Source organism: Neodiprion virginianus, chromosome 3 (assembly GCF_021901495.1).
Source record: "Neodiprion virginianus isolate iyNeoVirg1 chromosome 3, iyNeoVirg1.1, whole genome shotgun sequence".
In the NCBI taxonomy this organism is placed as follows: domain Eukaryota; kingdom Metazoa; phylum Arthropoda; class Insecta; order Hymenoptera; family Diprionidae; genus Neodiprion; species Neodiprion virginianus.
In genome coordinates this window covers 2863207-3097148 of record NC_060879.1, presented here as the reverse complement: position 1 = coordinate 3097148, position 233942 = coordinate 2863207, and the positions used below count along the sequence as shown (strand labels likewise).

Genomic DNA, 233942 nt, shown 5'->3' with positions numbered 1-233942 from the left:
GAAGTCAGAAATTAGAGGGTATTCGAATTCATTAGATGGTCCAACCAAGAACCCTCATTTCCTCCCGGTTTTCAATCGGGCAACGGTACTGGATCACCGCACGAGGGGTGAGGGGGGAACAATGCGCGGTAAGCTTCGGCGGTAACAACAGTTCCGAAGTAGAATGGTTATTGGAAGGCCTAGCCGGAGAGACGTCGGAGGCTGAGGCGCTTCCTGGATGAAACCTGGAAACGTTTAGGGGCGCGAAGAGCGTCCGGGAATTTCCCTGTTTTTCAAGGAGAGCGGGGCACCGAGGAGGGGGGGAACGGGGGGGAGGGCCGTAATCGTTACGGTTCAGAGCGCCAAGGGATTCCAGATTTTAGAGCTGCAGTTGGCTGCACTGTTATTTATCGATAACTTTATCGGTCGCCTCGTTTCCCCGCTGACTGAACTGCAACCGGCAGGCTGCTGCCGGAATCGGACCTAGACACAGGCGCTAAACCGACGATTTTATAGCAACGTGTATGGGGCATTCCATGCCAACTTGCTCCGGTCTTGACGCCACTGATTTTAAGAGGGTTGAATTTGTTTTTTTTTTTTTCATCCTTACCGGCAATAAAAGAGCCTCGACAGCCTCCGGTTTCTTTCTTTCTTTTATTTTTTTTATTCAACGATCGTTTTTGAAAAAAAATTCAAGCCCTGCGATCATAATTTTGAGACAAGTTATACCGTGATTGGATCGATTTTTTTTCTTTTTTTTTTCTTTTTCGTACAACATTCTTTACAGTATTTTGACAATTCTTAAATTCACCGAAATCAATGATTGTAATTTTCGAAAATCATCGAAGGATTTTGATTTGTAATCTTGACTCTGTGATAAACACGCGTTACAAAGTAGTTGTACGAAGAAGGAGAAGTCAGTGTCTGATTATATTTTTCGAAAAATGCGAAAAATGTATTCTCAACTGTTTCGCAATTGAAAAATATCCGTCATCAAAATCGTTGACGTACCAGAATTTTTCTTTGTACTATTTTTTTTCTACCCAAATGTTGGTTCGCTTGTATTATAATTTTTTTTTCTTCCCTTTTTGCCAATTTTTTCTTTTTAAAACGGCTACGCAGATCGAGGTTGAGAACTTGGAATCAAAAAAAAAAAAGAAAAAAGATCAACGACCAAGGATAAGAAAAGAATGAAAACAAGGCGAAGAAGAAAAAGGCCGCGAAGTTTGAACTTTGTCTCCGATTCATCCACGGTCTTAGCTGGCGTAGCGGCAGCCGAACCCGCGTTTTATCCGGGGGGTAAATAACCCGTTAGAATTTTGCAGAAGCCTCGAGGGCGAGGAGCCGCAAGACTTTGAGCCGTGGCGGAAATGGCGGCTGGGCTCAGTTCGGAGGCTACGCCTCGGGATTTCGGGGGTGAGGGATCGCGATTTGCGGGGGAAATATATCTATATAAAAGAAGAGGAAGAAAAAACCAAAAGTAAAAAAAATGAAAAAAAAAAAAAAAAAACCCCGGTGCCCCGGAGGGTAAAGAAAAGGCATAAAAGTCGAAAGCTTCAATTAGATTCATCCATCTGTCGACGGTAAAAGACGCGCGAGGATCTCGGTCGGGGCGCATCGCCCGGATTGGGTAGCGGGGGTCACGAATTCTCAGATAACCGAGGTTGCGGGTGTGTTTCCATTTATTCCTACTCATTTCGTTTATTCAATTTTCTCAAGAGCGAAACTTCCCTCCTCTATACACACCAGACTTTGATAGCTTGGCGAATCGGTATCGTTGGACACTCGCAGGATCGTCTCTCTGATTGATTACGCGAATTTTGATAATATTTTGTACAAAAAAAGAAAAAAAAATTGCAAAACAAGGTGAAATTAATCACCCGTGGAAAATGTTTTCAGAAGATTACTCTTTGTTTATTACTAAAGTAACGATGATTAAATTATCGAAGGATTGTTTAGTCTTTTTCAAATTAATCATCGATCATTTGCTGTTAAGAATTTCGCAAACAAAGGATCGTAGTGAACTAGAGATTGAATGCAGATTTGTGGGTGGATTTTGAAATTCGCTCGAATTACGAGGGATTTTGCGGTGTGGAATAAAAGAGCGGAACGTGACATTAGGAAAATAACAGAGCAAAAGATAGAGGAAGGAAAAACATTGAGACAAAAGAAAGTCAACGGGGTATGAGGCGCCGATTACGTGCTTTGAATGATAAATTTTTACATCTTGAGAAATCGATGAACCAATTTCAAGACACAGACATGCCAAGGTGAACGGTTGTTTTTGCTCGATGTGACGCGAGAGAAATTTTTTGGTTTTTTTTTTTTAATTTTTTTCATAGATTTAAAGATTAAAGAAAAATTTCAAGGTGAAAGAAAGAAACGAAAGAAGAAAAAAGAAAGGTCGAAGATAACGCGACGAAATTTTTTCACACGAATTTGGATAAAGCGGTAAGTTTTCAGGCAAAATATTCCGCGGCACGTCTGGCCGATCGATCTTATTGATTTGAACAAGATTATATAATAAGGAGCAGAACTGCCGGGACGCCAGAATAGAAACGGAGTAGAGAAATATCCTCGTCCTCTGCAGTTTCTGTAGAGAAATATCTTCTACAGCTGTCTATAGACGCCTGTCTGCCTGGCTGACTCGAACATTTCTGAGAGTTTCTTCTTTTCAATTCTTTTCTTTTTTTTTTGTTGTTTTTTTTTTTACCTCTAAACATGTCGGCGATCAATTTGCCAAATCTTGATTTCGCCGAGGAATTTAACGGCTCGTCTTTAGGACGGGGGGAGAAACGTAGATCTGTTAATTCTCGGTCTCAGATTAGCAAATTTAATTGCCGATCTATTCTGCGCAGTGGAACGAGGGTGAGTTTACTGGAGTGGGTGCAGAGCAGACAGATTAAGTATACATATATATCAGACAGTCATTAGAAGAACTTGGATAAGACAAAGTTTTTAATTTCCTCGGCAGCTAGAGGATGCCTGCAGGGGCGAGAGATGGAAAGAATGGAAGAAAGGCGAGGGTTTGGCACGATTACTCTTTCGGTGCAGGGAAATCGCTTCCAGCACTCGCCCAAAATTTACTATCGAATTTTCATTAAAGATTACAGTCAGCAACACACCGTTTAACATTCTCGCGTGAAATTTGCGACGCGTTTTTGGTGATTCGTGAATTCGAATCGTTTCAGTAGGCAAACCTCTGGTGGTCAATTCCAAGTTGTTCGATTGACTCCGAGTGAACTTTGGTAGCTCGGATACCTATAACGAGTGTATTCGATGATGCGACACCGAACGCGCTACTCGATGACTGAATTTGAGTGAATTCATACTGGCGCTGTGACTTGGAGTCGGTTAGAATCAACGAATTCAATTCGTTTCGAACTTATTTCAACTAATTCGTGGCAACTGAACAAGAGACTTTGAATATTTTCAATTATGATCAGATGACTTTTTGCCGATCGATATCGATTGACTCGATGAAATTCTGTAGACATCTTCACGCGGATTTCTTTAACTCAAATTGACTCGACGTAAAGTTTCATAATTTGAAACGAACTCAGTGAAATTGGAATAACTTCGGGCGACTCTAACGCGAATCCGGTCAACTGCTAATTGCCAAATTGCATAAATTTTGACGCATAGAATCAGGCATCGACTCGCACTGTCATCCTATAGTTTTGCGGTGTTGAAAACCTCGCATATTATTTCTGATACTGAAAGGCTTGATCGATTTATCCCGATAATGTGTCGCGAAGAGAAAAAAGGAAGATGAAAATAATAATTTCATCGCTTTCTCCGTCTGTTTCTTTCACTTTTCACATCGCAAGTAATAACGTCGATTCGTTAAAAGGTAACCCCTCGGGTGGCAGGAAAAAATTAAGGGTGACGGGTGCAGGCGCAGAAACGGCGCCTAACGATGATGTATTTATTTCACAGATTTGAACCCGTTATACTCACCCCCTCGGCATATGTCGTATAAATCATAATTACTATACTACCCTCAACAAAAGCGCTCCCTCTCACCCCGTCATTGCCTTATAGCCGGATCGTTTCGTCGCCTGCCCGTTTTTTCTCCTTCCCAGACTTCACCCGTCTGAAAGGTGTGCGAAGGTGTGTGTGGGTGGATGTGATACGAGGCTGCTTAAACGGCGCAGATAAAATCCAGAGTTTCTGCAATGTACGCGTGCGAGTCGTTCCACTTGTTAACCTGTACGTATTATCGCAACGCAACAAGATTGTTCCATGATATTTGACAATACTGTTGGAGTGAACATCGAGGACTGTTAACATTGTTTGGGATATCATTTTCTATTCACTTTTTCCAATCACACGATCAGGACAAGTCAATTATAGTAAAAGTGGAATAGCAAGAAGAGTGGATATCCTCTCCGCACTCGAAATTCTAGAAAAGGGTTTGCGTCTTGGCTTGTAAGTGTCGATAACCGAATCTGTATCCAGAATTTTCCTTGCTATTTCTACTAGCAAAAGCGTTAAAAAATCATGTACGTGCTGTTTCATTTCTACAGCCTGTTTTTCGATATATCGGAGTATTTTCGAGCCTGTATTTCGAAAGTTGTGATCAGATTTTCTGAAACTTAATTTTACCGAAATTTTGCAATTGTATTGAACGTGAAAATACGATATTGCGGTGACTCGAAATATACGAATCAGCTATCTTCGTTGAAATTTCAAAATCGTGGAATAACGTAAAGGCTTTTTTTCTCAATTTTTCTTTTCTTTCTGTTTTTATTATTTGCGAATTTATGATTACATAGAAGAATAATCTGTTCCTGCAGTGAGAAGACGTGAAAGTTATAAAGTTTGGTACAGAAAATTGATTCGATCTGTGAAAAGAATTTCTTCCATAAGCGTATTTTATAACACGGTTACCGTACGACGTCAGTTTGCCGATCTTCTACAGGATCAGTATCGGCACGTTGGGATCAGGATTTGTGAAACCGTCATGGTTTAGCAGCACTGGATATACACAAGCGAAAGCATGAAAGCAGTGAGGAATATCGGATCAACCCGGCTTGGCTCCGAAGATCCTCCTTTGGCGTCGTATTTTTGAACGAAAATTCTTTTGTCAGATGAGCACATGGCAGGTATTCCCCGATGCCTCTTCTGCAGCGAGTATCGCTCCTCTCACCCTTTGACAATCGTAATTTGCCGAGAGTTGGATCGATCCGTTTTTTCTCGGTGCAGCTTTATTTTCCGAAGAACGTCAAGTTTCTTGTTGATTAAAAATCTCGATCTCTAACGGGGAACGAAACGTCGTGTTCGAACTTTACGTTCTTCCTCGTGTATCCATTTTCAAAAAATGCAATCGACACAATTCGACAAAAATTGCTGCACATCTTGTAGAAAATGTCGCAGAGGTGAATAACGGGACTGAAATTAACTCTCCAAAAAATGTGTGAAAAAAAATTCTGATGCCCTTGGGTGTAATTCGCGAACTCGAATACCTGCAAGCTTTGGTATTTGCGAAATATGGGAATAAACGGGAGTTGGTTAAAGGGAGTGCAGCTGACACGATTCGAGGGTGCGAAACGTGAATCCGAGGGCGGATAAGCGCGATCGTGTTGAGCCAAAATTTAGTTTTATGCCCGGTCGTTTGTGCGACAATGAAATCCTTTGTTCGTGACGGTATCGCGCCCCCATTCTTCATTCACAATTAACTTTTACCATCCCGACTTGTATCGCGAACGCGAGGTACTTTCTCCAACCCCCTACAAATTCACCCTCCGATTTTCGCCCTCTTTCTACTTGCCGTTAAAAAGCTCGATCGAAGAGACGGATTGGCGGTTGTTTACGCCGATGTCAGCGAGACGATTTGAGCTTCTTCGATCGGCTCGGTAAACGCGTTTATCCGCCTGCTGGACATTTCGGAAACGGATATCAGCCTCTCGACGAGATAAAACCGTTCGCCGATTTACTTGGCGCGTACAATTCGTTCAATGACCCGAATGCCAATGTGTACTTACAACGAGGCGACAAAATGAATAATTATCGCGCAAGGAAACAGCGAGGCTCGTATCTGACCGTGTTTCGCGATGCGTGCAGCGCGACAAAAAAAGTCACGCTAAAAGTTTGCGCGGTGGCGTGTGAGAATTACAGGTACCGGCTTATCAGATTTTCTTACCTGAAAAGCTCGCAAAAGCTGTGGTAGACCCGTCTGAAACTTCTGAGGCAACGCGGTTCTGTTCAAACCATTCGACCGGTGTTCGATAAGTTTTTTACAAGAATTTCACGTATTTCGAGGAAAATCGACAAGCTTTTAATTCGGACGAATCGAGGATAAAGAGTCGCAGGATATGCGATACTTTATAAAACGTTTTTTAGAAATTTTCAGCCGACAGTCGAAGAGGCGGGTAAAAGCAAAAGACGTGTAAAATCCGCGTAAGGTATGCCGTGAGAGAATTTTCGAAAATTCCGCCTCTTACGCACCTGTCGCAACATTTTCAGAAGCGAACTAAATAAATCAAAAAACTCGGATTCCAAAAAGTCTTCAAGACACGCCTTACGAAAGAACTTTATGGATATTTTAAAAAAATGTGCGAGTACGAAGTGATTCAGAAAAGAAAGAAAACGAACATTTCAGTGATTTCGCAATCAAACATTTTTGGTATTTGCATCCGTTTGAAGACCGTTCTTTATCCCATCACCGTGCTTTTACGGAGCTTTTGATTCAAGACGCTGTCTTGGGTCTTGACTTCTAGAAATGAGTCATCCATGTTTAACCGTGACCTTGCGGAACATCGTGACGAATGAAATCTATGCCTGCGCACAAACACCCACACGTGGTATACACTTACGCACACGCACACGCAGGCATAGACATTACAAGCAGCCGAGGGTAACGTTACGGGGTTTTCGGAGAAAATGGAGGTAAATATTTAACGGCGTCTGGCGTCTGAGTTGCGGGTTGGCAGCGAAGGGTGGCATGAAGAGGGGGAAAGATAGAGGAAAAAAAAGCAAACCGCACGAGTCAAGAAGAAACGTCAAGTGACGTTAAAGACGATAACGGGTTAAGTCGAATCTGGCTATAAGGCGATCCGAGTCTCGCAAGTTCTTCTGCGATTCCCTGTAATTTCCACCTTGTTATGAAAAAATTCAACCCCCAGACAGTGCATTTGGCCACATCGATACACCAGCCATACGTCTCTAGGCACGTATCGTATTATATGGATACGCGTACACACGTATATGCATACGTATGTATACGTTCGCCTACTTTTGCACCTGATGGAATATTCCGAGGTGGAATCATTCTCTTGTATTGCCCGTCGTAAATCACGCCCGTGGGGTATGGAGGGAGGGATGAAGTAGGGTGGGTATCCTTCTTCGTCAAGAGAATGTCAACGTTGTTTATGCACGCGCTTCTACACGTGTATTATTATAACTGTACCACCCATGACCCCCGCAAACGCACACACACACGCATCCCCCCTGCAAAATTTTACCCTACCCCTACCCCAACCCACCCCCGTGTACTATACCTTACACCATGCTGAGAACTACGACTCGGGGATGAAATATTTCCCGAGGATATAAGAGAGAAGGAAAAGAAACGTGAGGAAAGAGGAGGAAAAAAAAATGAAACACCGTGGAAAGCGAAAAAAGTAAAACAGTAGGCGGGTACCTATCCGCGAATCCTGCGGATCCTTCCTGGTTTACGACTTCTTATAGATATATACACATACCACACACGCACTTTACAGCTTTTCGTATTTCCCGACGATCCTCCACCCTTCCATTCCTATCGTGGAAACCTTTGCTCGTGTTTCCGTTGTCTTTCGACACGTTCGAATACATTCGTTCGACATTGTATTTGCTTGTCGCTTATCCGCGGAACTGCAGGGTGAGGTAAATATGGATTGAAATTTGACGCTGTACATTTTTCGACAATTTTCTTCAATCATTGTTTCATCGAGTCAGGTCTGCTCTTCGTTGGGAATCGTATTCGTAATTGGGTGAATAACCATTCACCGTTAATATTGCAACACGTTTGTTCTTGATCGGGGTCAAATTTGTCAATTTTTGTTTTCATTCGTCGTCCAATCTTTTTTTTTTACCGAAACAAAAAAAACAAAAAAACACCACAAAAAACGAGGCATCGAAACGAAACTGAAAATCGGTGATACGCTAATCGCCGATACCATGGAAGCGTCGTGCAATCAGCCCGAAAAAAAAAAAAAAAAAAAAAAACAACAACGAAGTAGAAAAGTGATAATGACGCAAAAACGAATGCACGAGGCGGGGGCGGGGGGATGGAAAGGAGGAGCCGGAGGGTTCAAAAATCGGCATCTACGTTTCGCATTTCCAATCCCAGACTCGAACCAAGTTTCTACCCTGTAATTTTAGCCCCCTCATCTCACCCTCTGCCCCTGACGTATCGACCGTACGAAACTTCCACCCTTCAGCAAGGCTTGCGCGGCGCCGGCGCAGCTGACAGGAAAGCTTTCGCCTGACGCCAGTTTGTCGGGGGTCGAACGAACAGCAACGTCGAACCCGGAGCGAGCGGTCCAGGGCTGTAATCTCGTGCCCGTCGAGTTTCAATCGCGATTTCTCCCCCGCGAGTTTTACCAACGAACTCTCTCTTTCTCCGAGCACGACGAATAGTCGCGTTCGTTCGCGTTTCATACACATTGCACGAAACGTACGGTGAAGGAAACTGTTGTTGTTGTTGTTGTTGTTTTGTTGTTTTTTATTTCTTTTTTTTTCTTTTTTGGCTCTCTTTTTCTTCATCTTCTCTCTCGCAATTCTATCGTTCGCTTTATTATTCGCGAATCGTTTCTTCGTTCGAGCTTTCGTCGCTTTTCACTTCACGACATTTCTCTTCACACGATCATTCGACGATCGCTTTCAATCGCTGTACAACGCTTGATGCAATCATCGGTTTCCCCCATTTCGAATGTTATATGTATTTATATATATATATAACCGATCGAGAGTGTGGTCCATGATAATAATACTCGTCGCACGTGGTACCGCATGCGATTGTCGATAATTTGTGCGTGTAATAATTTGTTCAGTGCTCGTTGCGTTTCGTCGAATTCTTCGCACAGTGCGTGACTACGGATTCGATAATTGAAAAGATATAAAAAAAAAAGAAAGAAAGAAAGAAAAAAATAGAGGCTGCGAAGAAGATAACGTTGATCGTGCGATTACTGTGACTGGTTTTTTCTTTTCTTCCTACTTTCCCTTTGGTTATTTTTATTTTCGTTTTTTCTTTGATCGAGTGAGAAAAAAATCAAAAGACACCGAGCACTAATATCGGTACAGAAGCTAAACGCTACGCGTCACAAGAATAATCAAACACAAGTATAATCAGTTTTCACGTCGATTTTAACAGAGAATAAAATTTACCGTCTTTCAAACGTTTCTCGGTATGGAATAACTGATTCTAACGATAAAAATATACATCTAGGATTAACAAAGCGCCGGAGTGTGATTATATAAATAATAATTGTACTCGCGTTTAATATATTTGTGGAATAATTTTCATGGCAGTGTGGCAACGAGTGATTTTTACCTCTTGCGTATGTTAACGCAAGCCTTTAACGCGAAGAGGTGAAGAATTAAACGCTATCCTCTTTTTTATCTAAATAAAAGAATTTACTTCGTCCTCCTTTAACAAAGCACACTTTTCTTCTTGAAGTGTAATTTTCAACGAAGACCGACTAAGTATATTCCGAGCAACGGAAATTGGGTCTTGCGAATTGACCGAAATTTTGAAGATTCGAAGTTACGGCTGGTCGTCAACCAAGGATTCGAATTGACACCCCGTTCCGGATTTAAAGCAGCATGCGGAAAACGAATGAGCGAGAATTTCGCGACATCGGAATCAAGTTGTCAGCGTGTTGTCAGGCTTGTCACGCGTGAACTTGTCTCAAGCGGTTATAACAAGCCCGCAGCTTATTTTCGCGATTCAAAAGGAAGCAGTAGCAGAAGAAAAAGAAGAAGAAGAAGAAGAAGAAGAAGAAAAAGAAAGGCGACGAAGTCGGAACTCTGAAGTTTAAGGCGCGAAATCCTTCCGTCGGAACCGAATCGGATCAACGCCAAGTGGTTAGTAATTTTCTATCGAATGATGGTCGAACCATTTCCAAAAGGATGCAGCGTGAAAGAATAAGAAGAAGATCAAACAGCGGGTATCCAAGGGTCGGCCTCTTCTTCAAGATCCTGAAGGCAGGGGCTTTTTACGTTTACCGTAACCTGACGCACGCGATAAAAAATGAAATAGTGTTCCTGTGACCGATTCGTAAGAAATGCCTGCCGCTGCGATAGAGGAAGTGGTGGATTCGTTGAAAGGGCACGTTGTTGGTGAATATAATTGGCGGCGATAAACGTCGATCGGCAAACTGAGAAGCGGAGGAGGAATCGAACCGAGGATTAAGTCGGCGGGGATGCAGCAGCCGTACTTCGGCGTCGCGACGCTGGGCTTTTCATGGCCGTCGAGCTTACGCGCGGATTCAAGGCTGAATCGGTATCAGGGATCCCGCAATTTGCCTTCCAAATCGTTGACTTGATGACGCCAGCTTGAGAATAAGGGGGGAAAAGCTGAAAGCACAAGGCTCAAGCTCAAGCTTGCGACCACCCGGCGGCATGTCGCCGGTGGCGGCTTCCGGTTGTTCTCGTTGACGATTTTCTTCGGAACGGTCAAACCGCGGCAATATGACGAGGAACTGCCGCCGATGCAGCTTCCTATTCGGGATTGTCTACGCTATGATCGTCACGTCGAGTCACGCCGAGTTGAGCTCGCGTATCGTTAGGACAAAGTACGGCGAGCTTTCCGGCGTCATCGTTAACCTCGAACGATACCTCGAAAGCGTCGAGGTCTTCAGGGGTGTTCCTTACGCCTCGCCACCCATCGGATCCCTCCGCTTCATGCCTCCGGTCAGCGGGGCGCTTTGGCAGGGCGTTAAGATCGCCGACAAATTCGGACCCGTTTGTCCCCAGAAGTTACCTGTTTTATCAGAAAAAATACCCAGGGGTCGGCTCGAATATCTCAGGCGGCTTCTTCCCTATCTGAAAAACCAGAGCGAGGACTGTCTCTACCTCAACATTTACGCACCGGTTCAAGGTGAGTTTTCAAGGATGTTTTTGAAACCCCTCTCCTCGTATTGTTTCAAATTCTCCTACAATCCCAGAACCTTCGAATATGGAAATAAATTGTAGGGAGATCAAAGAAGCATCGATTGTTTTCCGACGTATCGGCCCTTCGGGTGTTCGTTTATTTAAACATCTTTTACAAATTCAGACCGTGAAGATTCAAATTTTTACGATTCACGCATCGCCAATAAGATTGAACACTCAAGGGCTTAAGACTAAGGTTATGTTTAAGAATTTTCTCCGTGTATGAAACTCAATTTTATTTAACAATCTTGTGAAGTATGACATCTTATCTGTATTGTGTGAAAATTTGATTGGAAAATTACAAACGGTGAAAAATTTACAGTCGTTTTCTTGGGACTTGTTTTTGTCGATGGCGTTTGTGGTACCGGACCTGCCTCCACTGTTTTTATCTGAAGAACAAATGAAAAATTCTTGCACTGGATAGATAAAACTTGTACTTGTAGAAAGTTGAAAATTAAATTTGTTCGCGTCACGGCAGTCTCTGGAATTAAACACTCGATTTTTTTTTTATTCAAAATTGTTCAGTACTTGTACTTACAATGAAAAAAACAAAAAAAAAAAAAACTATGACAGCTATCGGAAAAACGGTTCGACAAGTACTAAATTATTGCGTGAAACATCACTGTACAAAACTACATCCCGATCAGTCCGCTAATCGCGGAGATATTTCCGGTACCGATTTTAAAAACAATGTTTCGAGAAAGACGCGCTTAAAATTTTTAGTATGAAATAACTAGTTTATTTCAAAGTTACACGAAATCGTCGATTCCTGGGCCATATGACGGATCTTCCATTAGATCTTTTTTTTTTCTTTGCCGCGTCAACCTCGTTCTTCCTTCTTTAATGCCCTTTTCGCCGCTCGACCAGTCGATTACAAAACGCTATAACTTTAGCATTACTGCGAATTTCTTTATAAAATTTTCAGGATAGACACTGGAAGGATATTACGTACCGTACGAATGAGAACCTTTTGGAAAAATCATTTTTTTTTTTTTCATCCGCTCAGGTATACGTAACCCCTTAACCCACAAAGGAAGATTCTGTTTGTGCTCCAACCTTTCAAACGGTAAAATTTATGTAAAATGGAAAAAAGTTTAGAATTTACCGAGAAGATTGATCGTAGCAATTGCCAAATTTAGACCAAGGGTTTGAGGTTGCATTTTTCGAACTTGAGGTGGAAAAAAATCAAACAATAAAATATTACGTGTCGACTGTAAGCTTCGGAAGTATCGTTAAAAAGGTGAAAATACTCGTGGTTTGATTTCTCCGTATTCCGAAGTACCTACACGTTTATACTTGGATCGTTTAAAAATTAAAAAGAATCCGTACACTGATCGAGTATCCTGTGTTATTTTCTATGCCACGTTGTATCGGGGATAAGAATCGAGTGACTCTGAGTGGAATTGATTGACGTACAATATATACCGACGTAGCTTTTGGAATAAAAAAAAAATGATCAAGGTTGAAGTGAGCCTGTAATGGGGTTACAGACAGGATCTCCGGAAGGCTGAAGAAGAGTGTCTCGACTATACCTCGTACCTTGTGTCGTATCCTTTCCTTTTTCCTCTTCATCCTTCCTCTTTTTGCTTTCCTTTCATTCTTGCTTTCTTTCTTTTTTTTTTCTTTTTTTTCTCCGTTTCTTACCACCACTCCGCGATTTTTCTTCCGCTTCTCATTCTTTCCCCGCGGCTCCTTGAAACAGCTCTACGAGAATTTTTTACCCTGTTACGGAGTCCCTGGGATAAAAATAAGCCAAAGTTGAATCATCCGCGAAGTTTCATACAATTTTTTATACCTCACTGCCGATGCTGATGATGCAGGTTAATCTCGTCCTAATTTTAGCAAGATGTTGTTTCGTATTTCGCGACTCTTTGTGCGTTGAAGAAGATGAAGAGAAAAAACAAAAGAAAAGAAAAGAAAATTGCAAGTTACCTTTGGTTTCTCGTTTCTATCAACGATGGATTTATTTATTCATGGAAAATGAATTTTGATTGATTTCACTTTTACACTTTAAACCTTGATCTTATGACCTTGCTAATCGAACACGTTTCACGCACGTGTGATATGAAAAACGATAAAGTGATGGTACGCATTGAAAAATTGTCGAGAAAAAACAAACAAACAAGCAATGAGGTAAAAAATAGAATAGCCTAATTTCGAGACGATAATTTCTCGGCGTGTCCTTTCGGCGAGGGGCCATAATTCGTTTCGCGGCGAGTGGAGGAACGTCGGTGAACAAAGAATATCTATATGTCAGGGAGAGACCGTTAATTTGCCGATTTGAATAGGAAGTGTTATTTTATAGCCAGGTGTCCGCTCTCCCATAAATTCCGTAACGCGAGCCCGGGGAATGCATTTACCCTCCTTGAACGGTCTAATCCACGCCCAGCCAGCCTCGTTGCAACCCGGAAGTAGAACTTACGTTCTTCGTCATACGTGACTCGACGGGTCGCATGATAAGAATCATCGCTCTCCCTCAGCGTCGAATTATTTTTTATTGTTTATTTTTTTACGCTAACTGTGAATCGTCATTTGACTATCGATTATTTTTTATTTTTTATTTTTTTTTTTTTGGTTCGTTCGGTATCTTCAAATCGAAATTACTTTTCACAGAGAATAATGAAAAAGCTTGCAGGTGATGACTTTTTCGAAATTCGTCCTCGTCCCGTTATAAATTACCGATGTGTGTAATATCGAAGCAATTTACTCACGGCGGTGTTTTAATTAATTACACACGATAATATACGCAGATATTATACGGCGGTATTTTTCTCGCTGAAATTTTCACCGGCAATATCTCGGCCGAATCGTTTATAACTTAGCAACGCGTAACCAGGTATCCAATTACGGACGGATCGCGTTATATTATAACGGAGTGTGTGTACCCTGATTATTATTAATAATGTGATAATAATTGCTTCACGCCCGATAATATTGCCCGCATTTCTGAACCACGTGTAGGAGCGGCTGTGTATCAGCTTCCGGCTCGTGAAACCCGCATCCTTGATCACCGAAATTACCCCACCTCGGCGGGATTCCTGCCCTGTTATATTACAAAGTGTACCAATATACTGCACGGAGCTCGACGAGTATCCACGTCAGGTGTACAACATCGGCGGGAAATTCCTCGAGGAGTTTGATCTTCGAAGATGGGCAGATCACTCAAAAGTTCGACATTAGTTTCAAGACACGGTCCGATGCACCTCCGCCACTCGAAACCGACAATCGATCGCTTATTGTTAGAGACCCGAAATTCATCTCCCAATATCCGATCAAAATCCTTACCGCCGTACGTTTCACAATTTTTTGCTATTTTTATTCGATCGAAAATCAGTCATTGATTATTTTCATTTTTTACCACAATCGAAAAATATTGTTCTGGGTAGAAAATGAAAATTAGTTTTCTAGTTGTTAGCGGAAAGTCTAGTATCCGTTATTATTCTTTCTCATTACGATCGCTGTTACTAGATTTTCTTTCAACCATTGCGAAAATTTAACGCTGGTGCAAGGATAAATTGACGTTGAAGCCTCGTTTGACTAAAAAACTAGAGTCAACCTCAGGAACTGATTTTGCGTTGCAACAACCAAGAAAGTATCGACGATAGCGCAATATTCAAACAGTTTTTGTTTAACGATACCCGTTTCACTCAATTTTTCTAGTTACTGTAACAAATGAAATTTTTCTCAGTGTAGAATCGAAGAGTATCGCGAATTCTGGAAATAATTTTTCATCCTTAAGGTGACGAATAGATCTTATATCCACCTGATTTCGCAACTGAGGATCAAAATTTCAAACCCACGAATTGATTCACATCGATACATGAAAATCAACACAGAAGTTAAACCGACATCGCAAAGTTCTTGGAGGTTAAATTAATTGCAAAAAAGTACAGGTCGGAGTGTTGTATTAAAATTTCCGCCGTCGCGTAATATCGTCGAAGAGATTTGATACGTTGAGAATAATTACTCGATATCGTTAACAAAATTCAAATAACAGGAATGAAAGATTTCGCGAGTATAAAACGAGAGTCAGGAGCGATATTTCTAAGCCGTGCTCCGTTTTCTTTCCCCGTGGGGTTGACGCCTAACCGAGTCGTTGAGGCGCACCTGTAAATTAAGGGTTTGCCCTTCCATCTCGTTAATAAAACCGTATAACCCAGCAGCCCCATTCGGTATTTGCACACGATATTTATCCACGCTACTACTCGATATCTCGGCACTCGCTCACCGTTCCTCGAGCTCCTCACCGGCGTTAATTAAGATTCACGTAACCCCGGCCGAGAAGCAGACTCGCGCTGGAGGATCGAATAAGGAGAGACCGCCGGGACTTGGAAAGGAGGTCACGTGACACTGGCGGGAAAATTTAGTGTTGGGAGGGGGAGGAACGAGGCGAATTATCAAGTGGCCCGAAAGACCTTTTCGTTGTTTGCGAAAATAGGAATTTCTTGAGCGAATACTTTTATACTCGCATTTCGCCATCGCCAGAAATGGCTGATGAGAAGATTCTTCTTACAACGTGCGAACGGTTTGACGGACGACGAATCGAACCGATGGACAAAATTTTGTCCAAATCGATTCGTCCGGCTTTCGGTTATATCGACGACGTAGAAAAGTTTTGATAAGAACTCTGCATCTGACAAAATTTTCGATTTTATTTCTTTTGTAATATAATAGAGGAGCCCAAAAACTAAGCGAAACGTATTATTTTTTTCTTATCTGCCATTAAGTAATTTGTGGGGGTGAAACCACCCTCCGACGTAAAGCACGCCAAGGGGTGATTCGACACTTTCACCCATTCTTATTTTTCAAACATTCCAAGAAATGAACAATGTAATTTTCTCAATGGAAAAAAAAAATAAATAAATAAATAAATAAAAAACTGCCAAATCGCCCATCGACGCGGCTTATTTCGGAGGGTGGTTTCACCCCCTTTCAAATGCTTAACGACAGATGAGAGAAGAAAAAAAAAAAAAAAAAATGGTGTGACTTAGTTTTTAGTCTACCGTAACATATTACAAAAGATATGAAATCGAAGATATCGATCCGGAATATCTTCCTTGCGAGAGGATGAATTCCCCATTCCTAAATCCGAGAAGTCCAGTTGAGATCCTTGATTCCCGTTAGCGGAATCGTGCTCCTTTATCGCATCTACCTGAACGATACCTTCGCCTCGGGCGTGATACTCGTCGAAAGCTCAAGGCTCGGTCGAACCGGCGTGCGAACCGTCCTTATAACCCGAACAATTTGCTTTCCGGTCCGAACTAAGTCCTCGGAAATAACCGTGTCGGCTGCCGCCTCTCCACGACCTCCGAGCTCTCGAATCACGACTCCGAATGTCTCCTAGGCTGGCACTTATCACCGATAGTCGCGCAGCCCCTTTTCAACCCTCGAGCGAGCCACGCGCCACTCAAACCTGCATGAATATTTCCGAGGCCGTCATTCGAGCTTCATCCGTTCCGAGAAGCTCACGCGCGTCACGCGTCAAAGTTACTTACTCGCTTCCGTTATCGTTATCTTTGTCTCTTGATTGCTTCGGAACGTTGCTTGTCAACGCTTGATCTCTCCTAGACGGGATTTTCCCTCCCGTTGTCTACGAAGACGCGATATTGTATATTGATATTCGGTAAGCGTGGAAACAGCTTAAAGCCCCTGTCGATCTCTCTCCCGTTATAATCAATGGAATCGTCATTGTTGTACTGTAATCGCATTACGGGGCTTAGGGAACCTCGAGAGGCGTAAAGGAAGCTTTTTTTCAAACATAGTTTCCGAAGTTCGACGACCTTCATCGTGCCCGATGCTGCACGTTATTGTTAATAAATTATTGATCGGTAAAGCTGAATGACTTTTTTTTTTTTTTTTTAATTTGGATAAAGCTGATAAGCGGACGATTCGAATTGAAAGAGAGAAAAAAAAAAAAAAATCAAGCGTCCATCGTTGTTCGTAACCCCGGAAATAATGTTTGGAGAAAACGGCCTGTTTTACGGCTCTCAATGACGTACGCTTAAAGGTGAGATTTTGAAAAACGAGGCGTTCACTTTTTAATACGAAAACGAGTCAATTGCTATTCGGTCGAGGCCGTGAAACCATTATAAAAATTTTCATCCGGTCGTACGTACCTTTTTCTTCATCGTTCACAAGCGATGTGAGAAAAATTGACACGAGGAAAGAACGCATTTTTTTTCCGCAATCTTACTTCGTTCTATAGATTCGAGTATAACGCGGCAGGTGAGAAAACAAACAAAAAGTAATTGGGAAACGAAGAAGACTCTCGTCGTATCACGTACGAAACTCGAGGTTGGATTCTGCGTGCAAATTTTCACGCCGTTTCACCGCGCCCGGTGACTTTCCCTGAGGGTTGGGGGTGAGCTGACGCCGATTACACGCACCGACGTATTTCTCCCGGGGAAAGAAATGGGAAATAAGAGGATCGAGGGTAGGAAAAACCGGGGATCGAAGCCGCAGGTATTATTATAACGATCGGGGAACACGATAAAACTGGGGACGGGTAGGGACGGAAGTTCTTTGAAATATCAACCGGGGACAATGAGGTTTTTAGTGAGGAAGGAAAGAAGAGAAAAAAATTCATGCATATTCGTATGTACGTTATATGTATACATGTATATTGGACTTGGGAAAGAAAGGGAAGCGAAGGAACACGGAGGGGGCGGGGGGTGAAAACGAAACTTCGCCTCGATCCCGTCTAATGATTACAGAGCTGCTCCGAGTTGCGTGCAGTCGTCCGCTGGCACTCGAAACGGCCGCTGCTCAGGTTCCGTTTCATTTTATCACCCTGTACATGTGTGTGTGTGTATATTCATGTATACATGTATACGTGTACAAATCCGCCGATCGCCGGCTAAAGATTGTTTCACAATTATGGAAAAACATGGTTTGAGTCTTCCGGTGATCGCGGTTTGGGTATCGCGTAAAGCCCGCAAGCTCGATATCCTCAAAGACTCGCGATATCATCTTAAACCGCGCCCATTTCATTCTCACGGTTTTTTTCGTCAACCCCATCAATCGTCGCCGTTGGTTCGCCGCAGGGTAAAAAGAAAACTTTTTAACACAAGACTCAGATCCAGATTCAGATTTGAATTTATACTATTTTATGGTCAAAGTTAAAATCTACGCGCGTTGTCGATCCTTGCGATTATCGTGATTTATCAGTTGTATAATAAGTACGAAAGCTTCGGTACATCTGGAATATTAATGGTGTAAAAAATTAAAGAGCTTGCGGCTGATGTAAATCATGTCGGATTTTATTGGAAGGATAGATTTTCAGGCATTGAGAAAAAAGCGTCAGAAATTTCAACTCGAACAATTCTGTAAGTTTCATATTATTTAATCGTTAATTTGACATCTGAGTTGATTTTTGTTTTTTTATTTTTTTTTTTTATTCAACCCTTCTTTCTCCTTTTTTTTCTTGTTCCATCGTTACTCTAAAGTATTCTTTATTCGTCGAACCACAGTTGGTAAAACTATTAAAATATATGCTTATCTAGATATTTCGTTCTAATAAATAACGAATGGTAATTCGACTCTCCGGATATCGGTCGATGACAATCAATACTCGCAACTTTTATACCATTGAGGCGGGTTCTCACGCAAATATCAAAACTGCGGACTGAACTTTTTCGCCGAACTATAATAAACGAGGGACCGAGGCGTGTCTGGCGCGTACGGCAAATCTGCAAGTTCCAACCCTCCGATTGTCACGCATTACGAGAGCTTTTTTTGTGCGTCTGCTCTTGCTTTCGCCAACTATGAACAGAAGTCCGACATCTGTTACGCGCCAAACCCTCCCCTTCGGTATTTCGGAATGGTAATCACGCGTGTGATTGACTGTTGAATATCGAACGCTGGAGAAATTACTGTTTTAATCAAGCGAGAAGCTCCCTCCCCCTCTCATATGACGCATTGCGAGCTTTTTTGCTGTCAGGGAATTATTTTCTCGCTGCTTCAGTACTTTTCGTATGAAACAAATTTTTTTTTTTTTTTTTTCTTTCATCATCAAACGCTAGCTCTCGATGAAGTTTCGGCAATATACGGATTCAGTCAAAACAATACAAAAATTCCCGTCGCTAAGCGTAACAGAGAATTGTATCGCGAGAGAATTTATCTGTCGAGTTGTAGAAGTTGAAAAAAAAAAAAAACTTCACTCGCTTCTACATTCCATTAAAAAAATTTTCATTTTATCTAGACGAAGGGGGGAAAAAACAAGGTATTTATTAATGCAAAAACGAGCTTAATCTTATGCTCACTTTGTCTTACCGAGAGGCAATTTACTTACGACCGTGAAAATTTGTTCATCGTACGTTTAGGGTATACAGCTTGTAGGATCTAATTTTGCGAAACGGGTACGGCCTTCAAAAGTGGATGGTTGTTTTTTTTTTTTTGTCTCTTTTAACCGTGCGAATTCGCCGGAGTTCCAGAGAAGAACTTGATGATACAAATTAAATGTTTTTTTTTTTTTCATCCGCACGCCGTGTATGTTTTGCGTACGCAGTACGTGTGTTTTACACATAGAAAAAAAAGAGGTCGAGTCGTATAAATACGGAAATTCTTGCGGTGAGGGAAACAAAGCAGAAGAAGGAGAGGAACGGCTGAGTATCACGTCTGTGAATTTTGGGTAACCGCAAAATGTTTGGCACGTAGCAACATTAACGGGATTTCCTAGAAGCTCAGCCTCGTTTTATCTCCGAATTGTCCTACCTACCGTTTTTACGATTCCACAATCCGTGCCCAAACCCTGCAGCAATCCTCTGCCTCTCTAGTGCCAACCCACATTCATTACACTCCTCTGGATTGTTATCGAAGCCAAGTGGCACTGGACGTAGGTGTAGAAATTGTTGCCGGTCAAAGGTCAGGGATGGCGAAATTCTGATCATCATTTTGCGAATATGTACTCAAAACATCAAAGTTGTCGAAACTTCGTATCATCGAAATTCATTTCATCGTTTGGAAATTTATCCCTTCAGTGATTTGAGAGTATAGACACTTTTTCATATTCGCAATCTCTTCGCTGTTTGAAATTTTTGCCGTCAAATTGACCCGGTGGTTGATCCGACCGTTTGAGATTTTGACCCTTCAGATCGTGCGGAGTTTCAACGTTCAAAGTTTGGAACATTCAATTCGATGCGACTTGACCTAAGCGTTTGCCTGACCATTCAGAGTCCCGAACCTCACGGGAAAAAATTACGTTTGTATAGGATTTGAAAAGGCCTTCAAATTACGAGAAAAATGTGGCGTGAACTTCCGTCGACTATAATTCGGTGTCAATCTAGCTATATTCGATGCAAGTCCAACGCTACCTAAAAATTGTTCAGCAGCAGTCGACAACCGCCAATTTGTAACAACTTTAACGCCGCAATGTTTTACGGTATAGAATAAAAAGAGTTACGCGAGAAGTCTCGACTATTCGAAGCTACTCGAGCCAGTGCAGCGCGGGGTTGTAATCGAATCTGTGCAGGTGATAATTACAAGGACACGGGAGTTCCGTGATTACGCTGAAAGGCGCAAGTGATCTCAGAAGCGTCGGCAAGCCACCGACCGTCGGCTTAGGGCGAAGGGCCGTCGGCTGGAGGTCAAGTTACGGGTGACCAGACGCCGAGGTAAGTTGGGTGGGACGTGGATGCTGACCTCCTTAATTGGAGACGAGTCGGGAGACGCGAGTCCCTCGTAACGTCTTTGGACGCTGGCTGAGGCACTTACCGATTCTTTTGAAGAGAGGGCGAAACAAAGGCCTCCAACCCTCGCGGCACTCAATCCGCCTCCTCCCCCTCCCCGCCCTTTCATCTCCGGCTCCGTTAATCTTTACACTTGAGATCCGAGGCTCTAGTGTAATTATCATTAATTAGACTACGGGTAAAGGCGAATTCTCGATCGTTTCACCCTAGACCCGAGTCTCCCGGGTAATAAACTCGCCTTCTTTATCAGACCCGAAAGATCGCACGAGCGGCGATCAGAAATTCCAATTTCAGGGTCCGGTATGATCCTTACCGTCGCTTCCCTAGTCGGAGATAAATTCGCCATATTCTTGGGCATTTTTGGGGGTGAAATTGAACCCGAAATTCTCCCCCCCTCTCTCTCTCTCTCTCTCTCTCTCTCTCTCTCTCTCTCTCTTCCTTGCTTATCGGGAGATGGATAATAACTTGCCGACGGGTTCAACGGCGCCGAGATATTGGGTCCACTCTATCGTGGTCAAGATTGGTAACGCTCTCTAATTCTCCAGGTCGTATCCTTTCCTCGAGACGCCAGAGAGAAAGCGGCGAAAGCGCTACTCGAGTTTCTCCACCACGCGAGCTCTCCGGACCAAGTATCAATCACTCACCCTTCACTCCTCCACTCCTCCACTCGGGGAATCCCGATATTCTCAATTCTCCGCCGATCTTCGTCCCCGTCGGAATCTCTCGACAACCGATATCTGATTCAAGATGATCAGATAATTTAGCTATTCGATGTATTGGAAAACCTTCGAGGAAGGACCACGCGGACAAAGGGTTTCCACTAATCACTCCTCTGCAATCCTCGCTATTCCGAACTCATTGGAACCATCTCAAAGGCATTTGCCAAATCATTTTCTTGTAACGAGAAAAAGTGACAGGAATGGTGAAATTTGGTAGAAAAAGGCTTTCTCAGGGTCAATTCTTTTTGATTCTGTCAAGGGAATTGTGCAATCGGTGAAGATAATTACCATCACTCAGACTGCGATACTTTTTACGAACTAAACATTGTACCGTTTATGTCGACTACGCGTCATCGTTTTCTTGGTCGGAAACAATGACCTGTGTTGGAAATACCAAAGGCGACGTTGAGCGATTCATTACAACGTCATGACGAACCTTGATGGGTTGCGATACTGCCCTGCAGAAATAAGAAATCTTGCATTTTTTAACGGAGTGTTCGTTTCATTAAAACGCAGCAGATGAAAATCCATTCCGTGCAAGCTTATTCTCAACGTATGGACATTGATCTAAGTGCATCTCCTTATCCTAGATTCGATTCAAGCGATCAAAGGTACAAGACGTGTGATAATGTGAGAGGAATAGCTTGTGGGTGTTTCCTTGTTCGAAATAGAGAAGGACAATGGATAAGAAGGCGGGGTCTTGTAGTCGTGAATAAAAAAATTGAAAAAATTCAGGCCCCTTTTAAAACTCGAGCGAGAGTCGGAGTCGTTTAAGAAATGAGCTTGACAGTGCTGGAAATTTGATAGTGTAGAAAACACTGGCGGCAGTCTTTCTCGGCGGCGCGTTTACACAGGGGTAATAATAAGGTGAAGGAGTGAAAACGCTAAGTGAAAGAAGCTCGACGGCTTTCTTTTACTGCGGAAAGGAAAACTCATTGCGAAATCCTGGCGACTGCCGTGATTCGGTGGGCAGGTATTGTAATTTAAGCACGATATTCAACTGTGTTATTAAATCCCTTTTTGTCGACGGTCCCGAGCGAGTCGTTGAACGTAGAAGAGAAGAGGAAGAAGAAGACGAGGAAGATGAGGACGAAAAAAGTATGAAAAAAAACCGAAGGTAAGAAGAGTTCCTACGAGTTTCGAGGGCGGAAGGTGTCGCGTAAAAAATAAAACGCACCCCCAGGAAGAACGGAATGAATGCGGTCTTACCTTACACCGCCTGCGGGAAGTCTCGACCGGTGGAAACTGGAAGAAGAGGAGAACGCTAACGCGGCTCTGGTTATGGTCCTGCAGTTCCACTTTTAATCCGGCAAAAACTTTTTAAATTATGCTTAACTACCAAAAATTACACCTTCGTACTCGCCCGAGCTCTTACTTATACCTCGCTTCGCCTTACTTTACCCCCTTCCTTCCCTCGTTCCATACCCATCCCCATCCCGAGGCGATAAACGTGCGATATTACGTAGATAAAAAATCCGGCAATTAAAACGAACCAACTCCGACTCTTCGGGTGGCACTTTATACAACCGAGTACTTATCAAACTCCCCAGCTCTCTCCACTCTTTCGAGACTCATTGACTTCTCAGAGTATTGTTAAGGGGTCGAAGATGTGTATTGGAGAACCGAACGACCCGGGTATAAAATTTACTCGAAATACTCCAGGCATCCGATCGATTAACACGGACCGTCACTTGGTAACCAGATAACTCCATCCTAGTTCCTTTTTATCATATTCTCACTTCTTTGAGACTCTTCTGAGGTTGGAAAGGTCATTTTTGAATTTCGAACGGCTCGCCCCCCGAAAAAAAATATGTTGGAGTGAAATCCGAAAAGTCATTTGATTTCGATAAAACTCGGTACTCGGGGATTTTCTAGGTTGCTGACTTTTGGGGTTCTGGTCCACCATATTGAATCTGCCACTTTGAATTATCAAATTTTGAGTTCAGATTCGTAATCAGTGACCCAGGATACTCACCTGTAACAAATTTCATCTAAATTTGTTGGGGAGATCCGATGTGTCCCTGAAAGGGTTTAATGGATTCCACCTTCTTTGGAGCACTGGTTAGAGTTGAGATAAAAATCTGAAAAAATTATGGAATTATTTTTGAATTGGGTGAAACCTATTGCACGGTGTTTTCACCGTCAGAAGTTGTATTCCTTGTTTGTTGGAAGTAAACCTGAGGGTGGTTTTCACCCGTTTAACGACCGAGTTGGCACGTGAAAAAAAAATACATGTCCGGTGTTCACCGATGTACCAAGTGTATCGCAGATTGAGGACAATCACCGAAGTACACCTCGAGTACCTTCGTCGTGAGTGGCGCTTGACCTTGTCCTGGGAAACGTGAGCGCGTGAAGCCTCACGTGCGATGAACTCAGGGTGTGTTACAGCTGGTGGATTTCCTCGGCACCGCGATACTTGGAGTTCCGTTCGGTCTGTGGAGTGCGAGGCGTGGCTGCCGGGTCTGAAGCCCGTTTTCGAAGTCTCAAACTCTGCCGTTAAGGGGGTGGTGGGGGGAGAACCACGGCCGGTGCTTCTAGCCAGTAAAACGCAAACTACGGTTGCCAGATGACGAATTACGCATTCCGTCGGGCCACACGTACCGCCAGAATGGCTCGGGGCGTTTCGGGTCCCTTTAGAGCGACAATGCGCGGGCCGGCAAACCGGAACGGAAGCAATTCCGCAAGCGGAGGCTAACCGCTTGGAGATGATGGACACGCGGACGCTGCCCGTATCCCGAGGGATGCGGACCGACTGGACGACAGCCTTGCCGCCGATGGGAGTCCCGATATTGCACGCTTTTCGGTACCTTCCTAACCTCGTTATTACTCAGGGAAGTTCAACCGCTCCGACCCGAGAGGGAAAGGGAGCCAGGCCACCGCTAAAAGGTGCAGCAGTAAAAGAAACCTCGTTTCCGCAACGCTACCGTCTGGCCCATTCCCTCCGTTACGACGGCTTTCGGGTTTTGCCGGACACATCGGCCCGCCCTTCGAGGAACCCCCCGAAGCCTGACTGGGCTTGATAAGAATCAGAGCTTTTCCTATGATTAATTCAGAAGGCGGTGGAGAAGCCGCGAGTTTTGGCTTATTAATGAACGCTGAAGAAGGTTCTCTTCAACGTTTCAGAATCGTCAAGCTACGTAGAACGCCGTTCGATCGATATTGATCAACGTGAAGGAAAGTATATGCGGCACGTTCTTTTTTATTTCGTAATCCTTCTAAATCCAAGCAGGCTGTTACAGTGATTCTTGACAACGTTCTTCAAGATTTGAAATCGTTGATCGTTTCACAATAACAAGACAATACGCTGTGGGAAATGGGTGAAAATTGTTATTTTCACGAAATTTAAACAGATAACCGAAATTGTAGAATGTGCAAAATTGCAAATTCTGCCTATATTGGCACGAGGAATACAATATTCTTCAAGTTTCTAAATGCCTTAAGCTTTTTCCGAGATGCTGAAGAGCGTTTGCAACATATTCGAATGATATCCACGTATTCCAGAATCGAAAGAAACTGTTTGGTGGTCAATGAGTACTGCCGCAATTTTTAAAGCTTAGCAAAAAACATTGAAAAATTTAACTCCTTTAGAATTTTATTTGCATTAGATGTTGATAAACAGATTTCACCGTCTGGAATTTTCACTTTCATTTCCAAGTCTGAAAGAAAAATGGACTGTAAGATTTCGTGATGTTGACTAATCGCGTGAACGCAAGCTCGTCGTTTCAAAGTGCAAAGTGCCTGAAGTTAATTTTGTGAGTTCTTGAAAAACGTCCCTAAGCTTTTTAAAACGGTCGATGCATCCTGTCAAATAGAAGAAAAATTGACCCCGCGACCTTTACCAGTCAGTCTGGTTAATCGAAACTGTAAGCAAGCCGATTCTTCTCGGTAATTCGAAAGTGGGGCTTTGCAAATTTCAGTCACATTCGATTTACAACCGTGAAGTATTAATTCCGATCGAAAATTTTGCCGCTTGATGGTCGGCCGGTGGATAACCGTAAAAAGGCCGCGACAAAGGCGCTTCGCAATGGCTTGCTGAAGCAAATCGGAAATCTTTTGTGCCCTCGTACCCTGCGGCGTTCTTTCCCCCGTCCCCTGATTCTTTTTTTCTTTCTTTTTTTTTTTTTTATTTTCCTTCTTTTTTCTTCCAACTTTCTTTTATTCCTTCCTTCGTTCTTCTGGGTGATTTTCATTCTTTTCCATCCTCTCTTTTTCCGCCCAACCTCCGTCCTTATCCTCCCCTGTTCATTTCTCAAACCCGCGACGATCAATGAGGAAGCGAGGGGCTTCGGATTAACTTTCATCTTTCAATATCTGAATGCTGATCAACGTCGCGAGACGAGCAGACGTTCAGGCCGGGAAAGTGTCAAATTTTCGAACCAATTGATCGGGAGCCTCACTCGATTAACGAGTCAAACCGGCGGGACGGTAATTCGATCAGCGTTTCAACGGGGGCGGATTTCAGATCCCAGATATTCGATTATGTGGCCGCCAGGATGGGACGCCGTAACAGATGGACCGAGATTTCACCCCCCGATCTTCTCGCATCTTCATGCATCATTCATCCGCTCGATCTTATTCCTTCCCTGATATTCATTTCGCCGTTTCTAATTCGCGACTTTACGTGTCACGAGCGATCTTTAAATCGGCCACGACCCGATAGATCAGCTCGATCGGAGGCGCGGATTGCTCCGCGCATTACGGGGTGGATTAAAGCCCCTCTTATTTTTATTCTTTCTATTCTTACTCCCTTCTGGCCCATTTCGAACCTCCGGTTAAACTCGCTCGGAATTCACGGTTCGCCGATGGTGCCTCTTACTCTCCTTCTATATCTCGTTACCCGCCATCCATTCCGTTCGTCAACCTTAAGCCCGGTTTTCAATGTGCAATTGAACGAACTCGAGGCCTTTATTCACGCGATTCAGACCCAGACACTTCGTCGTTTGCAGCAACTCGAAAACTATTCGAGTATACGTAAAAAAAAATTTTTTTTTTTTTTTTTTATAAACCGCAAAGAAAGATCTATACTATCTGCATTTATTTCTTTACGGATAGAAGTCGGATTTCCAGTTTTTAGACACCTGTATCGAAATTTGCAGACGTTTCTTTTTTTCTGTTTCTTACCTCGAAACTCTACGGTTTGATCAATTTTTTCAACCTGACTTTTGACCCTCGGATTAAACCGCTTAGTTCCGGATCAACGACTTTCGGGCAAGTGCACCTAAGAGAAAAGCAGAGGACACCGCTTCGAGGGCGAAAGGTTCCAGGTCGCTAAGTGCACCGCTGCAACGGACCGCTGCAATTCTTTCTCCTCTTATTCAACCTGTATATAATGGCACACACGTTTCAACTGCAGCCTGGTTACAGTTGTAGCCGTGCATTCCCGCTTGGTCAGACCTGCCCATAAGTGTCGAAATGTCTCTTAACCCATTCACTTTTTTTTTTAATAGTCTATAAGCGTGCAATCTTGATTCTCTTTTTTTACGATTTTTTCGAAATATACCGCATGTTAAATAATTGTCAAGGGTATGAGACATCGATCGCCGCTATTTATTTTCTCAGACCTATTCTCACATTGCGAGAGAAACGCAAAATTTGATGAAAATAAAACTGAAATTCTGAAGCAAGTCCAACACATATCAAAATCGTCCAAAAAGTGTTTCTTTGGTCAAATCAAGGCATTTCGAGTTATTATTTTCATTTTTAAGTGAACGGATCAAGGGGGTGTTTTAGCTTAGAAATATGAAAAAAAATCGATTCATTTTTTGCATGTTATTATAGCTACGTCTTTTAAGAATATTTTTTCCCAAAGCCGATGTCAAATTTGCAAAAGTTAAGAAATTTATTTATATATTTATTATTATTATTATGAACTTTGAACGCGTTTACATTTTTTACATCTCGTTGATATAAAATCTCGAGTTCTATTCAACCGATTGACTCGAAATTTAGTATTGACTTTCGGTACATATCCCTTTATACCCCCTGACATGGGCATTGCCAAATTACTGTCACTTCGGTTGAAAAAAATTAAAAAACTTTTTCAAATGTAGTGAAAAAATTAATTTTTCTCTTCAAACAGTCGCCATTGTCGTAATTTTTTTTTCAACTTGGTACGGATTATAGCAATATTTTTATTTATCAAGAAAATTTGTTATTTTTCTGTTTCGGATGAATCACCTTAACCATAACGTGTTCGATTACCATTTTTTCTTTTTTTTATACGCAAATTCAACTGCAAGTTCTTGAAACGCCAATAAAAATTCTCAGATAAAATGGATGGTGAAAATATATGTTTCTTTTTTTTCTATGTCAAGTCCAAAAAAACTTTCGATATCCAGACCTCTGGACTACAATACCCCCTTAAGCTACGACATGAGAAATGGAGTTGAAACGCGTTTTAATTAAGTTCGATCTGTAACGATTCTTGACTTGGAAATACAAAAGTGAAAAAAAAAAAAAACGGTATCGATTATTCTTGTACTATTCGGTTGCCAAATTTCTTTCACCGTGAATTATACGCACGATAAATCGAGCAAATACACGTAAAGAAGGTCGGAATTACGGAGAGAGAGGGCTTGAGTTTGATTGGAATTGGTCAGGGTTGAGGAATAATCGCGAAATACGACTCCGCGGAATGATTCGCGGAATTGGTTTGCGGAATCGTAGATTTTTATTGACTACCCAACGGCGTGCATACTCACACGTGCGTGTATAAACATCGCACACGCACGCATACATGTAACCTATACACACCCAGGCCACCACAGTGGTTTATTAATACCGTCGAGTCGATCGACTCGGAATTGCGGAATTCGGGCTGTAAGGAATGGCTGATTGATTAATACGCCCTTTTGTTTTCTGGAGCCCGCCCGTTACTTTTGTTTCCTGTAATGCGATGGAAGGGCGGAAGATCCATCTACAAGGATTCTCGATCCCCGTCGATCACTCGAAACACCACACTGAGGAAAATTTCATTCGTTACAGTAACTAGAAGAATTTAGTAAAACAAGTATCGTTGAAAAAAACGAAAAAAACGAATTTAGTAAAACAAGTATCGTCGATACTTTTTTGGTAATTGCAACGCAAAATCAGTTTCTGAGGTTTACTCTACTTTTTTAGCTAAACAAAGCTTCAACGTCAATTTGTTCTCGCACAAGCGTTAAATTTTCGCAACAGTTGCAAGAAAATCTAGCAACAGCGATCGTAACGAGAAAGAATAGTAACGGATACTAAACTTTCCAATTTTCATTTTATACCTAGAACTATATTTTTCGATTGTGGTAAAAAATGAAAATAGTTAAAGACCGAACGGTAACCGGAACTAAAAATTTCTCTCTGTGCAGAGCCGAACATTCCAGAAAAAACCGGTGCGTTTTTTTATGGAACGAAATTTCAGACCGCGACTCATCGTCGGTTAAGCTCCGCGACACGCGGATCAACCGGGATAAAAAAAAAGGGGGAAAAATCTGTCCCCGAGGATGCGGAGGTCAATATTTTGGTTTACGCAGTTTATACCTACGCGTGACGAGAGACTCCTTTTCAGGCAGGCATGACACGAGGGCTGATTGCGTATCGCCGGTTTCCCGCGTCCCACGTTTCATCCGGCAAAACCTGCGACCAGCCCTTAACTCGTCAGGATCACCCCTCGAGCCCCGTCAAGCAACGTCGTGGATTCACCCCTTTTCACCCCCGTGTTCAACCATCCTTTCGCCGAGAGTGACGTCTGCACGTGACGACTAAGCTCGGCCCCCGTTTCTAAACCCCGATGCGATCGTTATTGTCGTATCGTTTCAAAAAGAATTTCTTCCTTTGCGTATGAAATTTGATCGGAGAATTTTGAAAGATAATTCAAAAAATTTTTTTTTTTTGTTCAATAATCGTCGTCGTGTGGAAATGAGAGAGGATTTAGGAAGGGGAGAATTAGGAGGGTTGGACGGAGTTTTAATGAGAGTAGAACTGTGCGATTGAATGTTGATTCGGTCGATTCATCGATGAATCGATTTATCGTTTTTCCAATCAAACGATTAATCGACGATTTTAATTAATCGTTTCTCCGAATATTCGATTAATCAAACGTTTGGATTCCCATACCGACTGACCTGCAGAATTGTTACGAGGCAACTTTGATTACTTGATTGATCGAAATCGTAGATTTGGAAAAACGATTAACCGAAACCGTTGATTAATCAAAAAAAAAAAAACGAATAATCGAAGCTGTCGATTAATCGATGAATCGTACAGCATTTATTAAGACATGATTGTTCGATATTCAATATTCAAATATCGTGTGAAAAATATTAAAACGGAAGATGGCGGAATATTATGAACGAAATTTTGGATATCGATGATTAGTTTCAATGAGCTTCGAAAATCTAGTAGATTCTCTTAGTTGGAGAAGAAAATCTATCGCAATAACTTTGGAGAAAACGAACTCCCGAACGAAATGAGTCGTCGTATACTAAAATGCACCGAATCTATTAGATGTTCAAACTTAATCTCTACGCGATTTGAAACAAAGCATCTATACGTATGTTTAAGCTTTCGTTTGTGATTCCGATATTTTTTGCATTTACGCATATCAGAGAGCTTTTTACCTAGTAACTGTGAATATTGCTAAAAAGTGTCAATTTTTAGTCAAGAAACTTAACAAAATTGCCTAATTCGTCGACTCGCCACTGAAAAATTTGAAATTCCGGATTCCGGAAGCTCGAACTTTCTCTCTCCTTTCCGCACCGAGTTTTACTCCCACTAAATATTACAGCGCGCATGGTGGACCGTAGATATACGGTCGAAACTGTCCGGATTGACCTGCCGGTATATCAGCGTTGATACACGCCGTTATACGTGACTGCAGGATTCGGAGAGAATGAATAATTATTGGTTTTCGTTACACACGCCTAAAGCTCTCCCATTGTCAAACCGGCTGAATCGCAAATTCAACAGGGCGTATTTATGCCTGCCAAGTTTTCATCAACGTTTTTTTCTAACAGTTTGGTTAAAATTTTATTCATCGACTTCTTATTCTTTCTTTACACCAAATTTATGTATGCGTTGTCCTGATAAAAACTGAGCGCCAAAATGGTCTGGAAAGCTTTTCGCTCGTTGAAAGCTCCTTTTCTTTTTCAACTTCCAAAACACTCGACTCCATGAATCATGCAAATAAATCGTCTGGGTCAAGATACGTTATATTTTTTCGCAAATCTCCGACGTTTCGTTCGTTAGATTGTATTATTGTAATATATTTCGATAATATATATAGACAAACTTTCGCGATGATCTCGGAAATGGCTGGATGAAAAAAATTTGCAACTCAGCGGAATTTTACAATCAAATTATAGGTATGAAAACTCGCCGTGTCCCGCTCATTATTTTAAACTTCCGGTTCTAGCGAAAATAAATCGATTCTCAATGTTTAACCAACAAACCTGTACATTTTCTTTTTTATGAATTTTTCTGCACAAACGATTACGTTTCTCCCAGTTTATATATTTTTTCAAAGAGAAAAAAAAAATTTTTATAAATTTCTTGTTTCCCATAAAATTTTTTTAAAACTCTTTCATTTGACTCCAACTTTGACTCACGGTGATGGAACTTATCACGAAAAAACTGTTCTTCCAGTTTGTTTAATAATTATTTACTGAACAAGGAGCCAAAAAAAAAATTTGAATTCTGTGTTTAAATTCTTTCCGCGATAGAAAAAAAAAAAAAAAAACCCCTTAAAACATGTCAGCGAACGTTTGAGAAATGAAAACTGTTTTCCTAATCGTTGAACGGAAGTTGGAAGCCTCCTCGATTTTGGCACCGGTTTATTTGAACTGTTCTACGCGAAAGTATGAAACCGCCTGGTTCTGCTACTTCCGCTCACGAGGTTTGCTCATACCAATTATTACCGTCAGGCGTTTGCCGACGTAAGTGGGGTACGTACGGTTCATGTGGACGCATACAACCGGAGAGTTTAGCGCTACGCGGACTCCGACCTAAACCATGCATATATATTTATACATATATATATATACATATATGCGTACATACGTACACATATACATATATATATATTTGCTTAGTATCTATTTGAATCGGGCGTCGCTCTTGCAGACGCAAGCTTTTCCTCTATTATATACGAACACGCCTAACCTAGTTTTAATCGACAAAGCCTACAAAATTTCAAATTTTCACATTCGAAATAAGATTACTCTTCTTTCCGCGAAAAAAATCAGTCGCCAAAAAAAAAAAAAAAAAAAATAGCAAGACTGCTGCTGTTTTCATATATTATTTGGATACTTTTGAAATTAGTATTATTTGAAACAAGGAACGGGAGTTATTCTTTGTACCAGAGAAGTGAAACTGTTCTGGAAGATGAAAAATTTCATTTACATCTCATACAGCAAGTTGCAATCCGTCTTAAAAGTATAAAATTATTTTCTTGTGTTGGATAAAATCAAGTTTTTGCACTATTTCTTCTCCTTAAAAATAAAAAATGTAAATATACTTTTCTTTTACTTGGAAGTATTTTTTTTTTTTTTGTTTTTCCTTAACCGTAAACCGTTACCAAACCGAAGTGCCGACTAAATTATTACACGTTAAACGTTTTCACTCGGCTTTTTGAAAACGCTGCTGCGAATTCCTGTTCGACTTTCCAATTCAAAGTAATTCTTAACCTACACGATAAACGAGAAATGTTCAGCCCGTGAAAAATATTAGACAAAAATAATTCCACTTCTTGCAGGCGGCGCTTGGCAGCCTCGCTTCGCGTTCGATTGGTGCATCTGGTTAGTGTGCGATCTGAATTTCTGGCTCGCAGGGAAAAGAAAGAGGGGGGAAAGGGAGGAGATGAGCTTGTGCGCTCGACGCCCTTGGATATTGAACGAGCACCGCGTGCTCCCATATCCCTCGATTCCTCAATTCCATCGGGAATTCACGCGCGGTTGGTTTAAAAGGTCAAAGTTTATATACGTATGTTATTATATAAGCAATTCGTTACTGCGCGCGTATTTTTTGTCGGCTGGTTGGTTGGTACGTGAAATTTGGAGCGTTCCATGCACACCGGTAAAACACCGATTTTCGCGACAATTTTCAACAACTCGAAAACGGCCGAGCGAAAAATCTGAAATCGCGTAGAACTTGGCGGACGAGTGTAAGAGTTTTGAAAGAAATTTCGAAGAAACAAAATATGCGCATTTTATTAAAACATAAACATATAATCTGGGATAAACGTAATCGTATATATTTTGAGAGAACAGTAAGGAGGAAGAAGTATATGTTTGTCGGTAAACCAATGAAAATCGATTCATCCCCGGTAGTACCGGGAATCGGGGATTTAAATTAAACGGGACACGTCAATTTTTCATGTCCATCATTTTGTTTTTCTCTTTTTTTTTTTTTTTTTTTTAAACAGTTGTAAGTTTCATCGCGGGAGTTTGTCGGACAGACTGACGTTATTTCAATAATCGGTTCGAAAACGTAAGAATTTGTCGAAATTCGAAAAATTGATATTCGACCAAAAGCCAATACTTTCCACGTATCGTCGAGGGTGAAGAAAAAAGTAAAGATACATGCAATGCGAATGTAAACAACGTGCAAAATAATTTTATTCGCGTTGCAAGGATCAAAGATCTTCCATATACGAAACAAGAGTAAGCAGTCGATACTGGACCGAGTAAAAAAGCTCCCCCACTCCCACCTTCTTCCGATTACATACTTCGCTTCCTCTCTCTCTATCTCTCTCTCTCTCTTTCTTCCTCTCTCTCACACACTCTTCGCGGCGCGGAGCTTTCGCCAAGACACGCGAGAAGCTCGGTCCAAGTGATAATGCAGGCGTTCGATACGTTCGAACCGGCGGCCAAGTAGTAAGCGACCGTTAGGGTCAGGCAACGAGGCGGCGCAGCGCGTGGCTTTCTAGAAAACGGCGGGTGGACAGAACGGACTCGAAAGCTGCTATCAAGTTTTCAATTTATAGGTTTGCTCGAGAGTTAAACTGCGCGGGGGGTGGCGATGGGATGGGAAGGGGGGGAGGGAAGGGGGAGGGAAGGGGCGAAGTCCCCGGAGGGCGGAACGGTCAATTCGCGAAATTTCCACGCTTTGTAACCGAGAACCGCTGTCTTTGCTGAATTCAAAACACCCGCCGAGATAAGCCCATGCCTCTCCTTTATCTTTGGGATTTCTGAAACACGGTCCACAACGGCTGTATCGAGATTTGTTTCAAACTGTACGCCAAGTCCCTTGGAATTATGGCTTCAAGTTTGTATACACACCGAGTTTCCTCGGCGAACGATCCTCTGTAATCGGGTCTGCGAAGGGAAGATTTCGGAGCACGGGAGCTGATGAAGAACCTTCCAACAAATTCGCTTGTATATCGAAGAACGAGATTATTGGAAGATTAATATCAGCTATTTATGATTTCGATACTAGATTTCTTTTTTTTTTTTTAACCGATAATAAACCAGAAGAGGGAAAAAATGCACAGCTTATTGTATTCGGAACGGAATGAGCTCGGAAAATTTATAGGCTGTAGTATTCTTCGATCCGAAAGCTATGTTCGATATTAAGGTTTGAAAGATTTTCTTAAATAACACCGGTCAATACGAATACTGAGTATGGGTTTAAGATGTCTAATTTTGATTTCTTCTACGCAAGTAATGAACGAAAAATAGTTTTATTAGGTTGAGTTTGTTTTTGTAGAAACCAGAAGGATATTTTGATTTTAAGAAAAATTGTTTGTTTTCTCAAACATTTGTTGTAAATAACAATTAAACAAACTTGGATTTTGCGTTCATATGACTTTTATTCAATAATAATAATCGATAATAAACTACAATTGTAAAATAATTGATAAACAAAGTTTGAAAATTATTATTTTTCGTACTTCTTGTATTTTCGTATGCACTTTCTCGTATCGAAGCCCAAACGTAATTTCCCATCATGCTCTCATTATACTGCCCCTGATGAAAGATAAAATATATATATATACGTATACATACGTATATTTCTTTGTCGACCTGTGTAATTCAGAAAAATAGCCTTAGGTTAATCCTAATTGGTATCGAGGAAGAGAGGAAAATGCACTGTAGATAGAATGTGGTTCATTAATCTAACAGTGTTCACTCCTTTCTTTTGGGTGAAAGGTAAAGTGTGAGAAATGAGAACGCGAAGCATAAATAAGTAATCGAATTCGCGAATCTCATCTTCCGATCCTTTATTTACCTTCTGTAGAGAAGGTTGGATTTTATTTATTTCTTTTTTCTCTCTTTAAACAATTTGCCGAACAGTCTGAGAGAAATAATACGGAGAATAAATGAAATTGTAATTTTCATCATGTAATAAAAAAAAAATGAAATAAAAATTTTAATAATTGGAGACTAATTTTTAGCACGAAGTAGAGAATAATTCGTTACAAACTCTCGAGCACGAGCTTTTGACAAAGTTTCGTTACACGGATCCGAGTGTCCTTAATGAAAAAAAAAAAAAATTCTTACAAAATGAGACTCATATTTTTGGGTGATAATCTGGTCCAAAGTGATCGTGAACGAATTATTAACAATCCTGGAAAGAAAATGACGAAAACAACTTTGACGATTTATTCGTAATATGAGCCAGGATTCGAAGTAATTCGAAGGATTTCGCCCAGCCAATTCGGAGATTATTAAATTCGTTCGCGAATGAAACGCTTCAACGATATTCCGGAAATTTTTCGCAAGGCAAAAAAAAAAAAAAAAAACCTACTTCAACAGTATCTCTCGATCAAAACGCGATCCCGTTCAATTGTCCCTTTGTTTTCCGGGCGTTGGAGTTCCGTTTCCCCCCCCCCCCCCCCCCCCTCGAATACAGTTTCTCGCTCTGTTTGGTATAAACAGCGGGAGAAAAGAAGCGTAATAAAAGAAAGAAATAAAGGAGGAAAAAGAAGGGATCAAAGATCAAAGATGGAGTGTAAACGACGTGGAAATTTTCGAGAAGCGAGACACTAGGCTGCAGGAGTTGGATAGAAGTCGTCCACGTATCTCCTCTCGGCGAAACGTGCAGCAACTATCCAGCTTCGGTTTCCGAGATAAGAAAGTTCCCTGAAAAATTGCAAAACTTCTCACTCTCCGACAGACTTGCATCGCAGGCTAAGGACCAGCAGCCACCTCACCGCACCAAGTTACGATAAACTTTTCACCAACTTGAACACAAAATGGTTGAAATTCCCGCCTAACCCGAACAAGGTTTCAGGATAATGTCGCGGATACTCTCGCGGGTATTTTTCTTATTAGTTCTTTCTTTCTTTTTTGTTTTTTTTTTTTTTGCTTCCTGTTCTAAGAGTTGCGAATTTTTCTACGATAAACCAAAATAGAAACAAGAACGAAATTATTATGCGATATGTAAGCTCGATTTATAATATTGAGATAATTGGGATATTTCTTAGTTTGAAGTCAAATTGTTTTTACTCTCTTGGCGGATAATGAAATTTTTTTCAAAAATAACGACAAGAATTATGAACCCTCATTTTACAATTTGATATTCGTTTCGCTGAAACTTATAGATATCGTTACGCTCGATTCTGTCAAATTATTAGATCAATTTACTTTTTTTATTCCCTTATATAGGTATCTACATCCCGTGATTTGGTATGGAAAAGACTTTTTTACTCGCTCAAAATGTAATATACGTCAATAATAGGATGGTTTTTTTTTCTTTACTGGTTGTACAAATATAAAATGTAAGCTCGCGATTCAGAGCACGTGAGACCCAGGTTAGGCGGCAAGGAAAAACGCGGAAGAAATAAAATGAAATACAACAGTTTTATTTCGAGTAAAATCAAGTCAAGATTAAAAAAAAAAAGAAAAATCAATTGGTTAATAGCAAAATTATGTAGCAGCCAGAGAAAAATCGTTCACTTGACTAATAAATCCTTGAATACCATCCTACAGTTACATCGATTTAACAATCTTTTGGTAAGAGAAAAAAAATAAATAAAAAAAACTGGTTTCGCAAGAAGTTGCTCTTCAAATGACCTGAATTTTCAAAAATCCGTAAATTCTCAGACTTGAAATCGTTATACGGTCTTGATAATCGAAGAGCAAAAAAAGTAGGCCCAAAGAACGGATGGAGGGGGGAGTAAATATTTGGTGGGGTTGGTTTTTACGAGGATCTTGAATGTGCCATATATATATATATATATATTATATTATATGTGCTATATATATATATAATCGAGGAAGATTCTCCGCCCCCGAGGTTTACGAGGGTGAAATAAACTGACCGAATATCAGCGGACGTGAATCCGATTCTATCTTATATTAGGTATATATGCGGAGAGACTGGAGGCCCCCCTTTTTGAGGGTTGGACAAGTTTATTGGCCCGAAATTACGTGCCATCTCGTATCTGCGGCCCGGGCGGAAACCGCGTGACTCGCGCCGCCGCGGCCGCATTAATCGGCGATACGTAATCCGTCTCTTCGCGTTTACCGAACCGATAAAATTAGGGACGCATATATAATATATATATATATGTGTGTGTGTGTGTGTGTGTGTGTGTGTCGGAATACATCTACGTCGATTTTTGCAGCGTGCAACCCGCTCGTTTACAATATTACGTAATTTTCGCGGCACATATCGCAGCTTGACTATTATTATTATCGGTTTACATACCGTTCTCCGAAATTATTGTTATACGTTATTTAATTTCAACCGGTAATTAATTTATGCAAATTGCTTTCGTCGTTCGTTTGTACTCACGCATAGTAACGCAAAGCCACGCCGGCTTTCCCACTTTTCTCACCCTCTCGCTGTATAACTAAACCCATGTTTAACATACTGATTAATAACACTTGCCGCCCGTGTCAAAAGGTCATCTGTTTTTTTTTTTTTCTTTTTGTTTTTGTTTCTTTCTTTCTCTTCCTTTTCTTTTGTAATCAACAGACGTGGTACGTGCGATCGTTTCATTTTCGTTTTTAACAGTAGCGGTAGCAGATTTGATTAAATTCTCACCGGAAAAAAAAATCGAGAATTCTATCGTTGAATACAAATTTCGTTGAGAAATAAACCTGTATACAATGAGAGAAATTTTAAAATAGCAAAAAACTATGAAAACATACGATTGATGGATATTGAAAATTCCTATATATATATACTATGATAAATATATATATATACTATGATAAATCATCAACCCATTTCATTACCACATATGCCTCTATAAGGAATTATATATATATATGTGTATCCGGATGATCGTTAATTTGCAAAATGTACTTCTCACCCCTGAATCGATGGGGTAATGACGACAAACAACAGTGTATGAATTATTTCGGTTCTTTAGCTTGATTGTAAAGAATGCCGCCAGTGTCGATTAAAGGTTAAAAATGTAAGTCAAAAAATATGAAAAAAGTGTCAATTTTCGAGTAAAAAAGAAAAAAATAATTGCTTGATATTGAGAATGTTTTTTTTTTTCCTATTTTTTACTCGAATATTTAATATACATTCGAAAGAAAAAAAAGACCAAGCACGAACATCCGGCTCGTTGTTATGCACGCGTTAGGTGTAACGCCGTCGATGCGAGGAGCGCGAAAGCTCCTTTCTCACCCCTTCCTTAATACCATCCCCCTCGAAACTTTTATTTATCGAGTCAATTTCCACCCTATGTATGCTTGCACGTCTCGTGCACCCTCTCAGTCTTCTTTATCCCGATTTTTATCTCCCGTGTTACCCACGATCTATACTGCAGCGCGATATTTTCAATGATTCTGTAGGTAGTTCACAGTTTTATTATTATACGAACGATTTACGTTAGAACTTTCACGGCGTTCGAACGCCAAGCCAAGTTTATATATATATATATTTCATTTTTAATTTACAAGATTAAAATTCATACGATTTTGGGGCTGCTTTCCTCTTTGATTAATTTTTTTCTTTTTCACCCCGTGTGTTTCTCATGTCGAATTTTGTAAGAGAACAGGATCAGAGCGATATAAAAGAAACGCAGAGAAAATTCAGGGATGGGAAATAATTGAGAAAAAAGAAACTCTGAACCGCGAGTAATAAGAATCAACGAAATTAACTCAGCATCGTTAGAGGTTGTGTAACAATCATTGTATTCGATGTTTTGAAATACGTAGAAAAACGGTAGTCGAATTTTGGCAAATTAAATTTCACGTCTTCTCGTTCTCGGATTAATTACCATCTATACGCGTGAAAAGCTGTTTTCTTATGGGATTTCCATCCCTTTTCAACAATTCCTACGCCACCGCAAGTGGGCATGTAATTTCGGAAGATTCGGAGAGAGTATTTCGGTTTCTCAACGTACGTATAACCATGCAAATGCCGAGAGCAAATGTATACACCAATTTCTCCCGGGACTTATTTCACCGTGCGTAAACCTCTCTGATCGCTTCGCCTTCCTTCCCTGGCTAATTTCAACGATGTTTGGCTCGTGCCCCTTCGCTTCCTCAACGTTTGTTGTCTCACCGTGAGATATGCCAACTCCAACCGATGTGCTTTCAAAGCTTTGCCCACGGGGACACTTCGACAATTTTCAACCATCCTAATTAGTTCTCAGTTTCGAAATATAAGCCCCAATAGATTTTTCCGCCCTCCTTGACCTTCGCCTATAAGGATTACGAGCTGGACGCAATTGAATTTCTTTGTTTTTTTCAAAGAACTTCTTTGTACAGCTGTAAATTTCGGTTTTTCAATAAATCGATGATCGAAAAAATTATCGGTCGATAAAACGATTCAAATCGAAGCAACAATTGGATTCAGTTTCTTTTACGGAAATCGATTTTTCTCGTCTTTCGTTCTCCGAAAGTTCGTTTGTCCAAAATTTCACACCCTTTTTTGAATTTTTCTTTTTTCAAGTAGAAGTCACGGAATCGTCCGAGCAAAATAAGATCGGTTCGATGATCACGTTTGCGATAATCCGTTACAGTAGGATCGAAATCTTAGCTGCTAATCCGAATCCCGATAGGAGCAGCAAACTGTCGTTTCCGGTTCAACTAATCCCACGCATCCTTTGGAGGCGGTTTACATGCAGCCCGGGAAAATTTAGAGAGGCGAAACAGCGGAAGCATTTCCTTTCTCTACCAGCCATTTGTAACGGACAAACCGCACCGCGGATTATTGAGGAGAGAGTTTGTTAAGCGGTGGTTTTAGCTCCTTCGTAAACAATGAGATTTCTCAAACGGACATGCCAACTTCCTGGATTAACCTCGAGGGCCGCTTTGGATCGCCGGCTTAATTCCACCCCGGAAACGATGCTTCCACTACCGAAGACTGGACGCCGGATTCTCGAATCACTGACCCTTCACTTCTAACGCCAGAAAAATGCCATCTTGGTCGACCCGTGAGCTCAGCTTTCCGTAAAAGCATCTACGGTCGGAGAAAGTTTCAGTTTTCGTTACTGTGCAGTCCTCGAATATTTTCACTTTTTGCCATTATCGAAAAACATCGCCATCGGTACAGAATTAATAGCACCTACATTATGTAACAAGGGAATAAAGTCGAAGATTATTCCCCCGGGTGGATTTACTGCAAGGGCAAAGCGAGTATTATATTTCCCGCACATGCGGGGGAAGAAATGTTCTACTTCTTACCGCGGACGAGGGAAGAAAAGTTTAGCGGGAATAATATGCCATTTTTCTCCCGCTTTTCAGATCAAAAAAGTTTACAGTATGGTTGAGTCGGGAATTGAAATTGGTTTTGTAACTCAAGCCATGAAGTTTGATGTGAAGTGTTTTCAGTGTCTTCGAAAAAATAAATTTCAGATCAGATATTCTTTTCACTTACAGTTAATCCTTGTCGAAAATAAAATAACGTTATCAAACTATCAAAAATTTTCACTGCGATTTTCACTATCTGCGATAAAAAAAACTTCCAATACCATTAATGGATATTGTTAAACTTATCTCGTAGTTTCATTCCCTAAACAATACAAGTGTTTTGGAAGTAGTTTCGATTTCTAAGCAGGCGGTAAGCCGTTGGAATTTTTTTTTTTCTTTCTTACTGCGTGAGCAGTCCTGAGAGTTTAAAATTTTCAAAGAACCCTCGAACCTCTCATCTTGCAATATAAATTGGCACTGAGGGGTGGCATTTTTGGTATATTATATTATATCAATTCACGACTGGGATGAAGCTCGGTGAATAAATTTCTCGCACATCGAGAGTCGATTACTGAAAAAAAAAAAAGATGGCCATCACCCCGCGGTGTTCTCATTTCTCTTCTCTTCTGTTTTCTTTCCTTTTCTCTTCCTCCTTTTTTCGACTCTTCCGATAAATATTCTAGCAGAAATTTGAACCCTGCACGGTCGCGGTAATTAAGCTCGCGGTAATGAAAAATAACGAGAAAAAAAGGAGTCAAAACTTTTTTGAGTATCGAGGGTGCAACGCCCAATTTTTTCTTGCCGAAGAGCGAAAGAGAGAAAATGAGGGAAAGAGGAAAAGAGAAAGTGGTCGTAAAACCGTACGAAAAGTTGGAAATTATTACGTTCGTATAAAGGCATGATATTTCACCCGGCAATCTCACTTCTGCAATAAGGCTTCGGGATGTTTTAATCACCTCGTTAACGATTCTTATCGAAAAAAGAAACAAGAGTTTTTCCGAAAATCTCAGATTCTTAGGCGAGTTTAATTACTTGGTTTGTTTATCCGAACAATTTCGATCCGCTCAAACTGCTAAATATTTTTATTTATAAAAAAAAGTTTCGTTTAGAAATTAATCAGCGATTAATACGATTGCTCGTAAGCAGCCGATCTTTAGGATTCTTGTTCTAAAACTCACGAATCCCTCGCGTCGAGTATTTTTTTCCTTGCGTTATTCGTCATCGTCTAATTTTCAGATTATCACATCACGCGGGAACTTTGACATAGAATATTTCACACTTCGTACTAATTTCTAATTCTCTTCGTATATTTCTCTCTTTCTTTCATTCTCCCTTTTCTCACTACACCAAACATAACACATCGACGATTTGATTCCTGTTAAAATTCGTCGAACGCTTTTGGGACTCGGATAATTTACTCGCCAAATGCTCCTCGCGCGTACGTATAAAATCGTAAATACAGAGTCTAGTTGAGGCTGGAGTACCGGGAGGGTGGAAACGCGTTTTTCTTACGACACTGTTGCGTTCTCAACAACTCGAGTCCCAGCCCCAACTCTGCACAACTGCTGTACACCTCAAGATGCGGAGGGTGGAAAACAAAAATACGAGAGAAAAATCTCGTGATTCAAAGCGACGGCACCGTTTTACTCGCAGCGTCAATTTGAGGTGACGAGAAAGAGACGAGGAAAAAAACGACGGGGGGGGGGGGGGAGGGGGGGGGCAACTAATCGAAAATTCGACAAGTAAAAATAATACGGAAGAAAAGTGGAGGGAAGAAAATTTTTCATGCGAACGGAAACGAGAATATCTGTACTGAAAAATAGGGGAAGGATATCTCAGCATGATATTTTCTCAGATTTTACTTATTCTTTTTTTTTTTTTTTTTTTCTTACACATTCTTCTCGATAACTCACCTTTTATTTTTTCATCTTTTTTTTTCTCTCTCTCTCCCTGTCCCTTTATCACGCCACGATTTCCGCTACCCTCCGCGCCTCGTGCTTGCGATATATTTATGTATAATGTATGTACAATATTGTACATGCAGGTACTATATACTCGATCTTGATTTCTTCTCCAAATAACGTGCCATATTCACGCGAGGATCTTCAGGAGATGGTATCTCGGCCAAACCCCAGGCTTGAACTTTGCGAAGGGCTATACTTATATCCACAGACACGTTGTCAAATGATTTCGGCGAGACGTGAAATTAAAAAAGCAGAAAAGGGAAGAAAAGGAAATGGGGACATGTGGGGATAAGAAGAGGGTAGATGGGAAAAAAACGTGAGATTGAAAGTCAAGAAATTTGCGCAATCATTGGGTGCGGCATCTTTCAAGATCTTCGGATCTCGCATATATTTGTACAACGCATAAAATGGAGGCAAAATACATCTAGGAACAAGGATATTTTCTTCATTTCGTATTAATTTTTTTAATGTATAAGTCTCACCTTTTATTCATCCAAATCGCGATTCATTTTTCTTTTTTTCTTATACCTGTAATTCTAAGACGGGATTAATTTTTTACATGTCTCAGTGATTGGATAGAATAATTTCTTATTCGAAATATCCAGCATAATTGATTTTACAGTTAGTGTTCCTGCTGCGTCATTTTAGCTATTTTCCGACGAAATTTTTACATTGTCAACGTTTTGAGTGAAAATTTAAATAGCGATTAAAATTATTCGAAATTTTTATTGAGGCTTACGATAATTAAGGAGAAACGGACAATAATAATGAAAAACACTGTAATCAAGAGTTAAGTACGATGATTGACTTGTCCTAATTTCTTTTTGTCTCTTTTTTCATTGCTATATATACGCTTACTCAGCTTCCGAGCAAAATCCAACGATTAGTGAAAAAAACAAGCTCGTAAAAGTGGGAAAAAAAAGTTTCCTCGCCTACCTTCTGTTCGCAATTTCCTACAGACGAGTTTTTGTTTTTTTTTTTTTTCTTTTTTTGTTTTCTGTTGATTATCCGCAGTCGAGGTCTATAATTATGTACAGAGTTGATGGAGGAGCTTGCATGCTAAAACCACGTCAGAAACTTAACCGCTCTGGAAGCGCGACAAAGAAGAAAATAGCGGAAAAATATGGAGAGAGAGAGAGAGAAAGAGTAAAAATGAAGAAAAAAAAAATAAAAAATAAAAGAAAAAGTGAAACGGGTCAAACGAACAGGGCAAACAAAGTTTCATTTGCATTTAGTTGCTAGACTCGCACCCTTTTACGTACAAGAAAAAGAACAAAAAAATCTAAACGAAGAGTCTTCAACTATCTGCCTCTCCTTTATTTTGCAAGAAAATACCAAGGGGGAAAGAGAGTCGCGATGAGGTGTTTAATTTATAAATAAAAATATTTTTCACGTCCGCTATGAATCCCCAACGTTTCACGAGCTGGAGGCAAGCCTGTCTTGCCTGCCAACTCTTGCTTACCTACCTGGAGAAAAATTTATGGAGCTGGTTAGGGGTGAAAAAAAAATTTCATCCGAAATTAAGAAGAGGCGTGTAAAGTGAGGAGACCAAAAAAAAAGTTAATAAATAATAATAATAATGGATACGGATGCGTACGTACAAGGAAAACTGTCACGTTTTGCATCACGCTCGAGAATCCTCAGGGAACCTTAAACGAAGTCGGGGGGTTGCATTATTTTTTTTTTTTTTGTCAAGACAGATTCCTTTTCTCGAATATTCGACATGCGCTTCCACTTTGCTTCAACGAAAAGCTGACGTGAAATTTTGTAACCCAGATTTTGATTAGAATTCCGAAATGAGGTTGAAAATTAACGACAAGAGGGTTAGAAATGAAAATAATGTTTTAAAATGTTTACAGACTACGGAAAAACGATTATAGATGATTTGGGATTTTTAAAAAGAGGAAAACCTATTTGCTTGATTTTTCTTTCGGATTGATTCATCCTCAGAGGATATGAAAAATTACTGCGGAATCGACTCGAAGAAGCGATTAACCAGTGAACAAAGGATTACAATTTGATTCCATAATCGCCGACGCTTTGAAATATTTCGTTCCATGGGATTTTTGAACAACACATTCGGATCGAAAAAGTTTAGTTCGCAAAGGATTTTATTAGGCTGTGAGCAGAGCTTGAAGGGTTGAAGAGGGACACGCATGCTGAGTGACAAAGGGACAAGGGGTGGGTTAAATACGAGGCGGAAATAGCGTGGAAGAAGCGGCGAAGCCGAGATTCGGCGAGACTGGGACGGATGCAGCGACACGGTATCGCGGACGATCTTTATATGCAAAGAGGGATGAGAGTAGGGCTGGATTTCGGTTCCAGGAATAAAAAGTATCTCGTAAAATTTCCTTTTATTCCCAGGCAGGGTTCGCCCCCATAAAATAGACCTCTTCGTCTCCTGCTTTCGACGATAGACGCGCACCTTTCGACACCCGCGGCTTATTCGCACGCGCTGCGTTTGCAAAAAATATATTCAGGATACCGGAAACGGGACTGCCTGTTTCAGAAACTCGAAAACCAACGGCAAATCTATAGGCGAGTCAGAATTTTCTCAAATCTACCTCCGTTGATCATTTTCTTAAAACGGGGTGGGGGTCAAAAGCCAAGAAGAGAAAAAAGTCGACTTACCGAAAAACTGAGGTTTTTTAGATAACAATTTTAAAATAACGAATGATCAGCGTAGCGTAGTTGAGATTTTCGATAATTCATTCGGTAGAACAATTGTATTTGTGGTCTTTCTAAGTTTTTAACTTTCGTGATTTCGTTCAGTCGAATTTGTGGTCATTGGGTACTTGGAATCCGAGGTCCGCTGGCCGTGGGCCAGAAAAATTATTCCTATTTTTTGACATTCTTTTTCGGAACGTTGTCGTTCCTTTTTTTCTTCTATTCACCATTTTCGTATACCCGTTTTTTGTTCCATATATTTTTTGTCATCTCCTTTGCCAGCCTTTCGATATATCCTCGTGGTTATATAACCAGCTCGAACGTTTTGCTATTTCATCCAAGCCGCCCAAAAACGGTTCGTAATCCGATCGGCGAAGGATACAAAAATATACCGGGAGTTTATGCGTATGGAGGATTAGAGAATATTTTTTGACGAAAGGAGAAATATCATTTTTATATATTTGAAGGGGATCAGACGTTCATTGGTTGCGTTTATATTCGCTGCCCTAAAGCGATCGGTTCAAGCGGATGATTATTTTTCTCACGAGAAAGTGAAAATAAAATTTATCGTAGTTACTTTTAAAAAATTTTCTTACCGGCAAAAAAAATTGTGTATCGCGGATCTTACGCGACAAAAATTTGTCTGTTCGATTTTTATAACTATCGAACACAAAAACTACCCTCTTCGTTCTAGCATGCTGGTGGGCAGCTTGGTTTCAGAAACAGAAAATGACGAAATTCCCGTATTTCATGGAAGATCGAGTGCGTAGCTACAGGCGCTAAATTTGATGAAGCTCTCGCGTGTTTTAGTCCATGAGAAAATCAAATCAGCACCGGCTCTGGGGATCTCAAATCGAGTCACAACGGCACGCTTGAGAGCCTCAGAAATAACGCATTAACTCTAGATTTACGATGACGTCGTTTACAATAATTACACGTAAATCTATATGCGTAGTATCTGCATATTTTATACTTTGCATATTTTCAGCGTGGAGAATAATTTTATTTCGACAAATACGAGACGAGGATGAAGAATCTTGACATTTGTCTCTCTCTCTCTCTCTCATTGCTTAATTTCTGCATTCAAATGCCTTTGGAATTCATTATTTTACTATGAATTCTAGAACTTTTACTTACCGGCAGAAAACTTTCATTGCGTCTCGACAAAACATTATATTCTATTGTATATATTATATTACATGTACCGAAGTCAAGTTCTGGAAGAAAAAAACCAAAATTTGATTTTCAACCAGGAACGCGGTTCTGCAGGGTGATTTTCGCTATTACTTTTTTGCCTTCTTCGCTTCTTGTTATTCTCTCTCTTTCTTTGGCCGTTCTCTGTATCCTCACCCCTTTCTTTCTATCATGAACTTTGATCTAAGCGCGCTCCGAAGAACTTCAAGTCAAGTGTAAAATAAAATCATGAAATTCAGGCACCGACTGAGAGACGTGCGTGTTATTGGTTGTTTATTCAGCAAAAAAAAAAAAATAAAACATACAAGCATATACACGCAGCCAGCTGTTTTCCACTCGACCGAATACATTGTCAATTTTCTCGTCGATATTCCTCCACTGTATTTCACGCTCCATTCTTCACGTCTCTTTTTTTTCTTTTGTTATTCTTATCGACGTAGTTACAGTTGAAAATTTCTCTATCGCATAACTAAATTATCGTATATATTCAACGATAGCCGGGTGTGGCATTAAAACGCGGTAAAGTGAAAAAATGAAGAAGAAAAAACGAAACTCGAAAGATTGGGGAAAAAAGTAGTAGTATAACAACGTATACTTAATATATTGTAATTATGCACGAATGGAGTCATCGTGCAAAAACGTTGACGAAAAAAAAGGCCCCAATTATCGCGAGGAGGAACGAAGCGCGAGCTTTTTAATGGCTCGGGCCTCGAAATATCAGTTGAAATTTCCACCCTACTTGACAGCGGAGTCGATTGAGCGGTCCGTAAGGGCGTCGCGACGCCGCTCGATTTTCCCTCGGCATCGGAGCGCGTCCGTTAATAGCTCAAGATGAGTTTTATCGTTCGAGAATTTTCGCCCCAGCTCCGCAGTCTCTCGTCTACTTACCCCAGCCACCCGTCTCTCGAAACCCGAGAACCTCGAGGGTCTCGTGCCGCGACAGATTGCGCCACAGCTTGATCGATTCAAGGAACCTACGATTTTCGAGACAAGGTTAAGGCTGAGATCGATCCTAGAGTTTCGAGGAAAATTCAACCTCGTTCCGCACTCGAAAGGAAATTTTTTGGTAACAGCGGCGGGACGAGCTGCTGCCAAATTGAGCTTTGGTTCGTCTTAGTTACGAATCTGTCATTTTTTCGAACATGAGAACGAAATTTGAAGCAAAACAATCGAATTCCAGACATCGAAAATATTACATTTTCACTGAACGATGCTTTAGATTGTGCTTTTGTTATCAACAATTCGATAAACAGGTTTTGAAATATTAACCTAAAAACAATACCTCAGCTGCGTATTTGACAGAAATTTGTCATCGAAAACACTGTAAAAAAAATTAAATTGAAGGGATTATCGTGATAAGTAATTCAGTACATGAAAGAAATTTTTTGGTGACAGCGGTGGGACGAGCTGTTGCCAAATCGAGCTTTGGTTCGTATTAATTATGAATCTGTCATTTTTTCGAACATGAGAACGAAATTTGAAGCAAAACAATCGAATTCCAGACATTGAAAATATTCCATTTTCACTGAACGATGCCTTAGATTATGCTTTCGTTATCAACAATTCGATAAACAGGTTTTGAAATATCAACCTGAAAACAATACCTCAGCTGTATGTTCGGCAGAAATTTTTCATCGAAAACACAGTAAAAACAATTAAATTGAAGGGATCCTCGTGATACGGGGGGTTATCACAGATCCGTGTGACTCGAACCGTGTGACGTTGGAGTGACGGAAGTTGACAATTATTTACCACAGGCACGCGCTACGCAGCCCGGGTATCACTCCCGTGGGAAATCATTTTTGTATGGTCGTTTGCTCCGTGTAAGGTGGATACCTATACGACACGGTTCGTTGCACGCGTGAAAGCACACACGCACGCATGTGTACACGGATACTTCGATACGACGTGTGACGTGTGTGTTGAACCGTGCTGGAAGCGGGGGTAGAGAAATTTTTTTTTTTTATTTTTTATTTTTTTTACATTTATTTATATATATATATATATATATTTTTTTTTTTTCATCTCACGCGTAGCAACCCCGAGCTTCGAACGTTTCAAAGCTTCACTTAGCCACTCCAGGATGCGTACGGTTGACTTGCCGCGCTTTTCTCTGTTTGACATTTATTACTATTACTTTTTATTTCTTTTCCGTTCTATTTCGTTTCTGCTTGATTCTGATCGTCGGAAGTCTTGAAGATTTTTCAAGTTTCCTGTCACAAGGAGAAACGAATTCATGTAAAACGAGAGGGGAATAATACACGACGTTGGACTTTGAAGATGGAAATTTTCATCTTTTTAAGATCAAACGTTGGCGAGTCAAAGAATCCTTTCGGTACGTTGCGATCGCGATGTTTCTCGAGCTGGCAAATGTTGGACAATCGACAGTTCGATAACCCAACGCTTCGGTTTCAGTTGCTTTAATCGTTCGGAACAAGCGAGTCAACGTTTTTATCCTCTTAAAATAATTCCGAACTAGGGTATACGATGATTTTTTTCCGTTTAAAATTTTTTAATTCACCATCTTTCGATCCCACTCCGGCGAAGCTTAGCATCAAAAATAAAAAAGAAACATCATCTTTTGGAACGACGCCACGTGGTAAAAATTATAGCTCAACATGCTCCGCCATTTCCATCCCTGGACGAAAGCCTCGTTGCGTGGACGCGCCACCGAAGCTTTGACAAAACGCGGCACACTCGGATCATACGGATTCACGCTCCTGGGAATCGGTAGGAAAATGACCGATGGCGCGTGCGGAGGAGACGAGATCGGGGAAATCGGGGAAATCGAGAAGGGGAGGGAAGGTTCGCGATATATATTATCGGCGTAATTTATTGGCACCCTACGCTCGCCTGACCCAGCGATTCCAGATATTAACCATGCATCACGCGGGCTTCGCCGGGCCGAGCCAAGGGTCGTTTGAATCTTGTCTCTCCCGCGAGGAGGAGAGGGGCGTAGATAAAGGGTATCGCTTCCGTCCCTTCGCGATCTGCGGCTATTGCAGATACCGCCGTCACCGTTATTCAAATAAAGAATAACCCGGGGTGCAGTCATTCATCGGCAAAAGGGTTGACGGCCAGCCGACGGCGAAAGAGCTGAGGGGTAATTGAGGGGTTAACGCCTTGTCGGGGGGGGGGGGGGGGCTGAAAAAAAAATAATTTTAAAGGTTTTTTCACCGAGAGTAATTTCAATTTAATGATGTAAAAGTTTATATACGTATCGGGGTAACGTTGAACTTTATTCTCATATTTTTTATTTGTAAAAATAATAATTTTGATAGCTAATTGAACGTCTTGCGGTCAGTGGAATATTATCTGAACTGAATTAACCAAAATGTCGAAACAAAACAGATTTAGTTAATATGAGGTATCATCTGGTCTTTGACCGAATATTAATTTTCAACAAAATGAAGGCTTCGAGAATATTTGTTGCATCGACGTAAAATTTTCTGTATAACTTACAGTTGAATTACGAAAATTAAATTTAAAAGAAATCAATTTTTGAAGAATACTGATTAGGTATAAACCTTTGAATCTCTGCATTTTCGTTTGAAACTAGGTCTTTTATCGTTGAGCGTAAACTCGGCTGCCTGATATTTAACGAATTAGTCATACTCATCGGAGTAACATGAAACATTTACTCTCAAAGTTCCGCAACTTCCGCTACTGCGTAGGAACGAAGAACATATTACTTTGAATTTTGAAAGAACTTTTGCAATTTACCTGACTTTGGTAATAAATCTTCGTCACTTTTGCTCCTCGAAGTTGTTTCGCGCTGTTGAAAATTCTTTCGGGATTCTCGGTAGGTAGGTCACAGGACTCGAAGATCGCGACGATAAACTCCGGTGACGTCTTCGCGGGAAGTCGTAGAAGGGAGAATTAACAGCGAGCTCCGCGGTTCTAATTATAGACTTCCGACATCCGGTTCTACGACACGGAGGATCCTTCCCGGATGAGGTTAATATATTCAAGTACCGCGCAGCTTTCGAAAACTCGACGGAAATCGAATGTCCGTTGGAATTTGAAGACGCGAACGTGGCTGAGCGGTAGCCGAAGATACGTGTCGGGATATCGTTCCTCGAGGGCTAACCCTATCACGACTAAACAGCTTAGAAGTTTTCGGCTAATGACCGCCCTCGCTTACCGTCCCACCCGTACCCACCCACTTTTCCCACACGAAACTCGAGAACTCGACGTTTCTCCAAATCACTTAGCGTTACAGTATCGACGGCTCGTCGCCGGCACCCAGATACCGGAATTCCCCCTCCGGACAAAGCTCTAAGCCCGCGGGCTTAACCCTCGCGCCCTCCCAATCCTGGATCCCATCTGCACCCCGAGTCGAATTTATTAGTCGGTAGTAAGTGTTTCTTTTATGCCTTTATTTATCGACCCTCTTCGATACAAGTTTTTCATTTCGGAAAGCTCGTAAACGCCGCTCGACGCGAATTTTGAGTCTCGGTTACGGATGACGAATTTTCAATTCTTCCGCGTAACTCACGAATGAAAATACAGCTTTGGTTGATGAAGTTTGCGTTTGTAGAAACCAGAGGGATGTTTCGGATTTTGAGAGAAATTAAATATTTTCTCAAACACTTGTTGCGAATAACAACTAAACAAACTTCGGTTTTGCATTCCAATCACTTTGACTCAAAAATAATAATCGATAAACAAAGTGTCTCTCAAAAACTTGTTAAAAGTTGGATTTCGGTAAAGTGTCGATATTTCTTAAACGGTTAATGGCCACAAATCTCACAACGTAAATATCCGTGTGAACTTTTCTCAAGGATTGATTTTTCCACCGACGATCGAACACCGCATTATCATGGGAGAGAGGCGAAATGCTTGAGCAGCGGGCAAACGAGGTTGGAAAAAGGAACGAAAACAAGGAGCGAACCCGTCAGGCAACCAAGCTTTCCCTGCATCGCGGGTGGGCGGTTGACGAATTGATTAAATCTTATTCGAGCCAACGAATACTGCACAGGAACCTGCGCGAAGCGACGCGGTGCAAGAGTGGCAGTTAACCGGTACCGAGGGCTGAAATTTCCTTGGAAAAATTCAAGGAATTCCAATAAAGGAGATGAACTGCAACTGCAGCCCGGCTCGCGATCTTAGCGATTTTTCGTCAGTCCATACACGTGTAACGTCTACTCTGACCCGTGGATGATGATGTATCTCCTGTATTATTAACCTCTCGCCTTACCGGAGACCATTTACACCGAGGTGACAGGTGTCTCGAACCCAACCGAGTATCCCGAGTGGAAATTGACGTCAGGATTTTCTGCTGACTTGTCTGATAAAGTTCGTTTGACCGAACGCTCTCTTATCCTTGTCATTGATGTGGAATGTCTTTCAATTAGCCGATTCAAAGCGGCCAACGATCGTTGCAACGGACATGCCTTTGAATTTATCCTTCCACTCGAATCTGCTTCTGTGATCTGGATAGTACCGCAGGTACGTTAATCGCGCATTGTTCTAACCGGTCTTCTTCTCTCTGCTGGTTCAACTAGTCAGGCTTAACGGGTGAGGCAGTGTTTTCCAATTTTCCTACGCTCCGATTGACGAAATCCTGCGATAGCGATCGACCAGCGACTCGAGGAGCGATAAATTTTGAGGATAAAAATTTGTTCCTTCCCGTGATGTTGAGAATCTTGTGCAGGGAGGTATAATGACGCCAGTCATTAATTCCTATGGAATATCTTTATGGGGCAATCAAACAGGCAGTTAAAGAGGCTGCGCAACGGACAAAGTACCCGAGCCTGATATCTCTCCGAGCAAAGAGAGTGAAGGAGAAAAGGAGAGAGAGAGAGAGAGAGAGAAGGGAAGAGGCGTTACGTGTGCGCGAGTCTTAGTCTGCAGAGTTCCAGCTTTATTTGCATAACAAATGTTCGAAGCTTTTGGGGGACTCGTCGAAAGCTCGATCTTGATCTTTACCACTCGTAGCTTAAATACATTATACGTATAACATCACAAGTGGATGGGTGATAATTGCTTCCGGAGCGGAGAATAATTCTTAGGAATAAAGTGACCGTAGTAACGACAAGACAATGCCAGGTCGAAATCCGTTTTTGCATTTCGAAATTCTTCAAATTCAAAAACCTTCAACGCTGATATTAATTATCCGGATTTTCGTGCCGTTTTAATTAAAAGAAAAAGGAGACCACTAGACGCGTAATTTCGAAACACTCGTCTGGGTTTAGAGTATCGTTTATAATTCACGACCGCGATCAATCATCACCGTGATTTATTAATAATTGTAAATTAATTTTCCTCGTTCCGTCGAAATGTTCCTTGTTTAAATCCGACGACTGAGGAATTTCGATGCCCTTTCAAAGAGCTTGAAGTGTCCGGAGAGGATGGAGAATTTAAAATACTGCGCTTTTCATCGTGAGTGATGCGAGTTGAAAAATGCGAGTAAAATTCTGATTCCGGATTTAACGGAAATCTGCCGATTTGATTTTCCTGGATTGTTTTCCGGGCAAAACGCGGCCTGGATGAGAAAAATCCGAAGGGTAGAATGAACTGGAGTGTTATAGAAAACGAAAAATTGAAGAGTTCCAGGTATTTCTGGGCGCTGAAGTACCTCTTGAAAACTGCGTAACGACCCGCTGCGACAAATTGCACTAAAATTGCGAATACTTGTGCTGCCGCTGCTGCTGCTGCTGCAACTGTGGCGCTTTGTTTCGTCTCCCTCAGACTGCCGAGTGTGCATGAATTTGATTTAAAGAATCCAAAGGAGGCTAATGACGCTCTCTATGCCGGCTTTTCTATGCTCTGTAATTACAAACACGTGAGACGTGCGACTTCTGCTCGTGCTTCACGATTAATAGCGAAGGGTCTGAACGAACCTCGAAACCTGACGAGTTTCAACTCTCTCGGCGATAAAGTTTACTGCCAGTGATTACACCGTCTAAGTTTACGGTACTTCGCAAATTTTGATTACGATATGAAATTTTCAAGTGGCATTCTTCGAGCTCGCTGAAGATGTTTAAGAAAATAATGCCGAAAGTTTGAAAAATTAATCTCACGTTTCTGAATTGACAGAATTTTTTTTTCTTTTTTTTCTCAAATGGTCCGGTCGCTTTTTCGGTTGTTGCTTCTTTTCGTTCGCGTGAGACGTTTCGTTGAATTTGAAAACTTTTACACGTAAAATTTATATCGCAAGTTCGGAATTATAGAAGGAAAGTTTTTTATTCTTCCAAGAATCGAGAGTTCGAATTTTCTTCAAACCTTGCGAAGGATATCGAAAATTCAATATAGTTTGCCGCAACGTTTTTGATGTTCAGATCACCTTCTAATTTTCCCCTTAATTCAAGTATCGGAGAAGCAGCTTGCGATCAGAGTCCCGAGGAAAAAAAAGTCGAGAACTCTCGAATGAAATTGTGTCAATCAAAGAAAAAATAATTACAAAATGGTAGTTTTTTCTTTTTTCTTTTTTTTTTTTCTTATACACTTTCCAAGACACTCGTCTTAAATTTAACACCTCAATCAATACTCGAGAAAAATTCAAAAATCTTCACCGATGTTATCTTTCCGAAGGTTCGTTGATACATTTTTTTTTCTCTCTCTCTCTCTCTCTCTTTTTTTTTCACCTCGCAGGAATTCGAGTCACGTATCGAAAAACGTGGAGACAAAAGTTGTTGATAAAGTTGTAAAACAAGGGGACAACGTTCTTCGCATCCCTCCGCTTTATCTACTCGAGGGTTCTATTTAACAGACTCTGTTCTCGCAATGCAACATAAAGCATGAATTTGCATGTAACGTAAAGCTTTGCGGAATTGAAAACAGGGCGTGTTTTGACCAGGGAATAAATTATTAACGTTCGAGGGGATAATTTGGTTCTTTTGCCGGGAATTTCATCGTTACTCCCTGGTAAAACGCGACGTGTAAGTAACAAAACCGCGTTTGTTGTCGGGGAAATAACGGGGGTGGGGGGGGGGGGGGGGGGGGGTGGAATTACGGAGAAAAATTGAGAGGCGTTATCGAATACGCGACGCGGTCGAAAATTCGATCCGAATTTATCCGGGCTGTGTGCCAAAGGGGAACAAAACACCGAACAAAAGCGTTTGGAATTTTTGGAAAATTTGTATCCCGTCCACTCGAATTCACTCGGGTACGCTTGCGTTTCGGTGTGTGAGTGACTCTGTTAAATTATATGCATTATACACCGTAGAGAATAAAGCATTACGGACGATCAAATATTGAAATGGCAACCCGAACTGCTGCCGGTGTTGTTACTGCTTTCAATGGTATTATTTATAACCGGTTGAACGTGTTTCCCATCTCCGAAAATCATCAACTAAATTTTTGAAGCGATTCCGTGTTTAATAAGGACGCTTAAGGACGCCGCGATGTTTTCTAAACTCAGGTACCAAATTGTACGTTCGCATGAATTTGCATCGTGTGATTTTATATCAGGAAATTTATGAGATATTTTGACAATATTTGCCTGCGAAAGAGAAGAAGAAAGAAATAAATAAATGAAACGCACAAGCACAGAATTTTTGTGAACGGAAACTCTTCGGGTTGATTAAAAAATTAGCCAACAACAGCGTGAAAAATTTGGATTCTTCGTAATTCTTTCAGCATATTTTCAATGTTTTTTTGAATCACAATTTACAGCCTTTGACGAGTGATTTTTTTCTTTGGTTTATTCTGATACAGATAATTTTTTGCAACGTGTTTGAAAAAGTAGGAGGATCGGTTATACAGAAATCAGTTCTCCAGGGAAATTGTTCCACAAAATATGTTCAACAAACTCGTTTCGGAGAAATATTTAATGGCCAATTGTTAAAAAAATTTTTTTTATATCTTGTAGAACAATTCCCCTGTAGAATGATTCGTGCAAGATTATTTTCCGAGTGAATCTCGAATTCATTTGCTCGGTACACCAGGTAAAACAGGTATCACTGAAAAAACTGTTTAAATATTATTGGAATTACGAAAAACGAGGTACGACTAACGATTTTGCGCTATCGTCGATCCTTTTTTGGCAATCGCAACGCAAAATCAGTTTGTTCGGTTTACTCTACTTTTTTAATTAAACAAGGCTCTAACGTCAATTTATTCTCGCACAAGCATTAAATTTTCACAACAGTTGCAAGCAAATCTATCAACAGTGATCGCAATGAGAAAGAATAATAACGGATACTAAACTTTCCAATTTTCATTTTATACCTAGAACTATATTTTTCGATTACGGTAAAAAATGATAATAGTCAAAGACTGATCGGTAACCGGAACTAAAAATTTCTCTCAGTGTAGAACTCATTTCTGTAGAATCCAAAATCCCGTCTCCGCAGTCTTGATACACCGTTAATTGGCCGATAGCATCGTGACCGTGCAGTAAACTTTGTCTTCGTTTTCTCTCACAGTCTCAACGGAGTTCGGTTCCCTGACCGATTCCCCGGTGGACAAATTTGCCTTGAGGCGAAACTGGGATAGCTTTTACCTAGTGGCAGAGGTAACTTTGAAGTTGCAGGCGACTTGGTTCCGAACTTCACCGCAAGTCATTCCGGGAAACAGTTTCATGTGATAAAGAAGCCTCAACTTTTTTTCATTGATTCACCAGAAGCTTCAAAAGGTGTTTCAATTATCCGCAGTGATGACGGAGTAAATTTTTTTTCTTCATTTTGCTGCTTTGATCGAGTGCTTTTTTTTTAACTAGTTTTCGAATGCGTAGAACGAATACATACTTTTCGGAATTCAATCGTCACTTTCAGATTTTTCGAATATTTAAAGTACTTTTTGACGCAGGATTATGAAAGTCGAACATTCTTGTGAGGCATTGTGAAATCCATTAGCGAAAATTGGAATAGCTTGTTTTTTTTTTTTTTTTTGTTTTTCGGAAAAGAAACTGAATTAAGTAGATATCAATATGAAAATCATGGCCAATCGAGTTTTACGTTTGAAACGAGGGCGAAAGTTTGGTTGAATTCTATTCATCGAAGGTGAAAAGCGATGCAAGTTCCGGCTGATGTACGAGTTTCGGTAAATTTCCACCTCACAATCCGACTTTAAATTCTCCCTAAACAATTTGTATTCCTCGTTCTGCGAGAGGTGAGGGTACTGCAATCACTCCGCGGGTGCAGTAAAAGAGAGAGCTTGCAGGGCAAAGCTCTGGCTACCGGGAGTTTATTTGGCTCGCCGGACGAGCTTTTGAACAGAGGAAGCCAGATCTGCTGAATAGAAAATAGCGGCGCTGATCGCCCGGCAGGCTTTCCGGAATCAACATCGCTCGTCTTTTATGGGGTGAAAATTTCGACCCCCGTTACTAGGCGCTAATTTTACGAAACGAGGTTCCTTCGTCCGCCCGAAATTCAACACACGCGACAATTTCCGCGAGGGATTGAAACGAGTGGAAAATGTTCCGACGTGAATTTTTCGCGATCGCGGTTTAATGAAACAGCGCGTTATGTTGGAAAATTTCCGTGAAACTGGGGGGCGTGAGTTATTTAAACGCGGCTCGTTTCACGTGCCCGCTTCTCTTATTTCATATTTAAGCAACCCTGTCAAAACGGACAGCTGATGCCGGTTTTCGCAAGTCGCCGTAAACGAAAGGCTTTACGACCATGCGGTCGTTTTTCCCTCAATTTTTCCCTGCTTTCATTGTATTTATATATTTAAAAATTTGCAAATCTTATACAAGTCTACCTTGAATTATACACGTTATCGTCAAAGCGGTTTTTAACCTGTCTGAAACGGGAAATGAAAAAACTTTTTTCCGAGGATGAATTCTTACGATAAAGAAACCGCCGCGGAGAGCAACCTCGGTTATTATATACACTCGTTACACTTCGGCTTCACTTTCCCACCCGAATCTCAATGTCGGCTTACTTTTTCGCAATAAAATGGCAAAATCAAGGTATTCGTTTACTAATTTTTCGCAACTTTGCGTCGTTGATATCAAATAATTTCACAGGTTACGGAGGATGGGTACACTATAATAACAAAGTCTCGCATTTTTTTTACGTGTTTTCATGATGTTCAAATATTTCTCCAACCCCCTTCCAAATATGAAGTCAAAAATTTTGAAAAATGACCAAGTAAAAAAAATTTTATATTCAATCTCCGAGCAGTAAATAAGCAACTCTGAAACTTTAAACTCGTTTTTCTCGTAACGAAGTTTTTTTGAAATCGGTGGACTCGATGACTAGATAAATATTTGACCGTTTCACTCGAAATTTAGACAGTATACGCTTCGTTCCATTATCTTGGAATTCAGTTGCCCAGATGTTCTAATTTATTTATTTTTTTGCTCACCCTTTTAACTCGAATGACTGTGAAAAACAGTAACGAATTGTTGCTTTTTTTGTTCATACCACCGACATTTGAAACATTTTTTAAATTCAAAAATGTGTCCGACCGAAGTTTCAGTATCATATTTTAACTTCGAAATGACGTTTGATTCTTTTGATTCAGACCAGCCGTTTAGCCGGAAGGCTGTTCACCGTTAAAAACGAATAAAAAAAAAAAAAAAAAAAACAAGGTTTTCATTCAACCGAATGCCGCGAGCGCCGTTTTGAATATTTTCTGATGAAAAAAATTTACATTCACACTCGAATGTGCGTACATTCGTATAAAAAAGAAACGTGAAGTTACAAATGCGATAGAATCGCAAAAAAAAAAAAAAAATTTCAACGTTTTTTCTGGTCTCCGATGCACCCGTCCTCCCCGACGTTCGGGTTGCGATTGAGAGAAAGGTTGCGATTCCGTCACACCTCCGTCTTCTCGACGAAGGTGATGCGGAACACCCAGATCGAAATGGAAAATTCGTCGAAGACACAGCCCGAAGCTACAGCGTCACGGATGAATGTCGCGCTGCTTATAATACACATTCGAAAGGTAAACATGCAGCGGAAATTGCTTTAACCGTACGCGGAAGAGAGGGACCGAAGCTCGATAAGTTTTCAAGGGGTAGCAGGTACGAAGTGGCGTAGAGGGTTGCTCGAGGAGATTCAACGGGTCCAAGACTCCTCGACGAGCTCTCTCGCTCTCGTGGTTTATCTATTTCATCGGCCATTTTAGGCAATTTAGGCCAGGCCGCTTGTTTCCTCCCTAAGTTTTACACCCCTCTTTCATCGGTACTATGTACAATAATCCATTATGCGCGAGGAACACAGGGAGACGAACGGCTCGGGCCTCGCGGATTATAAAGTATTCAACTTCATTATCAACTTTATTACATTCCCGACGGAACAACGTTCGCGAAACGGGAACACGGTTAGTTGCATCGGGCTTTCAAGACTTCCGCGTGAACCGCGGGTGGGGCAATTAATTTATAAAGTTTCACTCTCGCAACCCTCGGCGCAACGAATTGAAAATAAAAATAAACAAATATAATATAACAAAAAAAAAAGAAAAAAACAAAAAAACCTTACCCACACGTGCGACACCTTCGCTCGCTCGGAGTAATTAATATACCGGAGTCCCTCCGCATTTACCAAGCCGGCATAAATGATGAATCGCGGCTTACGGGGGTGAAAAATGTGTCGTTTGAAATCTTGACTTGAATCTGACGTCGATTTTTAAATTTTTTTGTTTCATTTTTTTTTTTTTTTTTTTGTTCGCGTACGAGTCTTACGCGGATTTAGGTGGGAATGTATACGTAATAAGAAGCGACTACCGCTTGTAGACCAAAGCAAATTATTCGCCATGAATGAAGATAGTGAGTAGAATACGACGGAGGGCAGGAAGTGAAAAGAACGAGGGAACATAAAAGTGAAATATCGTTCATGGTGTAACACGGTCTTTCTGCCACTTTTTTCTTCTTCTTAACCGGGCGACGTTGTGGGGGGTGTGATTCTCGGCTTCGCCTCTCTCTCTCTCTCTCTCTCTCTCTCTCTCGCCATCTCTCTTCATTTTTCTTTTTTTTTTTTTTTTTCTCTTCGGGAATGGCTTTCGGTCGACGAAATGTCCGCGATTAATTTCACCGACGAGTCAAGTGCGCGGGTTCGTTGATATACAGGTTTCCGAAACGGTACGAAGAGAGAAAAAAAGAAAAAAAAAGAAAAAATCAAAAAAAGAAACACAAAAGGGAAAAGAGAAGAAGACAACTTTCGGCCATACGGTGAAGACGTAAGAAAATCTTGGAGGGTTGCGGATTTGCCGGTGATGACAAGAACCCCTTTGAAACCGTTCTTCTCGAGCATCCGGATGAAATATTGGCCGTATTCATGAATCGAATAATTTGAATAATTCTCTCACTTTTCATTCGGCAAATAAATAATGGCCTCGCGGCTCGTTTTCGCGGGGGTGAAATGGCTGGTTTTGCGGTGCTTGTATTTTTGCCCGAGGGATGACCGGCTAAAAGTCTACACGAAAACAGAGAGAAACTATTCCCAATTCTCTGCAGTCTCCCTCCCCAAGCGATGATCAAATACCAATGAAATATTCATCGTTCCAGTATCGATCATTCTCTCATTCCACTCGCATCAATGCTTCGCTCTCAATCACCTTCCGGATGATATTGCAATCGCTTCGGTCTCGGTACCTCCGCGACAAATATTCACCACCTGGAGGTGCTTCCTGTTAAACCGGAAGTTGATCGTTTCCCTGTTTCAACTTATACTCATCACTTATCGTCGTACTCCTCAAGCCATGCTGATAAACTCGAGTGTCGGTGACTTTTTGTCAGGAAATATGTACCTAAGCTCCAACCGTTGCGGATACATTTTCAAATCGAAATACGTTCATCTGACTTTCACTGGTGACTCGAATTACTTTCCATCCTTACGAACCAGACTTAAACTGACTTGGCATTAATCGGTTTAACTTTTCACGACTTCAAATGAGTTCACAGCATGGCATGACACAAATGTAATTCAAGTCACCTGCAGTTCAAGTCAGACGAACCCATTGTGAATTCAATTCAAGTCACCCGAACTTGACTTAAACTGACTCGGCGAATATCGGTTGAACTTTTTATGACTCCAAATAAACTCGTTCGACTTCAACCGGTGACTTCAATCACACTCAACTCATCGGAACTTGACTTAAACTGACTTGGCCTAAATCGGTTCAACTTTTCACGACTCAAACTGACTTCATGTCACAAAACTCAGTCCAACCTTGGGCTAATTTCCGATAAGACGATTCCAATGGGTGCCTTGTAATTGGTGAATGAGCTCAGTTTTTCGGTAAGTCCCTTGTTAAATGGCGGGCAGTTGTTCGGAGGGAGGTTTCTGCCAAGTTATAATATATTGTAATGGATTCTCGGTAGCAGAGTGCCGCCGCCGTGAGTATATAAGTGCTCGGGTGTATATAAGACGTCGGTGTACGTGTACACCTTGTGCAAAGTTGAGTATAGCAGTAAGCTCGGGCCTTCGTTGTCTCAGCGAACCTCTGCATAACCGCTGGGAGGAATTGTTCGGAAGGATGGTGCAACTTTACCGGCAACAACTTCCATTTGTTTCTATAATTTCTCTACCATTATTCCCGGGCTTATTCAACCATGTATTTATCGATTCCAGCAGCCGCTACCAGGATGCTTCTCTCTCTCGTTTATCTCGCGACACAGCGTTACTAGAAGGTGGTGAAACGATCCAAAGATCAATATTTCGAAAACGAGCCGTGACCTTTTTACATTTCCATTTACTTACCATTGATCGGAATTTTACTTAAGCTTCGTTGTCTTTCCGTATCAAAGATACGGACCTAAGGGAATCTGAATGAATTTTCGAATTTTAACATCTACGCAACCGCGAAAAACGAAAAAAAAAAACAAAAACATTGTATTCACAGACATCTGGTTTTTTTCACATCGCATAAATTTGTCTACCTAGCAGCTTATACGGACGTTCAGGATCCTTGCGTAGGTAAATATCCTAGTTAATTCCGAGAAAATAAAATTCGCTCTCGCGGGTATTTTCTTCTTGTTTTTTATTTGTTTTTTTTTTTTTTGTCCATTGTTATTAATATCACGTCTGCGTCCGTTAGTCTCAACATCATCACCGCGGTTATATCATCGTCGTTACGGTTGTTGTATTTCGCAGAACGTGCGGCAAAGGAACGAGGAGGAAGTGGAGGGTGCGACACCCTTGCAGGAGAACCAACAGCAATTCCAGATTAGTCTGGCTCGCGTTATCAGCTTATCGGTCACGTATTACCTCGCGTTTAATTTAACGCCTAACCCTCGTCCTCCCCCCCCCCCCCCCCGCTCGTCCCACCGACCCTTCTCCCTCCGCAATAATTAATGTTAATTCTTGAAAACGATATTATGTTTTAATTAAACTTCTCTCATGCACGCTGGCGGTAGATGAGAGAATTGAGGGAAACTTTTTAATCAGACTAATGCGGCTCAGCCAACGCATGTGTGGCCGCTTCGTTCCACTGGGAAAGATTTTCTCTTACCGACTTCGCAGCTTCGTCTACACGCGATTGCGTTTACGCCTAATTATATACGCGTTTTATCAAACGGCTATGTTATACTTTATTCGGATAATTATTTTCTATAAAAGTCATTGAGAGAGATTTTTTCCCATTTTTTTCCCCCGTCTCTCGGTAATCAATACCACACACCGCACATTCGTTGATTCGAGTCAATATCGTTGCGTGCTTCGATATTCGACGATATGAAATGTGAAGGGATAAAGAAAAAAATGTTTTCGCGAACTTGCGGAATATAGTAATCTGAATAAAATGTCAAATCTGACGAATCGAAGAGGTTGTTAACTATTTTCAAACCAAGCATCGATGTCTCAGGTCTTTTTCATAGTTCCGAGACTTTCTATTTATACATTTTTTAAAGATATCTTCGTAGCCACGAATATAATAGTTTGACAAATTTTCCACACACGACTTTTTCCCGAATAAAATTTATACGTCAGTTAATTTCCTCAATTCACGATTCACTTTCCCACCCTTGATCCTTACTCCTGAATTACGTACTCGGCTATTCGTACAAGCTGGCTGTTCTTCGCTACAAGCCGAGAGACTTTATTCTCTATTCGCAGAGTATCGCTATCAGCTGTTCTCCCCCCTCGTTATCTTGCCCCTTTTATCTGCCTCACTTTAGCATATTTGGCACGACCGCCTTATTGCCCTCCACCCTTGGCCTCCTTCCCCGCCCTCCAGTACGTCGGTATTTGACACATCTTCGTCAGCGCGACTGAAGACGAGAGTTTAATTTCTGCTTGGGCACGTCTAATTACATTACCTCGGGGGTCCACGCTTGCTGATCAGGGGTTGATTCGCTCTCTTCTAACTTTTAACAAAATTCCTGCCGTTTTTTTTTACACACCGATAGAATCGCTGAGTAGAAATAAATCGAACAGACTAGAAAACTAAATGAACCCGCGCGCTGGCTCGGATCCCGAAAATATATGTTCCTCCGGTATTCTTACGGGCTCTAGGACCGAATGACCCTGAAATAATAAGCCAAGCAAAAAAAAATCACACGAAAATAACCCATGACGAAAGTATCACTTTCGAAATTGTTCACGTTTGATCAATTTCTTTTTTTCTTTTTTTGTCAATTTCTTGACATCTTAGGTTATATATTTAACATGGCTTATTTTTGTCATGGGTTAAGTTTGTCTTGGGTCATTTTTGACCGGCGTTATTTTTTTCATGGGTTATTTTTGGCTCGGGTTACTTTTATCCTGGGTTAATTGAATTTTAAGTTATCTTTCTCTTCGGTTATTTTTGTAAAGCGTTATTTTTGCCATGCGTTATTTTTGTCTCGAGTTATTTTTACCTCAAGTTATTATCGTCTTGGGTCATTTTGATTATTCTGGTCTTGGGTTATTTTTGTTCTGGGTTGTTTCTGACATGCATTATTTTTATCTCGAGTTCTTTCGTTCTTGGATAATTTTCGACCAGAGTTATTTTTTACTCGGACCATTTTTGTTTGGGTCATTTTTATATCGAGTCGTTTATCTCTGAGCTTACTTTTGTCGTGGGTTACTTTCGCGTCGCTCTCGTATTGGTTTACTTACGAAAGGTGATTTTTGTATCGGTTATCATCACGCGAGACATTAAGGTCGTTAAACATTCTTACGTCACCTGCGCGCATCAAAAATCGCAGATGATCGTCTTGGCCTCCTTTTCGTCCCTCCCTCCGTTCCGCTTCCCCGCAATTCGCTCGAGTTTTTCACCGCTCCTCGAAACCGGGAACCACCAGCGAGGCTGGACCGCGAACCCCATTGACCTGTTTCCCCGGCCGTTAGCCACTCACATGGGGATGCAAATTCGCTCTCGACTCGATCCTCGCCCTCTCTCTTGTCCTCGCGTTACTAACACCGGCAGCACCTTTCCACCACCGGAACGAGGGATAAATGATGGAGCGAGAGGGGAAAATAAGAAGGTCCACGGCCGGAGGGTGGAGATGAAGGGAGAGTATTTTTCGCTGAACCTCAGAACGTGGCTCCTTCGAGAAGAGCCGAGCGGTTTCGCTTCTACGAAATCAATAATTACGCCAGTCGACGACACGTAACGCCCCGTCTTATTTCCATGGCTAACCATGCAACTTCACCCCGAGAAAAGTTTTCTACTTCCTGCCACTGCACGGTCCTTAATTATTTTCATTTTATTTTTTCGCTCTCTCTTTTTCTCTCTCATTTACGAGAAATGAAAGAAAAATATAGCAGTTCTAGGTACGAAATGAAAATTTGTTTTATTGCTGTACCTCGACATTCTGGTCACTGTTAATAAATTTTTTTTGTCACTCTTCAAAAAATTTTATATCGGTGCAAGAATATATTTGTATCGGGGCCTCGTTTAAGTACAAATGTACGGTTGAAAAAAAAAACAAAAAAACAAAAAAACTGATTTTTAACGTGATTTTTAAAGCGTCAAAATATCGTAAGCCTGAAATCGGAGATCATCCAAGGTCTGAATAAAAGATCACGGAGTGAAAAAAATATTTCAAAAGAAAATGTCAAAGGTGATGAGAGAGGGAATTTCGTATTCCCTTTTTACCAGAGGGATGTACGACCCCAATCGACTCGTCCTTCTACTGCATTCGAATGAGGAAGCACGATCGATACGATGATTGAATAATTTGAATAATTTTAGCCCACTCAGGATCTGCGGGCTTCTAATATATTAGCAGCCGGAATGAAAGCTCGCGAAGAATCGGAACGTTTACGAAAAAGTTCGGAGTGGTTTGAGGAACGTTAGCAAAAATGTAACTCCATTACTGATATTTCATTGTCAGTTTGGTGGTTGAGAATTCATTGCTCTCTGCTTCTTAAAAATCGATACGAAAAATTCTGCCTAATAACTGTATTTCTCACTTGTCGCAAAGATTCGAGTATAAAAAAGAAAAAAAACAAAAAAAAAAACAAAAAAAGAAGAATTATTATTTTCCGCGGCATTGTTCCATTCCCGGGTATGTTTTTTTTTCCTCCCTTAAGTGAATAAATTAATATTCCAATTCATTTCGGTTATATCTGTAACCTGTTTGGTACGGTGTATAAACTTTACATAACACAGAGAAATTTCGGTTAACCTCAATTGGCGTAAATGTACATACTTTGGGCAACTGTTGGCCGTACAAAGCTCGCGAGTCACCCAAAACTTGATTCACCCATGACCTTCGGATTCATATAAGTATGCGAATGTATACACATTGAGGGTGCGTACGTACCTTTTTCCTGTCGGAATACACGACCGGAATTCCAACAGAAGGACAAATTCCTCGGAGAGAATTAAGGGTGGAGGAATTTTCGCGACTTGCAAAGTACGAAAACACGCGTGGTTGGAAGGGGGTGTGACGTTGAAAATACTAACATCACCGCCTTACAGTTAAAAACAGACGGACGTTGGGTGCGTTGTTCATTTTTTTGTTTTTTTTTTTTCATTTTTTTTCTATACACACATATTCTCCTTTTCGTTTTTCTGTTTTTTTCTCGCGCCACGTTTCTTTTTTGCCAGTATCTCGCGAGGTGTGGATATAAAAAATTCTATGAATAAAAATGAAAAAATTGTACGGTGAGTGCTCGTGTGCTGTGGAAAACTGCCTTATGTGGTATACATGTGTGTGTATATATGTATGTATACGTACACCTTGGTATAAAACCGGCTGCGAAGGGTTACGGTGGTTTTCCGGTGGCAAGGAACAAATGCGTATAGAAGAGTTGCGGGCTTGAGCTGAAGAGGAGGGGGGGGGAGAGAATCTGGAAATAAAAAAATAAAATTGAAAAACAGAAATAATAGAACGAGGAGAGAAGAAAAGGGATGAAAAAGGTGGGCGGAAACACTTCGTCGCGAAATAAGGCGCGGCGCTGAAGAAAACAATTCAATCAGTAGTACGTGGCTAAAATGTAAATCTTCTGCAGGTACGCTGCTGCTGCTCGAGTAGCTTTGGATCTCTATGTATATACATATATGTATATTCATGTGTGTGTGTGTGTGTGTGTATGCAGGCGATTGCCTGCGTCGTAAAATCGCAATGATGATCCTGTGGGATGAATATATATTATGTATGGACACATATATATCTTCGAACAGTATCTGCAGCAGATTAAGAAGGGCGGGAAAATGTGTTTCCAGATCTATAGATATGATATATATATATATATCGTCGTAAATCACGCATTAGAATATATATCCATAAGTAGAGCTGTTATTGGAAAATGTTTCGGACAATAATTTTATGCTTGTCAGGGGGACACAAACTGGCGATAGTTCAATCCGAATTTGACTTTCTTAAATCGTAACCGATTTTTTTTTTCCCCATTACAAAAAATTTACCCTAGATTGGGACAAATACAAACATATGTGCACGGAGAAAAATTTCGTTTGTTACAGTAACTAGAAAAATTCAGTAGAACAGGTATCGTTAAGAAAAATTGTTTGAATATTGTTGGAATTACGAAAAACGACGTAAGCCTAACCATTTTGCGCTATCGTCGATCATTTTTTGGTTATTGCAACGCAAAATCAGTTTCTGAGGTTTACTCTACTTTTTCAGTTAAACAAGGCTTCAACGTCAGTTTATTCTTGCACGAGCGTTAAATTTTCGTAGCAGTTGCAAGAAAATATAGTAACGAGAAAGAATAGCAACGGATACTAGACTTTCCGGTAACGGCTACAAAACTAATTTTTATTTTGTACCTAGAACTATACTTTTCTATCGGGGTGAAGAATGGAAATAGTCAAGGAATGAGCGGTAACCGGAACTAAAAATTTCTCTAAGTGTGATAAAAGTGCCCAGCTTTTACACTTTGCGCATTATCCTCACGCAAAATGAAAAGTCCATAATCTGTCTTAGATAGAACAACGATTGGCGATTTAGAAACTTGTGGATTGATACTTATCTGTCGTTAGATACGCTTTTGAATTGTATAGCGTTCGAAATTAAACTTTGCACAAAATCTGAATTTTGGTATTTTTTTTCAGTTCGTTAGTTCTTTTTTGTCTGTTTTTCTTTTCCACTTATTTGCTCGGGTGAACGGTTTAGGTTTGCAATTTTTGCGGAGAGGTAAGATAAGACAAGTCGCGGGTGGACGGTAAATAAAAAATTGATCCCCAAAATTGCTGGAGGGGTGGTGAAGAAGTGGAGAAGAGGGTGAGGGAGGGGAACGTCTGGATTCGTAAATAAACGAATAAAAATCGAGTTTAATAATTCCGCGAAGCGAAGTCGGCGTGTTCGCTACAAAGTAGCTGGATCGTTCTAACAAGTTATACATCCACCCCGACGTGTGTCGGCGGGTCTCGTACGAGGTCCCAGTGGGTTGAGAAAAGTGTGAAACACGAGTCATAAAGGTCTAATATATTCGAGCTTAAAGTTCCGCTGCGGAACTTTCTTCCTTTTTTTCCTCCTTCTTCTTCTTCTTCTTCTTATCCGCATTTCGTTTTTTCTTTATCGTCTGTACTTTTTTTCGTCGAATCTTTAAAGGTGGTGGAAGAAAAAATTCGATAATAAGAGAGTAAAAGGAAGAAAACAAGAAATTGTTGCAAGCTGGAGCTTCAAGATATCCCACGGGAATTTCGCCTATACGTATATACAATACCACTAAGTTACAACTCCCTGAGGGACTTTTTTTTTTTTTTTTTGTTTCTCTCACCTATACTTTACTCGTTCTGTATACATGTTTTTTTTCTTTTTTTTTTTTTTTACATTACCCCGATTCGCAGGCGATATAGACGAAATGACTTGAGAAAACGAAAAAAAGAGAAAAAAGCAAAAAGAAAGAAGAAGAAAATATTATTGATTATTCGGCGGTAAGAAAAGCTCTACAGATATTATTTTATTAGTTTTTAAATCTTGGGGCCGTCTCAAGTGAACAATTTCTGGACTTTAATTATTTCGGTGACTCTCTGATTAAGGCGGTTCAAGACTTTGATTCGATCGTACAATTTTCGAGTTTCCCGCAACAGCCGCACGATTGCAGTTCCAATTGCTGCCTTGTACTTTGGAGTGTTGCGCCAAAACAATCGGAGTCAGAGAGCTTGCGACCGAACTGCAGTAACTAACGTTTGCAACTTCCGAGCCTTGTACAAGGTGGAAATTCGAAACAACGAACTTTGTCGCCCCGTTTTACTAGCTTTATCCTCAAAATCAAGGATTCCACCTCTTTGCGTGAGACGAACTGTGATACTTGCGTCTCAGTTGTCTCGTATATGATTTTCCTTTCTTTCTTCACCTTTCTTTTGACTTCTCAAATGAGAATCGTTCAGTCTTACTCAAACCAAGGACGAAATTCAAAGTCGTATTAAAATTTAAAAAAAATCAATCAAACTCGTATCCGCCAACTTCGATTCAAAGTGCCAGATTTTAATCACTTTCGGAGTGGTTGTATAATTATTCAGTGGTTATATTTCCTTCGATTATTTTATTCGATTAAATCTAATTTTACTACCGAATTCGTTCGATTCAACGCGTGAAAGACGAATATGAAATAAAGTCATACCGAGTGACGGAATCTGGGCTCCTTTGAATCGGAAAATCCACGTACATATACGTACAACGTACGTAAAAAATTGTCGCGTTTAATATTATTTCGCACCACTTATATTCTCGTCCATTCTTCTCTTGGCTCGTTTTTAAAGTACGCGCTTCACGGCGAAGCATTGTTTGAAAATTGTGAGAGGAAATATCTGAGGTAGGGATTTCTTACGCAGCCGCAAGCTCCGTTTGAGTCTCGAGAGCGAAACGCTGCTCCCTAAGTGGATAAGAACCTCTTCACTCCGTTTAAGCTGTACACAATGTACATACTTGGGGTGCCCATTTTATAACATTGAAAATAAGGAAGATATCTGAAAATCGTATTTCCAAAGTGACCGGTCAATTCCTACGGGTGAGGTACGAAAATGCGAAAGACAGCCGCTCTCAATTTTTTATTTCTTAACCTTTATTTTTCTCTATTTCGACTTTTTCGTCTTTTGGGATTTTGACGTCCACCCAATCCTACCGTTTTTTTTTTTTTTTATTTTTCTTTTCGTCACGTTAAGAGTTTTAGGGAAAACAAAACTAGTCGGTCAGAGTTCTAATTCGAGTTTCACCATGCGAGCTTTTACTGCTTCAAAAACTTTCCACAACTTTCTCATATAATAAAAGTGCAGGGTTACGTAGAATATTATTTACACGAAGCGGAGTATTGAATTGTTTTCTCTCCCTCTCTCTCGCTTGTATAATATAAAGCCAGATTTTCGTTTCAGAAGTTTAAAAAACGCATCATATTTGTACGTCTTCATATTGCAAAACGAAGACGAGAACTGAAGAAGAATCGTGTTTCATATTTACCACTTCTTGGATCAAATGCTGCAGGTTTTTCTATGAAAATATCGGGTAATTCAAGCGTGTGTACAAATAGAACAAAGATATGAGCTACGTACGTAGAAGTTCACAAAAATAGTAAGGGAAGCTTGCAATGTGCAGCGATAAAAAGTTGAAAAGAAAAACCGAGAAACGCTCAAAGCCAGTCTCACGAAGAGAGAATCGAACTCGAAACTACTTTTCCGTTTTCTTCTTTGACTCGATGTGAAAGGACTGACTGAGTTAAGACGCCGCCCTCTTAAATTCTTGTCCAACGAGCGTGTCATTTCGTGAGATTGTACAGCGGTGACTGAAAAAAATCACGGCAAAGGAATAAAATTGTTATTCAAATCTAGCGGTTCAAACCTTTCGCTGTTTTTTTTTTTTTTTTTTTTTTCAATTTAATTCTGCCCCTTTTTATTTTTTCTTCTTCTGCTTCCTTTCCGCTTCTCTCATTGAAATTATTTCATCCATTTTCCCCACGTTTCGTAATTGCGCATTGGAAGATATTGAAAGAGGGAATGAATAAATGAAAAAATGAAAAACATACCTAAGACAAAAACCCCCGTGGGAGAAAAAAAAATAATTTCATCAACCTCACGCGAAAGCCACTTTGGTGGTCTATATATGTTACTATAATGTACACAGATATTCATGCTAATTACATCCAGCCTCGTAATACGGTAAAAAGAAAAGAAAAAAAAAAAAAAAAAAACGGCACAGCTGCGGCAAACCGTCTGAAACTCGTGCTTCAACCTCACTCGCAACATTGAAGGACACCTAATGAAAGCTGAGGACCCCGCAGTTTTATAGTAGCTAGCAAGAAGAGAAAAGGAAAATGAAAGTTGTTATATTGTCACATGAGAAAATAGGAGAATACGAATAAAAATAAGGAAAATTAAGTACTTTGTCATATTTGGGAAATGTGTATAATTATATTTTATACATGTCAATTTTTTTTTTTAAATTTTTTTCCTCAACATTTGACACATCTTTAAAAACAATTGTGAATTCAGCCAGATTTTTTTGCCGACTTTACCTCTTCGCATATATTATCGTGAATGTATTTTTTTTTTTTTTTATGCCCGAATTTCTCTCCATTTGACTTGATAATAATTATGGTAATTCATCTCGATCAGCGTAATTTTCGAGCCTATATTTCGCATCAATATCTTGCGTATAAAAAATTCTCCAGAGATCTTCAATCGCATCTAAACCTTTACCCACGATTTTCTATTTGTCAGTTTTCTCCTGTCTCTTCTCACCTCTGACATCGAGTAATCATCGTCCGTTCCTTGGAATGAAAAAAGAAAAAAAAATAATAATTCAACAAAGTGTATATACAAGATCCGGTCATATTTCTATGCGGCGTATTATATGTGTACAAGTTACGATGACAAAATAATAAACAAATAACGCGCACTCGAATCACGAGTGATCATATTCAGCCTCAATTTTTTACGACCGTGTGAATAAATTGGGGGTAGGGGTTGCAAAACGATATTCGGCACGGACACTCGGGCGGGAGGTTTGCCAAAAAAAAAAAAGAAAAAAAAAAAATATACCAGAAAAGAAAAATATGGTGAATAAGAGAGCGTGGAGAATGAATGGTGAAAAACAAGAGCGCGTGTAATGGCCTTGGACTTAATACACCTTCAACGGGAAATCGGTGCTTTTAAAGAACCCTTACAGCTGGCTCGGTGGTGGCGGTAAAATATCACCTGGAAAACCGCGGGGGTGAAAAAAACAAGCTTGCCACTTCGTCAGGTGGACGGGCGAAGACCGGCTAGGTTTGAAAAATGAGGAGATTTCGAAGGGCGGGAGGGAGGGGGGGTGCGTGTGTGTGCGAAGGTGGAAAAAAAAAAAAAAAAAAAAAGGATAATCGTTGTAACGAAAAGTGCGGGCGGCGTTATAAGTGCAGGCTTTCGCCCTTAAATTCTCACGGATCGCTGTTTTCCGCCGTCTCGATATCTCACCCAGTTTTACCATCCTGATCCCACCGTTTTATTTTACACTGCAAACGGGTTTAAACGGGATAAATTCTCCGCTGCACTGCGCAGCAGCAGCAGCAGCAGCAGCAGCAGCTTGCGGCTTAACTAGGGTTGGGAAAAATTCTGACGGATAGAGAGAGAAGAAGTGAGAAAAATAAGATGACGCTGCGGCGAGAAAGAGAGAGAGAGTGATGGGGAGTTGACGGGGGGCGGGGGAGGGAGGGAGGGAATGGGAAGGGATGAAAGAATCTGGAGGGGGGGGGAGGGGCGAGGGGGTAGGGAGGTAAAAATGGAAAACAGCGAGGCCGCTTTTAGAGGGGCTCGAAGTGCTCGGCGTCCCTGCAAAAACATATCGCCTGTCCGACGAAACGCGCCGGCATGCGGGGTTCTGCTGCCAATGAGAAATCACCCTCCCGGTCTTTGCAGAATATAATGTATCCCAGCCGAGCCGGGCGAGGCACCCTTAGCAAAATGAAAGACGAAGACTGAACGCGCACCCTTCCAGAGGCCACAACTCACACACTGGCTGCTGTCTTGCGGCTAATGCACAAACGCCACCTTCCTTCTTTCCTTCTTTCCTTCTTTACGCCGTCGCCGCGTCGTCGGTATGCCGAGGAGTGAAAAACGATTTTAGAGCGGAATAAGGATCGAGCCTTTTGCATTTCTCGTCTTTTCATTGTTATTGTTATCGTCGTTATTATTCTTATCGCTTTCTTATTGCTCGCTAGGTTCGATTCGTTAATTTGTAATCCGAATCGCCCGTAGATTAATCATTATTGGGGGTGAAAAAAATTTCTACGCGGAATTGCGGAGGGGAATTCGTTCGTAGCGATTCTGCGCGATTAATCGATTACTCGATTGATTCTGCTTATCGATTCGTCATTTTAACGACTAATCGATTTACCGACGATTTCGATTTATCGTTTTTTTACGAAAAAGCGATCGATCGAAGTTACTTCGTAATAATTATGCGCAGGTTGATCGGCGTATCATTCGCAACTCGTTTAAAAACCGTCGATTAATCGATTAATCGTAAATATGTGTTTTTCCGCTTCGTTTTGCAATCGAAGAAACTTCATTCGATTGTACGTTTTAAAATTTATCGGATCGAGAATTTGGGTTGGTTAAAAGAAATAAAATATATTTTTTCGGAGATCGAGGAGTGTTTCTTTTTCTGTACATGATAAATTTTACTAACGTCTCTTCGTTTTTGACCTTGTACTGGAATTGGCATATTTTCAATTATATTACTTGTCAGTTCGGAATTGGAGATGTTCTGAGATTTACGGTTTCTTCACAAGTCGCAACGAAAAAAAAAAAAAAAACTCGATGCGTAAATTCATTCGCATCTTTTTATCCCCCCCCCTCTTGAACTCTTTATTATTTCGTATACTTAGGAAAAATCCGGTGAAAAGCGGGTCACAGTTTGAATAATTATGAAATAATCCGTTAAAAAAAAGTATTGCAATTCAAGCCGAAGAACAGGTGTATAAAATGTGAGACTATATTATACAAAACCAAATGATTCTCAACTTCTTCAACTGAAGAGATTATTACCATGTATCAATTCGAAGAGGAAAAAAAAAACGAACAGAAAAGAAGGTTTTCCTACCGATAAGTAACAGGATTTTCTAGAACTCGTAAGAATAATTTAATCGGTGAAACGATCGATGAAACAATTTACATTCTGTTTCTCAAATTATCTCCTCGCACAATTTTCAAATTCAGGAAGTAGAATTTTTTAAGAATCCATCAAATAAAAAAAAAATACCAGTTGACCCTCACCGTTTCCGATTTTGTACGAAAAATGTTTGGAGTAGAAAACACGGTATATAAGAATTTCGAAAAAAGCTCGCGTTCAAAACCTCTTTAAATATTCGTAAACAATTGAAGAGTTGGATAAAAAATCTGAAAAAATGCAGGATACTGTTTCAGAGTCGGAAAAACTTTTTGAACAAAATCGGATATGGTCAGGGTCGGGTGTTGGTCAGGTTTGCATGGAATCCCCCATACATATACATACATATATATAAATTACAACGAATCGAGAGCTTGCGGAAAGTGCAGCGACTGTATATAGCCATGGCAGAGATAAAATGTCGCGGGATTTTTCATTTCGGGAAATTCACCCCAGGCTCTGTGCAACATCCGGAGCAACGGGACTTTGCGCTTTCTCATCTATCATCCAGGAATTATTATTATTATCATTATTATTATTATTACTATTATTATTCCTCCTCTTTTTTTTCATTGCATTTCCGATTATTCGTCTTTGTTGGTCTATTTTTTTTTTTTTTATTTATGCTACTGCGTATATTACCGAAATCACATTGAGGAAAAGTATAATTATAATAACACTATCGCCGCGCACGTCGTACGTAATTTTTTTATCTCCGTCTTTGATTTTGTATCACATCCTCGTTCGGGAATACATTTTTCGAGAGAAAAAAAACAAACAGTCTCACACTTTGACGAAATTTATGTCAGTTCCGAGGTGTAGAGAAATAATTAATTTTCATCCGTTTGAGAAAAGGAGAGAAGGGTGAAGAATATTTGATGGCTTTTTTTTCAATCTTGTTCTGATTCTTATTTCATCGAATCATCCCTCGTACTTTGCAAACTCTTTTACTTTTCAAGGTTTATGGAAATTATTGGACAACTTTGATCTTTCATTTTTATTATTGTTCGACTCTTCCTTTCTGTTCTGATCCTTTCATCTTTACTACGATTTTTTTTTCCCCGCGTTAATCCACTTCGAAAAACCAATTTTTAATACTTAAGAAACACCTTGAATCAGTTTTTCTCAGAAAACTCTTCGACTTTTTGTTCGTTCATTTCCACTTCCACCAATTTCGAATCCTTCATGTTTCCGACGACTTATTTCCTTGTACTCAAATATTTTTGAATTTCGTCGAAACAGGAAAGAAAATTAAGAAGAAAAAACGATGAAAAAAAGCACAGCGACAGAAAAAAAAAAGAAAGAAAAAAAAAAATAGAATAGAAAACCACGCAGATCGAGTAACTAATAAAAGCAAAAATATCTCGATCCGCGCGGATTTAACCGCGAATTTAAGTATCCAAGTGAGTAGAAGAAGAGTTTATAAAAGAATTGCAGCAGCAGCAGCAGCGACATGACATCGGCGTCGCATAAATGAAAGTAGGATGAAAAAAAAAGGAGATAGATATTTACGCAGACAATAGCGAGGCATTTATTCTCCTCCTGTTTTCCGCAATGTATCTTTTTTCCGGGTTGCTTTTACCGGTGTGTTACCAGAATCCTCCCTTCTGTCTTTCTCTACTTCCTTTTTTCCTCCCTGTTTTCCCCCCCCCCCCCCCCCCCCGTTTATACCGTATCCGTTTCGCCGGCCTGCAGCCCTTATATTCGCTGTGCGGACCCGAATTGCCCGCATTATAGCCAACATAAATTCCAACTAGGTGGGTATGATCCTGGACACGACATGGCCGACGGCTGCGGTCTCGAGCTTCCTGAATATCAAGAAAAGTTGTACGAATTAAATTTACGATTCTCCCAGTCTCCCTCTATCGCATAAATTCTACTTACTTGCTTCTAATTTACGTCTTTCGAAAGCTGTTACGCTAATTTTCAAAAATTGACGAATACTGATTTTTTTTTTTTTTTTTTCTCGTATTTTCAACCCCAAATTTCGTGTACGAATCGAGAGGGAAAAAATGTACAACCGAACGAGGAAAAAGTTTCTTCGTCAAGATTGGCGTAACACAAACAAATATAGTTTATACAGACGTCTCGTAATTTCTCCCCCGTCTACGTGTCTATTTCTTTGACACGTGTCTCTACGTATACGTATACACATGTATAATATGTGCACACAGGCATGTATGTATGTATATACCTAGACGCACCTTCGCGTATTTCCGGTACGAAAAAGGGAGGAAATTTTCCTCCCAATCTTGGCTAATAGCCTCGCTTATCCCGAGGGTTGTTCCTGAGCCTCGCTTCCGTAACGGAAGAAAATCAAAGGGAGACATTCGCTAAGACTAGATGCAAAATTATATACCCGGGCAGTATTTTTTCGAAAGAGTTTCAAGCGAGAGAAAAACTAAAATGAAAAATATGCTTCGTAATATATGTATATAACGATAAAACGCTTCGTTTCAATGTTGAAAATTTCGAACGAATGAAAAAGATTACATCACAAAACTCGATTTTATTGCAAAAAAAAAGAAAAAGCTTTGAATGAGTTACGTGGCTTTAAGGAGGTTCAATATTTAATTAATTAATATTACCTTATTGCTGTTTTATTATTTTTCTTTGATATGTCAAATTTTATCAATTATCACTATACTCGTTGGACTTGTTTCTGAATTTTTTCTAAGCTATTACTTAAATATTAAAATACTGGAATGGAAATTTTATAATTGGAACTTTATTAGGTTGACGATTTCAAAGAAGATCCCTTATGCAATCGAATCTGAAGACGGTTGAATTTTGATCGAATAAAATCATTGACTCGTAATCACAACCAATTGAAATTTTGAATATAATTTCTACTCGTATCGGACGATATTTCATTATATTTTAAGACACGTGATCGCATGATTTGCGTTGATCGACGTTTTAGGGGGTTTTAATTGCTTCAATCACATCTCGTCAGGGTAATGGGAAAATAAAATTATGGTCAACGACGCGGTTAATTCAAAGGCGGGTGGATCTTAGAACCTTTCGTTTGAACCACCGGAATCGGAATTCGTCCGTAGTGGGAAAAATCGCGCATTGCATTAGGTCGGAGGGGTTGATGCGAAGCGAGGGTAGATCAGGTTAGTCAGGCTTGGATTTTCATCCCCGTTGAATCGCGGCGACTCGAGACGTCGGGACTTGTTAACCGGCGTAAAGCAGGTTTCCACTCCTCCTCACCCACCGTTCGCTCAGCTTCTCCCTATCTCACTGGCTCTTTTCTAATTCTGTTTTCATTCATTTCTCATACCCTCAACCACCACTTTTTCAACAAAAACGTAGTCTCTCGTCTCGTCTCGTTTCGTCTCGTATCGTCTTATCATTCGCTCTCGTTCCCGGAGTGCGTGTCTCACGGATTTTCGAAGGACAGGGTGAAATCCCCCCTCCCCCCACCCCCTCAAAAAAAAAAAAATTACCGAAAAAAAAAACAGTTTTTTCTCCATATTGGTCAATGGTCATTTTTCATACCCATGATTTAGTAGTAAAATCATTTAAGTTTTAGATTTTGTCTTTGAGCCGTTTCCGTAATGATTTTCGAACGTGTGGAAAAATTATTTTTGAATAAATAAATCAGCCCAGAAAAATTACAGGTTTTCTCTGTTAAACATTGGAGAATCGATTAATTTCCGGTAAAATGGAAAGTTCAAATTGAACGGAACGAGTCAATTTCTTCGTACCCGTCATTTGATTGTGAAACCCTGTAAGTTTCAAATTTTTTCATTCATCCGTTTCCGAATTTTATCGCGGGAGTTTGTCGGACTGACCGAGATTTTTCTGAAAGCTTGTTTTTTTTGTTGAAAAAGTGATCACTGACCGAAACCAATACTATTTCTCATGAGAGAAAATGTGACGAGAAGTAAGAGAGAAAAGAGAAAAAGAAAAATAGAAAACATAAGAATCGTAAAAAATAACGAATGGCGAGAAAATACCATTCGCACCCCTCTTTTTGTCTTTTTTACTTTCTCTTTCTTACCCTCCCGTGTATTATTATACACGTATATTTTTTTTTAATTATTTCCCTCCGGGGCCAGAGACGCATTAGCAAACTGTCACCGGCAATATTCACTCGGCTCAACTTTCCTCCCTCCCTCCCTCTTCTTTTCTCCTTCCTTTTTGGCTCAGTTTTCATCCGCCTCCATTTCGCCGTCACGCGTTACGCGGTTTTTTCTCCCAATTCTCTTCCTCTCTCTCTCTCTCTCTCTCTCTTTGTCTCTCTCTCTCTCTTTCCGTCTTTTTCCCGGCTCTCCCGCGTCGCGCTAGAGATGAAATTTTTTTACTTCACTCCGCAACCCGAATCTTGCCTCAAGCTTTTGCGCACGTTTCCTTCAGTTCCTGATGCGTCTCGCATCCTACGTTGCATCGCAATGAGACCGCGAACCGCGAGAGGATTTTTGCAGCCCGGCTATGCATATTCTTCTTGAAACCGTAATTTGCATGAGATCATCGCTGTGTCGAGAATTCCCAAGACGTAAAACCGCGGCGACGCCTCGCGTTCTAAAAGTGCACTTTGCCAGGTTAACATTCTTCTTTTATATTTCTAATTCTCCGACTCTGTGTGCGGCCAGACTTTGACTATTTCTTTCTTTCTTTGTTTTTTTTTTTTTTTTTTTTCCCTTGACCCTTGTAATGATTCTGTACTCGCTGTGAAATTTTTCAAAGCTCAATATCAAGTCGTTCGAATCTTTTACAAAACATTTACACCCTTCGTGTTGACGTTATTTTATCATTCACCGTTTTTACCCTCACTTCAAATATTTGAACGAAAAATCTTCCGAGAAATGATGTTACAGAAATCTGATATAGGTTTGATTTTGAGGGGAACTTTTTTTCTTCTCTAATATCTTACAATATTCATCAAGTATTTGTTATTATACTTTTTGAAATCACAAAAATTCGTGCGAATTGAAAATATTCCAATTGTTTGGCAAATATAACCGATGATTACTTCTGTGTAACGAATTCATTGCTCATAATTTATTTTTACCCTTTTTTTTTTAATTTTTTTTTTTCATTTTTAATTAAAAATTGCCGAAAAAACAACGAAATCGAGCGTCTATCAATCTTTTCGAATTAGCAATCAACGCGATGTGATAAATAATAAAAAAACAAACCAAAATAAAAAATGGCACGAGTTGCGCGAAGCAGAGTGAAAATACCGGGCTAAGCCTACATCTGTAAATTACTACGGTACATAAATTAACGAATTTTGCTTCCTGCCTTCCGGAGGTTTAGGGTATGGATAATATATTTACAGAGACCTGTAGGTGCAATAAAACGAAAAGGGACAGTCGAGGGTCGTCGAGGGTCGAATAAACCCTGATGGAATCCCTCGCTGAGGATGGGAAGGGAGGGAGAACTTTTCTTTTCGAACAACATGTCGCCTCCTCCGCAGAACTCAGTTTCACCGGTAAGGTCGAAGGGTTGGCGAGGGTGGCGTATGTCATTAACTAAGTTATCGTCGCCGGGAGCCGGCGATTGTTTTCCACTTTTTGTACGGCCGCGTCTCGAGTTCCGGAAGCTCCGAGAAGTAATTCGGGGGATGAAGAATTTTCGGGGAGAGAAAGGGAGTGCGGGTGAAAAAGCCGAGATCGGGAACAGGGAACGTTTCACCGCAACAGTGGGCGAAACATAAAGCGACGGCGTAGAGACGTGGGGGGAAAGAAACCACCCTCGAAACTTTGACCAAGTAATATCGCGACCGCCGTCCGGCTCGATTTATTTGAAAACTTGCCCGCGTGTCTGCATTCCTGCGTCGCGGATCGTTGGTCAAGAAACTGCCTTTCGTCGACCGGAAATTCGGGACCGGAGAAGACGCATGCGAAGGGGATGGTGCCCCGGCATTTTGAACTTTACAACTTCGCCGTGCAACCAAGATCGAACCTCGAATCCGAGTTTCGAACGAATCGGCATCGCCGAGAAATTCTCGCCACTTGCTGTTTCTGTTGCTCGGTTTCCGCTCCTTACTCTGCGTAGGAATCGATCACTTCCGGGTTTCAGGCTCGCAAGAATCGGGTCCTAAGTCATTTCGTAATTTACTGCGCTCTTTGACGCACCGGTTGTGCTTTGATTTGTTAAACCGATTGTGAGATATAAATATACTTTGAACTTAATATCGGTATTAAGATTCGACTCATTGTCAATCTTGAAGAATCGTTCAAACTTGTTGAACGTGATTAAGGATCGTTGAATCCGAAAGAGGTGTTTGTCACTCTTGATACATACAATTGTTGGCGTCTTAGTACGTGTCGGAAAAATTGTTTCGAACTATTTTTCATCGAAATCAAGAACCATTTGAATTTGCACGAAAGTGAATGGAATCTTTCCGTGCCAGTAAAACATTTTTTTCGAATTCGTCTATATGTTTCCGCAAAGTACGCTTGAGTCATGCGTCTGAAAATTCAATCCCTTTTAACCTCCATCCGATGATTCTGATTCCTTGAAATCAAGTTGAATTATTTTCTATAACAAAATACTCACAGCTTAGCGAAATGTGTTCGAATCGATTCCAAACCGTAAGCAAAATCGATTCAAATATTGGAAAACCCCTCTTCGTTAATTGTGAATTCAATTATTGTACGGTGAGTTATTTGTGATAGTGGAAACGATGACTCGAAAATATCACGTCGCGTTGAACCGGTTGAAATATCCTAAGATCTGTTAAGATTCTCGAACACTGCACAAGATTGAGATTGAAGTTAAGGTCGTAAGGGTAGGACTGCTACATGACCTTAACGGATAAATGTCGGCAGAACAACCCCTAAATTATGATCGGAACGATGTTATGACCCGTGAATGAAGAAAGTGGACGAAAAGGAAAAAAAAAAAAAAAAACATCCACAAGCCAACGCGATCAGGAAGCTTGCATAAATCAGGTCGTAGCGGCGCTTTAGAGACAACAAAATGGCTCAGGGGGCGCCTCGCAAATCGAGAGCAACGACAGTGGTTAATTTTTACTTTTTACGAGCTGCTCCGAAGGGCTGCGTGTAAATAATTACCGTTGTAACCTAGAGCAGCGGCAGCTCTCTTGTACGAAAACAAAAAAAAAGAAGAAAAACGAAGAAGTACAATAACCGCGAAACTATGCGCGGGGGTTGGTGTATAAAAAGGGTCTTGGGCAGGGGCAAAAAGATTTTCGAGGGTGATAAAAATTTGGGCAAGAACCGATCGTTAACCGAGATCCGTGCGGCTGGTCCAGCATTTCTTCAGAATTTCCGAGAGCCGGTCATTTTTACCCGCTTCCATCAAGCAGGATTTCCAATATTCGACGACACTGTGAGAATGTAAAAATATCGAAGAATAAAAGGGTCGCCATATCGGACTTTCGTAGATGAGAGAAAATTCTTTTTACAAAATGTCAAAGTGTGGTAAGTTTTTCGACGTGGAAGAAATGAAAATTGTTAAAAGTTGAAGGTGTAAATAGTCAAAATAGAGAATTGTTGAAATGAATAAGAATATATCGAGCCAAAACGTAGATAGTTGTCAGAATATGGATGATTTCGTATTTTGGGTTCCTGCATTTTGACCTTTCAACGTTTTCAAGTTCTTCAACAATACAAATTTACCTGTCTGTAAAAATTCGAATTTACGAATCTTCCGTTTTCTCATCTTGCTATATTTTTACTCCCGCCCAACTCGTCTTCTTTCGACTTTTTCCCCCAAGCCGCGAGGCGTAATCTAACCGAATTCCAGCCTCGGGAACCAGACGATTTCTATTTTGAATATATAATTTCACGAGGGTGCTCAAGGGCTGCGGTTTCCGATGGGAACTTGCGCTTTTTTCTGACTTTTTCGAACTCCGGTTGACGATCACTTCGCCTGATTTGGAGCAGAACTGGTGCGAAAACAATCCGAGTGAAAACAACGCGATTGGCAGTAATGAGCTCGAGAATTAACCGCGGTAAACAAAAATCAGCTCGGCAGCGAAAATTCAGTTTTTTTATCATCGAGCGTGAGTCGTACCATATGAATGAAAATGTTCAAGCGCGTAGCCGAAATGTTGAAAAAAATTTTGTTGCCTCAATCATACGATTATGTAAAAAATTGTAATAAAAATTATTGTATAAAAATTTTGGGATCGATGTTCAAAAATCTAGCCACAAACTCGAATCGATAAACAAGTTTTCACGATTGTGTCAAAACCTCAAGTCAATCGGATCAAAATTGACCGAGTACTCAAAACTGTAAACAATAAAGCTCTCAAATTCAAATCGCTTTCGAGTGTTTTCATTTTCTTTAAAAAAAAAAAATTGTCAAATCAGATACGACCTCTACCCTCATGATTCTAATTTCTTCAGTATCCAAACCTCGGAACGATTTCGGTGGAAAATGTTTCACGAAAAGTTGAAAGCGCGTTTGAATGGTTATCGTAAATTTGTTTGCAGTTGTCTGAAAATGAAAAATTGGAACGAGCGAATGTTTCGTCCAGCAGGTAAAATAGCCGGGTCTCGGACCAGGGACAATTTTGATCCTAGTTTGAGGTATTTTTTTTTTTTCTTTTAACGCCACGGGTTCTCGTTTTGCGGGATTTGAAGAAGCCGTGAGGCAGGACCCTCTTCAACGGAGCACGGCACATACACGGGATGTTTTAATCCCCGGTTCAGCTTGGCGCAAGCTCCCCGCGGCGCAACGCTCTGTTTTTACCACTTTTCCCGAGAGTTGGGTCCTGATTACGTTCCCCGCTGGCAATATTCAACTTAAATCCCCCGGCTCCCCCAAAAGGGAAACCCTTTCTATCGTTCAGCGCACGCGCCGGCGAGCGTTTACCGATTTCGAAATCCTACCGCCGGGACTGAGACCCGTTCATTTGTAACGGTAACAAACTCGGCTGTTATTAATCCTTCCACGTTTTACACAGCTGGATGTGTCCCTCGTTTCGGATTCAATTACAATCTCCGACCCGCTTTTTCACCCACCCTCGACCGTCTCGTCGGGCCTTCAACTCGATAATCACTCTGTAATTGGCCCGACGAAATTGCTAAACGAAACGGCAACATTCTTACCGATCGGGCAAGTAGTTCTTCGCGTTGTTGCAATGGGTGAAATAAACCGTTCCCCTTCCCCCGTTGCCGATCCGCTTGTCGTCGTGGACGAAAGACGCGTAAAATACTTTTCATGTGTTTGAAGAAGTGTAAGATTGCTGCGTCAAACCAATGTTATTGTAATAACAGAATTCTTTTTGACTTTCATCAAGAAATGCGTATCAATTTGTTTCCGATGTACGCGGTAATCAAACATCGAATCGTCATGCTAATGTTGAACAAAATAAATAAATAAACAAACAAACGTGATGAGGGAATAAAATTTTGCGCAACTATACTCGAAAACGAGAATGGAAAATAGTCGCGTTTTTTTTTTTTTTTTAAACAAACAGAAATATCATTCCTGATTAGCCTGATGAATATCTGCAGAATCGACGCGACGTGATGAATTTTTGGATTACGAATTTGCCATTTTTGTTTAATTATTTATTTTTTTTTTTGCTCTTGCGTCAAATTTTGTCACATTGATCATCAATTGGAAGAAAGGGACGGAGAGCTTGACTGTTAACCTACCGACTTAATGTATCGATGTAAAACCGTGATTTGAAAAATGAACGGTAAGCGAAGCGTATCTGAAATTATATTGTCCATGTGCGTGTTTGAGAGACAAAGACGGAGAAATAGTGAGGGAAAGAAAGAGAGAGAGAGAGAAAGAGAGAAATAGAAATGTCATAAAATAATAACAAGAAAAAGGAAAAGAGAAAAAGAAATCGCATCCAATTTCCGCAAAAAGCACTCAACCGAAGTTTCGGGGTGACGGCCTCCCGCTTTTGCCCCATACAGACGCATTACCTGCCTGCCTGCCTGCCCCTAGTCTAGGGATCCCAGGGGCCGCTGCCTGTCGCTGGAACCGCCGACGCAAGAACGATCGCTTTTCAATCAATTTTAAAAACCAATTACATACTCGTTAAGGCGACGGGGGAAATGGGAGGACAGTTTCGACTCGGCGACGCGGGAGAAAGAGAAAGAAAACGGTAAAAACAAAAACATACTAACGAACGGATATTAACATAATTACATCCCTCATTGAAATTCCACGTCCTTATACAGCTTCAGAGACGGGTTTATTTATTTTTCATTTCATTTGCTTCTTTTTTAGCTTTGCTCTGCTTAGCTTTGTTTTTCTCTTTCTCTCCCTCTCTCTCTCTCTCTCTGGGTTCGTGTATTTTTTCTCATTCGTCCGTTATTCATTCCGTCGTCGTCGACGTCTCAAATCCATTGTCAGCATATTCTGCCCAAGGTATTTTATCCGTTTGAGAATATATATATATATATATATATATATATATATATATATATATATATATACATGTATAATTTTTTTTCTTTTCGTTCTCCTCTTTATCTCTATCCTCTTTGTTTCTCTCCACCCCTACTCAAGGAGACGTGATGCTTGTTTAACCATTTTCTTATTCCACGTTTTCCTTTGACCGGACGAAAACGAGGGACAGAAGCTTCCGCTTTGATCTGCGACGCGCGGCTCTCGCTCAAGTTGATCAATTAATCGAGTTATGCGATGATTAAATTCAGCAGGACCGGCGGGGAAAGGAATCTTGGAAAAAATTTCACCGAGACGAGAATCGCACCCGCTGCGATTGGGTGGGTAAGAAATAGCGAGGAAGAAAAAGAAAATTTCAACCCCCGCGGGACGGAGATGGCCGAAAGATGTCATAAGAGCCACCCGCTGGGCTACTGATGAAAATTTGACGACCAGGTCGTCCGACCTTTCTCACCCCTTCGAGGGCATTTTTTTTTTTTTTCAACCCCTCCAGAAATTTGAGAGAAAATTTCGAAAAAAAAACCTTGGTAAAAAAAATCCCTTCAGGCCCGAAAAGCTCCTGGAATTTTCCCGAGACTCGACCCCCTTTCTTTTTCCTCTTTCCACGCACCCCGGATTTCGGGGGTAAAAAGGGGCGGCTGACCGGCAAACTCGGTGGCTTGGTTTCACTCCGCGGAATCCAATCCCTTGTAAATTTTTCGAATGAATAGTGGATAGCTCTGCCTTTTGGAGATTCTGCTTTTAGCGAGCGGGGTTCAGGTGGAACGGACTGTCGGCTGGAAGGAAAACCCTGCGCTCGCATGCTCCTTCTCTCGAGCTTTCATTGGACGGGTATACGGATACCCCTAGAGTGGATCCTCCGACGGTATTTATTTATTAACTTACCAAAGATACCCCATGCATTATTTAGATCACGTTTAGACTTTATAATGCCTGGAACCCTTGACTCGGCACGATGGGGAGGTACAAGCACAGTCTGGATGACAAGAATCTCACCTTGCTTCGCAATTTTCAATCCGATCTCTGCTTCGCCTTCGCTTGTGTCTTTCCCGTCATTTTTTACGTCAATCGCTGCTTCACTTTTATTCTCTCTGTTAATGACGATGCTGTTGTCTATCGCAGTGAAACCGTAAATTGATGTTGCTCAAAGTTCTTACACAGGGATGTGTTTTATTTATTTTTTTTTTTTTTTTTTCCAACTTACGATCTTCAACATCCTCCGCGTGCGGGGAAAGAATTCTTTTGAGGAAAGCTCACCTCCATCCGCTCTTCAAATCCAGAGTCTATCGCGTTTTCCCGTTTTATCCATTTTTAACCTGACCAGAGTCCAGTTGAACAATCCCTTCAAGTCGGGGTCGTGAGTTTGCTTATCTTTTTTATACAACAAAGGAACGAGAGTAAAAATTGCGTAAATTTCTCGCTGCCATCTTTCTCGATCGAAATACGACTCGAACCATGCCGAGAACAATCGAACCTCCAGACTTTCCGAAATACAATCGCAAGTTACCAGATGCTAGAATACGGAGAGAGACAGGTTGATGAAATTAATCAGCATCTACCAAGCTCAAGTTTTTCCTCGATTACGTATCGAAACGCTGGCAAGTGTCGATAAGCGCGTACGAAGAGCGGAACTATGGACTCGAAACGTTTTTCCTAGCCTCTTGTTTCCTGGTAGGTAGCGACGAGGAGAGCATTGTTACCAGGTTGTTGAGTGAGGAAGGCACCCTCTCGGTGATGGCTTAATCGGAACGAGACATCAGTCAACCGCGGTAATGGAAACCACAAGGTATTCCGACGGCAGATTCGAGGGAAGGTGGGGCGGAGGAACGGGGATGGGGATAGAGATGGTACCCGTACTCGGTAATTGAACTACTTCCTGCCAATTATAAAAACCGCTGACTGCAGGCAGGGCGCCGAGCGAGAGTTGTTAGTTGTAAGTGCTCGAGGGGTGAGGAACTCAACTCGAGAGGCAAATAGTTGCCTAGACGCGTCCTTTCCCGAGTCGGTGGATTTATAATGGCGTTGGCACACATTTATGTATCTGAAAATTTGCTTGTGTGCAAGCTCTCGCCGCGATTCCGTCGCTCTTTGACTAAGGTTTTACCGTCCTACTCCAGACGCCGTTTCAATGTTTGCAAATTTATTACATACGGTATACGTCGATGGTTCCGCGTTCTCGTCGGGCGGGAATCTCGTTCATCATTTCACTTCAGAGGAACCAAGAACAGCATTCAGCTGCGCGCAGCTTACACACAATTATCTTCGCTTCCGATTGGGATTGAAGAAACACCGTTTCGAGATAACGTCGGGAGACTCAAACGGAACCTGAATTCTTCAAAACGGACGAAGTTCGTTCCAAAGATGAGGAGTACAGACACGAAAACATTCGGCACGTGAGTTATGCGCTTTGCGATGGTTCCTTCGCTACTTGACTCGGGTCTCAGTCTCTGAAACTTGTTACACATTTACACTTCTGACTTGGTGGAAAATTTAGACGCTTTTTAAGAGTCCGAGTCCGATGCGAGGTAGTCGAGTTAAGGGGCAAAAACGCCCCTAGACTTGTTGAACAGCGTACGAGTGCGAGGCGCGTATCGTCAGACTTGACTAATTACGATTCGTAACTAAATTTCCGAGGAGACGGAGAGATGACACAGATCTGCAGCCAAAAAACTACACAGGTTTTTTTACGTATACTGTTTCTTACAGATTTCCACTCGCTGAAACCGGGAAAGATACACAGAAAGTTGCATCACGTCATGTTTTCTCTTGAACTCGTGTTTGTAGTTTCATTTAGAGTGAACCTCACGTTTGAATCGAAATCTGGTGTCCTATTCTTATTGATGCTAAAAATTCTATGCAAAAGCGATTTATTACTTCCATTCGGTACGTATTTGAGTGAGACTCGAGAATAAATACAAACAAGGAAACGGAAAATTAAAAGCGGAAGTGTGCTGGTAGGTGTATCAAAGAGAAGAAGAGAAGATTTCAGAGGCGAAATGAATGAACACGGAGTGATAAATACATTTCGCAAAGAGATTGTTTGTTTAATTTCTCAAGAAATATTGTTTAGTGCATCGTAATGAAATGGTGGTTCTTTTTTTTCTTTTTACGCAAACGCCTTGTACTTTCAAGAATACCGTACGTGATGAAGGGAAACGAAAGTCGTCATTGGATTCAGCACCCTTGAAAACATAACACTTACCAAGAACATCCCATGCAGCTGAAGAATAATGATTTTTGGATAGCTACGTAATTGGACATCGGTTTAATATTAGGCGTTGATCGTGAAGATGAACCGTGACGTTTTGTAAGGTACCGTAAGGCGGGTACGAAAGAGGGACGCGAGCATTAACTCCAGGAATCGAGGAGTAGATTCAGCGAGGTCCTAGACGAAGAGAGGTGAAAACGCCGGGTGAATATTCACCGAGAAAGAGAAAATGCAAACATCCGACACAAGCTGGCGGGACTCGGGGCGCCAGTAAATGCCGAGGTACCAGAGCCCACCGCCAACCACCCCCTCCGCGAGCTGAGTTATGTGCCGTGCATACCATAAATTTAATATGCTGAGTGAAAGGGTGTCTGAGCTGAACCAGAGAGGGTTGGCAGCCCGGGTGAATTCCCCGCATTTTCACACACGCTCGTCGGTCCCTGGTTCTTGTACTTTTTGGGACCGATGTGTCTGGTTGGCGGAACCCATGATGAGCTGTCAACCTCCCTTCGCCTAATGCGTGTCGCGCTTGCGGGCTGTATTATCTTCTCGTTATCTTCCACCTTTTTACTCCCGCTTAGCCGGGATCGATGGACGGCTGAGCCTGTCCGAGACCCGAGTTAACCCGGGCCAGAGGAAGTTGAGAGGAGCCGTGGAAGAGCAAGCGGTGTCCAGAGGCTCGACCTTGTTGGAAAAAAGGACGGGGACGAGACGTGACTCGGAAATCGTTGTAAAAGAAGGTTCACTCGGTTCACGGGTTTCGTTTAAGGATAAAAATTCCGGCAGGTCTCTTTTTACTTCGGCCAACTCCCAACCAAGCGATGCTGCTTTTGCCTCTGTCGACTCACTTCCCACGATGCGGCTGACCCGCAATTACGTAACTCCTGAGAACGGGATTCAACGGTGCAGAATAGTGAAGGAAGAAAAAAAAAAAAAAAAAAAAGACCAAATAAAAGGAAGACGAAGAGAAAGAGAGAGGGATTAATCCCGCCTCGTTTGTTCTCGTTCCGGACCAGCTGACGCGAATTGCAAAGGCTTCTTCCCTACTCTCGGGTAAACACACCAATATTCCAGCTGTCTCCGGTACGAGTGAAAGTTACACAACGGTGCAACGGAGACTGAGACTCGTGTAATGCTGAGGAATCGCTACGGGACTCTAGTTTGTTTGCCCAATGGAAGCAACGACGGCACCAACCTGAAGTGTGGCTTTTGTCGCATCACCCGGAAGGTCTGGATTGAAAAACAATACATTATTCCGGAGCACTTTCAACCGGGCAGGCCAAACACCACGTTGAGACTTCGGGATTGATCAGGACGCGTTTGGCGGCACATTTATTTACCGGCTCCCACCGACGATCTCTCGCAATTCGCATTATCATACTTTTGCATAATGGAATCAACCGCCATTCGTAACGCGTTCGCCTTACCACTGACTGAGTTTAGGGTGCGTCGAGCGTGGAGGATGTGGAAAAAAAAAAAAATTTACAAATCGAGAAAGAAAATCCTGTCATCGTGCGAAAGGAGAAATTCAAGTCGACGGAATAATCCCACCACTCAATTCGTAGGTTTCGAATCTATTTCCCATGATGGGAATACATTGTTTCGCAGAATATGGATAAAACTTGTCACGTCCGAACTCGGCGGTGCTTCAACGTCACTTTTGTAAAAAGATTCACTTCGTACTGTACGCTCGGTACGTTGTCATAGAACTGATCAAGAGCTGCCCGAAACATCTGCAGCAACTATTTAGGGTTGGAGCGGATCATCCCCGTTGTTGTTCCGTTAGTCCTGATACCTTTTTACACCCACTGGAGAATTTCAAGTTCAGTGGAAATTGTCCCGTCAAGATTGATGACGTGCCCTAAGAGGCGGATGTTTCGCGATGCCTGTTCATCTTTGACGCAAAAGGGTTGATAGAGACTGTAGGCTAATCGAAAACCAATTTGTACTCATAATATAATCAGCAACTGTACGGATAATAGAACTTGACTGAACATTAAGGCCTGTGCCTCCTTCACAGCCCGTACAATAATTTTCACTGAAACACTAACACAATCGCGCCGATGTCACACCGGGAACCGTGATAATTATACAGTCTGTGCGTAGCGTCTGAAACATTAATCGTTAATTGAATCGTCATTGCTGCTTAATTAATTATCCTAATTCCGTGACTCGGTACCCCGTCGGGAACCGAGGAGATACAGAGATGGATGTGTATATACAGAGAGGGAGACGATTCTCGGTACTAATCTCGTTCGCACTGTAGAAACGGGGGACGATTCTCCACCCCCTAGCGCATATCTATGTACCATCAACAGTCGTGTAGCAGCAGCCGGGTTTGTCACGGCACAGCGCCATGGGCTGGCCATCCCAGTCCCGGATTAGGGCGGGAGGGGCCCATTGTCTCTGGTGACGTAACTAATGACTCCGTGGGCACCATCCGGTGGTCCGAAACACGCGTCTTCATACCGCGGCTGCTCGAAGCGTTCGCTAGATAATCTGTAAAGTACTGCAGGTACTCGAGGTCCCAGTTTTGTTGCAAGGAATTTGACCTACCCCTACCCCTCCCCCCCCCCCTTCCCCCTGCGCGCAGACAATGAAACGCGAAGACGGTATTGTTCACCCGTCAGCTTGTCCTCGGATAACCCGACCTTTGAACCCCCGGCAACACGCGCGACGCCCCAGGTCTCTTTCCGCTACGATACCCTCGCATCAACAACGCGGAACAACGACGCTCGGACAATGCTGTTCACCCCATGACCGGACCGGACTGTAAGACTTAATTTCAATCGAGTACTCCCTGATCAACCACCGAAGCCACGGACTAACGACCCGGTCCCCTCGGTTCACCAGCGTTCGATCCACCGAATTGTATTCCTCCGCTTCCACTCAACTCGATCCCTTCTTGGGTAACGTCGATATGTTCGTCCGTGTTTCGGATTGCTTCGAAATACGATTTTTGTTGATTGGAAAGGCGTTTTCTGTTACACGAAAACAAAAAAATTGAACACAGCGGTGGGATCTCCAAGAATGAAAAACATCCTCGAACATGCTTTTGACTTTGACGAATCGGTACGGCATTTTTATACGGCTTAAACAATGTTTACTTGAGATAATTTTGGGAGATGGACCGTTGGATCTTTGCTGCGGTATAACGTTGTTGAACGATTTTGGAGAAACTTGAGCGAATTTAATGTACCAAACGCATCAGTCTTTCGAAGATGAAGAACCGTCGAAACCGGATTCTCAGCACGTGCTTGTAGATTGCATCCGATAATCTGAAAGCTTTGATCCTCTTACCACGATCGAAACAAACTTGTTGCATGACGCAAAACGATGACTTAAGCTCAGGTGACGATAAGTGCGGCGCTTACGAAGAAGGTCTAATCTCGCGGTCAAAGTGGCTCGCGAGGTTTAACGGTAGAAAACAAGAGGAAGGGTGGACATAAAGAGGAATAAAAAAACGAAACACGTTAGGGTCTGGCTAGGTGTCCGATGTTGAGGGGTGTAATATCCCTTTCACCCCGCTTAACCTCGCAATCCGTATCCGCAGCGGCGGCGGCTCCCGGCACGTTTTACGTTACAGTGTTTCAAGGCCGAATGACCGCACCCTTCAGCCGGGATCCCGAAGCCGGTGTCGGGAACGATACGAGGAGCCGCGAACCCGGGAACGACGTTCATCCCACCTTTTAACCCCGAGACCAGCCTCATCTTACCACTGTAGCAACAAATCACCGACGCCCTTCTCCGAGGGACGAAACGCGGCGCTGAAATGCTTGGAAGGACCGCAAAAGGTGGGGAGGAGAAGAAGTTTTGAGGTTCGGGAAACCGACGTCCCGCCACGAGAGACGAGGGCAATTGAGAAGTAGGCAGATCGCATTTGATCCAGGATTTAATTAACCCAAAGATCCAAACAAACGGTCCGACAAAACGACGCTCGACGATGGCTAAGCTCGGCTCACGGTCTCGCTGCTTAAAGCTCCGAAGCACTCGGCCCTTCAGCTGGACAGGTGCCCGGTGATATCGTTGAGTTCCGAGGGTTGGCTAGGCGACCAGGAGCTTAGAAATTCTGACCCTGGAGTATCGTAGACTCGCCCACCACCCGGACTGGAAACCCGCCAACCCGCAACACCGCAAACCCGTGCGACCACAAATAATTATCAAAGCTTCACGAGGACAGGGATCGGGGTGCGTTACCTTTTGTCGACATAAATAAATCGGGAATCCTACCTTTAGTTGGGTGGATTTTGCAGAATGTCGGCTCTCGCATTGACGTCAAGGACCGCGGAATCCGAGGAATAACGAGTCCTTCGTCCTGAACTTTTTTTTTTATCTTGGACATGTCGTACCTTTGATCAGTTTTGAGGCGGTTGGCTCGCCGAGAGTAGATAGTGTTTGGTAATTTCGGTTACGGAATAATCCTACAATTCGTATTTGTCTAATTATTGTATTGTACAGTAAACTACGAAGATCACTCGAATAACACAGATCGGCAGCAAAAACGCTACACAGGTTTTTTAAAACCGGGAACCCGGGAAAGATGTACACAAAAAGTTACATCACGTCAGGTTTTTTATTGAATTCGCGCTTGTAGTTTCATTCAGAGTGAAACTCTCGTTTGATTAGAAATCTGGTATCCTATTCTTATTGATTCTAAATATCCTACGCAAAAGTAATTTATTACTTCCATTCCGGTATGTATTAGAGTGAGACTCAAGAATAAATACAAACAGGGAAACGGAAAATTGAAAACAAAAGTGTGTTCGTAGGTGTATCAAAGAGAAGAAGAAAAAGTTTCATATGCGTAAAGAATGAAGACGGTATGATAAATACATTTCACAAAGAAATTGTTTTATTTAATTTTATAAGAAATATTGTTTAGTTCGTTATAAAAGAATGGTCGTTTTTGTCATCTTTGTTATGCTTTTTTTTATGCAAACACCTTGTATTTTGCAACAATACTGTACGTGACGGAAGCAAATGGATGTCATATTTGGATTCAGCACCCTCGAAAACATAATATTTACCAAAAACATCCCATGGGGTTGAAAAAAAAAATATTTTTCGCAGACTCGTGTAATAAAAAAACATTGATTACTGGAATAATAAACAAGGGTTTCGGTATCACTGTTTCATTGGAGATCGCTTCAATGGAATATCTTGTAAAAATTCGGTGGAAATTTTTTTACTTATATCAGCATCGATCAATATTTGATTTAATCAAATCCCGTCGACGTTGAATATTATTAAAAAATGGCGGTGTTGAACAGATAGCCGAAAAAAAGGAAACCCCTTTCAGATACTTCGTTGAAATTAGTATTGTGAATAAAACGAACTATAACAGAGTGAAGTTAAGGTAATCTGCTGAAATTTTAACCATTTTGAAACGATTTGAGAGGAAGTATCGACATCGAAGCTTTTTTTTTTTTACAATCCCAGTATTTTCTGTTCTTTCTCTTTTCAAACATTCCTCACAGCTTATCAATACAATAGTTTGACAAATTATACTCAATATATGACTGTTTTGAAATAAAATCAGTCAACCAGCCTCCTCGACATACTTGAATTTAGGAAAATTAAGGCGTGAGAAAAAAAAAAAAAAAAAAATGTTTCATCCAATAATCGCTCCGAGCAGGTTTGACGATTTTGAAAATTACAATCGTCTTACGACGGCGTCGTTTTCGCAGGACTATATAACGGCGATAACGACGATAACGGAGTCTCAGTAGTTGGTTCACGTTGAAACGCGGGTGGTCCCCGCAATAAAGTACGAGGGTTAGAAATAAGGGAATGAGGAAAGAGGGAGAAAATGTTATACCGAATTGCCGGGGGTGCCGGTTAGCCGGAGACAATTATCCGGCAAAGAGAAAACATGGTTCGGAGCTGAAAAGACGCCGGAGTCCCGGCAGAGGAGAAGGAAATACCCACCATCTCGTACCTTGTACCTTGTGCCTTGTGCCCTATACCTTATTCCCTTGGTAACTCCGCGTCGACGGTGCGCAACTCCCTCTGAAATAAAGCCAAATTAAAGGCTATCCCTCAACAAACACGAGCAGCTTCTACCAAGGCACGCTTTCTGGAACCAGGGGGTGGATCCCCGGAAACAACCGACTCGTTTAATCAACGAGGCGCCCTAAGGAACTTTCAAACCTCCGACACTTCTTATGCCGTTCCTGCTTCCTGTCACATTGGCCAATTTTTTACAGCGAAACCTAACCGATGAGTTTTAACAGGCACAAACTGCGTCGGTTGGACCAAAGTGAAAATATATTTCGAACCAAGACTGATGAGATCCGGTTTCATAAAGTGGGCGTTGAAGTTGATTTCGGAAAAAAAAAAATTAAATAATTGAAGGAAATTAGAGAACCGATAACGTTATGCTGCGTGAAAAAATTCACTAATATCTCGAATAGTTATTCGCGTTAAGTATACCTAGTAAACAAAAGAAAAGAAACTTATATCTAGTTGTCATCTCGGAAAACGTGATCAAAACATATAGAAGAGTAAAATTTTACTTCGCTTATTAATCGCAACACTTGTTCTACAATTAGGGCAGTTATATCATAAATCTACAAAATGCCGTGGGTTTTTGTTAACTCTCCTAACTTATTTTGTTATTTTTTATAGGTCAATTTATTCCTAAAAGTGAAAACAGCCGATTTCCCCGTTGCTCGAGAAGTGTTGCCAAGCTTATTTTAAGATTGTAATTAAAAATCGAGACTAATCGTTCAAAAAAATATAGGTTTTTTTTTGATTAAACATAAAGTTTCGTGTCGTTTGTTTATATAATTTGTAAAAAAAAAAAATCAACGAATGCTTTTCACTATAAAACCTGACGTGATGTGACAATTTCATTTATAATCCTGAATCGACATTGAGGTGAGGAATCGTAATGTCGTACTGCAAGCTCGGTGAAAAAGAAAAAATAGTTTCTAACTTGTTGCATAGTGTAATTTAAACGGTGGAAAATCGTATGACATCATCTTTTGAGACTTCCTGTCCAATTTCAAAGTCCACGACGGCGTTGAACAAATTTTCGGCCAAGTGAAAAAAAAAACAATCAAACAATCCGACCGGTTCGAAGAAGGAAAAAATATCTGTTCTCGAATATCGGTCCGGATAGAAGTTCGTTAGACAGATTATTCTTAATAATATTCTGCGGGTGGATATCGCGAGGCTAAAATAATACGCAACGTCAAGTTTCTTCGAAAATATATGTACATATATTCCATCCAGCCACATATATATATATATATGTATAAGAGGCATAGTACAAGACTAAAAGATACGCGCGTACTTTTCTTGAAGCTCGTTAAAAATTCACCCTTCGTAAAACGGAACGTGAAACGTTGCGAGGATCGTCCGCTTCAAACGAATAATAAGGTCGTAATAGATAGAAAGAAAAAGAAAGAGAAATAAAGAAATGGAAAAAGGGTAGCGAAAACAAAAATAAATAAATAAAAATAAAAAAAAAAAAAAATTCCGCGGCTGGCGATTTGTCGATGAATCGCGAAACGCGAAACCGCTCCGGTCGAAAGAATTTAGCCTGTGTAACTCGAGCGGTGATTATTGTCGGCACGGGTATTGAATGAATTTTAAAGCTTCTCGTTTCAGGAGGGATTAAAATATATGAAGTAAGAAACAAAGGAGCACGAGACGTGCCTCGGCGGTATTTCACACGCCGATGGTTTGGGGGTGTTTCCGTACCCCGCGGTGTGACGATTTATAGGACGGTGTATATATGTGTAATTTTTCACCTCTTTCTTCCTTTTTTTTTTATTTTTTTTTTCATCCCCCGTAGCAACCTCTCTCTGTATTGCACCCCACCGTTTTCTTTTCGTCCACATTTTATTTCATTTTATTTTACTGTCGTTTTAAAAAAAAGAAATTTTTATTTCTCTCTCACTCTCTCTCTCTCTCTCTCTCTCTGTCTTTTTCTCTTCTCTCACTCGAACCCCTGCCCGTAAACAAACATGATTTACATTGAACCCGTTTTCCGATCTCGGAAAACCCTTCGAAGCCGATGTCCTCCTCTCTCTCTCTCTCTCTCTCTCCCTCTCTCTGTCTCTCTTTCTCTCTTGTGCGCGTGTGTGTTTATACCGCGCTCACGATACACGCGGTAAATGTATTGGCCCGCGTCTCCCGGGCAGCCTGTAAAATCCCAGACCCCTCTCTGGTCCCCTTTTTCTTGGGCCATAAATTTTCCGCCGTGCACCTGCTCTTGTAAACAAATGCCGATCAACGGTATTGGAAGACGCGTCAAGTTGACGCGAAGTGAAAGCCCCGGGTGCAAAAATCCACGCCAAAATTGAATCCTCCCCCTCCGTTCATCCCCTCTTCCTCTACTCGATCTCATTATCCCTGCAAAGACAAGCAAAATCTGGTTCTTTTCACGCTCATCAATATCTCCTCTTTTCTCTGCCATTTTGTGCCTGTATTTTTTATTCACGCCTCGGCTCCTCGACCCCTGCATTATCAACCGTTTATTCGTGAACCGTGCGATTTTAACAGCTGCACGAGATCACTCGAGATCGATTTTCGATACCGAAACACCTTTTAATCTACGTACGGATAATTTCTTAGTACGGGTCGAGTGACGGACTTGCGTTTATATACATCAAAATGTTCACTGTTAACGCGTTCAAGCGTTGTGTCGTCAAATTTTTACAACCTGTTCGCTGAAGCTAGGAAACAGTGAAGACATTGTTTTTTCTCATTCAATCTTTCGAAAATTTATTGAAAATTTAACAGCAACGATTCGAATATTTCGTTTGTTCGGTGAAAGAAAAAAAATTGGTGTCAGAAGTGGGATAGACGATTCGGTAATCCGGCTTTGTTTCACACCGTGTTAAGGAAGTCGAAGATATGATTGAAATTTGGAACGCAAATGCGACGAGCCGAAGATCGGCCGATCGACTTTCAATATCGGTATAACGCTCCTGTCTCACACATGGAAGTATCATACGAGTTTTGGGAATTCGTAGATTAGGATTGAGACTGCCAGATGCACGGAGACGACGATGCTTATCTTCTCCGCGACTTCTCTTTCGCCATTTCTCTGTCGAGGAATCGAATCGTCGACCTAGAAACTCGAAGAATAAAATTTTTTCACAACCTGTGTACATTTGTCACAGATTGAACTTCACCGTTGTTGAAAAAAAAAAAAAAGGAAAGAACTGAAAGAAATAACGGTGATCGGTTCGAACTTTGGTTTCATTGCTGTTTCACAAGACTCGATTTATTGGCACCCGTTAACATCAGAGAAATGTGTTCCTTTCAGCTTTAACGAACGATTCTTTTTTTTTTTTTTATCCGTTTTTTGTATCACCTTTTTCAATTACATTTTTTTTTCCTCCAACGCACGCGTGAATTGAAATCATTTTTTCTAACCCTTCGACCGATCGCAACGGGGTGCTAAGAATGAATTATATCTCGCCGTTGTTGCGGCGTGAACGATATGCCGAAGAAATTTCACCGCCTTTTATGACGGGTCTGTAAAAAGACCAAGGCGATAATATCGAGTTATTAATATCGACAAGACAGACGGATAGTGCAAATTGTAAATCAGTATCCTTATTTTTACTTTTTTCGATTCTTTTTTCATGCCTTTTCGAGCAAGCTTGTTTAACGTACCACGTCCCGAGAAAAAGTTTTCATCGTCACCCCTTTTTCAGAAATTCGTCTTTCAGGTTTTCCCCGTCATGTTCAAAGCCCGGCTGCCTTGTCGGCAGTTTGTATTTCTTTAAAAGGGTTCTCAGACTTATCTCACTCCTGTTTACCAGTTTACCGCCAGCCCGCGTCAACTCAACCCACGAACGTCTCGACGAGGGGTTGAAAGTAATGCGAAAAGAAACGGAGGCTGGGGGATGAGACAGCCTCGAGAAACTGAGTCAACCTACCTTCTTGTACCGCGCCCTCGTTGAAGAGGGTCAGGAACTGTAATCCTTAGCCTTCGAGGAATCGCCTTTGCGCAAAGAAATGTATAACAATAATAATAACAAACCATAAGTGGTATTTTCCCCTACCGAAGCTCTTAATCCTCGTGTAAAACAGCCCCGATGCGTTGAAAATCAATAAATACTCATCGGTCTCACGTAAGAAAAGAGCGAACCGTTCCAAAAGAGATAAAAGAGTTGCAAGAAAAGTTCTCGTACCTACGTTGGATGGAAACAAAACGCGAAATATTTTAGGGTAAGCTAAAAATCGAAGACGGAATTCGATTCACCGTGAAATGGAAAGGAATTAAGTTCATAGGTAGAGAAATTGATGGACGAGTCAATCGATCTTCCTCTTCGAATGCTGCGGTACGGGTATTTTTGTGTTTTTCAAAAATATTTATACGGTTTTAAATAAAGCAAACACACGGTTCGCGCGGCGAGTATGCGGATCGTTTCAGGAGCGTTCAAAGTGATCCTTCGATCGCGAGGCGGCTTAACGCCGAGGATTCGAGTCCTCGTTGCCCCTTTTTGAACCACTTTCGGCTCCCGCGACGAGTGGTTTATTATTTCAAGTGGCCATCTTATTCAGCGCGTCTCTCTCTCTCTCTCTCTTTCTCTCTCTCTCTCTCTCTCTCTCGCTCTCTATGCTCGCACGAAATAGCTGGCACTTGTGCTTTTCCCGGTTCGTCTTCATCGAACGAGTACGATATACGCCGAATGCTTTCAACGGCACATGCGACCATGGAATATCAATACAGACGGGCATCGAATATCTTATATCCGTCTATCTTGACCGAGGAATACTCGACTATCAATCCGCAGATGGCTTTATATCCAAACGATAAAATTCGATCGATTTTATACCCACACTGTCGCAGAAACTACTCAACAGTTTACCTACGACGATGTTAAGCTTGAAATACGACCCGAACTTGACGTCTTGTTATTCACTTTAAAATAACAGCTTGTGGTTTGTTTTTTTTTTTTTTTATGCGTCAATCCTTCCTCAAAAATTTTCTTATACAGTTTCGACGATATCGAATCACATTTCTATCAAAAAATAATTCTCTTTATTGACAGATAACTTTTTTTTTTTTATAAAGTTCGAGTGAAATTCAATTTTACGCACTGTAATAAATGCGTAAAACGGAACATTCCGACGCAGTGAGTAAAATCGAATTTTACATGCTCGTTGAATAATACACTATTGCGTCAAAGAAGGTTTTTAGACGCAATTGTTTGTAGTTCGATTTTTTTTTTTTTTTTTATCTCTCTTTATCCGACACGCAACGCTGATTGACACGGTTTGTAAAAATTCTCGTCGTAAAGATTGTTCAAAATCTAGAAAAGAGTTTTCAACGTCGTTTCTAAAATCCTCTTTCCATTCCTTTATATTTCTACTACGGAAAATGAGCGTCTCAGTTTCATTGTCTGTTGAAATTTGAAGAAAAAAAAAATCCCAACCGAGGGTGCAAGTCTGTATATAATGTATAATACAGTGTCAATTCATTGGGATATTCTATCGCGGAGAGATAATATATAAGTACGGAGAAGTGGATTATTCGCGAAGTCGGGAAGGGGGCGGGGTGGGATGGGGGGAGGGGGGAGAGGGGGCGGGCACCTCAGGATTCCCGGGACGTTATCTTGAACCGAGTCCGAATCGTGCCGCTTTCAGTATAGTTCGAAGGTTCAATGAAAGCGGACGTGCTCCAGTTACAAAACGAGAAAGCATTGAGAGAGAAACCCTCGCCGGGAGCCGGCAATAATATCGGCCACAACGAAACGTGGAAATCGGATCGGGGCGTGGAAAACGTTACCGAAATAACCTCCGGGAAATTTGGAAAACGTGCGTTTGTGTTGACGCGTGTGCTTTGTTCTGTGCTCTCATTGTGCGAGAATGAGATAAATCGGCTAGTGATCGTACGTAATATCGATTTTGCCAAAACGTTGATTTTCGCTTATTGTTATCAGACGCGCGTAGCGAGTTGAAGAGTTTCGCTTTGAAAGTGGTTAGAGAATTTTTTCAAGGTTTGTTATTTATGTAATTTGCCGTTTTTTCGACAAGTAAATGAATGTATATGATTTCTTAAAACTTTGAGAATATTTTGGAATATTTCACGCGCATATATTCAAGTCGGTATCGTAATTGTTTTCGAAGTATTTGGTCGGTGAGTATGGAAGATATCAGCTGCCAAACATCGGAGGTCACAATCAGGCGTAGCTGTTTGTGTACATTCCGAAGGCCACGGTTTACATCTGAAATCGATACTGTTTCAAATTTACTTCAAGGGAATGTCTTTCTACTGTACGAAATAAAATTCGGAGTAACGTCGTTGCTTGAAGTATTTTTTCATTGCAAAAAAGAAAAATTTCACGATGAAAATGAGTTAATTAAACCAAATCAGGCTCGATTTGAATACGAAAGTGTGAAACGTGAACGGCTTAACCGGGTTTTCGTAGTGGAAATATCATGTGAGAAGTGCCCGAAGGAAGGAAGATGAGGTAATTTTTCCGGTTCCACGTCACGTTTTTGGTGAGTCTTGTTCTAAGGTTTCATCGGCATTTTCTTTCCCTGTTCCACGATGTTTCTTCTCTCTCTCTCTCTCCCTCTCTCCGTTTCATTCTTGCAATCAGGGTGTAGGTATACATATACATGTAAAGAGATTGTCGTGTCAAACGATGAAAAAACGTTACCCAGGGGAGAGAATTTCGGTCCACCTTTCCCACCTTTCCTCTCCCTCCCTCCCTCCCTCCCTCTCGCTCTCTCACTCTTACTCTCTCGCTCCGTCTCTCATCTTCTCGCGACGGTGTATTTCAGGGTTTAGGATAGATTTTGGTTAACCCATTGGATTAGGGTCAGGCGAAGATATCGGATTGCGGGAGGCGGAGCGAAGCTCGTCGGACGTCCGGCTTTCGTTTCCGCGTGGCGAAGTTGAACGAAGAGGAGAGGAAAATAATAATGCAACAACTTTGGGTAAGAGAGTAAAAAACAGAGTGACGGAGGGAGGGGGGTGGGGGAGGTTATTTCGCTGGCAAGTTGTTCACTTATTCACAACGTCACGAGCCGATTATATCTCACGTTTTTTCCGCTACCGCTACCGCTGCTGCCGCCTTTCACGTCGAATTCTGTGCAGCGTGTTTAACGGAAGGATTCAGCCCCGCTTTCAGCTTTCGTTCAAACCCCCCCCCCACCCCCTCTCTTTTGCTAATTCTTTCACGCATAACCGACGGTTGAAGCCGCGATGAAAATTCAAGGGGTAACACCAATGCAAAAACAAAACGAAAGCGCTTTTTTGACCAATTTTTTTTTCATATACGTAGAAGAAATGGTAACGATATAATAATGTTTGAACAAGTTATCGGGCATATGTTTAAGTATGATAGAAAAAATGATTGTCAGGAAGTATTGAAAAATGGCGACAACGAAGCCGTTCTGAAGCAGGTGTAAAATTTGAGTCTGAAATATTTTTTTTTTTTTTTACAAAAATCACTCGATCTATGTATCAGTAGCAACATAAATGCGTAGAAGATTTTGAAGATATTAAATTGTGTGTGATTGGCGAGTATTTGAAACGAAAATTTTCTATCGTAGATCAAAAAGGGGTACATTTTTTATTAATAAATAATGTTTAAATTATCTTGTTGAAAATCTCCTACGTATTTCTGTAGCTATTGATCCGTAGATCAGGTAAACTTGTATTGTTTTTTTTTTATACTTTTAGATTCAAATTTGCATCAGCTTACACCGCGTGTCGCATGTCTCATGAGAATAGCTTCACTAGCCTTATTTTTTCACATTTATTAACAATAATTTTTTTGGCATTATACTCAAGCGTACGCGCAACGAGTTCTTTAAATATTATTATCTTATCACTTTTTCTTCCATCCAAAAAAAAAAAAAAAAATAATAAAAATTGTAACATTGTTAGGTTTTTACATTGGATGCATCTAAAACAGTTCGTTGCGTCCGGGTTTTTTTTTTTTTTTCTCTCTCTTATTTGCTGTTCACCAAAGAATTATCGGCGTAAGAAAACTTGAGAAAATTAAGTGCAAAATAAAAACAAGAAAATGTGAAAAAGTGATTTTCAACCGAAACCAATACTCTTCTCTCACACGACCAAAGGTGACGTAAAGTAAAAACGTTGATCGTTATCGAGGAAATCTTTTCATCGTCTATTAGAAAAACATAGTTCGCCTGCATCGGGTTGGCCAATTACTCTAGTCAAAGAAGAAACGGCTGGAATGAATGGGGAATTAAGACGGTTGATTTTCTTTGAAGGGTGAATAGCCGAGTTTACACGCTGAATAAAATTGTCGGAGGCTCAAGCTGAGCTGAATAATTTTGAGAGGTCCGGGGTTCTTTATGCAGCATTAGGTAAATTATTATAATCGTAAACGCTGATGATAAAATAGGGGAGACTTACGGAGTCTAGCTGCAGGAACGCAAATTAACAGCGATATCTTATAACATTATTGCCTGCAGGCTTATTTTACCCGCAGGCTAAATTGCGAGGTTCATCTTATAAAATTGAATATGTATTTAACGATGATACGATCGTGATGAAAAAAAAAAAAAAAAATAAATAAAGAAGAAAGAAAGAAAAATAACGAAAGAAATAAAAAAACTTGTTTTGGTCAACTTGTCGAAAATAATCTTTCGAATAAAACAAAATCTAATGGATTCTTGACCGTTTTAACTCTTTCAACCACGCGGTTCGGTTATTTTATTAATTTATTTATTTTTTTATGCAGACAACCCCCTAAGGAAGATAAAAACAGTCCCTTTTCATAAAATGTTGTAAACATAATGGCCATTCTGAGATCACCGCTTGTCAACCAATGAATTCCAAACGTTTTTTGTACACGTTTATTATCAAATTTCACCGCTATCGAATCACATTACACTGACGGAAATACATTTTTTTTCCATGTGTTTATTTATAACAATTGTAAACAATTACGGATTCGCAAAAAATCCTAATCATTCCAAAGTTGAAGTGTTTTTTTTTTTTTCTTTCTCTCACCAGAAAATGTAAAAATATTCAGAATCTTGCACGAAATTCTTCTTCCAACTTTTCAGCTTGCGAATACGACAATATGATAAATTCTCGATCGTTCTTCTAAATCTCGTGATATACAATTAATGACTATGCGGTATTTATTGAGATCTGTAAATTATTCGGATCACTTATTGTACCTCTACGTCACGTTGCACGCGGCTGCATTGATAGAGTTGGAAAATCAGGTTTGGAAAGCTGAACGAGGTCAAGTGCTTTAATTAAGATGTAATTATTGGTTTTCTGCCATGCCTCGGCTGAGTCAGAGTTCGCCATTCCATCTCTTTCTCTCTCCCTCTCTCTCTCTCGCTTTTGCTTCTGCATCCAAGTATACAAGTGATAATTTTCACGTCACGTAGAGACGCAACTCTGGAGACAAGGGAAGAAGCTTTGGGAGGCTTTCAGGTTGAATGTGCAACAACGTCTGGTCCTCCCAAGTTCCTTGGGTTACTTGGAGGTGCAGCTTCATTGCGCCACGTGTTGTGTTGTTTTTGGATAAAGAACAGACGGGCTGTATTAAAGCTACACGCTCCTTATTCCAGGAATCCTTCCTTCCTTCCTTTCTTCCTTCGGGAATCTCGTTTCAAACTAACTACTCGTGAAGCAAGTTCCGCTTCTCTGTAAGGTGTCCAGTTTTACTCCGAAAATATACCGAAATTCATTTTAATTTATTTCTTATTTTTTACTTTGCTTTTGCTAATCTCAGAAAATTTTTAAAACACTTGATTCGTCAGAAACCGTTAAAGGATTTCTCCAAATGTTTTTTTTTTGCTTTTAAGACCTGGCTAATTAAACTTGTGCTTTTTCTTGAACTTTATGACTTCAAACGTACCTGTTTCTTTACTCTGTTGAAATTAGCTGAAGCTTCTCAAAGAATCTGCAGCAGCAGCTGTGAAATTGGACGATTATTCAAATTTCAGAAAGTTTAGAAGCTGCTTTGCATCCTAATTGCATTGAAACTTTGCAATATTCTATATTCATTGATACTCATGATCGAAAGTTGTTACTTTTCTAAAAATCCAATTTGGTTTTTTTTCCCCCGCTACTAGTACGGTGAAAAGAAACTACGCGTTTCAAGTTTTTATTCCGAACGTACTCACAAAAATATGAAAATTTACAACTCGTGATTATTTCCTAGAATTTTTTCAGTAAACCTGCGTTTTTTTCTTTTTTTTTTTAATTTCTATTTTTGATCGCATGACTAATTTCCGAAATCTGGTCCACGGATTTGATCTGAAATTTATTCTAAAACTAAACGAAAAATTTGACAAATTTCGACTGTAAACTGCAGGGAAAATAAAATGTAAAAAGTCGTATTTGAAACTTTGTTGCTGTTTACAAGAAGTTCAGAAATTGAAAACCATTCTTCTCGGTTATTTTTTCGTTCAGGTGAAGAAGAAAATTGATCGAAAATCCGTCTCTCGAGTTATCAATTTCGTTGTCGAGTTATTCCTTAGCTGAAAGATTTTGAAATTTTTCATTACTTCCAACGAGACAGAATTTTGCAAGGAAAATTTACCGCTTACGAAACGAGTGATTCGAACGTGTCGTTTTCGATCAATGTTTGAACCTTCAAGTGGCTAATTTTTGCCCTTCGTATTTTACGGCGGTATCTGTTATCAGCCTTCTTCTATTTTCACCCCCGGCGATCGCGCGACTTTGAAGGAGTGCCCGAAAGCTCTCGAGTGAATGACTGCAGCCAGTTGTTGGGTTGAAAACGAGCGTGAAAAGCGTCGCTTAGCCGAGGAAAACACCTCGGTATAATAATGTACAACAGCAACAAATGCGCGGGGCGAATATCAGACGAGGTTGGGTAATGCGAGAGGGAATGCTAGAGAGCGAGAATGAGGGGAAAAGGGAAGAGCCGCGTCATCTTGAAGAAGGGCGGGTGTTTCGCAAATGGGCCCGTTGCCTCGCTACCGGCAAAAATGAAACAGGAAAGAAAAACTCTTGATTTCAAACGCGCGGACGCCCCGCTTTCGCTTTTACTCTTACCCCCCAAGCTTTGGTGACTGACGCGATTTCAGATTCGTCCCTCCAACGCGCGAGACGTAGAACAGGGTGAAGATCGATGCGGGTAAAAAGAGAATCCCAAATGGAAATGAAGGAAAGAGAGGGCGCCGAAGAAAAATCGTTCGAGAAATTGCTGAGCGATGTAATTTTTGAGTGGCTGCAGCGTCAGGCGTTGGGCGAATATTTTAAATTCGAAATCTTAACCCTGGAATGGTACGCTTGTGGTTTTTTTTTTTTTTTCATTTTTTTTTCCACCGCTTAATTACACACTCGGGCACAAACGTAACTCGCGCGTTCGATCACGATTATCACTGTTAATAAATGAGCATTATTTTTTTTTTTTTGACATCAATGGTACCGTTTAAAGATTTTTGAAAACACGAAAAGTGTGTCAAAATCTTACCTGAAAGGGAAAAAATTGAAAATTTACAAAATTCGAAATTACCCTGGGGTACAAACGTAATTCATTGTAACATTCTAGGGTTAAAATTCTAAATTCTTACATCGTTTTGATCTGGAAAAAATCCTGAAACTCTATGGATTATAATTTTTAATCTCTCCTCTTTATTCTACGTTTTGAATAAGCGAAACAATTAGTGGATTTTTTTTTTTTTTTCAACCGGAGATTCGAAAACTTCAATACTCCATTATTGCGAAGAGAGCGTTATTCTTTTTCAAATCCATTGATTTTGGTTTTTCTAATTGAAGTTGAGTGAAAATCGCAAACTCGATTCAAGCAAAACTTTTTTTTATTCTAAACCCAGGCAGTTTTGCCGATGCCATATATTATTTGCAAATTTTTGTGACAGTTCGCCAAACATGATCGAGAAGAAAATTCGTTCTCCACTTTTTCGCTTTCTTCTACTTTCAAATTCCAGGCGGCAATTTACTTTATCAATTTTCTTTCTTTTAATCTATGGGTTATCAGATTATTGAACTAGGAAAGTGAATGAATATTTAAACGTTCGTCGCGAAGACAAATAAACAGGTCAATAAATGAAGTGAGACTTGAATTGTAGAAGAAACAAATTATCAACAATAATGTTAATAAAATAGAATAACTGAAAGTTGAATGATTGTACTTGAACCTTATATTTTAACGCTATAACATTTGAAAATGAAAATATGCTGAGCAATCTTTATGGCTCCCAAAAAATGCATGTCTACATTTCTATTTCTCGTTCTTGCGATTCATTATTTTTTTGTTTCAATTTTATTTGCGCATTTGCCTTGGTGCTGCGATTATTAAAAAAATCATTTCCAATCGAGTAGAATTTAATTGAAACGATATCTCATCAACGCGAAGAGAGAATCAAACGAACAAGTTTGAATCCTAAAAATTCCGACTAAAGAATACTTCAGTTTGACAATCATTAAAAAGCAATCATAAATTACGTTAATTATTTTTTCGTGCATAATTATACACCCATTTTTGTCGCTGGCAAAATATACTGTCGAATTTCTCTGACAAATTGTTTAGATTCAACGATCTTTGCAAACGAAAAAAATAAGTATCTCAAGAATCTTACCAACAATCTCATGCTTCTAAATAAATTACTACAAGTGAGCTTTTTGCGTTGAAATTACTGCGTTTGACATTTGTTTCTTTTTTTTTTTCCTTTTCCACTTACAGATTGTAGATTCCAATGGGGGTGGCAATCGCACAAAACCGCGGTAGGCAGTTTAGCTTTGAATTTTGGTTCAGTCTGCTATGCTATTAATTTCCCCCGCCGAAGCGGATCTTACGTCGAATTAACGATCCTTTTCCGGCGCACGCTTCAAATTTATTCAATATTAACCGCTCTCGCGATCTCATTGAAATTCCAACATCAAGCTTTGGCTCTCTCAAGCTGTACGCTCAACCCTTTTCACAGCATAAGAAGAATCAAAACCACTTTGTCGACTACAGCGTAGAAAATAAGGATGAAATTTATTTTTCACTTTATCTGTAATATTCTGCACGCAAAAAATACTTGCCTCCGGACATATCGAAACGTATTTGCTCCCAAAGCGAGAGAATTTTCTACTCCGATATTATTATCATACAATCCTTTTATCTCTCACGTTTTTAGAAATTTTCTAAATAATCTTGAAAATAAAATAACGAATGTTTTTCTTTCTTCTGTTTCAGGTGAGTCTTTACCGATTATTTTTTCACGACGAAATCTACTAGTTCGTACGAGTGGCGATAAAGAACACTGCACGCGTCAGGTCTTAGACGTCAGGTGAGGTGTGTTAAGAAAAATAAATAAAAATAAAAATAATTTCCGTCCTCGCACGCAAAATGTGACAGCTCGCTGGCTCATTAATCCCGTCATTCTCGCTTTCCGTATCGCTTATACTCATTCGCGTCATAGAGAGACGGTATATAAGGTGTATAAGGAGGAAATTGAATCGAGGGATTGACACGTCAATCAGACGCCAGTGTACGCGTCTATACCTCGTAGCCTGGTAGCTGCCGTCCACGTGAATCGAATTCCCGCGGTGATAACCTATCGATTTCTTTTTCACACCCCCCCCCCCCCCCCCCCCATTTTCGTATCCAATCTTTTCTTTCTTTCACAAATATTTACGATTTTTTCACCAACTCGAAAAGAAAGGAGAAAAATAACCCACAGAGATAAAAAAAAATATCTAGCCAAAAACGAATTCGAAACTTTCTTTACAGATCAATACCAGGAAGTTAAATTCTCTATTTTCTTTTTTCATGCTGTTAATGGATTGACATGATTTGATTTTATTTTATTTTTTTCATTCTTCTTATTTTCATCTGTCTTCTTATTCAACAATTCCGTATACGTATAACAGTCGAAGGTAATCGTAAAAGCTGTTCACTTTTTGCCACCGATTAAGATCGCTTCTCAAAAGGTTTGCGAGCTTGAAAAAGCGAAGAAAAAGGAAGGTATAAAAAATGAATATTGTACATCAACGGGAGATGCTCGATTCTGGTTAAGGTAATATTATAGATAAGAAACTTTCGTCGACGCTGAATTTACAAGTTAGGGGCGACGAAAATGAGTTGTAAAAATCTTGAATAGACGGCGAAAAACGTCTCGACGCCTTTGCGAAATGACGGGTTGGAAATTTAATGCAATTTTACATCACGAAGCTGGGTTGGACTCGCCTATAGAAAATTCCTCTGTTTTTCTCCGTAGAAAAAAATTCCTCTCTCAAATCGCGCCGAAAATGTACGATTCTAAATACAATCATCAGTTTCTGTACAAAGTTCGATTTCTCGAATAGGAATCACAAAAAGGAGACTGATTTTTTTTTTTTTTTCAACTACGTGTATACGTATATATTTTTACAGTAATTAACAGCAGGGAGAGAGTGAAAAATTCTGTTAACACTTTTTGTGGATTACTTTCGGTGTTCGGAATTTTTTCTTTTATTTTATTTTTTTTTTTTTTTTTTTTGTTCTCTCGTTCACCTCGCCAGAGTTTTTCGGACTTTTGAATAGCAATGAAAATTAGACCGAATTGAGCTTAACGTAGCGTCGAGCAGGGAAAGGCGATATTTTTTTCACAGCCGTACGAGCGTGACGTTGTTTGAAATGTGCGAAGTGGCGCGCGTGACTGGTATCCAAAAAAAGGTGGGGGGGGGGAGGAGGAGGAGGGAGAATAAAAACGACGAACGTGAAATGAGAAATTGAGGGGTGGAAAAATGAGGACGACGATACGTTGAAAGGCGTTGAAACAGGAATTGACGATAAAATCGAACTAAATACGCATGCATTTATACATATATATATTTTTTCAAAAACGTACTCGTAAAATCACGGGGCGCAATTTCGGAGCCAGGGCGACAAAACGCTGTGAATTTTCCCGAACGTAAAGTTAACGACGGTCCAATTTGCCGGAAGTAATCGAAATAGTTAAACGGCAATGAGATGCGATCGTAAATCCGTAAACGACGAGTGTAAATTAAATGACGCGATATTTCGTCAACGTTTAATTTTCACGATCGAAATCTAACTACGTACGAATATTCGGTTGTAATAAAATTTAATCGTTAAGATCTGACGTTGCATTTTTCTTTTTCACTTCTCATAATTATTCCGGACAATAGAAGATCGATATACGGAATTACAATATTTGCGAATTTGGTATAGATTTTCCTAGTTACTTGGAATAATCGCAAAGGTTTCCGTTTCGCATAAAATGTTAGGAGAATTAATTATTCAATCTTTCGTTGGTTATTTATCAACGTTTTTTTTTTTTTTTTTTTTGTCTTCCCGAATTTTATCCCTCGAAAGAACGAATCGGTATCTGTTTTCTTATCCTATTTTCTATTTCCCGTTTTCCCCTCCCCGTCTACCTCTTTCAGCTCGTTTATTTCCTCTTCCGTCCCCCCACCCCCCCCCCCCCCTGCTCGTTTTCTCCACCCCTTCCTTATCCTCTAATTGCAGCTAGTCAGTCAAGTGCTAACGACGCGGCGCGTTTTACCCCGCAAATGAAAGACGTTATCGTAACTCAAAGGAAGAAGGGGCAGAAGAGCAAACGGAAGTTTCCCTCGTACCTTCTAGAGATTATCAATCTGCGTCGTCGACCGAGCATTAAACGGGAACGCATTTATTTATTTATTTATGTATACGTTAGAAAATAAATTCCCATCTTTTGTTCCGATCACTTTTTTCAAGTATGATTTCTGAAATTCCAAATGAAACCTCTCACCGCGAATCCTTTTCACCGATCACCAGTCGGAACGATTCTTCGGATTTCATTCAAATTTTCCCTTAACTTTGAAGACTTGTTCGGCAAAATAAAATTCCTAGAAATTGGAATTCTCCAATGTCAGAATCCGCATTAAACGAAATTGCATATTTTCGACACCAGACACGCCACTCGACCAAAAATACCCACGAAACAGAGAAAACAATGTGAGAAATCGAGTTTTTTCGAAGTTTTTCAACGTCGAGAAAAAGGGAATCGTATTTGTCAGGTGGAAGGTGAGAAAAGCATTAAAAAAGAAAAACAACAAACAAATCACAGGACATCATTTTCTCGGCGACTGGAACAGAGAGATGTCGATTCAACTCTGATTACGCGATTTCAAACAACACCAAACGTCGTGCAAAGTTACATGTTTGTCGATATTTTTACCTTTCAAGCGAATTTTTCCTGACCGACATCCTGATTTTAAACCTTATCGCGATTTTCTCTCAGCTCCCCTTGTCGTAGTATCGGGCTTTCGGATTTTTTAATTAATATTAAAACAAAAAGAAAAGAAAAAAAAAACAACAACACCGTTTATTGGTACGATCGTAACGCGAAGCGATGGAAAATCGTGGAGCTGTTTCAATTTCGTCCAAAGTTTACTTTTCGTGTGTGGGGATTATTCTAAATGGAGCAAAAAGAAGAAACTTAAATTATTCTTTGATGCTGAAAAACATAAGCGACTGACGTATTTATTTATTGTTGACACGAGCTACACTGAGAGAAAATTTTAGTTCCGGTTACCGCTCGGTCCTTAACTATTTTTATTTATTATCAGAAAAGTCTATTATCCGTTACTATTCTTTCTCATTACGATCGCCGTTACTAGATTTTCTTGCAACTGTTGCGGAAATTTAAAGCTTATGCGACAATAAATTGACGTTAAAGCCTCGTGTGACTAAAAAAGTAGAGTAAAGCTCTGAAACTGATTTTGCGTTGCGATTACCAAAAAAGTATCGACGATAGCGCAAAATTTTTAGAGGCGTACCTCGTTTTTCCTAATTCCAACAATATTCAAACAATTTTTTTAACGATGCCTGTTTTACTGAATTCTTCTAGTCACCGTAACAAATGAAATTTTTCTCTAGTCTGCATAATTGTTTGATATATTTATAAATCATTTCTTTCAAACATGAAGAATCTTCCAATTACAAAAGTTGCACGTTTCGCAAATATATACCCAAAAAAATCCAAGTTCTTTTAGTTTGCAATTGAACGCCGTTACCGTATTATCGCACAATGTACGTGCAGCTCGAACAGGAATAAGAAGGAAACGCGGTTGTTTACGCGTGGAGAAAATTTGCTCAGAGCTAGCGCAGGCAAACCGGTTCGCTAATTTGATTTGATGCTCCCAGAAGGCGAATAAAGTGAAGAACTACGGCCGACCGAGTGAACGAGTAGAGTGCGAAACATTTCTATAGGAGTCTGTGCGGAATTTTGCGAACGTATATACAAGCCGGCGGTGTTGGAGGAACGAGAGAAATAGGAGAGAGAGAGAGAGAGAGAGAGGGGGGGGGGGGGGGAAGGGATGAAGCATTCTGCTCGCTGTTTTGCTCTCTTGCCAGAGCAAACCGGCACTGTAAACTGGGCCATTACGCCTCGGCGAGACTTCAATCCCTCGAGTGCCCGATTGGCGAACCGTATTACAGAGGCAGCGAAGCCTGGACTGACCACCACCCTAAAAATCATCCCCCGAACCAGCTGCCCGATCCTGGGAATCCGAAGCCGAGGTTTAGATTTTTTTGGGCGGGGTTGAAATTCATTTTTGGAGAAACTTGAAGTTGAGTGAATGAAACTTTGACGAAATATCGAATGGTTTCGAATGATGCGAAAGCTGACGATCGAGCTTACCAAGAAGCAAATATTCCGACACGACAAAATTCCGAAAGGGCCTTAACTCAGACAAGTCAAAGTTACCGAAGTGAGAGAATTTGGAAAATTTGGCCGCTTTGAGCTTTCTTTGTTTTGGATTTTTGATATTTTAACGTTCGGAATCCTGGTCATTCTGATTCTCAGTTTTTCTCATTTTTTACACCCACTCGTTGAGTAAACTAGGCTGTTTCAATATATGTTAACATTCAGAATTTTGCTCTATCGAAACTTTATTTTTCGGAATTTTGCATGTAGGAACTTTTCTCGGTGCGGGTAAATTGTAAAATTTTTATTTATTTTTCTTGCACAATATTGAAGAATACTTGGACAAGTCTCAAAATCGATTTGACGAGTGTATAGTTTAAATTATTATTTCAAAATACACCCGCATCGTGTTACAAATATATGTATAATACATAATTCAGTCATTCGATTTTGAATAACAAGAAAAAACTAACATGTTTTGGGATTCAGATTTTTTTGAATTCCTTGCGATTATTATTTTCATTCTGAATGGTACGAATATAGCAATATTAAAAGAAAAATGTCACCGTAATACCGAGACAAGCTCCGCATGGTGAAAATATTGGACGGTTATTCAATCTTCGACTGCATACATGGATTTTACAAAAGGCACGTTGATTGCACGTACTGGAAAAGAAAGTGTTGAGGGTTTGCGGATATGAAAAGGGGGTGGAATTGTTGCGGATGAACGTCTCGTGCAGCATCGACAGTGCACGGAACGTCCAAACGTGGTGTCTTTTTTTTTTCCTATCTCTCCTATCTTTCCTATATCTCTCTCTCTCTCTCTCGCGTCCGTGGCGGAAATATGCGAAAAAGGGAGAAACGAGAAAATATAACGGAAGCGCGGAAAGCGGAGGGATGATCAGGGGTTGGTTGGCGTCCCGGCGCCGAGCCATTGAGAAACGGCGATGCTTATCCAGCCGAAGGGTCGTGATTGATTGCAACTGTGATCTCGCATGCTGTTATGACACGCCGCACAATACCCGCTCTGTGATTTCACTTCCGTCTTTCGAAATTACAACCATTTTACATCCGTCGCCTCCGCCTTCGTTCCGAGATTTTTTTTTTTTTTTTATTTTATTTTCTTCGTTACCAACTCGCATCGATACAACAATACAGGATCTCTGTTAGTGCGCGTGATTGTATCGAGAATTTTGAAAATCATTTATTGTTGATTTTTCATCAGTTTTGACGATATTTTACCGGACGTTCGAAAAAAATAAATAAATTTACCGCAGCGAAAAAGGTGACGAGAATCTTTTCAATTTCGTTACAGTATTTAAGGGATGTTTTGCTGTTCTTGCTTTCATTTTACCAAGCGTTCAGGGTATAATCGAAAGGTGCGTTCGAGTTCTCGAATGAGTTGAAGGAATTTTTTTGATCTACAAATTGTCATTGATTCGTGAATCCGATTGTGGAGCTACGAACTACGTGAAAAGAAGAACGATGCCGAATATAGAGTGAAACACATGACTGGGATGAGGGAAAAAAATAATGGGGGACAAAAAACGTGTCTCACTTAATGTCAATCACCTTGACTTTTACCCCCACGTGCGGCGAGACGCGCTGCTTTGAACGGTGAGGATAACTTGCTTTAGCACTGAAACGGAGGTTCTTCGAGGAGCCGCTTGCCTTTCACCCTTTCGTCCTTTCGCCCTTTCGTCCTTTCTCCCTTACTCCGGTAACCCGACAGCAAGTAGCGGCCGTTGATGCGGGTCGGACAGACCGAAGCCCATCCAGTTTTTCCATTCTCTCTTGTTGCGTGTAGCGATTGAATTTACCCGGTTGCAGTAAAAACGCGATCGACGACGTAAACTTGAAGGGAAGGAGAAAAGGTATTACTGAAAAGAAAATCTCCGAATCTTTGGACTCTACTAACCCTAATTGCTCAGAGATTTTTCAAACTACTCGCAGAGTCCCTTAACCTTGGTACCTTAACTTTTCCGATGTTTTACTATTGTCGAAGAATCAATTTGGTTCAGGAAAACTGAAAGAGTATTTTCCGCGATCCTTCAATATACCTAGATATTTTTTTAGATATCACTTTTTTGGAGGTATGGTTAACTTCACCCTGTATCGCGAATTAGGGTTAACGAAAATTGAAAGAATTTAAACTTCGTGTCTTCGTTACACACTTTTCGGAAGTCGAGTGAAGACAACAACGTCCTCGTTACAAATGTTCGCGGTCATCGATATGGCGAAATGTTTGATAAGGGATGAGAAATAGTTCAAGTAGTGTCAAAACCGACGGTTTCTTAACTCGGTTTACAGTTTTTTAGACTGACGCAGGTCTCGATCAATACCTTGTATCGTTTATTCGACAGGTACCGAGTACAAAGTCGCTTTAATTTAAACCTTGAGATGGAATGCAATAGTTTGAAGACGATAAAACACCGTCGTTTCTTGTTTGACTACGATGTTCTTGGGTTTACTTTTTACCAGCCATATAGAAATCTCGTGGTTGTCTTGAGGGATCTTCGTAGTACCAAGCAGCATTCCACTGTGGAAAGTGGCGTCCGGATCCCTTTAGTGTCTGGTTTACAACCTTTTCTAAAAAAAAATCCTAGCATCTTGGATCTCGACTGTCATCAACCTGCGGACGATAAGCCCAACAATGCATACCAGGGTTCGTTTTATGGTTTGGAGACTGTAAAGCACCAAGATGCACCGAAGATTCAACCGTGTTTCGGTATTCGCGGAAGCTTCGTACGCGCATCTACATATTCTACATATTCTACGTATAGGGCTTGCCAAGCCAAATCGGTAAACGATTGATCATGAAATTTTTTCAATTTCGACAAGTATTTTTTCTACATCAGCGCGATCCCTGAAAAGGTTACGAGAATTTTTTCAAATTTTTTTTAACCACTCGTCTTTACCCTACAATTTTTTAAACCCATCTCAGAAACACCGAAATTGATTTTTGTGAAACAAGATGAAAAAACTTTTGGTTTCCGAAATGAAAAACTTTCGCACAAAATCCAGAGTGGGACCTTCTTTCCGTTGTGTTTTTTTTTTCTTTTTTATCCAATCGTCGTTTCTATTTTTTTAATCGTTTTTTTTTCTATTTTCATACCTTTTAAAAATCTATTATAACACATACCGCATCTCCGATTCGATAACTGGTCTTTAAATCGTTTCTCCAGTTCCCAAAACACCTACGATTGGAAAAAAATTTTCTTTACAACACTTTTTGTAAAAAATAATGACTCAAACAAAGCGCTGGGATGAAAATAAATTTTTTTTTTTTTAAATGAAAATCGCAAGTGTGTTTTGGAAGTGGAGAAATCATTGAAAAAATCAGTAATCAAATCCGAGACGCGGTAACGTATTGCGATAGATTTTTAACAGGTATGAGAACAGAGGAAGCGACGATAAAACAGAAATAAAAAAAAAACAAAAAATACACAAACAAGAACCAAATGTATTTTCTCGTCTTGTTTCGTAAAAATCGATCTGGTTGTTTTTCAGGTTGGTTTTAAAAAGTCGTAGCGTAAGGCCGAGCGATTGAAAAAAATTTGCAAAAAAATTCCCCTAAGCTTTTCGGGTGTCGTGATGACGTATGAAAAATCTTAACGGAAAGAAAAAAAAAAAAAGAAACAAATTTCACGGTGTCAAAAGTTTACCAAGTCAGCGTGGAAAGCCCCCGTACACTCTGCATACCTACTCTGGGTCACTCGAGGAGAATACGAGGCGTGTTGAAAGCTCGGAAATATCGCCGTATGTACACGATGTGCTAGATATAAATGCAGAATAGAGACGGGGGACTTTAAGGGGTGAGTTTCTAGTGGCGTCAGACGCGTAATTAGGTCAGTTGCAATGTTATCTGAGCATGGTCCATGTTCTTGTCTACTATGTGCTACTTCTACTGCTCTCTCCCTCTCTCTCCCTCCCTCTCTCTCTCTCAGGCCGTGTCTAGACGTATTTTAACGCAGACAAACAGACTCCGCTCATACCGCACGTCATTTCGAATTCAAGGAAATTACACCATCCAACCTATCACGCTCAGCTTCGTTCCCGATTAAATATATCCCACCGCTGCGTGAGTGTTTTATCCGGTTTTCTGTCGTTCGAACGCTGAATTTCATCGAAATTTTACAGGCTCATTCGCAACCGCGTAATTTGGTTAGTTTGTAGTTCTTCTCTCCTTCGCTGTTCGATTCTTCTCAAACGATCAACTATCGGTAAGAATTTTGTAGATGAAATAACGTTTGCAATTCATTCTAACCGTCGCAGATTTTTATCAGCATTGATACGGTGTTGGGTTGAAAAGAAAAAAAAAAATATATATTTACAAAATATACCGATATCTTCAAATACTGTTATTCTTTCTTTCTGTCGGATGTTTCATGACGAAAATCTTCGACCGAGACGAGGAAAATCAGCGGAAAGAAACGGCAAATGAATAATATTGTGTTTCCTTTCTGTTTACCAAACGAAGTGTAAAGAAACGCAAACTTTCGTCAAAGCGAAATGAGTATAAGAAAAAAGGAAAATCCCATCTGGTGTCTTAAATATTGAATCACAATATCTGGATTCATATCCTCCGAGTATCTGAAGTATATAGCTTTTGTATACATGTATATAAATATAAATATATATATGTGTGTGTGTATTCAGCTTCATTGAATAATTCATAGCTTATACATGTGACAAAAGCGAAAAGAATATTTGCGGTTATACAGTATATACATAGGTATTTGCATGAATATTATATTAATATTCCACTCGATAAGGAATTGCTAATAATTTATCAATCAGACTTTTCGTTTGTGGTCTTTTTTATTTTTCGATATTGCCAACATCGATAAATCGCAGCGATATACAATTTTTTCGAAACTCGTTTTCTTTCTTTCTTTCTTTTTTTTTTTTTCTTCTTTGCCAAATCAATTTCTCCCTCAGCAGTTTGCGAAACGCGATACTAAAATTTTCACAATACTTTTCACCGACACTTTATTTCCGTCACCGAGGGATCCGAAAGAACTTGAAAATAATCTCAGAATCGTACAAATTAATACGAGACACCTCATAATAGGTATAACCGATTCTTTTTTACTAACATTATTATTTCATTGATACCTGACCCTTGGCTTTATTATCTACTGTCACCTTTTTCCTTTTTCTTCTCGCACATAACGGCTTTGTCGGACTTTGTCACTGCAAACCTATTGTCGAAATCGGCATTCAGACCCACCTTGGCTCGATATCTATACGTACAGATAATATCGATATTTACCCAGCGAACGTCGTAATATCCCGGCATCTGCGTGCCTGAAACGGAATCGCTTTTATACAACTTCCGTCTGTATATAAACTCGATATAGTACGTATACATAGGCAAAGGTTATACGTACATATACACAACTATAGGGTATTATAACAGCCGTTTAATTCCCGTGGTTGGGAAAAATTATTTGACCGTCCGCTCTTTGATATCTCAGAAATTCCACCTGATTTTATGAAATTATTAAATTTTCGCTCATTAAATGCGACGCGTATATGGTTAATGTATATTTTTGTGTATCTTCTTTCTCATTTATACTTATTCGTACCCAGCCTCAATAATCTGATTAAATTTAATCTCTCGCTAACATTGAACCGATATTTTTTCGATTTTCTTTTTTCTTTTTTTTAATATTTTTTCCCAGTTGAAGATAAGTTTTTTATTTTTTTTTTTTATTTTTTTATTTTCACGGACCAGTTTTATTTACTATTTATCGTACCTGTCCGGTTTAACTTGACACTGAATTGCTGACATGAATTACGGCTCGAAGCGAGTCCCAAATGTTCTGGCTGATCCTCTCCAAGGGTTAATATTATAACCTATCTACTGGCATAAACCCACGCCTGGCCAGGGATAATTCAATAATCAATCGAGTACCACAGATTAACACGAATGAACAATGTTAAATACACGCATAGTCACAGGACCGATCCTGCATTAGTTCCAAAGTTCACTGTCTCGTTCTGTGTACGAAGGATTCTATGCGAATAAAATCAATATCCGACGTCCACCGTTTTTGATTTTGTTTAACAAATTTTCTGCGATTTTCCCAACTCTGAAACAGCACCGTGGATTTATTTGGATTTTTTTTTTTTTTTACTTAGCCGGTCAATCACTTAATTTGGTTCGCGCGAAATTTTCCCGTATATAGAAAATATGTATGAATAGAAAATAGAGTTTCACGTTCTTGGGAATTTCTTCTTTTTTTTTTCTTTTTTTTTTATCATTGCGTTTTGATCGGGTAATTTTTAAGAGACATGAGAAAAAATTGAAGGAAAAATGAAAAGAAGAAGAGATGAAAAGAATCATTATTCTCTCGTACTAAACAAAAATGTAACATTGATACGTATGAGAGAAAGCAGACAAAGTATAGGAAAAATCTTAATTGTTCGCAGAGTTATAAGCGTGAGAAATTAAAAAATCTCGTTACCTCCCGGAGTTAAACGTCGTGCAATTAAAACAGTGAAAGGATGAAAGACTGAGAGGAAAAGAAAAGAGAAAAGTGCAAGTATAATTATCTCGTACACTGCAATCTTCTTTTCTCTCTCTCTCTCTCTTTCTCTCTCTCTCTAACCATCTACATTCTTTCGCATGTTATTTCAATGCCTCGTGACTAACAACGTATTCCATTCTGGGTGATATTTTTCTATCTCGAATATGGATTCCTTCTTTTCTTTCTTATCGAAGATTTTTTCAAGTAGAAAACGCTGTTAGTATCAGAACAATTTTTAATTTCCTCTCTTTTGAGACATTAAGATATTCATAATCGTGCTTTCAGAGAACGAGATTGAAAATCAGAGATTTAGTTATCGGTCTGTTTTGTCAATTTCGTTTGTTCTCCCTTAAATATAATTGAGTTGGTATAAATGTTGGTTTTTTCTTTTTTTTTTTTTTAACCTGGATAATATTTGTGAAATTCTAATTTCACCCCAAACCTAAACTTGGGCAGGCTCGAAACTAATTAGCTTGAGCTGTACGTAAATTCTACTTCGAAACTAAACTTGAACCCTTAAACACAGACCTTTAATGTAGCAAACTCTAAACAAACAAAAAACAATCGACGTGCTTCTTTGAACGGAATAATAATTAAGTAAGGCAAACGTCTCAAGTTTGAATCAGTTTTAATTTTAATTTTCATTCCGTGTCGTGGGATGAGATTTTTGAAACAACTGATTTATTTCTGCGTCAATTAGTTGGCTTTTCCCAGTTTCGATCGAAACCAAACAAACAATCAGTGCCAGGATTTGGTTCTAACTAAAAATAATGAATCTCGATTATCTTTCCAAATTTACGAGATCGATATTGGATTTTGGTTTTCTACAATCAATAATTGAGATCTGTTTTCGTTTCGTTTTTTTTTTTTTTCTTATTTTTTTGAAATCTGTTTTACGGCCTATTTTGCAATTCTTGAATTCCATATTTCTGAGTGCCAGAAATAATTAAACAATCACTCAGGCTCACACCGGTTACAGTAATTACGTAAAATTCACCAGCTTGTTACTTTTTTTTTTAAATCCATAAATCGCCACATTAAACACCAGCAATATAATTACAAATATCAGTGGCTTGCGATTTGCCAGAAATTTCCGCTCGATTTATTTAATTAAATTCGAGGAGCTGTTGCCTGTTTTTTTTTAATTTTTTTTTTTTTTTAAGGTAAAAGTAATTGAATAGAAAACTACGAGCTGAAAAAAAAAGAAAAATTACGTATTAATGAATAAATATCACGAGAAGAGAAGAAGCAAAAAAAAAAGAAAAACCTCGCGCAATATCTACACGGGTAAAATTTATTTATCACGCATACCGAATTCCTTGCGATGAATATATCGCGTTGAATGCCGGGTTTTTCACCCCACAAGAGAGACATTCGTTGCCCTGGCAGTTGGTACATGGTAGTCATAGTACGTTATTCCATTTTATCTCCAGTTGGTGGTGCGGCACCCATTCTCCCTCCTCTCTCTCTCTCTTTCTCTCTTTCCCTCTCTCCCTCTCGCTTGCAAACAGTTTTTGTTCCCAACGAACCTGGCAGCCGGACAAAACTCGTGCAATGCATCTCTCGGCTTCGTCCTGCAGCGAGATCTCCGTCCAGGACTGACTGACCCCTCGCACCTTGTAACAAACCCCTCACGAACTAGACTCTTGGTTATGTCTAATGCAAACTTCGATTCTACGTTTCGCGTTGGTGTTACTCCGAGAGGCTTCGCTGTGCTTCGCAGCTTTGTTTGAAGACCCGCGAGACAGCCGTCATTGCAACGGGGTAAATTTTTTATTTCTAATATTCTTTTTTTTTCCGCTCTATCGAGTTTAAAATGAAAATGAGGTTGAGTGAATCGTTTAAAAGTCTTGAGACTTATCACTCAAGTATCACAGAAAAAAAGCTTTGCTTAGTCATTTTTTCTTGTAGAATTGTTTCTGCTTTTTTTTTTTTTAACTACAATCACTTGTGATTATATATAAATTATACATCGATAAACGTACATCAAGTATCGAATAAAAAATATTCATTATACGGCTTTCGTCTTAATTCGTCGTGTAGAATATTGCAGCAGTTTTTTTTTTTCTTTTCTTGTCATTCATTTATTTTGTTTATTATCAACATTTCTGCGGAAAAAAAAATTGATTTGACGATTTTTATTTGTTTTTTTTTTTGTTATATTTTTCACTTTAATGAAACGGCAACGGTTGAAAAACGAACAACGGACAAAAATTGAAAATAAAGATTCGAAACTCGCGTTCACGTTGAATTTTCAGTCTGGATCACACGGTTGAATTCAATTGATACAACCAGAAAAAAAAAATATTTACAATAAAATATTTATAATAAATTTATATTATACTTTGAATTCCAAAATTTCGATTCCAGATTCCTAATCAATGATCCAAGAAACTCCCGTGTATAAAATTTTATCGAAATCCCTTTGGTAGATTTATTTTTCCCTTGAAAAGGGTTAAACGAAGAAATCAACCCTCTGGCGGCACGGATTAGAGTTGGGATTAGATTCTGAAAAAATTAGGGAATTATTTTTGAATTATTTACAGACGATTTGGGGGATTAAACAGTCGAAATTCGAAAATGAACTTTTTAAGGACAACCCTAATTTTATATAATTATCGTGTACGTAATATTTTATGCGTCAGAGAAGCGAGTGAATAATTTGAATATCATTATTAAGTTCTGCGAATGCAAATTGATGATTATACGGATGAGATTACGGCAAAATTACGTCGATATCTGAATGAAAATAAAAAATCGGCAACTACGAAAAGTATAAAATTTTCAAAAACAACTCCGACCAAAAGAAACTAAATTTCTAGGTGACTTTTTCACCCTGCATCGTATGTTTGCAGCAGGTTTGAAAGGCTTTCGGGGGGTGCGGTTTGTTATTGTAGTTATAATTCTGGAGCCTGGACGTGTTCTCTGCACGAAATGATATTCAGTGCGTGACTCGTCGCGGAGGGTTGGACATTACTTTGATTAAAAACACCCCCTTCATATCTATATCCAGGCATAGGTTGGTAGATTCGTACGTATTTCGTACGCGACGTAACTTACTTTTGTATAACATCCCTTAATTACGATCCTCCCTACGTCCAGTGCCACTGACGCGAGGGTGATAAGGTTCTCTTTTGTATAAATGGATATTATAAACGCGGACGTTATTCAAGCTGAAAACCACGCGAGCTTGCGGCAAAACCGCAGCGAGTGAATGAGGACTGTCAATTGGATTGAATCTAATATGTTACGTGAATGAGCGAAGTGGTGAACGAGGGATGAAGGGAACGCATCGCGAACCAGAAACTCGTTTTCTCAATACGTTTTACACCTTGTTTATTGCAAATATATTTTTGAATTACAAATGTTCACACGTGCTTTATCGAGATCTAATTTTCAGCGCATATAATACTCGAGGGATGAAAGCACGCGAAATTTTATTACGACGTATACAGATGCAAATTTTGTACAAACAGAGATGACGGTGTTTTCGATTAGAATTATTGTTTCATGCGTGTTATATATTATGTTAGAAACGAGCAGATTTTTCAACAATCCACGTTAGATCTTGATAATTGAATTATTGAAACGATTAAAAACTTGGATCGGTTTGAATTACTTTGACGAATCGTTGTTTCACTGCAGCATTGCCGGATTGTCTGAAATCCGGTATAACCGAGGATTGATAAAGAAAAATTATTACACCGTATACCGATCTTCTGACATTTTTGAAGTTGAAAAATAACAACTTTGATAAATTTTTTCTTATACTCTCCTTGAAAAACTTCAACTTCTGGTTTTTCGGGGGATAAATTTTTTAGATTTTTCGGGGTGCAATTTAGGTTCCACCCTAACGAAAAAACACCCTCACCTTGGGTATTAATTCGTACCCTCAATTTTTTTTCTCATAGGAATTTATCATTATGTATGAGTCTTGGGTGGGAATTTATACCCAAGTTGGGGTTTTTTTACCCGTGAGGGCGAGGGCTGGATTTCGGGTTTTGGGCGTGAATATTGAGTTCAAGGACGTAGATTTCGGTTACCGGGGAGGGGGGGAGGGGGGATTTTGTTTTTCGGGGATGCATTCTGGATTTGGAAGTGCGTTTTACATTTCAGGAGTTGAATTTTTGTCTTTGGGAGCGAACTTTAGGTTTTCGAGCTTTCGGGGGTGGGGAAATTCCTCAACGATACTTACGCGTACGTTATACGTTTGCGGCGCAGCACTCGATACTCGGAGGCGTGCATGAAGCCGTATAATAATGGTTTCCAGTATATCTCCCGAAGGACCGGAACACCGCAAAACAGCGACAGGGGATGAGGGCTGGTTTCACATCGAAGGAAGCACGATGAGAGCGTGCCGCCACCCCCTGTTTAGAGATCGCGATAGGCATGGTTGGAGGGAGGGTGGCGGAAAGCACTTAACCCCCATTATTTGTAAACCATAAAGCTCCAGGCACGCGGCGGGAAAGCGCGGCGGGGAAAACGGAAGCTGACCGTTGCGCTTCGCCTTTTTCCGAGCTTTTCCGAAAACCAGACCGCCAAACAAACGGATGCGCACACTCGGAACCTCTGGTGCAGAAGCTTCCCGTAACACGCGGTTTTTACGACGCTTTCGCAAATTAACAAATCGCTAGGCTTTATTTCGGGTTTACGGCTGCCCGGATCATATAACTGCCAACCGACCGGAGCGGACTCGATTTGAAACCGAAACAGGGAAAGGTTGTTGGAATGGAGGGGGAAAAAAAAACCAGATAAAAAAAGTGTGAGTAACGATCCGAAAACCCGGTTGCGGGCAGTTCATGATTCAACCGTATCCTAAAACCGAAACGATTTTTTTCGGACCCGTTGTTTTTCCTTGTTTTAATTTGATTTTATTTTTTATATTCCTTTCGTTTTCTTTTCTTTCGTCGTTATTTTCTTCTCGATTCCTTGGCAAGTTTATACAATATCTTGTACCAACTCTGACTAAAATCGTAGAAGAAAAGAGATAATGAGATTCTGAAAATGGTGTATATTTTGGAGACTTTATTTATTTATTTATTTTTTTCCCTATCCTAGTGTTTAAGATTTTGATAATTTATTCTCGTGAATTGTTTGAACACTCGCGAAATCTCCGTGCAAGGTTGGTTTTTCGAAGAAAGAAACTTACGCAAATAAATTTCAGCTGGGTGAAGAATAATCATGGATTCAGAGAATTTCGAAAGTGTATCGATTCCATTTTGATATTATATTTGTGTAACGAGGAGATCAGAATGAATCCCGTCTCGATGAGAAAATATTATACACTGAAGAAAAAACTCAATTCTCACGCAAGAAACTTTTAAACGCAACTTTTTTTATTATTATGAATGTAAATTTTCACTCGAGTTTGTTGATGAACATTTTTTTTTTCTCATCGTTGCGATAACACACGTGTTTCTTAATTTGTTCCTTGCTTAAGTTTACGAGTTGCATAAATTTGACAGTATTTTTCTATTCCCATACTCGGACGAATTATATTTTAATAACATTACCCGTCCATTAAAAAATGAAGAAGTATAATTACAAAAAAAAAAGAATAAAAAAATTCCTCCATTTACAATTTTCTGTCCGTAACTTTCGTCGCAAGAGCAAAACGTCGGTTTGAATTTACATCACATTATACATGATTAAAATTTCATTTACGGGGTGTAAATGTTGTTGAGATTTTTAAGAAAATCTAATTTTCTCAACCGTTATGCATATACTAAGATTTGTGAAAACGATCGTTCATCCGTTTCGGATCTCAAGCGCAAATAATTTTGAATATTGAATAATTGAGAAGATTAAACCTTAAGGGTGCAAAAAAAGCTGAATGCGGTCCGCCTTAATCACTGGCACGTGCACCCTTAACAATTAATACAATTATAGATGACCTCTCGACCCTGCTATATTCGCATGCATATCTATACATACGCCCCACCCCTCCCACCCCGCAGAGAGGGGGTGGCTATTTAGATCTAAAACGCGGATATAAAACCCCGCTTACACCCTGAATACTAATGTGAAATGGAAGTCGGTAGGCGAAAGGCGGAGTACGTATAACTTTACAATCTCGGATATTGTTATTGTCGGCGGGACGCGTCGTTGTAATTAATCGAACCTTAATTACAAACAAATGTTGCGCGATTTATTGTACGGTAAATTCTCCGATCGTACGAAATCGATTGTAACATCTCTTTGTAATACGGTGTGACGGGCGATTGAAATCTTTCCCATGTTTTTCAACGATCTTGTTTCCGTTTAAAAACGGATGAAAAAAAAAATGGAACACCGACACTTTCTTTGCGTCGACCGCTTCGGTTTATAATCGTCGCGTTTCTTTTTAATTTTTTTTTTTTTTTTTGTTCCACGCTTTTAATTACTTTTGATTTAAAAGCCTTTTTTACGAAATGAGAAAACAATTATAAATCCTCGTTTTAAAAAACGTCTAAACTCTAAAGAAGGGGAGGAGCGAAGGGGGGGGGGGTGAAACGTACAACATTCCCGCAGCGTTAACAAGATACTTCACTTAATAATCATTTCCTTAAGCGTCCTATACCTATATTACATAACACTCCGTGCGGGTTCATGCGGCTTGAGGGAGGGAGGTTTGTCCTCTTCATTTTTCACCCCTTTCCATCGTCTCAGCGCCCTTTTCTCCTTCTCTAACAGCTCCAAAGGCCTACCGCACCCTAGTTGTAGAATATCCTCTTTCTCTATTCTCATTCCCTCTTTCTCGGCACTCGCGTCGTGTGAATGTTTTATTTCTCTCATTTTAACCACCGTTAGGTGAGCGGCTCGGATACTCGAGAGACCTGAAAACCCACCCCTTCCTTTCTTTTTCACCCTTCCTTCGCCTCGCCGCCTTCGTCCGCGCTTGCTGGTTAAGCTGCAGTGCTGATGGATTGTTCTATTCAAAGGAAACTAAGATATATTGGACTCCTTTTTTTTTCGTTTTTTTTTTTTTTCTTTTTTCTACTCTCTTGGCGTTTTTTTCCCCTCAGCTCTTATATTTATTATTTGATTTTTTCTTCACTCTACTCTACTTTGCTCTTCTTCTTGCATTGTGCCGCATGAAATATCCTTACGAAGCCTCTTAATACTGAATTGTTAACCGAAGAACCCTTGTGAATTTTATATATCAAGTACCTACAACCATCTTACGGATGATTTAGTTTATTCATCACTCGTGTTAAAGCGTCTAGCTTTAATCTCGTATTCATCAGTCCCGTACCCTGTTTCACTTTGAATTAAAGATTTGTGTTTCGCCGGTTAGACTTGCAGGAACATTTTTCACCGTAAACTGGCAAAGGTTTTTTTTATTTTTTTTTTTTTTTTTCACACTCATCTTGACAATCAAAACCAAAAAATTTAGCTCGTAATTTGCTTTAAGACGAATATCGATATTGTAATAAACTGTTCGTCAGACTTTGTAATTATTTGTATAAATCAACTGCGGAAAAAGTTGTCGAATTCGTATTATTCGTGAAAATCTTGTTGTCGAGTGACTAAAATAAAGTCAAAGTTACGTTGTATTGTCGGAAAATTGACACGTTTTTATGCAATCAAATTCAGTCTCATTCGGAATAAATATGGGGAAGATTCTACTTATTGCAATTTTACTCTTCAAGTTTTCACATCAATTTCGAAACCGTGAGTGAATTTTTAATTCGGTTAATCGAAAAGTCCAAAAATTTCTAGTCTAACGAGGCCTTAACATTAATCATTGCAATGGTTGGAATAAAATATACTACAAATGACCGTAGTAAAAGAAAAAATGGTGACACGTACCAGATTTTTCTGATTAGGTACAAGTAAAAGACGAGCTTTAATTTTTTTTTTTTTTTTCATCTCGAACTCTATGATATTCTTTGTCGTTTGCTAATTTATTTATTTTTTCTCACAAAACGTGAAAATATTTAAGGACCGATTACGCAGCATTAGTAACTGTGACTAAAAATTCCAATACAGGATTACATTTCTGCGGATTCATTGCCGTACGTAAATATGCAGCAACGAAATTCCTTTTCGCAATATTCGCATTTACCCAATAATTGGTATATACATGACGATACGGGGATGAAAAATTTCAAACATTCCATCCGTTGATCGATCGAGCAGCTCACAAATACAACCCGGTGCAATGGTGTTATAATTTCGGTATTGCGAAATTCAGTCTGAAAAGGAAACGTAGAAAATTGTCGCCGGCTGCAGTATACGTATTAATTGACAATTAGGTACAGTAAAATCTCCCGACTCGTCTCAACCATCAATCACTCTCTCTCTCTCTCTCTCTCTTTCTCTCCTTCCCTTCCAGCTCTCGTTCATTTAGTACACCGCGGTGAAAAACCAGATAAGAAATTTCCGTGTTCTTCTCTTTCATTCCCCTTTTCCTCTATGGCTAAAATTTTCGGAAATGATAGGATATTAATTGAATCAAATTAGAATTATGCGTATGCATTTAAAAAAAAAAAAAAATTGCACAGATATACACAAATTTGTATACCTACCCGAGATTAATATAAAGTAATCTTTGATACGTTGAAAACGACAAAATTACTGTCTTCAATTTTACGGCCTCGTGACGAAATTATTAATGCATACGGTATCTTTTTTTAATTTCGATAATTTTCCCAGAGAGAAACCGACGATGATTATTCCTTGAGCCGGAAACACGCTTTGAACCGGTCGATCGAAAATCCCGGTTCCGCGAAACTATAATCGCATTGTTTCCGCTGCACTGGCTTCACCAAATCCATATATACATATGTACATCGAATTATACATAGGTGCGTTACACGTACATGTGTGTGCGTGTGTGTGTGTGTATGCATGCACGTATATACACATTTCCGTCCGCCATACAGTTTCGGGAAAAGCGAAGTGGATCTACGGTGTTTGTCTGTCTCTCTGTGTGTGTGTCGTATACGTGTGTACGTTTATTTATGTATACATACGTGTGTGTGTGTGTGTAATACATGTACACCTGCATCAAACGGTATAAAGCGCGGTGTATCATGTCGGACAGTCCACAAAACGGGAGATATTTATGTGCACCGCAGGTCAGCTACGTCCGAATAAAATGTATTGTTTTCGGATATTCTTTGCTCGCTCTGCTCTTCCTCCATTTTCGTTTTACCCCTCGTGTTATTTTTCAATTTTCTTTTTTTTTTTTTTTTGTACCACCTCGCCGCTTCTTGTTTTCAAATCTATCCCCACCGAATGTTATTTCTCTCTCTTATTTTTTCATCGTACCGTTACATAGATTTTCTCGGGTTTTATTCTGGGTAATATTTTCATTACTTTATTCCAGTATTACACTTTACACCGTATTTCTTGTCAGTTTCGTGGAAGATCTGTTTGGTATATTTTTGAAACGAATTTTTTTTCTTTCATCATTGTAGCTGATTACTTTTTATTTCGTTTATTTGTTTTTTTTCTTCCACGCCATTTTTGGTTCTTATCACAAGCTGTTGAATTCGATGAAAATTCTTGTCGTCGATAAATTCTTTGCCAAAATCGTGCGGCTAGAATCAAGGAGTTGTGTGTAACTTCAAAACGAAATAATTTTTTTTTTTTTTTTTTTTTGTGAAAGTTATTATTATTTGAAAGGATTTTGTGAGAAGAAAAAAATACGAGGACGTATCAAGAGACTGCTCTTTTACAACTGCTACCCGAAGACTGTTCACCCTTTTTAAATTCACGAATATTAATTTGAAACTCGTTTGCAAAAATGTATAACTATTAATAATAATGATGATGATGTTGAGAAATCGTACAAAAAAGCAACACGCAAACGTGCATTTGATGGAAATAAAAAGGGGTAGCTTTTGCGACTTATGAACACGTTTTACCACTCGCTTGTCGTTTTTTAACTCTGTCAAAGTTGACACGAATCGCACTGATATTCCGAGGGACCGGGAAATTCATTGCCATAACGCACTGCCCCGAAATTTGCAAAATATTTTTAAAACCTCTGGCTACGTTTCAACGAATTTCTTGTTTTTCTTTCGTTCCGCACGCTTTCAACGTTGTTTAATACATCAAAAACTGACTGTTGATCTAAAAATTTTAATTAACGTTATTCTAACTTTGCGTTATACGTGAATTTAACGTAACACAAGATGAGACTTGTTTCTAAATTAGTATTAGATGTTTCAATTTACTCGGAGAAAAAATTCTACGTCAAGGTGCCAAAGAAAAAGCTCTTTTTTTAGGATTCAAATTTACCGACGATTTTGTTTCATGCTTTCAAAATTGTATATTTTTTATACATCTAAATACTAACGCATCTTATTTCTGGTGCAACGAGGAATTGTCGAATCCTTCGTTTATTCAAATCAAACATTATAGGATTTAAAATTTCATTTCATCAAACAAGATCAGCGTTTTGCTTTCGTTGATTTTCTTCAACCCTAAATATTCTACCGAGTATAATTATTTTCTCTTACTTCAGTGCCAAAATGTCAAGAGTATGTAGGTTATACTTTGATACTCAAAATATTCCAACAATGCGGATAATCAGAGTCGTGATAACGTTTTTGCGACTACGTGATACGATCACTTATGCATCGCGGATCGGAAAAAGTCCATATCACGTATCTCACGATTGTAGCTCACAAAGGAGTATATATTTAGAGGTACAGACGCAATATATTTTCATTCACTCTGCGCCGTAGGTATAGTATCGAACAATCGGTGACAAATTGATATCCGACACTATCACGTGGTTCGCGAAACGGTGCAGCAATGTGAATTTATTGCGTGCGCGCGAATTGCGACGCGCAGATATTGCACGCTTTGAAAGAATGTCATCGCAAGAGAAATGGAAGGACCTATGTTAAATCATTTCGATTAAAGTGAAGAACTTGAAAATTTTTAAAATTTTTAACAAGGAATAGAGTAGCTATGAGAATTGCGGATACATATCCCTTCTTTACCGACACAGCTCGGACACAAACCCACATTGGTTGTCCACATTCTGATCGACTTTATCGATCATTGGAAAAAAAATTCCCTAAAAATCTGTGACTCTTACCGAACTTCGCGTGTACAATGGTTCGCGTCTGCGCTCTGTAATTTTTCGATCTTGCTCGATAACTGTTGACACTGTGGTGAAGGTAGAACGTGGGATTTTTTACTGTGAAGATAAGAAACAACGTGTAACTAGAGAATTTTATTCGACGATCGTAAGAACAATGATAACGTAGAGCGCAATTTTGGAGAGTTTTATCCAATTTCGATAAAAGGTAAAGCACAATGCGGAGGATTTTTTTCCTATTATCGATAATATCGACCAAAGAAGGGATAACCCCCACCTTTGAAGATTCCAGAAAATGGTTTGCGTCCGAGCTGTGTCGGTAATGTAGGAATTTTTATCCAGGATTCACATGGCTACTCTACCGCAAAAGTCATGTTATATAAGAATTATTGGAGATACAAAGTGCGAGAACAATTTTATTTTCATTTCTTAGGTTTTTTTTATTTTTATTTCCACTCTCATTAAGTAGACGATCAAACTCTGATGATACGAAAGTTACGATAGTTATATTCCAAAGTCGTTTATTTAAATTATTACACATGATTCGAAAAGTGGAAATTCATTCGTTAAAGTACCTTTCAAAAATGTAGAATTGCAGTTTACGAAAGCTTAAAATTAAGGATATTCGTAAAAAGCCACAACGCTAAATCATCAATAGGACAAGATTAATTGCACGTTTTCTTTTCTCCGGGTCGAAAGTTTTCGGAGCCATATTCGAATGGAATGGGATAAAGAATGAAGTATAGGAGAATTTCTTTTATACATGTATGCACTACCGAGTATTCAAACAGCGGCGCATTTCGCATATAGCGTTTTCGCCTCTTGCTACGCTTTTCCTCTTCTCTCTTCTCTCTTTACTCTTTTCTCTCCGCCCACGCGGGAACCAAATAAAGCTCTTTAGTCCTGCGGCGCGTGTTTCTACACAGCTAGTGTATATAACAGAGAGAAAACGAGAGATGGAAAATTCCCGGGTGAAATCGAACGGTGGGCGTTCTTCTTGGCACGAGTTTCAGCCAATTTTGAGTTAGATAGATGGATAGATAAGTGGATGGATGCGGGGTGAGCGGGGGTTTTTCCTCTTTTCTTGTTTCCTCGACCATTCTCCATTTTCTTCTCCGGCTTCGGCGGCTTTCGTTCACTCCTCAAACTTCTCGGTTGTACTATCGTCAGATTTTCACGCTTCATTTCAAATTCCGAGAATTACCGTACGTGTAGAAAAAAAAAAAAAAATGCCACCCCTTAAATTGTAATCCTTCGAAAAGTATCGAAATATTCTCGAAATCTCGAAATTAAAATCAGACAATTTGCGGAGAGCGATTCAAACATGAGGTATAGATGGAATTTTGCAAACGGCCAAATTATACCTACAACAATGATCTTATCTTTTCTTTTTTTTTTTTCATTTCTCAGATACACAGCTCCAATGCATTTGCCTTCAATTATTTAAATAAGAATCTGGTATAAAAGTTCTTCAATTCTTTTACAACGATGCGTGTAATATCAGATAAATCCTATTATTACCATTTGCAACGTGCAGTTTATATTTGCAGAGGATTTAATTTCTGCGAAGAGAATCGTGCTGCCAATCCACTCTACTATTATATATATATGTGTTTGAATATTATACTTATGTACAGTTGTATACATGCAATTTCTGCCGAGTTGGTTATATAACAGAAGGTTATAGTTCTGCAAGTTCACCGCTGCTGAATCCGGTTTCGACGGATTTGCTTCTCGTTGTTTTGCTTTTCCGTCTTTTTCTTTTTAGCTTGTTTGTTTGTTTGTTTGTTTTTGTTTCACCCTCTGATTAAGAAATTAATATTTCATGGACTCCCTCCCTCCATCTGTCTCTCTCTCTCTCTCTCTCTATACAGAATCCTGAACATTTTCACCGCTTTTTTAATTTCGCTCCGTATCTCCGTTTCGAGCTTCTGTTTTCGGGAAGAGAAACAATTGAAGCCGAAATAAAAAAGAAAAAGAAGTAGCGTCAAATGAATAAAATGAAAAAAAAAAGAAAAAAAAAAACGCGCAGCTATCGTAAACACGTCATACGGTATACAAAATTATTGTCTGATCGAATATTATATGAACTTCTATATACTGTGTAACATTTTGCGATTAAAAATTTTCAACAATTCCGAACGCGTTTTTTGCTTCCAAAAATTAACACAATATTTCTTCATATCTGATTATTTATCAACATCAATAATTTCACTTATTCAAGAGAAAAAAATTTCAATCCCAAGGTGATCTGTTTTGAATTTTACTTTCCGATTTTGTTTTTCTGTTCTACTAATCGCTTCGATGTCTTTTTCAAGCAGTTTCTCTTACAACTTCACGCTTCGTCCGTTAGCTCTCATGACTGAATTTCTATACGTATTATTTTCGTGTGCATACAATGTTACATGTATACAACAATGTGGAGGGGAAATCCGTAACGGGGCATAGCTGGCAACAAGGACCTGTCGTGGTCACACGCTTGCACATTAACGTCACGAGCCGCGTGGTAATTGATGACGCAATAATTATTATGCACGATTATGTAGCTCAGGCTCGACGGAACATCGAGTCATGTTTTATAACTCGGTTCAGGATACAAGATAAATCGAATTTTGTCATGTAACGCGAATGGGCAGACTTGACGTGAGCTGTTGCAAAATTGACATTTACTTGCCTGTTTTTGCTCGAAACTTTTTCTTCCGTCTTACATTTTTCCTATCAAAATTGACTGGTTTCTTTCTCGGTTAAAAAATCAACCGACATTCGTTTCTTGGCGAAGAAGAAGAATCGATGAAATTTAATTTTTGTGATAGGAAATTTAAAAAAAAACTTTGTCCTACACGTATAGACAGAAAATTGATGAAAACTTTATTTTACGTTCAGGAAAATGAATGATGGAAAATGTAATTTTTGATAAGGTTAAAAAATCAACAAATTTCATTCGTGAGAGTGAAAAAAACCATAAAAATCTTATGCGGGAAGATCGATGATTGCCACGATTCTGTTATTAAGATTTTTAAAATACCTTGAAATATCGATATTCACTTCAAAATATTAACGAAATTTCAAATCCTTCTTTGATTTCAACGCAAAATTAATCCGCAACATCTTCCAAAAGAGGAAAAAGAAAAAATATCATCTAACTCGATTGATTTACTTAGCGAATTCAACTCCAACATACACTATTTGAACTAATAAATGTTTCAATAATCCGCACGTAACGACACCCGGTATGAATTTCTACAGTAAAATCCTGTTGAACTTGCAAATTTTCCACGCATCTAAACTCGCACGTTTCCTAGTGCAAGCTTCATTTTAACGCCACACTGCAATGAATAAATTATTTATTCATATTCCCGGTCGTGGGAAATTTCGCGAAATCTTGTAACCGGTACGAATACTTTCATCCCTTTTTTTTCAATTTTTCTTGATTTCCTTACAAGTTTTTTATTTATTAATTTTTTTTTTTTTTTTGTGAACCAATATTCCGAATCAAAACGTTACGCTGCTCAAAAATTTTTGTTTCGTAACACCTCGAAACTTTCACCCCTTTATCTATTTACAAATACGTTTCTGTTTATAATTGATTATTGCGCTCTAACAATATTTTATTACGTTTAATATTTCGCGTTTGGTACAAGGTTTCACATGTATGTGTATATATATATATATAATAAACAGACCACATTGCGTTTCTGAATTAATTCAGAGGAATTAAACGTATACCGTGTGCACGATCTAAAACGCTTCGGAACACAGTCACTCGCCTTTTGGCAAACTAATTAGCAGAAACACCGCAAACACCGCGCCAGTCGGTTGGTTCGCTACATCAACCAGAATTTGGCTTTAATTTAAGACAACCCTAATCTCGTTTTGCATTTTTGCTTACACTAAGTTATTTTTTATCAAGCTTGCAGAAGCTGTGGAAAACTTTCGTTGATCCATCGTGAATAAGTAAATATTTTGGGGATTTTTTTTATTGTTTTTTTCTTAATTATTCTTTAGCCACGCGCAAGAAAAGAAAAAACCACACTTGCGAAAATGACTGATGAACGTAAAAAGACTGATATTTGTTTGATTGTTCAAACAGTGGTGCCCACACTATCCGCGATAATGGTAAAAAAAAAAAAAAAAAAAAAAAAAAAAAAAAAAACTGGAAGGCAAAGCTGAAAAAAATAAAAAAAAAAGAAAAGAAAAAGGAACCAAACGTGTACAGTTTTCCGTAACATGACGCGACAAATTCGCGTGTATTGAAATTCCGTAAAATATTATACCGGAAAATTTTATACCGTTTGACGTATATTGCAAAGGGGATTTGGTATAACCGGCTTTCCGCCATCGTAATTCAATGAAAAACAAAGGACACGGACGAAAAAATTATACTGGAAAAGAGATAGAGAGAGAGAGAGAGAGCGAAACGAAATGAAATGAAATAAAAAATCCTCCATCGGTTTAACCGGTTTTTATACCCACGTTGGGCATAAAGTTCCATTATCAGAATTTATCACCTTCGGTTGGGTTCAAATATGCAGTGAAAACGATACGTATAGTCTCCCATAACGGTATAGAGCCACAACTATACGATGAAAATGAATAGATACATATAATTCACCGTTCAAATCCGCCACCTCGTGTAATATGGACCTTTGCGCAGTATTTTCTTTTCGTTGTATCCATTTTCCATACCCGTCAATTTACAAAATACAATAACTAAATCATTGTACCTGAAACAGTAGTTATACAATTGATTTGATTTAACGAAAAATTACACAAAAAATTTTATACCCTACTACAAGGAATCGATGTTGCGATGGTAATAATAATTAACAAGAACAATAACAATAATAATAATAATACTTGATTATTCTCACGAGAAAGATGTTTAATCCCGAGTCTAAGAGAATTTACTGCTTCTAGATGTAAACTACAACCCGATACAAACCTCGTTTTGCAAATTTTCGGCCAGACGATCTAATGACACTGGTTAGACCCTCGAATCCGGCATCTGGAATGAGCTAACGAAGTGAGCTTGGAGAACCTCGCGTGTGTCTAACCTGCTGACATGACCCTCGGAACCGTTCGAGTAGTAAAGGCAACAGTCCGGTCAGACGGTCGCCGAGTGAGGGGCAGTAATTGCATTTTGATTGACGGTTTCGCTCTGAAGTATTTCTCTGTTCTCTGATAATAACCAGCAATTACAGGCACCATTTTTCACTCGGTGGGCGTATAATTTTTTTTCCGCTTATACCGTACAACGGTTGAATAAAAATCAAGTTTTTTTTTTTTTTCAAACATTCTCCGGGATTCGTTGAAAAATTTTCTGCTACTCACGGCAGACTCTGTATTTCGAAATTTTATGATGAAAATATTTCGGATTATTTTATACGAAATTTTTGATCGGAAGCATTCTTGACGTTTTACTTTTTTATCGAACGCGTCATTTTCTTGGAAAAATATTAATTATGTTAGACAATACGGAAAGAGACAAAGAGTCACCTTTGGACTCTTGAATAAGACTATATTTTTTGACGCGCTGAATCCGAACCCGATGCTGATAAATATTTACGCCATATTGAATTAGCCGTTTTTAATGTTTCAATTGTAACTGCGGAAAGAAAACAATGACCTGAAAAAATCCCTTACAATCGATCTTGTGCAAATTGAACGAAAGAAAGTCGAACTTTGTTAAAAATAGCCGCCATATTTGATTCTTCGTTTTGAATTGATCAATTTTCATCGCAAAATCGCAACCAGCGACTTTACAAAAACCTTTAGTTCACCGATGACTTTTATGTTTTACGCGGATGAAAAATGTGCCCCTGTAAACGTTAAAATGTTTGGAATATTGAAGAGCGAGATAAAAAAAAAAAAAAAATGTCAAATAGATATAAAGCTTGCTCGAAACTAAAGGGAAATATGGTAAAATTTTCGAATATATACGGTGTATTTTTAGTTTTTTTTTTTTTCTTCTTCTCTCCGTCTATTCGTTCTCTACGCCAAAACACGGATTATAAATCGAAAAAAATAAAAAAAATTGTATAGCGGTAAAAAATGGCAGAATTCTTCTTCGTCAATTTTTTGTTTTTTTTTGCTTTTTCATCGTTCTTTTTCCTTCGCTTCATTCGACACCAGGATTCGACTATCCCGCGGACCGACTCTAAAATGCGCGCCTAGTGAGGGATAGTGAAATTTCCCGGACTCCGTGCAAGCTCAAATAAGCTAATACGAAATTACATCCAGTCGTTTATTGGCTCTTGACAACTCGACGGTTTCGTGTATCACATAATGCAGTATCGGAGAGAGAGAGAGAGAAACTGCGCCATGCAAATGTAATTCCATTTCTAATCGAACTTCGCCAACTGCCGATCAAATTCACCCGATATTTGTTACTGCAACCCAGAAACGCCAATAATAACAATTGCCCCATTTTTTAGCGTCGACGGAAAGTCGATCACATTCTTTTTTTTTTTGTTTTTTTCTTCGTCTTGTGTTATTGCGCAGGTAAATTTTTCAGTCAAACTTTTCCGAGCTTCGAAGCTGCAAACTAAAACTTTAAATCTAATTTTCAGACGTTTTTTGTTTCATCGGTAATCTCTCAATTTCTTTTCTTTTTTTTTATTTTGTAATCGAGTAATTTGGATAACGGTGTAAGAAACGTTTTCTTACACAAAATAATTATTCCTCAAACAAACATAATTTTATTAAAAATATTCGAGAGGCAGATTATTTTTCTGTTTTTCATCATTACTGCACACCGTTGAAACAGATTCTGATTAGTTTGATCTGCGAAAATGCTTGTTCCTCATTTTTCTCTCAATTCTATTTCACCTCAATTTGAGAATCTTCGTTTTCTTTCGAGTTGACCGCCGGACGATAAAGTTCCAAAATCCCTAGATGGATGAAGCAAAAAACGATGATGCAAGAAAAGTTGAAAAAAAAGAAGAAAAAAAAAACTCGATCCAATTGCAAAAAAGGCGTTCCATCATCAATTTGTTTCTTGTATTTTTCCTCCTCGTCCCGAGTCACATATACACACAACACAAATATGTAATAGCGGATACACAGAACCGTGTATCGTTATTATTACAAAAACGCCATCAATGATGACGGCATGATCCAATCGTCTTTGACGATGATTAATAGACCGTTGAGATCTCTGATACAAGTTGACCACCAATGCGAATCGAAACGCGTTAAGGATCCTGCCTAGACTGACGAGGGTCGATGGCTGTGCCTTCCTTTCCTCCTCTATCAACTCTCTTTTCTCTTTTCTGCCCCGAAAAATCTCTGGCAAAGCGAAGGGGGATGAATTATGTTAAGATGTTGATAAAAATTGTATACCCAGTTCGTTTAAACGAGTTATCGTTGGTCTTGCGGCCGAATGAAATGACTGATTAAGTGCGGCTTCTTCTACCTCTGCAGTCCTGAAAACGATCCTGTTCCGCTTTTCAGGACACCCTGAATATATCCTGTCGTCAGAAAAAAAAAAACTGTTTCCTTAACCGAATAAAGTAACACGTGCAATTAATGTCACGGACTTGAACCTCATAATTTTTTTAACGTTATTGTCGATTGAACAGAGATATTTAACTGCGAAAGGAAAGTAAGTTTTTTCCGCCGAATTCATACAAAAATCAATAGATTTCTACAATTATGATTTAGAAAAAATTGGCGAGTTTGATTCTCTACTTCTCTTTCCTTTCGATTCTAGTTTTAGTGAAATTTCATCGATTTGGGCGAAAGTAACACATATCGAAAAATGAAAAGTCGACATTAGTTTTTCGTATAATCAAAGTTTATCACACTCACGATCTGATATACGTAGAACTTTAAACGCAGTTCTTACGAATTAGAAAAAAATTATACGAAATTCTAGGAGATCATTTACGGAATTTCGAATGCTTGAGCAACAAAACAACAATAAGCTAACGATGAAACAAAATTGATCCCAAAATATTACGATCATAATTATACAAACGTAAGCACGTTGTGTGTTAAAAATAATTATTCTTCCAATATTATGAAATTATAATGAAATCTTTCGCAAGTCGAGCTCAATTATACGCGCGATAAATAAATACCCACGTGTAGGCAAAGGAATTGGCATGTTCGTGTAAATCTTGATTAATTTCCTTCACTTTTTCTCTTTCCTTTTCCTCTTTCTCTTTCTCTCCTTCTCCGTATCTTTTGCTATACACCAAGGCTGCCGTGAGTCGTAGGCCGAAAGCAGGAAGCTAACCGTCTAATCAAAAAGTCGTTTGTTTCCTGGCCCCAGTGCCTGTAATGCAATATATACCTAGAACCGACATGCATTATGCACGAAGCTGATTTCTCTGCAGAGAGTAGAAGAGACTCGAGTTCTTTGAACTTTTTACCCTTGTTTTTTTTTTTTTATTTTTATGTTATTTTTTTTTATCTCTCTCATATCCCTCCCTGCCCAAGAAAAGGAGAGACTAGCGTGAAGAAGGATGAAGAAAAAAAGATATTGAAAAAACAATTGTAAAGAAAAAAAAAAAAAAAACACACACACAACTTGCGAATCGAAATGAAAGCACGCGACGATTTACAAAGTAGCAGTGCGAACGTGAAAGCACGATAAAGTTTTGCGGATGGTCGGATGCGAGGCGCGTTTCGCGATATCTCTAACCGCCCAGAGCTTCATCCTGTTCGAGATTCGACGCGATTTCTCAGCCCTGCAGTTTAGGTTTAATTCTTCTCTTCAGGGTTGATGATACCAGGCTGAAACCCTGCAGCCATTCCGGGCTCGGTAGAACGCGAATCAGGAAACTGCGAGTGGTAAATCTGAAGCCACGCAGTAAAACCGAGACTCGCAATTTCGATATTGCAAAATCTCGTCGATCTAACAACGCGTAAAGCTCCTCGTAAACTCTCTGATACCAGCTATCCGACTCTCCAGGAGACCTGATCGTTTCCCGAAGCTTCTCTCCTTTTCAAAACCCGTACTCCTACTTCGATATCTTTCCAACGTTTCACCACAACACTCGGGACTCGAACTGCGAATAAAAAAGTCGACTGGAATATGAGAATTAAGCTCGTGCTTTTCTTCTCTCGTCAATATAGATATATATATATATATATACAATATATATATATTTTTCCCCCCTTGAAAGTCGGTGAAAATAGTTCTTTTTCACCAAAGAATTTCTCAATCACGTCGCAGAGATCTGCGAAGTATTTAAATTCGCAAATATTAAGGTTTTCAAAAAATCATCGGAGCTGTTTTTTTTTTTTGTTCCAAATCCATGCAACGGTCAAAATCTTGGAAGCTTGAACAATGTTTTTGTTTTACTTTTGAGATAATCTGTAAATTCCCGTGGTTTTTCATCGATTCGTTATAAATAACAACGAATCTTGTGAGAGTTTAAATTTTCTGAAGTCGAGTATTAACGATTAAGAGAATAATTTCACCGTCCCGATAGGCAAATGAAGAGTGAAATTCGAGTCCGCTTTGTCTTCCATTTATTTTCCTAAATTCACTCGTACTCTTGTTCTCTTCCTTATTGATCTTCTAAAGAGGGGGAAAGCTCCCTCTCTTCATCTCTCTCTCTTTCTCTCTCTCTCTCTTTCTATTCATTTATCGGTTAGGAAAACAAGAACTAAATCCCCCGAAAAGACAAAGACCACTGCCACTTTACGCAAGTAATTAAAACGTAGCGAAAGATAATACGCGGTAACGTATTTATAATAAGCGTGATAAAGATATGGCAGAGTCAAGAGTTAACCGAAGTTATTTGAAAAGCGATGAATAGGTTTCATCTTATGAATACAGAAATATCTTGTGCGCTTAACTTGGGCTAAGAATTTTTCCAATACTGCTGATTGTTCGTAGGTTGGAAAATGTGCAATTATATTTAACCCCACGTTTTAAACCACAATTTATTGTTCTCATAATTACGCAATTCGTTCGAAACGTTACGTTTATGCTCTTTTACTGGGAAAATCTATTCCCTCCTTTTTTTCCTTCTACTTTCTTCCTTTCATATCTTCCATTTACTTCGTTAGATGCGAATTTCATTTCATTCAATCTCGCATCATTCGTTAACCAAATTCTGCAACTCTGAGTTACGATTTCTTTCCGCTGAAATTCCAAGAGACGGTAGAAAAAGCTGAAAAATCAGTTTCCAGCCCAACGTTTTTTTCCCGCAACGTAACAACAAATTCTTGTTTTTTTTGTTGTTTTTTTTTTTACAACGTGACTCAGATGCGGTAATAATCTTCTGAAGCAACGCAACTTCAGTAGAATTAATTTGCCCAATTAAATCGCCTTAAACTTCCTCAAGTCAAAGTACAACCAGTATTCTAAAATTTATAAAAATATAAAGCTACGCGAGTAAAAGTGTTTGCTTTAAAAACCTTCTTCTCCCCGCATCAAATTCACAATATTGTCCTATGCTTTTTTTTTCTTTTTTTTTTAATTGAAATGCATCGTGTAAAAAAAAAGGAAAAAAATATGGAACATGGGAGGGGAGAGAATTACATGAGCAAAAAAAAAATTTTAAACTACACCGAGAGAGATAGGGTAGTGTCATATTCTACGTTTATTATTCTCTCCTATTTTATTTCTTTTCCGTCTGCTCTTGAAAAATTTAATTCGTTTCTACGTATGTACATGCATAAGGGATGATATATCAGGATCAAGGTGTACATGGAGTATACATACGTAGATACGTGAATACATGTATACATATCGCGTTATTCAGTGACAAGTAAAATATATACACTAGGCATACATATATATGTATATATATATATACATATATGAGACATTCCACGCCAAATCGACGAGGATCTGATCCTCGACTTCGTGAATTTCGTCCAAGATATTTCATATTCTTATTTCGACTCTGAAAATCATTCAGTTTTTTTTTCGTCAATTTCTTCCGATCGAATTTGTTTTACTTACGATTTTTGTAAACCAACATATCTTTGGACCTTAATTTAAGAATATGATAAAACTCTGAGAAGTGTTTTGCTGAATATAAAGTTTTTTAAGCCTATACACAGAATAAGCCGTCAAATTGAAAAAAAAATAAGAAACAATGATTAGTCTCTTAGTGGTTACTGCTCGAATATTCCCATACATAACCTTGCGCAGGACTTTTAAAGATTATTTGCAGATTTTTCGGAAGATATTCTTATTTGTGTTGCGATTTAAGCTCGATTTTTCATAAATAATAGAAATAATAATCTTAGTACTCTTTAGAGTTGGAACAACGATAGAAAACCGGAGACCGAATCCAAGAGGTCGAGATTCAGACTTTGGTCGATTTGGCGTGAAACGCCCCATACATACACACATCTGTGTAAAGAATTTAATGAAACTCCTTGCGCAAACCGGAGAACTGCGAGTCGTAAAAAACAGAGTCCGCTGTCTCATTTTGATCCTGCAGAAGACGACGACGACTCGCTGCAGTTCTTTCCTTCGCTTATATCTTTCAACCATCTTTCATCTAGTCATTTTTTCACAAGAGAGAGAGAGAGAGAGTGTAATTGGTATGACGATGCAAAGGTATGAGGTTCCAGGAACGACGGCAGCTTTTAAAAGTTATAAGCCACCGCAGGCATCCTCTCGGTTCTGATTACCGTTAAATAGTTTACTTTTAATTAAGTTTTTAATAGTTATTAACTCTCGGGGTTATATAAGATACCTGCTGCCGGTTGCACTCAGGAGCCCGGACAGTGTGACTGTACTGTTATATCTTTTTATTCGTATAATATATATATAATTATATAACGCCTACCTTCACCAGTATATACCTAAAACATTTAAAATCGGGAATTTTTTTCAGATTTTTCACCCTGGCCTTAAATGAGTATTTTTGCTGATACCAGCGTTACATAGTGTTCGAACGCCTTGAATTTTACAGGGAGCGTTTCCGAGTAAGCGCCGCAGTATGTTGGGTTGCCTAGCACCGAGGAGAAAGAATATCGATAAAATAGACCGACCGAATCATTGCCACTTTAATCAAGTCAAGTCATATAATCACTTGAACACTTCCAGTCACGCGATTCAGTGTTTTTTCGCATGGAAATGCAATCACACGTTTCCCATGTACCTTTCGACGTTGAATGCAAGACTGATGTCAAAATTTAATGAAAATAAACAGAACCCCTCAAACGAGATGAAAACAGGGTGAATTAGCAACAACGTTTGAGACAGTGGTCTTGAATGAGATTTTTATGAATATTTATTTTGAAACAGTGCGATCTTGGTCCGGGAATTACTACAAACCCCAATACTGTCTATATGCACACCTAAGGAGGGTGAAAACTACCCCTATGCATTGAATTTTATAAATCTAATGGCCATTCTGAGATCACCGCTTGTCAACCAATGAATTCCAACCATTCTTAGCATACGTTTATTATCAAATTTCTCCACTAGCAAAATACATTCACGAAAATACGTTTCTTTGGCATATATTTATTTATAACAATTACAAACGATTGTGGATTCATACGAAATCATAATCATTCCAAAGCCTAAGTATTTATAATTTTTTTTTATCTGAGAATGAAAAAAAAAGTAAGATTTCACATGGAATATAAAAGGAATGACAAAATGAAAAGAAGAAAAGAAAGAGTACCACTATAGTGGCTTTTATAACTGAAAGGGTTCATGTGACTCCGCAATGCGATCACTAAGTACTTCGGCATGGGTTGTAAACAATGAAGCGACTGCTCGGTTCCAGCTCACTCTCCAGGACCTTAAACGCGCTACCTACCGATAACTCGGCAGAACTGTTTTATCGATATTTGTTCCCCTCAGTAGTAGGCAATCCAACATACTGCAGCGCTCACTTGGAAACACCCCGTACGTTTCACAACCCATTTCTGGCTCTGACTTCAGAGGCCAAACGCGCGTGGCGGCGAAGAGGGTCCGAGGATTGATTGTAATATCCTCTGTGTGAATATTCAAAGACGAATGGGCAAGGACTCATCGTCCCGCTGATAAATAATGTCCGCTGCTCAGCGATACACGGTGCAGAACCGACGGCGATATGCATAACCGTGTAATAACTCGTCCCCTGGTGTCACTCGCAGAAATCTCGCAACGGCAAGACACACCAGTTGTGTGTTCTGTCCATGCCTATTGCCTTAATTTCTGCAGGCGGGACCGCAGACATGAAGATAGTTAATTGTCAAAGGTCCCTTATTATTCGGTGAATGCGATCATCGGTTTCTCAATTATCGAATTTGAATTTGACTTAAATGTGTAAAAACAATTTTACAAACAACTTGAGGCGAAAATTGTTATGAAAAATCGATTTTTTTTTTTTTTTTTTGAGACGTCGGTGTTTTGTTCAAAATTAATATTCTACTTATTCCTTCAATTAAAGACCAAATAATACTTTATATTAACGAAATATTTTTTGTTTTTAACTGCTCCCGAAGATCAGCTGTAGCAGTTTTAAACGTCATTATTTTCAGAAATAAAAAATATCCGAATGAGGTTCAATATTTCCCCGATATGTATATAAATTTTTATATCGATAAATTGAAATGTCCCGTCGTGAAAAATCCTTGAAAAATAGCTTTTTTCGGCCTGCTGACCGCGTGTAACCCCTTAAACGAGTCTTGGAGTGTTTTGTTTCATCCCGATCAGTGATCTGCAAAAAGTAAAAACTACGGATAAAAACTGCGGGAATCTCATTTTGCAAAGAAATTTCCGAATTTTTTTTTTTTTAACAGAGACGAGAATTACCGAACATCACCCGGAAAGGTAGAGTTTCCGCATTTTTCCACTTCGACCCACTTTCCCAGCTGGGCTATCACGCGGATGTTAAAATCTTCAAGGAAAGCCCGCGGGCGATATAATTCCCAGTGAAGGGAATTTCTTATACAGTAGGGAAATGAATGATCATAAGGTTGAGAGAAGAGCGCGGAAGAAAAAAAAGTCCACGAAACCTCGGCCTGAGCCTTGCGCAGAAGATCAGGTTGGGTTGGATGGTATCTATCAACTTGTATGAAACTTTTCTGAAAACATAAAAAGTTTTCGTCGGTTCTCTTCAAGAAAGTCTAATCAAAATTAATGAACTTTACATCCTCTACATCCTCCTGATGCGGCCATCCACTCTCATTCTCCGGCTCACTGCCGTTCATCTTACCACTGACGATATATAATAAATAAACCACTCCAAAAAACGCACCTCGAATCCTCGAATTGATCCGCGAGCTCAATGGAAGCGAACTGTCCTTTGACCTTCGTTTATCCTCCTGTCGCTGCTCGGTTTCGAGAGTAGAAATTCTTCTAACGAGTCCTTGAAGCTTCCTGAAAAGGCCGGTTTTTCAACACTGTAAAGCTTTTTCTTCGAGTCGGTTCAAAGTTCACAGTCAAATAATGCGGAACCCAATTTGACGGGGGGGTGTTGAAAAAAAGCTGTGAAGTTTTCATTCATAGCGTTTGATCAAAAGCTCGAGTTCGCGATTCTTCCGAGTTCCCCGTCACTTCGTGCTTTTTATTCCACTCATAGCTGAAAAAGCATCGCTCGCTCATCGCACACTTGGCACTAGCCTTTTTGCTCAGTCTCGATGTTCGCCTGTCAATGTCGAGCTTTCGATTCGAAATAATTGTCGATATGTCAGTACGAGTGTTTACCGGTCACGGTCAAAAAGCGTTGAGTCGAAACAGCGAATCACCCGTTTTCTCGTCCCTTTCAAATATAGACAAAAAGTCGAACTTGCGAAGTTTGAAACGGCAAATTTCCCCACTCTCTCTCTCGAGAGAGAGATTCTCGAGCCAGGCAACGCTGTTTGTCCGAATTACTAGGGTAAATAGGAAATCGATCGAAAGTAGGGAACGGGTGAGCTTTCCCCAGACTAGAAAGCTTGATTACTTTTTCTAGCAATTCCGGGATCCCCGTCTTCGCAGCCTCGGTGTAATGACCTGCGCTTTTCTGTCCGTCGCTTCTTGACCCGCCCCGGATGTTCCTCTCGCGACTTTACCTCGCCCCTCTTGACTCGACGGTTTTCGCTTAAAGCTCCCTCGCGGAATTATTCCTCGCTAAGCCCGCGGATCCTTCCTTATTTACAAAGCAATCTGCAGTTTTATCTCAGCGACAGAGAACCGCCCGTGTCATCCCAAGACGCAACTATCCTCACTGAATATATTCCGAACCTTCCGGGAGCACCGACGATGTCGCAAGCTCCGAGATATCCACCCGTCCTGACGAGCTGTCCTTTCCGCTGTCCGTTATTAATACATGTCCAATTAACACCGAAACCCCTCCCACCCCCTCCCGCGGGTTCTCCTCGACCCTTAAAACTGGCTCTGAATCCCACTACATTGGACTTGTAACGACATCTTCATTTCTACGTTTCCTGCGTAGTCATCCCCCCCCCCCCCATTTTCAATTAATCACACCCATTCATTGATGTAGCATAAATTTCGGTAAATTCAGGTGTGCAGTACTTACTCGACGTGAATTACAATCGTACTTTCGTGCTTGTATTATATATCACGTATGCATGTGTGTCACGTGACATTGTAACTCGAGGCGTCGTTTTCGTTGGAAAAGGTGCCGGTCGGTAGGTTGTTGTAGTGTGTAAGTGGTATGAAATGCAAAGTTCCCCGCATTAATATACGCGAATTTGAATTGTAAATTTGCGACCACCGCTGTACGAACGTGACAAACTTTAGCGCTCTCACGCAGCACACGTCGCGAAATTTTTGGCTTGTGAGTGTGTATTCTCTGCGAACCTCAACTCAAATCTGTGCTTACGTATCATCGGACTTATGTATCGGCTCGTCGTTCTAAAAATGTAAAACCTCTCGCGGCTCTCTCATCTTCGAGTGGACGTTACATGAACAAGAGACTCGAGGCGAAAAATATCGGCTCGCGAATGCAAATTTTACTCTCTCATCAGTTTTCCGTCTTTATTTATTTATTCATTTTTTTTTTTATGATCTTTATTCATTTCTCATTCTTATCGTCGTACAAGAATATGCCGCTTGTTCGATGAAATTAAATCCGTGAACTCGAATGATTAAAACTCATTCCCAGCCTTCGAAACTGTATCATCGAATCGTCGTCTTTTCTCCCTATCCTTCGCCGACGATTATTTGCCCGGGATGCATACGTGCGTTAATGTATTAATCTTTGAAATCGCTTGGGGAACAGGTGAGCCGGGAATTATGAATCAGAATGATGCCGTCAGTTCGTCCTTAGAGCCCAGACAAGTGGGCTGAGGGCATAAGGTAAAGGATTTGCCGGTTCCCGGGCTTAAAGCAATTTCGTTCTTAGCATTAATATTTTATTTTTTAAATATTCAAGGAGGACTCTCTCCGTCCACCCTCCCAGTTTACTCGTCCTGTTTACGCAGGACCAGAGCTTGCGTCTACCTTTGTGTGTACCTGTTGTCTGTCTTTCCGTCTCTCTGTTTCTCTATGTGTATGGGTATGGAAAGCTCCCGGTGAACTTGGGCGGGGTTTGTACAACCCCTGAGTTACGGTCGTGTTCTACACGCAGCTCCGAATTCACCCGAGAACACTCGACCCAAGCCGAGAATTCGTGGAATATACGGTGCGTCGGTAATTCAGGACACTGGCTTACCTTTCCTCGTACCCATGCTGTGAACCGCCCTTATTCAGCGATTTTATTATCTCACATCACGTCAAATTCCGAGAATCACGCAAGCTCGCATTTTGAGTATGACAATGAATTTTTATAAAGTCCGAATCAAAAGTTCTGGTGGAGAAAAGGAATCGTGTGCCAATGAGATTACGGTGAACGTAAAGAAGAAACGACAATTTGGATAAAAGAAATGTGAAAAAAAAACAAAAAAAAAAAAAAAAAACGGAACAACTGTAATTGAAACAGATTTCAGGTAAATAATTATAGTCAATTGATGATACTCCGGGGAGATAATTTTATAAAGTATGAACGATCAATCATTTATCGTTGGCTAAATAATTCAATTTTTCCAACGTCGACTGAGAAATCGATCGTTGGTTTGATAACAACCCGCCGAGCTTTCAAGTCGTGGCAAAAGAAGCTTTAGCAGTGTTTGAAAATAAAAATTAATTAATTAGTTATAAATTTATGTATACGTCGCGAATGAATTTGCTATAGTATTGAAATCGTCAGATAGAAGGAGGTAAATACATTATGTAACAAGAGTGTATTTTATGCTTCGATGTATATGAAGCAAATTAGCCGGTAACTGTGTTCCGGGAAGTTTTGCAAGAAGCTTGCGACACCGGTTGACGATGTTAATTAGCCCCGTCGTAACGGTCCCTCAATACCGGATAGCAATTAACGAATATCAGTTGACAACTAATTAAGAGGAAAACGCGAACTGCCTGTCTGAGAGCAGGAAACGAGCCGGTTTGAATGACATCGTGAGTTTTGAGCAATTATTTTCTTCCCCTGCCGAGCAGCAGGCCGCATCGCTCTACACGGCGAATCCGCGGAGCTTTTCACGGATAAATTCTGAAGAGAGTATCTATTCAAAGTCTCTCGTCCCTCTCTCTCTCTCTCTCTCTCTCCCTCCCTCTCTCCCTCTACGTATATACGTACATGCCTTTCTTCCTTCCCGTTCCTTCCACCTTCGTCGTAATTTGACGCCTCCGTTCCTACAGCTACACAATTAACATCCAGCTTCTGGGACCGCCGAGCTTTTTCTCACCGTTTCTCGGCGAAAGCTGGGAGCCGGTAGGGCTAAAGTAACTGATGGCCCAGCGGAGACAGGACGAAAGGGCCCTCGACGCGAGTGTCTTCTCGACTAAATGAAGATTAAAAGCGTCGAATTTCGCGTGCTTCTACGGTTTCACGGAGTGGTGGAGAAAAATTCGAATCCCTAACGTAGCTTCAAAACTGTTCTCTGTTCGAACAATCTGCGAAAATGATCTTTTCCCGAAGCCTTCGGTTTGTTACAAGATACTCGAAGAGAGTCGATCGGTTTAAACCGTCCAATTATTATCAGGCAATATTTACTCTGAACGTGATAATATTAGGTATGCAGAATAATGAAAAAAAAGGGATGAAAAATGATGTCCCAGATCCAGTGAAATTGGATCAACTTTTAGGACTCAACAATCGGCAACGGTTGTGGGATCGTGATTAGACTTTCTTGCTTCTTGTCTCATTTGAAAACGTGAGAATGTAGGATATAAAACAGCCGAGTTTTACGATGATTTTGCTTCTTTTTTGTTTTTCGATTACAAGAACCTCTCCTCAAGTCATCGGTCGGGTCTCGACTTGTTGAATTCAAATCTATCACGCGGTAAAATAATCGTCGTCTCATTCCTGTTCACCATCCACTGTTGATCTTCCAAACGGTCTTCTATCTCATCCCCCAAATCTTTCCATTCAGATCTTGTTTCCCCATTCATCCCCAATTACCGGCCTCGAATCACTCCCTGTAACTTCCTCAGCTGACGTACCGCGGCAATCAAGTGTCTTGTATTTAGCACGAGAGACGATTTCGCCAGAGAGAATGAGAGAGAGAGAGACAGAGAGAGACAGAGAGAAGGAAAGAAAAAAAATAAACGTATTACGTCGACAGTTTTATCCCTTCGCTGCTTTCCGCTTCACTCGAGAAAAATCCCTGTCTCTTAATAATGGGAGGAAAGCGTCCAAAGAAAGAAAGAAAGAAAGAAAGAAAGAAAGGAAGACAGAGGTAGAGAAATAGGAAGATAGGAGAGGATGGTGAAAAGTTTCCTCCTCGACGTCGTCGTCTGCTACCCAAGGATCCATCACTGCGGTTAGCTCTCGCCGGTCTGAGCACGTGTATATATATATATATATATACATATATACATACGTATATATATATCGATTTCACCAGCAACACAATGCATGCCCCCCTCTCTTATCTGTTATCTGTTATATATTGAGGATTCCGGACTCGCGGTTTTCCTCCGGCAAAATCGCGTCCAAGGATGCCTGGTCCGCCTTGTTTTGCGGCTTAATCGCAGATAAGGTACCGTTGCCTTGTCGCTTACCGTGGGAAGAGGAAAAAAAAAAACAAACAAACAAACAAACAAACTTTACCTGCGGTCGACGGATGTAAAAAAAAAAGAAGAAAAAAAAGTAACCAACGTTATGCGATTGTGCTAAACTTTGGCGAGCTGGCGACTGACATTATTTATTCTTTACATCTTTGGTCAACGTATATTTTCAAAGTGAGCTTCTGCGCGTGAGGTTGCAATTTTCTACTTTATTTTTTGTTTGTTTTCTTTTTTTCGTACATGGTTTAGGAATTTCAAACGGGGGTTGCATTTAAATTGGAAAACCGCTCGTTTGCTTTCTCTAATTTCAACGGGAAGAACAGCGGTAACGATTATTTATTTTCACAAAATCCTAACGAAGATTGTCTCAGGATGATCCGAAGCTCGAGTAACGGGCTTAATTATTTCTCCGCGAGAGATCGAGCGGTCGGAGAATACTCGGGAGAAAATAGGATAAGGAGTTTACTGGCAGGGAAATGGGGCATCCGATGAAAAGCTCGACAATCGCTGAAACCGCCGGTTCTGGGTCTGCCGTTGCGGATCTACGGACAGAAACTTGAGCTTAATTTCGACCAAGTTGAGAAGCGCGGAAAAAGAGAATCGAAATTTCGTATTACAGGTGAAATTGACGAGATGAAAATAAGCAAGGTGAAAACCGTTCGAATCGAACCTGAAATTTGAACGCGTCCTTTGCGCCCTGCGAGAAATTGGGCCGACAGTGATATTCGGCATCTTATTGTGTGACGCTCTGTGATTATCAGACGGAATATGAATTGAAAGGTGAAAAGACCCGTTCAAACTTTCCCGTATATTATATGCCGGTTGAATCTTTGCCGAGGAATTAAATCCACCGTGTATATCACGAATCGGGAAACTTTCCGAGCAGTTTCTTCATTCAACGGCTTAGAATTTCGTCATTCGGTCTTTGGGAATCTGCTTTATGTTACCGCTTCAGAAATTTGACTCTCAAGTTGAGAATGGCTGGCAGATCCTTTTCAGAAGTAAGACGCATTGAGCTTCCGTTGGAGTGTTGAGGATAAAACAAAAAAAAGTACGAAATATAAGGACGATAATAGGTAAAACTGAGGAGCTAATTAGACGCGTCAAAAATCAAACCGGAATAAAGAAAAATGGTGGGATTGAATTATACTTCAATGGTCTGTTCTCAAACTGTGTCGAATAAACTTTACCACGAAATTTCGTAATTAGCAATTCAGCCGCAACTTTGAACCGCCGAATAATATTGTTTACCTTGAATAAACACCCGCGGCTTTATCCCCTCAAAAATTAATCCGTATCATCTTCGACTGTTCAAGTTGATATTACATGTACGTACCGTTAAGGTGGTCCTTGTTTCGGGGTTGAAAAAATTTTCATTCGTACCCTCCGGATCTGTTTAAAATCATTTAAAAAAAATCTGTATAAAGTTTGAAGCCTCTACGTCAACTGGAACAGGTGCTTTTAAGCTCCGAAATTTTTTCAAATTTAAAATACATTTAGTTTTTATAATCAGTTGTTTCGTTTTGTATGATTTTGGTATAATTCGAGGGACCGATTTGAAACTTAGCAGGGTGTGTTGCTTATTATTATAAGAACAAACCCTGAAAGTTTTGAAATTTTATAATTATCGATCACTCATATATATATATATATATATATATAAATATAGTAAACCTAATAAGTGTGATGCCGTTAAGCTTATCTGTATATAAAAAGAAAAAGAAATATATTATAAAATTACGAAAATATGTTGAAATTTTTAGGGTTTGTCCCTGTTATTATAAAGAACAATTCTGCCAATTTTCAAATCGGACCCTTAACTTATACCGAAGTCATAAAAGAACGAAGTAACTGGTTATGAAAACTCTAATGTATTTTACATTTAAAACTTTTGGAGCTTAGAGGCAAGTGTTCCAGTTGACGTTGAGGCTTCAAGTTTTGCATAGATTTTTTTTTTTTTTTATGATTAGCACCAGATCTGGGGGTCGTCTGAATGAAAATTTTCTCGACCCCCGTACAAGGAGCACCCTAAATTGTATACGTTACGTAGCGATGTTACTCTATTCATGTATTTCCGCATCGGCCAGCGATGCCACATTTCGTTTTCACCTTCTTACAACGATTATTATCACTGACGGGAAAAGCACTCCAACGATTATCCCTGCGTAGCCGCAAGCTCGGGCAGCTCAGTAATCAATATAAGTGAAGATTAGTGTCTGTCTACTGTAGAAGCTCTGTGTGTGTGTGTTAAGGATACTAGCAATTCCAAAGAGCTATGAACGTGGGTGAAAATCGATGGGGCTAACCAAACAAGACCTGAAAAATAAAGAAAATTAGAAACTTTTACAGGAAATGAAAAGAGAAAAAAAAAAAAAATTATACACGGAAAACTATGTTTTCACAAACACGCGTGAAGCTTGACGCTTTCATGACTCCGGCCGGGCACTGGTTATACAAACAATTTAAATGTTCAGGGCGGTAGTTTTGCTCGGTAAGAGTTTCGCGAGAGCTTTTGCCCCGCTCGGAGTCCATTACACGGAAGCTCTGCAGGCGGTGAGGAAAGTAGCCGGGTGAAAAGGGGAGAAAATAAAAAAGAAACCTACAACGCGGGGTAAACAAGAGAATGGAAAACAAAAATACTCGGATAGAAGAAGAAGAAGAAGCAGCAGCAGCAGCAAAAGAAGAAGAAGAAGAAAAAGGATAGAAAAAGACATTTCAAATGGAAAAAATTGCAAGTAGAACGCGAAACGAGAGCTGGTAGGAAAAAAAAATAAAGTCGCGAGAACGAGAAAAGCGGAAAAATGAGAGGGGAAAAAAAATTTGAAAACGTATGTTCTGTGAGAAAAGAAAAAAATTAAAAAAAAGAAAAAAAACTTTGCGCCTGTTGTCTGCAGAGTTGGACGTGTATGTTTTTGTTTCGATTTTTTTTTTTTTTTCTATTCATCTTTTTATTTTTCCTCAGTTTGGTGCATGTATTTTTTGTTTCTCGCCGAACGTCACGCAAGGCAGAGAAGAGGAAAAAAAGAAAAAGAGGCCAAGCCAGGATGTGGTTCGGTTATTATTTTCTCCTTTTTCTTTTCGTCCTATCACGCCGAAGCTAATTACAACGTCTCGAAAAAATAAAAAAAGGTGAATTTCGAGCCTTTTTTTATTCACCGAGCGCGCGTCAATTATCCGTGATCAATTACAGCCGACATCTTGGTTGCGTGTTCGCCAATGATCCTCGGATGAATCGGAAGGAACTATGAAAAAGAGAAGGGAGAAAGAAACGGATTAAATAAAACACGGATACGGTAGAATCGAGGAGGAAGATGCGGTCGGGAACGAAGTGAAGGGAGGAAAAAAACACGTGGGGGTAATTAATGATACAAACGATACACGAGGAAAGGAGGAAGTAGATCAAGGTTAAAAATAAAGCATTGTCTAAAAGCTGCTTTGTGAACTTGCGAGCAATTTTTCACCCCGTCCAAAAATTTCCCATCTCTTCTCGGGGATTCAGGGATAGTGGGGGACGAAAACCGAGCAAACTTATCATCGACGGTCCAAAGGGTTGAGCTTTTCGAATGGATCGGACAGTGACTCAAGGTGCTCGTTTCGTTGGTCGTTCGGCTCAGCGCTCAGCTCAAGGCTCCGCGTCTGTCGATCTGTCGGGAGTTCCTTCGTTAGCGAGAATGATTAATGCCGAAAGTTTTTGCGATTTGGGACGCGAATTCACCCATCCCCTCCCCCCAAACCTTACCTAAGTTTGGGCACCGCCCGGGGATGAAAAGGGGACGAGAAAATGGTTAAAAAACATTCGAAGGAATTGCCTTACCCTTCGGTCCCAGTGACAGGTGCGCGTTTTTATATAATATAACTCTCCGAGCCTCAAATCAACCCCCTCCCCCCCCCCCCAGGATTCCACCGCGTCTACTAATCAAGTACTCCTACATGACTTTTGAACTGTAAATTCCACTTGTTGTGTATCGCGAATGTTTCGTTATAACTCTCTCGGTTTCGAACTTTCCATTTTCCAAAATCGTGTCAATTTTCAGGTGTGAAAAATTGTCGACAGTCGTGGGATCGCTTCTAGATTAATTTTTCCGTTCTCTTCCGCTTCTTGTTTCGTATAAAATCGCATCTCAACGATCTTGAAACTGATTTGATTTTTTTTTTTTTTTTTAACGGATTTTAGGTTTTTTTTTTTTTTGAACATTTTGAAACTATCGATATTCACGTAAGAATCTTTGACAAAATCGTTTGAAATTGTATGACGCTGAAAAGAAAAAAAAAAAAAAAAACACACAGGAAAAATGCTGATCGTGGCAGTTTGAAATCTACCGATGCAGACAAAAACTGACGAGCGGTTAAACCCTGTGGGAAAAATTTTCAGGGGTTGAATCTTTCCGCGTGACTCGGACCGAATGTGAATTTCTCAATTTACGAGAATATTGGTTATTTATTGTGCCGAAGGAAATAAAATCCTTCTGGTAAAGATAATTCATGGATCCTTTGCCAAGAGCAGGAATACCTCCAGGATCATTCTATCATATTTCACACAGTCTTTTTGGCCAGCGTTTCTAACGTTCGCCACCTATAAATACACATATATGTATTACTATATACGATACGTGTACGTATGTGAACGGTTTGGTTTTGGCAAGGTTTTCGCATCGAACTCAGTCTTGTAAAATACTGTTTACCAATAAATTCACTTTCGATTGAATCGTATAATATTTAATATAAGGATATATATACATATATATCACACACCTATGCGGCAGTAGTATCGATTGTTGATACAAAATGTGGTAGCTGATGGTTTTCCGTAGACTAATAACGCTGCAAAAGACGTTCCACAAACAAGGCGAATCTCCATGCCAGAGATTATAAATTTCTTTTCCAAGCGTCGCTGTTTGCACTGAGGAAAAAAAAAACGAACGAATCCCGTCAAACGCATGCGTTCTTCGATTAATATAGGGTGAAAAAAATAATACCAAGAAAGTAGAGGATTTGCGCAAAAAAAATTCGTCTATGACGAAGTAATTGTAAATTCAAAAAGAAGTGAGATCGAGTCGGTTCCGTAAGGTGAGAAAGGTGACGATATTGGACCGTCGATCGATCTACTTCTATTCAAGATTGTACAGAACGTCTGTAGAATCGAATTGTATGAAGTGAGAAAAGAAAAGAAAAGAAAAAAAAAAAAAAGAACATTCACTTCAGATGCGGGAGATATGGATCGCGTGTCGGTAGGAAGTAGCTGCGCTGCTTCGAGCTACCGGGGATCATGGCGTATAAACGTGAAAATGAAAACTCCAATTTCACCGAGTTAGATGGACACTGGCGATATCGAAGACCATTCCCATCCTGCGCTGAGATCCAACACCTGAAACGTTACCGGCGCGCCATATAAACGTGGATGAATAAACTCCCGTGTCAAAGACTGGACGGTACGAGAAATGAAAAAACGAAAAAAACAAAAATAAAAAAAATATACGAAAACAGCAAATCCACCCCGTATCCGCAGGCGAGCCTCTCGTTTCCGTTCGGTCGGTAAAATAGAAGGAAAAATAACGAAGAAAAAAAAAAAACAAAAAAAAAAAAAACGAAGCGCAAAAGGTGAAAATGAAACTGCCGAAAAAATTCTATACATCTAAACAAACATTGTCTACCCCGTGTAATAAAATTATTTTTATCAAAGGGTTGTTCATTCGTTTATTTTCTCTTTCAATTCACACAAGTTTCAAACGTATTTGGAAGTGTCCGTTTTTTTTTTTTTTTTTTTTTTTTTTGTTCGTTGAAGTCTGGTGTTCGTGTGTTTTTTTTTTTTTTTTTAAATACTAATCTGTCTCTCTGTGACGGAATCGAACGAAGCAGAATTTCTTTGAAATCCAATATTTTTTACGTAGGGGGGAAAACATTTTTGCGAGAATGTGAATGTAAAATTGAGGATAACGACTGGGTCGGTATTATTTGTAACATGGCTGAACCATGAATTAATTATAATAGTAATTATTGCTCCACAAGAGAATGTTGATAATAACGAGATGCATATGAGAGTCGTGTGTGTTTGTTCGGCTGTTGATTGTTTACTAGCAATTTTAACCGGCTAAACGTGGATCCCCTCATCGCTCGACATGCATATTATCAGTTGCGAAAATATTTGAACAATGACTGTACGTGAATTGTAATTATCATACTCATATATACATAACCGGATACGAGAGAGAGAGAGAGAGAGAGACGTGAGGAAAGTGGTTCAACCGTTTGTTTTACAGACGACGTTGTATTTGTTCGGTCTTCTATTAACCCAATTTGCGTTTCTACTGTTTATACACACGTCAGCATCGGCGAGAATAAACAAGCGAGAAATTATCGCGAAATTATAAAGAACGAGTCTCGTCCTCGTTTATATGTTTGCTAATATTAGAAGAATTGAAAAAATTTTGAGGGCGGCAAAAATTACATACACACGCAAAAACACGCGCGCATACTTCAATATCACGCACTGTTACCTCAAATATTAAAATTATCCAGTTCACGTATTAAAAATTAAAATTTAATCAGTCTGTCCGGTTTCAACGGCGCTAAAATATGCATGAAAAAGTCTGCCCTAATTTTATCCCCCCCCCCCCCCCCCCCTCCCCCCACCCATTTGTTGTGTCAAAATTCAAACTCATCCTCTTCTTCTCGGTAAACATCTCGAATTATCTAAAAAAAAAATCAAGCGTATAAATACCGTCGTTAAAAATTTCTCTTGAAATGTTGAGAGAGTGGTGAGAAAAATAAAATTACAAAAAATTAATTTCACTTAAACGAATATATATATCGCATTCCGTTTCAAAGACGTCAGCATATCTCTCACGTAAATGAACACGCTGATCATTCAATAAACCTGCACCGCCATCAGTTTGATGGATTCGTTTTGCAGACTGCAGTAAACAAACTCGGCAGCTAACTGCAGGTTACAGTGCAGGCACCGCTCTTCCTTCTGCGTTGTAAACTGCAACCTGGAGCCGTTTATACACAGGTACAAACACACACACACGCGTATACATGCGCAAAGACATATATTCACGTGCATGTACACAGTTGGCCGGATTTCCGGAGTTAATTTAATTGCCTGGCTAGCAAAGCTTTGAGCGCATTCGAATCCTGGTGCACAGCTACTGCAGCACGCCGTAAAACGCTCGTGCCTTCATAAACCATTACGCAGTTTGGATTCTAAGCAATCAATGGCAGAGTCCCCCTGGGATTAATTAATTTGATCAAGGATATACACGTTCGTACTGTCACGGCGAAAGGAAATTATCAAAAGCAACGAAATTGAATGATAAAATCTTGCTTAAACGGAGCGAAACTTGAGTCAAGGATACCGAGTTGACGTTTAAATTTCAAACACCTAACGAGAAAAGAAAAAAAAATCCAAGACGGCATTAAATTCGAGGCAGTGACGACAAGTTTTTTTTTTTTTCACAGTCAAAATACGATACGAAAATTTCGCTGTTCCGAAATTATATTTTTCTTCGACAACGTTTAGGAATTACATGTTTTTTTTTTCTCCCAACTTCAAGGACACATCGTCTCGATTAAATTCAACTTGTTGCAACAAATCGTAGTTACCAAATTATTTGAGAAACCAAACTTTTCTGGGTTCAACCTTCTTTTACGATTCACTTTCGTGAAATTTGAATTATTTCACTTAAAATTTATGTACAGCAGCCTCATCATTATTCAACTCGGTTTCCGTTACCAGGATTGCAAGTTGCTGTACGAAGAGAGGGAGAGAAAAAGGGGGAGGGCGGGGGGGGGGGGGGGGGGATGGGGAATGCGACATGCCGTGCAACGTTTTCTTTTTTTTTTTTTTTTTTCCTTTTTTTCCATCCCTTTTTCCGCGGAGAAAAACGTACGTTTGCAATTAGCGTAATTTCCTCTCGTTTCTTTTCTTTTATTTCATTCCTCCTCCCCTCCCTTTTCCTTTTTTTCTTTTTTCACTTTTCGGCTTTGTTTCTGTTATTTTTTTATTTTTTTTTTCCTCCTTTCGTCTCCCCTCCTCTCCCTCTCCTATTGCCCGAAGCATTGTCCCAGGCAAGACAATAAGCGCGGGGCAACGCGATACAAATTAACAATAAGAAGCCACGAGGCGCGGTGAAGGCAATATTCCGTCGGGGTGGAAAGAATAGGCAATCTTACCGAGTGGCCAAATGACGTTCTTTGACGTCTAAGCAGCGTCAAGATGGCGTGGGTCTAGAACATCGAGCGTCAATAAAAGTCGGGGGTGAAAAAAAATTGCCTGAGGGAAATCGTAGATTCTAGCCGGAAATAGCGTGACTCTACATTTGGGCGAATTACAAACAATACGCTGCGTAACTTTCTGCCTTTTTCCCAAAATCGTCAAATCATAGATTCGTTCGAAAATATGTATCAGCTCTTCCTTTTTGATCCTTGTATGCTCGTTCGGAGGTGCTTTTTTTCTTCAAATTCGTTTCATCCCTGAATATCCGTCAACAAATATTGCAAAAGTTTTGCTCCGATGAGATCTCGGCTGTTAATCGTATTAATTTGCACTGACAATGAAGAAGACAAAGCGAAATTTAACGCTACCTTTTTTGCACCCAATTTATTCCAGCTGCATTGGCGGTGGCTATTCGGAGTAAAAACTACCCCCAAAAAGTTCCCCGCCTAGCTTCGACAGATGTCTATTCACCGGTTCTCAGGGTTGCCACAAACTCGATTCCCTTTTAGTTGAATTTTTTACACCTTAACCTGTCAATACAGACTCTCGACAGAGTTTCGTCGGTCTGCCCGCGGTTCGGTGTTGATGTTAATTAATTAACGAACGAACTTGATGCTCGGTATTAATTGTAAGCCGGGCAAATATTCTCTTACGGATGAATGCCGAAACGATCCGAGATCATCCCCACTCGGCAAAGCAAACTCGCTCAACTGAATTTCACCTCGTTGTTGTAGGTTAACCACCTGTGAACTATCGGCCTTATTTGCAGAATATGAACAAATATATATGTATATATATCCCGAACGATAAACTCTTCTCATATATTTATACTGAAAGTGAAATGAAATATTTTTTTTATTTGACTTCGTTACTTTCAACTTCAAGGATTGTCAGAGTCGATCTATGTTTGCCTTATCCCACCGCTGCCACCAGTTTCGTGGATATTGTTATATCCTTTTACTTCGTTGCTATTATTTCATTTATCCCAACCGCTGTGTTGATATTCTATTCGTCGACTTTGGATTAATTTCGTTAGATGTTATCGCAATTCTGGTGACGATAATAAAAAAAAGTTATCTCGACTCTGTTGAATTACAGGTACCTAACGTACCTAACTCTAGTTTGAAAATTCTCGTTATTATCCGTTATCTGTATTTGTTTAAAGACACATTCAAGGTGGTTGGTTGCTGGTGAATGAATTGAGCAGCAATTTCCACCTACGGAATATAAACGAGGCAATCTCGATCACTCGCAATCGACAAATACTGAGGCTGGAATTGTTCTATTCAAATACGTGGGACACTGTGTATTGTTGGTCCATTGTGCGGTTCGCGGTGAAAAACGACGCGTTTTTGTGTCGAAGGATATTTTTTTTGTTATCGCATATGATTTTTTTTTTTTTATTTATTTATTTATTTTATCTCTCTTTCTCTCTTTCTTTCTCTTATTTTTCAATACTTTCACCGTACCTCCCGTTATCTTTTTCCGTATCGTTCGCTCTCGTATTTTTGCCGCAACGGCATCCAATGTAGCATGAAACGAGCCGAATGGCGAGCGGAAGTTCGATACAACGAAATCGCGACGTTACCAACATAGACATCTTTATGCGGGATTGACTCGAGGAGGGAAATAAAATATACGAATAAAAGTGTAAAAAGACAAGGCGAAACGAAAAGTATGAAAATATGGAATGAAGCGAAAAGAAAAAGCGAAAGTACAATACAAGAGGAAAGATAACTCCAAGAGGTGTACGGGATCGTCCGGATCTCACTAAACAACCTCCCTACCTCACTGACGTTTAATCAGAAAAAAACCACGGTCCCTTTTCTGATCCACTTTCTTTCCGGCATAATCTTCATCCGGTCTTCTATCCAATGATCTTAACACCGTGAATCATCAATCAGGCCAGTCAGGACACAGAAACAGTGTCTGAATCGACTAATTCGTCATTGGACTGGATGCGGATCAGAAATCGTTGTCAAGAATTGATCGTGGCAGTATTACCGATTTCTCACCGTCACGGATTTGATACCAACCGTGGACGCGTCTTCCGTGCAACTGGTATACCAAACGCAGCTACATCAATTCCTCTAATAATTCAAGCTACTGATTCCAATCCTCGAAGATAGAGGCTGCTATATACTCCCTCTCTAGGTTTATCCACATGCAAATTCCCACACGTCTATTAATAACCCGGAATAGTCAAGCAGGGCTCGAGATTTGGTATAGATAACACTTCCCATTTGAATTATCAACCGTTTGTAACCAGCTGCAATCTGGTTTACGAAGAGATTAGTTTAATTTAAATTATCTAATTTCGTAGTTTTCTGTATAATATTTTTTAAGAAACCTGACGATGGCAGGCGGGGTCCTTCCGAAACGTCGTAAATAAAAGCATCATTCCATGAATCGCATCTTGTCATCATTGACTGTTAATACCAACGAGAATTTAATCGTACAAGAAACACAGTAACGAAATTCAAACCTCATCGAAGATTAGGAAGTGGACTTGTTCCGACAAGGAATATGTATCCCAAGACGATGTCTCGGATTTCATTTCTTTTGTGATATGTTATAGTAGACTCAAAAACTAAGCGACGCGTATTTTTTGTTTTTTTCTATATATGTGCCATTAAACACTTTAAGGGGTGAAACCACCCTCCAAATTAAGGCATCTCAAGAAGCGGTTTGCCATTATTTTTTTTATTTTTTTCATAGTTAAGAAAATTACAGTTTTCATTTCTCGTTATGAGAAAACTTTTCCCGTTGAATTGGTTTAAAAATTTTATGTTCTTTTGGGTGAAACTGCCAAATCACCCCATTCAACACCTTAAGGTATTTAATGGTAGATAAAAAGAAATAAGTGTCGCTTAGTTATCAGTCTACTGTAAAATATTGCAAAAGATATCAAATCGTAGATATCAACCTGAGATCCCTTCGTCGCGAGTCTATTTTGCTCTAATTTATCTACCGGAGAAAGAAAATCGAGGTCGATGATTCACTGGCGAGTGATTTCGAGCCGGAAAACAGCCGCGGCTACACGCTCGGTGAAAATAAGGACAAGGATGCGAGGGGAAGCAATTTCGCGAAAAGGGTAGCGAGCCGTTTAGCCAGGATAAACAAGATGGTTAAAAGTTAATTAACGGATAAAGCATGAGCGTACGTGACCGCGGGGACCGTGGTGAGATGATCTCAAAACTCGTTGAAGATAAATCTCAGACGCGGTGGAAGGGAGCTGATTACGCTATTAATACGAAACTTTCATCCCCTTCCGGTAAAATCAGAAGAATCCGAGTAGGGGGGAGGAGGGGGTTAAAAAAAAAAAACGTAGAACGTAAAGATCAGGCTTTTGGACTAAACTCGTTTAAATTATTATCAACTAATCGACCCACCTACCGGGCCCAAAAACGCACCATCAGGCCTTATCTCTCCCGTAACGTTACTTACCAACTTTGGTTAAAAATCCAGACTGCTCTCCGAGCCGGGCGAGGTTAATTGGATTACCCAATTACAGCTCTGCTATTTACACGAGAGACGCCAGCTGGCTGCTCTTGCTTCTTTTGGTTTTTTTTTTTTTTTTCCTCCTCCCTCCGCACACCGGAGACGGAAAAAGCCGGCTTCCTTCTCCGAAATTGAGAATCGAAAAACCGTCACGATTTTCACCTGACGGTTATATCGACCTGGAGCGAAGACAGTCGCTGATCGAGTTCTCGACTGTGAAGACTGATACGAAAAGCTCAACGGACTGCTGGTGGTAATGAATCGTCGAGGTTTTTTTCATCCCCCTCACCTCCTTCTTCCTCTTCCTCTTCTTCTTCTTCTTCTTCTTCCTCTTGCCAGGGTCCATTTCCAGAAGAACAATGCCTGCGCCTTGACCCGGCTGGATCAAACGTCGTTTCTTCTGACGTCCAACGAACCAAGTATCACAAAGACGATGTATATGTCCTTGAGCCTTGAGCTTTGCGACGACAGCTTGCGAATATTCTCCGGCGAAGGGAAAGAAGAATAACGAGAAATAAGAAAAAGGGAAGCGGGTGAAGACGGAGTGGACACAATCGGTTCGGAATTTCTCTTGGGTAACTGACGGCCCGAAATATTCATCTCGACACTCTCCCTCGGCACTGGCTGCTGCTAAAAATTCCTAGCCATTGTCCTGCGGATCGGACGGCAAATCTTCTCTTCTTCTCTCTTGTTTCTCAAATTAGAGTAGGTATTGTACTTTGTCAGTTAGAATTCTCGATTTAGGAGATCACCGAGGTTGAACGGTGTAAAATTGATCCTTGATCTTCGACGATCGAGCGATCAAATCTCATGGAACATTCGATTAGTTATTACAATCCTAGTTTCGATACGTTACTTGGTGACGATTGAAAGTGAACTGTGTTGAAGTGTCCCGAAGAGGATGATATGTTTATTTCAAATCGTCAAACGAAGGTGTCAAAAGTATTCGACGATGTGAAGAGAGCGCCGAGTCCGGTTTCTCGGGTGAAGAGTGTATTAGCCAATATCGTTGGATGCTGATACCAATGCCGATATCTCGAAAGAAGGAATAAGGGGGAGGATAGGCGGATCGAGCTTTTGGAGCGGGGAATTGACATGGGGAAAATAACTTTTTCACTTTGAAAGTTTTCGGTATAATACCCAACCCCAGAAAAAACTTTTACCAACGAGTAGTCGCCCTGCCTTCCGCTCTGTTATCTACGCTACTTACCTTCGGCGAACAGTATTTGATTATTTGTAAAGTTGCTCTGTAAGAAAAAGAAGAAGAAGAAGAAGAAGAAGAAGAAGAAGAAGAAGAAGAAGCAGAGGAATAAGGAGAAGAACAAGAACAAGAAGAAACAAAAGAGCGACAACGACGGGGAGAACGGGCCTGGGGTGAACCACCCTCGCTGTATAGTCTTGCCCAGGGAAGTGCAGGAGATAAAGGTTATACAGCCATTTCGCTCTGGTTGTCTTCTCTCCGCGTGCTCTTGTTTTTATCAAGTGGGAGAGAGAAGGGGAAAGAAAAATGAGACAGAGAGAGAGAGAGGGAACTTTTACGTCTTCCCACTTTCAACGAACCCAGAATATTGTTCGATTGGATAACCTTCTTCGACGGACGAGAAATTAGAAGTTATTCAAAAGTAAAACTTACAGAAAGTTGGAGGAAACTGCAATAAGCAATTTGGATGATCGAACTGTACGTCTCTTCTGCATTGGCGAATATTTCTCTTATTCCCCGCTCAACTATTATTTAGACTTCTCAGTGTCAGAATTACTTCGATTCCATTGCAGTGATTCTGTGAACTTAAAGCGGAGATGAAGAAGCTGATCAAATCAATTGTTGTGAAACGTGAAGAGTATTAAAGGTAACTAAACGTTTGTCTAAAAAATGGTTCGGTAGTCGACACTTTTGTAAGTTTGTCGAAATTCAAACCGTTTTACGGTTTCAAGGGTTGGGCCGTCTGAGAAAATTTGCGATCGAAATTTCTAAACACGAGAATTTCATTCGGAAGTCAGACAAATGTCGGCGAAAATCGATCACCGTGATTCACAGACGAGATAAAAAAAATAATCCAGATAAATGGAAAGCAAGAAACACGGGCGAGGATGACGATAATAACGATTTTGATTTTTCGACACTTTGGGCGTTGATTTTTGTCAATCAGTAAAATGAATGGCGTTAAGAAATGGAGGAAAATTGAGTTTCCGTGAATATTTCATCCGTCGCAGCCACCATATTTAACCTTGAAAATTACCCTGTGCGCCAATTCTCTCTCTCTCTCTTTTTTTTTTTTTTTTATTGTTATGCAAGAGGGGATATGCCGCGGTACTAAGGTGGCGGTAACTCAAACCGACAGGGGCGTGCTGCAAATCCCTAATTCGCCAAGGACCAAGGAGGACTTCCTAGCTGCGTAGGCGAGCAGGTGGATACCACTTAATGCAGTCAAGGACTGTGGCCGACGTGCAGAAATTCCCGCCCCCTCTACTCCTGGCGAATAAGGATGTCTCTCTGTAATGTATCGCAGGATGCGCAAGGTCGTTACGTGTCAATATTGGAACAGTTTTTTGCGATTTGCGAATCCTCGCGTGTCTTTAAAGGCTTACATGGGTTTAGAAAGGCGAAAAAAAATAAATAAAAACAATACATTTTCTCGATTACTTTTTTTTCAATGTAATAAAACAATCGCTTTATTTAAACTTCATGCTTTTACAAAAGAACCGTGTTTGCACAATATTTTATTAAATTGTCATTCCAAAAGGGTTGAAATTTCAGCCAGGTTAAAAAAATTCAGTGGACAGGGTAACTCATATCTACCTTAAATGAAAAAACCAAATATTTTCTATTAGTAGATGAATTTAGCCAGTGATTGAACTGAGGATTTTTGTGACAAATTCAAATTTGAACTTTTTGTAGAGTTGTACGAATAACACTACGATTATCGATAAAATCTAGACCATGTATTACCTTATAAAAAAAGTTGTGATCAAAGAAAAAAAAAAAACATCCTCCATTCAATGACGAGCTACACTCACCTACGAGCAGAAAATATTTGGTTTTTTCATTGCAGATAAAATCAGTTTTCAGTTTTTTTTTTTTTTATCCCCCAATACGAGTGTATTGGCAAAAAAATTCAAATCATCATTTTATTTTTCATCAGTTTATTGCACACGCGTAGTAATGAGCGAATGAAAATTTCGGAAAAGTCAAAATCGGTGAGATTGAAATTGGTCGAACATTTCTATATCGGTGTTCAATGCCATCGAATTTCACCCCATTTTCGCTGTAAGAACCGCAGTCTGTGCAAGGTAGCTGAAATCTTCGGTGTCGATTTTCGCCCCGAATCGACAAATTCTTCGTCAAACCCTTTTATCCTTGGCGCGGTTTGAAAAGAGACGAAGGGTGCAAAAGAAGGAGAGGATAAAGGCCATAATTTCATTTCGGTCTCCCGTTCATTTCCGTTCGCGAGCCAATCTGCCAATTCGGTTGATTGAATCGAGCGATTGTAATCGGTTTAATTCGGAAAACGTCTGGTGCGTTTTCCCCGCGTACCCGAAGGGATGGAAAAACAGTTGAACCCCGTTTCTCTCGCTGTAATAAGCTCGGTGACCGAGCAGAAACAGTTCGCGGTTAGCGAGAGAAAGAGAGAGAGAGAGAGAGAGAGAGAAAAGGCAGAAAAATAAATAAAGTCACCCTCTAACAACCCGCAGTAACCTAAACTGAGGACATTTACGATTTTGGGGGATGAAATTCGCCGGCTGATTTTACCGAGTCATTCTTTGTCCTCGCGATTGTTAAAACAACGACGCGAAACGGCGTCGGTTGAATTAATTCAACAAGATCGAAAATTAGCCTGTGACGAGGGATGGATATTCATTTGTAAACCTCTGACGATATTCTGCACGCAATGCCGTTTCATTCTCGTTCAAATTATTCTCTGCAAACGCTTTTTCCTCTTCGATTATGCAAAAGATGTTTTCTTTGTTGATTCTCTTAATTCGAGAACTGATATAAATTTCTATAATTATACTTTGACGTCTGTCCGTCTGTATTGTCATTCAACGCTGTAAAGAGCGAATTTCTAATCTACGTAAAAACAAATTATTACCAAATCTCTCAAGCTTCGAGGAAATTCTGTTATTGTTTAAACTCGCGCGAATCAGAATGGAAAACATGAATTAACTTTCACCATTTTCTTACTTACGGTCAACCGCTTGAAAAAAAAAAACAAATACCACAACACCAACATACTCTTCCAAATGTTGAAAAATTTCTAAACAATTTTTCTACGCTCATGGTTTCTCAATTTTTTTTTTTTTTTTTTCTTTCTTCGACACATAGTTCATTACTCGTATATATTAAATCCCGATTACCTAAATGTTCTTTGATACTAGAACCTTGGATCCAATTATCGTCTTTGGTTGAGAATAATTAGCAACGAGATTTATTGGAATTGTCGAAAAAAAAAAAGAAAGAAATTTCACAGATCTGACAATGTACAGAGACTTGAAAAAAAAAAAAAAACTTGCCGAAGAAGAAGAAAATTGGGATCGAAACCCTGCGCGTATCTTGAAGTGCATTACGGCTTCGGGCGCATAATGCGATATAAGTAACGGTGAATATTCCCGGAGGGAATGCATCGAGTATATATCTGTATACACCGCTTCCTCTTGGTATCTATGAATTGCAGCGTCCCAGTCTGGCCGCAACGTATGACGTCCAGTCCCTGCTATCTCCTATATTAAACCCTCCGGTATACATGTATGCATATATATATATGTGTGCATACAAGTGCGGGGCATATATGTAGGTAAAAGGGAAGAATATTTCTGGGTGAATGAAGAAGATATGCGGGCTTGGAGCAGAGCATTTCTTTTCAAAGGATCTTGGAGCCTGAGAACGAGAGAGCTGATAATAAAAATTCCTCTATTTCTCCAACCGAGCACCGGAAGTGCAAGAGCTATAAAGGCGATGCAGTTTCACTCTCTCTCTCTCTTATCGCCGAATCAAACATTTTTCACATTTTTTGATTTATTTATTTTTTTTTTAATTCCTTTTCCCAACAATCGTAACGTCGTTGGAATTAAAATGAATGAGAAACGAAGCTTTTGACTGATTGTAAAATATGAATAGGGGGAAAAAAATGAGGACGAAGAAATTAAGAATTATTCAGCGATCGTGGAAAGGAATTTTTATTATAATAGGGAAACTTGAAACTCTTTTTTCCCGAAAAAGATTTCCCTTTGTTCGTATAATTGTGTTATATCAAGTATGGTATATGGATGTGTAATGCGGAGGTGTTGTTTTGTTTCTTAGGAGAAGTTATTTCGAACAAGGTATAAGAATTATACTTTGTTTGTATATTTGATCACTGAATTAATTAGATACTTGCAAACAAGGCGCCAAGACCGTCTTCGGAAGCTTGATCAAACAGCTTTTCTACCTGATTCTTTTACAAACTAGGAAATGAGAATTATCAGCTTTACGAAAAAGACGCTTTTCATCCCTGTGCAGACTTGAGTAAGTAAATTACTTGGGTGCAGTATTGAACAAAAAGGAGTTCGGTGTTGGCTGAAGTTTAACAAAATATAGAAATTGTGCAATTTCACGATCGTTCGAGTTACGGCAAAGAAGAAAGCAACGCGACTCGAACCACTTTCGATTGTGACGATAAAAAGCTTTGCTAAAGCGGTAAGAAAGGAAAAAATAAAAAATTAAGGAACAGGGTGAATAAATATATCAGTTTTAAACTCTCCGGCTACAAATACTTGTTCCATCGTTATTTCATTCTATTTTCTTGTTCACTTTTCTACCCAAACGAGCAAACAGAGCCAACAGTGTAAATGTTTGATCGCGTAAAAGCTTGACAAAACAAAAAGAAAAGTAAACGCAATTAGCGCAGATCGTCGAGGGGTTGCGAATTTCGTTGAAGGAAGACCAACTTTCTGATTAAAAAATCACGGTGGTAAAAAAACATTACTTGTATATTCGATCAAACGAAATGAAGAAGATGGATCGGCGTGTCCTGCCGACAAAAAAAAAAAAGGAGAATATTAAACGACGAAGAAGAATCAGTCTTCGTGCGGTGATTGATAATATTGAAGCATTGAATTATCTCCGTAATCGGTCAGTTGGAAATTAATCCAACCTGACGATAATATCGTTAAGATGTTCTCTACTTTCTCCTCATTTTTTTTATTCGTCGTTATCGTTATTATTATTATTATTATTATTATTATTATTATTATTATTATTCGTTGATATTTTTCTTGAAATTTTTCGAGAAAACGAAAATAAAAAGTGGCGAGAATCGAGGCGGGAGAAACGTCTGTTGACGAGGGATTACAAAAACTGTTTGTAAAGCCGATTCCTTTTCTGGATGAAGAACTAGACGAGTGAAAAAAATAAATAAATAAAAAAATCTAGAAAGAGAGAGAGACAGAGAGAGAAAGTCAAAAGGCGAAACGAATATCCGTGCGGGAACTTTCCTGGCGTCTGAATCAGCCGCAGGGCTGGGTTTTATCCGCGAAGAAGGTTTTTCGTTATAAGCCGCGAGTATAAGAACGTCTGCATCGCTTATATATACCCAGTGTTGCAGCTGCGAACTGATATTGGAGACTGCGAGCTGCAGGCTGTTCGTTCCTTACGGAATTTTCACACCTTCAAAGTACTCCTGTCGCGGAAAATCTTCCGTCCGTTTATAGCCTGCGGGATTAACCATTCGTGTGAACGTTTTTTTTTTTTCTTTTTGATAATTTTTTTTTTTTTTTTTCCCCTCTGTACACTTTTTCGAAGCGTTCCAGGCTTTCGAAAAGAATTAGAAAAAGTTCAGGGTTTCTTTCTGAAAGGGTTGACTGCATTATTCAACAATTGGTAGACTCAAAAGATTCGAGGCATTGTTCGTAAGAATTGATATTTAGAAAACGACTGTTCCCAAAAAGACCCAGTGTTCGCACGGAGGGTTGAAGCGCGATTCTAACCGCTTGAAGAACTCGCCAAGCCTGAAATTCGTATCTTTGCGATTGTGTAAAACACTATTGTGCAACACCGTGCGTAAAGTTCGATTTTACGCACTGTCGTTAGTACGTAAAATGGCACTTTCTCATTCGTTCGTTTTTATTATCACTCTTCGTGTATGAAAAATATGTACAGGTACACGTAGATTACGACGATTAATTTGACGTTTACATTTTATTTAATTAAATTATTGAAAGTATATTTTTTAGTTGAGGAGAGGGGGGAGGGGGGCGGCGGCGGTTTCTCCGCGAGACTCGCATCCGCAAGATACGCTGGATATTCTCCACGGAAAATCCTCTGCGCGATATCTAATAGGGTGAGAGGAGAAACAGCTCGGAATAACAAACGGGTATAACAGGTACGAGGGTGCGGAAACGGTGAGCGGATATTCTTCTCGATGTTTATAAAACAGCTTTACGAATACAGAAACGACGGTTTTTCACACAAGGTACAGGGCGTAATTTTTCTAACCACCGCATTCTTTCGAGGAGAAAAATTAACGGCTTGACTTCAAAGGCTGCTGGTTTTGTTTTTTTTTTTTTTTTTTTAATTTTTTCACATTTTTTTTAAACGTAATTTTCACACTTTTCACTGTAATTGACTAGTAAAATTTGTCAGTAATAATCGATCGAGCTGAAAACTTTGGCTGTGAAAGAGTCTTGGAAAATTTGTTTCGGTGATTTGATTGACTTGAAACTGTTTCGGGAAATGCTTGACTTGGAAAATGAGAATACAAAGGAGCGAGAAAGGGGAGAATCGGTCTCGAGCTTTTACCGTGATTGCAAGCTCGCGTTAAGCGACTCATTCTTGACCCCTGACACCTGATCCTACAACGAGGACGAGAAAGAATTGCGAGAAAAAAAAAAGAGAGAGGATCCGCCGACCTGCTCATAATTCGAATTTTCCACCTTGGGAAAGGGGTCGGGGGAAGAGGGGGGGGATACTGGGGAAAAATGAGAAAGGAAACAAACCCGAAAATATCCAGACAATGGAAATTCCTGGGAGCTGCGGTCGCAATGGTTGAGGAGTGGCTACGTGCTTGGATTTAGAAACGTCGGGAGGGATAAACGCCTTGACATATTAGCCAGTAGATCAGCCCGGAGAGTGGTCCGCCATGTCAAGTGGTATAAGCACCGACTTCGACCTTCCAAAACACCGATTTCTTGCCACGAATTGGGGTGGAAATTTGTAGAGTGGTCGTAACGTAGATTATTTGAAAATAATTGAATGGATTTTGTTTATTCTTGGTTTAAAGGATGATTGGGAAAATTACGTACGAGTGAATTTCACTGCTTTCGATGAATGTTGATTTATGGGTGACGTCACGTGGTATTTTTTTCGCAACCTGGAGGCAGGTGGAAATTCAGAATTTGGAACGTTCCGATGGCGTAAGATTTTGAATTTTTTGTGACGACAGTCGAAGTAAGGAAATCAAGCTTTGAAGAAACTTGAAAGTTTTTAATGATACGAAAGCCAACGATCAAAGTTACGAGAGTGCAAATTTCCGATAAGACAATATGCCGAAAGGGCGTAACTCCGACAAGTCAAAGTTACAAAAATTCGAAAATAAGAAAATTTGAGAAATCTGAAACATTGAAATTTCGAATGATCGAAGATTTTTAGTTCTGTGAATTTCTGGCTTGGTGAAATTTCACCGCTTTGATCTTTCTTTGTTTTGCATTTTCGATATTTTACGTTCGAAATCCTGGTAATTCTGATTTTCGGTTTTTCTAATTTTTTACACTAACTCGTTGAAAAAAATACGCTGTGTGGCTACAATACAATTTTCGGAATTTCAATATCTCGATAGTTTATTTTACGGAATCTTGCATTTCGGAACTTTGAGCCGTCGATTTTCCGACCATTCGAAACTTTATTGTTCAGTAAACGTATGTTTCCTTCACTCGAAGTTCCGTCACAAAATAATTCGGAATCAGGAACTTTCGGAACTTTTCACATACGGAACTTCAACCCCGGCCGATATATGACGAAAGAATAAATAAGCCCGGATGATTTTTTTCCAAACTACGGAAATGTGAAATGAAAAAATTTCGTGAAAATCGTCCCGGCATCCAAGGCTGCAATTTTATTTTTACCGATAATATAAAGGGGGCGCAGGTTCGACGAATTCGGGAATTCTTCGCCTTGCGAATATATACAATGTGGTTCCTGAATTTTTCCCTCCGAAAAGAGAACAACGCGCTATTAATTTATCGCAGTTCTTTTATTCGGCGAAATGTCCGCTTTGGGTTGGGTATAAAAAACGACGACGATTTCTTACTTCTTTTTCTCTTTCATATTTCTTCATCTTCTTCTTTCTGCACTTTGGGCTGGTTTTCATTTATTTTCTTCGTCTTCTTTTTCTTCTTCTTGCGAACCCGCCATCAACAATATCGAATACCACAATCGTGAAGTAACAGAGTTATTCCAATAACGCTCAAATCTTTGTCACGCATTCCTTCTTCACCTTCGTAAGCCCCATAGATGTAACCTCCACGTACACAAATTCTCTGATTCCATTTATATTTCAAATCTATAAATATGGAGATTCTTAATCTACGTATATACATTATTATACATTAATTATTTTTATTTTTTTTGTAGCAAATACTTAATATACGCTTCTTGTAAATTTCTACTGCGTTTCATCGAAGCCAATTTTCTCATTTATCCAATAGTTTAAATTCGAATTTCATTATCTTTGTATTCCTTAATATTATAAATTAGCTTCAAATAAACAATCCCGAGTAAAGATTCACCCTCGAATTGTTCGTTGCTCTCTTCAGATAATTCGTGACATATCGTCCTTTTACTTTTCCATCATCCTTCGTGATCTAAGAATAGTATCGGTTCTGATCGACAATAATTTTTTCTAATTCCATCGAAACTTTACGTTTTCGAACCTCTAGAATTGGAAAAACAGGATTTAGAAAAATGTCACCACGTCCCCTTTAAATGGAACTTCCGTTTTTACCGGAAATAAATTGATTTTCAATGTTTTCCCAACAAACATATACTTTTTCCAAATAAAATAAATACTTTGTTTCTTAGAAATAACTTTTTTTTCCTCGCATCTGTTGCAGCAACTTACGTTCCTCGTTGTCCTTCATATTATTTAAATTTCTCAACCCGAATCTTCTCGCCTTTCAACATATTAACCAACTGCGCAGTAAAAATATGTCGCTTTTCTATTACGACATGAATTTAACGCGAGATGCCCGAAGTAAAATTTTGCTGGTGAAATCTACCGCGGTGAAAATGGTTCAAAGGGTGGATATTAGAAGACCGCACGTAGCTAGCACAGAGATATCGTCCCTTCGTAGGTATTCGAACCGCTCAATTTACAGACTTGGAGACTTCGGCGGTAGGATATCCTCGGGTTCGAGTATACAGAGAAATTCCGCGGGAGCTGAAAACTTTCCTAGTTTCGTCTCTTTGTCGGCCAACATCCACATCCACCTCCTCCGCCTCCTTTTCCTCATCCCCTTCCGCCTCCTCTTCTTCTCCGGCTTTGCCGTCCTCCCTCATTTTCGACGCGTTAGTTTTCGGGCCGCATTTCAAAGAGATTGGTCGAACCGAACGGCCCGGGAACGAATCTAGGACGCTGATTCCGCAACATCCGGAAGATCCGCGAATCATATCGTCTTCCTGTTTTATCCTAGATGCATATAATGTTTATAAAAGAACGAACGTGATGTTTGCTATCGGACAAACTAGCTGGATGAAACTCGTCGCTAGGGTTTGCAAAGAAAAAAACAGCGATTATCGATCACGATCCTTTGGTATAATTCCATAACTTTGTATAAGTTAATGTTTGCAGACTCGAAGTCATGATCATTGTAGCGTATCGTATTTATCAAAAAATAGTTTCAATTCAGTTAAACTCATTTTCAGAAAAAGTCAGAGCATTTGATTTGAACACACAACAAACAAGGTGCATTAAGACGAGTGTACCAATATTTATAATATTTAAAACCATAGATTCGATAGGTTTGTCGTTTTTCTTTTTTTTTTTGTTCACCCTACTGTCCGTGCATCGAACCTAGGTACGTACGAGTGTCTATCCATATAGACAAAACACACGGTCGTGTTTACCGAAGAAATCGTCTCTCCGCAGCCTCCGGCTGGGTCTTAGACGTGCTGCAACATCGGATGTGTAACGCACACATGGACGTGTGTTTCGGTGTATAGGATATACTTGGAATATATAGTCGGACCAGATATATAAACCCGGTAACTTCATCGCGCGCGGAGGAATTAATGAATACGACGTGTAGTCTATCGCGAGCTCGGTATCCTTCGGTTAACGAGGAGCCTCCACCCCCCAGTGTTGCCATCGCCCCAACGGCAGCCATTATACAGTGACGTATTTCCGGGACAAATAACTCTGCTCGCTCGAGAGACACGAACGGATGAAATCCCTGCTAAATCACGAAATACCCTCGTACCTAACAACCTGCGAAACCTACCTTTCCAACCAGGTGTCCTTATAGATATATTACACAGTTGTGATGTTTAACTCGGGTTGTATGTTCAGTTTAACCGTAGAAATGAACGGTAGTACAATATTCCCCGCTTGAATTAAGCCACAATGAAATTGTTTCCCTTAAATATCCCCCGCTGAGTTTAGAAATAACGAAGTCAATTTACTCGTATCGTTTTTCATCCTACCATCCGAATTGTTTTACGGTCAGATATAGAGTTGTCGAGGAGACATTTCAGGTACGTGAAATGTATAAAATTCATCACCAATCAGTGAATCATTAACGCTGAGATTTCGTCTTCTGTCCCGCCAGTGTATTCGTCTTCGTCTGCGATCGCTTCTTCGGTGTCTTCTTCGTCACGAGGTTGATCGTCTTTATCTCATTTGGCATATAAAGCTCATCTTATCTCGGTGTGTGGTTTATTTCTTTGTCAGCCTCGTCCTAAGGACCCTGTTCTTGGTTACCTTCTACGTCTCATCGTATACTTCATCTTCTAAGGAATATTCCACATCAAACATACCGAACTCGTCATCAGTGAGTCGACCATTGATCGAGATTCTTTCTCATGTCCTCGAACGTGTTCGTCCTCATGTCCGTCTTCATCCATCGTTTGATCTTCGGCATCTTCTTCTTCTTCTTCTTCTTCTTCTTCGAGAGGTTCATCACACGCGTCTCATTTGGCGTAAAGTTTCAGGATCCAATTCCTCTTCATCTTCCAAGTCGAGATCGTACCATTTACGTCTTAGCATTCCGTCCAACATCGAAGGGCATTAAAGGTGAATAATCTGGTCCACTTTGAACGAGCGTACGAGATATCGAAATCCCCGAAAGTTTGAGGAGTGATCGAGAGCAGTTAGGGTGGTGAGGAACGTAGAGACTGCAGGTCTAATTACCGAGGAAAGATGATCTTGGTGAGGACACCGACCCAAACTAGTTTCAGAGCAGAAACCATCAAACTCCGAGGACAAGTCTTCCGATCTATATGCATATATATATATATATACGTGTGTGTGTATATTCAAAGGAGGAGCAGTCGAGTAACCGCGAGTCGATAGCCTCCCCTTCCCTCCCCTCCCTCCCTTCTTCCGTTGTCTGGCTCTAAGACAAGAAATTGCCCCCCCGGTATCAGCCGAAGCTCCGGCGAAATTTCAGATCGGATAATCTCACTGCCATTAAATTCGAAATGCATATATACCGACCGGTCTCATCTTACCACATATTAATCGAGGCAGATCTCTTTGATCCAATCCTTGTACCTCGGAACTCGGCAAAAATTTCACCTTGTATAACAAGCTCGTGCATTTGTTTTTTTTTTTTTTTTTTTTTTTGTTCAATATATATATCCATTTATTAAATTGAAATTCGCTCATGTGTTGGCATGTTTTTTATTAATCTGAGATTCTTTGATCACTGTACGTAAAGAAACTTGTAGGTAATGTTTATACTTAGAAGTCGATTAATTCTATTTCTCTCTCTCTCTCTCTCTCTCTCACTTACCGATCGACAATTCTTCAGACCATGGTGTCCCAAATAATATCGAAATAATATATATCGTGATTTATTTTAATTGCAATTTTTGTAAACGTTGCCTCAATCGTGTCACGGACTCGGAGAGTCAATCAACCATTCAATTTGCGATGACCAACGCCGAGCGGATTCGGAATACTGGAAACACTTGGGTCGAAGGGAGAAAGAGAGACGAATGAATGATTGGATGGAGGGATTTCACTGGTAAGAAACTCACGAGGTTGATTACAAGCGGCTGACCGTTCGGATGTGTACGTATGTATATACCTCCACGACCACTCGGAGCTCCGGCTAGATCCGTCGCTCATTTTATCGTCGCCGCGGTGATGAAAAAGGCCCCCCATCCCCCCCCCCCCCCTATAATTCCGGGATACCGGAAGCTGGATGATTAAATGAAAAGATGTTACGCCTCCGTGCATCTCGACCGTAATTTCATTCGTCAAACGCACCGAGTAACTCGATGCGTTTTCAAAAACGAGTTGGCGGTGATGAAAAAAGAAAATTTACTTCACAAATCAACGTGACGACAAAAACGCGGTGAAGATTAATCACAATTGCGATATAGTCCAGGATTCTAAACGCTGTGTGAAAGGTTTTGATTTTTTTTTTTTTTTATTCTTAGCAACAACGCTTTGCTTCGGTGTTCGGAGTTCAGACACTTTGAGCATTGATTTTATCAATTTATCGCTGTTGAATAGTCCCTGAAATAATCGAGTCACGGTCAACTCGCGGAGAATCAAAGCTTGCCTCTCTGTTTTTTTTTTTCTTTCACCCATCGGACGCGAGTACTTGTAACGCAGTTTTGAGGACGCGTCTCATCCCGACATGTTCACAAGATTCGCGAGCAAATTGGGATCTTCAACGAGTTGTGTAACTGGAAAGACCAAAAAGTTGGTGAAACTTAATAAGTTCATTCGGTTAAGCTTCTCCCTTCGTATCCCTCCCCTTATTTTTCCCCTGTTTCGTTCCTTGCACCCTTCAATCTTCTCCCTGGTATTCAATCCAGACAAATCCAGCCGGAACCACTGCAAGCACCCCAGTGACAACCCCAAATTAACTTACCGGTACATTTCAAGCCGCGGCTATTAGCGACGAGAAATCCACTGTTTGTAAATTTTACCCCCCCCCCCCCCCCCCCCCTCCAATCGTTAAAAAAGATATATTAAAGAGATAAAAAAATACGGCATAGATTTGCGACAGTCGGAATTTTTCTGGAACAACGCCAGTTTTACACGGAAAAGCGTGATAATTTCAAAGAAGCGAAGAGGATAATAAAATGTCGTATCGACAAAGAATTTTACCCTGCAGCAGTTTTGTTGAAAAATGTGAAAAACCGAAAAGCCGACGGGTTGAAATCCTAAAGTCAAACTGCCGACAGTTAAAGACGTAGAAGGGCCATAAATACGAAAAGATGACTTGTGGATAGATAAAAATTGAGAACGGTAAAATGTATAAATAAATTTGTACCGACATTTTTTCATTTTTGAGAACGGCCGAGATCACGAAGAGCAAAACATTGAATTGCGAAAATACCGAAGGGTCGAAGAGTCGAGTTTTCAAATGTCAGACTCGCGCCTTTGTAGAAAATCTACGAATCCGAATTCATCGACAACGACTGGCCGAAGACTCGAAAGGTCGAAATCCCGAAAGCCGCCAAAGACGGAACGGGCAAAGCGCCGAAGGATCGGATGACGTCGGAAGCCGTGAATTCCCGGCCGACGTCTCGTGTCGTCCGGCACAAGTCTGCTTTCGGCTTTCCGGCCCTTCCGCATTTTGCCGATCGTAATTTTGCTCATTCCGAACTTTCCTTGTCGACAGCCAATTTTTTCAGTATTTCGACCGTTCGAAGCATCAGCCGGTCTCAATTTTTAACATCGAAACTTTCATTTTTCCGTATCTCCACGGTCCGCGCTTTGTTCATTCGGAATGCCGAATGTTCTGCCAATGCTTTATCGGATAAGAGAGCTGTCGGTTGAATGAACTTTCTGGGAAAACAGTAATTCCACCGGGTGATTTACCGAAAGTCCCAACCTCCTCACACTGATCATTCGGTGTCTTAAAATTCGCGTCTCGAAAATTTCGAGTTTTTCACCGTCCACTTGCTCCGAACTAACAAGTTACGGGTATCCGTCTCTCCAACGTTCGAGACGATTAATCATGCGGAATTTAGCCTCAACATTTGCAGGATCGTCGATCCCGCTGCAAGCTCCGAAGCTCTTGTTTGGATACCTCGAAGACGGACGCGATATGACGCTGCACGCATTCGGAAGTTGTACTCGCTGATGATGTTATTGTTCCTCGAGGTTCCTCGGTCCCGCAATTAGCCCGGTATTATTGATGTCAGAAATTGTGCAGCCCGGATCCGTTTCGCACCCCCTTCGCTAATTGGAGAACCCGGTTCGTCTGCAATCGAGCAGTCGGTATATTCCGCTTTTGACTGTCTGTTATACGTATTGAGCAAACTATGAGAGACTAACTTGACCATGCTTGAATACTCCGAGTCATGGAAGCGTACGTAGATCGCGACAGCACCTTGAGTCAACCGAAAACTTTGAATACCGGTAGGGGATGGATTTTTGTTCGAGCTTTTATTGAGATGAATAAATTTCGATTCTACACACCGAATAATAACCGAAACCCGTATTCGTTACTTACAAAGTAACTTGTTTTTCTCCTTTTTACGTTGATAAATAATTCTTGAAGTTTTTGGTTTATAGCTGATACGGGTGCCTGTTTGGAAGAAAGAGGAAAAACATTTTCATCAAAACGTGACGGACTTTATCGTTATTAACGTTATCAGGGGTGGTGTAATGAGAGCATGATGGGAAATTACCTTTGGCGTTTGATACGAGAAGGCCGTACAAAAATAGAAGAAGTACGAAAAATAGTCATTTTTATAAACTTTTATGTCAATTCTTTTACATTTGTAGTTTATTGTTAATCACTGTTTTTAAGTAAAAGTGATTCAAATGCAAAACTGAAATTTGGTTAATCGTTATTTACGGTAAATTTTTTAGAGAATAGGCAATATTTTCTAAAATCCAAAATATCGTTCCGACTTCTACAAAGACAAACTTTGTCTAATAAAATTATTTTTTTTTTTATTCAACAGCTACGTAGAAGGAATCAAAATTTGACACCCAAAACCAAGACACTAAATTCGTGTTGACCGGTGTTACGATCCTTGATTATTTCACCCTCGCGATAAAAAATCTCTCTCTTACAATGCTCGAGAATTACAACACGAGTAACGCTGACTCGGAAAAAAGTAATTATTCAGGGAAACTCGGAATCAAGCGAAATCCTCGATAACAGAATACACTGTAAAAGTTGGAAATAAGCTTAAGGTTTTTATTATTCTCAGCGTACGATTTCCGCGAAGCGTAGAGATTAAGAAAGAAAAAGTACACGGAGCGTTATTCACGCTCGGTGTCATTTTTACCTTTACAAGGATAACGGCCGGATGAATAAACAAGTCGACTCAGGCATCGGCGTATACACACAACACGGAGTATTAGCGATGTTCTACATTATACGAAAAGTTTTTTCCCGTACTATACCACCGTCAAGAGTCAGCCGAGGGGTACGTCGGTGAACTCGACGGGCGGGAGGGGGGGGGGGGGGGGGGGGGGAGGCTCGGAGCTTTCGAAAAAGTTTTGATCACCGGGAAATTTTCTCCCGGAGGAAAAAGGTACTCTCGCACACTGCGGGTGATAAGATACGACGAAAAGCATCGGACCAGAACCAACTACGGGTATTTACTTTCTGTTACTGCGGGGAGAGGAAGAAGAAAAATAAAGAAGCGTGGAAAAAAAGCTACCACTTTTATTCGATTATATGCGCTTGTAAACGCGGCAGCTGCTCCTCTAAAATCGTTCAATAATTCCAGCAAGCTAAGCGTATTCACCGATATCCTTACGCTCCTGCAGCGGGATAAGACGTCGCGGAATTAACGACGCCGGATGTGACGTCACTCGCACCCCCCAACGAAATCGATCCATCCCTCGACTCCTACCACCATCCCCGGCCTCGCCGACCAACGATTTATGACGTCGTTGCCCCAATTTGCATACCTACATATAAGTGTATGTATAATATATATATATATATATATATATATAATTATTTTTTTTTCTCAGTAAATAGGTCCTTTTAATACCATAGATTCGATAAGTTATTTTTTTTTGGCTCGCCCTAATGTGTATGTATATTAATAAAAATTCCCTTTCTTACAATGGTGCTGCAGGGGAGTGAAGCCGTTCGATAATAACGTGCAGCACGGGGTAAAAACTAGACTCGACTTCATTACCCGAATCGTTCTTCTCCGAGCATCTTGCGGAAATCCTCCATATGGTCAATAACCGTATGACAAAAATGGCTTTCGAACTCCCCGGAAACGGGGGAAAAATTTACCAACAAATTCTGAATTCGCGAAGGGTGGAGGAATATCGTTTTTCGAGTCAGATCGTCGTTCCCACGACTTCCTTTGACGCGACTGTGACGGTGAAACGCGAAATGGAAAAGGATCGAGGGAGGAATCGAGCTTGAACGAAAACGCGCCTGCATTTCTACACCTTCGACTCGACTCGCGGTTAGACGGTTTCTTCTTTATCGGTGCTCTTCTCGTTCCCTGTTTCTCGTCCAAGGAAGGCACTTTGCTTCTTCCGTTCGCCCTTTTATCACCGACTCGCCGACAAAAACTCTGGGACAACATCAGGGAATCCATCTCTGGTTAAACAGTCTTCACCTCGAATTCACCGTCTTAATTCTGCCCCGAACCGAACTCAAAGAGAGAGAGAGAGAGATACAGAGTGAGAGAGAAAGATGATCAAAGAATTGAATGGACAATTAAGATTCCTTAATTGGGAATCCAAGATCTCCGGGTTTATATTGGCACGATTTTACGGTTGAAACTTTGCAAATTCTCTCAAAGAACTTGATATTTCATTTCGCTTAATCACGTTATAAATCTTCGAGTAAGAAAAGAATAAAATTTTTTATTCGAAACGAAAACCCGTTGATTAACAAGGGTGTAGCAAAAAGACATTTACATCTAACGAAATATGTTATAAATCTCCGAAATGCATGAGCTAAATTTTGATATACCGAATTTCTTCACTACAAGCACGTCTTGACAATATATTCTAGATTTTTTTTTTTTTTTTTTTTTACACCGACAACACTTATCGAAAGGTTAATACCCCGTTTTATTCGCAAACACATTCTCCACAAATCTTCTAACCGTGATTTATATATTGGATAACGATATAAATACGTATTTCTTGCTCAATCATAAGTTCAACGTTTCTATATTGTAAAATTAATACAAATTGTGTTTTTTCTTACATTTACGAGGTCCGAGAGAAAATCAACTCGATACGATACCTACGGAATTCGTTCATTGACAAGATGACGTATTTTTCATCCGAGTCTTGCGAATTATATCGATTTCTTCGGTAAAGAAAAAAAAAAAGAAAAGCAGAGTAACATTACGATTTCACTGACGTAGTTATGTAAAAAAAAAAAAAGTATTTAGAACTGAAATTCGTGGTGTCAACTCTTATTTTTAACTTAATTTCATAGCCTCGGTTACAACACGTTTTTTTTTTTTTTTTGTTTTTAACCATTTCTCCCCAACCTAACTATACGTCCCATAAAGTCTCAATCGATTCGTCATTCATCAGTGATTTTGCGTACAACAATTTTGATTGAACGTTGTCGACGAAAAGAAAAAAAAAAAAACACACACACACGGAAAACCTACGCACCTCAATTTTGCGGTCAGTTTACACTCCGGCCACTATAAAATCTGTCTTACTTTTTTTTGTGTAAAATATAATCACTCTTCCAAAGGGGAATAAGAATATTCGCGGGAGCGTTGCTTCTATTGCATATATATATTTTTTTTTCTCATCTTCCTTCCGCGAAGGAGCGGCGAACGGATTGCACGAATATAATCTCCGCTCCATCATCATCACCATAATCATGATCATCATCATCGCCGGGTGGGCAGGTATAGAAAGGAAACCCAACGGACGACGTTCCGCAGTCTCCATCTTGGTAATTTCCCTCAGGATATAGACCGTCGTCGCTTATACCGCCGCGGAATTCTCCCCGCGGTGCGGCGCGGATACACAGGACGATGTTCTCCGTTATCCTTGGGGAGGAGGAGGAGGCCGAGGGTGGGAAACTTATGCTAATTAAACCGTGCCGCTTCTCAGGGCCTGCGACCCTGGATGACATGAAACATAAAAGGCCCACCGGCAAACAGTCCTAAACCCAAATAGAATGAACCAAACCGCTCCTCTTCACCTTATGAAAAATTACCACAGTTGTAATTGCGTTGCTTTTGTGGTTTAGCTTGATGGTTCGTTCCCTGATTCTACGGAATTGTCATGCCTACGCTTAGAAATCTTTTCAATTGCTATCATAGTTTGATTAGGTACAATTATCGTCGTTCCGTAAAATTAGTTATTTCGATTTATCTCTGCATTTTTTTTTTTTTTTTTTTTTTTTTTGTGACAGGGTGAATATGAAACGAAAATTATCGTTAATAGCGGAAAAGTTTTTTTTCATAATTCACGGTGAAAATATTCATTTATCTTTCACTTATTATACCGAATATGTAATTAGTAAGTAAGACAACGATAATAAATAATTGATAATCTAATCGCACAAATTGACATTGCGGTGCATCGTTAATGGGAGTAAGAAACAAAAAGCCAATTAATTATTTTTCCTCATTGTTATGTAATAAAATAAAAGAAACGCTGGCACGTACGTGTGAAAGCGCAGGACGAGTCGGATCTCTGCGGATTCGTCCGAGAGGCACGAGTGGCATAAATTTGGCCTTACACGCCAAGGGAGGATCCGACAGTCGGCCCCTTAAGCCTCCGGTGGTGTTAAATTAAATAATATATTACACGCGCCTCGCAAACCCTTTCCGCTCTCACATTTCCCAGCGATTTTCTACGGATTAGGCATAGAGGAGGACGCTCGGCGTCCCTCCCTCACCCCTTTTGACAACCCTTCTGATACCGGGGATTTTTGCCGAAACTAAAACAAACACGGCCGCCTTCAAGGCGCTTCTTCGAGCGGATCAACGACGACGAAATTAAAAAAACGAATATCTATCGGAAAACGATCCGACGTAGTCGGGGAAAAAAAGAACGAAATTTTTGAATTTTTAAAAAAAATTCACTCTCTCATTTCACCAATATTTTTAGTTTAAAGCGAAGCTTAATTTTCTTTTCAAACACACCGTTTTCACCCCTAGTTGAATTTTTTTTATTTATCGTACCACCTGCGAATATTCCAGAAGCATGAATTTCCGGCGCAATGATTTCGCGGTGAAAATTTTTCCGCCAAACGGTAAATATTATATTTACCGCATCGCGAATGATGGAACAGTGAAGAACTTTAGAGAGATTCTGTACATGCTAATTGGATTTTGTACACTTTCGTATTCGCGAATTCGGTGTTTCATTTTATTTCGAAATTCCCGGAGGCGTGCGGTGCGTTGCGTTGGATATTTAATTCAAGAATCGTGAGTTAGCGCTTCCATCCAAGCATATATCCACAATTATTCCTCAATAATTTATCAGGATTATTTCACCACGCCGTTAAATCTAATTAAAGTTAACTCGCATGTACATGTATAATTCGGATGCGAAACGAACGGACGAATTAATTAATTCCTATCTCATCGGGAATTTTTTTACCCTCTGAAGATTTGTAAATTTATTGTGCCGGACGAGAAATATTCAATTTCCGGTTAACCTAGCGTTGCGGAATACCTGTATTCATAATTCTTAAAATCGCTCCAACATATCAGCAAAAATTTAGTTTCCTAAAATTGGCGGCGATTCTAAATCAAACGAATCAAGTTGAGACTAGGTGAGTAATAATTGTTCAACAATGTCCACCCTTTCAGGGGCACAATTCTTATTTGCATGGAATATAAACGTCATTGACGAGCCATAAGTTTTTGAGATTACGATTCTGCAGTCAGAATTGAAAAATTCGAAATTTCAAATCCAATATCCGGTGGTCGGTTTTGACTAAATTCGATTTTTTTTCGTTCGATTTGCACAAGATCGAATATAAGGGGGTCTTCCGAGGTCTCGGATTTTTTTTCCACCAGTTGAGATTGAAAAAACAAATCTCACAAAGAACGAGGTAAAATTTTTTTTAACGCAGACTTTTATAATTTTTAACCTACCGTCCATCACGTCATATTTACCGTTTTGAATTTAAAAATTTTCACACTCGATTCGTAATCAACCGTAATTCATTTTTTGCACACTGATTGTTGACCAACAAATTACTGTGAACTAGTATTAGTTTTATAAAAATTGAAAATGATCTGGTATTCAATATATTTAACACCGCTTCTGAAAGGCTTAAGAATTTCCAACTATTCGTTGGCAAAACTTTTCCTCAATGTACCGGAAGCGTCGGAGGAATTCGTCCGTCCGTAAAAGGGTGCATCACCCTGCCCGTAAGATCGTCGAGGAAGCGTTACTGCGCTACGTGTAAATTAATTTCTCTTCACCGCCAGAGGTTTTTGACCGTGATTAACGCACCTTAAGTCAAAATTTGCATCTGACTGGGTAAAAGTTTTCCAAAATTACCGCTCGTCGGTTTGTTCGTTCGAGCTCGCTGCCCGTTTTCAACACAGGATATCCTCCGTCCAGCTTTCTGGGGATGACTTGAAGTATGCCAACTATACCTTCATCCGCTTTTCCGGCAGTTCAGACAAATCTACACAAGTTTCAGATTCCTTTCTTAAGATTTCGAGACAGCCGCGCTTACACTGTACGTACGTATAATATGAACCAACTTTCAAGATCTTGGCTTGTTTTCGACTCGAATTTCACACACGGAATATTTGTATTCTATGAAATAGATTTCTGTGCTCTTGACGTTGCAGAGAAGAAAAATTTAGTCGCATTTATTCGAACATCGATTCAATGATCTCTAGAAATATTGTCATTCGCTTTGACAGTGTTAGCGAAATGTTTGATTTTTTTCAGGTAAGAATAACGTTTCCATTCTATGTACGATAAAATATTAAAACTATTTAAAATTGTGACAAACTTAGAGACACGATTTATTTTCCAAACTTCGATCGCGGTACGTTGAAATATATTTTTAACAATAAGCAATTTGTTGGCTTTCATTGAATAATTTTCGTCATGCGTGAATTTCGCGATTGCGAATTGTCGACGATATTGCAGAGAGACACGTCGACATGTTGAATGAAAATTTGAAATTTCGCGAGATTCAATTTAAGAGTGATAAAAGTTTGCGGTTCTCCGTGTATTCCCCTTATTCTTACAATCCGAGGGTTTATCCGTCTTGCTGCGGCATATATTTCCATCACCGACATATAATTCCGTTTTCTCGCTATTTTTCACCCCTCCATGTACAATCCATATTTTTTTCTTTTTTTTCTTCCCTATCCAATAAGTCTTCGCGTCGCGTGAATAATTCGGAACCTGCACGACGTACCCGATTTTGGATCGCAGCCCGAAAATCAGGAAGATAGGCAGAGTCTACGATACCAATTTTCTCATCTCGTGTCGTGACACTGTCGAAAATCAACTGTTGAAACGCACGCAAAGCCAGTTTTCCTCGGCTGATTGGCCGGTACTTGTAAAGAGCATTAATTCGCCCTTTGGATGGGCTTAATTCCAGTCAATTGAGGGCTCGCCGAACGCTCGATTGATCGGAACGTTCATTGTTGCGGCTGCAGAGCCGGGCCTGCCTGGGAGCCCGGGTTAAAATCTAGATTCGCGGATGATCGACCTCCGTCAATCGACTCGACCGATCCAATTCCCATCGCAATCGAAATTAACCATCGAAACGCTAGTCGCTCCCCAGCTGAAAACTCGCGAGCCTTCACTCGGCGCGTCGACACTTTGATTTTCGTCACGGGTCATTTTTTTCCCAACTGAGTGCGGAAAATTTGACTTTTCGCACCCGGATGAATGCGCAAAATGTCACATTGCCGCACTAGGGCGACAAATTGAATCGAAACATCTTTTCTTGCAGTGTAACGAGATATTTTGGATATTTTCACGCGCTGAGTTAGGAAAAATAATATCTGCAACACGTGCGAGAATCACTTGTTTGCGCAATCTCCCCTCTCTTTATTTCCCTCTTTACCGTGTTCTTTTTTCGTTTCAACTTTACGGTAGATCAAAAATTCGAGAAAGACATGAATTTTTTTCTTCACTCGAAACAATAATTCGCTCTGTGGGAATTATTGGAATTAAACAACCACGGAAAGGAAAATGAGAGAAAAAAAATAAATAAATAATAATAAAAATAACGAAACGAAACGGAAAAATTTCACCTATTGCTTGGTGGTGAAAAAAGACGTTTCTTCGTTTCGTCAATTTTTCATTTCATCCCTCGCGGTTCAATCATAGCGATTGACGGGGGTTGTCGATGGATGTGGCCAAATTTCTTGACGTACCGCGTCACCGCGTCGATTTCCATGTATTTGATTTCGCCTTTACGACACATCCGCGTCTCTCTACGGAGGCAAATATATCTCTGAGAACTCCCGGTTTTTCCCCGACTCTTCTCACCCCGGTTAGGTACGGGGAAAAATCTGTAAATCCGGATGGAATGAAGAAATGAAGGAAGGAAGGAAGGAAGGAAGGAAGGAAGATATTTCCTAGCTTTATAATATTTTCTCATCCGCAGTTCTGTACACGCAGCTTCCAGCTGCGAATCTCACTTCAACCCCCGTCGCTGTTTTTTCGTTTTTTTTTTATCTTTTTTTCTTCTTTTTTTTTTATCACTTCTTTTTTTTTTTTTTATCACTTCTTTTTTTTCTGCAGCTCAATCCCTCCCCGTCGAGAAAAGACAGCGTGTTGAAAATCCATCTCGTTTTTCCTAATTCCGAATTCTTGTACTCTTGTAACGCTGTGGTTCTTCGCGAATTCCCTGAAATAAAATTGAACGGAGAAAAAAACTCAGCCAGTCCTTAAAATCAAAGGTTCTTTCTTTCGTCGGCATACAATAATTTCACATCCTTCAAAAGAACATTTCCAACATTTTTCCTCTTATACAAAATATTGATCAGCGTTTAAGAGGACGTTACATTACTGTAGAAAATTTTGGGCTTAAATAAACGATTGTCGTTCTGCTCGTCACAAAATACTGCGAGTTTGAATGAGATAAAATAAATAGAAGAAGAAACAAAATCTAAGCGCAAGAAGAACAATTTAAGATCAAACGGTAATTCAATTTGAGCGTGTATTTTATGTATATGTCTGTGACGGTTGATTCCGGGCAGCATGTATACAATATACATACACACATACATACATACATATTATATGTATACATATATATATATATTTATATATATATTCGACTATGTAACTTTGGAGAATCGTTCCACCGAGTCTGTTTGACAGATTCAATTACCATCGCCGCTGTTACGGACAGATTGTATAAATCGTCAAATAAGGAATCGGAAGGCACACGCCCCGTGGGTAATCACGATTACGTCATACAATGTTCGATTATATTTTCCAGGTAATTCGGAACAGCGAACGAGTAGAATCGAAACCTGGCCTGGATTTGAAATAATAACGAAAAATGAAATACTCACTATTTTTGATTTTGTTGAATAATTTTCTGTAATTTTGTCATCGCTGAAACAGTACCTTAAATTTTTTCAGATCTTTTATTAAACTGCTCAATTATTTATAAGTATTTGAAGTGATTTCGAAGTGGACCTTTATGATTCTCCAAAAGTTGTCAAAAACTGAATTTTCTTTTCCAAATATCTCAAGACCGGGCTCATAATGACTAAATTTTTTGTATTTGTTTCAGGACTGAGTTTTTTTTTTTTGATCAACTAAAATAAAATCTCAAAACTTCTATCATTTACTTGAAACATTTATAAATCGGTTGTTGACGAAACAAAAAAGTTTAACGTGCCAAAATAATAAACAAAAATCGCTTCATAATGAAACCGGTCTAGAAATGTTCTAACAATAAGTGAAAGATGGGTGTTTTAAAAATATTTCGAAAGTTTTCAGACCGTTCAAACAATATTTGGTTGAGCAAAAAAATGAAGGCTGCTGAAATTAAATGGAAAAAAATTGGAATAGAAACGACAGTTTCTGATTATTTTTTGAGAAACTTTAAAAGCGTCCTTTTCAAAATCACTATCAATATTTATAAGTAATTAAACGGTCGAATAAAAAATCTGAAAAAATTCAGGGTTGTGTTTCAGAGTTTGGAGAATAACAGAAGTTTTTTTTTAAACAGAATAAGGAATATTGAGGGTCAGACGTTGGTCAGGTTCGCATGGAATTCCCCATATATACCCTCGAAAATTTGCCCGAGTTTCCATTAATATGTGGGAAAATTTTCAAAAGCTCAATTTCGATATTTTCGTTTTTGCATCTCGTTTTTCTTCACGAAATAACGAGTCTTGACTCCGCTTTAATTAAAAAAAAAAAAAAAGGACCTACCACGCTCCAGAAACGCCGTGTAAATCTGAAACTGAAATAATTTCTCATACAATGAAGCTGCGGTGGCCTCGTTTTGTTCAACAGGTTAACCGGAGGGTCAAGCTCGCAGTTAAAAGCCCGCAACGCAGCGTAAAAGCTCTCATAATTTAATAAGAGTGTTTTTTTTTTCTTTCTTTCTTTCTTCCAAGTCTCAGAAATTGATTCTGCTTCCTGAGAACGGGAGAAATCGTTTTCACGAAATTTTTAAAATATTTTAGTAGCTGAAAAATTCACTTTTTTCCCTCGAGAGTATTCAATTTGGACAAAATGTCAAGATTGAAAAAGAGAATTGAAATAATTTTTTGCGATTTGGAGATTGGTATTGATGAAATTGGTGATTTTATTTATCAAGCTTTGACTTCGCTTACACTGAAAATTATGATTTTCACTCTTATTCACGTACCTCTATGGACTTTTCGCACTTTACCAACGATAATTTCATTTCGGTTTCGATCCCTGGCGTGAATAGAATCTCGAACGATCCGCAACATGCGGTGTATGTCGGTGTTATTATTTCATTAAGTCGTTCAGGAACGGGGGAAAATCGAGCCGTCAAAACCGCATCATACTTCCTAATGAAACTCGGGCCGTAATCGCCCGAACGGACTCCATTACTGTAACGTTTACTAGTATCGAAAATTATCATTATACGAGAACGCTAATACTTGTCTGCACTCGGTAAACTATAGTCTACGCAATCCTTTCAGCGTTATTATACAATCTCCATGCATGAACGTGTATCAGGGTGTTTGAGAAAAAAATAACTCGCAATTTCCCACCGTGGCATCACCAAGAAAAATTGTTTGGGTAAGAAGAAAGATATTGTAAAAAAAAAAATTACGCTTCGAATTTTTATTCATTCTGCATGATTTTTCTTTTCCTTTTTTAATCCGTTTTTATTTTTTTTATTTTACCGCCTTGTCGCAACGAATTTCACCGATTATCCGCAAAGAACAGAGGTGGCAAATTTTTAAACGAACGTCGAACCAAGCTTTGAAAATATTTTGAACCATAGCTTGTAATAATTGAGCTTAATTTTTCGTTCCTTAGTTTCTCATTTTATTTATACTCGCATTCATTTACGGAAAGGAAATTGTTCACTCTATAATTTCTTTGCTGTTCCGAAGCTTTCATTTTCTCGGTTGGTTTATAAATTTCGATCTCTTATTACAGATAAGAAAAACTGAATAGAAATTATTCTTTCGTAAGATCAATAAAATTTCGATAAATGTTTCGACTCACAGTTTGAAAGGAAGAAATCAGTTTTTCTTTTTCTTTTCTTTTTTTTAATATTATTATTATTAATTGTCAACGGTGAAACGGGATGTTAATTTTCACGCGAATATCAAAGTTTAATGTGTCTGTATGAAATTAAAGTTCGTTTTAGACACACAGAATGGCCATAAAGAGCTGAAGGGAGAGAGAAAGAGAGAGAAAGAGAGAGAGAGAGAGAAAGCGGCGCGTCTTCAGCTCGTTAAATTTCAACATTTGTCGGAGCAAACATTTGCACTGTGCAGACACTTCGCGAGGCCGCAAAAGCTTTCGCAGTAGATGAGCAATGGCGCCTTACACACGTGCCACTTTAATTACATACCCACCCACAGTCTATTAAACCACCCTGCAGCTTGCAAGCTCGTCTCATTCATCCGGTGCCGAGGGTTGAAAAAATTTTCTCATCAAAGTCTCTGTACAAACTACTGCTGGACAAGAATTTGTTTGATTTTTTTTTTTTTTCTTTTCTTCCTCGTATCGATAAGACGTAAACAAATCAAGAGAAGATGAAACGAACGATTTTTTTTAAGTAAGAAATAAGAAAAAAAAAAAAAAGAAAAATTACAATCCTCTGCACCTGCTCTCCAAATTTTGTTCACGTAACTTTATTGTGTAAATTTTCACATCTCTGATCAATCTTCTTCGTTTCTCAACATTTGTTTGTTTTTTTCTTCCTTTTTTTCAGCCGGTGCGAGAGATTCGGGAGGCAGACGTTATCCCGTAATTGTCTTCGTTCACGGCGAGAGCTACGAATGGAGCAGCGGAAATCCGTATGACGGTAGCGTTTTGGCAAGCTATGGAGGTGTCGTCGTCGTGACGATAAACTACAGACTCGGAATTCTGGGTAAGCCTGACTGAATCACACAGCTAATTTTTCCACATTCGTTATCACCGAACGGTCAAAAACGCGAGCGGAAAATTTAAAGGAGAAGAAAGAAAACTGAGAAAAAAAAACAAAAAAAAAAAAATTGGCAAACGAGTATGAACAGAAGAAAAATAAGCCTGTTTTGTTTCATACTTGAAATCGATAAATTTTGATAAATCCAAATTTTTTTTAACACGTGTAATAAATCGCGCCCGAGAGCCGTTTGTGTTGACTGGGAAAATTCCGAAACCCATGATACGTATATACATTGCTCTCGGTGTCTCGGTAAAATTGAAAAACGAGCTGAGCTTTTCTTTGGCATTGAAAAGCTGCGTAAAGAGGGCTCGTGAAGAGAAAAAGGCTCAAGCGCCATCGATCTGTGTCATTTCTCTTTCCTTTAGAAGGAGTATTAAAAACGGCAAGACTGCGAGTGCAAGGAGAGAGAGAGAGAGAGAAAAAAAAACGGAAAGAAATAAATAACTTAAACCTGGGCCATTGAAAGTTATTTCAGCGTTTGCCGGATTTGGCTGTAAATTTAGAAAAGCCGAGGATTTTCCCTCCGCCAAAGGTATAAGAAGATTATTATTATATATTACATGCACGGATTTTTTTTCCTTCTCTTTTTTCACTTCGTACTTCGGTCTGTTTTTTTTTTTTTTTTTTTTTTTAGTTTGCTATCATCGTCTCATCTTCTTTACTTTTTCCACAAGTTACGCGGCCGTGTAACTCAATTTTTTATCCTCGGGTTTTTCTCTCGCCGCCCTGCTTCTTTAAAACAAAAAAAAGTTTGTTTCTATTCGGTAATTGAATTTTTATATTCCGCAAGATATTCTGACGCGCAAAAAAAAAGAAAAAAAAAGACGGTAACATCGAAATCTTGGTCGACAATTTTTGCATTAACAGTACAGTTTTTTATACATACGTTTTTTTTTTTTTTTTCATTGACGATTTTTTGTAAGGATTAGACAAGTTTCGAATGGTAAATTCAGTTTCGAAATTCTACTCGTAAAGCGAGTGAAGAATGCGAGTGAGGAGAGATCGAATATCGTAAACTATGAGAGGAGCAGAAGATGTAAAAGGATTGAAAGTTTCTCCCCAACGGCGGAAACGGCGGCGGTTGCCAAGCAACAAGACGTCGCAAATCTAATAGGAAACTCATTACAAGAAAACCTTCCGTTTTCGGGATAGAAAATTCATAGCCCGCCCCCCGGATTTGAAAAATAAGTTAATCGGCTCTCAACGACATTCATACACGTCATGTATATAAGTATAAAGCTGAAGTAGAACCGGTAATAAAAGTGGATGAAATGAAAAAGAAAAAAAGAATTACGTTTATTTACACTTTTGCAACAGCTCTTTGTCGAAATTCGTATTCAACTGATTATTACAGTGACGACGCTACGAAGAAGAAAGTAATGCAAAAATTTTAAATAATATTCCAAAATTTACGGAATAAAAAATCGAAATCCAAATACTCGACGTTTATTTTGTCGCGCGGAAAATTTTTGCCACATCTGCACCTCATGCTTTATTTTCTACTCCGCTTCCTTGTGCAAGTTTCTTTCTCGTATATATCGAATCCATTTATCCATTTTAAAGGAGGCTAAAAGCAGGTGAGCTGAATAAGGTGAAATCGTAAAGAGCACAGGCGAACCGTGTTGTAAAAGCTAAGGTACACATTTTTCTTGAAACGAATCAAACAAGTATTTTCCATTTTCCTTTCCAATGCTTTTTGTTAAAATTCAAGTTCACAAATTTTGTATATTCGAACTGTATTATTTATTCTTCGTTTGCTTTATAACAATTTCTCATTTTACTCCGTTGAAAATGATTTTGATACAGTCAATTTGAGGAATTCTATTCAATTAGACAAACGTGTTTGTGATGAATTTTTAATGACTTTATTTTTTTCCTGCTCGTAATTGACGTGCTAAGTCTCGAAAGAAATAGTTGAATGAAATTGATATCGCCACGAATTTTCAATTTCGATTTTTTTCTAACGCATTTGCGTAGTTTTGCTTTGCTCGTTCTTAAAACTACAAAATTATTAACCGGCGTTGCAATCATATTCGACAAAAATCGTGAAAGGCCGAAACATCGATACTTCGGTAGCTAAGTAACACTTCTCGAAAAATGAAAAAATTAATTGTACCCAATACAGAATTTCCAAAAGTTTTCCTCTCTTCCAAAAAAAAAAAAAAAAAGTGACAATGCGGTATCGAGGTGGGAAATATTCGGAGAAGAGGATTGGAGAAAGCGACTGGAGGAGATGGAAGGATGGGGGAGGAATTCAATCCAGAGAGAAATAATTTAAAACGAAAATAAGACTGGAGTGCAAGTGTAATTCGCAAACGCCTCGAGGTTTGCGACTCGATTCCCTAAGGGTAGTCCTCCGATTCCCCGAGTTAAGCGTATTTCCACCTTGCTTCAATTTCTCTCCGAGTTGGTACGCCGCATATTGTTGCAAACCTAATACTTGTTTCTCTTCTCTTTGTACTCATTTCTTTTTTTTTTTTCTCACATATTTGTTTGCCTCTCTTCATCTTTACTCTGCACCAATTTCCTCACGAAATTTCCTGTTGTTTAATGGCAAAGTTTCAATCTCAAGGAATTGTTATACTTCGGCAAAAAAGCCTCCAGTTTTTTTAACTCGCAAAGAAGAAAAAAAAAACACGAATCTCCGATCGATCCAACTTGTGTCGCATTTATCGATACACGCATGAGATGAGCGGTGATTTTTTTCACCTTTCATCACCTTCGGTGTGAGAAAAGTATTGGTTTTGGTGAAAAAAAAAAATCACCATCAGTTTTAGATTTTTCACTTAGCGGTCTTCGAGATCACCGCCCGAAAATCAGACTATCATCCCTTTTCACGGGATTTTCATGAAAAGCATCGCGTGAAAACTGTTTCTTTTTTTTTTTTTTTCCTTTTTTGGCAGCTAGTTGTCTGTTCAAACAAACCCGTGGCAAATTTCTGCAGTTCCTCGATTTTCCCCTCTCTCAGAGGAAAAGTTGCCAGGTTTCAGAAGTGTTGTGCCACTCAAGTAACACTCCGTTAAGTGCGGTGTGATTAGCCGATCCTGCAACGGAGGTTGAAAGCTGCGAAGCTTTTGAATTAGTAAACACGTTCCAAGCGAAGCGTGGGATGAGTTTCACTTTCGGGCCAAATATCGCGTTGAAAGTAGGGAGAGAAGAAACTTGAACTGTGTGTGCATATTTTATCGACTAAAAAATAAAAAAGAATGGGAAGGAGAGAAAAAAAAAAAAAATTACCCTGCCTCGAATACAAAGTGACGAGCAAAATTGCGGCAAATTATGACTGATAACGATTGAGAAAAATCACCCGATCAGGAGGCCTGAGAGGGTGAAAGGGGCGAGGGAAGGGGGAAATAAATATCCGAGATCCCGGCTAAGCCCCGGCGCCATTTCCCTCGACGGAATCCGGAATACCAACGCTGTCGTCAATATTAAAAACGATACATCACCGTTACCCCATACGCAAAACACCATAGCCGTGTACCGTGGGGTAGGGATAAAAAAAATAAAGATTTCGTTGACGATTAAATTTACGCGATACTTACTGAGGGTGGGCAAGACAATTCTGTCACCGTTTCACAGATTTGATTCAAATTTTTCTGCGCGTTCTTTGTTTCACGCATCGTGGTATTCTTTCTTTTCATTTATCGTCTGTCTCTCGATATTTTATCGCAATCAATTAAACCGTAGAAATCGAATATATGCTGTGCACGGTAGCGAAGGAAAATGAAGCAAACCTTTTACTCGTCAGTAAACCACATCACGGACAGCTTCTAAATTGAATTTGTGTTATTTGTACCGATATCGAAACAACCGCGGAAAGAAATTAACCTACCGTGTAATTTGAAGAGGAAATTCTTTTCCACCTTGTGGCTGGTATATCAGTTATTGTTTTTCTATAACTACGCGTTTGAAGAGCTTGTCTGAAAAGGAAACGATTCTTCTTATTAATTATCCCACCGAACGTAGTCGCTCGTTGCGTTATTATCAATTTATTATACTTGCAAGCTCTACGATCAGATTTCTTGAAGCATACACAAGTTTAAGATAATCAAATTATGAACAAAATCCATTTATGCATTTGTTTGATTTTATTCCGCGATGGTTCATTTTACTTGGAAGACTATTGTGAATAGGTATAATCTAATGATGTTGAGAAAAAACAGAAAAAAAATACAATACAACTTGATAGCGTTTCTAATCGTTAATCTTCTTCTCAACTTATGGAGAATTTAATTCGAAGTCAACGAACGTCTGACCCTCACCGTTTTTGATTTCGTTAAAAAAATATTCTGCAATTTTCCCAACTCTGAAATAGCGTCCTGAATTTCTTCCAGATTTTTTAGTCAACTGGTTAATTATTCATAAATATGGGAGAGATTTTGAGAAGGACCTTTTTTGAAACTCTCTAAAAATTGTCGAAAAATCGCATTTTCTCGTCCAAACATTTCGAGACCGGGCCCATAATCGGCCAATTTTTTCTCATATTTTTTTAGCACTTTTTTTTACATTTATTTGATCGACTATAACATTGTTTAAACGGTCTGAATATTCCCAAAAAATTAGCACAACTTTTATTCTTCACTTAAAACATTTCTATACCGGTTTCATTATGAAGTTTATAAAAAAAAGTTGAACTTACGGTAACTTACCAAAAAATAGACAAAAATCGTTCTACAATGGAACCCGTCTATAAACATGCTTATTGTAAGTGAAAAACGGAAGTTTGGATCATTCTTCGGGCAGTTTCAAATCTTTTAAACAATGATTTAGCTAACCGAAACAGTTGAAAGAGCTGAAAAAAAATGTAAAAAAAAAAATTAATGAGATGTTTGTACTAGAAAATAAAGTTTTTGAAAATTTTTTAAGAATTGTAAAGTAGTTCCTCGGCAAAATCATTCTCAAGATTTATAAATAATTTAGGAGTGGAATGAAGGTCAGAAAAAATTCACGGCTACTGTTTCGAAATTGGGGCTGTTGGAGAAATTTCTTTAAACAAAATGACAAACGGTGCGGATCAGACGTTAGTCGGGTTCGCATGGAATTCCCCTTGAATACATCTACATTATCCTGGAAGAAAAAAAAACGTAACCGAATTGAAAAAAAAAAATTTATCCATCTCAAAAACTGACAGGTAGAAGAAAAACTATGTGACTCCACTGTTCGAATTGTCTTTTTAATCCGGATTCTTCGATGCTTGTCGTCTGTTTCAGGTTTCCTAAACGCTAATACAGACGCGCATCTCAGATCACCGGCGAATTACGGACTGATGGATCAGATAGCTGCGCTGCACTGGGTGCAGGAGAATATCGGTTACTTTGGCGGCGATCCGGGAAACGTGACGTTGGTCGGCCACGGAACCGGAGCAGCCTGTGTCAACTTTTTGATGACGAGTCACGCGGTCCCAGATGGTAAGCATAGAGCCTCGAGAGCGGGATGACGCCTGTATTTCCCCTTCCCAATTTCCCCCCCGTTCATCCCCTCGTCACACGTATAATACAGTCGACTCGTTCCCTCGGGAAGTAAGGGAATATCGTGACGACGTCACGCGAGTGTTGGTAGAGAGCGAGATTTACAATCCCGAGGTAATCGAAAATTGTTCCGCATCCAAGCGAAAGCCGCCGTCAAAATCTCACCAATCGTAGAAATCGAAGAGTCACGGTTCTTTTTCTTTCTTTCTGTTTTTATAGATATGTAAATTTTCAAGAAAAAATGCACCGGTCCCACTGTTTCAAACTTCTTCCACTTTCAAACGAATCAGACCCGAAGTCTTATAAAAATTCTATTTCGAGTCGTTCCAAGTCCGGAAAAGTTGCGAGAATTCACAACGAGTCAATTTGGACGAATTACACGAAGTGATGGAAGTGAGGGTGTATCGCAATTTTTTCTACGTACAGATCCCGATACCGACATCTTACCGACATTTTAGCCGCTTCACAGCTCCGACAAAAACCCGGGTTCAATTCCGAGCTGTCTAGTGACTAAAATGTCGGTAAATGTCGATATCGGGATTTGTACACAGACACGGCCATATATCACTATCGATGGATGAACGGACTTCAAACAATCCAGAACTATATGAAATCAATCTTGAAAATCATTTCAAGTCTTCAAAATTCACAAAAGAACATTTGATACGTTTGGATTATGAATTGTTGAAGTCAGACTATGTATGGCTTGATGCAAGAATGGACAGCCGGCAATAAGTAAAAACTGAAATGAGAAGACAGGAGATCTTCGGTTGTACTTGGAACTCTTATCTCATTCCCGCATTCATTCGCCACGTGCGGGGTAGATTGTACAAATGTCTGACGTTCCTGGCATCGCTTTTTCTGAGCGTCATTTTTCGAGAAATGTGTGGGTGTTTTTTTCCTTCTGTTTCTTTTTCTTTTCGCGGTCCAGCTTATTCTCATTCCTTTTTTTTCTCATTCGAGGACTATGCCGTTACGCCAATACCGTTTAGCGGGGGGACTTTTGTTCGTTTCTCTTCCCGCCGCTCAATCTCTCTCTCTCTTTTTCTCTATCCTCCGGAAATGACTCAACCTTTATAGGACTACGTCGAGCTGCTTCGCCAAGAAATATGCCTCGGCTATTATTGTCGAACGTCTCTCGCTTGTTGGCTTCTTTCTTATCATTCTCCATCCCGACCCTCTGCGACCATCGCGTCTTCACCCCCTCCTCTTCGATTTATATCCCCCTATCTTTATCGCCTTTTCTGTCTATCTCGATATCTCTCTCTTTCTCGAGAAAGAGAGAGAGAGAGAGTGAAAGATTGAGAGATGGAGAGAGAGATTCAAACCGAACGAAACGTGCCAAAACGTTCGAGTTTGGTTAGCGTCGAGTCTTTCGATTCGACGCAAACTCGCATAAGGCAGTGTTAACGCTGCCTTAAAGTAACACGTCAAGTGGTCCAAGACCACCGTGATGTGGTCGGAGTCTTTGAAAGCAATCGGGACGAATTAGAAATCAGTAAAAGGCAGTCCGCAGAACTGTGAATCTCTCTGGCAATGAATAATACAGCAAGAACACGTTTTACTGAGTACATTCAATCACCGTCGGCCGACCCAACTGCATCGACGTACCGTAGACCACATACCCACGGCATGCATATTAATCGGTGTAACGCGTTTCAATGGTTAATAAGCTGACCAGACCACAACAGCAACTGCGATAGGATGACGCAGATCATGGTCCCTCCGCCACTTGTGACAATGTAATCAAAGAGGGTAAGACGCGTTTGTTGGTAGTGGACGAGGCTGAAACAGCGCGGTGTGTATCATCATCGAAGTTGGGTTGCGAAGGGTGGTTAGGCCTGAGCGCTATTATGAGTGAGAACCCGGGGGAGAGTCGGATGAGGAGGCACGAATTGAGGGATACACGTTGTCAATACGTGGCTCAGGGTGGTTCAACCGGCCATAACTCAGGCTGGAGGGCGGATAATGGCTCATTGTTATCCGAGGTTACTCACTCCGGCTGGTCTAATGCTCGGCAACACTAACGGCCACTGCAGGATGGCTTGTGTTTACCGTCGCGTTTGACAAAGGATCGGCTGGACAACCGGGCAGCCTCGTGGCCGTGACCAAGACGCTTTACAACCTACGGTTAAGTCGCCGGGACGACGACGACGACGACGACGACAACGTGCCGGTAAAAAAGATCCTTTAATCAGCCCCGAGGTAGAGAGGGATTATTTAAACCCCCTAACGCGTAACGCGCTCTCCATCAAATGGCTAACCAAACACAATCAGTACACCGGCTCGATCCAGCCTCTCGAACACAATTTTACCCCTTCGGGACCACCCGGACCGCTCGAATACCGACGGGGTATAAACCGAAAACCCCAAAATTTCTCTGCCCTCGGTGCAATCGAGTTCGAAATGAACAGAGTTGACGGTTCGAAAATGTCCGGACTGGCGAAAAATTGGCAAACAGTCGATTCTAGCGAATTATTTATTTTTTTTTTTTTTTGTTTTTTGGTTTGGCTGAAACGATTACAAAAATGAAAAACATGGTTGCCGATCGCGGTTATGTTACTAATGATTTTTTCTTTCGTTTCCAGGACTGCTTTTTCATCGTGGCATCCTGATGTCCGGCAGCGCGTTATCTCCTTGGGCCCTCATAAGAGGGGCTGCTGGATACGCGATGCAAGTCGCCAGGCATCTCAACTGCTCTGCGGTAAGTTGACCCCATCGATTTATTATCATCCGCATATGTAGCACTAGGTCGAGGTGCACCGACCTGTGAACGTCACGACGTTAGAGAAGAAACCGAAGGAGGGGATTTTTTTTTTTTTTTTTCATCATCCTTGTAACCTTTTTAGTCGCACAATTTTTCATTCGATTCATTTTCACTTCGGAGACCAAATATTCAAAGATATTGACGTTGGCATGGCGATGTATATGAATAGTCAAATTATCGCAAAATTGGGTACATCGAAATACATTTGTTCGCGCCTGTCATGATTTTAGACTGTTTGACAAAGAAACCACACAAATTATCCAGAATTTTTTTCTTATTTTTCTTGTGTCTAGCTTGTGATTATTTTCTATGTTGGCTTCTTGACTCAGGTAACTGTAAAAAAAAAAAAAATACTTGCTATTAAAATGTATATCGAATTTTTTGAACCATCCCCAATTCACCCTGTTTTTTTTTTTGTTAGTTTTTTATCATCAATCATTATTTCCCGGTTGCGATCGTTCGATTCTAAACGAATTACAAACAGCGAATTGCTGGAGAAATAGAGAAAAGAGCGGCTGCAGGTAGTTTCGAGATTCGACAGTAAAGCGAAACGTGCCGTAAAATCGTCAGTGCGTATAAATCGGTATTCCGTAGAAATCGAACGATATTCTCCATTCGACTGACAATTGTTAAACAAGGCGAATGGGTGATCCGAACGCGTCCCTTTCTCTTATACGCACCGTACTACATCTGTAATCTCTCGTTTATTGTACAATAGCGTTATCAACACACGCGCACATGTGCCCCGTATAATTTCACCGCGTTCCTATCGCCGATTTCCAACTCCGATCGTTTGTAGGTACTCGGATTTGACTAATATTATATGTATTTTCACCCTAAATGTCAAGTCAACCGCACGCGTATTACAATATACAATTCGCAGTTGTACGACGTTTTGCGAACGGTAGTTATAACAATAAATCCCCGACAGTCGGAATCGGACGTTATATATTATATTCCATTTTTTTTTTTTTTTTATTCATTCTTGAATCATTCATTTTTTATTCTTTACCGTATCTACCCCTAATTCCTTTTCCATTCCCCCGTTTGTATTTTTATTTAAACGTCAAACCCGCCTGGGGACGTTGAAATAAAATATTCACTCAATCTCTCGACGTCGACGTTGTCGTCTAACGTTGTTGTTGCTGTTGTTGTTATATCTGCAAAGAATTTCCCACGGGATTTTTTCACCAAGCTTCTGCGGATGACGGCTCCAAGCGAGATTTAATTACGGAATAGAAATCATCCGGGTGTAAAGCGATTCTTTACTACAACCGACGACGAAATAATTTAACCCCCTTGTGTACACTTCGAGTAAATATTGATCTTCGCTCCCTACCTGTTTTTATCGGGTTGTTCGACTTTTCATTTTTCGTCACTTATTTCTCTTCCTTCTTCTCTCTTTTTCGCCTGTCCATGTTTATCATCCGCGTTTTTACATTTTTATTCCCCGATCACACAATTTATTCGTCCCCTTTCGTCGCGATTCAATAAAACTGAAAAACCTTTTTCCCAGCGCTTCTTTATATTCGTATAATTGAACTGTTGTCGTTGTTGTTGTTGATTTTATTATTATCACTAGCATCAGTCACACTCCATTCGCTTATGAAAATTTGAGGAAGACTTATAGTAGGAACGAGACATGATTTTTTAAAACACCGAAATTCTTATGGGGTTTCGATGATTCTTACGGTGTATTTCTATGGGGGTCTTATGGGGTTTCGGAAATTGTTATGGGGTTTTGGAAATTCTTATGGGGTTTCAAGGAATTCCGCGCAGCGTGGAGTAAATCGCAAAAAAAAAAGAAATTTTTCACAAAAATGAATATCCACGATACGGTGTTTCAGGTCGCTGGCGATCCGCAGGCGTTGCTCAGGTGTTTGAGGGACGTCCCCCTCAACGCACTCTTATCAACCCCCGTCCAGGGCCTCGCCTTCGCCCCTGCCTTCGGCCCCTCCATCGATGGCGTCGTTATAGACCCCGGTGATCCCGACGACCAGGATTTTACCCTCCAAGTAGACACCATAAACACCCTTAACAATATCCTGCTCAGGAAGGACGTAGTCGCCAAATTGTCGAGGTAAGATTACATGTCACGTTTATATTTCTCTTTCATTTCCTTTCGACACCATAAGAAGAGAATAAATTTTTATTGCAATTTCCGATTCGAAAATCACGACAGTTCTCATCAAATTTGGTGCACAGTGTCGGGTTGTTTTTTTTTTTTTTTTTTTTACTTTTTTTACGTACTCTTATCATTCCTCGACACTGAGGAGACAAGTTCGCGGTGAAATATATTTCCTATAAATTTCAATGAAACAGAAGAGGCAAAAAGATATGACAAAAAGAGGTTCTGGTACAATCAGCGAAAAATTTCTCTTCCTCGTCCGTAAATGAAATGAATTTTTTTCCTCGCCTTTCGCAGAGGATCTGCAGCCGGTGAATAATAATTGAATCAAATAGCAGACACGACGTGCGAGTGCATTCCAACCGTGTCCACTTCAAAGCCGATGGGAAATATTGGAGCACCCTTTTACGTTGCTAGCGATCGTTACCGCTCCGTTCATTAATTACCATTATTGTTACAACCGTATTTTTTTTTTTTTTTTGTGCCCGCGATTGAATTTCACCTACCTGTCACACTTCGGGGTTTCGAAATTGCAAAGAGAAAGACAACGTCCGCGGCAAATTGGCCGTAATATGCACGATATGTACGGAACATGCCGTTGTAAAATTGGCAATCAAATTGCAGAAGCTTTGATAATTTGAAGCTTCGCAATATCGCTGTATGTCCTGTGTAACCGGTGGTAGGTATCGAGTAAAAAAAAAAAAAAAAAAAATAAACAATCACCGTCCGATTCGAGTTCGAAAAATAACAACGAGACGCGTGGCAATTATTACCTGGCGTACGGAAATAATTGCAAGTTTGAATTGAAAAAAAAAAAAAAAAAAAAAAAAAATGGAAGGAAATGAAGAAAAAAAAAATTTTTTAGAACAGAAGTTATGAACAAAGAAACGAAAAAAAAAAAAAAAAAACCGAGAGACAGCGATTGAACAAACGACGTGACGACGATGAAGGATTCGCGTTAGCCGGATACGGCTTCGATCGGCGAGCTTGCACGATGTGCTTTTTTTCCCACACGTAAAAGAGAGACGCTGAAATCTGGGTCGTCGTTCCATCGCATCCCGGCGAAGGGGAGGTGGGGGGGGATCGAGATACGTACGCTATCTAAAGATCAATTCTAGCAGCCTGCTGCTGGTGCTGCGACTGTCATTTAAACTCCACAAATGAACGAGCAGCCAGGCGTCGGCCGATATTGGAAAACCGAGCCAGATCAGATCAATCAATATACATATGTAGGAGGTCTATATTATGCTACGGGGGAAAATTTTAGCACCATCCAACCCTCGGGGGTAAATCAGGCGCACCCGATAACAAATGACGTTTAATATAATATACCCGGCATTCCGCAAACCCGTTAATATTTATCTAACGAAACTTATCCGTGTGCAGATACAAGGACGGACACTGTACAAAAGTTATTAAAAAAAAAAAAAGTTCATAAAATTTTAACACGGATATAATCTGTAATCTTAACGCGAGTTACAAGCGATTGATAATTTCATCTCGTCTGACAGGAAACGCAATTTTTTTTTTATTTGCTTCCAACGATTTTTCTCACAGTGTCTTGATAATTGTTAAAAAAATAAAATTATTACGCAAATTTCATTATTTTCTTACGTTATGTAGATTTTATTAGTTAATTCGTTTATTTCGCATTATTGTTTATTATCACTTTCAGCGTAGCTAACCGACTGAATTTTAGTCTTCCAGTTGGGTGAATTTTTTCGCTTCGTCATCTTCTCCCTCTCTCCTCTTCTCTCTTCTGTTTCCGCGTGTATCGTGTATACATTTTTTAACCCTCTGAACGTGAAAAGCGAAACTTCGTTTCAACTGCAGTAGCAACGGGAACAGCAGCAGCAGCAGAATTACCGGAAGTTGGTATCGCTGTGTGGGTGAAAAAATTTCAGTCGATTTGTAAAAAAGGCGAAGCCTTCGTTTCAACTGTAAAATGAAAAAAAAGGATGGGAGGGATGAGAGTAGGTATAATACCGAGTGTCGTAAAACCTAAAGAGGCGTGATTACAGTAGAAAAATACAGTTAACGAAGGCCGGTTGATGCTGCTGCTGCTGCTGCTGCTGCTGCTTCGATGTCGGAGGGGTGGTAGGAAAAATTGTCGTAAAAATTAACTGCAAGATCGCACGCCGCGAGTATACTTCTAGCCTGTATGGGGCATGTATAGCGATCGGTGGACACACAGCCATAACCGAACCTCGTTACCTCCGAAAGGATCCGTGTTATTGTTGGCTAGCTAACGTTACGGATATTGTTTGTAACTCGTGTTTTTCCTTCTTTTTCCTCCATCTCTGCATAACTGTTTCCGTAAGAATAAATATTGCCTTTACCGCGAAATCTTACAACGAGAAATTAATTTCATTGCACGCGTTGCCGATTGATTCTCATTGCTTTAGCTGGAATTTCAATTTTTCGAATTTAAGAAACTCGACTCGAAAACTAATCATCTCGATGTGAAATTTACTGAAAAACGAGGAAATAAAATGAATTTTCTACCGACAAAAGTTGAACAAAAAATTTCTAACCAAGACTCGCGGGAAAGTTTTTCTATTTCAGTTCTGTCTTGCTTATTTATACGTGCATTTTTTTTCCTTATCTTCTTCAAAAAGTTATCAAAGAACTTGACGAATTTTTCGTACGAAGTTGTGAAACAAATTCCACCGTTCTCTTTTATTAAACACAAAGGTACAGGAGAATTCATAAAATTTGCATACATGTTTTGCGGTTTTTTTTTTTTTTGTTTTTGTTTTTTTGCCTGCTGCTGATTTAATTTTCTCTTTCGCCCACTGCAATTTGATACCGTAGAACGAAACATTCATGTGAGTATAATAAGAATTTCTAAAATCCGCATCCGGAGTATTTTTCTTGTTTTTTTTTTATTTTTTTTTTTTCTATAACCCCGGGTTTGAATTCCGTGTGAAAATCCGTGTCTGCGAGTCAGTGCAGGTGGACCCTGGACGGATAAAACGAAGAGAATGAAAACCTCAACTTCGTCATCGCGTTGCAAGCGCGTGAAAAGCGGCGAGAGGTTTACTTTACTTTATTTTAACAACTTTTTTTCGCGCGCGCGTGTGTGTGTGTGTTGTTGTTGTTTTTTTTTTTCACCTCACATCTCTTCGTCTTCTTTATTCAGGTTACTTTTTTCTTCCCCATTTACCTCCTATGATTTCGTTTTTCTTTTCTCTTCTATCTCATTTTTTTCCTCTTACCTTTGTGGCGAACTGCGAGGCGTGAATATAAATTTTCTAAACGTGGCCTCGGCTCGCATAGAGTAACTGACCTAGCTCGTCGTCTAGCCTTTAGAACGGCGGGCACCTGCAGCTTCAATACCGGGCAAAATTCCTCTTTCCAATCTTTTTCATACATATATATATATATATATATACATATAACACATATATACATGTATGTGTAAATGCATTGTATGTAACGGAAAGTCGAGAGAAGATAAAATGAAAATTCAGTCGTCGCCCTTTTACGTCTTTCGTCTTTCATTTTGAACATCGTTGAAACAATGGAAATTTTTATTGCTACGCACGACGAATAATAATAAATATTACAATCGTGTTGTGAAAATCTATACCGACAATATTATATCTTATATATTATGGAATAGATACCTATAATATATGTATATATATATATATCGTAGTCGCAAATCCTACGATTGAATTTTATCTGAGGTGCCTTCTTTGCCATCGCCTCACGTATTCTGAATTGGAATTATTGAACTATTGAACTCTATTATCCCGCCATCTATTTGCCTGGAAAAGATATTCTATTCCAATGGAATATTGACGTTCGGCCCTCCGCTTCCCCGACCCGATATCCACAATTGAACGGAATCTGATTCGAGCCGTTTTCATATAAAATAACTCGATGAACACGTCGTTCATTTTCATCTCGTACAATTCATACTGTAATCTGTGGTTTATTTTTATGTTTTTTTAAAATCTTTTTCTTTCAACTTTCAGGGTGTCGCGATTCTTTGTGTTCCATTCCGATCAATTTCCTCGAATGTTTTTATTTCACTGTCGGGAACATTGGGAATCAGAAGCGAAAAGTAAGGTGGGTAACTCTGGAATTAGGCTGTAGATTCCCTTTGATAGGCAGAAATCACTTTGAGTCGAGATAATAATCAATTCATGTGAACAGAACAGTTGATAGACAGATTGAACTTTGATACCGAGTATTCAAAATTTCAAAACCTTACTTTCGGAAGGCTTGCTATGCATGTTAATTCGTAAAAAAAAAATTTCAAATCTCTCTAGAATTTATGAATAACAGATGATACCGATCGATCATCGTTTCAACGATTACAGTTCTGTAACGTATTCAAAAATATTCCGTACACACTTATTATCGGCAAATCAATGCAACGTCGGATCTTTGACAAATTTGAGAATCGCGTGACGACGTTGAAAGTTTCCGAAGCAGGTATAACATCCAATACGCGGAATCGGAATAACAAATTATTATTTATTTTTTTTTCGAATGGAAGGAAAGACGTGAGAAAAGAAAATTCGTCATTACCCTCTTTCTTTCTATTTAAAATGCAAAGAAATAATGTACAGACTGGAAAGAAAGAAAAAAAAAAAAAGAAACCAATAAACATTTGAAAGTATCATGCAAAACGAAAGGAGAAGAAGAAGAAGAAGAAGAGATAAGAAAAAAGGAAACACCGACAACGCGTGCAAAATTTCCGGATGATCGAAACCGGCAATATCTAGATATATATATATATATATATACATATATAACGTATTACTGGCGACGTATCGCGACGCGATATTGCTTATACACATCTTGGGAAATTGAGTTTACCCAGTTAAATCAGCCACCCTCCTGCTTCTCTTCTCCCTTTATTTCGCCGTCCTGTGCAGATGCTGTCATCTAGCTAACCGGTCTGCGTATTGACAAAAGGCGGAGAGCGATAAGAAGAGGAAGAAGAAAGAAAAATTATAACCTCGTCTCACAATCAATTGATTCAATTTCCCCGTCGCGATGTCTCATTTTCCCTTTTTTTTCCCCCCGCCCTTCCGTAGAATAAAAGCGTCGGAATTACTTCAACTGAATTATTCACTGCCGTATATATATAGAGAATTCCAAAATATATGGAAGATTCCGTACGAATCCAACAACATCTGATCTTCACCATTTTTTATTTTGTTACAAACTTTTTCTATGATACAATCGTCCAAACTCTGAAACAATATCCTGAATTGTTTCAGAATTTTCCAAATCGCTTTAAGTAATCATAAGTAATTTAGTAGCTGTATGAAAAATTTGGAAAAAATTGCAGAAAAATTAAAAGAAAGTTACAAACTAGTGAAAAAATCAGACGCTGGTCGGGTTCGCATGGAATTCCTCACGTATACGTTTGAGGTTTGTTTCTCCGCAACATTTCGTTCTTTTTTTTCTCTCTGTGATTTCAATTTTCAAGAATAAAAATCTCAACAAGTTTACTTTTTTACATTTATTTAACGTACAATTCTGTGCGGTAACTCGATGCGACGATCCTTTAAGAGGGTTGAAGTTGGCGCTACTCGAGCGTAGAACTAGAAGGTATATGAAAAGAAAAAAGAAGGTTGGCCGCGGGGAAGGATGGTAAAATAAAAAGCAAAAGAGGAAGCACAACTTCGTACATACCCTTAACAAACAGCTATGAATACTCGAGTTAAAACCTGCTGCTCTTCGGTCTTTGAATAGTAGTTGGTACAACGTATGTTCTATATTTATACATACATACGTGTATACATATTTATAGATGCATATATATATATATATATATATATATATATATATTATATACACAAGCCTGAAACGGTATTGCACCCTGACTGTCCCTGACTTTCTTAGACGTATGTGTACATAATACTCGGTATTTCTTTTCCCTTCCTCCCTTTTCCTTCCAAAACTTTCTGTCGAGCAGCGCGGCCAAACTTATACAAATACATGTATACATTTTCTATGTCGAAGAAACTTTACTTTGGACGGCAAAATGTACGACAGCTGTTGCGCAGGTCGATTAGCCTTAACGGGTTAGAAAAAAAAAATGTCCCGGTAGATCGAATAAAATTTTTCGTTTGATTTAACAATTTTTTAACGTATTATTCACCGAAAGAAAATGTGCAAATTACAAGTAAGAAATAAATTTTTGATACATGAAAATTGAAATTTTAATATTACAAAAATTTGTGTCATATTTAGTGAGAGAAATTTAACAAATTACAGAAATTTGGATATTATGTTCAGTTACATTTATTCTAAATTGTTCTCGAACCGTTTGACTGTTGGCCATTGAAACGACGCTGATTGTTCTTAAAATTCCGCTCGTGTCTTTCTTCGATACTTTTTGCTCTATGAAAGGACGGAGAAAATTTTGAAGATGAAACGATGAGGCTAAGTTTTGATAAATCAATGCTCCTTGATTTTCAGGTACGATCTTATGGTCGGAGTGGTGAAATCGGAAGCGTACTTTTATCTTACGGCCGAAAACGCGCAGTATGGAATCGAGGCTGACCGAAGGACTGAGATACTGAGAGAATTCGTTCGCAATACTTACACTTATCATCAGCCAGAGATATTGGCCACTATTATAAACGAGTACACGGACTGGGAGAGGCCGGTTCAACATCCTGTAAATATCAGGTGAGAGGAAAGATTTCGTGGTACGAGAAGTGAGTGACGTTGAACAGAAATTAAGTGAAACATGGAAATTTTTACAACATCGGTGATTAAGGTTCACTAAAAATTTTAACAAAAAGAAAACGGTCGGAAAGAGATTATTAGAACTTTGAGCAGCCGAATCAATCTCTGAGTTGGTTTGGAAAATGGATAATTTGAGAGAATTCGAATTACATAAAGCATCTTTAATCAATGCCAAATTCCTGCGGTTCGTCCGATTTCGGTAAATAATAACTCGTTTTGTGTTTAGAAATAATTCGACATACCACGAATATATATATATATATATATATTTTTTTTTTTGAGAAACGAAGCATTAAGATTTCCCCATTATATGACGGGTATAGATTTCACCAAACTTGATTTTTTCGGTAAATTGAAGTTCGCGGAAAAAATTTAATCGTTGTAATATTTACGTGATCCGAAATTAAAATGAAAGTGAATCGAAGTAATAACGAAAATTCTGTTTCGAGTACAGTTTTTTTAATCACAATTTTTGAAGAAAACAGCGAAACAGTATTTTGAATTGATTGTTTCTTTTCGAGTCAATTTTCAACTCTTTAACGGAATTCAACTTCGTCAATCTCAGAGCCAGATTTGTTTATTCGTTATTTGAAAATGCTTTCGTTCGTTACACTTTGTTTCTGATTCTCTATATATTGTTTGAAACAGGTTTTACGCGTTTTAACCTCATTTATCGGACACGTTTTCGTGTCAGTTGTGAAAACTCTCTCGACGAAATCCTCACCCTTTTTCGAACGTTTGATATGAGGTAGGCATACTGGTAGGCCGGTAATCATCCCACCGAATATCCATTTGTAATACTTGACGCGTGTGACATGTTCCTGACTGTTGACTTTGTTACTTTCAGTTCAAACATCGATCCTCGCGTGTATTTCGCTGCTTTGTAAACGAGGCTTTGAATTCCCCTCGAATTTTTTGTTTGGATTTCGGTTTTGAATCGTTTGTTCATTTATTTATTTTTTTTTTTCTTCATTTTATTTTTATTGTTTCTCACATTCGAAAAGGTTGAAATCGTTTCGTCAAAGATTTTATAAAATCAACGGTATTTGAAAATATTAAACTGTCAATATCAAACAAATTCGTTGTTCAATATTCTAACATTTTTCCAAACCTCGCAGCATTTCAAAATAATTTAGTCTATATTTTTCACAAACTTTGCAATATTTAAAAAAAAAAAAAAAACTTTGTCAATTCAACTCACAATTGAAGAATTAAAAAATTCAAACGACGTGATCAAATTTTCAAATATTATCAACGTAATTTCGAATATTTCACGATCTTTTGAAACATATCACATAATTTGTGAACACCTTATTTCGCGATTTCAGAATAGTTTGGCAAATTTTTACAGGCGAGGAAAAAAAAAAGAACAAAAAATACCGTCCGATTTGCAACGAGCGAGAAAAAATTTTAGAAACAATAATGTAACCCTTGCCCGAAAATCGAAAAAAACAAAAGAATAAGAAAAAAACAGCAGAGAGAACCGTAGTTAAATACGTGCAAAGCTTTTCGGGGCGAACAAATTTTCTTCGCTCGATTTCTCACTCGATTAACCGTCCAGCGGCAATGATGACATAGTCAAGCGAAATTCGGAGCGAACAATCAACGAGCTTGTGCCATTTATTTACATCCTTGACGCACATAATTGCAGAGACGAGACCGTTGAAGCCTTGGGAGATGCAAATACCGTCGCTCCAGCAACGCGGACTGCGGATCTTCACAGTCAAACGCACCGGAATTCCTACCTCTACGTATTCGACTATCAAACAAAGTTCGGCGATTATCCCCAAGTGAGTAGAACACCTGATGTTACTTAATTTCGAGTAGTTCCTCGGATAAATGAAGTGAAGTTATCCGACAATCTTATAAACGAAATATTAAGAATTTGACTCGAGCTTTCGCCTGATATCGACGTATTGGGGTTTAAAAATCATTCGACTTTTATTCTCCGACGATAATCTCGAGAATTGATCAACAAATTTTTGTGAATATCGTCGCATTATGTGCGGTTTGTCCTAGCTTAGAACAAGTTAAATTTTAAGCGAAATTGGACGGGCTGCTCCTGAGTTATTTTTAATTCGAAAATCGGTTAAACTTAGAAGTTCACCAACTTTTTAGAGAAATTGTTGAAGCGATTTCCGAGTTTTCCACGAGCAAAACGGTATAATCGTAGGACCAAAAATTCTTACTTCTGACATTCGCAATGCTCTTACACTGAGGAAAATTTGATTCGTTATAGTAACTAGAAAAATTGAGTAAAACAGGTATCGTTGAAAGAACTGTTCGAATATTGTTGGAATTACGAAAAACGAGGTAGGCCTAACCATTTTGCGCTATCGTCGATCCTTTTTTGGTAATCTCAACGCAAAATCAGTTTGTTCGGTTTACTCTACTTTTTTAGTTAAACAAGGCTTTAACGTCAATTCATTCTTGCACGAACATTAAATTTTCGCAACGGTTGCAAGAAAATGTAGCAACTGCGATCGTAACGAGAAATAAAAGCAACGGATAACAGACTTTCTGGTAGAAGCTAGAAAACTAATTTTCATTTTGTACCTAGAACTATATTTTATCGATTGTGGTAAAAAATGAAAATAGTTAAGGGCTAAACGGTAAACGAAACTAAAAATTTCTCTCGGTGTATATTTATGCGTGATTTTCAGTTACCCAATTTCCCTTGAATTTAATGCGACGTACGTACGTAACACGAGTGCGAACGATTTAACTGCATTCACGTGTTGTACACATACACGTATAGATATATAGATATAATATTAGGACGTATAAATAATCTCGACGGTTTACCGGAGGAAACGAAATGTGATAATTACCCCGTCGGCGAGTAAAACTAATATCATAAATCGTCAGCTAGTTAGAATTTCACCGTTTCCTGCTTTTCCCCTCGGGCTTTTCCTCTTCGTTTCTCATTTTTCTTTTCTCTTTTTTCTTTTATTCTTTTTCTTCCTCATCCTTTTTTAACCTTTAATTTTTTATTTGATTTTTTTTTGTTTTATTTGTTTTTTTTTCCCTTCATATTTCCGCTCATCCGTGACGCCGCCGAGCCGCCCTGCTATTTCCCGCCTAATTTCCGAGCATCCGGAACATCCCCCCCCCCCCCCCCCCCGCCTTCCCCGATTGCGTTGGGGGCTGCAGCAATATGCCTGATATATAGCTCTGATACTTATTCCCTATCTGATCCCGCCGCGGAAACTATATCAGAAGTTATACTACCGCAGTTCTGATTTCCAACTCTGTTCACGGCACGTATGTCTATGTATAATATGTATATATATATTATACACATATTACTCGGTATAAATTATATCCATCTCCTCTTGTTATACTTACCGTGCACGCTTGGTAGCCATGCAGAACCTGCAGCGATACTTCAGAGGCTTGTTTATCGGGTTTTAAAGTTTGTGTTTAACCGCGTTTAAAACCCACGAAGACGAATCGTTTACTCACACAACGAGCTTGCAGCGGATGAGACAGATAAATCGTCCGTATAATTTTAGTGTAAAAAATTATTCTCATTTGTTTCGTACGCGAATTCCTCGACTCTGGGTATTTTTGTTATTTTTTTTTTTTTTTTCCTCTTCTTTGTGTCCTTTTTTTCAGCCGCTAATCTATACGAGTAGAATAGCAAAGCCGGTTCTGAACACAAATAGTTGTAGCGACGTTTTACCGACACTTAGCCGAGACGCAAACCCTTTTCTAGAAATATCTGAAAGAATATTCTAGAAAAAGGTTGGTGTCTCGGCTAAGTGTCGGTAAAATGTCGGTATAGAAATTGTGTGACTAGAATCGGTTCTGTTGCTATTCTGCTTCTACGGTAAAGAACTGTATCCGTTTCTAGTCCTTCTACTCGTAACTAGCTACTATTAGTGCATAAAAAAAGAGAAGAAGACTTTATGGAAAATTAGAGAGAGAAAAGGAAGTCAGAAAAAGCTTCCGAAGCGAGATCGTAGAGGGAAAGAGAGGAAAAATATACCTTGACTTAACTGACGTGTGTCGGTATCCAATTACGAAGACGTTCAGCTTCCGGGACTTCTTATTTTCTTCCTCGGTCCTTCGTTTTATTTCTCCCTACAATTTTTCCCATAATTTTCCACGTTATCGGATATTTTATGCATGTGTACAATAAGTATATAAATGACAAGGAAATCGCGCAGACATCATTAAGCTTGAACAAATATGCATGTTACAACGTGCCTTAAAATCTCGAACGAGTTGTTCAAAGTCAGTAAATTAACTGCACGCGTTATAGACGCGAAATCGCCTCAGGGAATCGCTGTTGCGGATCTTCCTGAAGGAAATTTTGCTCCAGGTCACGTCAATCAGTGAAAATTAATTACGAACCGATTAATTAATCCCCTTATTGCCCGTGAATACAATGGTCGAGTTTACAGCTTGAATGCATTGCTCGCACTGACTCGACTAATTTGTTACCTAATTTCTATTCTCTGATACCAATTTTCTATATGCGCATTTAGTCGAAATACTATGTTAAACATCGGCGATTATTTTTTTACAGTGTAAAACGATATTTCACATTTTAATGAAAAAGAAAAGCTCATTTCTTTTTTCGTCTGAGAAACAATTGTACGGAGGGAAAGTTTTTACCCTATCGGTTAAACGATTTCGCTCGACGAGGAAAGAGGCATGAAAAAAAAAACAAAAAAAAAAAAAAAATGAAATACGCAACCGCGGTAAGATACGAAAAACAATACAAAAAAATTGCAACCTTAACAGGAGAAGGGCAAAAAAATTTATTCCGACTGTAAAACTCGTTGACGTTAATTTATGTCATGGTTATAATATAGATGTATATGTATATGTATGTATATTTATGCGTTTGTATGTATGTGTGCAAGTACTATTATTATTATCACGTCGGGCAGTGAGTACGATTTTTTTTTTCTTTCTTTCTTTTTCTCGGAGATTATTCTTCCCGCCTACATGACGGTGAAAGAAAAAAAAAATGGAAAAGGGGAGAAATACACGGTTTACTTTAAACGACGATATTCAGGGATTTCGTGCCACCTTTGCGTAGATATATTTTATGAAGGAATAATTATTCACCATTATTGTAGACTTTGAACATTTAAGCATTGGTTAAAATGCAAATGAAAACGAAAATCGACGATCTTGACCGAGAAAAAATATGATTAATAATGAACATTGTTGAATAATGAAATTTTTCTCAGGTAAATAATTGTCGAATAGATGTTGTAAAATTTCATACTCATCTTCCGATTTGAATTTAATTTCCAGAAGATTCGTAAAATTTTCAAAAAATAAAACAAGCTGGAACATTTCTTCGTTTTTCGACCGGACTTTTTTAATTTGCAAGCAACGGGTAAGAATTGGAACATCTTACAAATCTCTTCTCACAAAAGAGGATGAAAAAAAAAAACGCTACAAAGTTTGCTCGATTATAGTTTCGCAAAATGTTTAAGTATTTTTCACAGATCGGATTAAAAAGTTTTATGTACTTCGGACAGATGTTTGAGACAAAAGTCGTCGTGAAAAAAGCCAATTTATTTCTTGACAAGGAAAGAAAAAAAGAAAATTTTTCGTTTCAAACTCAGAGAAACGAGAAGTTTCGTTAACCTAAATGTGACTCGAATAAAAATGAGAAATATGTCAACGGTCAAGATCCGTCTGCATAAAATTCATGCCTCTTATCGAAACGGTCGAGTAAAGTGCAGCGCGATTTATCTATTTTCGGAAGAAAAGCATTAAAGTAGCCCGGCTTCGTTTTGCGGAGATAAATGAACAATTGCGTCGCATCGTGATCGTTGGCGTCACATACCTTGCAAATATATTCTCTCTATTTTAGCCGGCCGTGTAACGCGTCTAGGATTCTGCATAAGGATGCGCCGTGGCGTTGCAGGCATCAAAACCGGGTGATAGCGCCAGGAGAAGCTTTATTCCATGTCGTAAAATACGTCGTACATCGTCCATATATATGCGTCGTTTTCTCCCTCTCGTCACTCCTCGAGATATTATTTTCAGACGTCTCTTGTACTGTTATTTTCGCATTTTTTACTACCGTCTTCACGGGGTGGGGTTCAAGTTACGAATTTTAAACGTTTCGAAAGCACCTAATTCCGTATTATTTTCTGGCGAGACTTGAAGTAAAGAAATTCAAATCTTACGAAACGACAAAGTTTCGAATGATCGGAAAAGCGACGCGACAAAGTTACGATGGAGCAAAATTCCGAAAAATAAAGTTTCGATGGAGTAAAATTTCAAAAATTGACATATACTCGCACAGCGTAGTTTACTCGACAAGAGGGTGTAAGTTATTGGAAAAACCGAAAATCAAAGTAACTACGATTCCAAACGTAAATGTATCGAGAATCCGAAACAAAGAATGATCAGAGTGGTGAAATTTCACCGAACCGTGAATTCGCAGAACTGAAAATCTTCGATCATTCATCAAATTTTCTCATTTTCGCACTTTCGGAACTTTGACTTGTCCGAATTTTACTCTTTCGGAATTTCGACGCCGTCCCGTCTACGCGAATTGGAAAAATCTCGGAGAGGAGGCGTCGAGAATTGAGAAAAAGAGAAGTCATCCTTCTCGCGAAAAATTATTGCCAAAATTCATCCTCGGTCCAATATTGAACCTGCAGAATTTATCGCCAATCTACATTTTCGCTATCACACAATTTACCAATGTATCGTACCCACGGGATTTCCTTTCGCACCCTTTTTTCCTTTACAGAAGCCAATTTGTTTTCATGTACCTGCGTTTTTCCATGTTTCAATATCCATTTTCTCCGTTCGTTTTTTCCTTCCGTATCAATTAATTTGGCTAAAGATATTCATATGTCTTTTCATTGTGCATGAGGCTCGAATGGTTGAACGAAATCACAAGAAAATTTATCCGTTACGCAAAATTCGCCCAAATTATAATCCTCGTAGTGTTTTTAGTACTGGTTACCGGAAAACGCGACTTTTGGAGCGCGGTAAATTCAAAGATCGTTGAAAAAAAAAAAAATCACGAACCGTGTAAAACACCGCGATCTACGTATTTTCTCAGCAATCTATGGCGGTTCGAAATATTCAGGCAATTTTTCCCTCGTCGATATCAGGCAACGAAGTGAAATGTGAGAATTACGGGGTGCCTGGCTCAGCATTTTTACCCCGTGACAGTCTGGCGCTTTGAACAGTGCGTCTTAAACGCGATCGAGAGAAGAAGGCCCGGATGCTTGACCGATGGATATTGAGACTGCGGGGCTGATATATTCGCAGGACCCTCGCAATCTCACCTTCGCATCTTCGCATCCCTCGTTCCGGGGGTTGAAATGGTCGAGGCTCGACGCGAATCGCGCGTATTTACAGCGAATATGCAAAGATCGGGGACGCGGCGGAAACTCGTTATATTGTAAGTAAACTCCGCTTTCGGAATATCCCCGAGACTATTTCGCGAGGGTGAAAAATATACCGAAGGGGATGGAGGGGGATCATCCGTTTGATATGAAGCTGAGAGGGAATTTTCGAGGATTCGTACAACGACCACCCTTAAAGACGGACAATCAAAGCCCACGATATTGAGCTTCGGGTTTCTCTACCTTGTACCTCGTACCTCGTACCTTTTCGACAATATTATCGCCGAACTCTGCAGTCAAAGAATTAAAGGAAGCGGTTATCAAGCTAAAGAAAGCGTAATTCGATGTTGGGAAAAAGAAATTTTTGCGTAATGATATGTGGTACTTGTATTATGTAGTCCTGGGCTATATATTATTCATTATTTATCGGGAATGAAAAATATTTTTGTATAGTTACAAAATAGGTGATAAAGAGTTTATCAACTTTGTCAAAGAAAACTTGTAGTTTATTTTTTATAACGCCCCTTCTTACTGTATTTTTTATAACTACTGCAGTGATTGGATTTCGATGCTACGATAAAGCAATGTTGAGACTAAATTTGTTTGAAAAAGATTTTTAAAACTTGAAAACAAGATTGAAATATGTTTACAATGAACGGAAAATTTAATGCACTAAATAGTTACCTGTAACACGTTTTGCAACAAAAAATTTCTAATCACTATGTACGGTGAGAAATAAAACGAAACTTGTCACAGTGTGAAGTAGAGACTCTGCAAATTGCTTGAATGAAAATAAATACTCTTTTACCAATGTAGAATTAATAAATTTTTACACATAATACGAACCTTGAATAAAATGAATCGATTTCGCTGATCTTGTAGCGTTTACCGGAAAAAAAACAAACGTTCCAATTTATCAAATCCCCATAAATTTGACTGTACCGAGTCCTTGGAAATTGATTTTCTGCCGGAGGCTCGATGAAAAAACGAAATTGCGGTACACGGTCGGAGGTGAAAAAACGAGAGAAGCTTTTTTTCCCGGATTATATACACAAAGCTCGTCACGTTTAGTATTTTGTCACTCTCTACGTTATTATCGGTGATCCCTAAAGGGGGATGTTAATGCGTATGAATACCTGTCGTTTTTTTGTTTCGTTTCATTTGTTGCCGTATTTTTCGGATTTCGCTTTCATTTTTTCCACCCTGCCAGGGTTTTGCGGCGGCACTCGTTATATCCGAGACACCCGATTCCCCTCAGGGATAAACTCCCGAGGGATCGAGCGGGGTTAAAAATTTTTCTAAACACACGTCACTCAAGCGAAATACAACCGTGACGCGTATCTCATAACCAACACAGCTGTTCGTGAACCTCGCGGCTTACGGAATGAGATTCAGCGACGAATAAGGGATGGTTATTTGTTGGAGAGTAATTTTTGAAAAATTTCGTTCCGAAATCGATAACTGTTTCAGCAATTTCATTTTTTTCACCCCAGATATTTCCGATCTTCGAAATAAAACATAACACGCACCAGTTAAAAAATGTTCATTTTCGCTTTCCGCTTTCTTTTTTCGTCCGTCGTTACGTTTTTCGGTCGCTGTGAAAAAAGACAAAGAAAAAAAAAAAAAAGAGAAAAAAAAAAAAGAAAGAAAGAAAAAAATGAGTCCAATTTTATTTCACTTCTGCCGAGTTGATGGCGGACTCCGAGAGGAAAAAATACGCTACCATGCGGCGTGAAATGTTAGCAGAGAAATGATTTATTGAATGAGCCAAATACACACTCTTCTGTATAATGTATTAAACATGTCCGCGGCGCCCTGAAATAAATATCATGATGGCCAGCCCTTGGGTCCATAATGGAAGGCATGGAATAATAAATACCTACCTTCCGTATATCACGGCTCGAAAGGGTCGAAAACCACCTTATACCAAAACCCGCGTTCGCCTTCTTTTCATCGACGCGTCGTCACGCCAGGCCGGGAAAACACGCCTACTCAATTTTTCAAATTTATTCATCCGCTTGTGGATGTAATGTAAAAATCCCGCTCTGATTACGAGAAAGAAAGGAAAAATAAAACGAGTGACATGTTACTTATACATATATATATATGTATATATGTATTGGACTGTATAAAAAAATTCGACTGTATGTTTTTTTTTGTTTTCAATATTTTGAAAATTTTGGCATGGAAAAAAGTGGTTCAAGCTTTGGAATCTTATAACTCGTCAACGCATTAGTGTACCGATAAGACCGGAACGTATTTTTGTAGGGAATTGAACGATCTACAAAAAAGGTATGTTTTCATTTTATGACTAATCTACTCTTTCGAAATTTATTTAAGGTCAAAGGTCAACAATGGACCTTGATATTAATTGCTGAAACTTGGACAGCATCTTTATTTCGTCATTTCAATCAATATCTTGGGCTTGAATTTGATAAAAAAAAATCTAATAAAATAATAAAAAGTCTGATATATATACAATAAGGTTTAAATATTTTCAGAATCTTAGAGAATTAAATAAATTCATTTCACCTTTACTTTTTATATTTCCGTTCTCAAATTTCTGTTTTTCTTTTCTTGTAATTCGGATGAGAGGGAGTCTTGATTTTTATCACTGTGATCAAAAAACTGCTTTTTATATCTCGTTCACAATGACAAAAAAAAAAAAAAAACAATGAAATAAAAACTGTAATTCGAGAAGCGAAGTGTAATAAGTGAAGAGTGAAATGATTCATTTGATTCTCTTAAGATATTGAAAATATTTAAATCTTATTCGAATTGTGAATCATCTGCGTATAAGAAAATATTCATCTCGATATTCGAACGAGACTAAATTGCAAAATACTTGTGTTGAAAATATTCTACGTGAAGGTGATTTCTGCACATTTATGAAATATATAGGAAACGAAGATGGAAAAATTTAGTAGAAGGAAATAACAAATTAACAAATACAAAAATACCTTGGATAAGTTACGCGCTTCACAATTCCGAGTCTACGGAACATTTGTATGAGATATCCTCAAGTAGGTGTAAAGTAACGTGTAAATTTAGGCATGCAGCTTGAATCCCGGACTCCGCGGAGCATTTCTATTTAAATGGAAAAGTTCGAACTGCACGGCAAAGTTTCCGCCTCGGCAGGTTGCACATTGCATAAGCCACGGGGCTACACGCAGTGTGTATAAGCAGGTGGTAGTGGATGGGTTTGAGGTCGTTCGGGGATTTGTAAAGTGCAGGAAATAGGTTGCAGTCGCATCTGCATATAAATCGCATTAAAAGAAAAAAACAAAAAAAATCCCTTTATCAAAATGGATGACGGTACGTGTTCCTTTAGTTTTTTTCGTTGGGCCGAAATTTTTTTGACATGTTTTTATTTTGTTTCTCTTCGGTTATCAATTTATTTCCGTTACTCTTCTTTATTCATTTGTTTATGTATTTTTTTTTTTTTTTTGTTTTCATCGGTAAAGTTTGTTATTACAGTTTGCAAAAAATTCGAATTCGGACAAAGCGGATTATAATTTTATATCAACGATGCTGTGAAGGCTGTGTTACGATTCGAATGAAAATTGATGCAAAACTCGTCTGCTATTTCGGTGGTTCATGGATTTCGCACAATTTTTGCAACACTGTGTTCTACTTGTGTTTGCAAATTTTTAGTTTCACGATTTTGATGAGACAATTAGTCAAAGATTAATCGTCAAGCGACTGTCGAAGTATTATAAATATATGATTATCGATTTACGTTTCTTGTGTAATTAAAAAAAAAAAAAAATCGTGGTGATACAAAATTCTCAAAATTCGTAAATCCATTTCTCGTCAACTGTTTAAGTTGTCAGGCCATTGTCGTACGTTCATTTTCAAATTCTCTTCATGATAATGGACAAAATTATCGAGAAAGTTAAAAAGTAAATGGCACAATATATAATAAACTCTGGGAGTTCAGGAGATTCGCAAAACGCAGGCTTCGCTTCTAAAAATAAACCACGCGAATCCCGAGGGCCTGGAACCCGGGGGTGAATTTTCTCAGAGTTGTTGAAGCCTAAGAAATGGCGGTGAAGAATAAGCGAAGTGGTAGTGGCGTAAATACACAGAAACACTCTGCATGTTACCCACGTGTTTTATACACCAATACGTATACAATACGTATCAAAGAATGCAGGCGTGGAGGTTTGCATGAATATTTGATTTTTTTTTTTTTTTGCCTTACCTTTTCGCTCCTTTTCTCCCTTCTTTCCATTCTCTCTCTTTACTTCGTTAAAAATGTGCTTAATCTTGATTTCATGCAATTGCTGCCGACGACATTCACCCGAGACTGAAAGGAGTAAAAAATTGTCTCGCCTTTTTCGATGCGACATGTTTTAATATTGCTATTATCATTCTTTTATTATTATTCCATTTCCATCATTATACCTGTAACGGAATTTTGATGAATCCAAGGACCAACGATTTGTTAAAATAATTATCCAGAGGGAATAGAAAATAAATTGTTAAGCTTCTCGTTTGAAAAGAAAAAAAAAAAAACAGATGACGATACAAATTTTTCTTTACTTTCGTTTCTTGTCGATACTCGCTTCTCACATTTATCTGTAATTCAAATATTCCCAATACAACAATTGATTTGTCTGAAAAAAAATTGGCAACCGTCTAAAATAATATACTTGATGTTAATTCGCAACAGATAATATTACCTCATCATTATTCAAAATACTGCAGTCTTCGACTTTTGTATTTTTCGACATTGCCAAGTGTAAAAAAGAAATTCAATTTTGTTGCAATTCGTCTAAAACTTGTTTTTTTTTTAAGGTACGTTAAATGCAAAATAAAAAACGAGAAGATAAAAATTCAGTGAAAGTAAAAGAAGAAAGAAAGAAGAAAATCGACTATTCGACTGTGCGATATTTTCGCAATTCAGTATTTTGCCCTTGGTAATCTTGCCCGATCTATAAAAAAAAAAATAACGGTATAAGTTTATTTATACATTTTTTCGTTCCAAGGCTTTATTCTTCTACAAGACAACTTTTCATACTTACAATTATAATCTTTCCACGTTCTCGAGCGTCGGTTATTTGAATTTCGTCATTTCGTCCCGTCGGATGCTTGGTGCTTTGCATTTTTTTTTTTTTTTTCTTAAATCATTTTTCTACCACACCCCTGTAGCCTCAATACCAAATGCCTTATATATATACATCTCAGACTTGTGCAGCCTCAGGCTAAACGTCTGCAGTGATTACTGCGGGGACAGGTCCGCCCCGGTTGGCAGAGCCTGCGGAAAACCGCATTAGCAGTAATGGTGGTGGTGGTGGTGGTTGTGTAGTAGCAATGCGAAGTGAACTGCAGGTGATTGCTTGGCAATCAGTGGAAAATAAATTCCTCTTTTTTCTTCGAAAAATTTCTCATGTTTCTTTATCTCGCTTTTTTTTTTTTTTTACTCTCGTCCCTTTCGACAGTTTGAAAATAATATTTCTCAGCGATATGGTTTGTTTTTTTTTTTTTTTTTGTTTCACGAATTAGCGTAGTAAGTGAAATTGATTAAGAGTAAAAGTATTTATTCAGTATAAACCGTCCAATCTACGTATATATGTGTATATATATATATATATATATATATAGTTAAAACGACTTTCAAGGAAAAGGAAGGGAATTTTCATTTCTAAAGACAATAAAGAAAAGTATTCAAAATAAATGAAGATATATGTACAATTACTCGGATTTATTATACTCGTAAATATTTCACAGTCGAAATAAACAGACTTTATTGTGTCTGGTTCCCCCCCGCCCTCCTCATCTTCTTTTTCATCAACATGATATCACGGCTATTCCTCACTTTAATATCAACTGCGAGCTTGCGAAGACCGCGGAATACGTAATTTTTTAACCAATGTGATGGGAATGAAATAACGTGGAATAAATCAAATCAAATGGAATTGAACGTATAGATGCATCCAGTAAAAATCATAACAGAAAATAAAACTCACAGAATCGACGATACGTGTTGTTTTTTTTTTTTTTTTCATAAAATCGTGTGGAAATAAGAATACGGAATTTGAATTAAAAATTCCAGTTCTCTCGAATGAAGGTAGCAGCTGAACTGAATTATATTTATACATATATTTGTACATGTATGGAGAACCCGACAAATGTCTGACCCTCACCATACCTGATTTTGTTTAAAAAATTTTATGCGATTATCACAACTCTAAAGCAGTACTCTGAATTATTTCAAAATTTTTTATTCAATTTCTCAATTATTTTTAATTATTTGAGGTGATTTTGAGAAGTAACTTTTTTTTTAAATTCTCAGTTTCTGAGAATTTTTTTAGAGATTTTTAAAATGACAACTTTTAAAATCACTGTCAATATTGTTAAATAGTTGACCAGTTGAACGTAAAATATGAAAAAATTTTGGTTGCTATTTCAGAGTTGCGAAAATTAAAAATTTAATATATATATATAAATGTATAATACCTGGTTATAGAAATTATGACAGAGATTTATTATTCAACAATTTTTCTTTTGTCAATTAGACAAACTACATAAAAAATATGCATAATACAGTTTGTAATTTTCTATAATATTTCCAATACATCGAAAGATCTAGGATTTTTCTCCAGCCATCTCGTTTTTAGATTTCCAAACTTTGAGAGCTTAAGATTTCAGAGAAAAAAACAGCAGTAAACATTTCCCTAATTCGTCACTCTACAATAATAATCTCGAATAATTTTCAACGTTGATATTTTAAATTTATAAAAGGGTCGCTAATTTTTGAAAATTTTCAGAGACAGGGATGCATCCACGGAGAAGAGTTGCCCTATGTTTTTGGGGCACCACTCGTCGGTGGCTTGGCTCACTGGCCGAGAAATTACACAAGGGCAGAATTGGCTCTCTCGGAAAGCGTGATCCTGTATTTTACGAATTTTGCACGAACTGGGTAAGTTGAACACGAGTTTAAAATTAATTACATGGATTATTGTACGAATTTGAACTAGAATCGTGTGATTCGCAAAATCGCAGTCTAGAGTTTAGCTGAAAACTGAATTATTCCATTTACTCCAGAAAAATGAAAGATACGAAGAGGAAATTAAAATCAATTCTAAAGACTTTTCCATCATTCAAATCTACGAAAATAGATCAATATTCTGTTATTTCCTATTTCCAAGTGATTAATTTGAATATTCGTCGGGTTGGGTGTCGGAAAAAGGTGAAAATATTAATAAATATTTGTGTTTTTGATTAAACTCGAAAAACTAAGAAGTTGAACAAAATTTCCTCTAATTATTGATGAGATTGAGCAATAAGATCGTTTGTTGATTTTGTGTGTTTGGATAGTTGTCTTTTTTTTCCTGATCACAATTTTTGTTTTTTTTTGTTTTTTTTTTTCATCACGAAGCGACAATTTTTGATACCTGCAACGTTAATTTTTCGGCAAGTTGGTTGTGCTAAGTGGTGAAGGTAGTTGAAAATTATGAGAAAAGAGATGAAATGAGAGGAGAGGAGTTGTTAATTTCCGAGGATATTCATCCAGCGGCATTATATACCAGGCTGAATGGGTTTATAATGCGTGTACCAGCCCTGAATAAGTAGGGAGATATATTTTGCATAGGGCTTGCAGAGGGCGCTTTATGGTGTAATACACAAAGCCATGGAGTCACATTGCGGCGTTCAAAAGTGTACCTACAACTCGGCAATTTTCATTGTACAATTTTAATTATAATTAACGAGTCGGCATCACGACTGCCTTGTAATCCTCAAAATTTACGATATTACGATGCGTTTGTATATTTTTGAGAGGTAAAAAAATATTTTCAGCACAGCTCCAAGGGTGGATAATTTTTTAACACAAATTTCACCGGTTTTTTCCACTCAATAATTCTTGAGCGTTTCGTTTCATTTTTAAACTCCTCTGAGCATAAAAAAAAAAATACAATAATTTATGTCTTCTTTTCCCTCTTCGAATCTTGTCGAACAAGTGTGGAAATGGTTTTATTGACCACAATAGCATTATACAATATTTTCAGCAGGCTTCCTAGGAGTTCGTTAATTATATCAATTTTTTCGACTCTTTCTCACAATTTTCTGATTTATTTTTTTTTATATTAATATTTAAGTAGGATAAAATTTGTCTTTGATATTTCTTTCGCGATTTTACAAACTGTTTTAAACGATTTCTTTTTTTATTAGTCCGATATTGTTCGTAGAACTTTACGTTTTTTTTTTTTTTCTTTTTCCATTGAAAATGGAAAGAGGAGACGAAAAACGAACGATTTCCTGGCTAGTTTTCTCGCGAATACCGTGTTTTGCAGTAATATAAATCAAACAATTATCTCGTTCTCGCTGTTAAATTCTTATTTATACACTTTTGAATTTTCGTGCAAACAAGAAAAGTCAATTTACGGTGGCTGTTCCTATTCCAGGAATCCAAACGAGGGAACGCCAGAGCCAGGACCTTCGAATTCCAGGCCGGAGAGGACGAAATTAAAAAACATAGAATGGACGGCGTACGAAGCGGTTCACAAAAAATACCTCAATATAGGTGAGGAGTATTCTTCCCTCCTCTGTTATAATTTTAAAGCGAAATCAAACATTCGTTATTCCTCTCAATTTACCGCTTTACGTTCCGCTGAAACGAAGCTAAATTTCGTCCATTTTTCAGACATTAAGTCCAAGCTCAAGAACCACTACAGAGCCCACAGACTCTCATTTTGGCTCAACCTGGTCCCTGACTTGCACAAACCCGGATCCGACGATGTTCCTCGGTCTCATCATCTCCTCGACGCGGAGCAGGTGAATATATAAATTTTGGAACAGCAATGTCTGCGAGAATGATTTTTTGTGTGGTGGGGTTGAAGTTCTGAATTTGAAAAATTTGGAAAGCGCCTGATTACGAATTATTTTACGGCGAAACTTGAAGTAAAGAAATCGAAATTTTGCAAAACAACAAAGTTTCGAATGGTCGTAAAACCGACGACTCGAAGTTCCAATGTAATGCAAGATTCCGAAAATTCAAGTTACGATAGAACAAAATTTCCAAAAGTAAAGTTCCGATAGAGCAAAATTCCGAATAACAAACTTTCGATACAGTAAAATTCAGAAAGTCAAACTTTAATCACACAGCGTAGGATTTTCACCAAGTGGGTGTAAAAAATCAGAAGAACCGAGGATCAGAATGACCAGGATTCCGAACGTAAAAATATCGAAAATCCAAAAACAGAGAAAGATCAAAGTCGTGAAATTTCATCAAGCCAGAAATTCACAGAACCGAAAATCTTGGACCATTCGAAACTTTGATGTTTCGTCAAAGTTTGATTTCTTTACATTCTTTACATACATTACATTACTTCAATCGCGTCTAATTTTTTTAACGTTCACTTGCGTTGTGACAATTATCTAAACGAAATACGTGGAAAAATGAAAAAAATCCTGCTTAATTTATGTTGATACCCGCGTTTTTTTCCCCCCTTTTTTTTACAATCTTATCAAGTGTTATCGAGTCGAGATAATAATAACAGAGAAGTTTTTTTAATTCTTCGACGAGATGAGTAAAAAATAAAATAAGAGGACAAGTCGGTGAGAGTTGAAATCCTGCTATTGTTCCTTTTTTTTTTTGGATCCGTTATCGTATTACCTACACGCGAATGTGAATAAATGAATCAAGTACAATTGAATGACAACTTTTTTATCCAGCACTTAAGTGACGCTTTCAGATTAGGGCTAATTATCACCAGTTTGGGGAATCGATGTATTTATTCTGCTCACCGAGTGTGTAATACCGATCAATGTCACACAGCGGTGCCAATATCAGCTAAATTGCTTTCACCTGTAATGCAATAACTGTCGTGTCGATATACCGGACGGTTGTTCACTGTGAAACGTTATCTGGTATGCCACGCATGGCATGGATAGCAATCGTATTATATTTAATAGACGCCTGAATCTGTATAAAAAAAAAAAAGAAAGCAAAATCAACATGAAATTCGACGATTGGAAAGATAATTTTTCACGTGATATCTAAATTTTGATTATTTTCATTAGTATCGATTGATTTACCTTTGCTCAAAATTTATTCGAAACAGTCGAAAATAGATAATTACGAACAAAGATAGTTCAAACTAGTAGACAGTAATTTGGCATTGTTCCGACCGTGATTGATTGTGGCCCAAAATGATCGAAATTCAAGTAGATTTATTCAGGCAAAGGATTTTAAAGCGTGAGACAAAATTTCGTGTAATGAAACAAAATTAGGACTACGTTAGAAAAACTCTCCTGTAAAACGGAAAAGCTGAAGTTCATTATTCGCGTCATCAGTTGACAGAACATTAAATTACATTGAATTGAATCATAAATAAAACTAAATTTTTGATCCGGTATTTTTGTCAACGGTTAAGTTTTTCATTAGTTAATTTTGCGCGGGCAACTTTTGTCACAAGTTATTTTTTGCGTCAGTTATTTTTGCCCACCAGTTATTTTTGCGCGCGTTATCTTTGTCCGCGTTATTATTTTTCCCAACGACTCAGTCCCGGCACCTAAAATTTCTACAAGAATTAAAATCCCGACGATCCGCAGGTGCCGCCGAGGATAATCCAGCGTTTGCCGACAACGTCGAGGCCGACGACGCAGGAATCAACAACCGAGAAGAGCCAGAACGCGTCGACGTCGATGCCGAGCGAGTTGGCCTTCGAGGAGACGACGCCGCAGCCGGAAGACGGTTTCGCGGCTTATTCGACGGCGCTGAGCGTGACGATAGCGATCGGATGCAGCCTCCTGATACTGAACGTCCTGATATTCGCCGGTGTTTACTACAAACGGGACAAGAATCAGCACAACTGTCCGAAGAAGCGGACCCAGGAGAACGGGCAGATGCCGAACAACATATGCGGCGAACTGGAAACGAAAACCGAGCGTCACCACATCCAGCATATTCCACCCCCCGAGTTCGCCGACCTCCAGAACAACTCCTGCCACGTCCCTATGCCCCCGCCACCCCCGAAGAACACGAAGCCCGGAAAACCCGCGGGGCCCAATCTCATAATAAGTCCCAACCAGCTACAGCAGGAGAGCATGGCCATGGTCGGAAGCGGCGGAACCCTCAAAAAGGGACACAACCACCAACAGATTATGGAGGAATTAAGGGTCTGACTTAGGCGGGAGGAGGAAATTCAGGCGGACAGGATCAGGCGGAGGAAGGACAACTGGAACTACCTTTTCCCTTAGAGTAACCGGGAAATTCTTACTTCTCTCACCGTGGTTTTCTCTCCAACCCCTTCTTCGCCCTACTAAAAGCTCTTGTATTTTTTTCTTTATTTATTTATTTATTTTTTTTCTTTCCTTCTTTATCTTGCCTTTCATTTTCCTCGTAACGATGATCTGTGATACACGCCATTCTCCGTAATCTAATCTCAGCAGTGCAATGATGGATAGTAATAACAATAATAGTCTTATAACTCGCTGGAGAACTGAAGCAGTTCGGTTTGGTCTTATTTCGTACGTTATCGCTGATGTAAAATTTCTCATAATTTTCAAACGTTTTTTTTTAAATCGTTTCATTTCTGGTCCTGTGATTATTTTTAAAACCCGTGGATATTCCCTGATTTTATGAACACGTTTGTCGTTACTCTATGCGTGTGTTTGTATAACGGAAACTGTGTTGAACCGATGATATCTTTTTCACAACTGCCAAAGTAAATAGTAGTAATAATAAATAAAGCAGATCAATGCGTACACTCGGTAATAATTATATTCCTATAAACATAGGTACGTTACATGTATACACGTATATATATATATGAATATATATATGTATGTATATATAATTTATTTATATATAATGAACGAGTGAGAGTGTAATATGGTGAAAAATACTAATCAAAAGTGTGATCGAACTTGTTTCGGATCGTTTCTGAATTCGATCTGTAATTGTGGAAATAATAAGTGATACAGAAGGCTTGAACATAAAATAATAAGAAGTAATAGTCGTAACAAAAATGAAGAATCGATAAAATGACAAGTTTAATCTATGCAATTCCCGGTAATGGAATACGAATAAAATTTTTATCGGAGTGTATAAAATATATCCACATTTGGTTCGAAAACTTTGACGAAGCAACGATTGATCGTCTTTTCAATGAACGTTTATGAAGTGAAGAGGGATAGGTAAAATGAAACACAGAATTTTATGGAAAAAAATAAGGTATAGGTAGAGTAAAATTGATAAGGTAAATTTAAATACAATTATATGAATGATATAAATATACTATATAATATACATATGAAGACGAGTAAATATGACGTTGATATTGTACGAATGGTGAATTATTATTTGTGAAATTAATGTCATGAAAGCGACGGTAAATTTTAACTCGGTTTGAGGTGAAACAAAAAAAAATAAAAAAATAAATGGAGCAGTGAAAGAAACAAAAAGACTTTTAACTGCGATATTTTAGATTGAGAAACTTTGTAAATATAATTTACATATATATAATATATAAATATAATATATTATGTACATGTATACGCATATTATGTGACTAATAACCTTGAATTTGAAAATTATCGTACGAACAAAAAATCAGGAAGAGAACAAAAATTTGGGAATCCTTACCTACCGGTTGTAATTAGAATTGAGAGATTTCGACTAAAATTATAATCAATGAGATTATACGTCGTGGTAAAAAAATTTAGTCGATTCAATTGATTCTAAGACGTAAAGAAGTGAAAAGAAAACGATTGGATTGTTTAACTTGTACAGAGAACGTGGTTTACGATTATTCCAAGTACGCGTTCCAATTCATGTGCTCGGCTATGGGGATTTTCTATAATTCGAAACGTGTCACTTCAATTTTATGCTTTACGCAACTAATATGCGTAATTCATACTAATAGCGGCATAAAAAAAAAAAGAAAAGAAAAAACCTCGTAGGAAACTAAAACCCAGAACAAGGAACAGAAAAATTTGTAAATAACTGATATCGAAATAAAATTACACATATATATTACTATTACTATTACTATCATTATTACATCATATACTGTGACCATCATTATCGTCAGTATCGATGCATCGATGATAGAACATAAGAATAGACAAGCCTTCGAGTCGTCAATAATCACTGAAAAATACTCAACGAGAAAATCGTTAAGTCATTAAAGAAGAGATACAATTGGAAAAGGTTAATAATTTTAATTTTCTTACACCGAATTGTTGTAAAGATAGTTTCTCTTGTACTGCATAAAAAATTTCTTGAATGTTTTAAATTCGCTTCGTCATCGATTTTACCGAACATCGAAAGAAACAAGCGAGAAACCGTCGAAGCAAAGAAAAATTTTAAGCAAAAAAAAAAGCTCACTACGGTGAGTAGAAAAATTTTCCGCGCCTCAATTGTTTTTCAACGAGTTGTTATTCGTGATTTTCCGGTCTGCCGTGTTTCCGGCGCTTACTAAGCAGGATCTACATTTTCGGTTCGACTAAATCCTTCATGTATATCATATTCGTATCGCAATCATAAAAATATAATTTATAATTTCACGGGCTTGCGGTTCACGCAACGAAACGAGAAAATCTTAATTGCTGAAAAGGTTTCACTATATTGCGAAATGATTTTTTTTTTTTTTTTGCATCAACAATTTTCTAATATTGTTCACCTTCTTTTTCTCAGTCCATAGTCAAGCCGTTTTCCAATTCTTTCTTACGCAGATATATCACACAGAAGTAGAAACGCAGCCGCACTACAGTTTTCGTTATACAAGAGCTTTGCAGGGTAGTGAATAAGACGGGGAATGGAATAGTTGCAAGCGCAGACGATCGAAAGGTATGTATAACCACATATGTAGCGCAGGTACTGGATACATACTCACCAATTTACCTTACATCCGCGGATATTTTCACCCGTAGCGAATTCACCCGCCTGTGGAAGACATAACGTGAATGCATACACATACGTGTGTACGTAGAGCAGCATCGTTCTCGTAGGAAATTGCTTCTCTGCATCCTTTGAAAACAAGGTAAAATGCAAATTCTATTTCGCTTATCCTTTGCGAAAGGTTTACATACAAATAAACACGCTGAACTTGTCTCGCTTTATCCCGAACAACGTGAACGACACTTTGTGTGCTTCGGCGATGCACGATTTTCTCAAATTTCAAGCTGCAACGAGCGCAAAGAACGTCAGGAAAGGTAATAAAGCTTTCGGAAAATTATTATCCTAGAACGGTAAAGAGGTGAGATGAAAAAACTGATGAATGAGAATTCTCGACCTCGTATATAATCTATCATAGAATCTTGGTGATCGGTCAATTAAGTAAACGTATTTTTAGTTAACGTTTCGACCCGGATATGGGCCCTCCTCAGAACGATTTATTTATTTAACTGTCAGGAACAACAAAAAATTTTTTTTATATACATAATAATACTAGAAGTACAATCAGACATTAAATATTGTAGATGTAATACTCTTAGGGCTATTATATATTATTGGTTAGTAAGAACAATTTGATTAATTGAAAAAAGAATGGCTTAAAGTGTTATTTACCTTTTTTTTAATAAACAAGTGGACTAAGATGTAGTCGAATTCACAATTTACAATTAGTGGAGACAACGTTCTTTGAGTGACGGTAGTCAATGTCAATCTTCTAGTTATTTTACATGTAGGAGTTAATAGTTGGAAGTCATTAATTAAAAAGATTAAAGAACTATGTTTCTTCACAGTCAATATGTCATTGTGTTAAAAGGTTTTTAAAGAAGGTCTTTTTAGCAGTAAAATTAATTTGCAAAGTGTCCAAGAAGTGGAGGTAGGCTCTTTATGACTATGTTCCACATGTCTAACAAAAATTATTGTTGGTTGAACCGATTGGGTCAACAGGTGAATAACGACTGATGGGAGAAACAAATATGATCCAGAGTGAAGGTGAACCTAATATAAACAATTATACAGAAAAACAAAATATATTTTGTGAAAAAAATTATATAGAAAAACTGTGTTATGGGGACAAAAATTTTTTTGTATCTAGTTAAGGTTGAACAATATTTGTTGTGTGGGCGGAGATTAGAGGTTTGTAAATGTTACTTAAATGTTCAACATCTTGTCCAAGATTAATGGAATTGGTGTGACCTACAATGTTACACATTTCTAGTAATAGTCTTTTATAATAATTGGGTTCTTCACAAAGGATGTTTGTATCGTCGTAGTTAAAAGTATGTTGTTTATTGATACTATGTTTTGTTAGAGCGGTGTGACGTTCTTCAATCTCATGTAGATTGCGTTGATGTTCTTTGATCCTGGTGTTAAGGTGTCGGCCAGTTTGACCTATATAAACTTGGTTGCAATCATTGCAAGGTATTTTATACACAACATTGGATCGTTTGCCAATGGGGATCTTATCTTTTCCCGTATCAAAAACTAATTGTAAATCTTTTGAATTTTTTCCAACAAACTTGACATTATGTTTGGCAAATAGGCGGTTCAGTGACTCAAAGAGACCAGATACATATGGGATGGGGATATATGTAGTAGCGGGTCTATTGTTATCGTCTGCGGAAGCAGAGTCAATATTATTGTCAGGTATGTTGTTGATGTTGGTGCGTCTCTTATTAATTTGTTGGTGTAATAGGCCATGAGGATAATCATTCCATCTTAGTATATTGTATATGAGCGACAGGTTTTTTTCCTGGAACTCTGTACTAGAAAGTTTGATGGCTCGGTCAACTAGGTTAATGATGGTGCCTATTTTGTAGGACATTGGGTGGTGAGTATTAAAATTCAGATATCTCTGAGACCAGGTTTTTTTGTGGAACCAATCTGTTTTGATACTGTTGTTGTTGTGTATCAGCAATACATCTAAGAAATTGATAGCGTTATTTTCTTCTATTTCGATAGTAAATTGTAAACGTGGATGATATCGGTTAAAAATATTAAGAGTGTGATCTATTTTTTCTTTAGGAACAGCAGTAAGAATATCATCAACATATCGAAAATAGAACGGTAAATGAAAATCAAGATTGTTAATGCAAGACACTTTAACTACGACAATACAAACATCCTTTGCGAAGAACACAATTATTATAAAAGACTATTACTAGAAACGTGCAAAATTGTAGGTCACACCAATTCCGTTAATCTTAGACAAGATGTTGAACATTTAAGTAACATTTACAAACCTCTAATCTCCGCCCACACAACAAATATTGTTTAACCTTAACTAGATACAAAAAAATTTTTGTCCCCATAACACAGTTCTTCTACATAATTTTTTTCACAAAATATATTTTGTTTTTCTGTATAATTGTTTACATTAGGTTCACCTTCACTCTGGATCACATTTGTTTCTCCCATCAGTCGTTATTCACCTGTTGACCCAATCGGTTCAACCAACAATAATTTTTGTTAGACATGTGGAACATAGTCATAAAGAGCCTACCTCCACTTCTTGCACACTTTGCAAATTAATTTTACTGCTAAAAAGACCTTCTTTAAAAACCTTTTAACACAATGACATACTGACTGTGAAGAAACATAGTTCTTTAATCTTTTTAATTAATGACTTCCAACTATTAACTCCTACATGTAAAATAACTAGAAGGTTGACATTGACTACCGTCACTCAAAGAACGTTGTCTCCACTAATTGTAAATTGTGAATTCGACTACATCTTAGTCCACTTGTTTATTAAAAAAAAGGTAAATAACACTTTAAGCCATTCTTTTTTCAATTAATCAAATTGTTCTTACTAACCAATAATATATAATAGCCCTAAGAGTATTACATCTACAATATTTAATGTCTGATTGTACTTCTAGTATTATTATGTATATAAAAAAAAATTTTTTTGTCGTTCTTGACAGTTAAATAAATAAATCGTTCTGAGGAGGGCCCATATCCGGGTCGAAACGTTAACTAAAAATACGTTTACTTAATTGACCGATCACCAAGATTCTATAATAGAGATGAAAAAACACCTCACGCATTAAATTCAAATTTACCGCCGCAGGATAACAGTTTACAGTTTTTTACTCTTCTAACTGATTTCTTATTATTATTTTTTTTTTCGAACCTTTTTCGAACTTGCGCGAAGTTTTTTTTACCCACGTCATTCTTTGTTAAATAACGAAAAAAATGAGATCCTTAACGATCAGACGTGTACCCGAAAGATGGAATTTACTAATTAGGGCGTTTTTTCACGCCCTGTTACCAGAATAGTTAAGAAAACAAAAAAAAAACAAGTAACGCCACCGTTCAAGGGTTAACGATACATTTCATTGTCACGTGTTGAATTATATCCCAATCAACATAATTGAGTAAATCTTTTTCTGTGCTTTTCTGTTTCTCTCTGTCTCCGTCTCGTCCGACTCATTTTTGAAACTCGTCCTTTTGCATTATTTTTCCTTTCTTCTTTGTCATCATTATTTTTTTTTCAAGCTTAAACAAACGCTAAGGAGACGGCTGAATACCCGAGGTTGAGTATAACGGTTTAATCGTGTAAAATGATATCTCTTTGGGAAAAGTTTTGTGAATCTTCTTTTATACCGGCATTTTAAGTTTCGTTAAGTAAGATTGATTCCCGCGGCAGTTTAAGAAGCTCTTCGGCCAGGGGATTACGAATTTGTTCCAACGGCTCGCGGCTCAGCTGAGCAAAGCAACCTTGGCAGCAGATGTTATACGCAAAATTGTTTGATTTGAGAGATTTGAGTTTGAGAGATAAAAGAGTGGTAAAACTATGAGGTGAACAAATGAAGGAGAAGACGATTTTATAACAAGCATACGTATGTTTATGAGTTAAACTTCTTTGATCCATCAATTTATCGCTCGATCGTAATACGGTTCTGAAGTATTTATCGAAATGCGATAATTTATATTGCATCCGCTTATCTATATCGGCCATAGGCTGAAAATAGTGCGGGTCAAGTACAGCGTTAGATAATATGTATCATTGCTCCGTGATAACTTGTTTGTTTGGCATTGATAAAGTGATCACCTGACGGGGATAAATCGTTATCTTTGTAGTCCTTTTATCTCTAAGATGCAGAAGATATCCAAGATATTAGTTGCGATAAATTCCCCCGTGACTTTCACCGCTTGGTCTCATCGACAGATGTAAATTTGTTTCAGTTCAGTTACAAGCAAAACTTGAAACCACGTGGAAAAAGGCAAAATTAGAATGCATCTGCAAATCGAACAATTCAGCGACGAAATAAAGGATCTGATGAAAACCGTGTACCAGAATCCGTTTCGTGGTGATTTTGTTAAAGTGAACGGCGTAACGATGCCGGAAAAATATGAAAAGTTGGCGGACGCCATTGAGAATTTCCAAGTTCGCGACGACGATGTCTGGGTTTGCAGCTTCCCGAAGACCGGTGAGAATGAGAAAACTTGCAAGCTCTCAGGTAACGCGACAAGATCAGTTCTGATTCCTGTCACTTTTCAACAGGCACGACTTGGGCGCAGGAAATGGTTTGGTGCATCGCGAATGATCTCGATTACGAACGAGCAAAAGTTCCTCTGACGGACAGGTTTCCTTACTTCGAGTAAGTTCGAAAGCTCAGCTATTTTGATTCAATTTGCTTCAGCATATCCATATTTGTTTGTTTCAACAGCATTTCGGCGCATGCCGACTTTCCTGCAATGGTGGAGGCCAATCCTGAAATCCAGATACCCAGCCAACTAGTTGACAGTGTCAATTACACAGCCAATGTACCCAGTCCGCGATTCATCAAGACCCATCTACCGTTCAATCTTCTTCCGCGGCAGCTCCGAACCGGGGAGAAAAGGCCAAAAATTATTTACATCGTTCGCAACGTCAAGGATACTTGCATCTCTTACTATCATTTCATGAGAATCTTGGAAGATCTGCAAGGGAGCTTCGAGGACTGGTGCAATCTCTTTCTTAATGATGCTGGTTCGTACGAATGACTTTATAAATAACTTTTACACTTTACTCTCGCTTCGCATAATTCATCCACGAGGTGCATAACAATTATCTTGTAAGCGAAACCGTTATTTTTCGTAATTTCAATGTATTTCAGTAATGTACGGACCATTTTGGAAGCACGCGCTTGGTTATTGGAAGAAAAGAATCGACGAGAATCTGCTGTTCTTGAAGTACGAGGATATGAAAAAGGTCAGACTCACTGATTATTTATCAACTGCATTCCAATCACTACATTCACTCTGTTGCGTCCACTCGTTTAAATTTCTACTCATTGATGATCCGATTCCATAGGATTTACCGTGGGTAATAAAGAAGACTGCGACGTTCCTCGAGAAGAATTTGACCACCGATCAGTTGTCGTCCCTGACCGAGCACTTGAGTTTCGAGAACATGAAAGCAAATCCAGCGGTGAACAACGAACATTTGATTTATGGAATTAAGAAATTGACGCAATCAAAAGTCGATGGAAAATTCATGAGGAGTGGCGAGATGAACCAATGGAAATCCGAGATGAGTCCGGATATCATCGAACGATTTGACCAGTGGACGCGAGAAAATTTGGAGGGAACTCGTCTGTACTTTTAAAGAGAATGTAGCGTACAATAGCTTTAGGTAACATCGTAAAAAAGTCCGTCAACACGGCAAGGCTTGGCCAGCGTATTTAGTTAATGAATGTATGACACTTTACACAATTGGTAGAAAAATAAGAGGCCATCATCACGAGCGGCGAACGTCGTCAACAACGCTGTGGAGGGAGTGCCATTGTGGAGCTTTGCTATCGTGATCGCGTCACTACGCCACGAACCAATCGCGCCGGGGAATAAACCGAGAAAGATCGTCACTGTTCAACTTCTTCCTCCGTCAGCGCTCGGCCGCTCCGTAAATAACCTTCACGCAAAATAAAAATATTCGTAAACATTTAGACAGTTATAAAATATTTCCATACGCACATTCTCCACATAACCTTTAATACAAAATGTTACATACACATCCACCCAAAATTGCTTTCAGTTTTGATTTCATCACGCGGCATATTATAAAAAGCAAGCTGCTTGGGTGTGAGGTCTTCTTTGATCCAGAAATTACCGTATCCCATGGATTTTTTATTGAACAATGATCTCCAGGCTGCAATGTGCTAAGTTATATGCGTGTTTTTGCTTCTAAAATATTTTTACTGCTTTACTTTGAATTCGATAAAATTGAATGATGTAATATTTTGTATGCCTTATCAATTGACTGGAAATACAATGGCTGTTATCTATAGAACGTAATCGTTGCTCAATTATTATCGATATCAAATCCAAGCTCCCATTAATGCAATTGTTGCATAGGGTAATTTATTTATATTTATTTTTTGAGTCATTGAATATATTTGACCGAACTGACGATTTCGACTATGATGGAAATGGTAAGACTGGTATATTTCGGTTCTCTGTTCACCGATTACATTAATACAGTGGTTAAATGAGATCTCTTCAAGCCTATGTTCTGAATAAGATCGTCAAATGTCGCGGCTGATCGTGAAAGGGTAGAAATATGTGATAATATTTTAAAGAGACTGCCTCACGTGCTTGAACTTTTTTTTCTTTCGTCTCAGTATACTTGGCGTGAGACACTTTCGTGTCTATTGATTAAATAATATTCCATTATCTTCTTCGTAAGTCAACCCGATCTTTACTCAGAGAAGTATCGGAACGTACCTACTCATTCCAAAAGCAAGGAATTTGCGGGGCTTGTGACGAAAATGAAATGATCCGAACATTACATATTTATTATGTACCTGTTGAAGAAATGTACGTACATAGTAGTTACATACATTATTAGCTGCCACATTCTGTGATAAAATAATGACAAGAAACGGCTTTGTTTGTTAAATGAATATTTGATATGATTCTTCTGTTGAGATACGTTGCAATGATAACATAGCCAAGAACACGGACCGTTTTATTCACGTAACATTTTATCACACAAGAAATATTATATACCATATACCGATAATCATCTGGAACGATGTTTGCTCGATAATTTGTTTTGAAATCGATAAAGTTATCACTCGAAGTGCATTAATATTTGAGAGGCAGGATATATTCAATATATTCCGTGCTATGCATTCCGCGCGATTTTCACCTCTCAGTCTCATCGACAGATGTGAATCAGTTCAGTCCAGTGATTGAAACTTCAACCGACGTAAAAAGAGGCAAAATTAGAATGCATCTACAAATAGAACGGTTTAGTGATGAATTGGAGGATATGATGAAAACCATGTACAATTATCCTTTTCGTAATGGTCTTATTAAGGTGAATGGCTTCACGATGCCAGGAACATATGAAAAGTCTGCGGACGCCATTGAGAACTTCCAAGTTCGCGACGACGATGTCTGGGCTTGCAGCTTCCCGAAGACCGGTGGGAATGAGAAAACTTGCAAGCTCTCAGGTAACGGGACAAGATCAATTCTGATTCCTGTCACTTTTCAACAGGCACGACTTGGATGCAGGAAATGGTTTGGTGCATCGCGAATGATCTGGATTACGAACGAGGAAAGGTTCCTCTGACGGAAAGGTTTCCCCACTTGGAGTGAGTTCGAAAGCTCTGCTAATTGAATTAGTTTGCTCAACAATAGTCGTAATTTTTGGTTTGAACAGTCTTTCGACGCGTGCCGACTTCTCCGCCATAGTGAAAGCCAATCCTGAAATTCACATACCCAGAGAAATGGTTGACAGTATCAATTACACAGCCAATTTACCCAGTCCGCGATTCATCAAGACCCATCTACCGTTCAATCTTCTTCCGCGGCAGTTCCGAACCGGGGAGAAAAGGCCAAAAATTATTTACATCGTTCGCAACGCCAAGGATACTTGCATCTCTTACTATCATTTCACTAGAATCTTGGAAGGTCTGCAAGGGAGCTTCGAGGACTGGTGTAATCTCTTTCTCCAAGATGCTGGTTCGTACAAATGATCGCTACTTTACTCTCACTTTGCATAATTCAATTATCAAGTGAACAACAATTATCTTTTAAACTGTAATTGAAACTGCAAGTTCTGAAAGGATCGTCATAATTCCAATTCATTTCAGTGATGTACGGACCATTCTGGAAGCATGCGCTTGGTTACTGGGAGAAGAGAGTCGAAAAGAATCTGCTGTTCTTGAAGTATGAGGACATGAAACAGGTGAGACTCGCTGATTTGTCAGCTCAATTTCCGTCACTCCATTTACTGGACCATTTACGCACATCTGAATTTCTACTCATTGATGATCCGATTCCATAGGATTTACCGATGATAATAAAGAAGACTGCGACGTTCCTCGGGAAGAATTTGACCACCGATCAGTTGTCGTCCCTGACCGAGCACTTGAGTTTCGAGAACATGAAAGCAAATCCAGCGGTGAACAACGAACATTTGATTTATGGAATTAAGAAATTGACGCAATCGAAAGTCGATGGAAAATTCATGAGGAATGGTGAGATGAACCAATGGAAATCCGAGATGAGTCCGGATATCATCGAACGATTCGACCAGTGGACGCGAGAAAATTTGAAGGGAACTCGTCTGTACTTTTAAAGAGAATGTAGCGTACAATAGCTTTAAGTAACATCGTAAAAAAGTCCGTCAACACGGCAAAGCGTGACTAGCGCATCTGGTTATTGAATGTATGATACTTTGTACAATGTGTAAGAAAATAAAATATTATGGCATCTTACTTACCGTATACGACATCACCATATTAGTTGTCTAATTCTAATGTAAAGTGGTTAGAACATTACTTTATTCATCAAGAATCTGGCTAGGCCGAATAAACTTTACGATCGTTTCTCCGATTGCCGAAGTCGATACTGCTCGTGATACTGCTGAAGCCCTGCGAGTGGATACTCCATGTGTCATCATTCAAGGCTGTTAGGGTTCTCGTGGCCATCGTGGCCATCCTACTGCGAGTTTTGTCTATCCTGCTTCATGGATTTCTATGGCCGTCGTCTGTCAGTTGCCCAAGGCTTCTAGCTTCGCCGCTTTCGGGAAAGCTTTTTACCGTATCTGCGGTGCCTCCATTCGCTCAGTAACGCTCGGGGATTGAAATGCCAATCAACACAGCCCAAACGCGCGACGCGGTTGAGTTGTACGAATTTGGTACTCCTGAAGCGCTGAACCTGATTATGGTTCCGATCTGTGCGACAAGTCACAGAAGCATCCTTGATACGCTTTTTGATCTCTGCTTCATAATTATTTGCGTCTGAACGCCTGACAAGAAAATCATAAATCGCTTTTGTCGAAGATTCCCGGAAACTTTCAACATAGTCCTTGTTCGACTATGATGCGTTATACCTCTACGTAATTCTTATGAACTTCTTTTTCAGTATCAAGTTCTTATCTGTATCTATAATTTATTCTTGTCCATGTGACGATATTGTGCGATTTTGAAATTGCCCTCTGAAGTTTGCGTCACACAGCCACCTATATTTAGGCGTCAAGCAAGAGAAACGTCTGAAAATATGAACACTCCACGGGAAGGCGGCAAGCTGGCAGATCTTCAATTCCCCGTAGAAATCACAGATTCATTGTTAATATCATTTCATCAAGTTCAACAAATCGTCATCACCATTTGATCTTCTTAGTGAACAGAGACGTGTTGTTGGAAAATAAAACAAACGAATTCACGCAGTCGACGTAATCGTAAATTTTGAAACCTTTTGCATCGCTGAGTCAGCACGTACACGACATCAGGAAACGTGGTTGTCCTTATCTTAAAATTCTCCTTAATACCTGGATGATCACACGACGGAGCTTCTGCTGAATATGAACAACGGGCTAAGTGATGTTTGAATTATTTTTGACTCTTAAACTAGACTCGTTATTATCAAAGACAATTTTATAGTCTGACGCGTGTTAATTCCTGCCATCTACCAAATTTCATTTATGATTATGTGATATTTGATTTACCATAACAATATTTATCGGCGAATTTTACCTTAGTTCTCACTGTCTGAATAAATGTATAAGTATGTGATTTTGATTGTAGTAACAATGGACATGACTGGAGGATTTGTTAACGTTATTTATATTTCATTTATTAGATTCAGTGTCATATTCATCATCGTTATTGTTTTTGTTAGGCCGATCATGCCATTTTTTCATTAAAGACTCAAATTCTTGACCTTCCCTGTGTTAACATTTGTCTCTACGTTGTTCGCTGAT

At 39.3% G+C, this 233942-nt stretch overlaps 3 protein-coding genes across 4 annotated transcripts; all 3 read left to right on the top strand.

The window, feature by feature from the left end:
- The first annotated feature begins 883 nt into the window (after nt 1-883).
- On the top strand, nt 884-222811 carry LOC124300384 (neuroligin-4, Y-linked). 2 transcript variants are annotated; one of them, XM_046754447.1, is made up of 12 exons: nt 884-895; nt 9921-11065; nt 185200-185358; nt 190629-190826; nt 193475-193590; nt 195501-195733; nt 202229-202441; nt 204153-204291; nt 216615-216766; nt 218250-218368; nt 218489-218619; nt 220399-222811. In XM_046754447.1, the coding sequence occupies exons 2-12, from the start codon at nt 10657-10659 to the stop codon at nt 220969-220971; spliced, it is 2442 nt and encodes an 813-aa protein (XP_046610403.1). In that variant the 5' UTR covers nt 884-895; nt 9921-10656; the 3' UTR covers nt 220972-222811. The 2 variants fall into 2 exon arrangements, with proteins under 2 accessions (XP_046610403.1, XP_046610402.1); XM_046754446.1 differs by lacking the exon at nt 884-895 and having other exon boundaries at nt 8750-11065.
- A 3557-nt stretch (nt 222812-226368) lies between these two features.
- On the top strand, nt 226369-230018 carry LOC124300385 (luciferin sulfotransferase-like). The gene is made up of 6 exons (XM_046754448.1): nt 226369-226503; nt 227933-228177; nt 228252-228348; nt 228418-228719; nt 228847-228941; nt 229044-230018. Exons 2-6 carry the CDS (start codon nt 227982-227984, stop codon nt 229335-229337), a joined length of 984 nt encoding a protein of 327 aa, XP_046610404.1. The 5' UTR covers nt 226369-226503; nt 227933-227981; the 3' UTR covers nt 229338-230018.
- Nucleotides 230019-230859: 841 nt separating this feature from the next.
- Nucleotides 230860-232448, top strand: LOC124300386 (luciferin sulfotransferase-like). Its single transcript, XM_046754449.1, has 5 exons — nt 230860-231156; nt 231231-231327; nt 231396-231697; nt 231829-231923; nt 232023-232448. The coding sequence occupies exons 1-5, from the start codon at nt 230961-230963 to the stop codon at nt 232314-232316; spliced, it is 984 nt and encodes a 327-aa protein (XP_046610405.1). The 5' UTR covers nt 230860-230960; the 3' UTR covers nt 232317-232448.
- Nucleotides 232449-233942: the final 1494 nt, after the last annotated feature.

Coding starts and splice junctions, on each gene's coding strand:
- LOC124300384 (XM_046754447.1), top strand. CDS start 10,657: ATGACGAGGAACTGCCGCCGATGCAGCTTCCTATTCGGGATTGTCTAC. Junction 190,827..193,474: donor GAGTCACGCGGTCCCAGATG/GTAAGCATAGAG, acceptor TTTCGTTTCCAG/GACTGCTTTTTCATCGTGGC. Junction 202,442..204,152: donor CAACATCCTGTAAATATCAG/GTGAGAGGAAAG, acceptor ACATAATTGCAG/AGACGAGACCGTTGAAGCCT.
- LOC124300385 (XM_046754448.1), top strand. CDS start 227,982: ATGCATCTGCAAATCGAACAATTCAGCGACGAAATAAAGGATCTGATG. Junction 228,349..228,417: donor GACAGGTTTCCTTACTTCGA/GTAAGTTCGAAA, acceptor TTGTTTCAACAG/CATTTCGGCGCATGCCGACT. Junction 228,720..228,846: donor TCTCTTTCTTAATGATGCTG/GTTCGTACGAAT, acceptor AATGTATTTCAG/TAATGTACGGACCATTTTGG.
- LOC124300386 (XM_046754449.1), top strand. CDS start 230,961: ATGCATCTACAAATAGAACGGTTTAGTGATGAATTGGAGGATATGATG. Junction 231,157..231,230: donor TTGCAGCTTCCCGAAGACCG/GTGGGAATGAGA, acceptor ACTTTTCAACAG/GCACGACTTGGATGCAGGAA. Junction 231,698..231,828: donor TCTCTTTCTCCAAGATGCTG/GTTCGTACAAAT, acceptor AATTCATTTCAG/TGATGTACGGACCATTCTGG.